This window comes from Microcaecilia unicolor, chromosome 3 (genome assembly GCF_901765095.1).
Source record: "Microcaecilia unicolor chromosome 3, aMicUni1.1, whole genome shotgun sequence".
Classification (NCBI taxonomy): Eukaryota; Metazoa; Chordata; class Amphibia; order Gymnophiona; family Siphonopidae; genus Microcaecilia; species Microcaecilia unicolor.
In genome coordinates, this window is record NC_044033.1 from 321,751,174 (window position 1) to 322,034,781 (window position 283,608).

Below are 283,608 nucleotides of genomic sequence, written 5' to 3' on the forward strand. Positions count from 1 at the left end.
TTCTGACAGGCTTCATAGAAAAATGTCTAAAAATTGGTTTTGAAAATACCAATTTGGACGTTTTTGTGAGAAAAATGTGCAAATGCAGATTTGTGCCACTTTTTGGATGTTTTTCTCTTTTGAAAATGAGCTCCTTGATCACACAGGCCCTACCCATTTTCAAAGAACATTTGAATGTGAAGAGGATTGAAGAAACTCAGTTTGAGGTGGATAAGCAAAGGGCAAGTTTTATGCTGATTGAGTTTTGCAATGGCATGCCAGTGTGAGTCTGTAATATTGCTTACGCTTACGCTTACGCTTACAGTGCTTCACAATGACCAGACACAATCTAGTCATTGGCTCAGATACCAAAGACAAAGGCAAGACCACTGTCCTGGCAATTCCTTATCAAAGTCTATGATAAGTTTTTGAGTAAAGTCAGTGACAGCAAAATCCAGGAAATTATTGACAGCGATGGGTCTTCATTAGAATTCAACACAAATTTATGGTCAAGGTTGTTCACATCCTATCTGCAAAATACAACAAAAACTTTCATTGGAAATACTTTGCAGTATCCTATGGTAAAAGGGTGATCGATGACATTGGAGGATGAGCTAAGTCTCTGGTACACCAAGCTGTAATGAGCAAAGCCAGTAGCAGAGTTATTGTACAGAATGCTGCTGATTTTGCCAACATTGCTGCTGAGAAGATACTGATGCTATAAAGTCCACTAACAATGCATGGGAAGAAATTCCTGCCATCCCAGGCAGTTCAGACTTCTTTAGCCAACCACGCTGTATGTCAGGCTTTCCAAAAGCAGGAACTAAGATCGTGAGCCCTTGGCCACTGCCGAGGAGCAGCAGTGGCAGGCAAAACCACCCCACACAGGAATAAGACAGAATAGACTTCACCTGCACCTGGCCACCCTTCCCCAGGAGTTGAGCCCCTGGGTGCAGGTGGCCAGCAGGACTTGCCGGACAGGGCCAGAACTGGACACCAGCAGGATACACACAGGGACTAGAACACACAGGGAGGCTAGGCAGAATACTACGCTAAGACTCTCAGACAGACAAGGGACAGACCTGAAAGCTGCAAGCAGCCAGTGAAACAGGGAACAAACACTGATAGACAAGAGACAGAACTGAAAGCTGTCAGGCAGCCACTGAACAAGAAACACAGACAACCTAGAACTAGACAAAGACATACAAACAAGAAACAAGGCTGGGAAACAAGCAACACAGTACAAGAAGCAACACAAAGACTAAACTAGAATCAGGCAAGAATACAGACTATAAACTGGACTAGGCAGAAGTGCAACAAGCACCAACAAACCAGGGCCTTAGGCAATGCAAGGGCAAAGCAGAGAGTTTCCAAATAGCTAATAAGCCCAGCAGCAGCTGAGATTCAGCTGCAGCAATCACAAGGCAACTACGGGTGCTATGCTGGCTCAAACAAGCCAAGCAAGTCTGGCAAGCCGGAAGATCCGGACTGAACTGGGCTGAAATCTGGAACGGGAAACAGCACATAGACAATCCAAGGCAGCCACCAGATCTGGCCACCAGATGGCAAGAGGAACACAAACCAAAACACAGGCAGCAGGCATTCTGAAGCACAGAGAGGCTTAACACACACAGGTATAGTGGAGTAATCAGAGCCATGCTGGAAGCAGCCAGCACACAGAGACAAAGACAGAACTAACTCAGGAAGAACAGACAGAAGCCAGCTCAGAAGCTGACCGCCGGAAATAAGGTGAGTCTGAGAGGGGTCACAACCACAGACGTGACACTGTGAAGTTGTGGCAATACATCTGCAGACTCCAGCTCTGTATCACCAGTCATTATTTCTTCTCCACAGGCTGAGTTGGTCGTGTTACATACTGAACTTGATATGTCAGTCGATGAAATAGCATCCGACTGAGTCGACGATGGTCATTCAGATGACGTGTCTTTGGAAACTGCTGCATAGTGTGGTATGATGGGTCATTGTATCATAGGCGGAGAGTTTGAAGTGTCTGTTATGATAAAATCCAGCAAATATTATTTGTTGGCCAGACAAACCAGTTCAGCTGTGCTGCAAGAAACAGAATGTGCTTCATGCCATGTTTCCACATGAATCAGTTGATAAGAAAACCAGAAGCCTTTACTACTTTAATGTCCAAAACTGTGACAGAAAACAGCCAGTTGTTACAGATTAAGTAAACTTTGCTTAACAGGTACATAACTCTAACAATTAGTCATTTAGAGATTTACTGATTTAAACAGTTGCACATGAAACCTATGAAGAGACATCAGATGACAAATCCTAAGCATAATGAAGTATATAGATAGTCAGTAAGTGTTTTGACCATATATTGTCAGACAGCACCTTCTACAGTGTGCCAAAAAATACTATGATTTTCTTAAGCTGGCTTGCAAAAGTCACACGTAACAAGAGAGTGCGCCAGACATATATAAGGCAATTGTATTAAAGTGGAAAGATTTAAAAAAGTGTTCACAGATGATGCCTACTCCTCCATAGAGGTCTGCAGCTAGTATGCTCTCTTACACATCCCACTTGCCCTCGGCCATCAGTGATAAGTCCCATCCATCTCTGATGCAACTTCCTGTTCTGCATGGGCGAGAGGCGTCAGTGGGAAGGCCGAGACCATGAGACAGCCTGCCTTAATCACTACAGTGTTGCGACTGGCAGCAATCAATGCAAATTAGCAGCACTGTCAGACCACAGATGCTGGCACCTGAAGCCGACCAGAGCCCAGGACAGTGCCTGGAAGTTGTGCGGTAGAGGAGGACACCAATCACTGCAATGAGAGCAGGTCAGGTCCATGAGATCAGCTTGCTGAGGTAGACTGGGTTCTATAGTGCACAAGAATAAGGGAAACTGCAACTGGTGGCATCAGTGGGATTTCTAGATGTGCCAATTTGGGTGGACACACTATTTCCTCTGCCCCCTCCCCATGACCCCAAAGTTAAATAAATACCTGAGCTGGCAAGCACAAACAGAAGGAAGAAACCGCCACGAATGGGATGCACTAGGTGAAAAGAACAGTAGAGGAAGGAAGGAAAACCTCTTACAACATAAGAGACCCGACAAAACTCGTGTTTCGACCCTACTGGCCTGCATCAGGGGTCTGCAAAATACAGAAAATGCATCCAAATAAAAAACTAAAACAAATAAAAAAATATATATACAATATAGAACATTTAAAACATATATAAAAATAAAATAATATGTTAAGAAAAGGGGGGAAGGCTCCTACCTAAAATTTAGTCATACCATACACGTTTCCAGAAAGATCATCAGAGAAAGCCTCCTATTGGCAATGCAAAACCAGGTATAAAAATATAAGATTTAGATTTTCAAAGACCTATTCTTTAAGAGACCTTTTTAAAAAACATAGACAGAAAAAGCATCTTGTTATAAATTGCTGTTATAGCCTTATAAAGAGATTATCAAATATGTGAACCACTCTAAAACAGCCTCATGAAAATTTCATAAGAGGTATAACTTCATCTTCTGAAAAAACCTTTTCTGTGGCTGACAAAAATGACGACATATTATTATAAATGTCTGTAATAGCTTCAAACGTCATTACTTGCCCATGTAAGTTGACCTATGTGGGCAAAACAAAAAGGGCAATAAAAACTAGAATAATTGAACACAGAAGTTGTAAAGGGAGAAGATACAGGGAGGAGCATAATCGAACGGGGCACCCAAGTTTTCATGAGGGCGTCCTCGCAGGACGGCCCCATAAAGTAGTGGGGCAACACGTATTATTGAAACAAGATGGGCGTCCTTCTTTCATTTCGATAGTACGGTCGGGGACGCCCAAATCATGAAATTTAGGTCAACCTTAGAGATGGTCGTCCTTAGGTTGTTTTTCAGATGGTCGTCCCTGGTTTTCGGCAATAATGGAAACCGAGGACACCCATCTCATTCGTAGTGCACTTGTCCCCCTGACATGCCAGGACACCAACTGGGCACCCTAGGGGGCACTGCAGTGGACTTCAGAAAAAGGTCCCAGGTGCATAGCTCCCTTACCTTGTGTGCTGAGCCCTCCAACCCCCCCCCCCCTCAAGCCCCACATTTGTACACCACTACCATAGCCCTTAGGGATAAAGGGGGGCACCTACATGTGGGTACAGTGGGTTTGTGGTGGGTTTTGGAGGGCTCACATTTACCACCACAAGTGTAACAGGTAGGAGGGGATGGGCCTGGGTCCGCCTGCCTGAAGTACACTGCACCCACTACAACTGCTCCAGGTATCTGCATACTGGTCAGTTCAGGCACCTTTTTGATGCTTGGTCATGAAAAAAAATGGACCAAGTAAAGTCGCCCCATGTTTTCTTCAGGGAAGCCCTTCTTTTTTCCATTATCGGCAGAGGACGCCCATCTCCTAAGCACACCCCAGTCCCGCCTTCGCTACACTGCTGACATGCCCCCGTGAATTTTGGTCGTCCCCGCGATGGAAAACAGTTGAGGGCGCCCAAAATCGGCTTTCGATTATACTGATTTGGGCGACCTTGTGAGAAAGACGCCCATCTCCCGATTTGTGTCGGAAGATGGGCGCCCTTCTCTTTTGAAAATTCACCTGAGGGTGTCACCTTTAGTGGCGCATTGATGACATAAAGTTCTTTGTAATAAAGAAAATACAACTAACATGGCTTGGTGGCAATATTGATATCAAACTCTTGTGTGAGGAGTAACCTTGATATATACCTTAAACACTCTTGTACCTAAAGGTCTGAATACTGAGAGAGATTTCACATCTGTCTTATAACTTTTTACGCATTGACCTCATTACTTACCAGCCTCTTTCTCTCTCTCTCTCTCTATATATATATATATATACACTAGCCGTTAAGCCCGTTAAAACGGGCGAGATTTGTAATTCTCACCTCCATGTCCAGCAAACCTCCTCTCTCCCCTGATCCATGTCCAGCAACCCTGCTCTCTCCTCTGCCCTCCCCCCATGTCCAGCAACCCTCCTCTTTCCCTTGCCCCCCCCATCCACCAACCCTGCTCTCTCCCATGCCCTCCCCCATGTCCAGCAACCCTCCTCTCTCCCCTGCCCTCCCCCCATATCCAGCAACCCTCCTCTTTCCCTTGACCTCCCCCCCCATCCACCAACCCTGCTCTCTCCCATGCCCTCCCCCATGTCCAGCAACCCTCCTCTCTTCCCTGGCCTCACCCCATCCACCGACCCTCCTCTCTCCCCTGCTCTCCCCCCCTATCCAGCAACCCTCCTCTTTCCCTTGGCCTCCCCCCCCCCACCCTGCTCTCTTCCCTGCCCTCCCCCCATGTCCAGCAACCCTCCTCTCTGCCCTGCTCTCTCCCCATGTCCAGCAACCCTGCTCTCTCACCCCTGCCCTCCCCCCATGTCCAGCTACCCTCCTCACCGCCGCTCCCTCCCCCCTCCGTGCCGGGCCCCCTGCACTGACATGAGAGTGCCTCTCACCTCCGTGTGAAAGCGCTGCAGGCAGCAGCAGATCGCTCTCGCTCTGCTGCTGCCTGCAGCGCTTCCACATGGAGGTGAGAGGCGTTGTCATGTCAGTGCAGGGGCCCAATACAGAGGGGAGCGGCGGCGACGACGTCGGGGGTTGGAGGTTGGTGCGCCGGCGATGTTCTTCCTTCGTCTCCAGGCTCCAGCGGCAACGGCAGCAGTGTCCGTTTCCCTCTCTGTTCCGCCCTCTGACATCATCACATCTTGACGCGAGGGCGGGACAGAGAGGGAAGTCTCTACTGCGTATTTGCAGGTGAGTCGGTCACTTACCATTTATATGTTTGATATATATATATATATATAAAGAGAGAGAGAGGAGCTGCTTTTCCCCTCAAGCTGCACGTGATGGGTTTTGAAACTGAACATGCATGACAATGTGAGAGAAAAAGCAGCCACAGGGGCAGGGCAGGCGATGTGACAGAGTGAAGACCAGCACTGGAGGAAGATTTCTTTTTGCTGGCAGGGCCTCAGGATCCCCAGCAGCAGTGATCCTGGGAGGGGGGGGGGGGGGGAGCGGCAGGGCCCGGCTGAGTCTCTCAGCGGCCCTGCTGTAGACCTCTCTTGCTCCCAACGCTGATTCAAATTTGCTGCCGAGAGTTTAAACAGTGCAGACCTGTCAAGTCTACTGCATTCAGCGGGAGACTCCCGCTTTGGTGGGTCATCTCCTGTTAAAGTGGGACAGTCTCCCACTGAGATGAGGAATCGCTGTTTTTTTTTCATCGCCATTGCTGGGTCTCCCAGTGCAGCAGCGGTGGCAAAATAACCACAACTTGAAAAAAGCAAGTGTAGAGCTGCAATAGTTTTCAGACATTGTGCTGTCAGTTCTGCCATCTTCTTCCCTTGAAACTCAAAGTTGACGTCAGCAGGGCCACAGGACCAGCAGAGCGACAGTGCATGCCTGAAGGCTGCTGTGGCCCCACGCTTTTTTTTCTTTTTGTCGCTGCTGCTGCTGCTGCAGAGGTTGCATGGAAACAAGAGGGAGACGGGATGAAATGAAAGTTAAAGCGAACAGGTTAGTTTTTTCTGTTTCCCCTTCAAAACAAAGCAAGCAAACCTATGAGCTGCTTTACCACGTTGTCATTCTTAATTGTTGGTAGCATTTTTTTAAATTTAATCTCACTTATATTTTCAAACATGCTGGCTTGTGCAGTATACAGATGTACATAAAGGAAGTATAACAAGGGAATAACTTTTCATAGGTAGATTACTAATTTGTTAGAAATTGTAATCAGTGTGTCATTTGGAGAGGCTGGTTATGGGGACACGGTAGGACAGTTATATTTGTGCAAAGATTTTATTTTTTCTCAAGATAAAGGGCCTCTAAAACAGACATCATGAGAATCAGGTGCTCAACATTCAGAGCGTCTATCTATTTATTTATTTATTTACTTATGTCTATCATTTATATCCCACATTAAACATGAATTGGGTTGAAACTTGGGAACATTTAAAATCTTTTTGTTTTCTTATGGAAAAGAAAAAAAGATGATGAGAGTGAGCGGAGCCAAGGTAGAATGGAAGGAGCTGGGGCGTGTACTAAAATCTCCCTCTCAAAATTCCAGACCCCTTGGCAGCTCTGGCTGTGACCTTGAAAGGCTTCTGTGGGTAAATCCGGACTATGGTAACCCTATGTATTTCAGATCTGGCAACACTGTTTCAACCCTCCTTACAGCCAGGAGTTAAACACAGATCCAGAAGTTGAGATCTTTTACCATCCAATCACTGCACTGCATTTGCTGTCTTAATGCAATTTCATGAAGCACTTTGCACAAAAATAAAATTCATTGAACTGCCCAAATAAACACTAACAAGATGTAAATGTAAAAGTACATAAAGTGAGGTTCAGAATTTTCAGAAAGATTCAGGTCTCAAGAACCTCAGGGACATAGATGCAACAGGATTAACTCATTTTCCTGGTCTGTTAGCTGTTTTCTACACAGATCCACCTTAAGTAGGTGGGAAATCCTAAAATGACCTCAGCAGAAGGGAGGAGCTCAGCGGAAGTGGGAGGGAGGCAGAGAGCTCATAAGGGAGGAGGGGATTTTCTTATTTAGTGTCTGCAGTGCAGAGCTGCAAAGAGGGAAAATACTTAGAACAAAAGCAGAAACTTTCTGTCTTTTGGGCCTGGAAATCCCTTCAAGACCCATCTCAGATGTGCAGAGGGAGAGAGGAGGGAATTTGTCTGAGACCTGGAGCCAGCTCAACTTCTTCCTGTTTTATTCATCTGTCCAGAAAAAGGGAAATCTCCATCTTGAATCCATCCCAGCAGCAAAATTCAGAGGGAAGACAACAGGGAAATGTCTGCCCTAGTTTCTGATCAGGTAAGAAATTATTCTCTCCCCTCTTTGTACACAGGGTTCCAGTAGTAAAAGGAAACATTTCTGTGCACAGCTTTTTCAGCTTTCTCTTCTCTTTCTTTATTTGTCTGTGTTGGAGTGAAGCAGTAGGTCTAGTTCCACTTAAGATCAAAGAGGTTTACAGTAAACTTAAAACACACAGAAAATTAGAAAATAAGTACATAAGTATTGCCATACTGGGAGGAGCAAAGGTCCATCAAACCCAGCATCCTGTTTCCAACAGTGGCCAATCCAGGTTACAACTGTCAAGATCCCAAAAAGTACAAAACATTTTATACTTCAACTCCAATATAAGATTTATTAAAAATTTATATTATACACTATGACTAACATAATCCTCCATTATATTGGGGATTACTGGACTGCAGTACAACTCTCTGCAGAGTTGGGGGGGGGGGGGGGGGGGGGCGGAAAAGGCCAAGTCTTCCATGGAGGGGGGGAGGGAAAGGCCAAGTCTTCCATTCAAGATATATAATTTTTTCAAACTATCTTCATTTTTCATTTTCATAATAAGAATTTAAAATAAATCTGTTTAAGCACTTAGCTTAAAGTAGCCAGTATAATTTACCCGGTCTTGGGAGCTCTGAGGGTTTGTCTGCTGCCGGTGGCGGGTCCGCTGCGGGAAAACTGCGGAGTTCTGTGCCGCTGCTGAGGTGAAGGGAGCCAGGTATGGCTGGTAGGAAGAGTCCCAGATTTGCTGGGGCCTGTGAATCGCTGGGCATGTGAGCACAACATTGGGGAAACGTCTGACATCATCAGTGACATCACCCAAGCATTTGCGGTAGAAAAAGATACTGATGGCTCCAAAGCCTCAGGATAGGAACCACTGTACCATCAATTTTATTCCATAATTTGAGTGAGGGGGGACTTGTGACCTGAGAATGGTCTAATTATGGAACTATTACTTTGGCTGAAATCGGGGTGTTTGAGCGATTGCGCATGCCCCCATATGGCGCAGTTTTAATTAAAGAAAGCCCAGTGGTTGCTGGGGAAAGGAGGGGGAAGCTTATGGGCTTTTTGGTAACAAGGGTGACCCTTAAATGGCACAAAAAATCGCCCAGGTGCAGTGAGGTCACCGGATACCTACACTGACACCTAGAATATAAAATAAATAAATAACTTTCAAAAGTGTACACAAGAGTTTTAATGGAAGTATTCAGGTTTGGGAAACTTGCACATGTCTGCCATGGGTTTATTTGTGCTCTGGCTTTATGCAAATTAGTTCTACGTTGTGTATTTGGGGGTCTAATTTAATGCAAATTTTTACATAATTCACGTTAGGGCACTGCTCTAATCAGGGGCGCAGCCAGACTTTGTGGTGGGAGGGGGCCAGAGCCCCAGGTGGGGGGCACATTTTGTTCTGCTGCCGCACTGCCCACCCATCCCCACCTTGCTGCCTGCCACTCCCCACCCACTGCTGCAGCAAATACCTTGGCTGACGGGGGTCCTCAACCCCCGCCAGCTAAAGTCCATCACTGGTCTCCAGTGCCATTGCATTGTCTACCCTTCTTACTGACAGAGATCATATAACAAAGTCTATTAAAAGACATGATAATGAAGCTGTGTCTGACGATGTCCTGTCTGCTGTTACAGGCATTGGTCACATTCAAGGATGTTTGTGCTTGTTTCTTGGAAGTGGAATGGGACATTCTGGGAGAATGGCAGAAAGAGCTTTACAAGAAGGTCATCAAGGAGATTCATGACATCCTCACATCAAAAGGTAAATATGCCTTAGCTATCATTATTTATTTATTAGGATTTATTTACCACCATTTTGAAGGAATTCACTCAAGGTGGTGTACAGTAAGAATAAATCAAACATGAGCAGTAGACAATTACAGCAGTAAAAATATTCAAATAACAATACAAAGTATGGCATGGAGGGGCATAATCGAACGCGAACGCCTATCTCCATGGGCGTCTATGTACAAAAACGGGTACATGAAGAGGCGGGACAGACCGTATTTTCGAAAAAATGGATGTTTTTCAGCTGGGCGTTTGATTTTTTTAGCGATAATGGAAACTAAAAACGCCCAGCTCAAAAACGCCTTAATCTGAGCCATTTGGTCGTGGGAGGGGCCACGGTTCGTAGTACACTCGCCCCCCTGACATGCCAGGACACCAACTGGACACCCTAGAGGTCAGTGTGGTGGACTTCAGACAACGCTCCCACATGCATAGCTCCCTTACCACGGGTGCTGAGCCCCTAACCCCCTCCCCCAAAACCCACTACCCACAAATGTGGGGCACCTACATATGGGTACAGTGGGTTTTGCAGACCTCCCATTTACCAGCACAAGTGTTACAGGTAGGGGGGGGGAGGGGCCTGGGTCCGCCTGGCTGAAGTGCACTGTGGTACCCACTAAAAGTGCTCCAGGGACCTGCATACACGCAGGCCTCTAGGACTTGTTGCTGCTATATAACATTGGTACACCAGTTGACACCTGAAGACTAATCTTTCCGAAAACGTCCTTTATTGGAATAAGCACGCTTACTCACAGTTGACTGCAGATCAGAGGTTGTGCCCCACTGGCAACGAGTCTCCCTGGTACTGAGATGAGCAGAAGGTCAGAGCTGGCAGAATGGTGTACAATGCCCTCTTTCAGCCACATTCAAGGTAAGAACTAAGTTCTGTAACGTGGCTAACACGTGAAAGGGATCTAAAACTGGCTTACAAAAATGGCCACTACCTCATGGACTACCGGAAAACAAAACAGGGCACACTCTGACCCAGTAAACGGGGAAAAGCACCATGGGAGTAGAGCCTACCAACTACCAATATCGTGAGCATTTAACACAAGCTAGTGGAATCACAGAGTCCAATACCCTACACCCACCACAATGCATTGCTGATGTGACCCAGCAGTGCCCTTAACAGAAAAGGTGTCACACTCACCCGAGAGCCACATCAGAACCAAGGAAAGGCTGTCACAGGATAGAACACATTCTGCTGTCATGGAGGTGGGTACGGTATTTGAGGCTAGCATAGAGGCTGGAAAAAAAGTTTTTAAAGTGGGTTTTTTTTGATGGGAGGGGGTTAGTGACCACTGGGGGAGTCCGGGGAGGTCATCCCCGATTCCCTCCAGTGGTCATCTGGTCAGTTGGGGCACTTTTTTGGGACCTGTTCGTGAAAAAAAAGGGTCCAAAAAAAGTGACCCAAAATCACGGTAAAAACGCCTTTTTCCTTGTCATCAAGCAGATGAAGCCATTACGTATGGGTTGTGTCCATCAACCAGCAGGGGGAGATAGAGAGCACTCAACTTTTCACAGTGCCTCATGGCCAGCCAGCTCCACTGCCTCTTCAGTATTCTCTATCTCCCCAAGAAGGGTGGCTACAGCTTCTTCGAGCTCCATCAAAAATCTGCCTGGGGGTGGCTCCTGGCTTGCCAGTTGTTAGCCGGGGTGTTAGAGGCTATAGCAGCTTCACTTTGAAGGCACATAGGTTAGCCCTTTCCCTGCCTTACCCATGCCCCCGTGGATGTGGACATATTAGCTTGCTTTTCCCTGTCCTTTCCCACTCAGTGGATGTAGGCACATTGGTTCGCCTTTCCCTGCCTTTCCCACTCATCTGAGCTTCCGGAATTCTTATTACCTCTGCTTTCCTCACAGCATTAAAAAAAAAAAGGTTTTCCTGTGATTCTTCTATGGGACCGGAGCTGTGATACTCGGTCCGGTGAGGTAAGAGTGTTTTCTAACTCCTCCGGGGTGGGCCCGCGATCGGGGTGTTGCTGGTGCGAAACCGCCATTTTGAATTTTCCCGCCATTTTCGGCGATGGCTGCAGAAAATGTAAAGCGCTGTTCCTGGTGTGGCAAGCGCAAATCAGCAGCGGGGCTCTGTAAATCGTGCTATACAGGTGTAAGAGCCGGCCCGAGCATGGCGAGCGATGATTCTTCCCGCTCAGAGCTGGCAGCGGACGCCATTTTGAATTCTCCGCATGACGCGGCCTCCGTAGAGGCGGAGAGCCCTGAGCCCGGGGGGGGGGGGGGGACACCTCGAATTGAGGCTATTCAGGGAGCGGCTAGCCCCGGACGGGATCTGGGTGCCCAGGGCGAGTTTTTCTCCCCTGATTTTGTGTTATTTTTGCATAAAGCATACATGCTGAAAAGAGCTCTCCCTGAAAGGTCGTCTGAGGCCCCTTCTATTGTCGTCCCCCCCCCCCCCCCCCCCCCCCCCCCGGTGGATTCTGGCCTGGGACTGCCCGCTGAGGCTATTTTCCCTGTTAATTGGCATAAAGAAAAGCGTAGAAGGGCTAATTCCCCTTCAGATTGTGGTGCACCTAATTTTTCCCCCCCGTGGTCGGGCTGTGAGGATTCGGAGAGTTCTGGCAGGCCTTCGTGGTCTGAGGAGCCAGAGTCAGGTGCAGAATTACCACAGGACATGGATGATCCCTCCGCGATGAGGATTTTCCACCGTGATGAGCTGCCAGCGCTTATTTCAGATGCCCTACAGGTCCTTTCTATTGAAGAGCCTGACAGTGGCATGGCCTCCTCTGTGAATCCTAGGATGGCTAGTACCAAAAAGCCTGCTCGAGCCTTTCCTTTGCATAACTCCATCCAAGAGCTTATTTCCGCTCAGTGGGCTGACCCCGAGGGACCTTTGAAAGTTTCCAGGGCTATGGGGCAATTATACCCTCTGCGTGAGGTGCATTTGGCTCGCTTTGCAATGCCTAAAGTAGATACCCTAGTCACTGCGGTGACCAAGAGAACTACCCTCCCTGTGGAAGGAGGAGTTGCCCTGAAGGATATACAAGACCATAGGCTGGAAGCAGCACTTAAACGGTCCTTTGAAATTGCAGGTCTTACTGTTCGGGCGTCTGCATGCAGTTGTTATGCTGCTAGAGCCTGCCTGGCATGGTTGCAACAGGCAGTGGAACAGCCCGGAGATGGAGCGGAGCCCTTCTCGGATGTGGCTCCGCGGCTGGAGTCGGCCTTGTCTTTTTTGGCTGATGCCCTTTATGATATTGTCAGAGCTTTGGCTAAACAAATGACAGTAGCAGTGGCGGCTCGCCATCTTATTTGGCTACGACATTGGGCAGTGGACATGGCCTCTAAGCAAAGGTTGGTGAAGTTGCCCTTTCAAGGCCTTCTCCTATTTGGTGAGGAGTTGGAAAAAAATTGTTAAAGGCCTGGGAGATCCTAAACCCCAGCACTTGCCCGAAGATAGGCCGAGGCCTTCCTCCAAGGGCCAGGCGGTCCACTCCTCTTATAGACCTCGCTTCCATGAAGCTAGAAGGTACCGCCCGGGGCGTACTGCTGGGTTCACTTCTCGTGCTCGTTTTTCAGCAGAGGAGCTCCTTTTGCTCGGACAAGTGTTCCGCAGCCAACCGGCTCTAGGCCTGGAGTTCAGGGGCGACCCTCTCAATGATGGTGCGCCGGCCCCCCTCCTCGCTTCCTGTCATCGGAGGATGTCTTTCCCTCTTTGCCGAGGAGTGGGCCAATATTTCCTCAGATCAGTGGGTTCTGGACCTGATCAGAGATGGCTACAGAATAGAATTCAACGCCCCAGTAAGAGACATGTTTGTGGAGTCCTGATGCGGTTCTGCCGCCAAACGGGCGGCGGTAGAGGAGACTTTGCAAGGTCTGATTCAGTTAGGGGCCGTGTCCCCGGTACCTCCCGCCGAACACGGCTACGGCCGATACTCCATCTACTTTGTGGTGCCGCGAAAAGGTGGGTCTTTTCGCCCTATTCTGGACTTAAAAGAATTAAACAAGTCCCTGAGAGTGCAGCATTTCCACATGGAAACCCTGCGCTCTTGTCATTGCTGTGGTACAGCCAGGAGAGTTTCTCACGTCTCTAGACCTGAAAGAAGCTTACTTGCACATACCAATTTGGCCCCCGCACCAGAAGTTTCTGAGGTTTGCGGTGTTGGGAAAACATTTCCAGTTCCGGGCCTTGCCTTTTGGCCTCGCCACAGCTCCCCGAACCTTTTCGAAGGTAATGGTGGTAGTAGCTGCTTTGCTCAGGCAAGAAGGTATCAGGGTTCACCCGTACCTAGACGACTGGCTCATCAGAGCAGACTCTGTAACAGAGAGCTATCAAGCTACAGCCAGAGTGGTCTCAGTACTTCAATCTCTAGGCTGGGTCGTCACTATGGCCAAAAGTCACCTGACCCCCTCGCAATATCTAGAATATTTGGGGGCCAGGTTCGACACAGACTCGGGCTATGTATACCTACCCAAACTAAGGCGGTGCAAGCTTTAGAATCAGGTCCGTCTGCTCCTGAGGATGCCCCGCCCGCGAGCTTGGGACATTGTCCAGCTGCTGGGATCGGTGACAGCCACATTGGAAGTGGTGCCCTGGGCGAGAGCGCACCTGAGACCTCTACAGTATTCCCTACTTCAAAGATGGTCTCCAGTTTCTCAGGACTATCAATGCAGACTTTCTTGGCTCCTGCGGACTCAGCATGGAGTGGTGGCTCTCAGACAGCATGCTGTGGCAAGTAATGCCGCTGGCGCTCCCCGATTGGTGTCTAGTAGTGACAGATGCCAGCCTGAAGGGCTGGGGCGCACATTGCAAGGGGAAGCATGCCCAGGGTCTATGGACACCCGAGGAGTCGGAGTGGTCCATCACCCGCCTGGAGTTGAAAGCAGTGTTTCAGGCACTTCTGGCCTTTCAAGTGACCCTGGAAGGATTGGCTGTCAGAGTGATGTCGGACAACACGACAGCAGTGGCCTACATAAATCGACAAGGCGGCACTCAGTGCAGAGCGCTGGCCGCGCAGGCCGAACAGATTTGCCACTGGGCCGAGCTGCATCTTTAGTTTCTGTCAGCAGCTCACATTGCAGGTCAGAGCAACATGCAAGCCGATTATCTAAGCAGGCATCAGATCGATCCAGAAGAATGGGAACTAGCAGACGAAGTATTCCTGCAGATATGTGCCAAATGGGGCAAGCCCGTGGTGGATCTTATGGCGACAAGTTCAAATGCCAAAGTCCCGTGCTTCTTCAGCAGAAGGAGAGATCCTCGCTCAGCAGGGTTGGATGCCTTGACTCAGCCCTGGCCTCCGGGCCTACTATATGTGTTCCCTCCGTGGCCCTTGATAGGGTGCGTGCTCCTGCGGATTCGGCTGCACCCAGGAGAAGTGGTCCTCATCGCCCCGGATTGGCCCAGGAGGCCTTGGTATGCAGACCTCCGACAGATGCTAGTGGAGGCTCCCCTTCCTTTACCTCTGGTACCGAACCTGTTGTCACAGGGCCCGGTAGCCATGGAGGATGCCTGCCGCTTTGGTCTTATGGTATGGCGATTGAGAGGGCGCAATTGAGGGACAAAGGCTATTCAAACTCAGTCATTTCCACTCTCCTGCAGGCCCGCAAGCGTTCCACTTCCGTGGCTTATGCCAGGATTTGGCGCCATTTTGAGTCTTGGTGTGCTTCAAAAGCGATCACACCCATGCGGGCTCCTGTCTCACCGATTCTGGACTTTTTGCAGGATGGTGTACAAATAGGCTTGGCCTATAATTCCCTGTTGGTGCAAGTGGCAGCGTTGGCCTCCCTTCGTGGTAAGGTTGAAGGCGTGTCTTTAGCTGCTCATCCAGATGTGGCACGGTTTCTTAGTGGGGTGCTTCGGCTCCGGCCTTCCGTGCGAGCACCCTGTCCAGCTTGGAACCTGGGGCTAGTTTTGAAGGCCCTACAGGCTTCTCCTTTTGAGCCGCTTCGGCGAGCATCGGAGAAAGATTTGACACTAAAGGCCATTTTTCTTTTGGCCATTACTTCAGCGAGACAGGTGTCAGAGCTCCAGGCGCTGTCCTGTAGAGACCCATTTCTGCAATTCTCAGAGTCCGGGGTCACGGTTCGGACCGTGCTTCCTTCATGCCTAAGGTGGTTTCAGCGTTTCACCTAAACCAGCCTATTTTCTTGCCCTCCTTTGATAAGGAGGAGTTTCCAGAATCTTTTGGGCAGTTGCACCTGTTGGATGTGCGCAGAACTCTGCTGCAGTATCTGCGAGTTACTATCTCTTTCAGGATCTATGATCATCTGTTTGTTTTGCTATCTGGTCCTCGCAGAGTGTCTCCAGCGTCTAAAGTCACTATTTCCCGCTGGCTCAAAGAAACTCTCTTTTCAGCTTATCTGCTTGCCGGCCGGTCTCCGCCTGTAGCCTTTAAGGCGCATTCTACCAGAGCGATTTCTTCCTCTTGGGCTGAAACTGGAGCACACTCTCGTCAAGAGATATGCAGTGCAGCAACATGGGCTTCTAAGCTCTCTTTTGCCTGACATTACAGGCTGGATGTGGCTGCTAGGAGGGATGCGCGTTTTGGAGCACAAGTGCTAGCGCGTGGTGTGACCTGTTCCCACCCTATATAGGGATTGCTTTGTTACATCCCATATGTAATGGCTTCATCTGCTTGATGACAAGGAAGGGAAAATTAGGTTCTTACCTTGGTAATTTTCTTTCCTTTAGTCATAGCAGATGAAGCCATGAGCCCTCCCTGTATGATTGTTTGTATGCTGTGAATCTGTTTCAGGTTCTGTTCTTGTTTCCTGAAGTTCCTTCCTTGGGAGAAAGTTGGAAAACAGTCTTCAGGATTCATGTTCACTTATAGGAGGATGAGTCCATTCCCTCCAGTTTATGTTTTGGAGGATGAGTTTATTCCCTTCAGGAGGTTGCGTGTATCCCCTCCAGTTATACAATAAGGAGGAAGAGTTTATTCCCTCTAGGAGGATGTGTTCATTCCCTCCTTTTGAGTTGCCCTTGTTAAGGGGCCATCGTTCGCTGTGAGGAAAGTTCATGTTATTCCCATTGCGGTTTGCCATACTGCTTTGGAAGATTCAAATACTGAAGAGGCAGTGGAGCTGGCTGGCCATGAGGCACTATGAAAAGTTGAGTGCTCTCTATCTCCCCCTGCTGGTTGATGGACACAACCCATACGTAATGGCCCATACGTAATGGCTTCATCTGCTATGACTAAAGGAAAGAAAATTACCAAGGTAAGAACCTAATTTTCCCTTTTTTTCGATTATCAGCTAAAGACACCCATCTCTCCTCGGCCGATAACCACACCCCAGTTCCGCCTTCACCACGCGTCCAACACGCCCCCATCAACTTTACCCGTTTCCACGACGGATTGTAGTTGGAAACGCCCAAAATCGGCTTTCGATTATACCGATTTGGGCGCCCACGGGAGAAAGACACCCATCTCCCGATTTGGGTCACAATATGTAATCCGTTGGGTTGGTCGTGAGCCCTTGGGCCCTGGCCGAGGCCAGCAATGCGCCGACCCAGGCCAAGGGGAGACCGACCCACCACCGCACACCCCAGCTACACAATACCCCCTAAGCTACCCCTCCCCCCAGTCCCTCAGGAAGAAGGGAAATAGGCATACAGGCGGGCCTCGCGGCCGAACCGGAACCCACACAGACAGAGCCACTCGTGCGAGCCTCACGGCTGAACTGGAACCCAATCACACACAGGGAGGGGTGAAAGAACCCAGAGGGCCCCAAGATGCCAGACACGCGCTGAACACCAGCAATAGAGCAGAGGGGGAAACAAAGGACCAGAGCGGGCCACGCCCACGCAGGGGACTAGCGCAGGACAGGGGAACTAACACAGCAACCCCCTCCCCACCAGGGTAGGAGCCCCAGGCAGAAGCCAGAGGAACCAAACACAAAGGAAGGCAGAAAGCCTTTGCCTCAAACCCACTGTAGACAGAGGCACACAGAACATAAAGGGTTAAGCTTGTAGAGCCAGCAGAGAGAGAGTGCCATAAATCAACAAACAATCAGAGAGAACGCTTCCCCTCCCGAGAGGGAGTGGGTGTTGGATTATTTGTAGTAAATAATTAGCAGATTTTAGTACACACAGCTTCAGCTTTAGAAATGTTAATTTCTTTCTTCATCTCTCTCTCATTCACCCCTGAATAATTCACTGCTGAGTCACTTTAAAGTTGAAGTAACAAAACATCTGTTTACTCACAGTTTGCAGTTAGATTATAATCAGACAGACTTATATATACATATTACTATACATTTGTATTATCAGCTCCTTCCATGTGCTTAGATGGTAATGGATGCTCACACCACCATAGATCCTCTCAGGTTAGGAGAGATCATGAGCTCCATGTGCTCCATGTGCTGCATGTGCTGCATCTAACCCCTACAGGAAGTTGCATAGCTGTGTGACCTCTCTAAGTAATTCACATCAGAGGTCACAGAGTAATCACAGAGAAATAATAGGTGACAGGCAATGCATGTAAAATACGATTACATTCCAACAAACCCCTTCTCATGCATAACTGTCATGCAATTATTTATTCATACAAAGTCCAAGCTTTATACGCAGATTCACAAAATGTTCTCTGGGTAACGGTTTGGTCATGATGTCAGCTGTCATCTCACTGGTGTGACAATAGTGTAGACTGATGACCCCTTCTTTCGCCAACTCTCGCACGTTGTGGTATTTCGTTGCGATGTGCTTGGTGCGTGACTGAACCTTGTCATTCTGTGACAGTCGGATGCAGCTCTGATTATCTTCCATTAACTGGATTGGTCTCTGTTCAGCTATTCCAAAATCCAGCAAAAGTTTTTTCAATCCACATCAGTTCTCTGCACGCTTCCGATACGGCCACGTATTCAGCTTCTGTAGAAGACAAACTCACAATACTTTGTTTATGACTGGCCCATGAAATTTGTACATTTCCATACATAAACACATATCCACTTGTGGATTTATAATCAGAATGATCCCCTGCCCAATCTGAATCACAGTAACATATTAGTTTTGGATTACTATTGGCTGAAATCTTTAATTTACAATCAATGGTACCCTTTAAATACCTTACCATCCTTTTAACTGCAGTCCAATCTGATTTGGTAGGTGAGCTGACCCTTCTGCTCAAAATTCCTACTGCATTTGCTATATCAGCCCTGTATGTGGTAGCTAGATATAAAAGCTTACCTATGGCTGATCTATATTGGATGTTATCTGGTAAAGGTTCTCTTACTGTTTCATCCTTCAGAAAATCAGTGATCATGGGAGTGCTTACAACTTGGGCATCTTGCATACCTAAACTTTCAATAAGCTCATTTATTTTCTGCTTCTGGCTTAGAAGATAAGAACCATCATTTTGTTTCTCAATTTCTATACCAAGATAGTATGACACATTACCAAGTTCTTTTATCTCAACATTGTGGTTTAAACATTTTACAATGTCCTTGTACTCTTGCTCACTTTTGCTTGCAATGAGCAGATCATCAACAAAAGCAAAAATGTATGCATATTGTCCATTTGTGCACCTAGTGTACAAGCATTTATCTGCTTCACCTTGCTTAAATCCTAAATTTGTCAATATTTCATGCAATTTTTCATTCCAACATTCTGCACTTTGCTTTAATCCACAAAGACCTTTGTTTAATTTACACACTAGCTGTCTTTGTTTTGTATTTATGAAACCTGTTGGTTGTTCCATGTACAAGTCTTCAGTTATTTCTCCATGAAGAAACGCTGTTTTCACATCAATGTGGTTGACTTGCATGCCTTTTGAGACTGCAATGCTCAGAAGTGTTCTGATTGTCGTGTGTTTCACTACAGGTGCAAACACTTCATCAAAATCTTCTCCATATTTTTGAAGATATCCCTTTGCCACTAATCTGGCTTTATACCTTTCCACTTTTCCTTGTGCATTCCTTTTTAACTTGAATACCCATTTGCATCCTATAGCTTTCTTGCCAGGAGGTAATTTTGTAAGAATCCAAGTATTATTTTTATCCAATGCATCAATTTCTTCTTGTGCAGCTTTACGCCATTCAGCAGCTTCTTCTGCTGGCATTTTCTCAATCTCATCCCATGTTAAGGGCTCTTGAGCTTCTGCTGACTTTGTTAGGTAAGACAGTCTTGGGGGTGGAACACCTTTGTTTTCCCTGGATGAGCGTCTGACAACAGGTTGGTCTGACCTTTCCGCATCCTCAAAATCTGAGAGTTCTTCTCCAATTGATTCCCCTTCTCCAACTGTACTGTCTTCTTCAATGATCCTTTCTGTGTCTGCTTCCTCTGCCTGTTCCTCGTTAGATACAGGTGAGTTGCTTTCAGACATCTGCCTTGGTATGGCATTTATATACACTGGCATGTCTATTATGGTTCTAGTTTCATATTCTGGATGATAAGGCTCATCTGGGATAATCCAGCCTTTATCAACCCTTTTGTTTTCATCAAAATATGTAACATGTCTTATGCCAACAATGCCAGTTTTCAGATTCAAAATTCTATATCCTTTGTGTCCTGGAGTATAGCCAACTAAAATGCCCCTTTCTGTTGTGGAATCCAGCTTATGCCTTCTTTGCTTTGGTACGTGAGCATATGCTGTACTTCCAAATGTTCTTATGTGTGACAGGTTTGGCTTCCTACCATGCCATGTCTCATGTGGTGTGCGCTCAGCGCCTTTAGTTGGCATTCTGTTTTGTAGGTACACTGCTGTGAGAATGGCTTCCCCCCATAGTCTTTTAGGGAGATTGCTATCTGACAGCATACATCTGGTCATTTCCACAAGTGACCTAAATTTTCTCTCTGCAACAGAATTTTGCTCTGGTGTATAAGCTACTGTTGTGATATGCTGAATGCCTTCTTGTTCTAGAAATGTGCACATGCTTTGTGAAGTGAACTCACCACCATTGTCGGTCTGAAGAACCTTTGGTTTTCTTTCAAATTTATTGCTCACCATGGCTACGTATTTCTTCAGCATGTCTGTGACTTGACTTTTCTCTTTCAGCAAATAGGCCACACAATATCTAGAGAAATCATCCAAGAATATTAGCACAAATCTGTTATTTCCCAATGATGGGATATTAAACGGTCCACATAAGTCACTGTGTATTAAGTCCAGTACTTTATTACTCCTATTTCCTGTGTATGCAGGAAATGAGGGTCTCACACCTTTTTGAGTAACACAGTCTATGCATTTCTCCATTTTACCAGCATCTGCACTTATCTGAATGCCGGTGGCCAGTTGCTTACTGTAAAGATCCTGGATCACCTTAGAATCACGATGTCCCAGGCGGCGATGCCAGATTTCCAGACTACATTTACCATCATTCTTCCTTACTTGCGCCATATGTGAGGCTTCACCTGAAATGTTCAGCTTATAAACATCATTATGCATAAAAGCTTCAGCATACACTTCATCATTTTTAGAGATTGTGCACTTACTATTTTCAAAATGAATCACAAATCCCTTCTTATCTAATGTAGATACACTAAGCATATTGCAAACTGCTTGGGGAATATACAAGACATCACTTACAGGAATTTCTTTAACTTCATTAGACACTTTGCATTTTAAGAATCCAATACCTTTTGCTTGGATCTTAGCAGTCCCTGCGTTTGCAGTTTTAAGAATACCTTCCTCTGGACACATTTCCTGAAAGAAATTCTTACAATTGGTTAAATGGCATGTGCTCCCTGAATCCAAAATCCAAGTACTTTCATTTGAATTATTATTTACCATAGTCAAAGATTTTTCTGCCATTAGAAAGCCCTTGTGTTTATCTTTGTCCTTCATACATTTCCTGGTTTGAAAATTCTTTAGTTCCATTGGCTTAGGTGAGCTAGAGGGAGTGTTTTGTGTTTCCTTACACCATTTAGATACATGTCCCTCCTTTCCACATGAGTAGCAAATCAGCTTGCCCTTGGGTGGAGTTTTCCCATAGCTCCGCCTTCCTCTGTTCTTTGCCAAGAAATTTGTTTCATTTCTCTCTGACTTGCTTTGAGAACACATCTCCTCAGAATCATTTATTATGCATTCCTGCCTTAGTTTTGATGTTGCCTGTTCAAAAGATTGCCCTTCAATGGCCTCATTTACAGACCTAAAAACATCAAACTTCTTTGATAGTGAGGTAAAAAGAAATGCTCTTTTCAATGCATCACACATGGGAATTCCAGAAAGTTCTAGCTTTTGAAATGAAGACATAAGATACATAATGTGATCATTACATTTACTTTTATCCCTTAATTTGGTTTCATTCAACTCTGCCAACCAAATTGGTTGCTGCTTTGCATATGTAGTTGCATACATAGTTCTCAGTTTATATAAAATGTCCTTTGGTGTATCTTTTCCCTCCACTAATATGGCTTGTTTCTCTGAGAGAGCTTCCAAAAGCATGCACTTCACATAATAGTTTGCATTGTCCCATTCAGCCATATTTTCAGCTGTTCTGTCTTGGTCTAAGCATATATCTAATCTTTTTGCTCGAAGGAAACATATGAATCTTAATTCCCACTGCTGATAATTAAACTCAGTTAATCTAGGCACCTTGAGAGAATAGAAAAATGGTGAATTTCCTCCCTCAGCCATTTTCTTAGCCTTCTGTCTGCTGTGTGGGGGGAGAGAGAGACAGACTGAATCTTTCCTTTAAAACTTAAGAGAAAAATGTGGCCTTTTTTTCTGCCTGGTAATATTTCTCTTCTTTTTCAATTCCTGGCCCTGGGCCCATAACCCTTTTGTTGGATTATTTGTAGTAAATAATTAGCAGATTTTAGTACACACAGCTTCAGCTTTAGAAATGTTAATTTCTTTCTTCATCTCTCTCTCATTCACCCCTGAATAATTCACTGCTGAGTCACTTTAAAGTTGAAGTAACAAAACATCTGTTTACTCACAGTTTGCAGTTAGATTATAATCAGACAGACTTATATATACATATTACTATACATTTGTATTATCAGCTCCTTCCATGTGCTTAGATGGTAATGGATGCTCACACCACCATAGATCCTCTCAGGTTAGGAGAGATCATGAGCTCCATGTGCTCCATGTGCTGCATGTGCTGCATCTAACCCCTACAGGAAGTTGCATAGCTGTGTGACCTCTCTAAGTAATTCACATCAGAGGTCACAGAGTAATCACAGAGAAATAATAGGTGACAGGCAATGCATGTAAAATACGATTACATTCCAACAGTGGGGCCCATCCAAACAAACACACTGGCAGAGGCAGGAATACAATACACACAGTACACAAAGGGTTAAACTCACTGAGCCAGCAGGCCAGGACACTGGGAAGAGAAATCCTTAAAACAAACAAACAAAGGAGAACGCTCTCACTCAGCCCAGAGCCCCGGAGGCTGAGCAATGCCCAGCCCCCACTAAACAAACGAGCAGCTGACCCTGATTACAGAGCTACGCACACACACACACACACACACACAGCAGCAGCTAACCCAGAGGGAAGGAAAAGAATACTCTAAATCAACACAGATCCCTGTCAGAACCTAGAGCACGTTCTGAGAGAAACCTATCAGGCTTTCCTGTTACCACCAGATAAGTAACGCAAAAGCAGAGAAACTCTTCAGCTGCAGGCTAAAGTACTATCCCCTGACGTCAGCACAACCCCTGGCAGCCAATCAGAAGAGACGTCCCCCCTCCCCCTCAGCCAAACCGGCAGAATCATAACACAATATAGGCGTTTTTCTCTTTCGATTATAAGCTGGATAGCCTACTACTTACAATGTCAACAAAATATGTAATAAAACATTTTAATTGACAGTGTAGGGCATAATAAAAGAGCATATAGACAGGTAAGAGAGTAACAGGAGTTAGAAAATATGGTGATTAATTTAAAGAAAGGTGCACATGAGTTTAGAGAGATGGTTAAATATTATCTCAGCTAAGGTAGGAGTGGATAAACATGTCCTGCTGCAGTGTATATGCAGCCCGTGTCACTCCTTGTGTGAGTGAGTGAGATTAACAAGTTAGTTACTTCTTCCATTAAAGGCCGGGTGGAAGAGCCAAGCTTTTCACCTGCTTCCTGAAGTAGAGCTAGTCTTGTGTTAAGCGGAGCCTTTCAGGCAGTGCATTCCAGAGTGTGGGGGCTACTCCGGAGAAGGCTCACTTGCGGGTATCACATCGTGCAATGTCTTTTGGAGAGGGTGTGGTTAGTGAAAGTCCTTGGTAGGACCTTAGTGTCCTTGGCGGTGTGTTGAGGATCATCCTATTCTTCAGGTACTCAGGGCTATTTTCTTTGAGGGCCTTGAAGATCAGACATAGAGTTTTAAATTTTGCCCTGTATTATACTGGTAGCCAATGAAGTTTTTGCAAAAATGGCAATTATGGAATGGGTGCTGTTATTTTATCAGAGCTGGAAAGGTCCCATGGGCACCTGAAATTGAGATCTGGCTTCTGACGCAAAAGATGCTGCTCTGCGCTGTGAGATAAATGTTTACCTTAAAGTAGAGGCTTCATACAAGACCAGCTGCAGTCTGTCTCCCTTTTCTGTACAACAACATTTTGACCGTTCTTGCTGTGAATTACAACTTACTACTACTTATCATTTCTATAGCGCTACTAGACGTATGCAGCGCTGTACACTTGAACAAGAAGAGACAGTCCCTGCTCGACAGAGCTTACAATCTAATTAAGATAGACAAACAGAACAAATAAGAGAAAAGGGAATATTAAGGTGAGGATGATAAAATAAGGGTACTGAATAAGTGAATAAGGGTTAGGAGTTAAAAGCAGCATCAAAAAGGTAGGCTTTTAGCTTAGATTTGAAGACGGCCAGAGATGGAGCTTGACATACCGGCTCAGGAAGTCTATTCCAGGCATATGGTGCAGCAAGATAAAAGGAACGGAGTCTGGAGTTAGCGGTGGAGGAGAAGGGTGCAGATAAGAGAGATTTACCCAGTGAACGGAGTTCCCGGGGAGGAGTGTAGGGAGAGATGAGAGTGGAGAGGTACTTCTGTATAAGGGGACTGACTGTCAGCTGCTCACTAGTCAGTTACCCCATAAAGTGTGTAACCCCTTCAGATGGTAACCAGATATCACAAAGAAGTTTGACACCTGCTGTGACTTCAGCTTAGAGGTTCACGAATAGAAATGAGGTACCAGATAACCTCCAACTTTTAATATAAATCAGGCAGCAAATTACAGCTCCCTCTTCTCTCCAAACCTTGTTAGGCTAATACAAACAGCCCAAGATTTAGTGTGTTGATTTAATTCTATATTTGATGCTCAAGATTGCATGCAATTTAATTGCATAATGAGCCAATTAGCACTGATACGTGGGTGCTAATTATGCTGATTGGCATTAAACTTACACATGGATCTAGAAAGGGGGTGCAGACACAGGAGGGGCATGGGTGGATCAGGGGCGTTCCTGGAATTTGCACATAGTGTTACAGAATAACAAAGATTCCTGAGAATTTAGACCAGGTTTCAGTAGGTGTAAATCCTCACACCTAAAATTGGGCGCACATCCTGGCGCAAAAGGAAGTTTTCCAGGGGCTCTAAATATAAATTTAAATGCCATTTTCCTACTTACTTACAGGTTATTCAATTGTTAATCGTGATGTTATTGTCAAGATAAAAAAGGAAGATGAGAAATATTTGACTCAACATTTTGAATGGGAGGGAAAAGAAAACCCGAATAAGAGTAAGTAGATGTTTTGGATTTGAAGGGCTTTGAATTTCCAGATTAAAGTCTCCAGACATTTGGAGACTTAAAATCCATTTCCTAATCCTTGTAATGTGTGTTCTCTTAACAGGCTTTCCGATTGTAACGTCTGTGTTCTCGTTGAGTGTTAAACAAGAGGAAGAGCTCCCCTTGATGGATCCTCCTAAATCAGAGGTGTCTGAACAGACTCACCCTCCTGTAACAAGTAAGAATATTACTCCTCCTGCACATCTTAATAAACTCCACCAGGATTATTTAGGAATTGAGAGCTGGTGAGATAAGAAACTGTTATCCTCTCTGTAAAACAGATACTGCCGGGGTGTGTGATTGAGCAGCAGCACTAATACTACTAGTATTACTACTTAACATTTCTACAGCACAACTAGACGTACATAGCACTATACACAGACATGTAAGAGACAGTCCTTATTAGGGAGTTAATGTTTATTGTGGGAAGGGGCTAATTGTAAAGCAGGAGGAGAATAGAAATTATATGATGCCTTCTGCAAGGCTCAGTCTTTTTTGTCAGTTCTCTACCATTTTGGGTAGGTGATGACGTAAAATGCAGACCAGTGCAGACTACCTCAATGTCCTTAATCTAACCCCTCAGCCTTCTTCTAAGTATTGAAATAGAGGCATAAGGTGATCTAGGGGGTTAACTGGCAATACCTGCCTCTTAGTATGTGGGGATGGGGGCATTTTATGCCATTGTTGCCGTTTCAATCACCCCCATTCTAGGAATTCTTTGTCACCAGTGCCCTCTAGTGGGGGCTGAAGACCTCTTTCACTTTGACTTATAAAATCTTAGGCCTGGTATTCAAAAGGGTTTAAATGAGCAGGAGAGACTCCTGACCAGTTAAACATCAATGAGCTGGTCATTCCCGTATACTCAGTGGCCCTTAACTGGATAGTGTCACTGAATATCCCTCTGACTGCCAGTGTATTAATTGGATAGTGTGAGGGTTGAGCTTAGACAGATCCAGCACTTCACTGGTTGCACTGATATTCAGTTCACTAACCAGTTACAAACATGGATAACTTTATCTACTTAGATTACCGGGTGCTGGTCTGAGTATTGGCCACTGCCCTATTAACTTCTGTGTGACCACTCTTACCTGTATATTTAATGCTGACCTGGTATTGACTCTCTGGGGTTAATTCAGCTTTTGGTTATAAGCAGCTAAAACCTGCTGACTGCATCAAGCTAAAAATCTACCCTATAATGATTTAACAGTTTTCCAGTTGTGGGTGTCCAGCAGAATCTGATTTCTGATCTACAGAAATTAGATGGAAAACAGTCTGTAAAAAAAACCCCAAAACAAAACCCCTCCTGATGACAGATATTTACCACAGAGCTGTTTGTAGCTGTTGAGAAAGGAGTTGCTCATCACATTATGAAATAGCTTGGTATTTCTAGAATAAGTTTCTGATGATGATGATCAGCTCAGCAGTACCCTTATTCTTTTGTTGTTGTTGTTGTGTACATAATTCTGGGCACTTAATGACTCTGTGGTAACTTAACAAAAAACAAACTTATAACTCTTTATTTTTCTTATAATAGGCTCCTACAGTGTCAAACCTGACATTTTAATCCGGTTTGAGCAAGATGGATTCAGGACTCAGGGATGTAAGGAAAGAGGAAATCTGACCACCACAGGCACATGTGAGGAACTGCCTGAAGCATGTGATGAAGCTTGGATTAAAGCTAGTAATGAGGTGATACAAACTTTTTCTACAGGGAAGATGCCTCCTCTGGACCAGGGATAGTGAGAATGAAGTGTTATAATCACAGCCTCTGACATCTAACCTTTGTTGTGTAGATAATGTGTTTGTTCTATTTTTTTATATATATAATTTTTTACCTTTCTCTTTTCATTGTCAGTTCATTTTCTTTTCTCCCCCACCATTATCCCATGTTGTTCTTTCTCTTCCCTTTATCTTGTTTAGTTGCTACTATCACTCATCCTTTATCAAGTTTTGTCATCTTCTCTGTATCTCTCACTATTTCTGACCTCTCTCTATCCACTTTGCAATCTGTTTCCTGCTGAATTTTTATTCTGTTCCACTCAATATCCTCTTTAACATATTGCGCTACCACCCTCCAGTTTAATCCACCCTATCATGGTGATATAATTTATACCTGATATCACAGTGTTCCATTTGGTTGTCTTCCTTCTACAGATTCCCCCCCCCCCCCCCCCCCAAAAAAAAAAATAAATAAAAAATAAATCTGTCCCTGAAATGGCACAGTGTGAGCTAGAAGTACTGCCGGATCGCTGTGTGCTGTTTCCCCCTTAGCCTACCGAGGCCTAGTAAAAGGGCCCCTAAGTGCAGTATACTCTCTCTCTCCCATCTTATTTTTCAAGCTTCTAGGATTTGTATTCAGACATTTCAAAGTGTGTTTTTTGTCTTATTTACAGCATGCTTACTAGTTGACAGGGATAGTTAGCAGTCTTTACTCTCCATCTGCTCTTAAAACGTCCGGCCTACTCCACCCTTTGTTGCAACTTCCCTGTTCTGAATCTTTTAAAGATACCTAACCCCAATTCATCTGCTCCTGAGCGACTGTCGACTTTCTCCCAAGTTGGTTTAAAAGTTGTTGTATTTCCTTTTAAACATTTGTGTCAGCAGCCTGATTCTGCCCTGGTTAAGGTTCAACACCTCTTTTTGAAACATACTTCCCCTTCCCCATAATGTTGTCCAGTTCCTAACAAATCTAAATCCTTTTTCCCTGTATCATTGTCTCACCCAAACATTGAAACTCTGGAGCTCTGTAAATCTCTTGGTTCCTGCATGTGAAACAGGGAGTATTTGTGAGACTGTTACTCTGGTTCTTTTAGTTTTCAGTTTTCTAAGAGCCTAAATTTGGCTTCCAGGACTTCCCTCCTACACTCTCCTATGTTTTTGGTATCCATTTTTTTTTATATATAAGTGAACTATTACATATGTTCATTGTAAACCATCTAGAAGTGTGTTGTTAAGTGAGTGTATATTTAATAAAATGAAATGAAAAAATAAACGTTTGATGTAAGGTGTTCTGTTTGCTGTTCTAGGCTTTGGTCATATTCAAGGATGTTGCTGCTTATTTCTTGGAAGTGGACTGGGACATTCTGGGAGAAAGGCAGAAGGAGTTGTACAAGAAGGTCATCAAGGAGATTCATGACATCCTCATGTCACGAGGTAAATATATTTCTCTGTCATCTACCACACAAGCATATTATGGAATCAGTGTGGTGCAAAAATCACAGGAACTAGATACCATGGGCACCTGAAATTTAGAACCTGGATTCTGATGCCATCCCATATTCAATAGGAGCCTGTGAAATATATTACTGCTTCAGGATCTGCAAAAGATGCTGCTCTCTGCTGTAAGATAAAATCATATCTTAAACTAGAGGCTTCACACAACACCAGCTGGAGTCTGTCTCCCATTCCTATACAAAACAGCTTGGTACAGAAGACCTCTCAGATTTCATCTGACACTTATGCATAAGGTCATGATGTATCAGCTGCACACTAGTCAATTATATTGTACAACATATAACCTCTCCAAATGATAACCAAAAGATTGGCACCTGCAATGTATCCACCTAGGAGGGCTATGAAGAGAATTTTCTGTGCCTTAAACCCTCTATGATATAATCTTAATCAAATGGCAGGCCACTGATGCTGCCTCTCTTCAAGCTTTTTCAGATAAATACACATACCCCAACATGTCTGTACATACACATATACACACACCTTCATGCTTTAAATATTAGGGGTTCTTAGGTCCCCTAAATTTGTGGGGAAGGCTGTTAATAACCCCATCTGACTCCAATCATTGAACCCACTAACTTCCAATCTAAACTGAATAACCATGGATCAACCATGGACCAGACAACTCTGTCAAGGGTTTGTCTAGGGATGTACATTTTCCCAATCAGACCCAAAAGGTTTGACATTTTATTCTGTTTGATCTCCTTACTGTCCATATCTGATTAACAAACTCCCCATAAGTAAGAAATAAGGAAGGTGAAAGACAGGTTCAAGGCTAAAGTTTATTACTCACCCAAGTCAGGTTACATAGACATAGAAGTGGAGCAAGGTATTCTTATGAGGAGGTCTTTGACAGAGATGACACAGGTCAGCCTCTGGTCTCTAAAGTCTTTTTACATACCAAATGTCAATCATATTTATACCCTTTCCTTCCATTAGGTTCTATTGGAGTTCTAAAAAACTATTCCTACTTAAGTAGCCCAGGTGGCTGTATGACACTTTTTTTTTCTCTTAACCACAGATTTTGATAAATTTATCCTTGGAACAAGTCCCCCACCTTTTTCCTGCAGATGGGCAGTCTTCTAACCACAATGTTCTTTCACTTCTGCTTTTCTCATGCACCTGGCACAAGGTCCCTCCCAGCTATCTCTGCGGTCAAAATCTATTTTCATCACTCCACACTATCAAACTAAAGTCAGCTTAGAAAATTTACTTTTAAAACCAATTCTTCCCTTGGCCTGTTTTACCCAGCAGCCCTTAGGCTGGCCAAAGCTCTTCCAGCAGGTCCCAGGCTGGGCAGTAGGCCTCAGGCTTGTACTATATTTATACAGCTCCCCTCTTGCTGTCCCCACAGCGGGGGCAGCATAAAGAAGAACGTCTAGATTACTACCGTCTATTCCAGAAGGTGTTAGTCTACAATGTGTGGGAGGGTACTGGCCTTTGAGAATTTCAGTGAACCTATACCGTGCAGAGTGCATGAAAAACCAGAAGTTATATGCATAGGTGCTGACATATGCATAATAGTGGGGAATATGATGTTCCCTTTACACAACCCAAACCGTGGCCTGTTTCTAAGATGTAACCCCGCTTGAAACTTTTGAAATCTGTAGTTAGTTACACAAATGTGTTCATCCATCTAAATTTATTACATTAAAGCTATTTCTACAAATCTACAAGCATGATTACATATGATAATGCATAAAAAAGATATATATGATTGCTATATTCTTAAAATTTCTCTCTACCATAAGCTGATTAAAATATATATATTTCTGCAAAGTATATATTGGTTACATATTGGTTAGCATTTCTTAACACTCAGCAATCCTATGTGTTCTACTGAGTAGCTACAGAACTTTCTATTGCATCTGTTGCATAGCAGTTTGACCTATGCATGGGGAGATAATCTGATGTATCTGTCCCAGCTGGTTTAAGCATGAGATTTTCATACAAGACATATTGTCCTGTAGGTTCTTTCTTGCTAATAGCAGTTTCAATTAAGTGTTCTATTAAATTCCTGACACACGGGATTATATGCCATCCTACAAACACAAAAATTGCTATCCACTATAATGGTAGTAGCTACTGAAATGATAAATGTCTTCCATTTACCAATCGCTTTATCCATCCAACCTGTCCAAGATGTATCAACCCCAGAGTTGGTGGCAAGTTGTTCAGAGAGTAAATTGAGGCCTTCCAATGCTCTAGTAATTGATCCATCTGGTGCAGTATTGTTAGGGATAAAGGTGCAACACCGGGTACCTATCTTCTTGCATACCCCTCTTGGAGCACCAATTGCATCAATGTACACATGATCGTCAAATGAAGGTGATGTGCTTTGCTTTTGTTTGTTTGCGTCATGGAGGGTGTAGGGAGGCAATAAGGGGAATTTTTGTGTATAGAACTGCCAATGGTGTAATTAAAAAAAATAGGCTGAAGAAACCATTAGGGTTTGCATCATACATATATCTATATAATTATGAGACTCCACAGAGAGAGATCCTAGGAAAATTATACTAAGAAAGGTGATTCTAAAGATAGATATACCTAGATAGGTTACACTACCACTAAATAATTGTATGGCTAAATGATACCCTTGTATAGGCAGTATCAGTTTGAATTTCATAAACTTTGCTAGAAATATTCAGAATCAATGCAAAAATGAAAGTACACTGAAAATTAAATCTAAAACCATAAGGATCCAGTTATGAACGTCCATTTATGATGGAAACCGTCATTAGCAGCATGATTTAGCTAAAAAGGGAATAATAAGAAAATGAAATAAAATTGAACCTTTCCAATATATAAACAGGATTATTGCTAAAATAAAATATGAGTCCATAATGTTCATAAATAGCAATTGTGAACTTGACTGTATTATACTGTTCTGGTTCTGAGATATCTACAGTGGGGGGGGCTCTTTGATGTTGGCAAGGGCGGAGAGGCCAGCAACAGAATATTAGCAGAAGGACGTAGAAATCTGGGGATTCAGGAGTAATCAATTATCCTATTCGAACCTGTATGTTCACAAGTTGGTCACATAGATCAGGCGATGGACCTTGCAAAGGCAGGGGTACCAAATTTTGAACTTCATTTACAGGCAATGGGATGAGTGGTGGCTGGGGAATCAGTGTAGGTGGAGATTCTGGATTTCCATGATGATCTGGGCAAGGAATCAGTAGAGGTGGCAGTTGTTGGTCTGGTGAGGGAAGTGGATGGTTCTGTGGTGGTTGAGCTGGAAACATCTGGTTCTGTGGTAGGGCAAACCCGCACATCTTTCAAGTGGACCCAAGACATGTGGTCCTGTAACTTGACAGTTGTAGCAGATAGTGCCTCAACCTGGAAGAGTCTAACGTAAATTGGGCCTGTAGAGGTCTTATAATACTTGCGGTGTACAAAATTGGGTCTTTCCATGTCTTTGTCCTATACACCCCTCTTATGGCTTGCGCAATCCGAATGAAGCAAGACATATATGTTATTTCAAAACAGAAAAGGGTCCTAGAATACTAGAGATGAGATAGCACAGGATACAAAATTAATGGGCACAAAAAAAATTAAAGGCTATGGTTATCATGTAGAGAGCCCATGTGCTATCTGTCCCCAAAAGTTAGCAGTGCTCTCTGGTATTCGGAAGGTGATGTGGGACATAGATACAATAGAGTCTACATTTTGTCACACTTGAAAAATGGCATGCAGATTTTGGAAAAGATTAATTTCTTATTGGAGTAGTTGAAATAGCCGGGTGTTCTCTTCTCAGAGGTCGAATGTAGACAAAAGAAATGCCAAATTGGAATCGAGGCTGTAGATTAGGTATTAGTAGTCTCCTGTGGGATTTTGCAAGTACAACTGAAATGTAATTTTCCTACTTCTTATTGACAGGTTATTCAATTGTTAATCCTGATGTTATATTCAAGATTAAAAAGGAAGATGAGAAATATTTCAGTCATCAATCTGAGTGGGAGGGAAAAGAAAATCTAAATGACTCTACCAACGGTAAGTAAATGTTTTGGATTTAATGGGTTTAGCATTTTTAGATCACAGGAGATAGGTCATTAACATCAAACATTTGGACACTTAAAATTGGTTTCCTAATTTAGTATTATCAGATACTTGGTGAATCCTTGTAAATGTGTTTTCTCTCACAGGCATTCCAGTTGTAACGTCTGTGTTCTCACTGAACATTAAACAAGAGGAAGATCTCCCCTTCATGGATCATCCTGAGCCAGAGATGTCTGAACAGACTCACCCTTCTGTAGCAAGTAAGTGAGGTGATTAAAATATGCAGATGAGAGGAAACTATTAAAAGTTGTCAAAACACTTGTGATTTGTGGAAAAATTGCAGGAAGACCTTAGGAAGCTAGAAGACTGGGCATCCAAATGACAGATGAAATTTATTGTAGACAAAAGCAAAGTGATGCATATTGGGAACAATCTGAATCATAGCTATCTGATGCTAGGATCCACTTTAGGAGTCAGCACTCAAGAATAAAACCTTGGTGTCATTCTAGACAATACACACTGAAATCTTCTGTTCAGTGTGCTTCGGCAGCCAAGAAGGCAAATAGGATGCTAGTAATTATTAGGAGAGGGATGCAAAATAAGACGAAAAGTATTATAATGCCTCTGTATTGCTCCATGGTGCGACCTCACCTTCCCTATCATCAAGCCGATCAATCCATAGACTGGTGGGTTGTGTCCATCTACCAGCAGGTGGAGATAGAGAGCAATCTTTTGCCTCCCTATATGTGGTCATGTGCTGCCGGAAACTCCTCAGTATGTTCTGTATCGCAGCAGCTCTGGCTAGGTCTCCAAGCCTAATTGTTTAGGTTTTGTTGAGTACCTGGGGTTGAGGGCTCTTCTTGAGCAAGTGAAACCTGGTGGTTCCAGGTCCCTCCTTTTCTCCCCCCTCCCGCTGGGTCCGTTTCAAAAAAAAAAAAAAACAGAAATAGACGTCTTTGAGAGAAAAAGGTCTTTTGTTTGCAGCTGCTCACTGGGACTCCAAATCGTTGCAGCTCGGACCAAGAAGCAGGTAATTTTACCTTTTACTAGCGGGCAGGGGGTTCCCCGAACGGTCTCCACGTGGCTATGGCGTCGGATGGCAAGGGCGCGAAAAGACACTCCCCGGACCGCGTGCACGCGTCTAGCGGGGAAGCAGGGGGTTAAAAGGCAGAGACACCTTTTTGGGATGCCTTTTCGGAGTCGGGAGAGTTCCCCGGGTTTTCCTCCGGTGCGGTGGTTTTTCCTGCCTTAGGCGCCCATCCCCCGCTGGCCGGCCTCCCAGTTGTGGCCGGCAACGCTGCTCAGTCGGCTTCTTCTTGGGCCGCCCTTGAGGTGGGAGACGTTAATAGTATGGTCGCCCTTGACTCGGGCGACGGTATAAAGTCGGCAAAATTAAAGCGCCATTCTTCCCGCGCGGCTCCTTCACGGAGTGTCGCGGCGGACGCCATTTTAGATGCGCAGCGCGCCTCTCCCCCGCTCTTGGGAGTGCAGGTTGAGAGTGCCTCTAGGGCCTTGGCCCAGGCTGCAGAAGTGCACAGACTGGGGGATTTCTCCCCTGAGTTTATTTTGCTGCTGCATCAGGCTTTCCTTATGCAAACGCTGCCCCTGCTCCCCTGTCTGATAAGGGTGATGAGGCTTCCATGATCAAACGCCCTCGGGTGGATCTCCAGGCCCTAGGGGACTCGGTCTCCTCTGATGTGGATGAGGGCAGCGTATCTGAGTTCTCCCAAACGTCCTTAGGGGATTCTTTGGAGGAGACTGATCCTCGCTCGGATGGAGCGGATGACCCCTCTGCAGCGTGGCTTTTTCGCTCAGAGGATTTGCCCAACCTGTTTGTGCAGGCCATGAGCATTTTGAAAATTTCATCTCTTGAGGAAGGCTCTCTCTCTCAGCCTCGGCGGGCTCGGCCATTATGATAGCACCTAAGCGCCCGCCTAGAACCTTCCACGTTCATGAAGCCATGCAGACTTTAATTTCGGCTCAATGGGATGCCCCTGAAGCGAGCCTTAAGGTAGCCAGAGCCATGTCCCATCTGTACCCTCTGCCTGAGGGTGAACGGGAGGCCTTTCTCTGGCCTACAGTAGACTCTTTAATCACTGCGGTGACTAAGAAGACGGCTCTGCCGGTGGAAGGTGGCACTGCCCTTAAGGACGCTCAGGACAGGAGATTGGAGGCGGCCTTAAAGTCGGCCTTTGAGGCGGCCGCCCTGAGTTTGCAAGCCTCAGTTTGCAGCTCCTATGTGGCCAGGGCATGCCTGATCGTTTTGCAGTGGGCTTCCCCCTCGGATTCTTCCTTGAGGGCGGACTGGCCGGCCCTGGAGTCGGGCTTGGCCTACTTGGCGGACTTGCTGAATGATGTCTTGAGAGCCTCGGCTAAAGGTATGGCTCAGACAGTCTCTGCCCGGCGGTGGCTATGGCTCAAGCACTGGTCGGCTGACCATGCCTCAAAATCTCGCCTAGCCAAGTTGCCTTTTAAAGGCAAGCTGCTCTTTGGGGACGAACTGGACAAGATCGTGACGGAGCTCGGCACATCTAAGGGCAAGAGGTTGCCGGAGGACAGGGCTTGGGCCGGCAGTGCTCGCCCTGGGCCCTCCAAGGGCCGATTTCAGGCAGCCCGTCAGTATTGCCCGGGCAAGTCGGCCTCCTCTTCCTCCTCTTCTTTCAAGCGGATCTTCTCCCCCAAGCAGCATTCCTTTCACAGGGACCGCCGTCCCAAAGGTTCGTTCTCCGGCCCTCGTCCAGGGTCTCGTACCCAATGAAGGGGCCCTGGTCCATGCCCCAGAGCAGATCGTAGGACGGCTATCCTCGTTTCTGGGCGAGTGGACCAGGGTAACTTCAGACGCTTGGGTTCTGGAAGTCATCAGAGACGGCTACAAGTTAGAGTTCTGCCGGTCCCTAAGAGACGGGTTTGTAAACTCTCCCTGCAAGTCTCCAGTCAAAGTGGCGGCAGTACAGCAGACTTTGGACAACCTGCTCCGCCTGGGCGCGGTGGCCCCAGTGCCAGTAGATCAACTTGGCAAGGGACGTTACTCCATTTACTGTGTGGTGCCAAAGAAGGGAGGTGCTGTGCGGCCTATCCTCGACCTCTAGGGAGTCAATCGGGCCTTAAAGATACGGCACTTCCGAATGGAGACTCTCTGCTCCGTAATAGCTGTGGTGAAAAAGGGAGAATTCCTGGCATCCCTGGACATAAAGGAAGCTTACCTACATATTCCCATCTGGCCGCCTCATCAGCGTTTTCTGCGCGTTGCAGTACTGGGACGACACTTCCAGTTCAGAGCCCTCCCGTTCGGGTTGGCTACTGCTCCGCGGACCTTCTCCAAAGTAATGGTGGTCATCGCGGCTTACCTCTGCAAGGAGGGAGTGCAAGTCCATCCCTATCTGGACGACTGGCTGATCTGAGCCCCTTCCTATGCAGAGTGCGGGAGAGCTACAGACAGGGTCATTGCTCTTCTGAGATCCCTGGGATGGATCATCAACTGGGAGAAAAGCCAGCTGCGCCCGACTCAGTCCCTGGAGTATCTGGGAGTTCAATTCGACACCCAAGTGGGCAGAGTGTTCCTGCCAGACAACCGGAGCGTCAAGCTTCGGGCCCAGGTGGACCAGTTCCTAGCCTCCTCTACTGTTCGGGCTTGGGACTATGTGCAGCTGTTGGGCTCCATGATGGCCACGATGGAGGTAGTGCCCTGGGCCAGGGCTCATATGAGACCACTACAGCACTCTCTTCTGCGGCAGTGGACTCCAGTTTCGGAGGATTACGCTGTACGCCTTCCCTTGGATCCAGCGGTGCAAAAGGCGCTGAGTTGGTGGCTGAGGCCAGGCAAGCTGTCCGCAGGAATGCGTCTTACGACCTCGGAGTGGGTTGTTGTCACGATGGACACCTGCTTGACGGGCTGGGGAGCCCACTGTCTGGGAAGGACAGCGCAGGGGCTCTGGTCTCCTGCAGAGATGAAGTGGTCCACCAACCTCCTGGAACTCCGAGTCATTCGGTTGGCGCTTCTGGAGTTTCTCCCGGTACTGGTGCTGAGGCCTGTACGGGTCCTGTCGGACAGTGCCACGGCTGTGGCCTATGTCAATCGCCAGGGAGGTACCAGGAGCGCCCCTCTAGCCAAGGAGGCCATGAAGCTATGCCTTTGGGCGGAGGCGAATCTGGAACAGCTGTCGGCGGCCCACATTGCGGGAGTCAGGAATGTCAAGGCGGACTTTCTCAGTCGCCATACCTTGGATCCCGGAGAGTGGCAACTGTCTGCTCGGGCGTTCTTGGACATCACGAAGCGCTGGGGCCAGCCGAGCCTGGATCTGATGGCGTCCTCGGCCAATTGCCAAGTGCCGCGCTTTTTCAGCAGAGGACGGGACCCTCTATCTCTGGGAGTCAATGCTCTTCTCCAGCAGTGGCCGACACAGGAGCTTCTCTACGTGTTCCCGCCCTGGCCCATGATGGGCAGAGTTCTAGGCCGGGTGGCAAAGCATCCGGGCCGGGTGATCCTGGTGGGTCCAGATTGGCCCAGACGTCCCTGGTATGTGGACTTAATCAGGCTCTCAGTGGACGGCCCTCTGCGGCTGCCAGCAGAGCGGGGCCTCTTGCATCAGGGTCCCGTGGTGATGGAGGATCCCTCCCCCTTTGGTCTTACGGCCTGGCTGTTGAGCGGAAGCGGCTGAGGAAGAAGGGCTTCTCAAACAAGGTTATCGCCACTATGCTGAGAGCGAGGAAGCGCTCTACTTCTACCACTTACGCCAGGGTTTGGCGTACCTTTGCATCATGGTGCGAGGCAGGCTCTTTATCGCCCTTCACTGTTCCAATATCTTCAGTGTTGGCGTTCCTGCAAGAGGGTCTGGAGAAAGGCCTGTCGCTCAGTTCGCTGAAAGTCCAGGTGGTGGCTCTAGCTTGCTTCAGGAGTCATCTGAAGGGGGCTTCTCTGGCTTCACAGCCAGATGTGGTGCGCTTTCTCAAAGGAGTTAATCACCTGCGCCCTCCTCTGCACTCAATAGTGCCTACGTGGAATCTCAATCTGGTGCTACAGACCTTGCAGAAGCCGCCCTTCGAGCCCTTGGCAAGGGCATCGCTGAAGGACCTGACGTTGAAAGCGGTCTTCCTGGTGGCTATCACCTCAGCCAGAAGAGTTTCCGAGCTCCAGGCGCTCTCGTGTAGAGAGCCGTTCCTGCAGTTCACTGAGGCAGGAGTGTCGATTCGGCCAGTGCCTTCCTTCCTGCCCAAGATTGTTTCTCGCTTCCATGTAAATCAGCAGTTTTGTCTACCCTCCTTTCGTAGGAAGGATTACCCAGAGGAGTACCCTGCTCTCAAATGTCTGGATGTTAGACGGGTCATCATCAGATACTTGGAAGTGACCAATGATTTCTGGAAGTCGGATCACCTGTTCGTGCTGTTTGCAGGCCCTCGTAAGGGTCTGCAGGCATCTAAGCCTACGGTGGTACGTTGGGTCAAGGAGACGATTGTGGCAGCTTATGTGGCGGCAGGGAAGATTCCGCCTATTCAGCTGAAGGCACACTCTACTAGAGCACAGGCGGCCTCGATGGCGGAGTCCAGATCTGTCTCCTTGGAAGAGATTTGCAGAGCGGCTACTTGGTCGTCGGCTCATACCTTCTCACGACATTACCGCTTGGATGTGGCTGCTCGGGTCGAGGCCCAGTTTGGAGCTTCAGTGTTGCATTCAGGGATTTCCATGTCCCGCCCTGGGTGAGTACTGCTCCGGTACATCCCACCAGTCTATGGATTGATCGGCTTGATGATAGGGAAGGTAAAATTATGTATCATACCTGATAATTTTCTTTCCCTTAATCATAGCTGATCAATCCATAGCCCCTCCAAGATATCTGTATTGTTTGTGTTCTGGTTATATTTCAGGTTCAAGTTCAGTCTTCAGTTCCTGTTCACGAGGACTTCGTGTTCAACTTCCTCCAATTGGACTTCCATCGAGTTGAGACGATTTTGTGTTACAGTGAGCTGCTGCTTCCTCTCCCCCCCCCCCCGTTTCGGGGGTGGCTGGATTGATAAATAAATTATGCCGGTGCCCCCTCCCACTTCGTGCGGCTGTAGGGCAGCTTTGTATCCCTCCCGCTTCGGCGGTGTTAGGGTAAGCCAGCTCCTCTCGCGGTTGCGGTAGCAGGATAAGCCAGTTCCCCCCGCATCGGCGGGTGTGGTTTCCTGCCCACCGCCCCAGCGGTGGTGCGCTGGAATATTTCCCCTCCCCCGCTTTGGCGGTGGTGAGCTGGGCAGAGTGTCCCTTTGTGGGTGTAATTCTCTAAGTGCTGAGTCCTGCGGATGGAGCTTTGATATCGACATACTGAGGAGTTTCTGGCAGCACATGACCACATATAGGGAGGCAAAAGATTGCTCTCTATCTCCACCTGCTGGTAGATGGACACGACCTACCAGTCTATGGATTGATCGGCTATGATTAAGGGAAAGAAAATGATCAGGTATGATGCATAATTTTACCTTGAGTACTATGTTCAATTCTAGTCTCCGTATCTGAAAAAAGATATAGCGGAGTTAGAAAAGGTTCAAAGAAGAGCAACCAAAATGGTAGAGGGGATGGAACTGCTAAAGAGGTTGGTTTAGGGGGAACGATAAGAAGCTCAGTCTTGGTCATGTTTAGTTTCAGATGGCGGTGCAATGTCAGAAAGGCAGGGTGTGATACTTTGGCCTGAAATTTCTGGTGTGGAAAGGTAGATCTGAGAGTCATCAGCATAAAGGTGATAACTGAAAACCATAGGATGAGATCAGAGTAACAAGGGAAGAAGTATAGATGGAGAAAGAAGAGGTTCCAGGACAGATCCCCCAACTGATAGTGGGATAGACATGGAGGAGGATCCACCAGCGTATACACTAAAAGTACAATGGGAGAGATAAGAAGAAAACCAGAAAAGAACAGAGCCCTGAAATCCAAGTGAGGACAGCGTATCAAGGAGTAGGCGGAGATCAACAGTGTCAAAGGCATCAGATAGATATAGGAGGATGATGATAGAATAGAGACCTTTGGATCTGGCCAGGAACAGGTCATTGGAGACTTTAGCAAGGGCTATTTCAGTTGAATGTAGAGGGCAAAAGCCAGATTGAAGTGGATCAAGAATAGCTTGAGATGAAAGAAAGACAACGGCAGTGAATATCATATTCCAGTATCTTGGATAGGAAAAGGAGGAGGGAGATAGGGTGATAGCTGGAAGGACAGGTTGAGTCCAGTGAACGTTTTTTGAGGAATGGTGTACCTGTGGCATGTTTGAAGAGCACATGAGAAAAGCAGGGAAGAAGGGGGGAAGATACGAACAGAAATTAGATTGAAGACGTCACGATTTGACCGGCACGAATAGGATGAGAGCTGATGTGGAGGACCAGGATTGGGATTGATATCCCCAGTGGACAGAAGGCGAGGGAGCAAGAGAGTACAGAGAACAGTAGGAGAGACGTGATGACAGCAACAAAGTCGAGCTGTGCTTATATAGAATAGAGATGGTTGAATGGAAGGAAGGAAATGTTGAAGGTTGAGAGCTGAGAGAAAGGGAGAAGACAGATGGTGAAAGCAAAAGGTGGGCAATGTGTTCCTGCTGTATACAGTGGTTTGAAATGGAGAAGGAGATTGGGAAGGGACAGTACCAAGAATAGAAAGTATACAGGATCCATAAGTAGTAACTGGGAGAAATACAAAGTGTATAGAGAAAATGATGATGCATGGCACCTGGAGCAAAGGTCCTGGGATGATCCTTGTGGACCTGGGAGTCACCCCGGAGAAGGCTGTGAGGATACGCAGATGGGCTGCAAGTCCTCCACAGCACATGGAAGGCAGCTGGTGGGAGCGCTGGACAGCTAGAGCGAAGGCCCTGGGAGGATTGGAGTGGACCTGGGAGTCACCTCGGAGAAAGCTGTGAGGATATGCAGATCGGCTACAAGTCCTCCACAGCATCTTTATTTGTCCTGATTAGATTGTAACCTTTTTTGAACAGGGACTGTCTCTTCATGTTCAAGTGTACAGCACTGCGTACATCTAGTAGCACTATAGAAATGATAAGTAATAGTAGTAGTGTTCTCAATTCATCCACTAACTGGTCTGTTGCTACATGTAGGTCAACACAAATTCTGTTCATGGCTGTCATAGTGACAAATTTCCTTTGTTCCATCATCCCCCTATTCACGGAGTTGAGGAGCTCACATAGATAACACATCGTCAGGAGTTATACCCCTTTCTAGCAGGGCTAAGGTGTCCTCGTATGCTTCACTACTACCAGTCACATAGGTAAGCAGTCTGTTCCTGGCCTGACCTTTTACCTCCGCAGGATCAGTAAGCATAGGGGCCTCTCCAGGCTTCTGAGAAGAGGTGAACATGGCTAGCAGGGCCTCTCCAGTATTCCGAAGAGAAGGGAGCATGGTTAATACCAGGAGTCACACTATCCTCTTGAACAGATGTACCACACCCTTCCTGGACTCAGTACACTCTGTCAACAAGGAAACATCATCTGTCTCTACCTTAACTATGTGACACTGACACTTTACTAATCACGGGACAACTTACAAATGGCCCTCTTACTGCTTTAACTTAGTATTCTTGATGCATACTAGTGCTAATTAATGTGACTGTAATCACTACAATTAATTACTTTTCTAGGGCACAGCTTTTAACATTGGCATGGTATGTCTTATAGTTCTTCTACATTGAATTAGACACTCGTGCTCATGAATGCAAAACAGGGCTGTCTTTAAATTTAAAAAGCATGGTTTTACTTAAAAACAGGCTGTCTCCTGACATAGAAAACAAAACTCTATATTCGAGGACCTCTAGTCTGGGAATTCTGACAAAGCAGAATTGTTGACAAAGCATGTACTCAGTGAAACATAAACAAAGACAACATAGCCCGAGAAGAGTTCCAAACTTCCAGTAGCTATACGAACACAGCCTGAACTATAAAAGTAAAGTTAACTGAAACCTCGAATCCTAAGAAATTAATACCGGGGTGCAGGTTAGTTATTATCCTATCTAGATATCAATCTAATCACATCTGGATCTTGGTGGAATGTACAGTTTGTAGGTGCGGCCTAGTGGTTAGGGTGGTGGACTTTGGTCCTGAGGAACTGAGTTCGATTCCCACTTCAGGCACAGGCAGCTCCTTGTGACTCTGGGCAAGTCAGTTAACCCTCCATTGCCCCATGTAAGCTGCATTGAGCCTGCCATGAGTGGGAAAGTGCGGGGTACAAATGTAACAAAAAAAAAACACATTTTGTGGTGTCATTGGGGTACCTGGCAGTATAAATTCTAAGAGAAATGGATCTATAACAAGCCCAACATTAGAGAGTTAAATGTCAGAATCAAATGTGATCCCCTTATCCTTAGATCCAATCTCCTACACCCAAGTAATAGAAAGTATTAACTCCACAACAAAGTATAATAAAAATAGTGCAAATATTTTATTTCATTGATTGATTGATTGGGATTTAATAATCACCTTTATGAAGAGATTCACCCAAGGTGATGTACAGCAGGTACAGTTTAACATAACACAATTTTGTTAACAGCAAGCAATAACCAAACATACTATCTTAGATTATAATAAGCTCCTTCAGTAGGGAAAAGTGTTACTATGACTAAGCTATGCATTTCAACCCTGTTCTGGCTTAGCGTGAATATTGTAAAAACAGAAATTGGGAAAATTCAACCAGAAACCAAGCACACTCCTTACATTCAGCTTTGGCAGGACAGTCAGTAGAAATTCAACAAAACCAAGGGCGGTCAACTGCACAGGAGTAATTTTTCAAAACCTAGACTACTCCAAGGTGCACCTACCAATACCAACTAACTACAGAAAGACAAGCCAGGAGACAGAATCACATCGGCCTCAATAACTCAAAAAGATACACAAAGCAGACCTCAGAAATAACACACAAACAGAGAATCTTCCCTTAAAGGCCAATTTCAAAGAGCTATTTCAACCCAAAAAGATACATAAAGCAGATCTCAGGAACAACACATAAAATAGTATTTGACAAAATACCTGATGAAAGACTCCAGAGGAAATTGGAGAGTCATGGGATAGGACAGTGGCTCCCAAACCAGGTCCTGGAGGCACCCCAGCAAGTCAGGTATACAGAATATCCACAATATTAAACCATCTCTGACCTCATGTGCAACTTTCTTTAAATCAGTCACCTTACTTTTTAACTGTTCTTACTGTCTTACCTATCGATATGTTCCATCTTTGCTTTACCCTTCACTATCAATTAAAATGTTCTTACATATTGTGTTGATAATGTAAGTAGTATACTATGCCATACTTTTTATTGTTATTTGAATATTTTTACTGCTGTAATTGCCTATTGCTCATGTTTTATCTATTCTTGCTGAATTCCTTCAAAGAGGGGGTAAATAAATCCTAATAAATAAATAAAAGTTTGCCTTTTTACGGATGACACAAAGATAGCCAATAGAGTGGATTATCCCGAGGGAGTAGAAGCTGTGAGATAAGATCTCCAAAAAGTAGAAGAATGGTCAAAAGGTCTGGCAGTTAAAATTTAATCAATCTAATACACACTGGGGTACCTATTAAAGTCCAGTTTCCAAAAATTACTAGGAAACCTAATTAAAAAAAAATCAACTTTATTTCTTCTCGTATTTTCATTATATCCCCCCAAAATACTACTATTAAGTTCTGAATGACAAATATTTCCCTAGTTGCTAATTGGCTTCAAAAATCACGTTACCTATTCCAACAGTTTTTAATCCTTTTAAAGCATTATTTGTACTGTCCGCTATTGTCTTACTGGTTGTTTTCCTCATGTGTATACAGATGTCCAATGTGGGTCACTCATCCAAAGATACTAAAAACATGAACTTATCTGCTTAGTCCAACTCGCAGTGACTCTGCTGTTATTCTTATGAATGACCTGCACTTTTAAATTCTCCTTCAGTAATCAAATGTCTTACTGTTGTTAGTTTCTGGGTATTCACTCAAAAACAGTCCAATTTGCAATCCAGTGTTAAATGCTTGACAACGTGAGAGCAAACCATTCTGAATTCCTATACTGTACCTTACATGGAACCATTTTGTGTATTCCAAAGTCAATCCGTAATTTGTGCTGTTTTTCCATCATTGCACATTTTCTTGTACATCAGTAATTTGCTTGTCATTAGTTTACTGTCTCGATGTCGCGGCTCTGATGTCACTCTGGTGTAGGTGAGCTCTCGAGTTTTCCCGAGCTCCACTAGGCCCAGGAAATAACCGAGCACCCCGAATCTTCACCCGCGGCGACCGCCGTTCACCGAGGGTTGAGCCCTCAGCTGCGGGCGGCCAGCAGGACTGCTGGAACCACGGGGTGACGGCTGGCCTGGCCGGATGTGAGTACAGAGTCCTTGGTACCGTGGCTTAGCCGGGCGGCTAGCTGACAACTGGGACGTACGCTGACTTGGCAATTACTAGCAGGACGGCTAGCTGGCATGAGGAACAAACACAGTCTTGGAAATAGCTAGCGGACCGGCTAGCTGGCATGAGGAACAAACACAGTCTTGGAAATAGCTAGCAGACGGCTAGCTGGCATGGGGAACAACCACAGTCTTGGAAATAGCTAGCAGGACGGCTAGCTGGCATGGGGAACAAACACAGTCTTGGAAATAGCTAGCAGGACGGCTAGCTGGCATGAGGAACAAACACAGTCTTGGAAATAGCTAGCAGGACGGCTAGCTGGCACGAGGAACAAACACAGTCTTGGAAATAGCTAGCAGGACGGCTAGCTGGCATGAGGAAAAAAAACACAGTCTTGGAAATAGCTAGCAGGACGGCTAGCTGGCAAGAGGAACAAACACAGTCTTGGAAATAGCTAGCAGGACGGCTAGCTGGCACGAGGAACAAACACAGTCTTGGAAATAGCTAGCAGGACGGCTAGCTGGCATGAGGAACAAACACAGTCTTGGAAATAGCTAGCAGGACGGCTAGCTGGCATAAGGAACAAACACAGTCTTGGAAATAGCTAGCAGACGGCTAGCAGTCACGAGGAACGAACACAGACTTGGAAATCGCTTAGCTGGATGGCTTCAAACAAGAAAACGGAAGCACTGGGTCCCCTCCGTGCTTCCGTTTAAATCCCCCGCTCGTCCTGGCTGGAGAACAGCTGGGACCAATCCTCTCCGTCCCGGCCGGTAGCGGGGCCCGGATTGGTCCCTCCGTCCGATGGGCGGAGTTCCTATGAGGATGCGCCAATCCGGCGCGCGTGGGCGGAGCCTCCTCGCTGTTCCTGCTGCAGCGAGGGGAACGCCGGCGCCGCCATCTTGGCCGGCGGATCTCCTTCTCCGAGGCCGGCGTTAGTTCTTCTGGATCGCCGGCCTCGGAGCCACTCGCAGTCGCGGCGATCCCCGTGGCAGCCCTCCCCCGTCGGCCCGCATTCCCCGGGCGCCCCAACCTCCCGCTCCGGCCCGCGGGGCGCCAGGTAAGGGCCCGGAACGGGACAGTATCCTCCCCGGAAGACCCCTTCCTCCGGGGCCCGGGTTTGGACGGATATTGGGCGTGGAAGGCTTTGACCAGTTCTGGAGCATGAACATTAGCCACGGGTTCCCAGGAATTATCTTCGGGGCCAAACGATTTCCAGGATAACAAATAATACAGTCTTCCCCGCCGCCACTTTGAGTCGAGAATCTCTCCTACCTCGTACTCCGGGTCCGGAGCCACCTGGAGATCCTTTTCCTGGGCTGGAGGCGGGTGCCACCTGGATTCCCGGAACCTCTTCAATAGCGAGATATGGAAGGCGTTATGTACTCGTAGGGTGGCGGGTAACCGCAATCGATATGTTACTGGCCCAATTCGTTCTTGGATTGCATATGGTCCCGCGTACCGCTGTCCCAGTCTTCGGGAAGATCCTCGGAGTCTCAGGTGTTTCGTGCTTAACCATACTTTCTGTCCTGGTTGGAGCACGGGGGCGGGCCGCCGATGGCGGTCAGCAAAGAGCTTGTCCTTGGTCGCGGTTTTCTGTAATTGTTCCCTAGCCATCCTCCAGACCTTTTGTAGGTCGGCTACAGCTTGGTCCCCAGCCGGGGTCATGGCGGTAGCCGGGAACGGCCCTGGAAGCCGCGGATGTCGTCCATATACCAGGAAGAACGGGGACTGTCCTGAGGATGAGTGAGCACTTTGGTTATAGGCGAACTCGGCCCATGAAAGTAGAGAAGCCCAGTTATCTTGTCGTTGGTTGACAAAGGCTCTTAAGAATCCTTTCAGGGTTTGGTTTATCCTCTCAACCATGCCATTGGTTTGAGGATGGTAAGCGGATGAAAAATGGTTCTCCACTCCCAAGGCCTTGCACAACGTTCTCCAGAAGCGGGAGGTAAATTGGGGCCCTCGGTCACTGATGATCCGAGTGGGCAGTCCATGTAGTCGAAAGATGTGGTGAATGAACGCTTGAGCTAGAGCGGCGGCCGTCGGAATGTTTGTGAAGGGAACAAAGTGAGCCATTTTAGAGAACCGATCTATCACCACCCAGATCACCGTCTGACCCTGGGAACGCGGTAAGTCCGTGATAAAGTCCATGGATATCTCCGACCAGGGGCCGGTCGGTATGGGCAAAGGTTGTAGGTCTCCCACGGGGGGTCCTCCTACTGGCTTGGTTCGGGCACATACCGGGCACGAGGTAACAAACTGGAGGATATCTCGTCTCATCTGTGGCCATCGATACTGTCTCGTGATGAATCGGAGTGTCTTGTGGTACCCAAAGTGCCCGGCCCATCTAGACGAGTGTCCCCATTGCAGAACCCTCTTCCGATCCGCGGCCGCCACGAATTTCTGGACTTGGGCAACCTCCCCTGTGGCCGCACTGAGACAAGCGGGGTCTAACATAGGGTGAGTCTCCTTAGTCTCTTCTGGTACCTCAAAGGCCCGGGAGAGCGCATCTGCCGGGGTATTCTGGGAGGCCGCCCGGAACACTAGTTGAAAATGAAACCTAGCAAAGAATAATGACCACCGGGCCTGTCGGGGATTCAGCCGCTGGGCCTCTTGGAGGTATAGGAGGTTCTTATGATCCGTGATGACCGTGAACCGGTGTTCCGCTCCTTCCAGTAAGTGTCTCCACTCTTGCAGTGCTAGTTTCAGGGCCAAGAGTTCTCTATCCCCAACCGTATAATTCCGCTCGGCTGGAGAGAATTTACGTGAAAAGAAGGAGCACGGTTGACGCCGGCCTTCGGGGTTGATTTGAGAAATGACCGCCCCGGCCCCTAGAGCGGATGCGTCCACCTCTACCGTGAAGGGCTTCTCAGGGTCAGGTGTCAGCAGAATAGACGCGGACTCAAAAGCCTCTTTGACTTGATGGAAAGCCGCTTGCGCCTCTGGCGGCCAATCCCTGACCCTAGCGTTCTTATGGGTGAGCGCCGTCAGCGGGGTTGTCAACCTGGAATACTGGGGAATAAATTGGCGATAATAATTGGCGAAGCCCAAGAATCGTTGTAAGGCCTTCAGGCCCTTCGGTTGGGGCCACTCTCGAATGGCTTGGAGCTTGTCTGGTTCCATCTGTAACCCCCCTGGAAGCAGGATGTGCCCCAAAAATGGTAGGGATCGCTGATGGAAGGCGCACTTACTCAGCTTAGCAAATAGATGGGCTTGACGTAGGCGGTACAGCACCGCGCGTACATGGCCCGGATGCTCCCTGGGGTCCTTAGAGTAAACTAGGATGTCGTCCAGATATACAATCACCGTGGAATTGAGGAATTCTTCTAGTACACAATTGATAAGACGTTGAAACACCGCAGGGGCATTACAGAGACCAAATGGCATTACCCGATATTCAAAATGTCCCTCATGGGTATTGAAGGCCGTTTTCCATTCATCCCCTGACCGGATTCGTACTAGATTGTAGGCTCCCCGCAGATCTAGCTTCGTGAAGATCTGAGCTCCTTGCAGTCTGTCCAAGAGCTCGGGAATGAGTGGCAGCGGGAACCGATCCTTCACGGTGATGGCATTTAATCCCCGATAGTCAATGCAAGGTCTCAGGGTTCCATCCTTCTTGGCAACAAAAAAAAAAACCCCGCCCCGGCTGGGGATGTAGACGGCTGAATGAACCCTTTCCGTAGATTCTCATGGATATACTCTCGCATAGCCTTGACTTCTCCTCGGGACAGTTTGTACAGTCGGCCCCGTGGGGGTACCGTATCTGTCTTCAGATTAATAGCACAGTCAAAGGACCTATGCGGCGGTAATACCTCCGCCTCCTTGGGACTAAACACATCAGCAAAGTCTCTATAATCCATAGGCAGGGAGCCCAGTTCACTTGGTCCTTCCCCGGGCAACGTATTTAAAGCCGGACAGCTGCCAGCCCGACCTTTACAACAGGTCTCTTGACAGGAATGGCCCCAAGCTTGAATCTTTCCCCCGGTCCAGTCGATAACCGGGTTATGGTATCGTAGCCATGGCAATCCCAGAACCACCGGGTGGATGGTCCGGGATAACACTAAGAATTCGGCTTCCTCCCGATGGTCCTCCCCCACTTGCAGTCCCAATATAGGAGTAATCTCAGTGACCGGCTGGGGAAGGGTAGTTCCCTGGATGGAGGTTATCCGCAGCATTGGTCTCCGGGGGAGCGTGGGCCAGCCCATTTGCTGCAGCAGTTTGAGCCCAATAAAATTACCCCCAGACCCCGAGTCCACCAGGGCTCGGGTCTGAACCGTGGCCTCCTGCCACCGCAAGGTCACTGGTAGGATGAGCAAGGTGTCCTGTAGGGGAGCGGAGTGCCCCAAGAACCCTCCCCTCAGGGTGCCTTGGGGAGCGCATTTCCCGGCCGGATGGAACAAGTCCGGAGGAAATGCCCAGCCTGCCCACGATAGAAGCACAGTCCATTAGACTGTCGTTGCTGTCTTTCGGCGGGAGTCAACCGTTGCCGGCCCATTACCATGGGCTCCTCCCCGGGCTCCGTAGTGTCCCGGCTCGCCTGGCGAGAAGACGGCCCTTTGCTCGTCTTGGAGGCCCCTCGTACCCACTTCTGCCGCTCCATCCGGGCTCTGGCTCGCTCCTGGAATCGGGTGTCCACCCGGATACAGAGTGAGATGAGGGCATCCAAAGGTCCGGGAATCTCCCGTCCCGCTAATTCATCCTTGATTCGTTCTTGTAATCCTTCCATAAAAATGGCCATCAAGGACTCCGGATTCCAACGCAGCTCTGCGGCTAAGGTACGAAACCGGATGGCATAGTCGGCCACTGTACCCTCTCCCTGATGAATCCGGAGCAGCTCCGATGCCACGGAGGAGGGTCTTCCCGGAATGTCAAACACCATCCGGAACCGGCGCTGAAATTCGCTATAATCCTCCAAAATGGGATCATGTTGTTCGTCCAGAGGGACCACCCAGTCCCGGGCCTTTCCTTCACAAAGGCCCATAATGTAGCCTACCTTACTTTGATCCGAAGCAAAGGCCTCCGGTTGCATCCGGAAGGCCAGATTACACTGGTGGAGAAACCCTCGACAACCTGCCGGGTTCCCATCGTATCGTGCCGGCTCAGGGAACCGAGGTCCCACGCGGAACCCTCCCATACGGGGAGCTGCTGCGGCCCCTTGGACCGCAGCGGCCTGGTTCTGTACCTGAAGCGTGGAAAGTTGAGAACATACATTCTGGAGAGCCCCAGACAGGGCATTAAGCTGTTCCTGTTGCTGCTGGAGAACCTTGGCCAGGTCCCGTAGATCAGGTTGCGTCGGCGAGCTCATGGCTTCCGTTTTCTGTCGCGGCTCTGATGTCACTCTGGTGTAGGTGAGCTCTCGAGTTTTCCCGAGCTCCACTAGGCCCAGGAAATAACCGAGCACCCCGAATCTTCACCCGCGGCGACCGCTGTTCACCGAGGGTTGAGCCCTCAGCTGCGGGCGGCCAGCAGGACTGCTGGAACCACGGGGTGACGGCTGGCCTGGCCGGATGTGGGTACAGAGTCCTTGGTACCGTGGCTTAGCCGGGCGGCTAGCTGACAACTGGGACGTACGCTGACTTGGCAATTACTAGCAGGACGGCTAGCTGGCATGAGGAACAAACACAGTCTTGGAAATAGCTAGCGGACCGGCTAGCTGGCATGAGGAACAAACACAGTCTTGGAAATAGCTAGCAGACGGCTAGCTGGCATGGGGAACAACCACAGTCTTGGAAATAGCTAGCAGGACGGCTAGCTGGCATGGGGAACAAACACAGTCTTGGAAATAGCTAGCAGGACGGCTAGCTGGCATGAGGAACAAACACAGTCTTGGAAATAGCTAGCAGGACGGCTAGCTGGCACGAGGAACAAACACAGTCTTGGAAATAGCTAGCAGGACGGCTAGCTGGCACGAGGAACAAACACAGTCTTGGAAATAGCTAGCAGGACGGCTAGCTGGCATGAGGAACAAACACAGTCTTGGAAATAGCTAGCAGGACGGCTAGCTGGCATAAGGAACAAACACAGTCTTGGAAATAGCTAGCAGACGGCTAGCAGTCACGAGGAACGAACACAGACTTGGAAATCGCTTAGCTGGATGGCTTCAAACAAGAAAACGGAAGCACTGGGTCCCCTCCGTGCTTCCGTTTAAATCCCCCGCTCGTCCTGGCTGGAGAACAGCTGGGACCAATCCTCTCCGTCCCGGCCGGTAGCGGGGCCCGGATTGGTCCCTCCGTCCGATGGGCGGAGTTCCTATGAGGATGCGCCAATCCGGCGCGCGTGGGCGGAGCCTCCTCGCTGTTCCTGCTGCAGCGAGGGGAACGCCGACGCCGCCGACGCCATCTTGGCCGACGGATCTCCTTCTCCGAGGCCGGCGTTAGTTCTTCTGGATCGCCGGCCTCGGAGCCACTCGCAGTCGCGGCGATCCCCGTGGCAGCCCTCCCCCGTCGGCCCGCATTCCCCGGGCGCCCCAACCTCCCGCTCCGGCCCGCGGGGTGCCAGGTAAGGGCCCGGAACGGGACACTCGAGTAACGTTCAGCACTTGCATTAAAACATTTTGTGCTGAAGCTCAGTGCAACCCTGTATTCCACAGATGATTACATCCATCACTTGACAGCACTTAACCAGTGAAGTGTTTGCCTGAATGTGCAATGAAACCTAAAAACACACAATCTGTGCAGTAAGATTTAGGAAAGTTATTTATGTAAACAGAAATCCAAAGAGAGGATTTACCTCAAAGATTTCTTCTGAGACTTCTGGATAAGGTTATGACATATCAGCTGTATACGAGTCAACTATAGTGTACAGCATATAACCTCTCCAAATGATAGCCAGAAGATTGGCACCTGCAATGCTTCCACCTAGGAGGACTATGAAGAGAAATCTCTGTACCAGGAAAACTCTATGATATAATCTAACCAAGTGTCAGGTCACTGCTGCCTCTTCTCTCCAAGCTTTGTCAGACAAATACACACACCCCAAGATATCTGTATATACACATATACGCACACATCACACACGGCTCCATCAGAGACGGAACCTCTCCAGTAATTTTCCTACTTTTTATTGGCAGGTTATTCAATTGTTAATCCTGATGTTGTATTCAAGATTAAAAATGAAGATGAGAAATATTTCACTCAACAATCTGAGTGGGAGGGAAAAGAAAATCCAAATGACTCCAACAGTAAGTAAATGTTTCGGATTTAATGGGTTTGCATTTTTAGATCACAGGAGATGGTGTAAAACATCAAACATTTGGACACTTAGGACCTGAATGGCTGCCTGAGTCTGTAGCTCCGACGCGTCCCTGCCTCTTTAAGCAATATCAGCAACCATCCACCCCTGATTTGAAAAATCTTTTAATCGGGGCAATGTTTTTGACTTGTGAGGGCTTTTCTGGTCGTATGGAAGCTATGTCAACAGCTCGGAAGGAGAGCGAGTGCCAACCAGTAAGGCAAGCGGGCAAGGCCCTGCGGTGCCACGTGTTGTCGTTGGCTCGCACCTCGCACTCTGACTCCGCTATGTCCCTTATTGAGGCAGGTAAAGCTTCTTCTAAATGGGGTCTTTCAAAAGACATAACCAAATGCTTAACATAGATTCGGGAGGCGATCAAATCCTCCAAAGAAGAAATTCTAGAGCGCATGGATGTCCTGAGCGTTGATCTGCGAGAGTTGGGCGGGTGCGTGGAGGACTTGGAGGCACGTGCGGAGGAGCATGATGAGCAGGTGAGCGGGGCTGAATTATGATTATTTAAGCTTTTTGAGTATTATGAAGATCTGCAATACAAAGTGGACGACTTAGAAAAACCGAGGCCGCAGGAATAACCTCCGTTTTCGTGGGGTTCCTACTACTACTACTACTATTTAGCATTTCTATAGCGCTACAAGGCATACGCAGCGCTGTACAAACATAGAAGAAAGACAGTCCCTGCTCAAAGAGCTTACAAGGTTCCTGAGGTGGGGGACAAAGAAGATGTCACGATTGTTAAGATGCTCTGTGGAAAGTTGCTCGGGACTGAGGACATAGCTATTGAAAGGGCGCACAGAGCCCTAGGAAAGAGAGTTGATAACCGACCTCGGGACGTTGTCTGTTCTACTGCCTTTTCCATTAAAGAACAAGTGCTGCAGCGGGCCCACAAGTTTCCACTCATTGACTATAATGAGGCTCAAATTAAGGTAATCCAAGATTTATCTCTGCTTACACTGTCCCAATGACGTCCGATGAAACCTACGCTGGACATTTTAATAAAACATAAGATCCCCTACTGCTGCTTTATAGTGGGGGGGAAATTGCACTAGATTTGATTCCTCTCTGAGGTTTGGAAGATTCTGTACGCCGAGGGATTGACGACTACTGAGACTCCGCCCATAGACCTAGCCACCACAACTCGGGCTAAACTCCAAAAATGGAAACGTGTTCCCAGCAAATCCAAGACTGCCCCGGCAGACACCTGAATGGATTGCTTGGTCTGTTTGCAGTCATATTCAAGATGCTCTGTGGGACTTGCTGTTATGGCTATAATTAAGGTTATATACGATGTGTTCATGATGTGTACATCAGTTGGCTTGTCATTGAGAAAGGGTTGTATGAGGGGGTTTGGTATGACTGGGGTCTTGGGGCTGAGTGGAGTTTTTTTTTTGTGTGTGTGTCAGAATTGGTTAGTATTTGGGTGGTTGGGGTACATAAGTAATGCCATACTGGGAAAAGACCAAGGGTCCATCGAGCCCAGCATCCTGTCCACGACAGCGGCCAATCCAGGCCAAGGGCACCTGGCAAGCTTCCCAAACGTACAAACATTCTATACATGTTATTCCTGGATTTGTGGATTTTTCCCAAGTCCATTTAGTAGAGGTTTATGGACTTGTCCTTTAGGAAACCGTCCAACCCCTTTTTAAACTCTGCTAAGCTAACCGCCTTCACCACTTTCTCCGGCAACGAATTCCAGAGTTTAATTACACGTTGGTGAAGAAAATGTTTCTCCGATTTGTTTTAAATTGACTACACTGTAGTTTCATCGCATGCCCCATAGTCCTAGTATTTTTGGAAAGCGTGAACAGACGCTTCACATCCACCTGTTCCACTCCACTCATTATTTTATATACCTCTATCATGCCTGTGTGTAGGTGGGATCCGTGGGTAGGGGCGGCTTGGGTGGTGTTTCGGGTGTGGTGGGGTTCTTTTTCCTAGTTAGGGGACTTTGTCTGTCCCTGTCTAGTGGTGGGTGATGTGTGTGGGGTTGCTCTGGAGGGTGGTGGGGGGTGGATTAGGCAATCTTCATCGGGGTCTAGTGCCTTATTGTTACCTTTGTTTCATGATGATATAGGTTGGTACTATCTCGCTTAGCTATTATTCCGTACTCTTGTTTGTGTGGTGTTTTGCAGAAACGGGGGGGGGGGGGGGCATGGGGGGGGTTGTCATTTTTTTTCTCTCTCCCTCTCCTTCCAACATTTTCGAGGTTTTCAAGTTGTATCACAGTTAATAAGCTTCAGTGAGGAACTCTAAATGAGTGTGGATCTAAAGTTTTTGACATATAATGTCAAGGGTCTGAACTCTCCACAAAAGCGTCAAAAGTTCTTTAAGGAATTGCTGTTCCATAAACCTCAAATTACATTTCTACAGGAGACTCATTTAAAGAGGGAACATGAAAAATATTTGTTTCATCATCATTACCCATATGTCTATTGCGCTTCTGCTGCTGACGCGTCGAGGAAGCGGGGCGTTGCAATCTTGCTTCCTTCTTATTTGCAGGTTCAGGTGCTGAAAACTAAGCGTGACCCTGCTGGTAGATTTTTGCTTCTGCATGTATTATTGAATAATTTAGCTTTTACCTTGGTCGCTGTTTATGCGTCCAACGATTCTCAGGGGGAATTTTTCTCAGGCTTGGCAGGGTGGTTTAATCTGATCCCTATGGTAAACTGGTGTTAGGAGGCGACTTTAATTCATCTTTTGACCTAGCGTTGGATAGGTCTGGTGCCATGTCGGGAATTGATGTTAAAAATTCTAAAGCGTTGGTTGGTCTGGCTCGATCTTTAGCCATTTGCGATGCGTGGCGTCTACATCATCCAGAGGACAGGGGTTATTCTTTCTATTCCCATGCTCATGACTCATACTTCCGTATTGACCATTTGTTATTTGAAGTCTCGTTGATTCAGGGGAGTTGTCTCTCAGGTATTGGTTCCATTACCATTTCGGACCATGCTCTGACCTGGGTTCAGCTTTCATCCTTTTGTGAGGAAGATAAGGGCAGTAGGTGGACTTTGAACACCTCTTTGCTGAAGGAGGATAAGATCTTAGCTAACTATAGAACACTCTTGAGGGAATATCTTGATACTAATTTGAATTTGGGTCCCTCTCTGGGGATTGTTTGGGATGCTTTAAAGGCTGTAACAAGGGGGTTCTTTTTAAAACAGGCTAGCACTCGGGCTCGGGCCAGGCGAAAGGAAGTTGCTGACTGCATCTCACAATTGTCCCACTTGGAGGATCTCCATAAGTCCTCTTATTCGATCTCTACTCTAAGGCCAGATCCAAGCTCTCCGGTTAAAATTAGACAATATTTACTCAGACCAATTGCAATTTATCCGGGCTCAACAAAAACAGTTTCAGTATTTTCATCATAATAAGCCGGGGCGTTTATTGGCCCTTAAGTTGAGGCAGCAAAGATTTGATCATACTATTCTTCGCATTGGAGATGGTAAGAATAAAGTGCTGACTAGGACTTCTTCAATTCGTCAGCATTTCCAATCTTTTTACCAGTCCTTATAGTCGGCTGACTCTACGATTCACCCAGTCGCTATTGAGGCTTTTTTATCATCCCCTTACTTCCTTCCTTGACAGATCAGCAGCGGTGCCTGTGGTTGTCAAAGTCATTAAGGACCTGCCCACTGGGAAGGCCCCAGGTCTGGGTGGCTTACCGAACGATTTTTATAGGACTGTTGGTAGAGATTCTTAGTGGGGTTTGGGATGGGGAGGTGTTGCCTCCCTCTATGATGGAAGCTTGGATAGCAGTGATTCCAAAGCCAGGCAAGGATAAGGTGGACTGTGCCTCCTATCACCCTATTTCCATTCTTAATTCTGATGTTAAAATTATAGCTAAGGTCCTAGCGAATCGACTAACGAAAGTCCTTCCTGATCTAATCCATCCTGATCAAGTAGGGTTCGTTCCTCAAAGACAAGCTAAAGATAACGTTAGCCGTATGGTTAACTTGCTGCATGTGGCTAATAAGTTAAAAACTCCCTTGTCTTTTAGGATTAGATGCTGAAAAGGCATTTGACCGGGTTCATTGGCCTTTTATGATTAATGTTATGGAGCGATTGGGATTTGGGTCGGGCTTTAGGGGTTGGACCCAAGCTCTTTATTACTCTCCTAGCGCGTGTATGTGAATTAAAGGTGGTAATTCTGCTACTTTTCCTTTGTCTAGAGGAACCCGTCAAGGATGCCCTCTCTCACCAATGCTATTTGCCTTGGTTATGGAACCCCTGGCTATTGCAATTCGTTCTAAGCCTAATGTCTCGGGCATTAAGGTAGGTGGTCAGGAATATAAGTTGGCACTGTTTGCTGATGATATCTTGCTTACCTTAACCAAACCGTTACTCTCTTTGCCTAATTTAATCAAGCTTTAGCTGATTATTCTGCTGTTTCAGGGTTCAAGCTCAACATGACTAAATCGGAAGCTATGGCTGTTGGTATTTCTGGTCCGATTTTACAATCTATACAACAAGCCTTTTCTTTTCGTTGGGTGACCTGAAGTATCAAGTACTTGGGAATTTATCTTACCAAGAATTTTTTTTGATCTATTTTCAGCTAATTATCCTCCCCTCTTGCAGGAGCTATACAAAGATCTGGAGGGTTGGGGTTCCATTGAGCTCTCTTGGTTTGGACAGATTGCTACTCAGAAAATGAATGTGTTGCCGCATTTGATGTATCTCTTCCAGATTCTCTCTCTCGGTTTGTCTTGTTCCTTTCTCCCAGGTCTCCAAGACCGCCTTCTTCGCTTTATTTGGTCCAATAAACGTCCACATCTCTCTAGAATGTTGCTTTATCGGGATCAGAAAAAAGGTGGTCTGAGGGTTCCGAAAGTGTATTGGTATTATAAAGCTGCTCAGGCCCAGGCAGCGATTGAATGATTTCATGTTAGACCCCAGAAGCAGTGGATAGGGTTGGAGCAGGACTCTGCAAGATCTTGTCCTTTGTGTTCTTTAATGTGGCTTCCCCGGAAATATCGTGTATTGGGTAAGATGTTTGTTAAAAAACATAAACCTAAGGAGTATAAGGCAAGCGGTTACCTTAGCCTTGAGAGATTATTACACTATTAGTCTCTAGTGAACTTTGGACTTTGTATTGTTTTACATCTGCCTTTGTTATATCTCTCAAATTTTAATAAAGACTTCTACAAATTAAAAAAAATAAAACATTTGGACACTTAAATCAATTTCCTGTTTTAGTATTATCAGATACTTGGTGAATCCTTGTAAATGTGTTTTCTCATTGCAGGTCTTCCAGTTATAATGACTGTGTTCTCAACAAGTGTTAAACAAGAGGAAGATCTCCCCTTCATGGATCTTCCTGAATCAGAGATGTCTGAACAGAGTCATCCTTCTGTAACAAGTAAGTATAAAAATCCTCCTGCACATCTTTACTGAAGTCAGCTGGGACCATTCAGGAATTCAGTGCTGGTGGGATAAAAGGCTGTCACATCTCCTCTTCTCCTCCCACTGTCGATTTCCCAACTTAGGCAGATTAAACTATCTGTAAAGATGGAGGGGGCACGGATAGAGGTAGGTATCTCAGGGGTGGGATCAGATCTGCAAAACCCTTCAACCTAGAGTGTCTTGGGGTTGAGAAATCTGTACTGTTGAAAGGGCTGCTGGAGGTGGAGGGCTGTACTGTTGTGGAGGAACATGATTGACTGACATGGTGCAGTTTGACTTAGTCATGGACATTTTGTATTGCTGATAGATTAATGCACATCACAGTACATAATGCAGTTTATCGTAATGATGCCATTCCCAGTTCCAAAATGGCGGTCACAGCTTCCTCGGGCAGCCTCCTGCTCATGGCATTCCCAATTCCAAAATTGAGGCCGCAGCCTCACATCAGTCTCGACTGCCATTTTGTTGTGGTTATTTTGTAACTTTAAATTTATGAATTTTCAAGCAAAATAACTGACAGCATCTATTAACAGGAAAAAATTAAGAATAAGTATGCATTTTGTTACATAATGAACTGCCACTCCAGTAATTAAAAACTAAAAATAGACACTTTCCATCCCTTATCTCCCCCCTCCCCACTTCCACTCCTTTCCCCAAAACTCACAGAATGTTCTTCCAACTGGGGAAGTCTTCCCTACATTTCTTGATAAGATTTCGATTTATTATGTTTTAAGGCAGTCAGTCTATATCATTTGCATATAATACATAGTGTCTTTTTAACCATCTCTGTAGTTTGCATGTCCCGTGTGTGCCAACTTTAATCAATCAGCAGTTAGGCTGCTGTAAAAGGCAACAGCATTAATGTATCCATAGCTCCCGTTATCCCTTCCAGTCTCCCACTTAGTAAGGCATTTTCCATAGTACACAGTATGAGTCTCAAGTAACTGTTGTTCATATGCAAATACCTCCTTCCATAATTTCTGGACCTTAAGACAGTTGTTCCCAAACCTGGTCCTGTAGGCATCCCAGCCAGTCAGGTTTTCAGGATACCCAGTGCTTTTTTTGTGCCGGTACGCAACGGTACGGCGTACCGGCACCTTTTTCTCCTCCTCCCCTCCCCTCCCATTATTTCCAGCGATTCTCCGCCTCTTTCCTGCCCTCCCATCGACGTGCAGCGATTTTTCCGTCCCTCCCCTGCCCTCACCGCTCCCATTTCCAGCGATTCTTCGTCCCCCAGCCGTCCTCCTTCATTGCCTGCCAGCCAGCGTCGGAGTCAGAAGCGAACGGTGCAGGCAGCGATTGGCTGGCAGCGTCGTAGCTTCCCTCTGCAAGTCCCGCCTATGCGTAAACAGGAAGTTGTAGGCGGGACATGCAGAGGGAAGCTACGACGCTGCCAGCCAATCGCTGCCTGCACCGTTCGCTTCTGAGTCCGACGCTGGCTGGCAAGCAGTGAAGGAGGACGCTGAGGGAAGAAGAATCGCTGGATATGGGAGAGGTGAGGGCAGGGGAGGGACGGAAAAATCGCTGCACGTCGATGGGAGGGCAGGAAAGAGGCGGAGAATCGCTGGAAATAATGGGAGGGAAGGGCAGGGGAGAGAGAATTGCTGGACATGGGAAGGGAGGGAAGGGCAAGAGAGAGAGAATTGCTGGACATGGGATGGGCAGGGGAGAGAGAATTGCAGGGCATGGGATGGGGGGACGGTGTAAAAGCCAGATCTGTATCCGGTTTTTACACCGTCCCTGGGATGGGAGAGAAGGGCAGGGGAGAGAGAATTGCTGGACATGGGAAGGGAGGGAAGGGCAAGAGAGAGAGAATTGCTGGACATGGGATGGGAGGGAAGGGCAAGGGAGAGAGAATTGCTGGACATGGGAAGGGCAGGGGAGAGAGAATTGCTGGACATGGGAAGGGCAGGGGAGAGAGAATTGCAGGGCATGGGATGGGAGAGAAGGGCAGGGGAGAGAGAATTGCTGGACATGGGATGGGATGGGAGGGAAGGGCAAGGGATAGAGAATTGCTGGACATGGGAAGGGCAGGGGAGAGAGAATTGCTGGACATGATATGGGAGGGAAGGGCAGGGGAGAGAGAATTGCTGGACATGGGATGGGAGGGAAGGGCAAGAGAGAGAGAATTGCTGGACATGGGATGGGAGGGGAGAGAGAATTGCAGGACATGGGATGGGAGAGAAGGGCAGGGGAGAGAGAATTGCTGGACATGGGATGGGAGGGAAGGGCAAGGGATAGAGAATTGCTGGACATGGGAAGGGCAGGGGAGAGAGAATTGCTGGACATAATATGGGAGGGAAGGGCAGGGGAGAGAGAATTGCTGGACATGGGATGGGAGGGAAGGGCAAGAGAGAGAGAATTGCTGGACATGGGATGGGAGGGAAGGGCAGGGGAGAGAGAATTGCTGGACATGGGATGGGATGGGAGGGAAGGGAAGGGCAAGGGAGAGAGAATTGCTGGACATGGGAAGGGCAGGGGAGAGAGAATTGCTGGACATGGGATGGGAGGGAAGGGCAAGAGAGAGAATTGCTGGACATGGGATGGGAGGGAAGGGCAAGAGAGAGAGAATTGCTGGGCATGGGATGGGAGGGAAGGGCAAGGGAGAGAGAATTGCTGGACATGGGAAGGGCAGGGGAGAGAGAATTGCTGGACATGGGAAGGGCAGGGGAGAGAGAATTGCAGGGCATGGGATGGGAGAGAAGGGCAGGGGAGAGAGAATTGCTGGACATGGGATGGGATGGGAGGGAAGGGCAAGGGATAGAGAATTGCTGGACATGGGAAGGGCAGGGGAGAGAGAATTGCTGGACATGATATGGTCGGGAAGGGCAGGGGAGAGAGAATTGCTGGACATGGGATGGGAGGGAAGGGCAAGAGAGAGAATTGCTGGACATGGGAGGGAAGGGCAAGAGAGAGAGAATTGCTGGACATGGGATGGGAGGGGAGAGAGAATTGCTGGACATGGGATGGGAGGGAAGGGCAAGGGATAGAGAATTGCTGGACATGGGAAGGGCAGGGGAGAGAGAATTGCTGGACATGATATGGGAGGGAAGGGCAGGGGAGAGAGAATTGCTGGACATGGGATGGGAGGGAAGGGCAAGAGAGAGAGAATTGCTGGACATGGGATGGGAGGGAAGGGCAGGGGAGAGAGAATTGCTGGACATGGGATGGGAGGGAAGGGCAAGAGAGAGAGAATTGCTAGACATGGGATGGGAGGGAAGGGCAGGGGAGAGAGAATTGCTGGACATGGGATGGGAGGGAAGGGCAAGGGAGAGAGAATTGCTGGACATGGGAGGGAAGGGCAGGGGAGAGAGAATTGCTGGACATGGGAAGGGCAGGGGAGAGAGAATTGCTGGACATGGGATGGGAGGGAAGGGCAAGGGAGAGAGGATTGCTGGACATGGGAAGGGCAGGGGAGAGACAATTGCTGGACATGGGATGGGAGGGAAGGGCAAGAGAGAGAATTGCTAGACATGGGATGGGAGGGAAGGGCAGGGGAGAGAGAATTGCTGGACATGGGAAGGGCAGGGGAGAGAGAATTGCTGGATATGGGATGGGAGGGAAGGGCAAGGGAGAGAGAATTGCTGGACATGGGATGGGAGGGAAGGGCAGGGGAGAGAGAATTGCTGGACATGGGATGGGAGGGAAGGGCAAGAGAGAGAGAATTGCTAGACATGGGATGGGAGGGAAGGGCAGGGGAGAGAGAATTGCTGGACATGGGAAGGGCAGGGGAGAGAGAATTGCTGGATATGGGATGGGAGGGAAGGGCAAGGGAGAGAGAATTGCTGGACATGGGATGGGAGGGAAGGGCAGGGGAGAGAGAATTGCTGGACATGGGAAGGGCAGGGGAGAGAGAATTGCTGGACATGGGATGGGAGGGAAGGGCAAGGGAGAGAGGATTGCTGGACATGGGAAGGGCAGGGGAGAGACAATTGCTGGACATGGGATGGGAGGGAAGGGCAAGGGAGAGAGGATTGCTGGACATGGGAAGGGCAGGGGAGAGAGAATTGCTGGACATGGGATGGGAGGGAAGGGCAGGGGAGAGAGAATTGCTGGACATGGGATGGGAGGGAAGGGCAAGGGAGAGAGGATTGCTGGACATGGGAAGGGCAGGGGAGAGACAATTGCTGGACATGGGATGGGAGGGAAGGGCAAGGGAGAGAGGATTGCTGGACATGGGAAGGGCAGGGGAGAGAGAATTGCTGGACATGGGATGGGAGGGATGGGCAGGGGAGAGAGAATTGCTGGACATGGGATGGGAGGGAAGGGCAGGGGAGAGAGAATTGCTGGACATGGGAAGGGCAGGGAAGAGAGAATTGCTGGACATGGAGGGGAGAGAGGTGAATCGCTGGATGGGGAGGGGAGGACAGGGAAGAGAGAATTGCTGGACATGGAGGGGAGAGAGGAGAATCGCTGGACAGGGAGGGGAGGACAGGGAAGTGAGAATTGCTGGACATGGATGAGAGGGGAGAGAGGAGAAATGCTAGAAATGGATGGAGAGGAGAGCAGGAGATAGAGGAGAATTGCTGGACATGGATGGATGGAGGAGTTGGCTAGGAGAGAGGAGAAATGCTGACTTGGATGGAGGGGAGGAGAGAGGAGAAGTGCTGGACATGAATGGAGGGGAGGAAAGAAAAAAGAAGATGCACATGGATGGAGATGAGGGAAAGGGAAGAGGAGAAAAACTGCACATGGATGGAGAAAATAGGCAAAAGCTGGATCCATGTTATACCTCCTCCAGTCAATTCCATGGAGGAGGACCCAGCTTTTACTTATGGATGCAGGGCAACAAAAGAAGAAGAAAGGAAGAAAGTAAAGAAATAAATGGAAAGGAAGCCCTGGAAATGGAGTTAAGAGAACAGATAGCAGCAGAATCAGAGCCTGGGACCAATATGGATAGAAAAACAAAGTCACCAGACAACAAAGGTAGAAAAAATCATTTTATTTTCATTTTAGTGTTTGGAATTTGTGTTATTTTGCACTGGGTATACTGGAGCTGTAACAGCTTACAGAAATTATTTATAATGAAAAAAAAATCAAATTATTTTTTCTCCTATACTAGTATAATATTTTCAATGATGTCTGTTTATATGCACCATGGCTGGTACAAGGGGTGTGACTATTGTGGGTGTGGCTATAATAGGGGCGGTGCCATGTGTGATGACCCCGCCCACAATGAGTACCGGCACCTTTTTTTCTACAAAAAAAGCACTGAGGATACCCATAATGAATATTCATGAGAGAGATTTGCATGTACTGCCTCCACTGCATGCAAATCTATCTCATGAATATTCATTGTGGATATACTGAAAACCTGACTGGCTGGGATGCTTCCCGGACCAGGTTTGGGAATCACTGCCTTAGGACATTCCCACCCGATGGAGAGGGTGTGGCTGGAGGGGAACTATACTCAACATAAACCATTCCCTTTCCTCATAATGACCTGTAATGTCATCTCACCAGTACCTTAAGACCGTTCTGAATAATCTGAGGTGCATATGACAGTTTATGAGATTGCAATGAGATATTTTTCCATTCTCAGAAAACTCTCTATTTAAATTCCTCTCTCATACCCCCCTGTAAGTAGCCTTCCATTTATGTAAGGTGTTGGGGAGCCTTTAAACATAAGATATATAACCCCTACCAACTTGTTGACCCACTAAAGTTTCAGAAGTCAGCTTAAGTTTTTCACCCCCTGCTGTTAGTTGTTCTACCTGAATTACATAGTAACATAGTAGATGACGGCAGAAAAAGACCTGCACGGTTCATCCAGTCTGCCCAACAAGGTAAACTCACATGTGCCATTTTTTGTGTATACCTTACCTTGATTTGTACCTGTCTTTTTTAGGGCACAGACCATATAAGTCTGCCCAGCACTATCCCCGCCCCCCAACCCCCTGCCCCGCCTCCCACCACCGGCTCTGGCACAGACCGTATAAGTCTGCCCAGCACTATCCCCGCTTCCTAACCACCAGCCCCGCCTCCCACCTCCGGCTCTGGCACAGACCGTATAATGTTTATCTTGAAGGTAAGGGAATACATCTCTAGCTGCCAGTTGGTAGCAATCTTGTAACGTTCCAAAATGTAGAATTTGGACATCTTCTATAAATTGTCAAAATACAGAAGACCATGTCTTTTCCTTCTTTGAAACAAGCTATTGCCACGCCCAGGTACAAAGTTATCTGTACATCCCAGAGGTTGAAAATAAGCGAGTGGAGGAGTGGCCTAGTGGTTAGGGTGGTGGACTTTGGTCCTGAGGAACTGAGTTCGATTCCCGGCACAGGCAGCTCCTTGTGACTCTGGGCAAGTCACTTAACCCTCCGTTGCCCGCTGCTTTGAGCCTGCCATGAGTGGGAAAGCGCGGGGTACAAATGTAACAAAAAATAAAAATAAGCCCATATCTTATCCTCCAGTAAATGGGGACGTGTCTTGATCCTTAGGCCCGTAGTGATCCTCATAAATGGGTTTTGGACCTCTTAATGTCTTTGAGCATGCTAGGTGCCCAGGAGAGAAATTCCAACTTAAAAGTACTAGCCCCTTGTTTTGCTAGGACCCATTGTTTGCATGGGGGTACCTGCCACTCTTGGTAATATTTGTCCAGATTGGGTATTCCTATCCCCCCATTCCCCTGAGATTGGAACATAGCCTCCCCATGCCACTCTGGATCTCTTCCTTCCCCCATATAAAACAAAATATCTTTTTGTGCCAACGTTGAACTATTATAGGAGGTAGTTCAACAGGGAGAACTTGGAATAAATATAAACATTTAGGGAGAACCATCATACTTGCTGTCTCCATCCTTCCTATCCAGGGCAATATTAATTTTTCCCACCTGTCTAAATCTTGGTTCCAACTGAAGAGTGTCTCCCGGTCTGCCCCTAGTTTGATAGCCAAATATTTAATAGAGCCAGAAACCCATTGAAAGGGAAAACATTTCCTAAGATTCGCCCCCTGTCCTTTGGAAAGGGATATGTTCAAAATCTCTGTCTTTGTGAGTTTAACTCTGAATCCCAATAAGCTTCCCTATTCTGCCATTAGCTCCTGTAAAGCAATTTGGGCCTTTTCTTTACCTTGAATCAGTATCAAACAGGGGTGGACTGACCATTCGGGAAGTGCCCAAGGACCCAGAGGCTCCAGGGGGCCCAGAGGCGCTGCCTGGTTGCCCTTGCTCACTACTGCCGCCACCGCACACTACGCCTGGTGGTCTAGTGGCCGCCGCTGCGAACGCTGCAGATCCGGTACAGAGCCCCGTGCTTACAACACTGACTGCGAGGCTTGCTGGAATCCCGCCCTTGCGACACACTTTCTGCTTCAGTGGGGGGAGATCCAGCAGAGCCTCACTGTCAGTATTGCAGCACGCGGCTCTGTACCAACAGGCAGGTAGCTTTTTGTTTTGTTTTGTTTTTTTAGAGCTCAGAAGCACTGCAATATGGAGCCAGTTTGAAATGGGGTGGTGGGGGTCGGGAAGACGGACTGCAGCAGCCAGATCCCCGTGGGACCGACTAAGAAGATTAGATTGAGAACAGGCCAGGGGACAGCATGTTTTGTGGAATGCAGTGGTATATTGTAAGGCTTCCCAGTGCAGATTTCCTGATGAAGAACCCATCAGGAAACAGGATATCCTCACTGAAATTTGGCCATCTGTATTGTATTGAAGTTAGAACAGAGTAGAAAAATGAGCACACAAATATAGAGTTTATAATTGCTTTTTCTACCAGCTACAATAATTTTTGAAGCTGTTTTAGTGATATTTAATTTTTATTTCATAATAAATGGTGAAAGGATAGGTAACTTTCTAGAAGCCAACAGGTTACAGGACCTGAGGCAACATGGCTTTACTAAAGGAAAATCCTGCCAAACAAATTTTATTGACTTCTTTGACTGGGTGACCTAAGAACTGGATGAAGGACGTGCGGTAGATGTAATCTACTTGGACGTCAGCAAAGCCTTTGATACAGTCCCCCACAGAAGACTCATGAATAAGCTGAAAGGGTTGAACTTAGGACTGAAATTGGTGAACTGGATAAGAAACTGGTTGATCAACAGGTGGCAGAGGGTGGTGGTAAATGGAATCCGCTCGGAGGAAAGGAAGGTGAGCAGTGGAGTTCCTCAGGGGTCGGTGCTGGGGCCTATTCTGTTTAATATATTTGTGGAAGATATTGTTGAAGGGTTGGAAGGAAAGGTGTTCCTTTTTGCGGATGACACGAAAATAGCCAATAGAGTGGATACCCTGGAGGGAGTAGAAATGGTGAGAAGGGATCTCCGAACCTTAGAAGAATGGTCGAGGGTCTGGCAGTTAAATTTAATATGAAATCTTTAGAAACTGCTGTTTTAGTTTCTATATTCTTTTTTTCTGCTTTTTTATTATGCTGTGACTTGTGTGTACATAAAGGTGATAGAATTCAACTTATGATGTGGGTGCTCAGTAAAACGCATGCTGCTAAGGCTGGACTACTAGGACGCAACATGAGAAACCCAACATTGCACCTCAGCCCTCCCTACCTCCTAATTCAGAGCTTACTATCTGGTGTTGCTAAACAGCATGATTAAACAATCGGTAGGCATATAAATGATCGTAAAACTAGTACTTAGCTTGGGGCTGGATATTTTTGACAGGAAACCATTGGGTGCTCCTCAGTAGAGCCTCAGCTTTGTCAATGAAAATCCGTGCTCGTGTCAAAGGTGAAAGTGGATGAAACTTCAACTCTATTCTTAATCAACAGTTCGTTTTGTGTGTCTTCATTCTATCATCTCTTATGTTCTCAACACAACTTGTGTTTCATTCTTATCGCATCGTTAGGAGAACTTAATCTTATAGAACTGGAGCCATGCTCTCATTTGTTGTGACCACTAATAGGTGTTCCGCCTAACTCTCCCACGGTGATGTTTTTCAATGGTTCGCCGTGGGAGAGTTAGGGTGCCCGGTTGGTGTCCTGGGATGTGAGGGGGACCAGTGCACTACAAATGCTGGCTCCTCCCACGACCAAATGCCTTGGATTTGGCCAGGTTTGAGATTGCCGGCATTAGTTTCCATTATCTGTGAAAACCGATGCCGGCCATCTCAAACCCGGCCAGCTTTGACATTTGGCCGGGGCCAACCGTATTAGCGAAGAAAAAGATGGCAGGCCATCTTTTTCAAAAATATGGTTTGTCCACCCACTTACGGAGCCGACCCTGGAGATGGCCGGCCATAGAGATGGCCGGTGCCATTCGATTATGCCCCTCCACGTTGCATATGGGAAGCTTTCAAGTAAATTAAAAAGTTTTCAAATAAGTTTAAGGAAATCTTTTGTCCTCCACCTTTTAAGGCACTGTCTATCCAACTGGAACAGCTTTAGACTTTTTACAGATGGACCACGCTTTGGCAGCCCATTATTTCTAATAATCTTTTGCTGGATATGGTGGAACAGGAGTTTGGAGTGCTGGGCACAGAGGAATGGGGGCGGAGAGACTGGGGAACATTCTGGCCTGGGTATGGAGGGGTGGTAAGGGAGATCAGGGGGACATGGTGAAATTGGAGATCGTGGGATGTGCTGGGCATGGAGGAATGTGGGAAGGGAAATGGGGGGGGGGGTCATGCTGGGCATGGAGAAGGGTGGAAAGGGAGATTAGGGTGACATGCAGAGAATGAAAAAAAATCAGTGGAAGAAATTAAGAAGATAGGAGGAGGTAAAAACATGGCAAATGGACAAGAGACCCTGGACAGCGATTTAAGAGATAAGAAGGAGCAGAGACTGGGACCATAAAGGTAGAAAAATAATTTTATTTTCCATTTATTGACTACAATGTGTCAGTTTTGGGAACGGACATCTGCTATCTTTATATTTTGCACTGTACATGAGGAAATGCAACATTTTCTATTTCTCTGGTGTTGTGCTGCATGTAGAGTCTGGCGTCTTGAGCTTTCAAGCTAATTGCTGGTAACATATTTCTACTCTTAGGGGTCCTTTTAGTAAAACTTAGTATGCGTTAATGGGAATTAGTGTGCATTAAGTGCCTTGTGGCCCATAGGTATAAAATAGGACATGCAGCATTTAGCGCTGCGAATTCCATTAGCACTCGCTAAGCTTTAGTGAAATGCCCCTTAGTTTGTGGTCACTTATCCTGTGTTTGTGTCTGTAGGTGTGACCGTGTTGATTGAGGGGACCTGTAGTAGTAGTAATCCTGCTTGTTCAGTTTTCCCGATAAGTGTATTGATGCTCTGGCCTCACTGCGATATTTCCAATGCTGCCTTTTCCTAGGAAGGTCCTCTTTGGTGCTTTTATGGAATGGTAGATTTGGTCATTCAGGTCCCAAGTGACTTTTGTAGGGTTTTGTATAAATTCATAATATGCCTGCTGCTGGAGAGAGGTTATGTTGTGTTTCTTAGATTAATGTTTGGTTTACTCTTCTCCGCATTGATGTAGATTTTGTGATGTTTGCCAATCTCTTTAAGTACTGTATAATACATTTTTGAATAAAAAAAAACAATTATTTACTATTTATTAATTAGAATATGTCAGTTTTAAGAATATATATATATGCTTGAGCTGGTTTAAGACCTGGCAGGGAGTGAAGGAGTGGGGGCCCAGAGCACTCTCAGTCCGCCCCTGGTATTAAAAGGTCACCTGCAAACCCAGTCTGCCTGCCCATCCATGCCATCTGCTCTCCCTTTCCATCCCTTACAGATCCTATGTACTTGTCCCAAGCTTTCTGGAATTCAGATACAGTGTTCATCTCCACCAGGAGGCCGTTCCACGAATTTACTACCCTTTTGTGAAGAAGTGTTTAAAGAATGTCCATATCATTTGAATTAATATGTTTGAATTATGTATCCTTTCCTCATTCTGAGTGGAAAATTCAGATCATCGCATATATGTGCCCACTTATACGAAGGCGAGCTAACGACTGCCGGTGTGGTAATTCCGACACGGCCCTGCTATCACATTTTTGTAAAAAGGGTGGGGGGGGGGGGGGGGAGATGATTTCTTACTCAGTTTTGGAAATAACTAGTTGAAGTTTCAAGTGTGGTTATACTGATAAAACCTGTGTACACGTGGGTGTTGTCTACAGACCTCCGACACAATTGGATGATCTAGATAAAGATCTGGTCACAGATATCCATAAGTAGGGAAAGAAGAGAGAGGTGCTGTTGCTGGGAGATTTCAATCTGCCGGATGTAGATGGAAAGTTCTGTCTGCGGAATCGGAAAGAAGTAGAGAGATCGTGGATGCTTTTCAAAGTGCTCTGCTCACACAAATGGTGACAGAACCCACGAGGGAGGGAGCGACGCTGGATCTGGTGCTCACAAATGGGGATAGTGTGTTAAATGTCCGAGTGGGTGCCCACCTGGGCAGCAGTGACCATTAAACGGTTTGGTTTGATATGACGGCTGAAGTGGAGGGCGGCCACTCAAAAATCAAAGTCCTGGATTTCAAGCATGCTGACTTTAGTAAAATGGGGGAATACCTGAGGAAGGAGCTGATGGGATGGGAGGATGAATGAGAAGTGGAAGGACAGTGGTCCAAGCTGAAAAAAGCTATAAATAGGGCCACAAACCTTTATGTAAGGAGAGTAAATAAAAGCAAGAGAAAAAGGAAACCGATATGGTTCTCCAAACAAGTGGCTGAGAAAATAAAGGCTAAAGAGTTGGCATTCCTGAAATACAGAAAAACTGAAGAAGAAAAACACGGGGAGGAATACCGGATGAAACTGAAAGAAGCCAAGAGAGAGATATGTCTGACGAAAGTGCAAGCGGAAGAACAAATGGCTAGAAATGTAAGGAGGGGTGACAAAAATTTCTTCAGGTATATTAGTGAAAGGAGGAAGAATAAAAAGGGAATTGTGAGACTGAAAGATGCTGCGAACCGCTATGTAGATAATGATGAAGAAAAAACAAATTTGCTAAATAGATACTTTTGTTCTTTTTTCACAGAAGAAAATCCTGGAGCAGGACCGCGATTGACTGGCAAAAGTACATGTGAGAATGGAGTGGATATAGCACCGTTCACGGAAGAGTGTGTGTATGAACAACTTAAAAATCTAAAGGTGGACAAAGCAGTGAGACCAGACAGGATCCACCCCAGAAAAAGAAAACTGTTTGATTTCATTGTCTTCCAGAATTTGGAAAAATCCTGAACTTAGTTTATATTTCCTCACCTATCCTTCGAGGGTAGGTGACGAGGTTAGTTTTTGTGGTCCTCTCCCCATTCCTGGGTGCTGGGTTCCGGAAAAGCTGCCACGACTACTGACATCAGGCTAACCGGAATTCTGTTTCTTCCTTACATCACACCCAGGCGTGAGAGGCGGAGCTACAGTATGAGGAGAGACTAGTTGACCTGAACATGTATACTCTGGAGCAGGGGCGTATCTGGACTCCGGCGGTAGGGGGGGCCAGAGCCAGAGGGAGGGGGCACATTTTAGCCCCCCCCCCCCCCCCCCCCGCCGCCGAGCCCCCACCGCCACCAATGACTCTCTCCACCCCCCTCCCGCCGCCAACCCTCCCCCGCTGCCGTTGCTTACTTTTGCTGGCGGGGGACCCCAACCCCCGCCAGCCGAGGTCTGCTTCCACCTGCCGCTGCCGTAAAAACTTCTTCTTCAGCCGGCGGGGGACCCCAAACCCCCGCCAGCCGCCCCGCGGTGTTTAAAATTCATCTTCGGCCTCCGTGGCCGTGCTGCTCTGATAGGCGCTGTTGAAATCCACTTCGGAGTCTGACGTCGTTGTACGTTGTACGTGCTGCGACGTCAGACTCCGAAGTGGATTTCAACAGCGCCTATCAGAGCAGCACGGCCACGGAGGCCGAAGATGAATTTTAAACACCGCGGGGCGGCTGGCGGGGGTTTGGGGTCCCCCGCCGGCTGAAGAAGAAGTTTTTACGGCAGCGGCAGGTGGAAGCAGACCTCGGCTGGCGGGGGTTGGGGTCCCCCGCCAGCAAAAGTAAGCAACGGCAGCGGGGGAGGGTTGATGGCGGTAGGGGGGTCCAGGGCAAAATCTGCGGGGGCCCAGGCCCCTGAGGCCCCACGCAGATACGCCCCTGCTCTGGAGGAAAGGAGAAACAGGGGTGATATGATACAGACGTTCAAATATTTGAAAGGTATTAATCCGCAAACGAACCTTTTCCGGAGATGGGAAGGCGGTAGAACTAGAGGACATGAAATGAGATTGAAGGGGGGGCAGACTCAAGAAAAATGTCAGGAAGTATTTTTTCACGGAGAGAGTGGTGGATGCTTGGAATGCCCTCCCACTGGAGGTGGTGGAGAGGAAAACGGTAACGGAATTCAAACATGCGTGGGATAAACATAAAGGAATCCTGCTCAGAAGGAAGGGATCCCCAAAAGCTTAGCCGAGATTGGGAGGCAGAGCCGGTGGTGGGAGGTGGGGCTAGTGGTTGGGAGGCGGGGCTAGTATTGGGCAGACTTATACAGTCTGTGCCCTGACAATGGCAGGTACAAATCAAGGTAAGGTATACACAAAAAGTTGCACACGTGAAATTATCTTGTTGGGCAGACTGGATGGACCATGCAGGTCTTTTCCTGCCGTCATCTACTATGTTACTATCCAGCTTATAATCGAAAGTGATCACCGGCCATCTTCCGACACAAATCGGGAGATGACCGGCGATCTCGCAACGGTGGCCAAATCGGTATAATCGAAAGCCGCTATTTTGACACCATTGCCGCTTTCCCGTCGCAGAGCCGGTGAAAGTTCAAGGGGACGTGTTGGCAGCGACGCGAAGGCGGGGCATGGGCGGGGTTACGAAATGGCCGGGTTTAGCCCATAATGGAAAAAAAAGGCGGCGATGAAGAGCATTTGTACGCTTTTACTTGGTCCCTTTTTTTTCAGGTCCAAGCTTCAAAAAGGTGCCCGAACTGACCACATGACCACCGGAAGGAAGCAGAGATGACCTCCCCGTACTCCCTCAGTGGTCACTAACCCCCTCCCACCAAAAAAACCCCACTTTAAACACTTTTTTTTTTCCAGCTTGTATGCCAGCCTCAAATGCCAAACCCACCTCCATGACAGCAGAATGTGTTCTGTCCTCTGACAGCCTTTTCCTGCTTGTGATGTGGCTCTGGGGTGAGTGTGACACCTTTTCTGTTTATTTGCACTGCAGAGTCACATCAGCAATGCATTGTGGTGGGTGTAGGTATTGGTAGTTGGTAGGCTCTACTCCCCTGGTGCTTTCCCCCTGCTTACTGGGTCAGAGTGTGCCCTGTTTTGTTTCCTGTTGTAGTCCATGCGGTAGTGGCCATTTTTGTAAGCCAGTTTTAGATCCCTTTCCTGTGTTACTCACGTTAGAGAACGTAGTTCTTACCTTGAATGGTGCTGAAAGAGGGCATTGTACACCATTGTGCCAGCTCTGACCTACTGCTCATCTTAGTACCAGGGGACTCTTTGCCAGTGGGGCACAACCTCTGATCCGCAGTTAACTGTGAGTAAACGTGGTTATTTCAAGAAAGGACTTTTTTAGAGAGATTAGTCTTCAGGTGTGAACTGGGGTGCCAAAGTTATACAGCAGCAATAAGTCCAAGAGGCTGTATGCAGGTCCCTGGAGCAGTTTTAGTGGGTGCAGTACATTTGTGGGTAGTGGGTTTGGGGGGGGGGGGGTTGGGAGGCTCAGCTCCCAAAGTAAGGGAGCTATGCACATGGGAGCTTTTCTGAAGTCCACCGCAGTGACCCCTAGGGAGCCCGGTTGGTGTCCTGGCATGTCAGGGGGCCCAGTGCACTAAAAATGCTGGCTCCTCCCACAGCCAAATGCCTTGAATTTGGCTGGGGTTTGAGATGGCCGACATAACTTCCCATTATCGCTAAAAAATGAAGCCGGCCATCTCAAACCCCAGCCAAAGCCAATGCATTTGGCTGGCCGGAACCGTATTATCGAAACAAAAGATGGCCGGCCATCTTTTTCGAAAATACGGGTCTGACCAGCTGTTTGTGGTGCCGCCAAAATACATCGCCGGCTATGTATTTTGCCGGCGCCGTTCGATTATTCCCCTCTGTTATTTATATTTAGGTAATGACTAAATATAGTAAGTTTCTCTCTTTAAACACTCTTTTAACTCTCTCTTTAAACATACACTCAAATCCATCTCATCAATAGTTTGTGTTATATCTTAATATTAATCTTTATTGGTTATATTATTGCTTCAGGAGAAGCTGGAACTTTAGTTACAAAAACATCTGCAAGGTTCAGATGCGCATTGCCCCAGGTATGAATAAGTACCTGTATATACTATGTAAACCTCTTTGAATGTAGTTACAAAAACACAGAAAGGCAGTCTATCAAGCCCCATTCTCTTTCCCCTTTCCCTTCTAAAGAAAATCTATACAAACTGATATTATGATATGGAAAAAAAAATCCAATTTGAAGGACGTTCTGAAGTGATTTCAGTTGTGTTTTCAGACATGAACTGGTTCCTGAACAAGGAGGAATTCCAGAGTTTAATTACACTTTGAGTGAAGAAATATTTTCTCTGATTTGTTTAAATTTTCTACTTTGTAGCTTCATTGCATGCCCCTAGTCCTAGTATTTTTGGAAAGAGTAAACAAAGAATTCACGTTTACCCGTTCCATTCCACTCATTATTTTATAGATCTCTTATCATATCTACTCTCAGCCATCTTTTCTCCAACCTGAAGAGCCCATGTCACCTTAGCCTTTTCTTCATAGGGAAGTCTACCCGTTCCATTCCACTCATTATTTATAGACCTGTATCACCTTAGCCTTTCTTCATAGGGAAGTCGTCCCATACCCTTTGTCATTTTCGTCGCCTTTCTCTGTACCTTTTCTAATTCCACTATATCTTTTTTGAGATGTGGTGACCAAAATTGAACACAATATTCGAAGTGCGGTAGCACTATGGAGCGATACAAAAGCATTATAACATGGTCATTTTTGTTTTCCATTCCTTTCCTAATAATGCTTAACATTCTTTCTTAGCTGCCGCCGCAGCCGCCGCCGCACACTGAACAAAAGGTTTCATCGTATCAACAATGACACCTAGATCCCTTTCTTGGTCGGTGACTCCCTAATATGGAACCTTGATTTACGAAACTATAGTTCGGGTTCCTCTTGCCCACATGCATCACTTTGCACTTGATCGTATTAAATGTCATCTGCCATTTGGACGCCCAGTCTCCCAATCTCGTAAGATCCTCTTGTAATTTTTCACAATCCTTCCGCGATTTAACGACTTTGAATAACTTTCAGGCTTATTTTCAAAAGAGAAGGACGCCCATCTTCGACACAAATCGCAAGCTGGGTGTCCTTCTCCCAGGGTTGCCCAAATCGGTATAATTGAAAGCCGATTTTGGGCGTCCCCAACTTCTTTCCGTCACGGGGATGACCAAAGTTCCCTGGAGGGCGTGTCGGAGGCATAGTGAAGGCGGGACTTGGGCGTCCTCGACCCATAATCGAAAAAAGAAGGGCGTCCCTGACGAGCACTTGGACTACTTTACTTGGTCCTTTTTTTGTTAAGACCAAGCCACGAAAAGTGCCCGAACTGACTAGATGACTACCGGAGGGAATCGGGGATGACCTTCCTTTACTCCCCCAGTGATCACTAACCCCCTCCCACCCTCAAAAAAAATCTTTAAAAATATTTTTTGCCAGCCTCAAATGTCATACTTCGGTCCATCGCAGCAGTATGCAGGTACTTGGAGCAGTTTTAGTGGGTTCAGTGCACTTCTGACAGGCGGACCAGGCCCATCCCCCGCCCCTACATGTTACACTTGTGGTGGTAAATGTGAGCCCTCCAAAACCCACCAGAAACCCACTGTACCCACATCTAGGTGCCCCCCTTCACCCATAAGGGCTATGGTAGTGGTGTACAGTTGTGGGTAGTGGGTTTTGGTGGGGTTTTGGCGGGCTCAGCACACAAGGTAAGGGAGCTATGCACCTAGGGAGCAATTTCTGAAGTCCACTGCAGTGCCCCTTAGGGTGCCCGGTTGGTGTCCTGGCATGTGAGGGGGACCAGTGCACTACGAATGCTGGCTTCTCCCATGACCAAATGACATGGATTTGGTCATTTCTGAGATGGACGTCCTCAGTTTTCATTATCACTGAAAATTATAAACAACCAAGTCTAAGGACAACCATCTCTAAGGACGACCTAAATTTTAAGAAATGAGCATCCCTGACCATATTATCGAAGCGAAAGATGGACGTCCATCTTGTTTCGATAATACGGGTTTCCCCGCCCCTTCACGGGGACGTCCTGCGAGGACGTCCTCAGAAAAACTTGGGCGTCCCTTTCGATTATACCCCTCTTTGTGTCATCAGCAAATGTAATTACCTCACTAGTTACTCCCATCTCTAGATAATTTATAAATATGTTAAAAAGCAGCGGTCCCAGCACAGACCCCTTGGTAACCCCACTCTCTTCCCTTCTCCTCTGAGAATACTGACCATTTAATCCTACTCTCTGTTTTCTATATTTTAACCAGTTTTTTTTATCCAAAATAGAACACTACCTCCTATCCCATGACTTTCCAATTTCCTCTGGAGTCTTTCATGAGGTACTTTGTCAAATACCTTTTGAAAATCCAGATACACAATATCGACCGGCTCACCTTTATCCACATGTTTGCTCACCCCTTCAAAGAAATGTAATAGATTGGTGAGGCAAGATTTCCCTTCACTAAATCCATTTTGGCTTTGTTTCATTAATCCATGCTTTTGATTATGCTCTGTAATTATGTTCTTTATAATAATCTCTATCATTTTGTCCTTCACTGATGTCAGGCTCACTGGTGTATAATTTTCCGGATCTCCTCTGAAACAATTTTTTTAAATTTCATTACATTGGCCACCTTCCAATCTTCCGGTACTATGCTTGAGTTTAAAGATAAATTATATATTACTAACAGTAGTTCTGCAAGTTCATTTTTCAATTCTATCAGTACTCTAATATAAACTCTTAGTGCAACATACTTAGATTCTGGGGAACTGGGTTTGATTCCCATTGCAGCTCCTTGTGACTCTGGGCAAGACACTTAACCCTCCATTGCCCCAGGTACAAATAAGTACCTGTATATACTATGTACACCACTTTGAATGTAGTTGCGAAAACCACAGAAAGGCGGTATGTCAAGTCTTATTCCCTCCCCTCCTCTTGTCCTAATTAGAATAATTGACTATAAATCAGTGGCGTACCAAGGGGGGGGCGGTGGGGCGGTCCGCCCCGGGTGCCAGTGGGTGGGGGGTGCTCAGCTCCCGCCGCCTCCCGTGGCCGTTCCCGCGGTGCCGCACATTAAAAAAAAACGGCGAAGCAGCGTCGCAGGCAGCGCCCCTCGTGCCCTGCTTGTAAAAAAAAAAAAAAAAATTAAATCTCCTTCCTTCTCCTTCTCGTCTTGACGTCGACTCGGGCCTTCCAATCAATTTGATTGGAAGGCCTGAGTCGACGTCAAGACGAGGAGAAGGAAGGAGATTTGATTTTTTTTACAAGCAGGGCACGAAGCGCTGCCTGCGACGCTGCTTCGCCGGTTTTAACGGGACTGAGTTGGGGAAGGAGAGGGGCGAAAGGGACTCGGGTGGGGGTGTTCAGAGGGGAGAAGGGGACTGGGGTGGGGGTCTCAGACAGGGGAGGGGAGAAGGGGACTGGGGTGGGGATCTCAGAGGGGAGAAGGGGACTGGGGTGGTGGTGTTCAGAGGGGAGAAGGGGACTGGGGTGGTGGTGTTCAGAGGGGAAAAGGGGAGGGGAGAAGGGGACGGGTGGGGGTCTCAGAGGGGGGAAGGGGAGGGGAGAAGGGGACTGGGGTGGGGGTCTCAGAGGGGGGAAGGGGAGGGGAGAAGGGGACTGGGGTGGGCGTGTTCAGAGGGGAGAAGGGGACTGGGGTGGGGGTCTCAGAGGGGAGAAGGGGAGGGGAGAAGGGGACTGGGGTGGGGGTGTTCAGAGGAGAGAAGGGGACTGGGGAGGGGGTCTCAGACAGGGGAGGGGAGAAGGGGACTGTGGTGGGGGTCTCAGACAGGAGAAGGGGAGGGGAGAAGGGGACTGGGTGGGGGTGTTCAGAGGGGAGAAGGGGGCTGGAACTGGGGGCTGAAAAAAGGGGCAGAGAGAGAGAGGGGACAGATCCTAGATGGAAGGGGGAGCGAGAGGGAGGGCAGACCCTGGATGGATGGGAGAGGGAGGGCAAATGGTGGATTGAAGGGGCAGAGAGAAAGGACAGACAGTGGAGTGGATGGAAGGGAAAGGGCAGACAGTGAATGGAAGGGGCAGAGATAGAGGGCAGATGTGGCTGGAAGGAGCAGGGAGAGAGGGCAGACATTGGATGGAAGGGACGGCAGAGAGGGCAGACACTGGATGGCAGAGAGAGAGAGTGAAGACAGATGCTGGATGGAAGGAAGACGGTGAAAAGAAGATGAGGAAAGCAGAAACCAGAGACAACACACTGTAAATAAAATACATTTTTTTATTTTTTTTGCTTTAGGATAAAGTATTTTCTCCGAGGACAAGCAGGCTGCTTGTTCTCACGACTGGGTGACGTCCGCGGCAGCCCCCACCAACCGGAAAGAAGCTTCGCGGGACGGTCGGCACGCAGGGCACGCCCACCGCGCATGCGCGGCCGTCTTCCCGCCCGTGCGCGACCGCTCCCGCCAGTTCCTTTTTTTCCGCGCCTGGAGAGAGTCGTGCCTTGCCGCTCTCTCTACTTCAGCCGCCGGATTCTTGCGATCGCGTATACGCGGATCGCGCTTCGTTAATTTAATTTAATTCCTTTTATTATATTTTCTTTTACAAAAAAAAAAAAAAAAAAAGACCGCGTGTGGAGCACGCGCTCCCCTTTTCCCTCGCTTCTAGCGGGGACGTCACGTTGCGGCCTAGTGGTCGCTCGGTCGTTTATTTTTTCGTGGTGTGATTTTAGCCACCATTGACGACTTTGACTTCGCCGACGCGATTTTTCCGTCGATGTCCTCGAAGGTCCCGAGTGGATTTAAAAAGTGTGGTCGCTGCGGCCGGCCGATCTCGCAGACCGACACCCACGCTTGGTGCCTCCAGTGCCTCGGGCCGGAGCACAATCTCAAGTCGTGTGCTTTGTGTCTCGGTCTCCGGAAACGGACTCAGGTTGCGAGGCAAGTTCTGCGGGACCGTCTTTTTGGAACTTGCGCCGGCCCCTCGACGTCGACCTCGACGGCATCGGTATCGAAGGCCGGTTCTTCGGTACCGGTATCGATGCCCGAGACATCGGCACCGATGGCAGCGACCCCAAGAGAACAGGTCCCGTCGGCCCGCCGGTCCGCCGGTGAGAGTGGGGTTGAGAGGCCGCGTGGGCAGTCGGCCCCGGTCACTCCCTCAGCTCGTGAGCCACGGGACCGAACCCTGTCTGACCCGGTGCCTCGAGACCGAGGGGGATCGACCTCCTCCTCCTCCATGCCCTCCGGCGCCGGTGACGTGCATCGAAAAAAGGACAAGAAGCGTCGTCACCGGGCGCCCTCGGTGCATCCCGAAGAGGAGTCGACGCCGAAGCGTCATCGTCGAGAGGAGAGGTCCCCGTCGGTTGTGGAGGTACCGACGCGTCGGGGTTCCGGCACCTCGGTGCCGTCTCCTGGCTCCCAGCAGCTTCCGGCACCAACACCCTTACCGGCCCCACCGCCTTTCCCGGCAGCGGGCCTGGACGAGTGCCTCAGAGCCATCCTTCCGGGGATCCTGGAAGGGCTGATGCGCCAGGCTGTGCCAGCAGGCGCCGGGGCCGTCGACACCGCCGCCGCTTGCGGTGCCGGTCTCGACCGCCACGCAGGTGGAGTCCCCGTCGACGTCGATGGAGGGAGCTCCGTCCCCGCCGGCGCGGGAGTCCACCACTCGACGACACCGAGACCTTGGTGCCTCGACGTCGAGCCGGGCCCGGTACCGGACTCAGCTACATGAGCTAATGTCCGATACCGAGGATGAGGACTCGTGGGGGGAAGAGGAGGACCCGAGATATTTCTCCTCAGAGGAGTCTACGGGCCTTCCCTCGGACCCCACGCCTTCACCGGAGAGGAAGCTCTCACCTCCTGAGAGTCTCTCCTTTGCCTCCTTTGTGCGGGATATGTCTATCAGCATTCCCTTCCCCGTGGTCTCTGTGGAAGAGCCGAGGGCCGAGATGCTCGAGGTCCTCGACTATCCATCACCACCTAGAGAGTCCTCCACGGTGCCGCTGCACAATGTCCTGAAGGAGACGCTGCTTCGGAACTGGGTGCGACCATTAACTAACCCCACCATTCCCAAGAAAGCAGAGTCCCAGTACAGGATCCACTCTGACCCGGAGCTCATGCGGCCCCAATTGCCCCATGACTCGGCGGTCGTGGATTCCGCTCTCAAGAGGGCACGGAGTTCGAGGGATACCGCCTCGGCGCCCCCGGGGCGGGAGTCTCGCACTCTGGACTCGTTTGGGAGGAAGGCCTACCAATCCTCCATGCTCGTGACCCGCATCCAGTCATACCTGCTCTATATGAGCATCCACATGCGGACCAATGTGCAACAGCTGGCGGACCTGGTCGATAAGCTCCCGCCGGAGCAGTCCAGGCCTTATCAGGAGGTGGTCAGGCAGCTGAAGGCTTGCAGAAAGTTCCTGTCCAGGGGTATTTTTGACACCTGTGACGTGGCGTCTCGTGCTGCGGCCCAAGGTATAGTGATGCGCAGGCTCTCATGGCTGCGTGCCTCTGACCTGGACAACCGCACCCAGCAGAGACTGGCTGACGTCCCTTGCCGGGGGGATAACATTTTTGGTGAGAAGGTCGAGCAGATGGTGGACCAACTGCACCAGCGGGAAACCGCTCTCGACAAGCTCTCCCACCGGGCGCCTTCAGCATCCGCCCCCACAGGTGGGCGTTTTTCCCGGGCCCGGCAGGCTGCACCCTATTCTTTTGCGAAGCGTAGGTACAACCAGCCGGCCCGAAGGCCTCGTCAGGCACAGGGACAGCCCCAGCGCGCTCGTTCTCGTCAACAGCGTGCGCCTAAGCAGCCCCCTGCGCCTCCACAGCAAAAGCCGGGGACGGGCTTTTGACTGGATCCACGGGAACATAGCCGCCCTACAAGTGTCCGTACCGGACGATCTACCGGTCGGAGGGAGGTTAAAATTTTTTCACCAAAGGTGGCCTCTCATAACCTCCGACCAGTGGGTTCTCCAAATAGTGCGGTGCGGATACGCCCTGAATTTGGCCTCCCTGCCTCCAAATTGTCCTCCGGGAGCTCAGTCTTTCAGCTCCCATCACAAGCAGGTACTTGCAGAGGAACTCTCCGCCCTTCTCAGCGCCAATGCGGTCGAGCCCGTACCACCCGGGCAGGAAGGGCAGGGATTCTATTCCAGGTACTTCCTTGTGGAAAAGAAAACAGGGGGGATGCGTCCCATCCTAGACCTGAGAGGCCTGAACAAATTCCTGGTCAAAGAAAAGTTCAGGATGCTTTCCTTGGGCACCCTTCTGCCAATGATTCAGAAAAACGATTGGCTATGTTCCGTGGATTTAAAGGACGCATATACTCACATACCGATACTGCCAGCTCACAGACAGTATCTCAGATTCCGCCTGGGCGCACGCCACTTTCAGTATTGTGTGCTGCCATTTGGGCTCGCCTCTGCCCCACGAGTGTTTACCAAGTGCCTCGTGGTGGTAGCGGCCTACCTACGCAAGCTGGGAGTGCACGTGTTCCCATATCTCGACGATTGGCTGGTCAAGAACACCTCGGAGGCAGGAGCCCTCCGGTCCATGCAGTGCACTATTCAACTTCTGGAGCTGCTAGGGTTTGTGATAAATTACCCAAAGTCCCATCTCCAGCCATCCCAGTCTCTGGAATTCATAGGAGCGCTGCTGAATACCCAGACGGCTCAGGCCTACCTTCCCGAAGCGAGGGCCACCAATCTTCTGGCCCTGGCTTCGCAGACCAGGGCGTCCCAGCAGATCACAGCTCGGCAGACGTTGAGACTCCTGGGTCATATGGCCTCCACAGTTCATGTGACTCCCATGGCTCGTCTTCACATGAGATCTGCTCAATGGACCCTAGCTTCCCAGTGGTTCCAAGCCACCGGGAATCTAGAAGATGTCATACGCCTCTCCACCAGCTGCCGCACTTCACTGCTCTGGTGGACCATCCGGACCAATTTGACACTGGGACGTCCATTTCAAATTCCACAGCCCACGAAAGTGCTGACGACGGATGCCTCTCGCCTGGGGTGGGGAGCTCATGTCGATGGGCTGCACACCCAGGGTCTGTGGTCCCTCCAGGAAAAGGATCTGCAGATCAACCTCCTGGAGCTCCGAGCGATCTGGAACGCACTGAAGGCTTTCAGAGATCGGCTGTCCTACCAAATTATCCAAATTCGGACAGACAATCAGGTTGCAATGTATTACGTCAACAAGCAGGGGGGCACCGGATCTCGCCCCCTGTGTCAGGAAGCCGTCGGGATGTGGCGCTGGGCATGCCAGCACAGCATGCTTCTCCAGGCCACATACCTGGCAGGCGTAAACAACAGTCTGGCCGACAGACTGAGCAGAGTCATGCAACCGCACGAGTGGTCGCTCCATGCCAGAGTGGTACGCAAGATCTTCCGAGAGTGGGGCACCCCCTCGGTGGATCTTTTCGCCTCCCAGACCAACCACAAGCTGCCTCTGTTCTGTTCCAGACTTCAGACACACGGCAGGCTAGCGTCAGATGCCTTTCTCCTTCATTGGGGGACCGGCCTCCTGTATGCTTATCCTCCCATACCTTTGGTGGGGAAGACCTTACTGAAGCTCAAGCAAGACCGCGGCACCATGATTCTGATAGCGCCCTTTTGGCCCCGTCAGATCTGGTTCCCTCTTCTTCTGGAGTTGTCCTCCGAAGAACCGTGGAGATTGGAGTGTTTTCCGACTCTCATTTCGCAGAACGACGGAGCGTTGCTGCACCCCAACCTTCAATCCCTGGCTCTCACGGCCTGGATGTTGAGGGCGTAGACTTCGCTGCGTTGGGTCTGTCTGAGGGTGTCTCCCGGGTCTTGCTTGCCTCTAGGAAGGATTCCACTAAAAAGAGTTACTTTTTCAAGTGGAGGAGGTTTGTCGTTTGGTGTGAGAGCAAGGCCCTAGAACCTCGTTCTTGTCCTGCACAAAACCTGCTTGAATACCTTCTGCACTTATCGGAGTCTGGCCTCAAGACCAACTCAGTAAGGAATCACCTTAGTGCGATTAGTGCTTTCCATTATCGTGTGGAGGGTAAAGCCATCTCTGGAGAGCCTTTAGTCGTTCGATTCATGAGAGGTTTGCTTTTGTCAAAGCCCCCTATCAAGCCTCCTACTGTGTCATGGGATCTCAACGTCGTCCTCACCCAGCTGATGAAACCTCCTTTTGAGCCACTGAATACCTGCCATCTGAAGTACTTGACCTGGAAGGTCATTTTCTTGGTGGCAGTTACTTCAGCTCGTAGGGTCAGTGAGCTTCAAGCCCTAGTAGCTCATGCTCCATATACTAAATTTCATCACAACAGAGTAGTGCTCCGCACTCACCCAAAGTTCCTGCCGAAGGTGGTGTCGGAGTTCCATCTTAACCAGTCAATTGTCTTGCCAACATTCTTCCCCAGGCCGCATACCCGCCCTGCTGAACGTCAGTTGCACACATTGGACTGCAAGAGAGCATTGGCCTTCTACTTGGAGCGGACACAGCCCAACAGACAGTCCGCCCAATTGTTTATTTCTTTCGACCCTAACAGGCTAGGGGTCGCTGTCGGGAAACGCACCATCTCCAATTGGCTAGCAGATTGCATTTCCTTCACTTACGCCCAGGCTGGACTGACTCTTGAGGGTCATGTCACGGCTCATAGTGTCAGAGCCATGGCAGCGTCGGTGGCCCACTTGAAGTCAGCCACTATTGAAGAGATCTGCAAGGCTGCGACGTGGTCATCTGTCCACACATTCACATCTCATTACTGCCTCCAGCAGGATACCCGACGCGACAGTCGGTTCGGGCAGTCGGTGCTGCAGAATCTGTTTGGGGTGTAAATCCAACTCCACCCTCCAGGACCCGAATTTATTCTGGTCAGGCTGCACTCTCAGTTAGTTGTTCTTCGTAGGTCAATTTCTGTTATACCCTCGCCGTTGCGAGGTTCCATTGACCTGGGTTCTTGTTTTGAGTGAGCCTGAGAGCTAGGGATACCCCAGTCGTGAGAACAAGCAGCCTGCTTGTCCTCGGAGAAAGGGTATGATACATACCTGTAGCAGTTGTTCTCCGAGGACAGCAGGCTGATTGTTCTCACCTACCCTCCCTCCTCCCCTTTGGAGTTGTGTGTTTCATATTTTTGCTAGTCATTCAACTGGCGGGAGCGGTCGCGCACGGGCGGGAAGACGGCCGCGCATGCGCGGTGGGCGTGCCCTGCGTGCCGACCGTCCCGCGAAGCTTCTTTCCGGTTGGTGGGGGCTGCCGCGGACGTCACCCAGTCGTGAGAACAATCAGCCTGCTGTCCTCGGAGAACAACTGCTACAGGTATGTATCATACCCTGTAGATGTGTTAAATGTTTATAATAGAACATGTAAATAAGGTAATCTTTTTATTGGACTAATTTTAATACATTTTGACTAACTTTCGGAGAACAAAACCCCCTTCCTCAGGTCAGGATAGGATACTGTAACAGCACTATACTGTACTGACCCGAGGACGGAGGTTTTGGCCTCTGAAAGCTAAATGTATTAGTCCAATAAAATGGTATTATTTTACTTTCTATATTTGTTTTATTTCTGTTTGTTAATTTGTAAAGTAGTGATTGGTACTTGTTAGTTTTTTTTCAAATTTACATCTGCTGTCTTTATATTTTGCACAGTACTAGGGGACAGTTTCTGTTTCTGTGGTGTTGCATTGTATGCAGAGTCTGGCATTGGGGGGTTCAGTTTAATTTTTGTCTAAATAGAAAGTTTATGATTACTTATTCTATAGTGGATTAGGGTGTATCTGTGTTTGTGAAAAAGACATGGCTTTCAGTTGGCATTGACTGTGCAGGATCTACGATCTGTACTATTCTGTCTGGTTTCGTTTTACAATAGGTGAATTGATGTTCTAGTGCTCACTGTAGTGTTTAAGATGCTTTCCTTTTCCTTGTGTGACTCGTAGAAATGACTGCTTATGGTATGGTAGAATTGCTCTATAGGTCCTGAGTGTTTTGTATTCTCGGCATGCCTAGTACTGGATTTGGGGGGGGGGGGGCGTTAAAAAATGACCGGCCCCGGGTGTCAACTACCCTAGGTACGCCACTGCTATAAATGTTGAGCTAGGGGTGGGTGGTAGCTGGGTAGGGGTTGGGAGTAAAGACTGAACTAGGCCCTGCTGTGCCTTCTAGCGTCTGTCTGTTAATGCTGTGGCAGAAAATTCAAGTTTTAAAACTATGGGTTAAAGGGTATGGAGACTAGTTAATAAAGTTTGTTTCTTTTTTTTTTCCTTTTTAGTTCTGTGTTTATCAATAATATACAATTCCTCTTATAAACCCAATCTTTGTTACCAAGCACAGAGCAAAATCACGTCACTTACCCAGTGAAATGTCCTCTTCTCTCAGAACGTCTCAAAAAGAAAGTTAATTGGTACCTTTCCTCTCTATATAGCTTGAATTCTAAGGAAACTGCTTCAAGCAAACCCTTTGAGGCTAACTCAGTAATCAGATTGCCTTTAGTAACCTTTGCAAATATTCTATTTAATTCATCTGAAAAGTAGAAATGATTCCCTGGTCCAGCGGTTGTATTTTGGAGGTGGTGGTTCTTGGGAAGACAGCTTACCTTGATTTTTCCATTTTTGCTGATTAGTGTTTCCACTGGAGAACGTGCAGGACAGTTGTCGAGAAGGAGGACTGTCTTTGGCTCAAGTTTAAGCTGCCTCGTATGAGCCCAAACAGATGGCACAAAATGCTTATGATACCATTCTTGAAATATGTCCGATGTCATCCAAGCGTTTTTGCTGCTGTTGTTTTTGAATGTTTGTGTGTTTATATTTTTATGGTGAAAGCAGTGCAGGGATTTTGACTTCCCAATGCAGAGTAGTTTCAGTTTGTGTGAATCCATTTTGTTCATACAAAAAAGCAGTGTTACATGATCCTTAATCTCCTTGAAACCCTCTGCCTTTTGTTCATCAGTTTTGCAGGCAAGTGTTTTGTCTGAGAGCTTTTGGTAACAGAACCCCGTTTCATCTGCATTATAGATTAGCTCTGGCGAATATCCATTTTCATTTATTAAGGTGCGTAGTTTAACTGCACAGTCATTAGCAGGAGCTGTCTCAGCTGGATGAATTTCACCTGATATGGCAACTTGCCAAATTCCGTGACGACGTTTAAAACACCATAACCATCTATATTGCGTGCTTTGAATTGCCTTGAAATTCCTTGCTCACTGTCAAGGTTTTGTTTCAGAGACGTATGACGTATAATGGCCTTAGAAATTGGCATTCCTTCTGCCCTTTCCTGTGTGAATCATGTGAACACAGCCTTATCCAAATTATTGTCTGTGCTGAGTTTTAATCTCTCTTCCTTTGCAAACCCTCACTCTCGTCGAAATCCAAGATGGATTCCCTTAACTTGGATTCTTTCTTGATCCAGCCATGAAGAGTTGCTTCTCTAACACCAAGCTTACAAGACACATTTGCCTGAGTAGGGCCCGTCTTTAGCATATCCAGTGCATTTAGTTTTTCTTTGATTGTCCTTTTTTTTTGTTGTTGTTTACTTTTAGAAGACATTTCTTAGTGCTGTGCTTTAGTATATTCTGCACATGAACGGAAAGAGCTGACGGTTTATTGTTTGTTAATTGCCAATTTAACTCAATAAGACCTGAAGAGGCTGAACGATAAGTTGAGGTCCACAAGCTGCTTGCATTGTAAATGGGTCCGCATTCAATCGAAGCATGTTGAGTCTTATAAAAAGGTTGACGTCGTAATTGAGTTGGTGACAAGTTCAGTCTAACTGGACCCTGTCCTTGAATCGTTTTCTTTCTTGTATCATGTGAACACATGTCATTTCATGGTGGAAGTTGAAATTGAAAGTCATCCAAAGAATGCAAATCTCTTCAAGGAGTATATAAAGTCATAGCATTACTGGGGCCATCCCTTTTAGTATTTTAAAAACCAGCAACATTAATTTATGTTTAAATCTGTTTATTGGAATTTTTCAAAATATTTAACAATGAACATCTCTGGGACCATTTAATGCAGTAATAACCAGACAAATCTTCCAAGTATGCTGCTGGGAGCTTTGTTTCTTATAGCTCCCTGCAAATATTCAGATCATCTGCTATGGACAAGTGCAATGTAGGTTACCTAGCGCTCTTACAGCATTCTCAATTGTAACATAAAAGTTATACAATACAATACAATAATTGACACCTGGGCCAGGCAATTGACGAAAACTCTGCCTGTCTAGCAGGCCAAGTATGGCCAATTATACAAAGGGTTGTAGGATAACTTATACAAGCTCTATATTGATACAATCCCCAATCCATACAGCGGCCCTGTTGATCAAATAACATAAATAAATAAATAAATCTGATAGTGTAAGGTGTACAAAAATGGGGTGACTCAGTTTTTTTGAACCCCCTAGAAATATTTTGTGCAACACTGAACTGGAGGGAAAAGAAAACATGAAGGACCCCAGAACAAGTAAGTGAATGTTTTGGAGTTAAAGGGCTTTGCATTTTCAGATCACAGGAGATGAATCATGAACATCAAAGATGTGGAAACTTAATCTTATATTAGAAAACAGATTTTATCAGGGCTCGCTGAATACCCTTATTTTCTCATCACAGGCTTCCCAATTGTAACATCTGTGCTCTCACTGAACATTAAACAGGAGGAAGATCTCCCCTTCATGGATCATCCTGAATCAGAGATATCTGAACAAGTTCACTCTCCTATAACAGGCAAGTTTTTTTTATTTTGTTTGTTATTCATCTTTATAAAACTGCCTTATGGAGTCCAGATAAACACTCTGTGCCAGTGTTCCCAAGCCTGGTCCTGGAGGTTCCTCAGCCATTCAGGTTTTCAGGATATGCACAATGAATATGCATGAGAGAGATTTGCATGCAGTGGAGGCAGTGCATGTAAATCTCTCTCATGAATATTTATTGTGGATTTCCTGAAAATCTGACTGACTAGGGGACAAATCACGTTTTGCCAGACCCCAGGAGAGGAATGCATAGGCGCCCCATATAAGAGGCTTAAGGAGGCTAAGCCTTCCCAGCCAAGCTGTGGCCTTTCCTGCCTGCTTCCTCCTCATGTAGCCCCAATACGCCAAAACAAAATTGTATTTTCCGCTGCCGCCCATCCCCCGCTGAGCCCGTCCTCAGCTACCCAACAGCCCTCCGTCCTTTCCGTTCCTGCCGTGGGCGCCCAGCGTTTAAACTTTTTTATTTTAAGTTGCAGTGACGGCTCACCTCCAGCCTTTCACTTCCCACTCAATGTCCTGCCTTCCTCTGATGAGGTATTTCCTGTTTCCATGAGGGCAGGACACTGCGCGAGAAGGGAAAAGCTGGAGGTGAGCCGTCGCTGCAACTTAAAATAAAAAGGTTTAAACGCTGGGTGGCCACAGCAGGAATGGAGAGGAGGGTTGTTGGGGAGCTGAGGGTGGGCAGGTGGGGCTGGGTAGCACCTCAAACTCAGGGGCTGGGGCAAGTCGACATGGATGGCAGGGGAGGACAATAGGAGGCAAAGGAGAATCAGACATGGAGGGGAGGGCAGGGAAGAGAGGAGAAATTGCTGGACACAGAGGGGAGGACAGGGGCAGAGGAGAAATCACTGGACATGGAGGGCAGGGGAGAGAAGAGAAATCGCTGGACATAGAGGGGAGGGCAGGGGAGAGGAGAATTGCTGGATTAGGATGGCTGGAGGGGGCAGGGGAGAGCGGAGAGTTGCTAGATATGGATGGAGGAGAGGGCAGGGGAGAGCGGAGAGTTGCTAGATATGGATGGAGGAGAGGGCAGGGGAGAGAGGAGAGTTGCTGGACATGGATGGATGGAGGAGAGGGCAGGGGAGAGAGGAGAGTTGCTGGACATGGATGGATGGATGGAGAGGACGGAAGACTGGAAGGAGATGTGCATGGATGGAGGGGAGGGAAGAGAGGAGAAATCTGGACATAGATGGAGTGGAAGGCAGGGAAGAGAGGAGAAATGTTGGGCAGGAATGGAGGGAAGGAAAGACAAAGGAAGGAGATGCACATGGATGGGAGGGGAAGGGAGAGAGGAGAAATTCTGGACATGGATGGATGGAGGGGAGGAAAGTAGATGCACATGGATGGAGGGGAATGAGGAGAAATGCTGGATATGGATGGAGGGCAAATTGCTGAATTTAAGGGCTGGATCGGAACACTTTGAGGGCAGATGCTGAAACTGGAGAAAGGATAGGGACTGGGCTACAGATGGTAGACAGGACACATAAGGACACAGGAGGATGGTGGACATGGTGAGAGAAAAAATATCAAATGGAAAGAAGACACTGCATAAAACACACTGGGACCAAAGCGAATAGAAAAACTAAATGATCAGACAACAAAGGTAGAAAAAGTATTTTATTCAGAATTTATTAATTGGAATATGTCAGCTTTTGGAAATGTGCATCTGTGATATTTTGCATGTAAGTTTCAATTTTTCTAGTATTGCTGCATGTTGTCTGACTTTTTGAGGTAACTTTCCAGTTCAGTATTTTGCCTTCATATCTGTTGTGTCGTGTGTTTTTCATGTGTGATCAAGGTGCAGTATTCTGCTAGCGTGTAGTATTTGCAGCCCTTTTTGTTTTCTTTTTTTTTTTCTCACTAGGTTGTGTACTGGTGTTTTAGAGCCCGGTGTAATTACAGTGCTGCCTTTCTACGCATAAGGTTGTAGCTCGTCCTGTCCTTGGAATTAGTGCTGTTATGGTTTGGTAAGGTTATGAGTTTGTTTTTGCACAAGTTTGTGTATAGTGTTTTGCAGTGGAGAGATTGTGTGTTGGCCTTACTAAGGTGGCTCTTTTCTATCTGAGGTTACCTCTTTATTACCAGAGTACTCGCTCCAGATACGTTTTCATAAAGTACTCCTTACACTTTAAATATTTTAAACTTATTACTTTATTGTATTACACATGCCTGTTTATACCTCTAACCTCGAAACTCACATTCTCACCCTGCATTCACACAGCAGCACAATATTCTTTATCATGTACTCATTTGATCCACCATTTAGCTTTTACATACATGTTCAAACGAAGAACAACAAGTCATCAGTTGTTTCATTTCTATGTCAAACCGTTTCAAATCCGTGCCTCTAAATATATATCGGGCATCCTTATTAAACACAACTTGAATTACTTGCTAATACACGGTAATCTATCAGTTAATTTCATTGGGCTCAAAGTTCAAAAACATCCTTATAAGCCATAGTAGCTGTGTTGAAAAGCAGTTAGAGTCTGTGTGCTCTGCAGAACCCCGCAGCACGAGAAAGGCTAACGAGGGGCACAAGCCACAAACATTCACTCATTGAAGAACCTTTTGAAGTCTTTTAAGTTCTTTTAAAGCCAGCTGATAATCATCTTCGTTTGAACATGTATGTAAAAGCTAAATGGTGGATCAAATGAGTACGTGATAGAGTATTGTGCTGCTGTGTGTGAATGCAGGGTGAGAATGTGAGTTTTGAGGTTAGAGGTATAAACAGGCATGTGTAATACAATAAAGTAATAAGTTTAAAATATTTAAAGTGTAAGGAGTACTTTATGGAAACCTTACTAAGGTGGCACCAAAACATCAGAAAGGGTGTAGAGCCTAAATCATGACATACTACCTCTTGAAGGATCTACATATGGTCGTTAATAAAAGGAACTCATTGTGAACACTATCCACCCTAAAAGGGTGTTTTGTGGCTCTGCATGAGAATTGTGATATTATGATCCCTTGCTTCATATTGTTGATGGTCTGCATTTTCCATATGGGTGGTATATTGGTGTATTAGGCTGTGCCCAGTGTAATATTTATGGTACAGTAAGGTTCTGAGTGTGTTTTTGCACAAATTTGTGCATAGTGTTTTGCAGTTGAGCGATTGTGGTTAGTATATGCTTTGAGCAACCACTTTATTCTTTTTCATATGATACATATCTAATATCTAAATTTAATTAAAAGGTATTAATTGTGACTATTTTAATTTTACTTATTTTTTTTCTGTGTGTTGTCAGACAGTTATGGATGTAAGCTCCACCCCTAACCCCACCCCCTTAGCGTCCCCAAACAGTCGGGCCACCGACCACCTATGGAGGAACGGCAACAAGTGAGAAGCAAAAATCAAGAAATAATGGTAAATTAGTACTGTGGGAATTAAATCAAGACTGCCCACTCGCAGTCCTAAAACATAAACACTAAGAGGATTGGACACAAGGCTCAGATGTTAATTAAAATAGAAAAGCTGTTTATTAGACAATATTGGCAGTAGAGAATGACACAGGGACCCGCAGTAACCGTGGGGATGGGGACGGGGACAAAGCCCACGGGGCGGGGATGGGGAGAGAGCCCGTGAGGACGGAGACAAACTTTGTCCCCGTGTCGCTTTCTGCTTTGAAGCCTTGTAATGAACTGGACTGTTATTTATGTTTGCAGACGACAATATTTTTATTTTCTGGAAAAACAAACAAATGTGCTGGCCACAGCTAGCAAAATTTGCATGCGGGATCCTGTACATCCTGCTACCAGCACATCTTCTAAGAAGACATCTTCTATTGCAGGAAGGACTGTGGAAGACAGGAGAACTTGAAATTGTTGATGACTTCTTAACCATCCACAGATTAAAAAATCATAACAGTACTTCATAGGGCATATTTCTCCCCTCTAGGCAGTGGTGTGCTGGACCTGGCTTGCACCGGCTCTGCAGAGCCGGTTGTTAATTTTTGAAGAATTTTGCGAGCCGGTTGTTCAGCTGCAGCAGGGACATTTTTTTTCACCCTACAAATTGCAGCGGAAGGCTGGAGGAATGCATCACGCATGTCCAAACACACCAGTTGTCACCTGATATTGATGCATGTGTGGTGTGTGTGGGAGCCCCTGCCTCCTCATGCTGCACTGGTAAGGCAAGAGGTGCTCGTGTGGGCTGCCTGGTTCACCTCACTAGCGCTCCTGCAGCTCTGCTGGTCATGTAGCTTCCTGTCTGGTAAGAAATTTAAACACACTTGTTGCTGGGCCCATTTGTTGGGGGAGAGAGGGAGGAGGAGTCGTTGTCAAGTGGTTGGGGGAGCATTGTCCCCCCGCCCCCCCCCCCCCCCAAAAAAAAAAAACACTTGCACCTTCGTATTCTGATTCTCTCTCTCCCCTGCCCTTCCCGCGGCACTGCCATGCGTTGAAACTTTTTTCCCCTTCGCGTTTCTCTCTTCCCTCTTGCATCTGCTCCCTTCCTCCCTCTTTCCTGCACCACGCCTGTTGTCGTCGTCGTCCTACCGCGGTGGTTAGAACAGGATGCCAGCATCGGGGTCCTTCTGCTGCCACATCCCGCCTACGGCCTACTCTGATTCAACTTCCTTGCTGTTTCCGTGTAGGCAGGACGCAGCAGTCAAAGAGGACACTGTCGGAAGTCAAAGCGGACACTGTCGGGAGTCGGGACCAAGGAGGTGAAATTGGGCCTGCTGCGCTGCCTATCTACTCCACGGTAAGGAAGCCAATTTGGTAAATGAATCTGTTTTCACTGCCCCACACAGCTGCCATCCCCTCTAGACAGTCGTGCTGCTGCACCAAAGGAAGCAAACCTATGAGCTGTCGTTCTTTATTGCCCATCTTCTGTAACAACTCTAAAGCTGTTTCAATTGGATAGGTAGTGCCTTAAAAAGTAGAGGTCAAAAGTTTTTTTGTTTTTTTTTTACTTATTGAACAGCTTTTTAAAATATATTTAGAGGAGTGTGGTAGCCGTGTTAGTCCACTCTTAAGGTTATCAATAGAAATCAAACAAAATAAAACATGGAAAAGAAAATAAGATGATACCTTTTTTATTGGACATAACTTAATACATTTCTTGATTAGCTTTCGAAGGTTGCCCTTCTTCCTCAGATTTGCTTATTTCCGATCTGAGGAAGAAGGGCAACCTTCGAAAGCTAATCAAGAAATGTATTACGTTATGTCCAATAAAAAAGGTATCATCTTTTATTTTAATTTATTTGAAAGCTTCCCATATATAAATTTCATGAAATAACAATCGAATATCAGTAACACATCTTAAAACATTATTATAGCTGGTAGAAACAGCAATAAAAATAAATAAACACTATAAAACACTATAAAAAATAAATAAATAAATAAATACACTGTATACAATACATATGGCCAAATTTCATTGGGGATAATATCCTGTTTCCTGATGGGTTCATCATCTGCTGTTATGATATATACCCAACTGAGCATTTAAATGTTTGTCCTTTAATGATACCATATGTTCAGAAATCTATAGCCATTTAATATAGATAGTTATACAAAGATTATCACATTCATACACCAGAACAGGCATCCATCCATCGCATCACATCACATTGCAAAAGAAAACAACTTCCACAGAGTACATCCAAAATTTAATTTTTATTTCCTTATTTCTTTCTTCCAAAATTCCAGACAGCACATGTACAGATCAGTAGGAGGACCCAAAGCACTCCAAAACAAGTAAAGTCAGAAACAACACAGTTTATTGTTCAACCACCCTTAGGATTTACCTTGGGTTTAAAAAGCAAAACCATGTGCATATCCTTTGTACCAATAATGTATAATAAAGTTACATTATCAGCCCCAGACTCAGTCAAACTCAAATCTAGAAGGAAGTTTTTTTGAAAAGTAGTTTGATGTGTGTTAAGTAAAATCCAATTACACTTTTGCTACAATTAAATATTTCTTTAGCAAAGATATATTAGCAACCATTTAAATTTTGTATCCCCTATTTTGGCTGCACAAAAATGGTAACCCTACGTAGGTTGTTTTACCATATTTATTCTACTATTTATAAATTTAAATGTAACATTATTTTCAGACTGTGATGATCCCTAAAATGCGAAAACGACAGAGTGATCTATTAAGTTTTTTAAAAGTGAAGAACATGAGGACAGATAATGAAAATGATGGGAACGAAAATCATTGTAGAGAGAAGCCAGCAGAAACAAATGTTAAGTCTGTTGAACAACCAGTTATTGAAGAAAACCCATCATGTTCATCAAAAGAAAAAACAGATAATCTTGCATTTCCAGATTGTTGGACTGTGAAACAATTATCTATGTTTACAAAACAGTACGAATGGCTTGACATAAAAGAAAGTAAATTTGGATGTAAGGATTGTTCGAAAGTTCAGCATTTAGGGGTGTCAGCAGGAAAGCATGTCCATGTGTCCAAGGAATGGAGTGCATATTTAGTAGCCCCAAATGGCAGTAATAAAACCACTAGGCAAGCTTCTATACGGAAAAAAATTAGGGAACATGACGTTTCTAAATCTCATGCTAAAATTCAAGATTTATTAAAAGAATCAGCTAATGACTCAATTTTCAGTTTAGTGCATAAACTAAATAATAAAAATATTGAGGCTACTGTAAAAGTTTTTAATACTATTTACAGTTTAGTAAAATGTAATAGGCCTCTGTCTGATATAGAAGGGGCAATTGAATTACAAGAGAAAAATGGAGTTGATGTAGGCAATTGTTTGCATACACGTTACAGTGCAACAAGAATAGCAGAACACATTGCAAATGAAATTAAGATGAAAATATTTAAGAATATTATAGAAGAGAATGCCAAAATTTGTATCATAATTGATGAGGCATCTACAGTTTCAAAGAAAAGCACCCTAGTGATTTATCTGCAATGTGCAATTCAATCTGCCCCTGCACCTGTAATGGTATTTGTTGATTTAAAAGAATTGGTATCAACCAAAGCAGAGAACATTTTCAACACATTATTGTCTACACTAAATGACTATGGCTTTGATATTGAATATTTGAAAGCAAACTTGATTTCGTTTTGTTCTGATGGTGCTAATACAATGCTGGGAAGAAAGTCTGGAGTAGCTGCAAAGTTGTTAGCAAAATTTCCTAAACTCATCATTTGGCACTGTTTAAATCATCGATTGCAACTATCACTTGACGATTCAATATCTGAAATAAAGCAAGTAAATCATTTAAAAATATTTTTAGATAAAATATATTCAATTTATCACCAATCTAATAAAAATCAAACTGAGCTACAAGCTATACCTAAAGAACTTGAACTTGAAATTATTAAAATTGGTCGAGTACTAGGGCCAAGATGGGCAGCATGTAGTTTACGAGCTGCTACTGCTGTGTGGCATGCATATCCTGCATTATATGTGCATTTTTCCCATTCTTCTGCTTATTCTGGTTTGGCAAAGAGATTGGCTAACATAAATTTCTTGCAAGACCTTGCTTTAATGATTGATATTCTTGAGGAATTTTCATTACTTTCAACTGCATTGCAGTCAAGATCAACTAACATCCAAAAAGCACACAAATTGATCAAACGTACCATAAGAGCTTTAGAAAATTTAAGGATTGGTACTGGAAAGCATGAATCTCAAATTGAGGATTTGATTAAGTCAGATAAGTTTAAAGATATTCCATTTACTAAAAGTAGTAAATTCATTGCTCTTCCAAGGAATGTGTTATTAGAAAATGTAATTCAACACATGAACTTGCGTCTTTTACCAGACAGAAACAATGATGAAAGCATTGTTAATATTGACTGTTTTGATGTGCTAGAACCATCTACTTGGCCTTATGAAGAATTAACTTCACCATGGATAGCTGGTGAAGAGAAATTGTGTCATTTAAATGAAATTTTAAAGTATGACATTGACTTGAATGATTTTCGAGATTTTGTAGACAGTTATCTAGAATCAGAAGATGTTCCAGTTCCTCCAAGTATCCAGAAAGCTAGAAAAATAGCTAGCACTATTGCAGTCAGTAGTGCTGAAGCTGAAAGAGGTTTCAGTTTAATGAATGTAATTTGTACGAGGGTGAGAAATAGTCTGACCGTAAATCATATATCACATTTAATGTCAATAAATTTATTGGGAAAAGAGTTAGCAGATTGGGATGCAACTCCATTTGTTAAATCTTGGATGAATAGCAAACATAGGTTGGCTACAGATACAAGAGTGAGGCAAAAATCAACCAAAGCATTGTGTGAAAATCAATTGGCCATTTGGAATTTACAGTAAAGAATATTGTATTTTTTTGATATTGTTTGTAAATTGGTTGCTACAGAGGTCCTTTGTACCAATAATGTATAATAAAATTACATGTTGTTAATACTTTACCAGCTAACTCTCTCCCTGGGAATAGCCAGCTCTGTAATTTGTGTGTGGGGGGGGGGGGGGGGCGCAGAGGTGGATGAGGGAGAGAGCCTGTTGTTAAAAATTTACCAGCACACCACTGCCTCTAGGGCACACAGAATGGGTTGTATTTTGTACCCCTGAACATTTTAACAGGGTGAATTAGGATTTCTTGGGGTAGCAGAAGTCAGCTATTGTTGGGGTTGGAAGAGTAGAAGGTGGTGTTGGTGTGGTTATTATAGTTGCTCGTTGTTGTTATTGTTTTCTATTTGTGATTTATAAACCACAGTTGCACAGGATACTGCAGCCCCGCATTACCTCTCCTGTCTCATCTCTCCCCGTGAACGCCGCTCAGTGGACAAATCTCTCTTGCTGTCCCCCTTCCAGACTTCGTTCCTTTTTTTCTCGCAGCACCTTATGCCTGGAATAGACTTCCTGGACCTATACATCTAGCTTCATCTGTACCTGTTTTCAAATGTATGGTGAAAACCCAACTTTTCACTATTGCTTTTAGCTCCTAGCCACTACTCAATTGCCCTCCCCCTTGTCCCTTCCTTCCTTCTCACCTTTACTTCCCCCCCCCCCCCCCCCCAAGTGTTTCGTCTGTCTGTATTATTTAGATTGTAAGCTCTTTTGAGCAGGGACTGTCTCTCTTTATGTCAGGTGTTCAGCGCTGCGTGCGTCTGGTAGCGCTATACAAATGCTAATAATAATACTTTAATGAAAACATTTAAATATAAAATCATAAGTGTTTGAGGCTTCTGCAGATGAGAACAGAGCCCACAGGACGGGGACAAGGCCTGCAGGGACGGGAATGGAGATGGGGCCTATGGTGACGGAGACAGAACCCATGGGGATGAGGACAAATTTTTCTCTGTGTCATTCTTGATCCTCAGGAGTTTAGCTGAGATTGGATAACAGCCGCGGAGCTGGTGGTTGGGAGGCGGGGATAGTGCCGGGCAGACTTATACGGTCTGTGCCAGAGCCAATGGTGGGAGGTGGGGATAGTGGTGGGCAGACTTGTATGGTCTGTGCCCTGAAAAAGACAAGTACAAATCAAGGTAAGGTATACACAAAAAAGTGGCACATTTCTTGGGCAGACTGGATGGACCGTGCAGGTCTTTTTCTGCCGTCATCTACTATTCTCTAATTGGCAGCAGTGAAAAATGAATTCAGAGACTATGTATTATGCAAAACACCCGTAATGATTGTAAAATATCTTAAGTACCTGTCAAGGGAGTGAGTTAAAGATAACACACACTATTAACTAATCCTGAAGTTATTATGATACCTAACCCCAGGCAAAGGAAGAGCAATTGAATCTAACAAGATAATAACACTCAGAAAGTTTGGATCCGCAGTAGTCAGGAAATATTAATAAATTTTGTTCATTTGATATTTTGTCTGGTTCTAGTCTTTGGAGAAGCCTGGTCTATATTCCCACTCCTTTTGATCTATCGTTTTCCATAGCTGTAAAATTAAGGATCATACTCTTATTTTTTTTATTCAATTATTCAGCAGATGATGGATTTAGTAATAAGAGTGAAAGACTGAGAAAGTGCAATAAACAGCAGAAAAAGGAATGGAAACAGCGAGAGCCCTCCGGAGACGGCATCGATCCTTCAGCTGACTGTCAGGGAGGTAGCAGTAGCATAGTAACGAGCAGTGTGAAAGCAGAAGGCCAGACAGGAGAAAAATTAGAGAAAAGAAAAGCCACATAGGCAGGCGCTTAGGACTGAAATTAATGACTGTGAAGGTACTAACAAAACTAAGGTATCCGGATACTGTGAAAAACCATTTATAAGTTCTGAATGTGAAAATTCTGTCGGTGAGAAAAGGAACCTACAGGTTCGTGTGGAACATAAACTATTTAAATGTTTTCATTGTGATAAATGTTTCAAAAGTATGTCTGAGCTGAAAGGGCATGAAAGGATTCATACAGGCGAGAAACTATTTAAATGTTCAGAATGTGATGATAAATGTTTCACAAGGAAAGCACTCATAAAAGTTCGCAAGTTGATCCATACAGGAGAGAAACCATTTAAGTGTTTAGAATGTGATAAATGTTTCAGAAGCATGTGTGCGCTCAAACTGCATGAAAGGATTCATACAGGAGAGAAGCCATTTAAATGTTCAGAATGTGATAAATGTTTCACAAGGAAATCACTCTTAAAAGTTCACCCATACAGGAGAGAAACACTTTAAATGTTTAGAATGTGATAAATGTTTCAAAAGCATGTCTGAGCTCAAACTGCATGAAAGGATGCATACAGGCGAGAAACCATTTAAGTGTTCAGAGTGTGATAAATGTTTCAGAAGCAAGGCCTATGTCCACAAAAGAATTCATACAGAAGAGAAACCATTTAAATGTTCAAAATGTGATAAATGTTTCAAAAGCTTGTCTGAGCATAAACTTATATTGATATAAATAAATTTGCTGGTCTTCGGGAGAGAAAAAGGTTACCCCTAGTTGAATCTAAAACCAAGACTAAATAAGATGAATAAGGCCATAATTTGTATAAGGATCCAGCCATTGGATATTACTGAAATTAACCAAATACACTTGTGCAGGCAAAATTATTACAGTGACGGTTTTACCATTGAAACTCCTGGTCTAAAAGAGAAAGAGAATTTCTTGGGACAACTCGCATTGAGGGAGATATAACATCTTTGCAAACAGAGGTGCCCTGGATAAAAGGATACCTAACAGTATCACAATTACCAAAGATACTGAGGAAGATCCAAAATATCAAATTGAAATATGCTGCATTCATGGAGCAAGATCTTACATTCATATGCTCCAATAATAAATTGAAAATAAAAGCTGAAGCACAAAAATTGAGGAATTATGATGAAAACAGAAATGAGAAATATCAAAATAAGATATATTTTTTTAAACACTAACAATTCTACAGAGAACTAGGGAGCAGTGATTATAAGAATAGTCATACTGGGTCCATCTAGCCCAGTATCCTGCTTCCAGCAGTGGCCAATCCAGGTCACAAGTACCTGGCAGAAACCCAATTAGTAGCACCATTCCATGCTACCAATCTCAGGGCAAGCAGTGGCTTCCCCCGTGTCCATCTTAATAGACTATGGGCTTTTCCTCCAGGAACTTGTCCAAACCTTTTAAACCCAGATACGCTAACCGCTGTTATCACATCCTGAACACCATACTTAAATTAATCCCTTGTTCGCTGGAATACACAATATGATAGTGAATGATTAGCAAAGGGTAAAATACTGGGAAACAAAATGCACTCTTGAAATGTGTGTGAAGAAAAAAATAGTAAAATACACAAACCCACTTCAATAAAGTATAAGGAGAGTGAAACACAAAAAGATTGAAAACAGATAGTGATCAAGAAGAGGCCATTGTAGGGTGCTCGGACAAAAAAAAGGAAAGGTATGTCAAAGGAATAGATTACCAGTGCTACGTTGAAGGCGAAGAAACGGGTTAATAGGATATAGAATGCATTCAGGGATAACAACCGTGTGGCTAGGGAGTACATAAAAGAATGGATGCATAAGCGACCTTTGATCCATGGTAAATGTGTAGATAATTATCCTGTATTATATAAGAAAGCGGGTAATAGTCAGGTGTAAGGTAGAGTACAGAGCCCAGGGATGTAGCACAGTGAACTATCAGCAAACACGAGTAAATCATCTACGTTGTGTACCAGAATGGAGGGACCGGGTCCTTATAAATCCCTCAAAGCCTGGGAAAAGCGTTCAGGACCCTTGGTTTTTGTACACCATCCTACTGCATAATGCAGAACCAGATAAGTAGTCAGTTATTTTTGGTCTGGTCAATTAATTTGTCCCTTATTGCAACTTTCCATCTATTAGGACACTATTCAACATTTCCAATTATTTACAATGTCAGAGCACAAAGCAGAATAAAAATCACAATATAACGTAAAATTTAACTTTTATGCTTTCCTCATTACATCTTGGAGTGTTTTAAATCTTTTTCCAATCACTAAGGAAACAGGATGTGAACACTAAACCACACAGAAACAAGCAGACTTAATTTCCCTCAAAACTTTACATTTACATAAGTACATGACTTTTTACTATGTAAGCCACATTGAGCCTGCTATGTGTGGGAAAGCGGGGGGTACAAATGTAATAAATAAATAAATACATGCATACATAAGTATTGCCATACTGGGAAAGACCAAAGGTCCATCAAGCCCAGCATCCTGTTTCCAACAGTGGCCAATCCAGGTCACAAATACCTGGCAAGATCTCAAAAAAGTACAAAACATTTTATACTGCATATCCCAGAAATAGTGGATTTTCCCTAGTCCATTTAATAATGGTCTATGGACTTTTCCTTTAGGAAGCTGTCCAAACCTTTTTGAAGTCGCTAAGCTAACCGCCTTTACCACATTCTCTGGCAGAACAATACTAGACAATATAGCGCCACTTCAAACCAGAACCTCACAAAGAAAAAACTCAACACCATGGTTTAACGAAGAACTGAAGGAACTAAAAACACAGGTCAGAAGATTAGAAAGAGCATGGAGCAAGTAAAAAAAGACGAAAATACACTTAAAGACTGGAAACAACTACAAAGAAAATACAAATACACTATCAGACAAACTAAAAGGACGTATTACAAAACCAAAATAGGACCAAACTACAAGGATACACACAAACTCTTCTCACTCATAAACAATCTCCTAAATACTAATACGGTTACCTCCAACAACACATACCCCATCAGCAACCAATCTTGCAAATTACTTCAAGGAGAAAATCATAAAGCTCCGACTCATGATACCTACCAACATAACGGATTACACAAATATTCTTGAATGTCTAGACCCAAAACCTGGGGAATACCCAGCAGATCGATCATGGACCAACTATGACATGCTTTCATCAAATGAAATCTCACATTGGCTCGGAAAATACACCAAATCGCAATGCAAACTAGACATCTGCCCTAATAGTCTAATAGGATCCACACCCAAACAATTCAAAACAGACCTCACGAACCACGTAAATTACAGATTCCAAAATGGACTCTTTCCCACGGATAAAGGAAACATCCTACTTACTCCGCTACCGAAAGATGCTAAGAAAAGCACAATGGACCTAACCAACTATCGCCCAGTAGCATCTATTCCACTCATAACCAAACTCATGGAAGGCATAGCGACGAAACAACTTACTGAATACCTAAATAAACAATCCTGCACGAGTCTCAATCAGGATTTCAGTCAAATCACAGCACCGAAACAGTTCTAGTGTCTGCAATGAACTCATTTAAACAAGCAATTGCAACTGGTAACAACATACTCCTCCTACAATTCAACATGTCCAGCGCTTTTGACATGGTTAATCATGAAATACTTTTACATATACTAAAATACTTCGGAGTAGGAGGCACAGTTCTCAAATGGTTCAAAGGATTCCTGACCACAAGATCATACCAAGAAACAACGAACGCAGACAGATCACTCCTATGGACACCTGAATGTGGAGTACCCCAAGGATCCCCCCTCTCACCAACTTTATTCAACCTAATGATGATACCTTTAGCCAAACGTTTAGCCAATCAAAACCTCAACCTCAACCCCTACATAAATGCAGATGACGTCACAATTTACATCCCGTTCAAACATGACCTAAATGAAATCACTAATGAGATCAACCAAAGCCTCCAAATAATGCACACCTGGGCAGATGCATTACAACTAAAATTTAATGCAGAGAAAACACTGTCTGTCCACAAATCAAGGTGAGCTATAGCAAATTCTGGTAATTTGGTGCTAGCCATCTGAACAAGAGATGGTGGCCAGTGGCCTAACTTAGATGTGATTAGAATTTCCTTTAAGATAGTAATAAGCTCGATCTGTATTTGATCACAGGCCATAGCCCATGAAATATTCTTTCCTAACCTGTATTCTTCATGTGCTAAAGTCACAATTTTCTGTTATATAATGGGTGATATAAGAGCAAAGGTATCTACAATTACATTAGATAGTCTAGCTGAAGCCTCATTAATAATATGTTGTGATGTAAACCCTTCAGAAGCATGTTGGGCTGTGGATCCCATCTTATTCCGGAGCACTTCCATATCAATTGTATTAAGGGCTCCCAGTACAGTTCCTGTGCCTCCTAAAATGGTGTCTAATAATTCTCGCTTGTATCTAGAGGGCTTGGCTGGGGGTGTGGCTGACTGCATATCCAACCATGTGTTAAGCATATGTATGTGGTTGGCAACAAATTGAGAGTGGTTTGGATATTTGGTAGTGACTAGAAATACTTTAGGATACAGATGCCAAGTAAGAATGTGGTATTCTACATCATATAACATATCATGGGGTGCATCATATTTAATCTGAAATGGTTTCCCCTCCTGGAACAAATTAATATCTGAGAGGTACAGAATAGGAGGAACTGGAGTGGTAGGGGAGGTGGGGGGAGGGGTAGTAGGTAAACAAAGTACATCAAAAAAGAAAGAAGTCTCAGTAATGTGCTGTTGATTACTTTGAATCCACATATAAGTGATCTGCCAAGTCCCTTTATCCTGACAGGAAATATTGTATAGAATCAAGGCAGGAGGGCCTAGAAAGTATTTCTCTGGGGGTGCAATCAATTCTTGTGTTCTTTCTAGGGAAGTGGAAATTGGTGGAGTCCACTTCACGTGCGTGATGTTCAGGGAATAGTAGACTGGTCTGTCTTGCACTGAGCAGAAACTCAGGATAACCAGGTCTTTTCCTTCAGGGAATGGTGGGGGTATTTCTTGATAGCGATATACCCCATCTGTGGAATTGGTTCAACCAATTGTGCATATTCGGATGATAGTTCCTGTAATGAGACTTGGGTAAAGGAGAACACATACCACACTAAACAGAAAACGTGCCATACTAGAAGCACACTGATTATTAAAGTATACTAACTAACTTACTTACTTATAAATGTACTTATATAACACCTCAACAGAAATAATGTTTACTAAGTATTATTATCACTATTGAATGCTTGTATCAACTATACAGATACTATACATTATGAGTGGCTATTATAGTTACCACTCTTCAAACATCTTTTTGTTCGGAGGACAGCGTCTGTGCTGTTTTCAGGAATCAGTCGTCTGTGCTGTATTCAGGTGGAATCTGAGAACAAAAACTGGTAACCACTAATTATCCATAAGGTTTCAACTGAGTGATGTGTTTCCAACATCGTTGGTTGTCCGGCCTTAGGATCTGATATAGGCTTGGGCCTAGTGCATCTGTAACCAAGTATGGTCCATCCCACTTTGCTGTGCCAAAGGGGAGGTGTGGTCTAGGGTTTAGGAGCATGACCTTACTCCCCACTTTGAGTGGTCGTAAATCAGAATCTTTGGCCTGTGCCTCCTGCAGATAGTCCCTAGACTTCTCTGTGTTTGCCAACACAGTGGCCTGGATTTCTTTTAGGTGTTCTTGCAGGGATTTCATCCATTCATTTGCAAGAACTACAGTCTGGTCCTCCGGGTGTAACAGGTTTTCCCATCGAGGCATTGGCCTTCCCATTAAGGCTTCATATGGGGCAAAACCTGTGTACTTACAGACATTGGCTCTGATACGCATAAGGACCAAAGGGAAGACCTGATCCCAATTTTTCCCTGTCAGATTCAGCATAGGGCTGAGATGTGCTTTGATTGTTTGGTTCATACGTTCTACCTGCCCCGCTGCTTGGGGATGGTACGAAATGTGCAATTTCTGCTCTATGCCTAAAAAATCAAACAATTCCTTGACTAGCTGAGAAACAAAAGCAGGACCATTATCAGATTCAATAGTCTTAGGAATTCCCCAACGTGTAAAAAATTGCATAGTTAGGACCTCAGCTGTGGTTCTAGCAGTTTGATCTGATACAGGAAAAGCTTCTACCCAGTGGGAAAAAGAGTCCACTACTGTGAGTAAAAATCTGTTTTTCCTAGCTGTTAAAGGGAGCAGGCCCACATGATCTATCTGTAGTCTCTCAAATGGGCCACGTGGTGGCGCTCTCATCAGCTGTCCCCTTTTTCTTTTTAGGTTGTCTCCCAAATGATGCGCAAATCACACAGGAGGCCACATGATCCTGTATGTCATGTTTCATTTCTGGCCACCAGACCAACATATTTAGAGTTGCCAACATCTCTTCAGTTTTAGGGTGCCCCATGGGACCTGCTCCATGAACCCAATGCATCCAATCTTTCCCTTTCGCTCTGGGGATAGCTATAACCAATCCTTCCTCCTTCTTCACACGCAGCATGTCTTTCTGTATAGTGAGTGTGAGAAAGGGTGTATGCTGGTAAGTGTTATCTGGGGTTTGTTGCACTAGCTGCTTCAGATTGGAAAGCTCTGCGTCATTCTCCTGCAGTGTACTGAAATAATCTGGTGGTACCACCTGATCGTAATCAGTGGACCGTGTGGCCGTGGCTACCATCCGGGTCTGCTCATACCAGGGCCATATAGGGCCTACATGACATGCTTCCTTCGCTACTGAATCCGCTAAAGTGTTTCCTTTCACTAAAGGGCCTTTCTTTCTGTGTGCTTTCACTTTCACTAAATGAACTTTCTGAAATTTTTCACTGAGTTCTTGTGCCATAGCCCATAGTGCTGAATGTTTTACCATTGACCCATCTGTGGATTTAAAGTTGTGGCTTAACCACCATGGCAGCAATGCAATGGCACTTCTGAATACATAATCTGAATCTAAGATTATCTGTATTTCAGGGTGAGAGTCTTGATAATGCTGCAAACAGGCCACAAAGGCAGCCAGTTCATAGTATTGTGCTGAGGCTGACCCACAGGAGTACTGCCTTTGCAGAATTACTTTGTTATCTGGGCCCAGTTATGCAATTGCAAAACCTGCTAATCTCCTTCCTCCCTCACATTGGCTACTGCCATCAATATATACTGTAGGAAGAAAAGGGGATATTCTATCCAGTACCAGTTCTTTAAATATCAAATGATTGGGGGTACTGGGTGAAGACTGACAGTCATGAGGTTGTCCCTCCAGTAAGATCCCTGCAACCTGCACCTTAGGCTCTTTCAGTAATTCAAATTTCACATTCTGTGCCTGCAACATCAGAGTCCAATGGACTATTCTCTCTGTCCTAATTTTACTACAAGCCAACTTGCCCTCCACAATGAATTTAAGGGGGGTGTGGTGGCTACATATGTAAGTGGTTTGAGCGCCAATAATGTATGTAAACTTTTGCATAGCAGCATATGCAGCCAGAACATGTTTTTCACAGGTTCCCATTTTAAGTTCTGGAGCAGTGAGAACTCTGGAAAAGAAAGCAATTGGCCGGTCTGTCCCTCCTAAGCGCTGTGTTAGGGCAGCTCCTATACTGTTCTCACCAACCACTGGGTATAGGAAAAAATTCTGCTTGTGATCTGGGGGAGCAAGGACAGGAGCAGAAGTCAAAGTCTGCTTGAGTTTAGTCACTGCCTCTGTGTGTTCTGCCTCCCACACATATTCTTTACGTTTAAGCAGGGAGTATAGTGGAGCAGCCACTTCAGCATAGTTGTGCATAAAATCACGGCAGAACCCTGTAAGCCCTAGAAATGATTAGAGGGATTTCTGGTCTGTAGGAAGAGGTAATTTCCGTATGAGATCTATTCTCTGAGAATCTATGGATTTCCCTTCCTGGCCAATAGTGACTCCTAGAAAGGAAACCTGTGGTTTACACAGCTGAGCCTTGGCCAGATTTACTTTAAGTCCAGCTTTCAAAAGAGCTTTTAAAATCTCTCTTACATGGGCCTAGTGGTCAGATTCAGTTTCAGATTGAATTAGAATGTCATCAACATATTGGATTATATTGTCTTTACAAGACACCTGAGCTAGGGCTTCCTGCATGTATTTGTGGAAAATGGATGGAGAATCCTTATAACCCTGGGGTAACACAGTCCAAGCATACTGTTTATTTAACCACTGAAATGCTGTTTTGTACTGGTATTCAGGGGCCAGAGGCAGGCTCCAAAACCCATTTGAAATGTCTAGGACAGAAAAAAATTTACAGTTGGGGTTTAATTTAGAGATCATTTCCAGATATGAGGCTACCACCGGTACCACAGATTTGGATACTTGATTTAGGGCGCGGAAGTCTATGGTCAGTCTAAAGGAGTCTCCTGGTTTAACTATTGGCCATGCTGGAGAGTTGCATGTAGAAGAGATTGGTCTAATTATGCCCTCTCTTCCAGTACCTGTATAATCTTAGCTATGGGTTCTATTGCCTGATGAGGTACTGGATATTGCTTTTGTGGTGGAGGATCCTCACCTTCTAACAGGATTTCTGTGGACATTCTGCCACATTCTAGTTTGTCGTGACCTCTGAGGAAATTACACTCGGATCATACTGTTGGTCTACTTTTGTGCATTGTGTGGCCAAATGCATAGGAATTGCTTCATGCACCAAAACCGTAGACATTTTTGGAGATCCAATACATTGCCACAAGGTAAGATTAGCCATATCCACTACCAAATTTAACTGGTTGAGGACATCAATTCCAATTAGTTCCTTTTCTGTGCTTACTATAGTGGCAGCATTGGTTTCCAAAATTTCATTATCATGTTCCCTCTGCATCTGCACCGGGACACCCCATTTAACTTGGATAGCCTCACTGACCCCTTGGATTTTTTATGTTTGCACATTTTCCTGGTCTGAAGTGGGAGAAACCCTGCTTATAAAACTGATTCCAGCCCCTGTGTCAATCAACGCTAATTTATCCTGACCCCCTATCCTGCTGTTCACATTGGGGCGTCCACACGTGTCCAAAATCAACAGTGCCACAAACTTTAATTTATATTCTGAATCTTTCTCCTTTCCCCTCTCCTGGAAGTGCATGCTCAGGTAAGTGAAAGGAGTCAGGCTGGGCACAAAATACTTCGGATTGTTTGATATTTGGACACTGGAGATCAGGACATCCCTATTCCTTTTTTTCTTGCTTATCCTGGGCAGCTATCAATTCACTTTTTATTCTGTCTAATTCTAGCTGCATGGTATATTTATCTTGTTCCCATTTAATTTGTTGCTGTTTCAACTGGTCTGTCTGTGCTTTGAGTTCATGAAACGGGATGTAGCCTGAGGAATTTCTAAAATTACCTCTGCTCTGCCCTCTCCATGGGGCCTGTCCTGAGTTTCCTGACCTATTGCTGTGGGAGGGCCCTTCTGCTTGCCATTTCTTTGCTTCTGACACAGTAATTACCTGGGATGGCTGAGTTTTCCACACAGATGCAATCCTAAGCATTAGTGTGTCAAAAGGAGTTTCTTTGGGGTCCTCAGCAAACAATCTGAGATGTTTAGTAATCTCGGGGGATAGGATTTCCAATAAAAATTCTTTATGATGTGTCTGACCATAATCTTCTGTTTTGGGCCAACCCTCCTGGTCTCAAAAGGCTGCTTCCAGCACCCACAATCTGTGCGCAAATTCTTCTAGTGTGTCATTTGGCAGGGGTGCAAGTGTTCTAAATGGTTGCATTTGAGTACAGCGAAATAATTGCTCAAGACCCTTTTTCACTAACTGGTATGGGTGGGTGAGAGATCCTACTTTAAAATAGTGGGGTCCTAAAGCCACATGCATAAGTCTGTCAAAGTCAGACGTTTTCCTCTTATACTTTCCTAGGCCCCAGTGAATCAGAATATCCGTGGCCCATTTGCACCATTCATTCATATTAAAAGGCATAGGGCCGACCTTCTGTGTTATCCTTTCAATGTCACTATCCTTTAATGAGTCATACAATACCAGGTTTACTGGTGTTCTGGGGTCTGTACTGGACTCAGTTTCTGTGTCTGCAGAATCCTCCCTGTCCCTCAGGTGAGTGCTTGCGCCTGGGGCTTCCTCATCTAAGCATGTTTGAGTGCTTAAGTCAGTGTTTTCAGTCTTAGATTTGCCCCCACTTCTCAAATCCACTACACACACTTATGTGTGCTTTTGTGGTTCTATGAATTGAAAACTTGGCTTGTAGGGTGTTTCATAGGCTGGCGGTGCTAAGGGAGAAATACTTGGGGCCTGCCAGTGCACAAGAGTTAATCTGGTCCTTTGAGGCACATTTACTTTTTATGTCAGCAATCATTGTCTAGGGTTGGTCCCGAGTCCAGCTCACAGAGGCAGTGGGTTCCCAAAGAATCCACACGAGTTTGGATATATAAAGTATATTATATTTGCAGATATGTATAGGCTTACAGCACTTAGAACAGGTAACTGGTACAGGGCTGTATCTGTGTTTGTTTAGGGAGAGAAAGAAAGGATAGGGTGTTTGTTCAGAGGAAGGGAGAAACCTTGGGGTTATGCTGCAAGAGGTATATATGTGTGCAGAGGGAAAGGAAGAGAGAGAAGCTGCCAGCCACCAGAGCTCTGTGTTCTGGTGGCTAAAGATGGAGGTGTGCAGAGAAAGAAGAAGAAGAAACAAAGGCAGCCCAGCAGAGTCCCGTGCCCTGCGGGCTCAGAGACCAAGAGAAAAGTGTCCCCCTGTGCTCTGCTTTATCTACTAAGAATAGAGCTCGGGAACAGGAGCAGAGAGAGATCAAAAACTTCTCTCCTTCCCAGTTATTTCCTTTACAGAACTCCAGATACTTTCTGAAGTCAGGAAAGGTAACAACTTTCACAGATTGTCCTGTTTGAAGTTACAAGCTATGGGAGCCTCTATGTCTGGCCTCCTTTGTTCTCAAAGAGAGCTCTGCTGATCAAGAGCAATTAAACCCAGAGCTATTTAGGCCATTTGGTCCATGTCATCCTCAGTGGTTCCTGAGGGAGGGGGGAGAGTTCTCAGAGGTCAGCAGTGGAGGAGTGCAGGGGCGTAGCTACGGGTGGGCCTGGGTGGGCCCAGGCCCACCCAATTTTAGTCCAGGCCCGCCCAGCGCCAGCGCCAGCTCCCATTGCCGGCCACTGCTGCTTTTCCTGATGAGCAGCAGTGGCCGGCGCTACAAAAAGAAGAAGCGCTCAGCTGACTGAGCTGAGCGCCAACGCATCGCTAAGGAAGAGAAAAAATATTTTTAAAAAAATGCGGCACCGCAGGCAGCCTCGAACCATTGGCTGCTGGCTCTGTGCAGGCTCCTCCCGTCTCTTACATCACTGCCCCTGTAGCGAAGCAGGGGCAGTGACGTAAGAGACGGAAGGAGCCTGCAGAGCCAGCAGCCAATGCTTCGAGGCTGCGTGCAGTGCCGCGTTTTTTTTTAAACATTTTTTTTTCTCTTCCTTAGCGACCCGTTGGCGCTCAGCTCAGTCAGCTGAGCGCTTCTTCTTTTTGTAGCGCCGGCCACTGCTGCTCATCAGGAAAAGCAGCAGTGGCCGGCAATGGGAGCTGGGGCTGGTGGGCCTGAATGGGAGAGGGAAAATGGATGGCAGGATGGGGGGAGAAAGAGGGTAAATGGAAGGATGGGGAGAGAAAGAGGGAAAACAGATGGGAGGATGGCAGAGAAAGAGGGAAAACGGAGGATGGGGAGAGAAAGAGGGAAAACAGATGGGAGGATGGCAGAGAGAGGGGAAACGGAAGGATGGGGCGAGAAAGAGGGAAAACAGATGGGAGGATGGCAGAGAAAGAGGGGAAACGGAAGGATGGGGAGAGAAAGAGGGAAAACAGATGGGAGGATGGCAGAGAGAGGGGAAACGGATGGATGGGGAGAGAAAGAGGGAAAACAGATGGCAGGATGGGGAGAAAGAGGGAAAATGGAAGGATAGCGAGAGAAAGAGGGAAAACAGATGGGAGGATGGCAGAGAAAGAGGGAAAACGGAAGGATGGGGAGAGAGAGAGGGAAAACAGATGGGAGGATGGCAGAGAAAGAGGGAAAACGGAAGGATGTGGAGAGAAAGAGGGAAGACGCTGGATGGAAGGGTAGGGAGAAAGAGGTGACACTGGATGGAAGGATGCAGAAAGAAAGAGGGGAGACTATTGGAAGGATGGGGAGAGAGAGGGCAGACACTGGAAGGATGGGGAGAGAAAGAGGAGAGGCTGCATGGAAAGGGGGAGTAGTGAAAGATTGGAGAATAAGAGGAAGGAGCATGGGGAGAACAAGGGTGAGAAAAAGATGAAAAGCCATAAGTAGATGAAGGAAATTAAAGAATGGATAGTAAGAATGAATTAAATCTGGACACAGAGAGAGGGAGAAAAATATTGAAGAAAGCAAAGAAAAAGGAGAGAAAAATGACAAATGGCCAGGAAACCCTGGCAGAAGAGTTAAGCGAAAACGAAGGAAAGCAGAATCTAGAGACTGGGAGCAACACAATGAGAAAAAGTAAATGGCCATACAACAAAGGTAAAGAAAATAATTTTATTTTTAATTTAGGATAAAGTAATATGGTGTTAATAAAGTTTCAGAGACCAATACTTCCTTCCTTAGGTCAGGCGAGGATACCGTAACAGCATTATACTGACCTGAGGCAGGAGGTTTTGGCCTCTGAAAGCTCACTGAAAAGGATTAGGCTATTAAATAAATTGTCTGAAATCGGATGCACTGAAAAGCAGCACTTTACCCTGTGTGACAAATGCATCTGAGTGTGACTACATTTTGCTGGGGGGGGGGGGGGGGTAGAGAGAAAATTTTGTGCCCACCCACTTTGGGTTCAGGCCCACCCAAAATTGGCAGTCTGGCTACGCCACTGGAGGAGTGGCCTAGTGGTTAGGGTGGTGGACTTTGGTCCTGGGGGACTGAGGAACTGAGTTTGATTCCTACTTCAGGCACAGGCAGCTCCTTGTGACTCTGGGCAAGTCACTTAACCCTCCATTGCCCCATGTAAGCCACATTGAGCCTGCCATGAGTGGGAAAGCTTGGGGTACAAATGTAACAAAATATATATATATATATATATATATATATATATATATATATATATATATATATATATATATATAAGTATGTCCAGCAATAATTTTGACTTCCAGGAATCCTGACAGGGTAATCAGGAGGGGAAGGATCAGAGGGAATCTCAAAGGACTCATCAGAAGAAAAGTACCTGGGATCTTCCTCTGACTCCCACGAACTCTCCTGCTCAGTGTCGGATAAAGTCTGTGTCAAGGTACTTTGACACTGAACCTGCCTCGACGCCGAGGAACGATGTCCTTTATGGCGATGTCGAGAGGCTGACACCCGGTCTGACTGTGGCGAGGCTCCCTCCACCGACGTCCAAGGGGAGTCGATCTGGGTGGCAGCCAACGCCACAGTCGGAGACCTCACTGCAGGAGAAGGGATGGTACAGAAGGCGCAACCACCTATGACACCGAAGATGCTTTACCACATTGTCATTCTTAATTGTTGGTAGCATTTTAAAAATTTAATCTCACTTATATTTTCAAACATGCTGGCTTGTGCAGTATACAGATGTACAAAAAGGAAGTATAACAAGGGAATAACTTTTCATAGGTAGAGTAGTAATGTGTTATAAATCGTAATCAGTGTGTCATTTGGAGAGGCTGGTTATGGGGATATCGTAGGACAGTTATATTTGTGCAAAGATTTTATTTTTTTCTCAAGATAAAGGGCCTCTAAAACAGACATCATGAGAATCAGGTGCTCAACATTCAGAGTTTCTATCTATCTATTTATTTATTTACTTATGTATATCATTTATATCCCACATTAAACATGAATTGGGTTGAAACCTGGGAACATTTAAAATCTTTTTGTTTTGTTATGGAAAAAAAAGATGACATGAGATAGAGTGAGTGGAGCCAAGGTAGAGTGGAAGGAGCTGGGGTGTGTACTAAAATCTCCCTCTCAAAAATCCAGACCCCTTGGCAGCTCTGGCTGTGACCTTGCAAGGCTTCTGTGGGTAAATCCGGACTATGGTAACCCTATGTATTTCAGATCCAGGAGTTAAACACAGATCCAGAAGCTGAGATATTTTACCATCCAATCACTGCACTGCATTTGCTCTCTTTAATGCAATTTCATGAAGCACTTTGCACAAAAATAAAATTCATTGAAGTGCCCAAATAAACACTAACAAGATATAAATGTAATACTACATAGAGAGAGGTCCCGAATTTTCAGAAAGATTCAGGTCTCAACAGTGCAATTTTTCTAGCAAAAAAGGTGCCGGTACTCAAATGCCAGGCCACCCTTCAGGGGTCTGGTGATCACTGAGGGACTCACCCCACAATAGCCAGGCCCCCTGCAACCAGTCACAGAATCTATGACAAGGCAGAATTGGTGTGTTGAGCTTGAGCTCTTTCATTAAAACTTGTGGTCCATGGGTCAAATTTAGCAGACACTGGAAAAGGTGCCGGTACTCAGTACCCCCGAGCACCCCCTCAAAAAAAGCCCTGGGTCTCAAGAACCTCAAGGCCATAGATGCAACAGGATTAACTCATTTTCCTGACCTGTTATCTGTTTTCTACACAGATCCACCTTAAGTAGGTGGGAATGGAAATCCTAAAATGACCTCAGAGGAAGGCGGAGGGAGCTCAAGAGGGAAGAGGGGAGGAGCTGGGGCACTTAGGTGCTCTGCATTTTCTTTGTTTAGTGTCTGCAGAGCTGCAAAGAGGGAAAATAGAACAAAAGCAGAAACTTTCTGTCTTTTGGGTCTGGAAATCCCTTCAAGATCCATCTCAGATCTGCAGAGGGAGAGAGGAGGGAATTTATCTGAGACCTGGAACCAGCTCAACTTCTTCCTGTTTTATTCATCTGTTCAGAAAAAGGGAAATCTCCAGCTTGATTCCATCCCAGCAGCAAAATTCAGAGGGAAAACAGCAGGGAAATGTGTGCCCTAGTTTCTGATCAGGTAAGAAATTATTCTCTCCCCTCTTGTACACAGGGTTCCAGCACTAAAAGGAAAACATTTCTGTGCACAGCTTTTCCAGCTTTCTCTTCTCTTTCTTTCTTTCTTTATTTGTCTGTGTTGGAGTGAAGCAGTAGGTCTAGTTCCACTTAAGATCAAAGAGGTTTACAGTAAACTTAAAACACACAGAAAATTAGAAAATAAGTACATAAGTATTGCCATACTGGGAGGAGCAAAGGTCCATCAAACCCAGCATCCTGTTTCCAACAGTGGCCAATCCAGGTTACAACTGGCAAGATCCCAAAAAGTACAAAACATTTTATACTCCAACTCCAATATAAGATTTTATTTTATTAAAAATTTATATTATAAACTACCACTAATGTAATCCTCCATTATATTGGGGATTACTGGACTGCAGTACAACTCTCTGCAGAGTTGTGGGGGGCGGAAAAGGCCTAATCTTCGGTGGAGAGGGGGAGGGAAAGGCCAGGTCCTCCAAGATATATAATATTTTCAAACTATCTTCATTTTTCATTTTCATAATAAAAAGAATTTAAAATAAATCTGTATAAGCACTTAGCTTAAAGTAGCCAGTATCTATATAAATAAAATCCCCCTCAGACATTCTGAATCCCCCTCAGACGTTCTGAAGCTCACCTCTCTCCAACTGTGGCTCCTGACCTAGGCTATTCGGACTCCCGCACTCAGCCACGCCCATCTGCGCCCTAGGCCACGCCCCATCTGGAAATAAAAAGCACTCTCAACGTTCCATTGACCACTGACGTCAATGAAGCCAGTTCGTTTGTTCGAAGCTCTGTAGCAGCAGATGTGGGCCCCGCCCTCGCATCAAACGTAATGACGTTGAGGGCGGAGCACATTCAAGGAGCCAATCAGTAGCCGAAAGCAGGAGAGAGGCCAGGTTCACACTCTCACACAGGACGAAGAGGGAGGGCGGCAACACGGCGAGCAAATGGCTGCGGCGAGTGTCCAATGTGCAGGAGGCGGGTGAGGGCTCGGGGTCGAGGACCGCTGGCGACTCGGAAGCGGGGGGAGGGGGGGAGGAAACAGCACTGGCTACGACTCCAGCGCAGCCGTCATCCCATTCACTGAAAACAAAAGAAGCAACCCTATGACATGCTTCAGGACGTTTAATACACAGGAGTGGAAGTGACCCAAGCAAGTGTACGGCAAGGAAGGAAGCCCATTGGTTAATTTCTGTTTCAACTCCCCCACGCAGCCGTCATTGCTATACACTCACAAACAAGCAAACCTAGGAGCTGCTGCTTCACATTGTCGTTTTTAAATTGAGGACAAAAGGAGAGGGGACACAGACAGACCCTGCAACTGGGAGGGGGGACCCTGCAACTGGGAAAAAGGGACGGGGGGAACCCCCCTGGAACTGGGAGGGAGGGGGAATCCCCCTTGCAACTGCAACTGGGAGACAGACCGGGGGGGGGGGGGGGGGGGGAACCTGGCACATACTCTCATTCTCTCACACACACTCGCACCCAGTCTCACTCTCCCTCTGTCACACACACACACACGCGCGCACATTCACTCTCTGTCACACACTCACTCTCTCAAACATACACACTCCGAGGAAAACTTTGCTAGCGCCCGTTTCATTTCTGTACGAAACGGGCCTTTTTTACTAGTAATATATATATTTAGCCGGCCTTGGGAGCTCTGGGAAAAGGCTCTGAGGGTTTGTCTGCTGGGGGGGGGGGGGGGGGGGGGTTCTGCGCCGCTGAGGTGAAGGGAGCCAAGCATGGCTTGCAGGAAGAGTCCCATATTTGTTGAGGCCTGCTGGGGCCTGGGAATCGCTGGGCATGTGAGCACAACATTGGGGAAACGCGCTGACATCATCAGTGACATCACCCAAGCATTTGCAGTAGAAAAAGATGCCGATGGCTCCGGAGCCTCAGGAACCACTGTACCATCAATTTTATTCAATAATTTGAGTGAGGGGGGACTTGTGACCTGAGAAGGTCTAATTATGGAACTATTACTTTGGTAAAATCGGGGTGTTTGAGCGATTGTTCATGCCCCTATATGGTTAGAAAGCCCAGTGGTTGCTGGGAAAAGGAGGGGGACGCTTATGGGCTTTTTGGTAACCAGGTTGACCCTTAAATGGCGTGAGAAATCGCCCAGGTGCAGTGAGGTCACCGGATACCTGCACTGACACCTAGAATATAAAATAAATAAATATTAACGTTCAAAAGTGTGTGCAAGAGTTTTAATGGAAGTATTCAGGTGTGGGAAGCTTGCATATGTCTGCCATGGGTTTATTTGTGCTCTAGCTATATGCAAATTATTTATGTGTATTTGGGGGTCTAATTTAATGCAAATTTTTACATAATTCACGTTAGGGCACTGCTCTAATCAGGGACGCAGCCAGACTTCGTGGTGGGAGGGGGCCAGAGCCCAAGGTGGGGGGCACATTTTGTTCGGCCGCCGCTGCCGCACCACTCCCCGCGCCCTGACGCTCCCCACCCACTGCTGCAGCAAATACCTTGGCTAATGGGGGTCCTCAACCCCCGCCAGCTAAAGTCCAGCACTGGTCTCCGGTGCCATTGCATTGTCTACCCTTCTTTCTGACAAAGATCATATAACAAAGTCTGTTAAAAGACATGATAATGAAGCTGTGTCTGACGATGTCCTGTCTGCTGTTCCAGGCATTGGTCACATTCAAGGATGTTTCTGCTTATTTCTTGGAAGCAGAGTGGGACATTCTGGGAGGATGGGAGAGAGAGCTTTACAGGAAGGTTGTCAGGGATATTCATGACATCCTTACATCAAAAGGTAAATATGCCTTCTCTATCATTATTTATTTATCTATTTATTAGGATTTATTTACCCCTATTTTGAAGGAGTTCACTCAAGGCGGTGTACAGTAAGAATAAATCAAACATGAGCAGTAGATACAGCAGTAAAAATATTCAAATAACAGTACAAAGTATGGCATAGTCTACTACTTACAATGTCAACACAATATGTAATAAAACATTTTAATTGACAGTGTAGGGCATAATAAAAGAGCATATAGACAGGTAAGAGAGTAACAGGAGTTAGAAAATAAGGTGACTAATTTAAAGAAAGGTGCATATGAGGTTAGAGAGATGATTAAATATTATCTCAGCCAGGGCCGTGCCTAGGGTCTCTGGCGCCCCCCTGCAGACTATCAGTTGGCGCCCCTACCCCCCGTGAAAATGATCACGCCCCCCCCCCCCCCCCCCCCGGTGAAAATGATCGCTCACCACTTGCCACACTGACAGGAATTGTCAGCAATATTCTTAGAAACAAATTGCTATACATTGCAAAATAAGATAGCAGATGTAAATTCTCAAAGTGGACATATTCCAGACGCTATTTAGACAAAAATTAAACTGAACCCCCAAGATGCCAGACTCTGCATACAATGCAACACCACAGAAACAGAAAATGTCCCCTAGTACTGTGCAAAATATAAAGACTGCAGATGTAAATTTGAAAAAAAACTAACAAGAACCAATCACCACTTTACAAATTAACAAATAGAAATAAAACAAATATAGAAAATAAAATAATACCATTTTATTGGACTAATACATTTAGCTTTCAGAGGCCAAAACATCCTTCCTCAGGTCAATACAGTATAGTGCTGTTACAGTATCCTATCCTGACTGAGGAAGGGGGTTTTGTTCTCCGAAAGTTAGTCAAAATGTATTAAAATTAGTCCAATAAAAAGATTACCTATTATAAACATTTATTAACACAGCTACAATACTACTGTATCCTAAAGCAAAAAAATAAAAGTAAATATTTTATTTACAGTTTGTTGTCTCTGGTTTCTGCTTTCCTCATCTTCTTTTCACTGTCTTCCTTCCTTCCATCCAGCATCTGTCTTTGTTCTCTCTCTGCCATCTAGTGTCTGCCCTCTCTGCTGTCCCCTTCATCCAATGTCTGCCCTCTCTCCCTGCTCCTTCCATCTACATCTGCCCTCTATCTCTGCCCCCTTCCATCCACCATCTGCCCCTGTCTGCCCTCTCTCTCTCCCCCTTCCATTCACTGTCTGCCCTTTCTATCGCTTCCATCCACTGTCTGCCCTTTCTCTCTGTCCGCTCAATCCACCATTTGCCCTCCCTCTCCCATCCATCAAGGTCCCTCTCACTCCCCCTTCCATCTAGGATCTGTCCCCTGTCTCTGCCCCTTTTTTTCAGCCCCCAGTTCCAGCCCCACTATCCCACCAGTCCCCAGTTTCAGCCCTAGCCCTTTTCTCCCACCAGTCTTGAGCTTCGGCCCCCAGCCACTTCTCCCTGTCCCCTTTTCAGCCCCCAGTTTCAAACGCAGCCCTTTTCTCTCACTAGTCCCGAGCTTCAGCCCCAGCCACTTCTCCCTGTCTTCTTTTCAGCCCCCAGTCCCCACAGTTTCAGCTCTTGTCCCTTTTCAGCCCCCAGTCCCAGTACTAGCCCCCTTATCCCACCTACCCTCCTTTTCAGCCCCCAGTTCCAGCTCCCTTCATCCACATGCCTTGCATTAGGGCCTCCCCTTTCAGCCCCAGACCCCATCTGGGCTCCCCTCCCCATCCCCTTCTGCCATCTGGGCTCCCCACCCCATCCCCTTCTGCCATCTGGGCACCCCACCCCATCCCCTTCTGCCATCTGGGCTCCCCTCCCCATCCCCTTCTGTCATCTGGGCACCCCACCCCATCCCCTTCTGTCATCTGGGCACCCCTCCCCATCCCCTTCTGTCATCTGGGCTCCCCTCCTGTCATCTGGGCTCCCCTCCCCATCCTCTTCTGTCATCTGGGCTCCCCTCCCCATCCCCTTCTGTCATCTGGGCTCCCCTCCCCATCCCCTTCTGTCATCTGGGCTTCTGTCATCTGGGCTCCCCTCCCCATCCCCATCCCCTTCTGCCATCTGGGCACCCCTGATCCGACCCCACTACCAGCTCTGTCGAGATGACAGCGGGTGGGGGGGGGGGGTGCTCCGCTCCCGCTGCTCCCACCCTACCTTCTTAAAAAAAAAAAAAAAAAAATCAGTAAAGCGGCGTGGCAGGCAGCGCAGCTTCGCGTCTGCCCTGCTTGTAAAACAAGTAGATCTCCTCGTCGGGGCTTCGCTCACTGGGTCCCGCCCTCCTCTGATGTAACTTCCTATTTCCTCGAGGGCGGGACCCAGTGAGCGAAGGCCCGACGAGATCCACTTGTTTTACAAGCAGGGCAGACGCGAAGCTGCGCTGCCTGCCACGCCGCTTTACTGATTTTTTTTTTTTTTTTTTAAGAAGGTAGGGTGGGAGCAGCGGGAGCGGAGCACCTCCCACCCGCTGACACCCGGGGCGGACCGCCCCCACCGCGCTCTTGGTTCCCTCAGTGTCCGCCTTCTGACGTCAGAAGAAGGCGGGACACTGAGGGAACCAATGAGTGCAAGGGAAGGGAGACGTCGGCAGGGCTTTCACCGACGCTGCTGCAGCCTGCAACCAAGGTAATTTAAAGTCCTCGGCGGCGCGGGGCGAGGGTAAGCACCGCGGCGGCGCCCTCCAGAGGTGGGCGCCCCCCTGCGGCGCTTACCTCGCTTACCGCATCGGCATGGCCCTGATCTCAGCTAGGGTAGGAGTGGATAAACATGTCCTGCTGCAGTATGTGCAGCCCGTGTCACTCCTTGTGTGAGTGAGTGACATTAACAAGTTAGTTACTTCTTCCATTAAAGGCCGGGTGGAAGAGCCAAGCTGTCACCTGCTTCCTAAAGTAGAGATAGTCTTGTGTTAAGCGGAGCCTTTCAGGCAAATCATTCCAGAGTGTGGGGGCTACTCCGGAGGAGAAGGCTCGCTTGCAGGTATCACATCGTGTAATGTCTTTTGGAGAGGGTGTGGTTAGTGAAAGACCTTGGTAGGACCTTAGTGTCCTTGGCGGTGTGTTGAGGGCCATTTTCTTTGAGAGCCTTGAAAATCAGACATAGAGTTTTAAATTTAGCCCTCTATTATACTGGTAGCCAATGAAGTTTTTGCAAAAATGGCACATTATGGAATGGGTGCTGTTATTTTATCAGAGCTGGAAAGATCCCAGGTCCCATGGGCACCTGAAATTGAGATCTGGCTTCTGACGCAAAAGATGCTGCTCTGCGCTGTGAGATAAATGATTACCTTAAAGTAGAGGCTTCATACAAGACCAGCTGCATTCTGTCTCCCTTTTCTGTAGAACAACATTTTGACCGTTCTTGCTGAGAACTACAACTTCTGTATAAGGGGCCTGACTGTCAGCTGCTCACTAGTCAGTTACCCCATAAAGTGTATAACCCCCTTCAGATGGTAACCAGATATCACCTGCCGTGACTTCAGCTTAGAGGTTCACGAATAGAAATGAGGCACCAGATAACCTCCAACTTTTAAATCAGGCAGCAAATTACAGCTCCCTCTTCTCGACAAACCTTGTCAGGCCAATACAAACAGCCCAAGATTTAGTGTGTTGATTTAATTCTATATTTGGTGCTCAAAATTGCGTGCAATTTAATTGCATAATGAGCCAATTAGCACTGATACGTGGGTGCTAATGATCAATTATCAGTGCTGGTTGGCATTAAACTTACACGTGGATCTAGAAAGGGGGTGCAGACACAGGAGGAGCATGGGTGGATCAGGTGCGTTCCTGGAATTTGCACATAGTGTTACAGAATAACAAAGATTCCTGAGAATTTAGACCAGGTTTCAGTAGGTGTAAATCCTCACACCTAAAATTGGGCGCACATCCTGGCGCAAAAGGAAGTTTTCCAGGGGCTCTAAATATAAATTTAAATGCCATTTTCCTACTTACTTACAGGTTATTCAATTGTTAATCCTGATGTTATAGTCAAGATAAAAAAGGAAGATGAGACATATTTGACTCAACATTTTGAATGGGAGGGAAAAGAAAACCCGAATAAGAGTAAGTAGATGTTTTGGATTTGAAGGGCTTTGAATTTCCAGATTAAAGTCTCCAGACATTTGGAGACTTAAAAATCCATTTCCTAATCCTTATAATGTGTTTTCTCTTAACAGGCTTTCCGATTGTAATGTCTGTGTTCTCGTTGAGTATTAAACAAGAGGAAGAGCTCCCCTTGATGGATCCTCCTAAATCAGAGGTGTCTGAACAGACTCACCCTCCTGTAACAAGTAAGAATATTACTCCTCCTGCACATCTTAATAAACTCCACCAGGATTATTTAGGAATTGAGAGCTGGTGAGATAAGAAACTGTTATCTTCTCTGTAAAACAGATACTGCCGGGGTGTGTGATTGAGCAGCAGCACTAATTGTAACGCAGGGTTTGGGAAAAGAAGGAAAAAAAGTTTTTTTACCTGGGGAAGGTCTGGTGGTGTGGATCTGGGGTTTTCCTGATGTTTCAGGGTGTCCGGGGAGCTGCAGAGACATTTCGGGCCAGGGTTAGGCCCAAGAGGAGAAAGGCACTGCAGGAAGCAGTGCCGCGATTTTAGAGAGGCAGCAACGAGCTTTTCTGACATCCGGGAACGATTGGGCACGTTTCCGGAAGCGAAGAGGTGAATCGGGGCCGATTTCGTGGGCTGCCGAGTTCGGGGTGCTTATGGACCTGATTGAGTTCTGGAGCGCTGGAGGAAATGCGCTGCGGGTGTCAGTGCTGCAATTTTTGAGGCGGCTAATGCAAGTCCGGGACGCCATGGCGTTCCCGGTGAAGAGAAGCCGATTTGCAGCCGGCCCGCTGAAAAGGAAGAGGCGGGAGAGAGGATGCGACGTGTGAATTGGGGGCACACATTGTTCCGGTTAGGCCGAAGCCGGGGCCCAAATTTTGGGCAGAGCTTCAGAAGTTTTTTATTTTTGGTTTTGTTTTTGGCTACGGTCGTCTGGGATCGGATCTGTCGGTAGTCTTCGAGTGAGGAGAAAATCAGTGATCAGGTAAGGGGTCTTTTGACCCGGAATTTTAATTGGTTTAATTTTAAATTGTATAAATCGGGTTTTTTATTTTGTAAAATTCAGGGATTTAAGTTTTTCAAATTATATTTGCATATTCGGGTTCGGGGAATTTTAATTGATTTTTCTGGTAGGTTAGTTTTTGAATTTTAATATTTTTAGTGGGAGATTTTGGAAGGGTGCTGTTTAAAGGGGTCGTGAAGGGGTTAAATTTTTGAATTCGACGGGGTAGGTTTATAAGGGGTTAATTTAATTTTTGAGATGTGTTTAATTAATTTTTGGAATTTTTGGGGGAGTTTTAAGTGAGTATTTGTTGGGGCAGATAATAAATTTAGGTAGTTTTCAAATTTAAAACCATAGCTTAATAGAGGATGGGGATTTTAATTAGCAAGGGAAATTTGGGGTAATTTAATTAAAGTTTGAAGGTGATTTTAGCTATTTGTAGAATTTCCCATTAATTCCTATGGGAATTTTCCAATCAAAATGGAGATTAAGTAGTGCTGGCCAGAATTCCGCTGGTCAGCAGAAAAAGGTTGGAATGCTGAAAGGAACATTTAATTAGTTTGGAGGGTTTGGAACCCCAAGCTAAAGTCAGGTTTCCTAGGTGACGGGGCTTGCAGGCAGTTGGCAGAGAGAGAGAGGGACAGCAGGAGCAGAGAGGGTGTGTGATGCTGAGTGGGAGTGAGTAAGAGGAGATTTTGAGGGAAAAGGGTAACAGGGAAGGATTGGAGTGATAGAGTGATTAGTGTGGTGATGAATGAGATGTAAGAGATAGATTTATTTAAAGTTTTACTGTGTTTGGGCTTTTGGTATAGGTTAAGTGGGGTTTAAGGGGAACAGGTTGAAAGAGTCTAATGTATGCCTGTTTGGAAACTTTGTAAGGGCAAGGGAAGGGGTTTTCAGTGAATAAAAATCACAGTTAAGGGAAAAACCTTGCTGACCTGAGTATATGTAGGGTATGCAAGGGAACGGAATGTTTGGTGAAAAGGCTGTAATTGGAATGCTGAGAGTAGTGCTGTGAGACAAAGGTTGACAGTCTCTCTTTTTAGTGCAGGGACACATAAAAACACAGTTTATGCCCAGAAGGATAGGAAATTTTATTTAATTTGTTTTTTGAAGTAGTTATTTGGCCAAAGTAACCCATTCCATTAGTGAGAATTCTCAAGAACAATTAGGGAGTGAGGGTTTTGCCTACAATTCTTTTGTTTAAGTGTTAGGTTTAGGAGGAAGCTGGACAAAGAACCGAGAACGCATTCCGGAGGACATAGATGGCCCCAACGCAAGAAAGATTCTGCACGACAGAGACTTCTGCAGCTAAGTGACTGTGTTGATTTGGAGGGATTTGGGAAAGAAAGAGGAAATCATACCAGAACTGGTTAGGGGGAAAAAAAAGTACTTACCTGATACCGGAGTCATTGAAGATACACTGTGAGGGTATCTGGAAAAGATAAAAAGATTACACAAAGTATCAAATTCTTAATTTGAGTAAAAGGAAAAAAAAATGTAATATATGGTTATGGAATTTGTGAAATAAGGGAAAATACTTATCTGATATTCCTTTATTTCTGGGGAGCCAGGGATCCTAAGAAAAGAAGGATAAATAAGGATTACTTCAAACAAACCTTACCTGAAATGATACATAGTAGAGTTTTGTTAGCTGGAAAGGAAAATGTTTTTGTTATATGGTTTGACAAAAGAAAAACTGTTGAGTTTCATTGTTTCCTGCAGCATTTGGGAAGGAATTCTAAATCTAGCTTATTTTTCCTCCCTCGCCCTTAGAAGACGAGGGACGAGGTTAGTGATCCCTGCATCACCTTCGGTGTTCTGCAGTATATTCCCAGCACTTGGCATGGCTACTATCATCTGGTGCTGGGAAGTATAAGAATTACATCCAGAACGCCGGGGGTGCATGACATAATACTACTAGTATTTCTACTTAACATTTCTACAGCACAACTAGACGTACATAGCGCTATACACAGACATGTAAGAGACAGTCCGTATTAGGGAGTTAACATTTATTGTGGGAAGGGGCTAATTGTAGAGCAGGAGGAGAATAGAAAGTATTTGATGCCTTCTGCAAGGCTCAGTTGTCTTTTTTGTCAGTTCTCTACCATTTTGGGTAGGTGATGACGTAAAATGCAGACCAGTGCAGACTACCTCAGTGTCCTTAATCTAACCCCTCAGCCTTCTTCTAAGTGTTGAAATAGAGGCATAAGGTGATCTAGGGGGTTAACTGGCAATACCTGCCTCTTAGTATGTGGGGATGGGGGCATTTTATGCCATTGTTGCCGTTTCAATCACCCCCATTCTAGGAATTCTTTGTCACCAGTGCCCTCTAGTGGGGCCTGAAGACCTCTTTCACTCTGACTTATAAAATCTTAGTTTCCAACAATTCCATCAGACTAAAAAATATATAACCCAGCTAAAGAACTTTTTTTGTTATTTTTAAATTGCAGTGCTCAGTGGTGCTATAGTGTCCTTTAAACCAAATATCTCTGGATTGGAACTGCAGCCGTCTCACATCATAGCACACGCCCTTCCCTGCCTTCCGATTCTCACAGCATTAAATATTCCCTGCCCAGAAAACAAAGATGTAATACTGATGACACTTATCTTAGCTGTTTGTCGGCGGCGAGTGCTTGGTCTGCAGTGCCTCCAGAGCTCCTGTGATTAGTGCATAGTGATTAAAACAACTGCTCTGTCTTTATCCCCAGAGAGCCGGTTGTTTTAATCACTATGCACTAATCACGGGAGCTCTGAAGGCACTGCAGACAGAGCACTCGCCGACAAACAGCTAAGGTAAGTGTCATCAGTATTACATCTTTGTTTTCCTGGCAGGGAATGTTTAATGCTGTGAGAATCGGAAGGCAGGGAGGGCATGTGCTATGATGTGAGACGGCTGCAGTTCCAATCCAGAGATATTTGGTTTAAAAGACACTACAGCACTACTGAGCACTGCAATTTAAAAATAACAAAAAAAGTTCTTTAGCTGGGTTATATATTTTTTAGTCTGGTGGAATTGTTGGAAGCTGTTGATTTACCCACACCAGGTTGATTTCATTGAAAACCCTTACATTTCTACTGGTTATAAAATCTTAGGCCTGATATTCAAAAGGGTTTAAATGAGCAGGAGAGACTCCTGACCAGTTAAACCCTAATGAGCTGGTCATTCCCATATATTCAGTGGCCCTTAACTGGATATTGTCACTGAATATCCCTCTGACTGCCAGTGTATTAATTGGATAGTATGAGGGTTGAGCTTAGACAGATCCAGCACTTCACTGGTTGCACTGATATTCAGTTCACTAACCAGTTACAAAGATGGATAACTTTATCTACTTAGATTACCGGGTGCTGGTCTGAGTATTGGCCACTGCCCTATTAACTTCTGTGTGACCACTCTTACCTGTATATTGAATTGTGACCTGGTATTGACTCTCTGGGGTTAATTCAGCTTGTGGTTATATGCAGCTAAAACCCGCTGAGTGCCTCAAGCTAAAACTCTACCCTATAATGATGTAACAGTTTTCCAGTTGTGGGTGTCCAGCAGAATCTGATTTCTGATCTACAGAAATTAGGTGGAAAACAGTCTGTCAAAAAACCCCAAAACAAAACCCCTCCTGATGACAGATATTTAACACAGAACTGTTTGTAGCTGTTGGGAAAGGAGTTGCTCATCACATTATGAAATAGCTGGGTATTTCTTGAATAAGTTTCTGATGAGGATCAGTACAGCAGTACCCTTATTCTTTTTTTTTTGGTTCTGTACATAATTCTGGGCACTTAATGACTCTGTGGTAACTTAAAAAAAAACAAAAAACAAACTTATAATGCTTTCTTTTTCTTATAATAGGCTCCTACAGTGTCAAACCTGACATTTTAATCCGGTTTGAGCAAGATGGATTCAGGACTCAGGGATGTAAGGAAAGAGGAAATCTGACCACCACAGGCACATGTGAGGAACTGCCTGAAGCATGTGATGAAGCTTGGATTAAAGCTAGTAATGAGGTGATTCAAACTTTTTCTACAGGGAATATGCCTCCTCTGAACCAGGGATAGTGAGAATGAAGTGTTATAATCACAGCCTCTGACATCTAACCTTTGTTGTGTAGATAATGTGTTTGTTCTATTTTTTTATATATATAATTTTTTACCTTTCTCTTTTCATTGTCAGTTCATTTTCTTTTCTCCCCCACCATTATCCCATGTCGTTCTTTCTCTTCCCTTTCTCTTCTTTAGTTGCTACTATCACTCATCCTTTATCAAGTTTTGTCATTTTCTCTGTGTCTCTCACTATTTCTGACCTCTCTCTATCCACTTTGCAATCTGTTTCCTGCTGAATATTTATTCTTTTCCACTCAATATCCTCTTTAACATATTGCGCTACCACCCCCCCCCCCCCCCCATTTTAATCCACCCTATCATGGTGATGTAATTTATACCTGATATCACAGTGTTCCATTTGGTTGTCTTCCTTCCACAGATTCCACCCCCCCCCCCCCCCCCCCCAAAAAAAAAAAGAAAAACTCTGTCCCTGAAATGGCGCAGTGTGAGTCAGAACTACTGCCGGATCGCCATGTGCCGTTTCCCCCGTAGCCTACCGAGGCCTAGTAAAAAGGCCCCTAAGTGCAGTATACTCTCTCTCTCCCATCTTATTTTTCAAGCTTCTAGGATTTGAATACAGACATTTCAAAGTGTGTTTTTTGTCTTATTTACAGCATGCTTACTAGTTGACAGGGATAGTTAGCAGTCTTTACTCTCCATCTGCTCTTAAAACGTCCGACCTACTCCTCCCTTTGTTGCAACTTCCCGATCAGGATGCCCTTACTTCCCTGTTCTGACAGTATCTTTTAAAGATACCTAACCCCAATTCATCTGCTCCTGAGTGACTGTCGACTTTCTCCCAAGTTGTAGTTTAAAAGTTGTATCTCCTTTTAAACATTTCTGCCAGCAGCCTGATTCTGCCCTAGTTAAGGTTCAACACATCTTTTTGAAACATGCTTCCCCTTCCCCAGAATGTTGTCCAGTTCCTAACAAATCTAAATCCTTTTTCCCTGTATCATTGTCTCACCCAAACATTGAAATTCTGGAGCTCTGGAAATCTCTTGGCTCCTGCATGTGAAACAGGGAGTATTTCTGAGACTGTTACTATGGTTCTTTTAGTTTTCAGTTGTCTAAGAACCTAAATTTGGCTTCCAGGATTTCCCTCCTACACTCTCCTATGTTTTTGGTATCCATTTTTTTTTATAAGTGAACTATTACATATGTTCATTGTAAACCATCTAGAAGTATGTTGTTAAGTGAGTGTATATTTAATAAAATGAAATGAAAAAATAAACGTTTGATGTAAGGTGTTCTGTTTGCTGTTCTAGGCTTTGGTCATATTCAAGGATGTTGCTGCTTATTTCTTGGAAGTGGACTGGGACATTCTGGGAGAAAGGCAGAAGGAGTTGTACAAGAAGGTCATCAAGGAGATTCATGACATCCTCATGTCACGAGGTAAATATGTTTCTCTATCATCTACCACAGAAGCACATTATGGAATCAATGGTGTAAAAATCACAGGAACTAGATACCATGGGCACCTGAAATTTAGAACCTGGCTTCTTATGCCATCCCATATTCAATAGGAGCCTGTGAAATATATTACTGATTCAGGATCTGCAAAAGACGCTGCTCTCTGTTGTAAGATAAAATCATCCCTTAAACTAGAGGCTTCACACAACACCAGCTGGAGTCTCTCTCCCATTCCTATACAAAATAGCTTGGTACAGAAGACCTCTCAGATTTCATCTGACACTTATGCATAAGGTCATGACGTATCAGCTGCACACTAGTCAATTATATTGTACAACATATAACCTCTCGAAATGATAACCAGGGGACTGGCACCTGCAATGTCTCTGCCTAGGAGGGCTATGAAGAGAATTTTCTGTGCCATAAACCCTCTATGATTTAATCTTAATCAAATGGCAGGCCACTGGTGCTACCTCTCTTCAAGCTTTTTCAGATAAATACACATACCCCAAGATATCTGTACATACACATATACACACACCTTCATGCACATATCATATACATGAAGCAGATGGAACCTCCTGTGGGATTTTGCAAGTACAACTGAAATGTAATTTTCCTACTTCTTATTGACAGGTTATTCAATTGTTAATCCTGATGTTATATTCAAGATTAAAAAGGAAGATGAGAAATATTTCAGTCATCAATCTGAGTGGGAGGGAAAAGAAAATCTAAATGACTCTACCAACGGTAAGTAAATGTTTTGGATTTAATGGGCTTAGCATTTTTAGATCACAGGAGATAGGTCATTAACATCAAACATTTGGACACTTAAAATTGGTTTCCTAATTTAGTATTATCAGATACTTGGTGAATCCTTGTAAATGTGTTTTCTCTCACAGGCATTCCAGTTGTAACGTCTGTGTTCTCACTGAACATTAAACAAGAGGAAGATCTCCCCTTCATGGATCATCCTGAGCCAGAGATGTCTGAACAGACTCACCCTTCTGTAGCAAGTAAGTGAGGTGATTAAAATATGCAGATGAGAGGAAACTATTAAAAGTTGTCAAAACACTTGTGGTTTGTGAAAAAATTGCAGGAAGACCTTAGGAAACTAGAAGACTAGGCATCCAAATTACAGATGAAATTTATTATAGACAAATGCAAAGTGATGCATATTGGGAAGAATCTGAATCATACTTATCTGATGCTAGGATCCACTTTAGGAGTCAGCACTCAAGAATAAAACCTTGGTGTCATTCTAGACAATACACACTGAAATCTTCTGTTCAGTGTGCTTGGGCAGCCAAAAAAGCAAATAGGATGCTAGTAATTATTAGGAGAGGGATGCAAAATAAGACCAAAAGTATTATAATGTCTCTGTATTGCTCCATGGTGCGACCTCACCTTGAGTATTATGTTCAATTCTAGTCTCCGTATCTCAAAAAAGATATAGCGGAGTTAGAAAAGGTTCAAAGAAGAGCAACCAAATTGGTAGAGGGGATGGAACTGCTAAAGAGGTTGGTTTAGGGGGAAAGATAAGAAGCTCAGTCTTGGTGATGTTTAGTTTCAGATGGCGGTGAGACATCCAGGCAGCAATGTCAGAAAGGCGGGCTGATACTTTGGCCTGAAATTTCTGGTGTGGAAAGGCAGATCTGGGAGTCATCAGCATAAAGGTGATAACTGAAAACCATAGGATGAGATCAGAGTAACAAGGGAAGAAGTATAGATGGAGAAAGAAGAGGTTCCAGGACAGATCCCTCAGGTACACCAACTGATAGTGGGATAGATGTGGAGGAGGATCCATCAGAGTATACACTAAAAGTATGATGGGAGAGAAGAAGAAAACCAGGAAAGAACAGAGCCCTGAAATCCAAGTGAGGACAGCGTATCAAGGAGTAGGCGGTGATCAACAGTGTCAAAGGCATCAGATAATTCTAGGAGGATGATTATAGAATAGAGACCTTTGGATCTGGCCAGGAACAGGTCATTGGAGACTTTAGCAAGGTCTATTTCAGTTGAATGTAGAGGGCAAAAGCCAGATTGAAGTGGATCAAGAATAGCTTGAGATGAAAGAAAGATAACGGCGGTGAACATCATGTTTCAGTATCTTGAATAGGAAAGGGAGGAGGGAGATAGGATGATAGCTGGAAGGACAGGTTGAGTCCAATGAAGGTTTTTTGAGGAATGGTGTGCCTGTGGCATGTTTTGAAGGCATCAGGAACAGTTGCAGTGGAAATTGAAAGATTTAGGATATGACAGATAAAAGGGATGACAGTAGGAGAGAAGAGTGCTAAGTAGATGGGTGGGAATAGGATCAGAGGAACGGATAGTTAGTTTCTAGGAGGAAAGAAAATGTGCAGTTTCCTCCTCACTGATGTCAGAAAAGGAGGCAGAGGTTGAAGGGGGATTGAGAATGGACTAAAGGAAGAAGAGTTGGAGGTGACTTGGTTGACAATTCAATGTTAATCTTGTGAACCTTATCATGAAAATATTCAGCCAGAGTCTGGGGAGAAAGTGAAGGCACTTTGAGGAGAGAGTTCAGTGTGGCAAAGAGACGTTGAGGATTTGAGCCAAGAGAATTTGTCAAGTGGATGTAATAGTCCTGTTTGGCAAGTGAAAGAGAAGACTGGAAGGAGGTTAGCAAGAATCTGAAATGTATGAATTCAGTATGTGCACGGGATTTCAACCAAAGGCATTCGGCAGAGCAGGCACAGGAACGTAGGCAGCGGATTCTAGAGATCAGCCACGGCTGGGGTTTGGTACGCCTTTCAGAGTGCGGAAAGGAAGGAGTGAAAGTATCCAGAGCAGAGGAGAGAATAGTATTATAGGAAGAGACAGCCTCATTGACAGACTTGGATAACATAGTGTTTGAGAAGAGATTTGAAACACTGGAGGACAGAGTAGAAGAGTCAATAGCCTGAAGATTATAAATGTATTGGTTGAGATTGGACAGGACTTGGGGGGGGGGGGGGAGTTTAAGTGTGAAAGTTATCAGATGATGGTCAGAGAGGGGAAGAGCTGAGATGCAGAAACTGGAGTCTGAGCAGTTGGTGAAGAAGATAAGATCAAGACAGTGGCCATTCTGATGAGTGGGGGTAGTGGAGCACAGTTGAAGATTGAAATAGGATGTTACAGCGAGAAACTGAGAAGCATAAGAGTCAGGGGGATCATTAGCAGGAATTTTAAAATCCCCAAGAATGAAGGAAGGAGATGAAGGTTCAAAAAAGAAGGAAAGCCAGGCATCAAAGTCAGTGAGAAACGAAGAAAGGGACTTATTAGGGGGTCGATAAATGACTGCTACTTGGAGAGGCAGAGAAGTGAATAGACGGAGTGGACTTCGAAGGAAGAAAAGCAGTGAGACTGAAGTGGAGGATGAGGTTGAAATCTACAGGAGGGTGAAAGAAGTAGCCCAACACCACCTCTGTGGCCAACCGGGCGAGGAGTATGGGAGAAAAAGTAACCTCCATGACACCGGGCCACGGCTAAAGCATAGTCTTCGGGGCAAATCCAAGTCTCAGGGCAAGCAGATGGAGAGTACGAGAGATAAAGAGGTCGTGGATGTGGGAAAGTTTGTTGCAGACAGAGCAGGCATTCCACAGAGCACATGAGAAAAGCAGGGAAGAAGGGGGGAAGAGACGAACAGAAATTAGATTGGAGACATCACAATTTGACCTGCACGAATAGCATGAGGACCAGGATTGGGATTGATATCCCCAGTGGACAGAAGGAGAAGGAGCAAGAGAGTACAGAGAACAGTAGGAGAGACATGATGACAGCGACAAAGTCGAGATGTGCTCATATAGAATAGAGATGGTTGGATGGAAGGAATGAAATGTTGAAGGTCGAGAGCTGAGAGAAAGGGAGACGGCAGATGGTGAGATGATGAAAGCAGAAGGTGGGCAATGTGTTCCTGCTGTATACAGTGGTTTGAAATGGAGAAGGAGATTGGGAAGGGACAGTACCAAGAAGAGAAAGTGTACAGGATCCATAAGTAGTAACTGGGAGAAAATACAAAGTGTATAGAGAAAATGATGATGCATGGCACCTGGAGCAAAGGTCCTGGGAGGATCCTTGTGGACCTGGGAGTCACCCCGGAAAAGGCTGTGAGGATATACAGATGGGCTGCAAGTCCTCCACAGCACCTGGAAGGCAGCTGGTGGGAGCGCTGGGCACCTAGAGCGAAGGCCCTGGGAGGATTGGGATGGACCTGGGAGTCACCTCGGAGAAGGCTGTGAGGATATGCAGATGGGCTGAAAGTCCTCCACAGCATCTTTATTTGTCCTGATTAGATTGTAAGCTTTTTCGAACAGGGACTGTCTCTTCATGTTCAAGTGTACAGCACTGCGTACATCTAGTAGCAGTATAGAAATGATAAGTAATAGTAGTAGTGTTCTCAATTAGTAGTAGTTCATCTACTAACTGGTCTGTTGCTACATGTAGGCCAACACAAATTCTGTTCATGGCTCTCATAGTGACAAACTTCCTTTGTTCCATCATCCCCCTATTCACGGAGTTGAGGAGCTCACATAGATACACATCGTCAGGAGTTATACTCCTTTCTAGCAGGGCTAAGGTGTCCTTGTATGCTTCACTACTACCAGTCGCATAGGTAAGAAGTCTGTTCCCGGCCTGGCCTTTTACCTCCGCAGGATCAGTAAGCATAGGGGCCTCTCCAGGCTTCTGAGTAGAGGTGAACATGGCTAGCAGGGCCTCTCCAGTATTCCGAGGAGAAGGGAGCATGGTTAATACCAGGAGCCACACTATCCTCTTGAACAGATGTACCACACCCTTCCTGGACTCAGCACACTGTCAGCAAGGAAACATCTGTCTCTACCTTAACTATGTGAAACTGACACTTTACTAATCATGGGACAACTTACAAATGAGCCCCCTTACTGCTATAACTTAGTATTCTTGATGCATACTAGTGCCAATTAATGTGACAGTAATCACTACAATTAATTACTCTTCTAGGGCACAGCTTTTAACATTGGCATGGTATGTCTTATAGTTCTACATTGAATTAGACACTCGTGCTCATGAATGCAAAACAGGGCTGTCTTTAAATTTAAAAAGCATGGTTTTACTTAAAAACAGGCTGCCTCCTGACATAGAAAACAAAACTCTATATTCGAGGACCTCTAGTCTGGGAATTCTGACAAAGCAGAATTGTTGACAAAGCATGTATTCAGTGAAACATAAACAAAGACAACATAGCCCAAGAAGAGTTCCAAACTTCCAGTAGCTGTGCGAACACAGCCTGAACTATAAAAGTAAAGTTAACTGAAACCTCGAATCCTAAGAAATTAATACCAGGGTGCAGGTTAGTTATTATCCTATCTAGATATCAATCTAATCACATCTAGATCTTGGTGGAACATACAGTTTGTAGGTGCACTACAGATAACACATTTTGGGGTGTCATTGGGGTACCTGACAGTATAAATTCTAAGAGAAATGGATCTATAACAAGCCCAACATTAGTGAGTTAAATGTCAGAATCAAATGTGATCCCCTTATCCTTAGATCCAATCTTCTACACCCAAGTAATAGAAAGTATTAACTCCACAACAAAGTATTATAAAAATAGTGCAAATATTTTATTTCATTGATTGATTGGGATTTAATAATCACCTTTATGAAGATTTTCACCCAAGGTGATGTACAGCTGGTACAGTTTAACATAACACAATTTTGTTAACAGCAAGCAATAGTAAAATGACCAAACATACTATCTTAGATTATAATAAGCTCCTTCAGTAGGGAAAAGTGTTACTATGACTAAGCTATGCATTTCAACCCTGTTCTGGCTTAGCGTGAATATTGTAAAAACAGAAATTGGGAAAATTCAACCAGAAACCAAGCACACTCCTTACATTCAGCTTTGGCAGGGCAGTAGACATTCAACAAAACCAAGGGCGGTCAACTGCACAGGAGTAATTTTTCAAAACCTAAATAGACTACTCCAAGGTGCACCTACCAATACTAACTAATTGCAGAAAGACAAGCCAGGAGACAGAATCACTTCAGCCTCAATAACTCAAAAAGATACACAAAGCAGACCTCAGAAATAACACAAAAACAGAGAATCTTCCCTTAAAGGCCAATTTCAAAGAGCTATGCAAGATCAGTAGTTAATAAAACTGAAACTATCACAGATTGGATTAAGTCAGACAATCTGGACCTCCTATTCATCACAGAAACCTGGATCCGAGACCCAAAAGACCCCATCATACTCGAACTATGCCCCCCCTGGCTATAAAATCTTACTCTGGACCAGGAAGGAGAGAAGAGGCAGAGGAATAGCGCATATATACAAATCAAACTTTTCTGCAGAACCCTTATCTGAAACCATTGTACCCCAGCTTGAAATTGCATCAATCAAACTTTCCAGCTCCTTGTTATATGACCACCTAATCGTCATCCTATTCTACAGACCTCCCTCTAACTGGAACGACAACCAATCCACCCTCATGGATTTCAAATCAAACACTTGCATCAATAACTGTAATGTACTACTGATTGGGGACCTAAACCTACACCTAGAGGACCCTAACAATACCCACACTCAAGAATTCAAAGAACTCCTTCATCTCTGCGATCTTGACCTCCCTCCCATACAACCTACCCACAACAAAGGTCACTCACTAGACATCATCTCTTACAAATTCTCCACAAACCAGAACATCCACATTTCTGATATTAACTGGTCTGCCACCCCCTGGTCAGACCATTACAAAGCAACACTATCCCTATTATGGCAGAAAAAAGGTCAGCCTATTAAACAAGACCCAATAACAATAACCACTAGAGGACGGATCGACAAGGAAAGGTTTTGGCAACAAATATATAACAACAATTGGTCTACACAACCTAACTCAAATCACTTCCTCACTGAATGGGACAACAGATGGAAAACTATACTAGATGAAATAGCCCCATTACGTACAAAAACCTTACACAGACACAACCTCACACCATGGTTCAATGACATACTAAAAACCCTAAAATCACAAACCAGGAAACTAGAAAAGGCATGGAACAAATCTAGAGATACACGCACCTACAATGCATGGAAACAGTCACACAAGAAATACAAAAATGCCATCAAACAAGCAAAAAGATCCTACTACACACAAACAATTCTAACCAGCGGTACAGACATAAAAAAACAATACCAACTCATAAAGAATCTTATTAATACCAACCCAGTCACATCATCCTCCACAAACTGCCCATCGGCTAACCAGCTGGCAAATTATTTCAATAACAAAATCACCAATCTTTGCAGCACAATTCCACAAGACTGTACTAACATTGATTCCTTTCTCGATGAATTGGACCCCTATGGAGATGAAATTCCTGCCGACGGTTCATGGACAAACTTCACCCTCCTTACCACGAAAGAAGTCTCTGTGGCACTCACCAAACTTTCCAAATCTCACTGCCATCTTGACCCATGCCCCAACTACTTAATGAAAAATGCCCCAGAACGCTTTATCATAGATCTTACTTCCCACCTAAACCTTCTACTACAGCAAGGTTCATTCCCCACTGAACATGGAAAGATACTGCTTACACCAATAGCAAAAAATCCTAAGAAACCAGCGAGCAATGTCACCAACTACCGCCCCATCGCCTCCATTCCTGTACTAATTAAATTGATGGAAAACAAGGTGACTTCTCAAATCAACGACTACATACAAAAATTCTCCATTCTACATGAGTCACAATCGGGCTTCCGTCCAGCCCACAGCACAGAAACTGTCCTACTCACCCTAATATCCAAATTCAGACAAGAAATTGCATTTGGAAACAGCATCCTCCTTCTACAATTCGACTTGTCCAGTGCATTTGACATGGTAGATCACAACATACTAACCAAACTATTGGCCAAACTTGGAATTGGCGGTAACATTATTAACTGGATAAAAGGATTCATCACCTCAAGATCTATCAAATTAAATCACCCACTGATAACTCATCCCCCTGGTCACCTATCTGCGGAGTACCTCAAGGATCTCCTCTATCACCGATACTCTTCAATCTGATGATGATCCCACTAGCCAAAGCCCTATTCAGACATGGTCTAAACCCTTTCATTTATGCTGATGACATTACTATATTCCAGTGGCATACCAAGGGGGGGGGGGCGGTGGGGGCGGTCCACCCCGGGTGCACGCCGCTGGGGGGTGCTGCGGCGTGCGCCTGCTCCTCCGAGTTCGCTAAACTTCGTTTGTTCGCTGCAGCTCCCTCTGCCCCGGAACAGGTTACTTCCGGGTGCCATCCAGGCCAGGAACGCCACTGCTATATTCATTCCCTTTAAATCAATCCTAACAGAAATCTCTGATAGATTATCCATGGGCATGAACATCTTAACCTCCTGAGCCAACGCCTTTAGGATGAAATTAAACAAAGAAAAAACACAGTGCCTAATCCTTTCATCTCAGCACTCTGCAATCCCCCCATCTAATCTCACCATCTCCGGCACTACAATCCCCATTTCTGAAAATCCTTGGAGTGACACTAGACAGCCACCTCTCCCTTGACAATCACGCCACATCCACCACAAAGAAAATGTTCACAATGATGTGGATATTGAAACACGTAAAACCATATCTACCCCAGAAAACATTCCAGAATTTAGTGCAATCCACGGTACTTACCCATGCTGATTACTGCAACAGTATTTTCCTAGGCTGCAAAGCATATATCCTAAAAAAACTTCAGACCACCCAAAATACAGCAGCAAGACTCATCTTTAGCAGATCACGTTTTAAGAGTGCAACTTTTCTCCGTGCAAGACTGCACTGGCTCCCAATCAAAGAACGTATCAATTTCAAAGCCCAGACTTTAATCCACAAGATAATACATGGAGAATCTCCGAACTATATGATAAATTTGGTCGACCTTCCAGCAAGAAACATGTCTGTATCCTCATGAAAGTACCTCAACCTGCACTACCCCAGCTGTAAAAGTCTCAAATACAAAACTTATTATGGATCCAATTTCTCCTTCCTGGGCAGCCGTCTATGAAACGCTCTCCCTAGACCTATCCGAGCAATCCATGACCACCTACCATTCAGAAAAGCACTAAAAACCCATCTATTCAAACAAGCCTACCCAAAAGACCCAGATTAATCTCATGAACCCATCTACCTTACATAAACTGAAGAGAAAACGACATTGACCCAGACTCTATCTCCCACCTTACCCTCCCCTCTCTATCACCTGTCTCTACCTACCTATCCATCCTATTACTACCCATCCATCCTTTTATTATGTTTATACTTAATTTCCTACTTTACATAACAAAATTCTGTGTTACCTATTACTATGTAAGCCGCATTGAGCCTGCTTTTAGTGGGAAACTGCGGGATACAAATATAATAAATAAATAAATAAATTTCAACCCAAAAAGATACATAAAGCAGATCTCAGGAACAACACATAAAACAGCATTTGACAAAATACCTCATGAAAGACTCCAGAGGAAATTGGAGAGTCATGGGTTAGCACAGTGGTTCCCAAACCTGGTCCTGGAGGCACCCCAGTGAGTCAGGTTTTCAGGATATCCACAATATTAAACCATCTCTGACCTCATGTGCAACTTTCTTTAAATCAGTCACCTTACTTTTTAACTGTTCTTACTCTCTTACCTATCGATATGTTCCATCTTTGCTTTACCCTTCACTATCAATTAAAATGTTCTATTACATATTATGTTGATAATGTAAGTAGTATACTATGCCATACTTTTTATTGTTATTTGAATATTTTTACTGCTGTAATTGCCTATTGCTTATGTTTTATCTATTCTTCCTGAATTCCTTCAAACAGGCGGTAAATAAATCCTAATAAATAAATAAAAGTTTGCCTTTTTGCAGATGACACAAAGATAGCCAGTAGAGTGGATAACCCAGAAGAAGTAGAAACTATGAGACAAGATCTCCAAAAATTAGAAGAATGGTCAAAAGGTGTGGCAGTTAAAATTTAATCAATCTAATACAAACTGGGGTACCTATTAAAGTCCAGTTTCCCAAAAAAAAAAAAAAACCAACAAATTTTTCAAAATTACTAGGAAACCTAATTAAAAAAAAAAAAAATCAACTTTATTTCTTCTCGTATTTTCATTAAATATACCCCCCCTAAAAAAAAATACTACTGTTAAGTTCCAAATGACAAATATTTCCCTGCTAGTTCACTGGTTGCTCAGTGGATTAAAAATATCACATAACCTATTCCAACCGTTTTTTAATAGTTCTTAATCCTTTTTAAAGCATTATTTCTACTGTCTGCTGTTGTCTTATTGGTTGTTTTTCTCATGTGTAGACAAATGTCCAATGTGGGTCACTCATCCAAAGATACTAAAAACATGAACTTTTCTGCTTAAGTCCAACTCGCAGTGACTCTGCTGTTATTCTTATAAATGACCTGAACTTTTAAATTCTCCTCCAGTAATCAAATGTCTTATTGCTGTTAGGTTCTGGGTATTCACTCAAAAACAATCCAATTTGCAATCCAGTGTTAAATGCTTGGCAATGTGAGAGCAAACAATCCTGAATTCCTATACCGTTCCCGACATGGAACCATTTTTTGTATTCCAAAGTCAATCCGTAATTTGTGCTGTTTTTCTATCATTGCACATTTTCTAGTACATCAGTAGTTTGCTTGTCATTAGTTAGAAATCAAGAGTGAGGATTTACCTCAAAGATTTCTTCTGAGACTTCTGCATAAGGTCATGACATATCAGCTGCACACGAGTCAACTATAGTGTACAACATATAACCTCTCCAAATGATAGCCAGAAGATTGGCACCTGCAATGCTTCCACCTAGGAGGACTATGAAGAGAAATCTCTGTACCAGGAAAACTCTATGATATAATCTAACCAAGTGTCAGGCCACTGCTGCCTCTTCTCTCCAAGCTTTGTCAGACAAATACACACACCCCAAGATATCTGTATATACACATATACACACACCTCCATGCACACATCACACACGGCTCCATCAGAGTTGGAACCTCTCCAGTAATTTTCCTACATTTTATTGGCAGGTTATTTAATTGTTAATCCAGATGTTGTATTCAAGATTAAAAATGAAGATGAGAAATTGTTTACTCAACAATCTGATTGGGAGGGAAAAGAAAATCCAAATGACTCCAACAGTAAATAAATGTTTTGGATTTAATGGTCTTTGCATTTTTAGATCACAGGAGATGGTGTAAAACATCAAACATTTGGACACTTAGGACCTGAATGGCTGCCTGAGTCTGTAGCTTCGACGCGCCCCTGCCTTCTTTAAGCAATATCAGCAACCATCCACCCCTGATTTGAAAAACTTTTAATTGGGGCGATGTTTTTGACTTGAGTGAGGGCTTTTCTGGTCGTATGGAAGCTATGTCAACAGCTCGGAAGGAGAGCGAGCGCCAACTGGTAAGGCAAGCAGACAAGGCCCCATGGCGCCACATGTTGTCGTTGGCTCGCACCTCACACTCGGACTCCGCTATGTCCCTTATCGAGGCAGGTAAAGCTTCTTCTAAACGGGGCCTTTCAAAAGACATAATTAAATGCTTAACAGAGATTCGGGAGGAGATCAAATCCTCCAAAGAGGAAATTCTAGAGTGCATGATGTCCTGAGTGTTGATCTGCGAGAGTTGGGCGGGCAAGTGGAGGACTTGGAGGCATGTGCAGAGGAGCATGATGAGCAGGTGAGTGGGGCTGAATCATGATTATTTAAGCTTTTTGAGTATTATGAAGATCTGCAATACAGAGTGGACGACTTAGAAAAACGAGGCCGCAGGAATAACCTCCATTTTCGTTGGGTTCCTGAAGATGTTACGATTGTTAAGATGCTCTGTGGAAAGTTGCTCGGGATGAAGGACATAGCTATTGAAAGGGTGCACACAGCCCTAGGAAAGAGAGTTGATAACCGACCTCGGGACATTGTTGTCTGTTTTACTGCCTTTTCCACTAAACAAGTGCTGCAGCGGGCCCGCCAGGTTCCACACATTGACTATAATGAGGCTCAAATTAAGGTATACCAAGATTTATCTCAGCTTACGCTGTCCCAACGACGTGCGATGAAACCTGCACTGGACATGTTAATAAAACATAAGATCCCTTACCGCTGAGCTTTTCCTTTTGCCCTCTGCTTTACAGTGGGGGGGGAGGGGGGGGGGAAATTGCACCAGATTCGATTCCTCTCTGAGGTTTGGAAGATTCTGTATGCCGAGGACTTGACGACTACTGAGACTCCACCCATAGACCTAGCCACCACAACTCGGGCTAAACTCCAAAAATGGAAACGTGTTCCCAGCAAATCCAAGACTGCCCCGGCAGACTCCTGAATGGATTGCTCAGTCTGTTTGCAGTCATATTCAAGATGCTCTGTGGGACTTGGTGTTATGGTTTTAATTAAGGTTATATATGATGTGTTCATGATGTGTACATCAGTTGGCTTGTTGTTGAGATAGGGTTGTATGAGGGGGTTTGGTATGATTGGGGGTCTTGGGGCTGAGTGGTTTTTGTGTGTGTGTGTGTGTGTGTGTTAGAATTGGTTAGTATTCGGGTGGTTGGGGTGTTTGTGTGGAGGTGGGACGCGTAGGGAGGGGCGGCTTGGGTGGTGTTTTGGGTGTGGTGGGGTTCTTTCTCCTGTTTTCCTAGTTAGGGGACTTTGTCTGTCCCTGTCTAGTGGTGGGTGATGTGTGTGGGGTTGCTCTGGAGGGTGGTGGGAGGTGGGTTAGGCAATCTTCATCGGGGTCTAGTGCCTTATTGTTACCTTTGTTTCATGTTGATATAGGTTGGTACTATCTCACTTAGCTATTATTCCGTACTCTTGTTTGTGTGGTGTTGTGTGGAAACAGGGGGGGGCGTGGGGGGTTGTCGTTTTTTTTTTCTCTCTCCCTCTCCTTCCAACTTTTTCGAGGCTACTTTGTTTTCAAGTTGTATCACAGTTAATAAGCTTCAGTGTTGAACTCTAAATGAGTGTGGATCTAAAGTTTTTGACATATAATGTCAAGGGTCTGAACTCTCCTCAAAAGCTTCAAAAGTTCTTTAAGGAATTGCTGTTCCATAAACCTCAAATTGCATTTCTACAGGAGACTCATTTAAAGAGGGAACATGAAAAATATTTGTTTCATCTTCATTACTCATATGTCAATTGCGCTTCTGCTGCTGACGCATCGAGGAAGTGGGGTGTTGCAATCTTGCTTCATTCTTTTTTGCAGGTTCAGGTGTTGAAAACTAAGCATGACCCTGCTGGTAGATTTTTGCTTCTACATGTATTATTGAATAATTTAGCTTCTACCTTGGTCGCTGTTTATGCGTCCAACGATTCTCAGGGGGAACTTTTTGTCAGGCTTGGCAGGGTGGTTCATTCTGATCCCTATGGTAAACTGGTGTTAGGAGGCGACTTTAATACATCTTTTGACCCAGCGTTGGATAGTTCTGGTGCAGTGTCGGGAATTGATGTTAAAAATTCTAAAGCGTTGGTTGGTCTGGCTTGGATTATTCTTTCTATTTCCATGCTCATGACTCATACTCCTGTATTGACCATTTGTTATTTGAAATCTCATTGATTCGGGGGAGTTGTCTCTCAGGTATTGGCTCCATTACCATTTCAGACCATGCTCCGACCTGGGTTCAGCTTTCATCCTTTTGTGAAGAAGATAAGGACAGTAGGTGGACTTTGAACACCTCTTTGCTGAAGGAGGATAAGATTTTAGCTAACTATAGAATACTCTTGAGGGAATATCTTGATACTAATTTGAATTCGGGTCCCTCTGTGGGGATTGTTTGGGATGCTTTAAAGGCTGTAACAAGGGGGTTCTTTTTAAAATAGGCTAGCACTCGGGCTCGGGCCAGGCGAAAGGAAGTTGCTGACTGCATCTCACAATTGACCCACTTGGAGGATCTCCATAAGTCCTCTCATTCGATCTCTACTCTAAGGCAGATCCAAGCTCTCCGGTTAAAATTAGACAATATTTACTCAGACCAATTGCAATTTATCCGGGGTCAACAACAACAGTTTCAGTATTTTCATCATAATAAGCCGGAGCATTTATTGGCCCTTAAGTTGAGGCAGCAAAGATTTGATCGTACTATTCTTTGCATTGGAGATGGTAAGAATAAAGTGCTGACTAGGTCTTCTTCGATTCGTCAGCGTTTCCAATTTTTTTACCAGTCCTTATACTCGGCTGACTCTATGATTCACCTGGACGCTATTGAAGCTTTTTTTTTTTTTTTTTTAATTTATAGAAGTCTTTATTGAACATTGGTAATCAAACACAACCAAAGACCATCATTGCATAATACAAATAGGTTATACAATCTCACCACCTGACCAGGTCATTTTAGTCAATGTAACAGACAAACCAGCAAACAAAGTAACAATGTCATATTAGAAGCTCTGTATACTTCAAACTTTTATTAACATTTTCTTTTCAGTACTAAAATCCGTAAACCCCCACCCCCTTCCTTCCAGATACCCACCCCCCCCCCCATAACCATACTATTTATTCTTTCAGTGCCTAGTCCTGACACTAGATACAAACTCTTTAGAAAAGTTGTCCCAAATGGATTGCCATCTATTCATCTGTGTTTCCGTTCAGCCAGCAACCTCTCCATCTCACAGATATATCTCAGCTTAGCAATCCACTTAGTTAGTGAAGGAACCCCTGCCTGCTTCCAGTGGGCTGCTATAACCACCCTCGCAGCCCCCACTGCCTGCTGTACCATTATTTGTTGAGGCGGTTTTAATCCTGGCGGCTTAGCAGTGAACAAAAATAACCCAAAAGACCAAGGGATCTCACAACCCACCCACTTCTGCAGCCTTCCATGAACTGATTTCCAAAATGCACGAATTTTTACACAGCTCCACCACACGTGTCCCATGGTTCCCCTCTGACCGCATCCTCTCCAACACAACCCCGAGGTGCTAGGGAATATTCGTTGGATACGGTCCGGTGTGAGGTACCACCTAAACAGTACCTTCACTGCGTTTTCTTTGAGTGGCACGTGCGTAGACACTCCTGCCGCCGCTCGCTCTATTCTCTCCCACTCGGTCCCCCCCAGGGTCACTCCCAGCTCCTTTTCCCATTTCATCCTATGCAGGGTATAACCAGGAGCCTGTGCTATAATATTTCGATACAGGTATCCAATCAGGCCCCGTGAAACTACACCTTTACTACATATCTCCTCCAAATTCAACCGCTCTCTCTGTAGTACTTGCCTAACAGCCTTTGTGTTGAGGAAATGGTGGACCTGACGATATGCAAAACTATCCCCCTCCACAACAGAGTATCTCTGCTGCAAGGTCGTGAACGGTAGCATGGAATCATTTTCAATTAATTGACCCCAAGTTCTCAATCCCTCACTGTACCACCTAGTAAAAGGCCCCATGATACTCCCAGGCAGAAACAGAGGGTTAAATGCTATGGGTGCCATCTGGGTCAATACACAATGTCCCCCAGGAAATAGACTGTCCCAATAATGGAAAGTGACACATATGGACGGACACACTTCCTGTCCCAGAGCCCGAAAGGCCCCAGGCAACCACATGAGCGCCCCCAGCGGCCTGGACCCCAATGAGTGCTGCTCCAAAGATATCCATTGTCTGTCAGGGTATTCATGAAACCATTCGATAGCGGCCTTCCCCTGAGCAGCCCTGTAGTACCAATTGAGATTTGGAACCCCCAGCCCTCCCTTTTTCCTACTTTGGTAAAGAAGCTGACGCGCCAAGCGTGGTCGCTTGCCTGCCCAGACGAATCGCACTATAGAGTCTTGTAAAGAGGCAAGAAATCGTCTGGGCATTAGCACAGGCAGCGCTTGAAATAAATATAACAGCCTGGGCAGCACATTCATTTTAACTACGGCTATCCTACCAAACCAGGAAAACTCTTGTGCCCCCCATCTTTCCAGGTCTGCCTTTATGGTATTACCCAACCCCTTGTAGTTAGCCACAAATAACTCAGAGAGGTCCGAGGTTATATTTACCCCTAAATATTTAATCTTCTTAGTAGCCCATCTAAAGGAAAACGTTGCTTTCAGGGAATCCACTTCCTCCGCCAAGAGTGTAACATTAAGGGCCTCGGACTTTGTCATGTTGACTTTAAACCCCGACACAGCAGCATATTCTTCTATAAGACGCATAAGAATAGGGAAAGTAGTCAACGGACGAGAAACGTAAAGCAGGATGTCATCTGCAAAAAGGGCCAACTTGTGCAAGGTATCAGCTATTCGAACCCCTGAGATGCCCGGTTCCAGCCTCATCTTTGAAGCAAATGGCTCCATGACTAGGGCAAACAAGAGCGGTGACAAGGGGCATCCCTGCCTAGTCCCCCTATGTAACATAAACAACTCTGAGTTACTCCCATTGACTCGTATACATGCCTTAGGAGCATCGTAAAATGCCTGGATCCACCTCCTAAACTGATGTCCAAACCCCATTACCTCCAACACTTTATACATGAATGGCCAGTGGACTCTGTCAAAAGCCTTCTCAGCGTCCAAGCTAAGAAGGCACAAAGGCTTCCGACTTCTTTTTGCCAAAAACATAAGGTCTAATGTATGCCGAATATTATCCATAGCTTTACGATGAGCCACGAATCCCACCTGGTCTGGGTGAATGAGCGTCGGCAGCACGGGCGCAAGTCTATTCGCCAGCACCTTTGCCAGTATTTTGACATCTGCATTCAACACCGAGATGGGCCTATAAGAGCCACACTCGGCTAGGTCTTTCTCTGGTTTAGGCAGCACCGCGATCCAGGCCTCCATCATAGATGGGGGTAAATTCTCCCCACCTCCCACTTGGTTGAAGAGGTCAGCAAGTAATGGCGCCAAATCAGGGGCAAACTTTTTATAAAATTCGTTAGGGAGTCCATCCAACCCTGGAGATTTGCCAGATGGCAAACCTTTAATAGCCTCTTGCACCTCAATTGGAGTGACTGGCTCATCTAACAGTTCCCGATGCCCTTGAGCGAGGGAGGAAAGCTCACCATCTGCCAAATATGAGTCAATAGATTCCAAAGAGGGGGCAATCTCCTGAGCATATAATTCTTTATAATATTCCATAAAGCGTTTACGGATCTGCACTGATGTTGATAACATTGTGCCTCTATCATCACGCACTTGCTTTATCGTACGATCCACCTTTTGTCTACGTAGCTTTATAGCAAGAAGACGGCCTGCCTTATTAGAGAATTCATAGGCTCCCACCCTGCGCCTATCCTGCACCCAGCCAAGTTGTTCCGAATATATAGAGTCCAGCATCGTCCGCTCTTCTCGCAGCTGTTGTAAAACCTGAGGGGACCTCTGCGCCTTATGCTGCCCCTCCAGCTGTTGTATACGCTCCAGACAGCGTGCTATTTGTAACCTACGCACTTTAGAACGCTTACTGGCGATTTTTAAAAAATAACCCCTTGATACCGCCTTCATGGCGTCCCATACTACGGCTTGCGAGGGCACAGAGTCTATATTAAGCTCCAAGTACTCCTTCAACATTTCTCGATAGCCTACCCCCACCTTTGGCTCCTGCAATAGGCTAGTGTTCAAGGCCCATCTCCTATCTTTGCTTTCGGCCCGTATACTTGGCAAGGATACCCACACTGGAGCGTGATCGGAAATAGTTGCACTACCCAACCCCGCGGTCGGCCCCCTTTCTACCAACGCAACATCCACAAATATATAGTCTATACGCGAATATGAATCATGAACACCCGAATGAAATGTATAGTCCCTCTCCTCCCTATGTGTCAGTCTCCATATGTCCAAGGTTCCCAAGGAATGTACCAAAGATTCAAGAGCTAATGTCTCTTTTTTCCCCCCTTCAGATTTGGCATTTCCAGAACGATCCAAGATGGGATTCATAATTGCATTAAAGTCACCCCCAAGTATTAGAGAACCCTTTACAAACCCTGCCAATGAGTTCTTTACCTTAGCAAAAAACTCTACCTGCCCACTGTTGGGAGCATACACAGAAGCTATCGTCAAGTCCACCTGCTGAATTTGAACATGCATAAAGATAAAACGCCCTCCCGGGTCTTTCTTAACTTGCAATACCTGCGCCCCCACTGATGAGTGTATCATGATCGCCACTCCACATGTTTTTGAAGCTGCCATGGAAGCACAATAGACCCCAGGGTAACCCGAGCAGGACAGAAGCCTTTCATACTTGCGGTTGAGGTGTGTCTCTTGCAAGAGAACCACGTGCGGCTGGAGCTGCTGCAACTCTTTATATAGCTTTTGCCGCTTTTGAGGCATATTTAGGCCCTTCACATTATATGATAATACTTTTAAATCCATACTCATCATCTATTGTGGCTAGTACTTGTATCCTGAGTATGTTGCATTAATTCACCAGTCCCGGCAACTATGTTTCCCGTAACCAGCATCGGACCTACCCCTTGCACCCTATATCTTCTGTCCCGCTCCCACCTCTGATCTCTCTTCCTTATCCCCTCCCTCCGCCCCCCCTCTAATAGAGAACCCCTTGAAACCCTCCCCCCTCCCTGCCCTCCACCCTCCACTTCCTCCCCCCCTGTCATCAGCCCACCAGTCAGTGTCAGCTGTCACTGAATGGGATTACAGAGAAAGCAAGCTACAGACCCGAAAAGCCACCCTTCACCCCTCCCCCGCAACATTCCCACACCCCAACTTTAATATACATTTAGCAAATTCTATCAATTCACCCACCATCCATCCATCATATCAAATTATGTTACCATCTGAGCATAAACCAGCGTCCAAACTGAAGAGCATGTCCCAAAGCATTCGAACTGAGTTTTACAGCAGAATCGTGCTAAACACCTCAGTCACGTTACTTAGGAGCCTTCTGCCCAACTCTCTTCCATTTCTGTAGTTTTGCTTTCGTGGACGATGCCATCTCCGTTGGTGGGGTCGCCACGCTAGTCAGACCCGCTTCATGAAGGCTCTTCCATGCTTCCGCTACCCGGCGAAACCGGAGCTGTTTACCTTTTAGTTCAAAGCATACCGCAAAAGGGAAACTCCAGCGGTATGCAACCTTCTCCTTCTGCAGAATCTCCAGGACTGGCTTCATTGCCCTTCTCTGGGCCAAAGTATATAACGATAAGTCCTGGAAGACAGTTACTCGCGAATCTTTGTATTCCAATGTGTTGTTTTGGCGAGCCCGTTGCCAGATTCGGTCCTTGAAGGTGTATGACGCGAAGCGCACCACTATATCTCGCGGCCGATTTCCCACTGCTTTACCCAGAGAGCGGTGCGCTCGCTCGATCATCATTTCGGCAGAAGCACAGGTCTCACCCAGAATTTGTTCGCACAAGGTGCGTATGACAACCGGGACGTCCTCTCCGCCGCTGCTCTCCGGTACCCCACGAAATCTCAGGTTTTGTCGACGACCCCGATTTTCGAGGTCGTCCATTTTATATTGTAAATCCTCGGCTTGCTCCGTTAACTGAGAAATGCGCGTTTCCATCGCCGCACTTGTTTCAGCCTGCTCCTCCGTTCGTTCCTCCAGGGCCTCCACGCGGCCACCCAGCTCCCGTAAGTCAATGCTGATGGCGTCCACATGTTCCAAGATCTCCTGACGGGAAGCCTTAATTTCTTCCCGTATCGCTTCTAGGCATCTCGTTAAATCTTTAGAGTTAGATTTCTTTTTTTGTGTTAAGCTTCGTTGATCCACTTGAGAGGACGCTGTATCTGAATCGGACGATCCTCGTGGCTCCGGGGACGCATGGCGGGACAGGCCCTTCGCCAACTGCCGAGTGGAATGCCTCTCCCCCTCTCGGTGTTGCTGCCCCGATAATTTACTCATCGTGGTCAGCAAAGCTCACTCTCTTCTCTCAATCGAGGAAACGGCAGTATTAGAGTGGATGGGCACGGATGGTGGCTCAATGGTGCGGGAAAGTGCAGGAGCTAGATGTTCAGGCAGCCATCTAGCCTCGTGACGTCACTTCCCGCTATTGAAGCTTTTTTATCATCCCAAGACCGACCTTCCTTGACAGATGAGCAGCGATACTTGTTGGATGGTCTCGTCCAAGTGGATGAGGTTGTCAAAGTCATTAAGGACCTGCTCACCGGGAAGGCCCCGGGTCTGGATGGCTTACTGAATGATTTTTATAGGACTTGTAGGGGGGAGCTTGCCCCTCTGTTGGTAGAGATTCTTAATGGGGTTCGGGATGGGGAGGCGTTGCCTCCCTCTATGACGGAAGCTTGGATAACAGTGATTCCAAAGCCAGGCAAGGATAAGGGGAAGATGGCGCAAAGTTGGCAAAGTGGGAAAAGGTTCTCTGAGGATGAAAGATCTGCTATTTTACAGGCTCCTACTCTTTCCCAACTGGGGTCTATTTTCAGCTAATTATCCTCCCCTCTTGCGGGAGCTATACAAAGATTTGGAGGGTTGGGGTTCCATTGAGCTGCCTTGGTCTGGACGGATTGCTGTTCTGAAAATGAATGTGTTGCCGCGTTTGATGTATCTCTTTCAGGTTCTCCCTCTCCGTTTGTCTCGTTCCTTTCTCTCAGGTCTCCAAGACCGCCTTGTTCGCTTTATTTGGTCCAATAAACGTCCACGTCTCTCTAGAATGTTGCTTTATCGGGATCAGAAAAAAGGTGGTCTGGCGGTTCTGAATGTATATTGGTATTATAAAGCTGCTCAGGCCCGGGCTGGGATTGAATGATTTCATGCTATTCCCCAGAAGCGGTGGATAGGGTTGGAGTAGGACTCTGCAGGATCTTGTCCTTTGCGTTCTTTAATGTGGCTTCCTCGGAAATATCGTGTATTGGGTAAGGATGTTTGTTAAAAAACATAAACCTAAGGAGTATAAGGCAAACAGTTACCTTAGCCTTGAGAGATTATTACACTGTTTATTAGGCTCTAGTGTACTTTGAACTTTGTATTGTTTTACATTTGCGTTGTATTTGCTGATATTGGTTGTTGTAACTTATCTGCCTTTGTTATATCTCTCAAATTTGAATAAAGACTTCTACAAATTTAAAAAACAAAACATTTGGACACTTAAATCAATTTCCTGTTTTAGTATTATCAGATACTTGGTGAATCCTTGTAAATGTGTTCTCTCATCGCAGGTCTTCCAGTTATAATGACTGTGTTTTCGACAAGTGTTAAACAAGAGGAAGATCTCCCCTTCAGGGATCTTCCTGAATCAGAGATGTCTGAGAAGAGTTATCCTTCTGTAAGAAGTAAGTATAAAAATCCTCCTGCACATCTTTACTGAAGTCAGCTGGGACCATTCAGGAATTCAGCGCTAGTGGGATAAAAGGCTGTCATCTCCTCTTCTCCTCCCACTGTCGATTTCCCTACATTAGACAAATAATTTAATCTGTAAAGATGGAGGAGGCACGGATAGAGGTGAGTATCCCAGGGGTGAGACCAGGTCTGCAAAACCCTTCAACCTAGAGTGTCTTGGGGTTAAGAAATCTGTACTGTTGAAAGGGCTGCTGGAGGTGGAGGGCTGTACTGTTGTGGAGGAACATGATTGACTGGCATGGTGCAGTTTGACTTAGTCATGGACATTTTGTATTGCTGATAGATTAATGCAAATCACAGTACATAATGCAGTTTATCGTAATGATAGAAAAACTCTAACCACTATAGGAGAATACAAACTCTATGGAAAATATACCAACCTAACAAGAGGAGTTTTAAATGAAGATAGTTTGGAGGTGTCCCTTTAAATCGGTGGAAAAAAATTCTTTCACCCCATATATAATATATATCTAACAAACGGAACCTCAAACCTCCTAACAAGGACCAATACCAAAGTATTACCAATCCCTTGTGTAAACAGGAGTAGGTTAATATCATAGGTTCCTATTTAAGGAAGAAAAAGAGAAAAAAACCCCAACGCAAAAACTCATGCTACATGAGAAAACCGTATGGGATAAAAAACTCTCTTTCCCTCTTAAAAATATATATAAATTATAAATTAAACGGACACCAAAAAACCAAACTACCCAAAACTGACCCCAGCCAGAAAAAAGACTATCTAAAGAAGCCCCCCTGGGAGGAAAAAGACCCTTTCCATCCCTTATCTCCCCCCCCTCCCCACTCCTTTCCCCCAAACTCACAGAATGTCCTTCCAACTGGAGAAGGCTTCCCTACATTTCTTGATAAGATTTCCATTTATTATGTTTTAAGGCAGTCAGTCTATATCATTTGCATATAATACACAGTGTCTTTTTAACCATCTCTGTAGTTTGCATGTCCTGTGTATGCCAACGTTAAGCAATCAGCAGTTAGGCTGCTGTAAAAGGCAACAGCATTAATGTATCCATAGCTCCCGTTATCCCTTCCAGTCTCCCACTTAGTAGGGCATTTTCCATAGTACACAGTATGAGTCTCGAGTAACTGTTGTTCATATGCAAATACCTCCTGGACCTTAAGACAGTTGTTCCCAAACCTGGTCCTGTAGGCACCCCAGCCAGTCAAGTTTTCAGGATACCCATAATGAATATTCATGAGAGAGATTTGCATGTACTGCCTCCACAGCATGCAAATCTATCTCATGAATATTCATTGTGGATATACTGAAAACCTGACTGGTTGGTGTGCCTCCAGCAGAGCCTCGCTGTCAGTATTGCAGCACGCGACTCTGTACCTGCAGGCAGATAGCTTTATTTTGTTTTCTTTTTAGAGCTCAGAAGCACTGCAATATGGAGTCAGTTTGAACCGGGGTGGTGGGGGTTGGGAATACGGACTGCAGCAGCCAGAACCCCGTGGGACCGACTAAGAAGGTTAGATTGAGAACAGGCCAGGGGACAGCATGTTTTGTGGAAAGCAGTGGTATATTGTAAGGCTTCCCAGTGCAGATTTAACAGTTAAGATGAAAAACCCATCAGGAAACAGGATATCCTTACTGAAATTTGGCCATCTGTATTGTATTGAAGTTAGAACAGAGTAGAAAAATGAGCACACAAAATACAGAGTTTATAATTGCTGTTTCTACAAGCTACAATAATTTTTGAAGCTGTTTTAGTGATATTCAATTTTTATTTCATGATAAATGGTGAAAGAAAGGATAGTTAACTTTCTAGAAGCCAACGGGTTACAGGACCCAAGGCAACATGGCTTTACCAAAGGAAAATCCTGCCAAACAAATCTTACTGACTTCTTTGACTGGGTGACCTAAGAACTGGATGAAGGACATGCGGTCGATGTAATCTACTTGGACTTCAGCAAAACCTTTGATACGGTCCCCCACAGAAGACTCATGAATAAGCTGAAAGGGTTGAACTTAGGACCAAAAGTGGTGAACTGGATAAGAAACTGGTTGATCGACAGGTGGCAGAGGGTGGTGGTAAATGGAATCCGCTTGGAGGAAAGGAAGGTGAGCAGTGGAGTTCCTCAGGGGTCTATTCTGTTTAATATATTTGTGGGAGATATTGCTGAAGGGTTGGAAGGAAAGGTGTGCCTTTTTGCGGATGACACAAAAATAGCCAATAGAGTGGATACCCTGGAGGGAGTAGAAATGATGAGAAGGGATCTCCAAACCTTAGAAGAATGGTCGAGGGTCTGGCAGCTAAAATTTAATATGAAATCTTTAGAAACCACTGTTTTAGTTTCTATATTCTTTTTTTTCTGCTTTTTTGTTATGCTGTGACTGGTCTATATATATAATTCTCACCACCAACGTTCTATGAACCTGCCTGCCTGTGTCCATAACTTTCTTTGCTGGGCTCCGAAGCCCCAGCTGACGTCACTGGACCCATTATGCTGTAATTCACGGCGTGGACGAATGACGTGATCAAGTTGGAATCTGTTTGTGTGCGTGCATCTGACGTTGGACGTACGAACACAAACTGATTCAAACTTGATCACGTCATTCGTCCAAGCTGCGCAACCGAGAAGAGGACTTCAGCTTGCGGGGGTTGGGGTCCCCCGCCAGCACAGGTACACAACGACGACGGCGGGGGAGGATTGGCGGTGTGAAGAGGGGCTCGAGAGGGTCACGGCACGGGGGTCCAGGGGTCAGGAACTCCTGAGGGGGGTCTGGAAATCAGAGGGAAGGGGGTTCTGGAAATCGGAGGGAGGAAGGCAGGGAGGTGGGTCTGCAAATCGGAGGGAGGGAGGTGGGGTCTGGAACTCGGAGAGCGGGAGGGAGGGCTCTGGAACTTGGATGGAGGGAGGGTGGTCTGGAACTGGGGGGGACGGGGTCTGGAACTCGGAGGGGGGGGTCTGGAACTGGGGGGGGGGGGGGCGATGTTTTTCGATGGTTCGCCGTGAGAGAGATAGGCAGTACACCTATTAGTGGTCACATCAAATGAGAGCATGGCTCCAGTTCTATAAGATTAAGTTCTCCTGATGATGCAATAAGAGCGAAACACAAGTTGTGTTGAGAACATAAGAGATGATAGAATGAAGACACTCAAAATGAACTGTTGATTAAGAGTAGAGTTAAAGTTCCATCCACTTACACCTTTGACACGAGCACGGATTTTCATTGACAAAGCTGAGGCTCTACTGAGGAGCACCCAACGGTTTCCTGTCAAAAATATCCAGCCCCAAGCTAAGTACTACTTTTGCGATCATTTATATGCTTACTGATTGTATAATCATGCTGTTTAGCAACACCAGATAGTAAGCTCTGAATTAGGAGGTAGGGAGGGCTGAGGTGCAATGATGTTGGGTTTCTCATGTTGCGTCCCAGTAGTCCAGCCTTAGCATGTGTTTTACTGAGCACCCACATATCATAAGTTGAATGCTATCACCTTTATGTACACACAAGTCACAGCATAATAAAAAAACAGAAAAAAAGAATATACAGTGGTGGAAATAAGTATTTGATCCCTTGCTGATTTTGTAAGTTTGCCCACTGACAAAGACATGAGCAGCCCATAATTGAAGGGTAGGTTATTGGTAACAGTGAGAGATAGCACATCACAAATTAAATCCGGAAAATCACATTGTGGAAAGTATATGAATTTATTTGCATTCTGCAGAGGGAAATAAGTATTTAATCCCTCTGGCAAACAAGACCTAATACTTGGTGGCAAAACCCTTGTTGGCAAGCACAGCGGTCAGACGTCTTCTGTAGTTGATGATGAGGTTTGCACACATGTCAGGAGGAATTTTGGTCCACTCCTCTTTGCAGATCATCTCTAAATCATTAAGAGTTCTGGGCTGTCGCTTGGCAACTCGCAGCTTCAGCTCCCTCCATAAGTTTTCAATGGGATTAAGGTCTGGTGACTGGCTAGGCCACTCCATGACCCTAATGTGCTTCTTCCTGAGCCACTCCTTTGTTGCCTTGGCTGTATGTTTTGGGTCATTGTCGTGCTGGAAGACCCAGCCACGACCCATTTTTAAGGCCCTGGCGGAGGGAAGGAGGTTGTCACTCAGAATTGTACGGTACATGGCCCCATCCATTCTCCCATTGATGCGGTGAAGTAGTCCTGTGCCCTTAGCAGAGAAACACCCCCAAAACATAACATTTCCACCTCCATACTTGACAGTGGGGACGGTGTTCTTTGGGTCATAGGCAGCATTTCTCTTCCTCCAAACACGGCGAGTTGAGTTCATGCCAAAGAGCTCAATTTTTGTCTCATCTGACCACAGCACCTTCTCCCAATCACTCTCGGCATCATCCAGGTGTTCACTGGCAAACTTCAGACGGGCCGTCACATGTGCCTTCCGGAGCAGGGGGACCTTGCGGGCACTGCAGGATTGCAATCCGTTATGTCGTAATGTGTTACCAATGGTTTTCGTGGTGACAGTGGTCCCAGCTGCCTTGAGATCATTGACAAGTTCCCCCCTTGTAGTTGTAGGCTGATTTCTAACCTTCCTCATGATCAAGGATACCCCACGAGGTGAGATTTTGCGTGGAGCCCCAGATCTTTGTCGATTGACAGTCATTTTGTACTTCTTCCATTTTCTTACTATGGCACCAACAGTTGTCTCCTTCTCGCCCAGCGTCTTATTGATGGTTTTGTAGCCCATTCCAGCCTTGTGCAGGTGTATGATCTTGTCCCTGACATCCTTAGACAGCTCCTTGCTCTTGGCCATTTTGTAGAGGTTAGAGTCTGACTGATTCACTGAGTCTGTGGACAGGTGTCTTTCATACAGGTGACCATTGCCGACAGCTGTCTGTCATGCAGGTAACGAGTTGATTTGGAGCATCTACCTGGTCTGTAGGGGCCAGATCTCTTACTGGTTGGTGGGGGATCAAATACTTATTTCCCTCTGCAGAATGCAAATAAATTCATATACTTTCCACAATGTGATTTTCCGGATTTAATTTGTGATGTGCTATCTCTCACTGTTACCAATAACCTACCCTTCAATTATGGGCTGCTCATGTCTTTGTCAGTGGGCAAACTTACAAAATCAGCAAGGGATCAAATACTTATTTCCACCACTGTAGAAACTAAAACAGTGGTTTCCAAAGATTTCATATGAGAGCATAACGCTGAAACCAGGAAATTTTGTTACCCCAGCCGTATATTAGTTAAAATTTAATGCCAAGAATTGTAGAGTGATGCACTTAGGGTGCAGAAACCCAAAAGAGAGATACTGAATAGAAGGGGAGAGATTAATAAGCTCGACTCAGGAGAGAGACCTGGGGGTGCTGGTGTCTGAGGATCTAAAGGTGAAGAAACAATGCCACAAGGCGACGGCCATGGCCAGAAGGATACTAGGCTGCATAGAGAGGGGCATAACCAGCAGAAGAAAGGAGGTGTTGATGCCCCTCTACAAGTCATTGGTGAGGCCCACTTGGAGTATTGTGTTCAGTTTTGGAGGCCATATCTTGCTAAAGATGTAAAAAGACTGGAAGCAGTGCAAAGAAAAGCTACAACAATGGTATGGGATTTGCGTTGCAGACCATAGGAGGACAGACTTGCTGACCTTAACATGTATACCTTGGAGGAAAGGAGAAACAGGGGTGACATGATACAGACGTTGAAATATTTGAAATGTATTAATCTGCAAATGAACCTTTTTCGGAGACGGGAAGGCGGTAGAACTTGAGGACATGAATTGAGGTTGAAGGGGGGGCAGACTCAGGACTAATGTCAGGAAGTATTTTTTCACGGAGAGGGTGGTAGATATGTGGAATGTCCTCCCGTGGGAGGTGGTGGAGATGAAAACGGTAATGGAATTCAAACATGCGTGGGATAAACACAAAGGAATCCTGTTTAGAAGAAATGGTTCCGTGGAATCTCAGCGGAGATTGGGTGGCGATGCCGGTAATTGGGAAACAAAACGGAAGCTGGCCAGACTTCTACGGTCTATGCCCTGATCGTGACTAAATAAGGATGGGCTGGAGTATAAATTTTAAGGGGCTTCAACTTTAGCTTCTGAACTTAGTACAAGAACAGTGCTGGGCAGACTTCTACGGTTTGTGCCCTAAGAAAGGAAAGGACAAATCAAACTCTGGTATACATATAAAGTATCTTGTTGGGCAGACTGGATGGACCGTACAGGTCTTTATCTGCCATCATTTACTATGTTACTATCCAGCTCATTTTCGAAAGTGATCGCCGGCCATCTTCCGATACAAATCGGGAGATGGCCGGCGATCTCCTGAAACCGGCCAAATCGGTATAATCAAAAGCCGATTTTCTGACACCCTTGCCGGTTTCCCGTCATGGAGCCGGCGAAACTTCAAGGGGGCAGGACATGGGCGTGTTTAAGAGATGGCCAGCTTCGCCTGATAATGGAAAAAAGAAGGCCGGCCCTGATGAGCATTTGGCCGGTTTCACTTGGTCCCTTTTTTTTCACGACCAAGCTTCTAAAGGGTGCCTGAACTGACTAGATGACCACCGGAAGGAATCAGGGATGACCTCTCCGTACTCCCCCAGTGGTCACCAACCCCCTCCCACTTAAAAAAAAAACAATTAGAAACATATTTTGCCAGCCTCTATACCAGCCTCAAATGCCGTACCCACCTCCATGACAGCAGAATGTGTTCTGTCCTCCGACAGCCTTTCCCTGCTTGTGATGTGGCTCTCGGGTGAGTGGGACACCTTTTCTATTATTTGCACTGCAGAGTCACATCAGCAATGCATTGTGGTGGGTGTAGGTATTGGTAGTTGGTAGGCTGTACTCCCATGGTGCTTTTCCCCCTGCTTACTGGGTCAGAGTGTGCCCTGTTTTGTTTCCTGTAGTCCATGCGGTAGTGGCCATTTTTGTAAGACAGTTTTAGATCCCTTTCCTGTGTTACCCACATTAGAGAACTTAGTTCTTACCTTGAATGGTGCTGAAAGAGGGTATTGTACACCATTCTGCCAGCTCTGACCTACTGCTAATCTCAGTACTAAGGAGACTCTGCCAGTGGGCACAACCTCTGATCTGCAGTTAACTGTGAGAAAACTTGGTTATTGCAATAAAGGACTTTTTCAGAGAGATTAGTCTTCAGGTGTGAATTGGTGTGCCAAAGTTATACAGCAGCAACAAGTCCTAGAGGCCTGCGTGTATGCAGGTCCCTGGAGCAGTTTTAGTGGGTACTGCAGTGCACTTCAGGCAGGCGGACCCGGGCCCATCCCCCCCTACCTGTAACACTTGTGGTGGTAAATGTGAGCCCTTCAAAACTCACTGTACCCACATGTAGTTGGCCCCTTCACCCCTAAGAGCTATGGTAGTGTTGTACATTTGTGGGTAGTGGGTTTTGGTGGGGGATTGGGGGGCTCAGCACCCAAAGTAAGGGAGCTATGCACGTGGGAGCTTTTTCTGAAGTCCACCACAGTGACCCCTAGAGTGCCCGGTTGGTGTCCTGGCATGTCAGGGGGGCCAGTGCACTACGAATGCTGGTCCCTCCCAAAACCAAAGGGCTTGCATTTCGCCGGGTTTGAGACGGCCGGGCCCGGTTTCCATTATGGCTGGAAAACGAAGCCAGCCATCTCATGTAAACCTGGCAATCCTGCTCTAAACCCGGCGAGCGATTTGGCTGGCGCTAAGCGTATTTCGAAAATACGCTTGACTACGCCCCCCTCACGGAGCTTGCCCCAAAGATGGCCGGCCATCGATTTCGCCGGCGCCGTTCGATTATGCCCCTCTATGTTACATATGGGAAGCTTTCAAGTGAATTAAAAAGCTTTCAAATAAGTTTAAGGAAATCTTTTGTCCTCCACCTTTTAAGGCACTGCCTATCCAACTGGAACAGCTTTAGACTTTTTACAGATGGACCACGCATAGGCAGTCCATTATTTCTAGTAATCTTTTGCTAGATATGGTGGAAGGGGAGTGCTGGGCATAGAGGAACGAGGGAGGAGAGACTGGGGAACATTCTGGCCTGGGTATGGAGGGGGGTGGTAAGGGAGATCAGAGGGACATGGTGGAATTGGAGATCGTGGGATGTGCTGGGCATGGAGGAATGTGGGAGGGGAAATGGGGATGGTCATGCTGGGCATGGAGAACGGTGGAAAGGAAGATTAGGGTGACATGGAGAGAATGAAAAAAACTCAATGAGTGGAAGAAATTAAGAAGATAGGAGGAGAGAAAAACATGGCAAATGGACAAGAGGCCCTGGACAGCGACTTAAGAGATAAGAAGGAGCAGAGACTGGGACCATAAAGGTAGAAAAATAATTTTATTTTCCATTTATTGACTGCAATCTGTCAGTTTTGGGAACTGACATCTGCTATCTTTATATTTTGCACTGTGCATGAGGAAATGCAACATTTTCTACTTCTCTGGTGTTGTGCTGCATGTAGAGTCTGGCGTCTTGAGCTTTCAAGCTAATTGTTGGTTACATATTTCTACTCTTAGGGGTCCTTTTACTAAAACTTAGTATGCGTTAATGGGAATTAGTGTGTATTAAGTGCCCTGTGGCCCATAGGTATAAAATAGGATATGCAGCATTTAGCGCTGCGAATTCCATTAGCACTCGGTAAGCTTTAGTGAAATGCCCCTTAGTTTGTGGTCACTTATCTTGTATTTGTGTCTGTAGGTGTGACCATGTTGATTTTGGGGACCTATAGTAGTAGTAATCCTGCTTGTTCAATTTTCCCAATAAGTGTATTGATGCCCTGGCCTCACTGCGATATTTCCAATGCTGCTTTTTCCTAGGAAGGTCCTCTTTGGTGCTTTTATGGAATAGTAGATTTGGTCATTCAGGTCCCAAGTGACTTTTGTAGAGTTTTGTATAAATTCATAATATGCCTGCTGCTGGAGAGAGGTTATGTTGTTGTGTTCCTTAGATTAATGTTTGGTTTACTCTTCTCCGCATTGATGTAGATTTTGTGATGTTTGTCAATCTCTTTATGTATTGTATAATAAAGTTTTGAATAAAAAAACATTTACTATTTATTAATTAGAATATGTCAGTTTTAAGAATGTACATATGCTAGAGCTGGTTTAAGACTTGGCAGGGACCCGTGAGAAAAATCTCACTCATTTAGCCTTCAGTCTCCAGCATTGGGATGGGCCACCCTTGGTGTCTCTGCCCCGAACAAGCTTCTAGACCACCCCTTCAAGGTAAGGGCTGTGGGGGTGGCGGTATCATGTGTTTGGGGGGTACAGTAGTAGCATCTGTGGGTGGGGGGGGGGGGGCGGCAGCAGTGTGTGGGCATGAGTGGGGAGGGGGCCCAGAGCACTCTCTGTCCGCCCCTGGTATCAAAAGATCACCTGCAAACCCAGTCTGCCTGCCCATCCATGCCATCTGCTCTCCCTTTCCATCCCTTACAGATCCTATGTACTTGTCCCAAGCTTTCTGGAATTCAGATAGAGTGTTCATTTCCACCAGGAGGCCATTCCACGAATTTACTACCCTTTTGTGAAGAAGTGTTTAAGGAATGGCCATATCATTTGAGTTAATATGTTTGAATTATGTATCATTTCCTCATTCTGAGTGGAAAATTCAGATCATTGCATATATGGGCCCACTTATACGAAGCTGAGCTAGCAACTGCCGGTGTGGTAATTCCGACACAGCCCTGCTATCACGTTTTTGTAAAAGGGGGTGGGGAGATGATTTCTTACTCAGTTTTGAAAATAACTAGTTGAAGTTTCAAGTGTGATTATACCTTAAGAAAATGCCTTGGTATATTTAGTCATTACCTAAATATAAATAAGTTTCTCTCTTTACACATACACTCAAATCCATCTCATCAATAGTTTGGGATATATCTTAATATTAATCTTTATTGGTTATACTATTGCTTCAGGAGAAGCTGGAACTTTAGTTACAAAAACATCTGCAAGGTTCAGATGCATTGCCCCAGGTATGCATAAGTACCTGTATATACTATGTAAACCTCTTTGAAAGTAGTTACAAAAACACAGAAAGGCAGTATATCAAGCGCCATTCCCTTTCCCCTTTCCCTTCTAAAGAAAATCTACAAAAACTGACATGATATGGAAAAAAATCCAATTTGAAGGACGTTCTGAAGTGATTTCAGTTGTGTTTTCAGACCTGAACTGGTTCCTGAACAAGGAGGAATTCCAGAGTTTAATTATGCTTTGAGTGAAGAAATATTTTCTCCGATTTATTTAAATTTACTACTTTGTAGCTTCATTGCATGCCCCTAGTCCTAGTATTTTTGGAAAGAGTAAACAAACGATTCACGTCTACCCGTTCCATTCCACTCATTTTTTTAACGACCTCTATCATATCTACCCTCAGCCACCTTTTCTCCAACCTGAAGACCTAAGTCACCTTACCCTTTCTTCATAGGGAAGTCGTCCCATCCCCTTCGTCATTTTCGTCGCCTTTCTCTGTACCTTTTCTAATTCCACTATATCTTTTTTGAGATGTGGTGACCAGAATTGAACACAATATTTGAGGTGTGGTCGCACTATGGAGCGATACAAAAGCATTATAACATGGTCATTTTTGTTTTCCATTCCTTTCCTAATAATGCTTAACATTCTTTCTTAGCTGCCGCCGCTGCACACTGAACAAGAGGTTTCAATGTATCAGCAATGACACCTAGATCCATTTCTTGGTCGGTGACTCCCTAATATGGAACCTTGATTTACGAAACTATAGTTCGGGTTCCTCTTTCCCACATGCATCACTTTGCACTTGCTCACATTAAATGTCATCTGCCATTTGGACGCCCAATCTCGTAAGATCCTCTTCTAATTTTTCACAATCCTCCCATGATTTAATGACTTTGAATAACTTTCAGGCTTATTTTCAAAAGAGAACGACACCCATCTTTCGACACAAATGGCAAGATGGGCGTCCTCCCAGGGTTGCCCAAATCGGCATAATTGAAAGCCAAATTTGGGCGTCCCCAACTGTTTTCCGTCACAGGGACAACCAAAGTTCCTGGGGGCGTGTCAGAGGCGTAGCGAAGGCGGGACCGAGCACTTGGACGACTTTACTTGGTCCTTTTTTTGTTACGACCAAGCCACAAAAAGTGCCCGAACTGACCAGATGACCACCGGAGGGAATTGGGGATGACCTTCGTTTACTCCCCCAGTGATCACGAACCCCCTCCCACCCTCAAAAAAAATCTTTAAAAATATTTTTTGCCAGCCTCAAATGTCATACTCGGGTCCATTGCAGCAGTATGCAGGTACCTGCAGCAGTTTTACTGGGTTCAGTGCACTTCAGATAGGCGGAGCCAGGCCCATCCCCCCCCTATATGTTACACTTGTGGTGGTAAATGTGAGCCCTCCAAAACCCACCAGAAACCCACTGTACCCACATCTGAGTGCCCCCCTTCACCCATAAGGGCTGTGGTAGTGGTGTACATTTGTGGGTAGTGGGTTTTGGGGGGGGGGGGGGGGTTGGCGGGCTCAGCACACAAGGTAAGGGAGCTATGCACCTGGGAGCAATTTCTGAAGTCCACTGCAGTGCCCCGTAGTGTACCCGGTTGGTGTCCTGGCATGTGAGGAGGACCAGTGCACTACGAATGCTGGCTTCTCCCATGACCAAATGGCTTGGATTTGGTCATTTCTGAGATGGGCGTCCACGGTTTCCATTATCACCGAAAATCAGAAACGACCATCTCTAAGGATGACCTAAATTTTAAGATATGGGCGTCCCCGACCATATTATCGAAACGAAAGATGGACGTCCATCTTGTTTCGATAATACGGGTTTCCCCGCCCCTTCATGGGGTCTTCCTGCGAGGACGTCCTCAGAAAAACTTGGGTGTCCCTTTCGATTATGCACCTCTTTGTGTCATCAGCAAATGTAATTACCTCACTAGTTACTCCCATCTCTAGATAATTTATAAATATGTTAAAAAGCAGCGGTCCCAGCATAGACCCCTTGGTAACCCTACTCTCTTCCCATCTCCACTGAGAATACTGACCATTTAATCCTACTCTCTGTTTTCTATATTTTAACCAGTTTTTAATCCAAAATTGAACACTACCTCCTATCCCATGACTTTCCAATTTCCTCTGGAGTCTTTCACGAGGTACTTTGTCAAATACCTTTTGAAAATCCAGATACACAATATCGACCAGCTCACCTTTATCCACATGTTTGCTCACCCCTTCAAAGAAATGTAATAGATTGGTGAGGCAAGATTTCCCTTCACTAAATCCATGTTGGCTTTGTTTCATTAATCCATGCTTTTGAATATGCTCTGTAATTATGTTCTTTATAATAGTCTCTATCATTTTGGCCTTCACTGACGTCAGGCTCACTGGTCTATAATTTTCTGGATCTCCTCTGACAATCTTTTTTTAAAATGTCATTACATTGGCCACCTTCCAATCTTCCGGTACTATGCTTGAGTTGACTATGAATGTTGAGCTAGGGGTGGGTGGGAGCTGGGTAGGGGTTGGGAATAAGGACTGAACTAGGCCCTGTTGTGCCTTCTAGAGTCTGTCTGTTAATGCTGTGGCAGAAAATTCAAGTTTTAAAACTATGGGTTAAAGGGTATGGAGACTAGTTAATAAAGTTTGCTTCTTTTTTTTCCTTTTTAGTTCTGTGTTTATCAGTAGCATACAATTCCTCTTATAAACCCAATCTTTTAAGTTACCAAGCACAGAGCAAAATCACGTCACTTACCCAGTGAAATGTCCTCTTCTCTCAGAACGTCTCAGAAAGAAAGTTAATTGGGACCTTTCCTCTCTATATAGTTTGGATTCTAAGGAAACTGCTTCAAGCAAACCCTTTGAAGCTAACCCAGTAATCAGATTGCCTTTAGTAACCTTTGCAAATATTCTACTTAATTCATTTGAAAAGTAGAAATGATTCCCTGGTCCAGTGGTTGTATTTTGGAGGTGATGTTCTTGGGAAGACAGCTTACCTTGATTTTCCATCTTTGCTGGTTAGTGTTTCCACCGGAGAACGCGCAGGAGAGTTGTTGAGAAGGAGGACTGCCTTTGGCTCAAGTTTAAGCTGCCATTCTTGAAATATGTCCGATGTCATCCAAGCATTTTTGCTGTTGTTGTTTTTGAATACTTGCGTGTTTATATTTTTATGGTGAAAGCAGTGCAGGGATTTTGACTTCCCAATGCAGAGTAGTTTCAGTTTGCGTTAACCCATTTTGTTCATACAAAAAAGCAGTGTTACATGATCCTTAATCTCCTTGAAGCCCTCTGCCTTTTGTTCATCAGTTTTGCAGGCAAGTGTTTTGTCTGAGAGCTTTCGGTAACAGAACCCCGTTTCTTCTGCATTATAGATTAGCTCTGGAGAATATCCATTTTCATTTATTAAGGTGCGTAGTTTATCTGCACAGTCATTAGCAGGAGCTGTGTCAACTGTATGAATTTCACCTGATATGGCAACTTGCCAAATCCGTGACAAAGTTTAAAACACCATAACCATCTATATTGCATGCTTTGAAATACCTTGAAATTCCTTGCTCATTGTCAAGGTTTTGTTTCAGAGACTCTGCCTTATGACGTATAATGGCCTTAGAAATTGGCGTTCCTTTTGCCCTTTCCTGTGTGAATCATTTGAACACAGCCTTATCCAAATCATTGTCTGTGCTGAGTTTTAATCTCATTTCCTTTGTAAACCCTCACTCTCGTCGAAATCCAAGATGGATTCCCTTAACTTGGACTCTTTCTTGATCCAGCCATGAAAAGTTGCTTCTCTAACACCAAGCTTACAAGACACATTTGCCTGAGTAGGGCCCATCTTTAGCATATCCAGTGCATTTAGTTTTTCTTTGATTGTTTTTTTTTTTGTTTACTTTTAGAAGACATTTCTTAGTGCTGTGCTTTAGTATATTCTGCACATGAACGGGAAGAGCTGACAGTTTATTGTTTGTTAATTGCCAATTTAACTCAATAAGACCTGAAGAGGCTGAACAATAAGTTGAGGTCTACAAGCTAAGCTGTTCGTTGTAAATGGGTCCGTGTTCAATCGAAGCATGTTGAGTCACCAGTGCATTTCCAAAGATCTTATAAAAAGGTTGACGTCGTAATTGAGTTGGTGACAAGTTCAGTCTAACTGGACCCTGTCTTTGAATCGTTTTCTTTCTTGTATCACGTGAACACATGTCATTTCATGGTGGAAGTTGAAATTGAACGTCATCCAAAGAATGCAAATCTCTTCAAGGAGTATATAAAGTCATAACATTGCTGGGGCCATCCCATTTAGTATTTTAAAAACCAGCAACATTAATTAAAATAAAGCAGATAGTGTAAGGAATACAAAAATGGGGTGACTCAGTTTTTTTGAACTGCCTAGAAATATTTTGTGCAACATTGAACTGGAGGGAAAAGAAACATGAAGGACCCCAGAACAAGTAAGTGAATGTTTTGGAGTTAAAGGGCTTTGCATTTTCAGATCACAGGAGATGGATCAACAACATCAAAAATGTGGAAACCTAATCTTATATTAGAAAACAGATTTTATCAGGGCTTGCTGAATACCCCTTAATTTTCTCATTACAGGCTTCCCAATTGTAACATCTGTGTTCTCACTGAACATTAAACAAGAGGAAGATCTCCCCTTCATGGATCATCCTGAATCAGAGACATCTGAACAGGTTCACTCTCCTGTAACAGGCAAGTTTTTTTTTATTTGTTTGTTATTCATCTTTATAAAACTGCCTTATGGAGTCCAGATAAACACTCTGTGCCAGTGTTCCCAAGCCTGGTCCTGGAGGTTCCTCAGCCAGTCAGGTTTTCAGGATATGCACAATGAATATTCATGAGAGAGATTTGCATGCAGTGGAGGCAGTGCGTGCAAATCTCTCTCATTAATATTAATTGTGGATTTCCTGAAAATCTGACTGACTAGGGGACAAATCACATTTTGCCAAACCCCAGGAGAGAAACGGCAACAAGTGAAAAGAAAAAATAAAGAAATAATGGTAAATTAGTACTCTGGTAATTAAATCAAGACTTCCCACTCGCAGTCCTAAAACATAAACACTAAGAGGATCGGACACAAGGCTCAGATGTTAATACAAATTGACAATATTGACAGTAGAGAATGACACAGGGACAGGGACCCGCAGTAACCGCGGGGATAGGGACAGCGGGGATGGGGAGAGAGCCCGTGAGGACGGAGACAAACTGTCTCTGTGTCACTTTCTGCTTTGAAGCCTTGTAAAGAACTGGACTGTTATTTATGTTTGATGCAGACGACAATATTTTTATTTTCTGGAAAAACAAGCAAACATGCTGGCCACAGCTAGCAAACTTTGCATGCGGGATCCTGTACATCCTGCTACCAGCACATCTTCTAAGAAGATATCTTCTATTGCAGGAAGGACTGTGGAAGACAGGAGAACTTGAAATTGTTGATGACTTCTTAATCATCCACAGATTAAAAAATCATAACAGTGCTTCATAGGGCATATTTCTCCCCTCTAGGGCAGACAGAATGGGTTGTATTTTGTACCCCTGAACATTTTAACAGGGTGAATTAGGATTCCTTGGGGTAGCAGAAGTCAGCTATTGTTGGGGTTGGAAGGGTAGAAGGTGGTGGTGGTGGGGTTATTATAGTTGCTCGTTGTTGTTATTATTGTTTTCTATTTGTGATTTTTAAACCACAGTTGCACAGGATATTGTTCCTTTTTATACTTTAATGAAAACATTTAAATATAAAATCATAAGTGTTCGAGGCTTCTGCAGATGAGAACAGAGCCCACGGGATGGGGACAGGGCCTGCAGGGACATGAATGGAGCTGGGGCCTGTGGTGACGGAGACAGAACCCAAGGGGACGGGGATAAATTTTTCCCTGTGTCATTCTCTAATTGGCAGCAATGAAAAATGAATTCAGAGACGATGTATTATGCAAAACACCTGGAATGATGATAAAGTATGTTAAGTACCTGTCAAGGGAGTGAGTTAAAGATAACACACACTACTAACTAATCCTGAAGTTATTAGGATACCTAACCCCAGGCAAAGGAAGAGCAATTGAATCTGGCAAGATAATAACACTCAGAAATTTTGTATCCGCAGTAGTCAGGCCTCTAAACCTACAGTCTCCCACCCTTCAATTATTTGCTCTCCTGGGTATTCCACCAGGGCTGGATTAATACTATATCGGGCCCTAGGCAAATGTAGATTTGTGGACTGCCCTACCGGGATTTCACCTTCCTCCTCCCCCACTGCCATGGATCCTCTTCACTCTCTCTCTCTCTCTCTCTCTCTCTCTCTCTTTCTTTATATACGCTGCAGTAAAAGCTCTTCACCCTCTCTCTCTCTCTCTCTCTCTCTCCTTTGCCGTCCAGCCTCTTCTTACTCTCTTTCTCTGCCCCCTGTTCTGCAGCCCTTCCTCTTTGTTTCTGCTTCTCACTAATGCCTTTTTCTCTTAATCCCCCTCAACCTGTTTTCCTCTGTAGTCGGCAGGAGCAGCGTAACATATTACCAGGCTATGTGGGTCTCTCATATTACATGTGAAGCTGATAGTTCTACTGGTCCTTCCCACAGCTATCAGCCTTGAGTGCAGGGAGAGGGACCTCTGTGGGTTGCTGCTACTTTCACCACTGCTGCCGCCAACCCTGAGAGGCAGCTGCCTGGCAGCAGAGGTAGCAGGAAAGAGGAGAATGCCAATGCTGTGCTAACTGCTTCTTAACCCAAATGAGGATTTTGCAAATGACCCCCAGTTTGGGAACAGCTGCCTTAGAGGTTGCCTGGTGTCAGAAGTGCTAAACGTGCATGATACGAGGGGACAAGCTCCTTCTGGTGGCACATCTAGAAACTTGTAAGGCGTCCTGGGCATTCTTTTGTTTTTTTTTAAGGCATTATAGTTTGGATTTGCAGGCAAGACAGGATGCAGTCTTTGGACAGAGAGTGTAGTCCATGGATTTCACTGTCCCACCCTTGTAAAGGTCACTGTTATGGTATTTATTTGCCACTCATCTGAACTGCTCTGGAGGAACGCTAAGGAGGGAGACATGTGATCTTAGGTTTCTTTTCTTTTCTTTAGTTCCTTCAGAGCAGTTCAGAACTAACCCAGTGTTTTGATTACAGAAAATGCTTTTCAGCTGCTGGTAGGAGTGCAAACCCCCCTCATCTGAACTGTTCTGGAGGAACTAATGGAAGAAAAATGATCAGGGAAGACCAGATGTCTCCCTATGAAAGTTAAGAGGATATTTTCAGAATATTGCACAGTTAGAATATTGGCATTTACACACATATGACCTCCCAAATTAATTGGCACTAAAGCAGGCAGTACCACTGAATATTGCCTCTGACTGCTCACAAAAAAAAGTGGGCTGGTCAGGGGCAGTACAGGGGGTGGAATTTCGGAGGAGCCCAGGGTTTTGCATTTACCAGCTGGCTCTCACAGGACATGAGCTACTGAGTATTGGGCTGGCACCCACATTGCTTTAAAAAGAATTATTTTTTGAACCCCCTGAGCCCCCTCCCACCCTCCTGACAAAGCGCCCTCCTTTCCTTCCCTTTCCCCGGGTCTACATCTATCCCAGAGTAGGAATGCAGCCTCCTCACTCCTGCCCCTCGCAGCCGCCTTTGCTTAAGTATGTTGTTTTCCATAGCTGTAAAATTACTCCTACTACTGTTAAGGATCATACTCTTATTTGTTTTATTCAACAGATGATGGATTTAGGAATAAGAGTGAAAGAGTGAGAAAGTGCAATAAACAGCAGAAAGAGGAATGGAAACATCGAGACCCTTCCAGAGAGGGCATCGATCCTTCAGCTGACTGTCAGGGAGGTAGCAGTAGCATAATACCGAGCAGTGTGAAAGCAGAAGCCCAGACAGGAGAAAAATTAGACAGAGAAAAAAGAAGCCACATAAGTAGGCTTAGGACTGAAATTAATGACTGTGAAGGTACTAACAAAAGTAACCTATCTGGATACTGTGAAAAACCATTTAACTGTTCTGAATGTGATAAATGTTTTAGATGGAAATCTGAGCTCACAGTTCATGAAAGGTCTCATACAGGAGAGAAACCATTTAAATGTACAGAATGTGATAAACGTTTCAAGACCATGTCTGCGCTGAAACAGCATGAAAGGATTCATACAGGAGAGAAACCATTTAAATGTTCAGAATGTGATAAATGTTTCACAAGAAAATCACTCTTAAAAGTTCACAAGTTGACCCATACAGGAGAGAAGCCATTTAAATGTTTAGAATGTGATAAATATTTCAGAAGCAAGTCCCACCTGAAAGTCCATGAAAGGATTCATACAGGAGATAAACTATTTAAATGTTCAGAATGTGATAAATGTTTCACAAGGAAATCACGCGTAAAAGTTCACAAGTTGACCCATACAGGAGAGAAACGATTAAAGTGTTCAGAATGTGATAAATGTTTCAGGAGCATGTTTGTGCTAAAACAGCATGAAAGGATTCATACAGGAGAGAAACCATTTAAATGTTTACAATGTGATAAATATTTCAGAAGCAAGGCCCACCTGAAAGTCCATGAAAGGATTCATACAGGAGAGACACCATTTGAATGTTCAGAATGTGATAAATGCTTCACAAGGAAATCGCGTGTAAAAGTTCACAAGTTGACCCATACAGGAGAAAAACCATTTAAGTGTTCAGAATGTGATAAATGTTTGAGAAGCATGTCTGAGCTCAAACAGCATGAAATAATTCATACAGGAGAGAAACCATTTAAATGTTTAGAATGTGATAAATGTTTCACAAGGAAATCATGCATAAAACGTCACAAGTTAACCCATACAGGAGAGAAACCATTTAAGTGTTCAGAGTGTGATAAATGTTTCAGAAGCAAGGCCTACCTGAACGTCCACAATAGAATTCATACAGAAGAGAAACCATTTAAATGTTCAACATGTGATAAATGTTTCAGAAGCATGTCTGACCTGAAACTTCATGAAAGGATTCATACAGGAGAGAAACAATTTAAATGTTCAGAATGTGATAAATGTTTCAGAAGCATGTTTGCGTTCAAACAGCATGAAATGATTCATACAGGAGAGAAACCATTTAAGTGTTCAGAATGTAATAAATGTTTCAGAAGCATGTTTGTGCTAAAACAGCATGAAAGGATTCATACAGGAGAGAAACCATTTAAATGTTTAGAATGTGATAAATATTTCAGAAGCAAGGCCCACCTGAAAGTCCATGAAAGGATTCATACAGGAGAGACACCATTTGAATGTTCAGAATGTGATAAATGTTTCACAAGGAAATCGCGCGTAAAAGTTCACAAGTTGACCCATACAGGAGAGAAACCATTTAAGTGTTCAGAATGTGATAAATGTTTGAGAAGCATGTCTGAGCTCAAACAGCATGAAATGATTCATACAGGAGAGAAACCATTTAAATGTTCAGAATGTGATAAATGTTTCACAAGGAAATCATGCATAAAACGTCACAAGTTAACCCATACAGGAGAGAAACCATTTAAGTGTTCAGAGTGTGATAAATGTTTCAGAAGCATGTTTGCGCTCAAACAGCATGAAAGGATTCATACAGGAGAGAAACCATTTAAATGTTTAGAATGTGATAAATATTTCAGAAGCAAGGCCCACCTGAAAGTCCATGAAAGGATTCATACCGTGGTTGGGAGTCGAGGTGCAGGAAAGATCCTAAGGAGAAGGAGACAACAGACAAACTAAGTTTTCACACTTAGAGAATCCATATAAATGTGATAGAGCAATTTAGCAACTGAGTAAAGTAGAATATAACGAGGTTTTTGGCCAGTGATGAAGCAGTCCAGCCCCCGAAGCTAAAATAAAAAGCTGGAGGCTTCTTGAGACCTTTTCGTCTAACAATGAGAGAGTGGTTTAACTATTATTGTTAAAGTCTGACACACCTATTGTCTTTAAACAGAATCTCTTGTCATTTCTAGATATTTTCTTTATAATAGTGTCTACCATTTTGCCCGGCACTGACGTCAGGCTCACCGGTCTATAATTTCCCAGATCACTTCTGGAATCTTTTTTTAAAACTTGGCGTTACATTGGCCACCCTTCAATCTTCCTGTAGCATGCTTGATTTTAAAGATAAATTACATATTACTAACAATAGTTCTGCAAGTTCATTTTTCAATTCTATCAGTACTCGGGGATGAACACCATCCAGTCCAGGAGATTTGCTACTCTTTAATTTGTCAAATTGTGCCATTACATCCTACAGGTTTATAGAGATTTCATTCAGTTTCTCTGACTCGTCAGCTTTGAATACCATTTCTGTCACCAGTATCTCTCCCAAATCTTTCTTGGTGAAGACCAAAGCATTGAATTTTACTACATTATGTTTTATGTGTATGTATTCCTATTCCCCACTTAGGGTCCCTTTTACTAAATGGAGGTAAGCCCAACCTCACTATCCAGAAACCCTATCTTCCCTGTTTGTGAGGTATCTTTGCAAGATACCTTATCCCGAACCATGCGCTTGGTGTCCTCGCATTTCAGGGGGGTGAGTGTACTACGAATCCTGGCCCCTCCCACGATCAAATGGCTTGGATTAGGACGTTTCTGAGCTGGGCGTTTTTAGTTTCCATTATCGCTAAAAAAAACAAATGCCCAGCTCAGAAACTACTAAATCCATGGCATTTTGGTCCGTACAAACCGTATTTTCAAAACAAAAGATGGGCGCCCATTTTTTTCGAGAATACGGTCTGTCCCACTCCTTCACGTACCCATTCTTGGACATAGACGCCCATGGAGATGGGCGTTCGCGTTCGATTATGCCCCTCATTGTCTCATAATATCATCGCAGTATAATAAATACAATCCCACCACTTTAAATACTCCCAACCTCTCCCTACCCATTATGGATAGCTTAAAACTTCTAGGAGTCACAATCGATCAACACTTAACCCTGGAATCTCAAATAAATTGCATCACATAGAAAATGTTCTACTCAATGTGGAGACTCAAACGAATAAAACCTTTCTTCCCACGAGTTGTTTTCCGTAACCTGATTCAATCGATGGTGCTGAGCCAATTGGACTATTATAATGGAATCTATATCGGATGCAAGGAACAATTACTTAAGAAACTTCAGACTGCCCAGAACACGGCAGCAAGACTGATTTTCGGAAAATCTAAATTTGAATCCGCCAAGCCCCTTCGGGAAAAATTGCACTGGCTTCCAATCAAAGAACGAGTTGCCTTCAAGGTCTGCACCTTGACTCACAAGATCATCTATGGCATAGTTCCAGAATACATGCTAGATTTAGTTGACTTACCACCCAGAAACAGATCTAATTCCTCCCGATCTTATTTAAATCTACACTATCCGGATTGTTTTGGCCTCAAATACAAATCTACATATGCCTCCAACTTTCCTTTTTTGGTTACTCAACTGTGGAATGCCTTACCCAAATTAGTTAAATCAACCCAGAACTATCTAAAGTTTAGAAAATTATTAAAGTCCATCCTATTCAAAAAGGTTTACTCTCCAGATGCAACTTAATCTGATCAATTTCTTTGGTTTCAAATAATCCAGAGACATTTAAACCTATTTTCTTTACTATTCTGTTGTTTAATATAACGCCAATCTTTAATTTACTGTTTGTACTGTTTAAATATACTATTAGTACTGTAGTCCTGATATGCTTTTGTAATCCACATTGAGCCTACAACCAGTGGGAAAATGTGGGATATAAATGCTTTAAATAAAATAATTAAATAAGAGAGGTGTAATCCTATCATATTTTGAAGCCCTAGAAATAATATGGGCCGCTGTATTTTGTATCATTTGTAACCGTTTTATATTGATCTTAGTAAGGCCTGCATAGAATGTATCCTTAGGAGCTTAGCCGAGTTTAGGTGGCAGAGCCGGTGGTGGGAGGCGGGGCTAGTAGTTGGGAGGCGGGGATAGTGCTGGGCAGACTTATACGGTCTGTGCCAGAGCCATGGTGGGAGGCGGGGCTGGTGGTTGGGAGGCGGAGATAGTGCTGGGCAGACTTATATGGTCTGCGCCAGAGCTGGTGGTGGGAGGCAGGACTGGTAGTTGGGAAGCGGGGATAGTGCTGGGCAGACTTATACGGTCTGTGCCAAAGCTGGTAGTGGGAGGCAGGGCTGGTGGTTGGGAGGAGGGGATAGTGCTGGCCAGACTTATACAGTCTGTGCCCTGAAGAGGACAGGTACAAATAAAAAGTAGCACATATAAATTTATCTTGGTGGGCAGACTGGATGGACCGTGCAGGTCTTTTTCTGCCGTCATCTACTATGTTACTATATAGATGATGTTGCAATAATCCAGACGTGTCATAATATATGCATATGTTAGGGTACATAGCAAATCTTTGTCAATTGAATTTCTAATTGGACGCAATTTTCGTAGATGATAAAAAGATTTCTTTACTATCTCAGATATTTGCTCATTAAATGATAGTGCTGAGTCAATAATGACTCCTAAATATCTAAAAGATTTTACCGTTGGTATCTGTTTATTAAAGTGTGGTATTACAGAAGGAACTACTTCATGACCTGTTATCCAGGATGTAACAGTCTTATCTGGATTTAAGACTAAATTATTATTATTATTATTAGCATTTGTATAGTGCTACCAGATGCATGTAGCACTAAACACCTGACATAAAAAGACAGTCCCTGCTCAAAAGAGCTTACAATCTAAATAATACAGACAGACAAGACAGTTACAGGTGAGGGAAGTAATGGGTGAGAAGGAAGGAAGGGGCAAGAGGAGGGCAATTGAGTATTGGCTAGGAGCTAAAAGCAGTAGTGAAAAGGTGAGTTTTCAGCATAGATTTGAAAACAGGTAGAGATGGAGCTGGACGTATAGGTTCAGGAAGTTTATTCCAGGCATAAGGTGCCAGGAGAGAAGGAGCAAAGCCTGGAGTTAGCAGTAGAGGAGAAGGGGGATGACAAGAGAGATTTGTTCATGGAGAGGAATGTAGGGAGAGATGAGAGTGGAGAGGTAATGGGGGGCTGCAGAGTGGATGCATATAAAGGTCAGTACAAGAAGTTTAAACTGTATGCGGAATCGGACAGGGAGCCAGTGAAGTGACCTGAGGAGTGGGTTAGTGTGGGTAAAACGATTCTGGCAGAAAATAAGTCGTGCCACTGAATTTTGGACAGATTGGAGAGGAGAGAGATGGCTGAGTGGAAGACCAGTGAGAAGTAAATGATGTCTTTTAAGCCAACTAGCCACCTCATCAAGACAATTTTGAATTTGTGTTAACTCAATGTCCAGTGGTTTCACATAATGGATCAAGAGAAAGTCATCCGTGTACGAACATGAACTAACATGAACTCTGTACCTTGGTCCATAAAATCATCCATGGCGACGCCCCAGCCTACATGTCGGACCTAATAGAACTACCACCCAGAAATGCAAAAAAATCCTCCCGCACATTCCTCAATCTCCATCCTCCCAAATGTAAAGGCTTGAAATACAAATCAGTGCATTCATCAACCTTTTCCTATACAAGCACACAGCTCTGGAATTCACTGCCACGTAACCTGAAATCAATCTACGAAATGACCAATTTCCGCAAACTCCTGAAAACTTATCTGTTCGACAAAATATATCATAAAGAACAACACGCGTAACTCTACCTTCTTTAAGTTACCCAGGAATGTTCTTTAATGTCTTCTGCTTTCACACTATCATTCATGCACCTAATTGTCTATGGCTTTAACACTATCATGTATTTTACCATCATGTAACCAATACTTCTGCTAAAACAAATGTATACTCTTTTTCTATTTCTAATATTATGTATTTCACCATCATGTACCCAAAACTCGCTGTTAAACCAAATGTACATTCTTTCCTATTTCCAGTATCCACAATGAATTGTAAGCCACATTGAGCCTGCAAAAAGGTGGGATAATGTGGGATACAAATGTAATAATAATAATAATACCCAAAGACTGGATAAGTAATGAAAGAGGACTAATGTATAGATTAAACAAAATTGGTGAAAAAACCGATCCTTTTGGTACCCCACAGGAAACAGAGTGAACTTTCGAAATGGAACGATTTTGTACAACTTTAAATGACCGATTCATAAGAAAAGCAATGAACCAATCAAAGATCGTACCTGAGATGCCAACTTCCTTCAAACGATTAAGTAATATATCATGATCTATTAGGTCAAATGCTGCTGACAGATCGAGCGAAATAATCAATGCAATATAACCCTGCTCCAATCTAGTATGTATTTCACTTAAAAGATAAGTCATAACTGTCTCTGTACTGTGCCCTTTCCTAAAGCCCAATTGTCTCGGGTATAGTATATTTTTTGTTTCTATATAGGATTGTAACTGAGCAAACACAACTGTTTCTAATATTTTAGATAAAAAAGAGATTAGACACCGGACGGTAATTACCTGGGGAGTATGGATCTAAAGAGGATTTTTTAAAACTAGGTTTTACCAAGGCCTCTTTAAGAGCTTTTGGAACTATCCTCTCTATAAGACTTCTTTTTAAGTGAGTTTGTAGTTCTAACGATGAACTTTTTAGCTAATTTGATGGTATCGGATCTAACGAACTGTAAGTAGGTGAGATATGTGACATTAATTTTTGAAAAGATATTATAATTTTTGAAAAGATATTAATGATGGAATCTCGAATTGGTGCCATGCTCCTGATAAAGATGAAGTGGGCATCTCCTCTGCATTTATATCCTTAGCAAACTGAGATCTTAACTTATCAATTTTGGAAATGAAAAATTTCGCTAATGCTTCCGATTCTATATATAATTTCTCTGTACTTGTACCTGGCTTTGTTGTTAGATGTTTCATAATGAGGAATAACTGTTTAGATGAATTTGAAGCCTCCTGTATTTGCTTAGAAAAATAAGTAGTTTTTGCTATCTTTATCTGCATTATATAGTAATGTTGACATTGCTTACATTTATTGTTTATTTCTATTGTTTTTCCCTTGCGCCATAGTCGTTCAGCTCTACGCATTTGCTGTTTACATAATTTTAAACCGGGATGATACCACAGTTGAGATTGTTTCGTCCTTTGTTTCAATATTTTCACAGGAGCAATGTTGTCAAATGCTGCCGAAAGAACCTCTGAATAAGAAAGGCCATGCTCAGAAATCTCCTTAACTTTAAGGTTTGAAGCATAAAAGTAAGCTAATCCACCTCCACGCTTACCCACCCGAGATATATAGCTCACTGAATAACCTATTGGTAAACATTGAAATAAATAGGACTCTTCTCCAGAGAGAATCCAGGTCTCTGTTATCGCAAAGAGATCAAGCTGATAAGATTGTATAAGATCCATGATATAATTGTACTTACGTTTCAAGGACCGACAGTTTACCAGTGCTAATGACAGGGAAGAGGGAGAAGGGTTATCATCAAGAACTAACCTTGTGGAAATTGGAGGAAATGTTAAAAAGCGTGGCCTATCCATAGTGATATTTTTCCGACTTGGCCGCCAGCCCCATTGTACTGGGATATGGGAAGTTTCCAAAGGCAGAGGTAAAGAAACGTGAGGCGGCATGAGAAATTCACTAGATAAGACCAAAAAGTGGAAAAACAATAGCAGCTAGCCCGCTTATAGATACTATCCAAATTAATCTTCTCACCGGTCATCTTTTGTTTCGCTTCATAAATTGAAACTTGCGTGTGCTTAATTGCAAGATCATAAAAAATCTCAACAAAGTGCCATAAAGATATGACACCCTTCGTTGCATGCCCCAAGGAGCAAACCTAAGAAGCAGCACCTGCTCCTCAGGCGCGCACTTGCTTTGGTGTCGCAGGACGCTGGTGCGCGGGTCACGTGACCCTCGCCCGAAAGCGGAACTTAGTATATGCAAAAGAACTTCCAAATAATTTTGGTGTCGAAGGACGCTGGTGCGCGGGCCACGTGACCCCGCCCGAAATTTCAGTAAAATGACTGATGAGAACCAAGACTTAGAAAAAGATACAATCGCTAATATAGCATCAGCACAAAAAATGACAAACAATACTCTGTCACAAGAGATCACATAAAAGGGACCTATAGATGTCAAATAATATAGCAGAAAACAGAATCCTGAGGGACCTCCCCCCCCCCCCCCCTCCAGCATACTAAACCACGGCGACTCTCCCTGGAAAAAAACCCCAAAAACTCATATTTGATGGAGAAAACCTTTTAAAAAAGAGGAAAACCACTGCAAATCTGTCCCCATCTATACTTATATCTTGTAAGCATTTTAAGAGGACCTGAGCTAATATTTATTTATTCATTCAGGGGACCTTTTACAAAGCAGCGGTAAACCTATTATGGGCTTACCACTTGCTAAAAAGGAAGTACCGCTGGGCTACTGTAGAATCCCGGCGATAGTTCCCATCCCCAGCCGGTGTGTACCTGGCGGTAATCAGGCAGTGTCATGCACTGCCCGGTTACCACAGAAGCCCTTACTGCTACCTCAATGGGTGGTGGTAAGGGCCCCCCCCCCCTTGAAATGACGGTGCGGCAAGTGCTTCACGGCTATTTCCTCAAGAAAAGAAAGACCTACCTTTTATCTGCTGCGGTAAAAAGGGGACCTCGGCACAAGTCAAAAACACATGCTGACACCAGTGCAGGCCCCCTTTTGCCGCAGCTTGGTAAAAGGGGCCCTTGGTCTCATATCCCACACGGTTTCGATTCAACGTGGCTTACTCAGTCAAAAGCAGCTGAGGATGTGTCTCCAGGAAGTTCTGCTAGGGAGAGAAGGGTAAGGTTAGGGTGAAGGAGACAGATCTCACACATCACCTAGATAAGATTTTAAACAATGATGAGGAGGAGCCAGCTGTCTTGGTACATGTGGGTACCAAAAACATAGGAAAGTGTGGGAGGGAAGTCATGGAAGCCAAACTTAGGCTCTTGGATAGAAAGATGAAATCCAGAAGCTCCAGAGTAACATTCTCAGAAATATTCCCTGTTCCACATTCAGGACCCAGAGCTCCAGTTTCAATATGTGGGTGAGAGAATGGTACAGGGAACAAGGATTTAGATTTGTTAGGAACTGGACAACATTGTGGGGAAGTTGACAGTTGCTCAGGAGCACACGGGTTAGGATTAGGTACCTTTAAAAGAATACTATCAAAACAGAGAAGTAAGGGCATCCCGAAAGGGAAGTTGCAACAAAGGCAGGAGTAGGCCAGATGCCACTGAGGGAAGAGAAGATGGAGAGTAAAGACTGTTAACTATCCTTGTCAACTAGTAAGCAAGCAAGCTGTAAATACAGACAAAAAACACACTTTGCAATGTCTGTATACAAATCCTAGAAGCTTGAAAAATAAGATGGGAGTTAGAGTATATTGCACTAATTGAAAGATAGCTATAAAAGGCAACACAGAGATCTGTGAAAGGAAGATAACCAATGGAAGACTCAGATATCAGGGTACAAATTATATCACCATGCTAGAGTGGACTAAACTGGAGGGTGGTGGTTCAATATGTTAACGAGGATATTGAGTGGAACAATAAAAATTCAGCAGGAAACAGATTGCAAAGTGGATAGAGAGAGGTCAGAAACAGTGAGAGATACAGGGAAGATTATAAAACTTGGTAAAGGATGAGAGACAATAGATATTAAAGAAGGTGAAGGAAAGAGAGAGTGACATGGGATGGGGTGGGGGAGAATAACAGAAAGAGAAGAAATGAAAAAAATAAAGAGAACACACACAAAAAAGGAGAAAAGTAAAAATAAGAAAAATAGAACAAACACATTATCTACACAACAAGATTTAGAAGTCAGAGGCTGTGATTATAACTGCTCATTCTCACTGTCCCTGGTCCAGAGGAGGCATCTTTCTTACAGGATAAGTTTGTATCACCTCATTACTAGCTTTAATCGTAGCTTCATCAGATGCTTCAGGCAGTTCCTCAGATGTGCCTGTGGTGGTCAGATTTCCTCTTTCCTCAGTTCCTGGAGGCTCAGTCCTGAAATCCCTCTTGCTCAAATCGGATTAAAATGTCAGGCTTGACATTGTGGGAGCCTATTACAGAAAAAAAAAACAGCACAGTGGGTCAGATTCTATATATGGCGCTTAAAAAATCCATGCAGAACTCATTTCCGCCTATGCATATGCTATAAGGTTTAGGCACAGTACATAGAATATGCTCGGTTCATATCCCAGCGCCTAAAACTACCCGTGCGTAGAGTTAAGCGGACTGGGCCATATTTGATAAGAACGTGCGTAAATTTGGGAATGCCCATTTCCCCCACCCATGGTCACATCCCTTTGAACTGAACAGTTTAAAATTTAGGCGCAGTACATTACAGCATACGCTTAGCAAGTTATGCAAATAAATTCTAATTATTGCTCATTATTGCTTGTTAAATGCTGTTGGAAACTCTGATTGGCTTATTAAGCCAATTAAGTTACGCATGTTGATATGAAATAAGCTTAGATTTTGGCGCCAAATGTGAGGCGTGAGATATAGAATCTGGCCCAATATGTTTAGAAAAAAAGTTACCACAAGGCCTGTAAGTGCCCATAATAATAATGTTTTCATAGGCAGCTCCACTGGTACAAAACCGAAAAAGAGGGGTACTTGACAGCATCCCACCAGTTCTGAATTCCTAAATAATCCCGGCTGACTTTATTAAGATGTGCAAGAGGAATTTTATACTAACTTGTTACAGGAGGCTGAGTCTGTTTAGACGTCTCTGATTTAGGAGGATCAATCAGCGAGATCACAGACGTTACAATCGGAAGGCCTGTTAAGAAAATAATAATACTAAATTAGGAAATGGAGACTTTGATCTGAAAATTCAGAGATCTGCAAATCCAAAACATCTACTTACTCTTCATGGAATCATCTGTGTTTTCTTTTCCCTCCCACTCAAAATGTTGAGTGAAATATTTCTTGTCTTCCTTTTGTATCTTGAACATAACATCAGGATTAACAATTGAATAACCTGTAAATAAGTAGGAAAATGGCATTTAAAATTTATATGAAGAAGGTCCACCCCGATTTTCCCAGGGCCCTTGCTCCAAGTGCCAAGAGTTTCCAGGTACTTTTTGGCTAGGATCAGGCGACCCTCAGGGGGAGGAATGCTGGCTTCGGCCTAACCCCTGGTAAGCGTTTCCTCAGCTGAGAGGTGCCCAGCTCTACCACCGGCTGCCTTTCAGGTGCTGTGGAGGACTTGCAGCTCATCTGCATATCCTTTACAGCCTTCTCTGGGGTGACTCCCAGGTCCACTCCGCTCCACTCAGGGCCTCCGCTCTAGGGCATTTTTCTCAGCTCTCAACCTTCAGCATTTCCTTCCTTCCATTCATCCATCTCCTTTCTATCTGAGTACATCTCGCCTTCGTCGCTGTCATCGTACCTACTCTTTTTCATACTCTCTTGCTCCGTCTCCTGCTCTCCGCTGGGGACATTAATCCCAATCCTGGTTCTCCACATCAGCTCTCATCCTATTTGTGCAGGTCACACCATGATATCTCCAGTTTAATTTCTGTTCCTCTCCTCCTCCCCTGCCTTTCTCTTGCGCTCTGTGGAATGCCCGCTCTGTCTGTAACAAACTTTCCTATAGCCATGACCTCTTATCTCTCGTACTCTCCATCTGCTTGCCCTAACTGAAACTTGGCTTTACTCTGAAGACTCTGCTTCAGTTGCGGCCCTATGCCATGGAGGTTATCTTTTCTCCCATACTCCTCGCCCGGTTGGCCGCGGAGGTGGTGTCGGGCTACTACTCTCACCCTCTTGTAGATTTCAACCTCTTCTTCTACCTCAGTCTCACTGTTTTTCTTCCTTCAAAGTCCACTCCATCCATCTATTTGCTCCTCTGCCTCTCCAAGTAGCAGTCATTTATCGACCCCCTGATAAGCCCCTTTCTTCCTTTCCACTGACTTTGATGCTTGGCTTTCCTTCTTTCTTGAACCTTCATCTCCTTCCCTCATTCTTGGAGATTTTAACATTCATGCTAATGATCCCTCTGACTCTTATGCTTCGCAGTTCCTTGCTTTAACATCCTCTTTCAATCTTCAACTGTGCTCCACTGCCCCCACTCACCAGAATGGCCACTGTCTTCTTATCTTCTTCTCAAACTGCTCACTCTCCAGTTTCTGTGCCTCAACTCTTCCCCTCTCTGACCATCATTTGATAACTTTCACACTTAAACACACTCCTCCCCAGTCCCGTCCAATCTTAACCAATACATTTAGGAATCTTCAGGCTATTGACCCTTCTACTCTGTCCTCCAATGTTTCAAATCTCCTCTCTACCACTATGTTATCCAAGTCTGTCAATGAGGCTGTCTCTTTCTATAATACTATTTTGTCTTCTGCTCTGGATACTCTCACTCCTCCCATTCCCCGTTCTATAAAACGTACCAAACCCCAGCCTTGGCTGACCTCTAGAATCCGCTACCTACGTTCCTGTGCCCACTCTGCAGAACGCCTTTGGCTGAAATCCCGTGCCCATGCTGACTTCATGTATTTCAAATTCTTGCTGACCTCCTTCCAGTCTGCTCTTTTACTTGCCAAACAGGACTATTACATCCAGTTGATAAATTCTCTTGGCTCAAACCCTCGACGTCTCTTTGCCACACTGAACTCTCTCCTCAAAGTGCCTTCACCTCCATCCCCCCCTTCACTTTCCCCCCAGACTCTGGCTGAGTTCTTTCATGATAAGGTTCACAAGATTAAACTTGAATTCTCATCCAGGTCACCTCCAACTCTCCTTCCCTTAGTCCATTCTCTCAACCAGTAGTGTGCTGGTAAATGTTTAACAACAGGCTCTCTCCCTGGTCCCCCTTTGCGCCCCCCCATCCCCCTCTGCGCCCCCCCCCCCCCCCCCCCAAATTGCAGAGCTGGCTATGGCCAGGGAGAGAGCCTGGGGGGTGTGTGGCAATGCATTCCTCCAGGAAAAAAATTAAATGATCCCAGGTTCCAATCTAATTCATGTTTAATGTGCAATAAAATGCCGTAAATAAATATAAACTTTTAATGTTGAGCACCTGATTCTCAAAGTAAACATATTCCAAACACTATAATGAAAATAAAATGATTTTTTTTCTACCTTTGTTGTCTGGTGACTGTTTTTCTGATCATGCTGTCCCAGTATCCGATTCTGCTGCTATCTGTCCTCTTAACTCCGTTTCCAGGGCTTCCTTTCCATTTATTTCTTTCCTTTCCTCCTTTCTTCTTCATTTCTGGTCCTCAGCTTCTGCCTATTTTCTTCATCCATGTGCAGTTTTTCTCCTCTCTTCCCTTTCCCTCATCTCTCCTCCTTCCTCACTGTTCTCTCCCCTCCATCCATGTCCAGCATTTCTTCTCTCTCCCCTCCTCTGCCCTGCCCTGCATGCACCCATGTCCAACAATGACCCTCCTCTCCCCTGCCCTGCATGCACCCATGTCCAGCAGTGACCCCCTCTCCCCTGCCCTGCATGCATCCTTGTCCAGCAGTGACCCTCCTTTCCCCTGTCCTCCATCCACCCATGTCCAGCAGTGACCCTCCTTTCCCCTGTCCTCCGGGCTCCATTCACCCATGTCCAGCAGTGACCCTCCTCTCCCCTGCCCTGCATGCACCCATACCCAGCGACCCTCCTCTGCCCTGCCCTGCATACACCCAGATGTCCAGCAGTAATCCTCCTCTCACCTGCCCTGCATGCACCCATGTCCAGCAGTGACCCTCCTCTCCCCTGCCCTGCATGTACCCATACCCAGCGACCCCCTCCATCCACCCATGCCCAGCAGCGACTCCCTTTTCCCCCTGCCACCCCCTCCCGAATTGTTTGGCGAATTCTCCTCCCTCCCGATCCGGTCCCTCACTGACCGCTTGTTCTTTGAATTCTTCGGGGCAGGCAGTCTTGCCTGCCCGCTTCCAGCGCTGACTCCCCCGCTGCTGATTCGCGCTTCAAAATGGCCGCCGAGACTTCAGCAGAAGTCTCGCGAGGCCGCCTCTGGAAGTCTCGGCGGCCATTTTTAAAGCGCAAACCGGCAGCGGGGGACAGTCAGCGCTGGAAGCGGGCAGGCAAGACTGCCTGCCCCGAAGAATTCAAAGAACAAGCGGTCGGTGAGGCGGATCCGGAGGGAGGGAGGGAGGAGAGCCAGAGCCGGCTCGCTATTTTCAACAACCGGCTCACAAGCTGGAAGAAAATTTAACAACCGGATCTTGTGAGCCGGTGCGAGCCGGCTCCAGCACACCACTGCTCTCAACCCTCCAACCCCTGCATCCTTTTCTTCCTTTTCTGAAATCACTGAAGAGGAAACTATACATCTTCTTTCCTCCTCAAAACTAACTACCTATTCCTCTGATCCTATTCCCACCCATCTACTTAACACTATCTCTCCTACTGTCATCCCTTTTATCTGTCATATCCTCAATCTTTCACTGTCCACTTCGACTATTCCTGATGCCTTCAAACATGCCGTAGTCACACCACTCCTTAAAAAACCTTCATTGGACTCAACTTGTCCTTCCAACTATCGCCCCATCTCCCTTTCCTATCCAAGATACTTGAACGTACTTGTTCACCGCCGTTGCCTTGACTTTCTTTCATCTCAAGCTATTCTTGATCCACTTCAATCTGGCTTTTGCCCCCTTCATTCAACTGAAACAGTGCTTGCTAAAGTCTCCAATGATCTGTTCCTGGCCAGATCCAAAGGTCTCTATTCTATTCTCATCCTTCTCGATCTATCTGCTGCTTTTGACACTGTTGATCACAGCCTACTCCTTGATACGCTGGCCTCACTTGGATTTCAGGGATCTGTTCTTTCCTGGTTTTCTTCTTATCTCTCCCAGCGTACCTTTAGTGTATACTCTAGTGGATCCTCCTCTACTTCTATCCCACTGTCAGTTGGTGTACCTCAGGGATCCGTCCTCGGACCTCTTCTTTTCTCCATCTATACTTCTTCCCTTGGTACTCCGATCTCATTCCATGGTTTTCAGTATCATCTTTACGCTGATGACTCCCAGATCTGCCTCTCCACACCAGAAATCTCAGCCGAAATCCAGGCCAAAGTATCAGCCTGCCTGTCTGACATTGCTGCCTGGATGTCTCAGCGCCATCTGAAACTAAACATGACCAAGACTAAGCTTCTCATCTTTCCCCCTAAACCAACCTCTCCTCCACCCCCCCCCCCCCCCTCATTCTCTATTTCTGTGGATAACACTCTCATCCTTCCTGTCTCATAGACTCGTAACCTTGGGGTCATCTTCGACTCCTCCCTCTCTTTCTCTGCACATATTCAACAGACTGCTAAAACCTGTCGTTTCTTTCTCTATAATATCAGCAAAATTCGCCCTTTCCTTTCTGAGCACACTACCAGAACCCTCATCCACACTCTTATCACCTCTCCCTTAGACTATTGCAACTTGCTTCTCACAGGTCTCCCACTTAGCCATCTCTCTCCTCTTCAATCTGTTCAAAATTCTGCTGCACGACTAATATTCCGCCAGTGTCGTTATGCTCATATTAGCCCTCTCCTCAAGTCACTTCGCTGGCTTCCTATCCATTTCCACATACAGTTCAAACTCCTCTTATTGACCTATAAGTGCATTCACTCTGCAGCTCCTCAGTATCTCTCCACTCTGATCTCTCCCTACATTCCTCCCAGGGAACTCCGTTCACTGGGTAAATCTATCTTATCTACACCCTTCTCCTCCACTGCTAACTCCAGACTCCATTCCTTTTATCTTGCTGCACCATACGCCTGGAATAGACTTCCTGAGCCAGTATGTCAAGCTCCATCTCTGGCAGTCTTCAAATCTAAGCTAAAACCCCACCTTTTTGATGCAGCTTTTAACTCCTAACCCTTATTCACTTGTTCAGAACCCTTATTTTATCATCCTCACTTTAATATTCCCTTATCTCTTGTTTGTCCTGTTTGTCTGTCTTAATTAGATTATAAGCTCTGTCGAGCAGGGACTGTCTCTTCATGTTCAAGTGTACAGCACTGCGTACATCTAGTAGCACTTTAGAAATGATAAGTAGTAGTAGTAGTTTGTCTGTTTCCTGTTCTGAACAAGCAGTGCATGTGTGTGTCTGTGTTTCTGTGTGTCTATGGAACTTTGTGCTTTGAAAATGAGCCCCATAGTTATCTTGTGATGTGAGGATGTCATGAATCTCCTCGACAACCTTCTTGTATAGCTCCTTCTGCCATTCTCCCAGACTATACCATTCCATTTCCGAGAAATAAGCAGCAACATCCTTGAATGTGACCAATGCCTGGAACAGAAGGCAGGACACTGTCAGTCACAGTTTCGTTATCATGGTTGTGTAACAGACTGTTACATTTATTTATTCATTGGGATTTATTAACCACCTTTATGAAGAGATTCACCCAAGGCGTTGTAGAGCAGGTACAGTTTAACATAAAACTTACAATTTTGTTAACAGCATAACAATAATAAAATAACCAAGAATAAACATAAATACAATAAATGAGGTAAACTTGAAAACAGTAAATTGAAACCTAATAACAGAACTACCATGAAACAGTATAAAAAATATCCACATTTAACAGAACTGAAATTCAAATACCACAGACATAATACATTAGCATAATAATAATACACCTAATAAGCATTCGAACATTCAACTAACACAGATATGATGCTAATGATTTTCTATAAGATACTTGTATTAGCCATTAGGGCTTTTTTATTTTTTTGAATTGCTACCTCCTTGCTTATCTTCTTTGGCAGTTCCATATGTGCCAAATAGATCACTTAGATCAAAGAATGATAATAGGATGTTTATAACTCATTCATCGCAACATCTCAAGCACATTTAGCAACAACTAAGAATAGTGCATTTTTTTGGCTGGCTCCAGTTCTTTGGAATAGACTACCGATAGCTCTACGGAAAGAGGAATCTTCGAAGAATTTTGAGAGTCAAATTAAAATGTACTTTTTTAATTTAGCATTTCATCTAATAGATTAACGAGAGCTGATCTTTGTAGGATATGTCTGGCTACAGGCATGATTTTTAAATCTTTTTCATTTCACGGCACACTGGAATCGAACCCGTACCTACCCATCCCTGTTAAAGATCCATTCCATCCCCACAGGTAATCTGCTCCATCCCCACCCACACCTGTAACCTTCAGTTATTTCATTTAATTATGCTACTGAAACACATTAGAGTACGAATATACCTGCTACTGAGAAACTGGAAAAAGATAGACTTGTGTAGGAATCTGTAACGTGGAGGGGCATATTCGAACGGGGCCACCTATCTATAAGGGCGGCCACCTCTAAGGGCGGCGCCGTAAACAGGCATCCCCGACCGTATTATCAAAACAAGATGGGCGGCCATCTTTTGTTTCGATAATACAGTCTGAGCCGGCCAAATCTTACATTTGGGTCTGCCCCAGAGATAGCTGCCCTTAGAGATGGCCGACATCGGTTTTCGCCGATAATGGAAACCGGAGCCGGCCATCTCAGACCCGGCCAAATCCCGGCCTTCTTTTTTCCATTATCGGGCGAAGCCGGCCATCACTTAACCACGCCCCGCCTTTGGTACACTGCCGACACGCCCCCTTAAACTTTCGCCGGCCCTGCGACGGAAAGCAGTTGAGGGCGGCCAAAATTGGCTTTCCATTATGACGATTTGGCCGCACCTAGAAGGGCAGCCATCTCCCGATTTGTGTCGGAAGATGGCCGCCCTTCTCTTTAGAAAATAAGCAGGATAGTAACCTAGTAGATGACGGCAGAAAAAGACCTTCACGGTCCATCCAGTCTGCCCAACAAGATAAACTCATATGTGCTACTTTTTGTGTATACCTTACCTTGATTTGTATCTGCCATTTTCAGGGCACAGACCATAGAAGTCTGCCCAGCACTTGCCCCACCTCCCAACCACCAGCCCCGCCTCCCACCACTGGCTCTGCCACCCAATCTCGGTTAAGCTTCTGAGGATCCATTCCTTCTGAACAGGATTCCTTTATGTTTATCCCACGCATGTTTGAATTCCGTTACCGTTTTCATCTCCACCACCTCCCGCGGGAGGGCATTCCAAGTATCCACCAATCTCTCCGTGAAAAAATACTTCCTGACATTTTTCTTGAGTCTGCCTCCCTTCAATCTCATTTCATGTCCTCTAGTTCTACCACCTTCCTATCTCCGGAAAAGGTTCGTTTGCGGATTAATACCTTTCAAATATTTGAACATCTGTAACATATCACCCGTTTCTCCTTTCCTCCAGGGTATACATGTTCAGATCCGCAAGTCTCAACTCATACATCTTGTAATGCAAATCCCATACCATTCTCGTAACTTTTCTTTGCACCGCTTCAATTCTTTTTACATCCTTAGCAAGATACGGCCTCCAAAACTGAACACAATACTCCAGGTGGGGCTTCACCAACGACTTATACATGGGCATTAAAACCTCTTTTCTTCTGCTGGTCACACCTCTCTCTATACAGCCTAGCAACCTTCTAGCTACAGCCACCGCCTTGTCACACTGTTTTGTCGCCTTCAGATCCTCAGATACTATCACCCCAAGATCCCTCTCCCCGTCTGTACCAGTGGCGTAGCTACGTGGGGCCTGAGGGGGCCGGGGCCCCCGCAGATTCACCCCAGGACCCCCCTCCCGGCGAACCCGCCCCCGCCGCCGCCTACCTTTACTTTTGCTGGCGGGGGATCCCATTCCCCGCCAGCCGACGTCTTCTCAGTCCTTCCTGCATTTCAATTTGTTTGCTGACGTCCTGCACGTAATTATACGTGCAGGACGTCAGACTCAGAGAACAGTTCTGTTCTCTGAGTCTGACGTCCTGCACGTACAACGTGCAGGACGTCAGCAAACAAATTGAAGAGCGGGAAGCGACTAAGAAGAAGACGTCGGCTGGCGGGGAGTGGGATCCCCCGCCAGTAAAGGTAGGCTGCAGCGGCGGCGGGTTCGCGGCGGGAGGGGGGGCGGCAATGTCGGCGGTGGGGGGGGCGGCGCCGGGGGGAGGGCTAAAATGTGCCCCCTCCCCCCGGGCTCGGACCCCTCTCCCACGGAAGGCTGGCTACGCCCCTGGTCTGTACATATCAGACTCTCACCGCCTAACACATACGTCTCCCGTGGATTTCTACTCCCTAAGTGCATCACTTTGCATTTCTTCGCATTGAATTTTAATTGCCAAACCTTAGACCAGATCCTTTTTCATGTTTTCCATTCCCTCCCGGGTGTCCACTCTGTTAACAAATCTTAGTATCATCCGCAAAAAGGCAAACTTTACCTTCTAACCCTTCGGCAATGTCACTCACAAACATATTGAACAGAATCGGCCCCAGCGCCAATCCCTGAGGCACTCCACTACTCACCTTTCCCTCATCCGAGCAAATTCCATTAACCACCACCCTCTGGCGTCTGTCCGTCAACCAGTTCCTAATCCAGTTCACCACGTCGGGTCCTATCTTCAGCCTGTCCAGTTTATTCAAGAGCCTCCTGTGGGGAACCGTGTCAAAAGCTTTGCTGAAATCTAAGTAGATTACATCTATAGCATGTCCCTGACTCAATTCTCCGGTCATCCAGTCAAAGAATTCAATTAGATTCGTTTGGCACGATTTACCTTTGGTAAAACCATGTTGTCTCGGATCTTGCAACTTATTGGCTTTCAGGAAATTCACCATCCTTTCCTTCAGCATCGCTTTCATTACTTTTCCAATAACCAAGGTGAGGCTTACCAGCCTGTAGTTTCCAGCTTCTTCCCTATCACCACTTTTGTGAAGAAGGACTACGTCCGCCGTTCTCCAATCCCACAGAGAAACCACATGCCAACAGAATTGTTCACCTTAGTTACAGATGCAGAATATGACTCTCATCTCATAGAAAATATGGAACCACAAAAAAACACACAGACAAAACTTGAAAGCAGAGATACCGGATGCTGCACGTCAGGCAACACCAGAGAAATAGAAAGAAATGTATGGCCTTCTGTACAGTGCAAAATAAAGCTGACAGATATAAATTCTCAACACATATAATTCAATCACCAAGGGGCTCATTTTCAAAGCACTTAGACTTACATAGGTTACTACGTAACTTTGTAAGCCTATGTTCTTTGAAAATACGCCTGCACACTGAAAATAAAATCATTTTTCATAACTTTGTTGTCTGGAGATTATACTTTTCTAATCATCTTCTTCCCAGTCTCTGGTTCTGCTTCCCTTTGTCTGCGAGCTTAGCTCTGTTTTCAGGACCTCCTGCCCATCTGCTATTTATTCTCTTCTCCTTATTTCCTGTCCCATGGAAGCCCAGGGCAGTAGAGGGAGGTAGGAAAACTATGCTGGACCAGTAGGAGGGAACAGGGGAATGGGAAATAACTAGGAAGTGATGCTGGACTGCCAGGGGGATTTTGGGGTGGTACTGGCAAAGACTGGCAAGGCATTTTCTTAGGGTGGTACTTGCCATCCCGTAGTGATCTATCCCCGAGGGCTCCCCACGGAAAAACGCTGGCTTAGCGTGATATGTTGTGATGTCTTGTTCTTAATTCAGTCTTCAGACTGATTGCATTTGTAGCCCACATTTATTCCAGGTCTCAGATAAATTCCCTCCTTCCCCCCTCTGCAGACCTGGGATTGAGTCTTCCAGGGATTTCCAGACCCCAAAGAGAGAAAGTTTCTGCTTTTCTTCAGAGTCTTTTCTTTGCAGAAGTGCAGAAACCACACAAAGAAAGAAGCAACAACAGAGAGTACACTTGCTCAGAGAACTGCAGCTCCCCCCCCCCCCCCTCTTTTGAGGCCATTCTGGGATTTCCCACCTACTTAAGGTGGATCTGTGTAGAAAGCAGATAACAGATCAGGGAAATTAGTCCTCTAGCATCTACCTCCTTCCGTTCTGAGACTGAATGTATCTGAAAACACTGGATCTCTCACTACGTATCTTGTTAGTGTTTATTTAGGCATTTCAATTTATTTGATTGCAAACTGCTTCTTGAAATTGCATAACGTCAGCAAATGCAGTGCAGTAATTGAATGGTAAATTGTCTCTCCTCCAGCGTTTAACAACACAGATCCACCTTAAGTAGGTAGGAAATCCCAGAATGACCTCAGGGGAGGGGGAGGAGCTGGCGCTCAGTCTGACGCTATTTCCTTCCTTTGTGTAGCTTAAGCTTCTGCATTTCTGTAAAGAAAAGATTGAAAACAAAAGCGGAAACTTTCTTTCTTTGTGGTCTGAAATCCTTGCAAGACTCAGTCCGGGGTCTGCAGAGGGGGAGAGGAGGGAATTACCTGAGACCTGGACTAACACACACCTCTACCTGAGACCTGGAATAAGTTCAACCTTCTGTGTTATCTTTCCTGGAAGAGGGAAATCTCCAGCCTGAATCCACCCCAGCAGCAACAGAATTCAGAGGGAAAACAGCAGGGAAATGTCTGCCCTGGTTTCTGATCAGGTAAGCAATGATTCTGTCTCCTCTTGCACACAGGGTGTTAGCATAGGAGCCAGCTTTTCAAAATTATAACCCTGATGTAAATTTCCTCTCCCTGAACACAGTCTCGGAATTGGTTCAATAGTGGGGGTGCTCAAGCACTCACTTTACCCACCAAGTTGTCTCCTATGGGTTCCAGCACTATAAGGAAAACACTTCTGTGCACAGCTTTTCCAGCTTTCTCTTCTCTCTCCCTGTTCGGCTGTGTTGGAGTGAAGCAGTTGTCTAGATTATGTTTATTAAAACATTTAATATACTGCTTAGCTAAATAAAAGATCAAAGCGGTTTACAATAAATTTAAAACACAGAAAATTTGAAAAGAACTCCAAGGAGGTTTAATAAACAGGAGTGGAAGTGAGCCTATCTAGTCCACAGTAAACAAGGAAGCTAATTAGGATAGTCTAAGTTTCCCCTTCCCAGCGCAGCCGTCATCCCCATACATAAAGTAAGCAAACCTTTGAGCTGCTTCATCCACATTGTCGGTTTTTTATTGTTGGTCCATCTGTAACAAGTCTAAAGCTGTTTCAGTTGGATAGGCAGTGCCTTAAAAGGTGGAGGACAAAAGATTGTACAGCTTTTTAATTTATTTGAAAGCTTCCCATATGTAGATATAAATATCATGAAATAACAATTGAATACATTCAGTTAAAAAGTATATTATAGCTGAAACAGCAATTTTCAACTCTGTATTTTGTGCTCATTCTTCTACACTAAAAACTAAATCAATACACTATACAATAAAGATGGCCAAATTATAGTGAGAATATCCAGTTTCCTAATGGGTTCATCTTAAATGTTGTTGTAATCTGGCTTGGGAAGCCTGGTGTTATAAAGATGATGGAATATACTAAAGTTAAATGGAAGTAGAATTAAATTCTCCTTTCATTGGGGTACATGGAATCGCATCTTCATCTGTTTTGTAGAACTTTACCTTTTAGATACACAAATGGATTATTCAGTTGTTTGAGCATGTTTCAGGGACAAGTGGTTTATAAGTCAAAATAATAAAAATATTTTCTGTCAAACGGATCTCTCGTTTGTGGAAACATAACTAAATTGGCTATAAATCCCTAATGTAGTCCATTGTTTTTCTTATATTTTGTTCCTGTGATGGCTCATACTGTGCCAAAACTGGAAATACAGTGAGACAGAATAATAGAATTCAGTAACATCCAAAACATTCTTTATGTTTTAATCATCTTTATTAAGAGCAAAATATGTTGGTTGATAAACTTCATACAGAACAAGAAAAAACAGTAAACCATCCAACATGGCACAATAAAAACTTTTACAGAAAACATACCCCAAGAACTCTTCCCTTCTCGTACTCCCTTCCCTCCCTATAAGCCCACCTGTTTCCACCCACCAAAATAACACAATAGGTGTACAGATCACTAGGACTCAAAGCATTTAATAACAAGCACTGCCTCCGCTGTATGCAAATCTCTCTCATGAATATTCATTGTAGGTATTCTGACAAACCTGACTGCCTTAGGGAACTCCAGGACCAGGTTTGGGAACCACTGGGTTATCCTAACTACCGTAAGAGGCAGACACGATTGTATAATTAACATTATAATTTTATTTGTATTTGGGTACTAACTGAGAAAATGCTATTAAAAATTATATTACAAAGAATGAAGTTGACTTGGTTAACTTCTGTTGTATATCAACCAGTAGTAAATAATAGTAATAGTAATAATATTAAGTGTGTTTTTATAATATACCACTGCAGTCTTCAAAACAGAAGGAGCAAGTTCCCACAAACCATCTTTCTCTTTTGATCTAGGCACAGGGAAAAAAAAGGCGTTCAAATGCTCCCAAGTTTCAACCTAATCCATGTTAAATGTGGGATATGACTGTCATATAAACACATAAATAGATACAAACTCTGAATGTTGTGTACCTAATTCTCATAACATGATGTCTGTTTTAGTGGCCCATTACCAAGGGAAAATAAATCTCTGCATGAATATAACACATGCTAGGGTATCCCTATAACAAGCCCCTCCAACTGACCACTGATTAAGATTTATAACAAATTACTACTCTACCTATGAAAAGTTATTCTGTTATTGTACTTCCTCTGTGTACATCCATATGCTTCACAAGTTGGCATGTTTGAAAATATAAGTAAGATTAAATAAAAGTGCTACAAACAATAAAGAACGACAGCATGAATGCAGCAGCTCATAAGTTTGCTTGCTTTGTTTTGAGTTAATGGGGATGACGGCTGTGCTGGGAAGGGGAAATAGACTCTCCTAATTGGTTTCAGTGTTCTGACATCACTTCATCTCCTGTCTATTAAACCTCCTTGAGGATCTCTCTTCGGCCAGCTCTGGGGACCTTCCCTCTGACATAACTTCCTGTGGCCGAATTGGAAGGACGCAGCAGTGGGAAAGCTTCAGGCCAGTTGGAGGGAGCAAGATGTAATTGTTCTAGGCATTGCTGGCTAATGTTGCAAATCTGTAGGCCCATGGGGAGGGCTGGGCAGTGGGAGGTAGGAAAACATGCCAGATCCTTAGGGGGGGGAAGGGGGCAAGAAGTGTTTATAATGGGTCCTGCCAGCGCAGCTTGGGCAGCCGAAGCCACGGGCTTTCTACTATCCTGAAAAGAATTGCATATCCCCTCTAACTACTTAATTACTCTTACCTTGCATCTGTTACACAGTCTGGGCAGTAGCAAACTACATAATTGGAAAGAAACCCAATAGTCAATAGCAGAATAGTTTATTAGCATCAGAATCTTACCCAAAGGCAGTACAGGGCAAATCAGGCAGCTCTGATATTCACATAGTGGAGCAGCACTTCAGGACTTAAGCACTTCATGTGCCTTCAAAGGTTACTGGCTTCCCTCTAAAAAAAACACTGCTTAGGTAGCAGACCTTTATACTTTTTTTTATCCCATAGATCCCTATGAGCCACCTGCAATTTCATCATAATTGGCACATACATCCAATTATGCCCAAGTTCCAACTTTATCTCTCATCCAATTATGACCAGATCTCAACTTTAGCAGGTTTTCTTATCTCCAAGCTTCGCTCATCCTTAAATTTAACTTTTCTGCACCTGGCCCAATTATTTTTTTATAGTTTCTCAGCATACCTATGTCCAGTTGTACACAACCCCTGCCAACTTTGTAACTCTGCCAAGCTTAATCAGGCTGTCACATTTCTTAGTGAAGTATCAGGACTGAGAGATGCTATGATTTTACAGGCCTAGTTTGCTTTAGGAAGCCTGAACCTGTTTTTCACTGCATTCAATTTGTGACAATTATTTACAGAAGCAGCACACAGATGGAAAGGAGAGGAGGAAATGCACATGGAAGGGAAGGGGATTGGGGGAGCCACATTGATGGAAGGGGAGAGGGGAAAATGCACCTGGCTGAGATGGAAGGGAAGGGGTGAGGGGGAAATGCATATGGCTGAGATGGAAGGGAAGGGGAGAGGAGAAAATGCACCTGGCTGAGATGGAAGGGAAGGGGTGAGTGGGAAATGCATATGGCTGGGATGGAAGGGAAAGGGGTGAGAGAGAAATGCACATGGATGGAAATGAAGGGGAGAGGAGAAAATACTGCAAGTGGATAGAAGGAAAGTATGTGTGTGTGTGTGTGAGTGAGAAATGCCCATGTGTAGAAGGGAAGGAAGTGGGAGAAATGCACATGCTTGGAAGAGAAGAGATGAAAAACTAGATTTGTGAAGGAGGTAGATAATGGAAGAAAGCTGAATGTGAAAGATCAGTGCTAAAGATGGATGTAGGACATGAAATGAAGAAGAAAGGAGAAGAGAAAAAATAGTGAATGGGCAGGAGGTCCTGAAAACAGAGACAAGCTCGCAGACAAAGGGAAGCAGAACCAAAGACTAGGAACAAGATGATTAGAAAAGTATAATCGCCAGACAACAAAGTTATGAAAAATGATTTTCTCAGAGGACAAGCAGGCTGAATCCTTCTCAGAAGTGGGTTGACGATCCGCGTCAGCCTGGGAACCGGCATTATTCATACCAAATAGTTTGCTTGAGCTGTCTGGTGCACATTGTGTGCCTGTCTGCTGCACGACCATGTTCCTCAGTGGGGATTCAACGTCGCCCTCGTCGGCACTGAGGAGTCTTGGTGAGGTGCATCGAGCAAAGGCTAAGAAGCACCGACACCTTTCTTCTTTGATGCATGGTGCTAGAAGCTCCGGGGCGCCAATAGATTTGGCACCCGAGAAGCGTCGAAGCCGGGAGGACCGCTCTCCCTCCATTCAAGAGGTGCCAGCGTGTCTGTCTCCCAGCAGTCAAGTTCCTGCTTCCGAACCCCAGGCGATTCTGCAGCCTGGTGTTCCACTGGCCCTGCAGGCTTTACTGATGGCTAACGTGGAACCTTGCATGACGTAGATATAATTCAGATTCCTCTTTCTCAAATGCATCACTTTGCACTTGCTCACATTAAACATCATCTGCCATTTAGACACCCAGTCTCCCAGTCTCGTAAGGTCCTCTTGTAATTTTTCACAATCTTCCCTCAATTTAACAACTTTGAATAACTTTGTGTCATCAGCAAATTTAATTACCTCACTAGTTACTCCCATCTCTAGGTCATTTATAAATATGTTAAAAAGCAGCGGTCCCAGCACAGACCCCTGAGGAACCCCACTATCTAATACAAAAACAAACGGCCTCTAGTGAGTGTCGTTCAAAACAGCTGATGTAAAATCTGGTTTGAAAAATTGGAGAAAAGCCGTCTTTGGTTTTAAACACTGTTGTATTCAATTTATGTATATGTATCCAGCGTTTGATTTCGATCATTGGGCATAAAAACTCCAGTAACTCTTAAGAATACAAAAAAGTATTACCATATATTATTTTTTTAGTTTTTCTTTTAGTGAAGCTGTGGACATAAAGTGCCTCTACACCTATGTGATTCTTTCCCATATATCAACTCTAAACACATCAATTTCCACTCAAAATAACGTTAGAGAAAGCACTTAGCTTTTCTTCAAATCCAGCACAGACTCAAATTAGCTCGACGGGGCCACCGTTTCACCCATCACAGGCTTCATCAGGAACTGGTGCTGAATGACAATGCTCATTATCTGGGAAACAAATATATGAACTTATATAAATAAAGAAACATACAAAGTATATAAAATACCAGCTAAACCACAAACACCCTTGTTCACTTGCTTTCAGTCATGGAAATGCTGTCTCAAAATGGCGGTTGCAACGTCACACGCCATTGTTCATGGAATATATAGGTTCCTCCTTTGAAATTCTTAAAGAGGTAGTATCATATTAAATTGGGGAAATTAAATCAATAGAAAATATACCAGTCTATTGAACTATTAAGACCCCATGGTTCAATAGATTTAAGATTAAAACTCCATCGGGCTTCTTTTCTTTGTAGTATGAGTTTGCGGTTCCCTCCTCTTCTCAAGATACACTTTGTCAATAGCACAACACTTAAGCTCCTCAAAGGAGTGTTTCATCTTTAAGCAGTGTTCCACAAGTGGTTCCTTAATAGCCATCCTTCTGATGTTAGATTTGTGTTCGAGGATTCCGCGTAGTCATCCCAATGTGTACTTTCTGGCATGGACAAGTGATGGCATAAACAACATGGTCTAAAAGACAATTAGTAAAGTGCTGTCACTTGATTATAAAAGCTCTTTGTCTGTGTAGTGTTATGACAAATTTGACAGGTGCCACACTTATAATGCCCAGATATTTGTCTACCTTTCTTCTTGCTGTCTTTTCTGATCTCTGCAGAACTCAACAAGTCTTTCAAATTATTTCCCCTTGAAAAAGCAATACGTAAAAATTTGTTTTGAAAGACAGGGTTGGATTGTAGGATGTCCCAACGATTCTTGATAATACGTGTTAGCTGAAAGCTTGCTTCATTATATTGCATAACCATCGTGAGGGTGTTTTCATCTGTTTCCTTAACAACCGGATTATTCAAAAGAAGGTCCCTGTTGTTAAATTTAGCTCTCTTGTAGGCCCTCTTCAAGACTTTCTTGGGATATCCTCTTTCTGTCAGATCCAACATCAGGTCTCTAGCCTATGTTTTAAAGGTGGATAAATCTGTACAGATTCTCCTCAATCTGAGCATCTGAGAAAAAGGTAGACTGTTCTTAAGCTGGATCGGATGGCAACTCGTATTATGTAAAAAAGTGTTTCTGTCAGTTTCCTTTTTATAAACTTTGGTCACAAATTTATTATTATCCAAAATAATCTCAACATCAAGATAATGAATAACTGTAGACAAATGGTGTTCAGTGAACTGGATATTTAAATTACAACTGTTGATCCAGTGCATGAATGTAGATAATTCGTGTATAGTGCCTTTCCAAAGCATGAAAATATCTTCTATGTATCTCCACCAACACGCTATAAGTTCACTAAATGGAGACTTATTTACCCATTCTGCCTCGAATTGTGTCATGAAGAGATTAGCAATTGAAGGAGCAAAGGTTGCTCCCATTGCGACTCCACTCACTTGAAGAAAGAAACTACCATTAAATATAAAATAGTTTTCTTTTAATGCGATTCTTGCCAAAGTCAACAGAAAGTCCGTCGGTATGAGGTGTGGTCTCTCCCTGATCTCCAGTGTAGATTTGATAGTTGACATTGCTTCATCCTGTGGGATGGATGTGTATAAAGAGCACATCAAGAGTCACCATAAGCATCTGACCATCCAGGTTGACATCTTGCAGTTTTTGAAGAAAATGTGTGCTGTCGCTTATGTATGATGGACCTTTAGATACTTCAGGCTTAAGAAAGGCATCTACAAAAGTTGACAATGGTTCAAGCACAGACTCTCGACCAGATAGAATCGGTCTCCCTGGGGGTTTATCCAATGTTTTGTGTATTTTTGGCAAAAAGTACATAACTGGTACTTTAGGATTGAAACGATTTGAGAAATCTTTTGTCTCTCATCGTAATAATGCCATCATTTATAGCTTTGTTTGTGATTCTGGTTATTACTGACTACGCGACCTTTAAAAGTCAGAATCCTCGAACACAGATCTAACTTCAGAAGAATGGCTATTAAGGAACCACTTGTGGAACACTGCTTGAAGATGAAGCAAACTCATACTACAAAGAAAAGAAGCCCGATGGATCTTTATTCTTAAATCTATTGAACCTTGGGGTCTTAATAGTTCAATAGTCTGGTATATTTTCTATTGATTTAATTTCCCCCATTTAATATGATACTACCTCTTTAAGAATTTCAAAGGAGGAGCCTATATATTCCATGAACAATGACGTGTGACGTTACAACCGCCATTTTGAGACAGCATTTCCATGACTGAAAGCAAGTGAACAAGGGTGTTTGTGGTTTAGCTGGTATTTTATATACTTTGTATGTTTCTTTATTTATATAAGTTCATATATTTGTTTTCCAGATAATGAGCATTGTCATTCAGCACCAGTTCCTGATGAAGCTTGTGATGGGTGAAACGGTGGCCTGTGAGTCTGTGCTGGATTTGAAGAAAAGCTAAGTGCTTTCTCTAACGTTATTTTGAGTGGAAATTGATGTGTTTAGAGTTGATATGTGGGAAAGAATGACATAGGTGTAGAGGCACTTTATTTCCACAGCTTCACTAAAAGAAAAACTAAAAAAAGAATATATGGTAATACTTTTTTGTATTCTTAAGAGTTATTGAAATGTTTATGCCCAATGATCGAAATCAAACGCTGGATACATACAGTGGGGGAAATAAGTATTTGATCCCTTGCTGATTTTGTAAGTTTGCCCACTGACAAAGACATGAGCAGCCCATAATTGAAGGGTAGGTTATTGGTAACAGTGAGAGATAGCACATCACAAATTAAATCCGGAAAATCACATTGTGGAAAGTATATGAATTTATTTGCATTCTGCAGAGGGAAATAAGTATTTGATCCCCCACCAACCAGTAAGAGATCTGGCCCCTACAGACCAGGTAGATGCTCCAAATCAACTCGTTACCTGCATGACAGACAGCTGTCGGCAATGGTCACCTGTATGAAAGACACCTGTCCACAGACTCAGTGAATCAGTCAGACTCTAACCTCTACAAAATGGCCAAGAGCAAGGAGCTGTCTAAGGATGTCAGGGACAAGATCATACACCTGCACAAGGCTGGAATGGGCTACAAAACCATCAGTAAGACGCTGGGCGAGAAGGAGACAACTGTTGGTGCCATAGTAAGAAAATGGAAGAAGTACAAAATGACTGTCAATCGACAAAGATCTGGGGCTCCACGCAAAATCTCACCTCGTGGGGTATCCTTGATCATGAGGAAGGTTAGAAATCAGCCTACAACTACAAGGGGGGAACTTGTCAATGATCTCAAGGCAGCTGGGACCACTGTCACCACGAAAACCATTGGTAACACATTACGACATAACGGATTGCAATCCTGCAGTGCCCGCAAGGTCCCCCTGCTCCGGAAGGCACATGTGACGGCCCGTCTGAAGTTTGCCAGTGAACACCTGGATGATGCCGAGAGTGATTGGGAGAAGGTGCTGTGGTCAGATGAGACAAAAATTGAGCTCTTTGGCATGAACTCAACTCGCCGTGTTTGGAGGAAGAGAAATGCTGCCTATGACCCAAAGAACACCATCCCCACTGTCAAGCATGGAGGTGGAAATGTTATGTTTTGGGGGTGTTTCTCTGCTAAGGGCACAGGACTACTTCACCGCATCAATGGGAGAATGGATGGGGCCATGTACCGTACAATTCTGAGTGACAACCTCCTTCCCTCCGCCAGGGCCTTAAAAATGGGTCGTGGCTGGGTCTTCCAGCACGACAATGACCCAAAACATACAGCCAAGGCAACAAAGGAGTGGCTCAGGAAGAAGCACATTAGGGTCATGGAGTGGCCTAGCCAGTCACCAGACCTTAATCCCATTGAAAACTTATGGAGGGAGCTGAAGCTGCGAGTTGCCAAGCGACAGCCCAGAACTCTTAATGATTTAGAGATGATCTGCAAAGAGGAGTGGACCAAAATTCCTCCTGACATGTGTGCAAACCTCATCATCAACTACAGAAGACGTCTGACCGCTGTGCTTGCCAACAAGGGTTTTGCCACCAAGTATTAGGTCTTGTTTGCCAGAGGGATTAAATACTTATTTCCCTCTGCAGAATGCAAATAAATTCATATACTTTCCACAATGTGATTTTCCGGATTTAATTTGTGATGTGCTATCTCTCACTGTTACCAATAACCTACCCTTCAATTATGGGCTGCTCATGTCTTTGTCAGTGGGCAAACTTACAAAATCAGCAAGGGATCAAATACTTATTTCCCCCACTGTATACATAAATTGAATGTAACAGTGTTTAAAACCAAAGATGCCTTGCCTTTGGTTTCTGAAGGCTTTTCTCCAATTTTTCAAACCAGATTTTACATCAGCTGTTTTGAACGGCACTCACTAGAGTCCGTTTGTTTTTGTATTAGGTTACTTTTTCTACTCTAGCAGCTACTGCACTCATTTCAAGTGTAAGGAACCCCACTATCTACCCTTCTCCATTGAGAATACTGACCATTTAACCCTACTCTCTGTTTTCTATCTTTTAACCAGTTTTTAATCCACAATAGAACACTACCTCCTATCCCATGACTCTCCAATTTCCTGTGGAGTCTTTCATGAGATACGCTTATACTCATCTCCCAATACTTCCAGCTCACAGGAAGTATCTTCGATTTCGGCTGGGAATGCAGCACTTTCAGTACTGCATACTGCCCTTTGTCCTAGTGTCAGCTCCCAGAGTATTTACAAAGTGTCTAGCAATAGTTGCAGCATTGCTACGCAGACTGCATGTGCTCCCTTATCTCAATGATTGGCTGGTGAAGAGCACCTCGTAGGATGGTGCTCGGGAGTCGATGCGGAGGACTATTCAGGTGCTTGAACTACTAGGGTTTGTAGTAAATTACCCCAAGTCCCATCTCACTCCTGTTCAGCAATTGGAGTTCATTGGAGCCTTGCTCGACACGAGAATAGTTTGAGCCTGTCTTCCCGAGATACGGGCGGACAACCTGCTGTCCCTGGTGTCCACGGTTCGAGCGTCTCAGCAGGTCACAGCTCGGCAGATGTTGAGACTCTTGGGAGAAATGGCCTCCACAGTTCATGTTACACCCATGGCACATCTTCATATGAAATCTGCTCAATGGACCCTGGCTTCTGGGAATCTAGAGGATTACATTCATGTGTCTACAGAGTTTTTACGCTCTTTCCAGTGGTGGACAGTTCGATCCAATCTGACCTGGGATGTCCATTCCAAATTCCTCACACTCAAAAAGTGCTGACAACGGGTGCATCACTCCTGAGGTGGGGAGCTCATGTAGGTGGTTTCACACCCGAGGAGCTTGGTCTCTCCAGGAAAAGACTCTTCAGATCAATCTCCTGGAGCTCCAAGCGATATGGAACGCTCTAAAGGCTTTCAGAGATCGGCTGTCCAACCAATTTATTCTAATTCAAATGGACAATCAGGTTGCAATGTATTACAAGAACAAGCAGAGGGGCACCGGATCTCGCCCTGTGTGTCAGGAAGCCACCCAGATGTGGCTTTGGGAAAACCATCACGGCATGTTTCTCTAACCCACTTATCTGGCACGAGTAAACAACAGTCTGGCCGACAGACTGAGCAGGGTAATGCAACCTCACGAGTGGTCTGTGAACATGGGCATCACCCGCAAGATATTCCGTGTGTGAGGCACCCCTTCGGTGGATCATTTTGCCACTCAGCTCAACCACAAGGTCCCTCAGTTCTGTTCCAGACTTCAGGCCCACGACAGACTAGCATCAAATGCCTTCCTTCTTTATTGGGGGACAGGCGTCCTGTATGCGTATCCTCCAATGCCTCTAGTAGGAAAGACTTTGTTGAAACTCAAGCAAGACAGCGGAACCATGATCCTGATCGCACCCTTCTGGCCATTTCAGATTTGGTTCCCTTTTTTTCTGGAGTTATCCTCCAAAGAACCATGGAGATTGGAGTGTTTCCCGACCCTCTTCATGCAGAACGAGGGGTTGCTTCTTCATCCCAACCTCCAGTCTCTGGCTCTCACTGCCTGGATGTTGAGAGCCTAGAATTTGCTTCCTTAGGTCTTTCAGAGGGTGTCTCCCAAGTCTTGCTGGCTTCCAGGAAAGGTTCCACTAAGAGATCTTATTCTTTCAAATGGAGAAGGTTTGCCATCTGGTGTGACAGCAAGACCATAGATCCCCTTTCTTGTCCTACACAGACTCTGTTTGAATATCTTGTACACATCAAAGTCTGGTCTTAAGACCAACTCCATAAGGCTTCACCTAATTGCGATTAGTGCTTAACATCGGCGTGTAGAAGGTAAGCCTATCTCTGGACAGCCTTTAGTTGTTCACTTTATGAGAGGTTTGCTTTTGTCAAAGCCCACTGTAAGACCTCCACTGGTGTCATGGGATCTCAACGTCATTCTCTCCCAGCTGATGAGAGCTCCTCTTGAGCCACTGAATTCCTGCCATCTGAAGTATTTAACCTGGAAGGTTGTTTTCTTGGGGGTTGTTACTTCAGCTCGTAGGGTCAGTGAGCTTCAGGCCTTAGTAGTGGATGCACCTTTACACTAAGTTTCATCACAATAGAGTAGTCCTTCACATGCACCCTAAGTTCCTGCCGAAGATGGTGTCGGAATTCCATCTGAACCAGTCAATAGTCTTGCCAACATAAGATATAAGCATCGCCATGCCGGGACAGACCAAGGGTCCATCGAACCCAGCATCCTGTCCCCGACAGCGGCCGAAAGAACAAACAATTTGTCCTGCCCATCCCAGAAATGGTAAATTGTTCCCATGTCCATTCAATAACATTCTATTGCCTTTTCCTCTAGGAAGCCGTCCAATCCCTTTTTAAACTCCGCTAAGTTAACTGCCTTAACAACTTTTTCCGGCAACGAATTCCAGAGTCTAACTACGCGCTAAGTGAAGAAAATTTCCTCCGATTCGTCTTAAATTTACTACACTGCAGCTTCATCACATGCCCCCTTATCCTAGTATTTTTGGAAAGCGTAAACAGACGCTCCACATCGACCCGTTCCATTCCACTCATTATATTATAGACCTCAATCATATCTCCCCTCAGCCGCCTTTTCTCCAAGCTGAAGAGCCCCAGCCTCCTCAGCCTTTCCTTATAGGGAAGTCATCCCATCCCCTGTATCACCTTTGTGGCCCTTCTCTGCACCTTTTCCGATTTCACTATATCTTTTTTGAGGTGCAGCGACCAGAATTGAACACACTACTTGATGTGCAGTCGTACCAAGGACCTAAGCTCTGACACAGGCATGAGCATCAGATGTCACCTGACCTACTGGCTCATGCATGTGGCAACCTCTCAGCACACCATGCCAGTGAATCGGAGACAAATCTTACATGTGCACACCAGAGTGTTCCAAGTTCCAACTTCTGTTCCTTCCTTGTCTGCAGTGCTGCGGCTCAAGTCCAGAGAGAGACTGAGAGAGCTGACTGGAATTTTCTTTTATATACCATTAAATTCTTGCGGGGATGGGTGGGACGGGTTAAGTTTTTAAAGGGACGGGTGGGGATGGGTAAGATTCCAGCAGGGACGGCGGGGATGGGTAAGATTTCTGTCCTTGTGCAACTCTCTAGTACCAGTATTAAAAAAAAAAAAAAGCCTTAATGGGTAACACAACTATCTCATAGAAAATCATTAGCATCATACCTATGTTAGTTGAATGTTCTAATGCTTATTAGGTGTATCGTTAGTATTATGCTAACATTGTATTATATCTCTGGTATTTGAATTTCAGTTCTGTTTAAATGTGTATATTTTTAATACTGTTTCACGGTAGTTCTATTATTAGGATTCAATTTATTGTTTTCAAGTTTACCTCATTTGTTGTATTTATGTTTATTCTTGGTTATTTTACTATTGTTATGCTGTTAACAAAATTGTAAGTCTTATATTCAACTGTACCTGCTGTACACCACCTTGGGTGAATCTCTTCATAACGGTGGTTAATAAATCCCAATAAATAAATAAATATAACAGTCTGTTACACAACCATGATAATGAAACTGAGACTGACGGTGTCCTGTCTTCTGTTCCAGGTATTGGTCGCATTCAAGGATGTCGCTGCTTATTTCTTGGAAGTGGACTGGGACATTCTGGGAGAATGGCAGAAGGAGCTGTATAAGAAGGTCGTCAAGGAGATTCATGACATCCTCATCTCACAAGGTAAATATGCCTTCTTTATCATTTACCACATAAGTACATTATGGAATGGGTGCTGCTTTTTTGTCAGAGCTGGAAAAATCTCAGGTACCAGGTGCCATGGGCACCTGAAATTGAGACCTGGCTTCTGATTCAAAAGATGTGTACCTTGAAGTAGAGGCTTCATCCAAGACCAGCTGCAGTTTGTCTCCCTTTTCTGTACAACAGCATTTTGACCCTTTTTGCTGAGAACTGCAGCTTCTGGGGCCTGACTTCCAGCTGCTCACTGGTCAATTACCCTGTACAGTGTGTCCAGTTGGTAACCAGATATCACAGAGAAGTTTGACACCTGCAGTGACTTCAGCTTAGAGGTTCATGAAGAGAAATGAGGCACCAGAAAACCTCCAACATTTAGTATAACTCAGACAGCAAACTGCAGCTCCCTCTTTGCAAACCTTCTCAGGACAATACAAATAGCCCAAGATAAACAGTGTTGCCTTAAGTCTATATATGGCTCTCAAAATTGCATGCGTGCAATTTAATTGTTCAATGAGCCAATTAGCACCAATAGGTCGGCGCTAAATGATCAATTTTTAGTGCTAATTGGCATTAATTTAAACTTATGCGGACATGGGCGTTCCTGAAATTTGCATACAGTATTACAGAACAACAGAGAACCACGCCTAATTTAGGTGTGATAATCTAGACCAGGTTTCAGATGCTGTAAATCCTCCCACTCAAAATTGGGTGCAGATCCTGGCGCAAACGGTATTCTATAAATTGCGCCCAACTCTGAGCAGCATTTATAGAATAGCGTTTAGCGCCAATTTTTATCAGCGCTGGTTTTTTGCTGCCATATAAAGAACTTAGTCCTGTTCGTACACACAGAAACACAGACACACACATGCACTGCTTGTTCAGAACAGGAAACAGATGGAACCTCCCCAGGACTTCTACATATATATTTAAATGCTATTTTCCTGCTTACTTACAGGTTATTCAATTGTTAATCCTGATGTTATATTCAAGATTAAAAACGAAGACGAGAAATATTTCACTCCACATTTTGAGTGGGAGGAAAAAGGAAACCCAGATCTTATGAAGAGTAAGTAAGATGTTTTGGATTTGAAGGGCTATGAATTTTCAGATCAAAGTCTCCAGTCATTTAGACTGGACTTAAAGTCCATTTCCTAATTTAGTATTATTGTATCTTTGATGACTCCTTCTAGTGTATTTTCTCTTAACAGACATTCCAGTTGTAACGTCTGTGATCTCACTTGGTGTTAAACAAGAGGACGATCTCCCCTTGATGGATCTTCCTAAATCAGAGGCGTCTGAACAGGCTCAGTCTCCCGTAACAAGTAAGAATAAAATTCCTCCTGCATATTTTACTAAGCTCAGCCGGGATTATTTAGGAATTCAGAGCTGGTGGAATAAAAAATCCATTACCCTCTCTATAAAGCAGATGCTGTCAAAGTACCTCTCTTTTTTGGTTCTGTACCAGTGGAGGTGTCTATGAAAACAGCATAATTCTGGGCACTTTGAGGCCTTGTGGTAACTTTTTCTCTAAACATATTGGACCAGATTCTATATATCGCGCCTTGAGTTCTCTGCCGAAATCTAAGCGTATTTCATAACAACATATGTAACTTAATTGGATTAATAAGCCAATCAGTGTTTCTAACAGTATTTAACAAGCAATAATGAACACTAATTGGCAATAAGAATTTACGCGCATAACTCACTGAACGTTTGCTGTAATGAACTGCGCCTAAATTCTAAACTGTTCAGTTCAAAGGGACGTGGCCATGGGCGTGGGAAATGGACGTTTCAAAATTTACGGACATTCATAGGCGGTCGGTGGCCCAACTGTTTGGGGAGGCTAAAGGGGGCGGGGTTAGGGGACAGGGGTGGAGTTTAAATCCATAATTGTCTTATAACACACAGAAAAAAAAAATAAATAAAAGTCACAATACCTTTTATTAAATTTAGATATTAGCTATGTATCATATGTCAAAGAATAAAGTGGTTGCTCAAAGCATATACTAACCACAATCGCTCAACTGCAAAACACTATGCACAACTTTGTGCAAAAAAACACTCAGAACCTTACTGTACCATAAATATTACACTGGGCAGAACCTAATACACCAATATACCACCCATACAGAAAATGCAGACCGTCAACAATATGAAACAAGGGATCATAATATCATGATATGTGTAGAGCCACAGAACACCCTAATTCATGTTTAATGTGGGATAAAATGCCATAAATAAGTAAATAAATATAAACTTTTAATGTTGAGCACCTAATTCTCAAAGTGGACATATTGCAAACACTATAATGAAAATAAAATGATCTTTTCTACCTTTGTTGTCTGGTGACTTTGTTTTTCTGATCATGCTGGCCCAGTATCTGATTCTGCTGCTATCTGTCCTCTTAACTCCGTTTCCAGGGCTTCCTTTCCATTTATTTCTTTACTTTCTGCCTTTCTTCTTCAGTTCTTGCCCTACATCCGTAAGTAAAAGCTGGGTCCTCCACAGACTTGACTGTCCAGTGGATCCAGCTTCTGCCTATTTTCTCCATCCATGTGCAGTTTTTCTCCTCTCCTCCTTTTCCCTCATCTCATCTCCTTCCTCACTCTTCCCTCCCCTCCATCCATGTCCAGCAACCCTCCTCTCCCCTCCATCCACCCAGATTTATAGAATCTGACCTATTGTGCTGTTTTTTTTCATATAATAGGCTCCCATAATGTCAAGCCTGACATTTTAATCCAATTTGAGCAAGAAGGATTCAGGACTGAGCCTCCAGGAATTGAGGAAAGAGGAAATCTGACCACCACAGGCACATGTGAGGAATTGCCCGAAGCATGTGATGAAGCTACGAATAAAACTAGTAATGAGGTGATACAAACTTATCCTCTGGACCAGGGATAGTGAGAATGAGCAGTTATAATCACAGCCTCTGACTTCTAACTCTTGTTGTGTGGATAATGTGTGTGTTCTATTTTTCTTATTTTTACTTTTCTCCTTTCTTTTGTGTTCTCTTTATTTTTTTCATTTCTTCTCTTTCTGTTATTCACCCCTATCCCATGTCGCTCTCTTTTTCCTTCATCTTCTTTAATATCTATTGTCTCTCATCCTTTACCAAGTTTTATAATCTTCCCTGTATCTCACACTGTTTCTGACCTCTCTCTATCCATTTTGCAATCTGTTTCCTTCTGAATTTTTATTCTGTTCCACTCAATATCCTCGTAAACATGTTGAACCACCACCCTCCAGTTTAGTCCACTCTAGAATGGTGATATAATTTGTACCCTGATATCAGAGTCTTCCATTGGTTATCTTCCTTTCACAGATCTCTGAGTTGCCTTTTATATCTACCTTTCATTTAGTGCAATATACTCTAACTCCCATCTTATTTTTCAAGCTTCTAGGATTTGTATACAGACATTGCAAAATGTGTTTTTTTGTCTGTATTTACAGCTTGCTTACTAGTTGACAGGGATAGTTAAGTCTTTACTCTCCATCTTCTCTTCCCTCAATGGCGTCTGGCCTACTCCGGCCTTTGTTGCAACTTCCCTTTCAGGATGCCCTTACTTCCCTGTTTTGATAGCATTCTTTTAAAGGTAACTAATCTTAATCTGTGTGCTCCTGAGCAACTGTCAATTTCCCCACAATGTTGTCCAGTTCCTAACAAATCTAAATCCTTGTTCCCTGTACCATGGTCTCACCTACATATTGAAACTGGAGCTCTGGGTCCTGAATGTGGAACAGGGAATATTTCTGAGAATGTTACTCTGGAGCTTCTGGATTTCATCTTTCTATTCAAGAGCCTAAGTTTGGCTTCCATGATTTCCCTCCCACACTTTCCTATGTTTTTGTTACCCACATGTACCAAAACAGCTGGCTCCACCTTAGCATTGTTTAAAATCTTATCTAGGTGATGTGTGAGATCTGTCTCCTTCACCCTAACCTTACCCTTCCCTCTAGCAGAACTTCCTGGAGACACATCCTCAGCTGCTTTTCACTCAGTAAGCTACGTTGAACCGAAACCGTGTGGGATATAAGAACGAGGGCCCCTTTTATCAAGTTGCGGCAAAAGGGGGCCTGCGCTGGCATCAGCATGTGTTTTTGACTCGTGCCAAGGTCCCCTTTTTACCGCAGCGGTGTTTATAGTGGAGTCTTAGGGAAGGCCATAATATGGTCCTCCCCTGATAACTACCCGGTCCCACTGCAGCACATCTGGTTTCTGGATGTGGACAATTTGGTGGCAATTCGACAACTGGAAGCCTCCATTTAGGTGCCCCAAGGATGTGCAGTAGGACCCTACTCCATCATGGAATCTAAGCGACTTAGGGTCCTGTTTACTAAGCCACGCTAGAGGCGTGCTAGCGTTTTTAGCGTGCGCTAACTGTGTAGATGCTCAGAATATTCCTATGGTTATCTACATGGTTAGCGCGCACTGAAAACGCTAGTGATCCTTTGTAAAGAGGGGCCTAAGTTCTCTTATAGAATAGTAGGTTAACCTGTCGACTTGCCTAAGATTTAGATCCTCAGTGTTACTAACCGTAGAGCTGGCGTAAATGTCTTGCTTATGCTCTATCACTGCTTCAGCCCCCTTGTAAGTGGGTATTTGCAAAATAGCTCTTAGGCTTCCTGCTAGCAGTAATACAGGTACCAGCACACATACACGCCGAAATGCTAGTATTCTAGACATTCACGTATGCGGCATCTAGATTATAGCATTTCCCATTTAATACCTAGTTCTTCCATTCTGAGGGAGTTGCATTGGATACCTGTAAAATATTGAACACTACTTAAATGTCTTCCTTCTGGAAACCTTTGTTCTTCTAAGCAGTGCTGTGGTTTATAAAACTTCCGTGACACAGTGTGTGTTTTCACTATGACGTACTCAGCTGGAACAATTTACCTTTGAAGTTGTGGTGTCTGTAGCATTATTTGATATTTGATTTTTTTTTTTAAGATAAAGGCTTGACTGTTTTCTTTTACTTACCCATTTCATTTTGAATGATTTTCTATTTCTCTTATTGTTTCTTTTTATGTGAACTATTACATATGTTTGTTTTAAACCATGTAGAAGTATGTTGATAGGTGTGAAAGAATGACACTTTGATGGCGGGTGTCCTGTTTACTGTTCTAGGCTTTGGTCACATTCAAGGATGTTGCTGCTTATTTCTTGGAAGTGGAGTGGAACATTCTGGAAGAATGGCAGAAGGAGCTTTACAAGAAGGTCATCAAGGAGATTCATGACATCCTCATCTCACGAAGTAAATGTGCTTATGTGGTAGATGATAGAGGAACATATTATGGAATCAGTGGTGTAAAATTCACAGGAACTAGATACCATGGGCACCTGAAATTTAGATCATGGCTTCTGATGCCATCCCATATTCAATAGGAGTCTGTGAAAGACTCCACTGCTACAGGATCTGCAAAAGATGCTGCTCTCTGTTGTAAGATAAAATGTAGACCTTAAACTAGAGGCTTCACACAACACCAGCAGGAGTCTCTCTCCCATTCCTATTCAAAATATTTTGGAACAGAAATCCAGAGAGAGGATTTACCTTCAAGATTTCTTCTGAGACCTCTGCATAAGGTCATTTCATATCAGCTGTACACGAGTCAACTATAGTGTACAACATATAACCTTTCCAAATGATAACCAGAAGATTGTCACCTGCAATGCTTCCACCTAGGAGGACTATAAAGAGAAATCTCTGTACCAGGAAAACTCTATGATATAATCTAACCAAGTGTCGGGCCACTGCTGCCTCTTCTCTCCAAGCTTTGTCAGTCAAATACACCCCAAGATATCTGTATATACATATCTCCATGCACACATCACACACGGCTCCATCAGAGACGGAACCTCTCCAGTAATTTTCCTACTTTTTATTGGCAGGTTATTCAATTGTTAATCCTGATGTTGTATTCAAGATTAAAAATGAAGATGAGAAATATTTCACTCAACAATCTGAGTGGGAGGGAAAAGAAAACCCAAATGACTCCAACAGTAAGTAAATGTTTTGGATTTAATGGGCTTTGCATTTTTAGATCACAGGAGATGGTGTAAAACATCAAACATTTGGACACTTAGGACCTGAATGGCTGCCTGAGTCTGTAGCTGCGACGCGTCCCTGCCTTCTTTAAGCAATATCAGCAACTTTCCACCCCTGATTTGAAAATGTTTTCATCGGGACAACGTTTTTGACTTGCGTGAGGGCTTTTCTGGTTGTATGGAAGCTATGTCAACAGCTTGGAAGGAGAGAGAGCACCAAGCGGTAAGGCAAGCGGGCGCAAGGCCCCGCGGTGCCACATGTTGTCGTCGGCTTGCGCCTCACACTCAGACTCTAACTCCGCTATATCCCTTATTGAGGCAGGTAAAGCTTCTAAACGGGGCCTTTCAAAAGACTATAACCAAATGCTTAACAGAGATTTGAGAGGAGATCAAATCCTTCAAAGAGTAAATTCTAGAGCTCATGGATGTCCTGAGTGTTGATCTGTGAGAGTTGGGCGGGCGCGTGGAGGACTTGGAGGCGCGGGTGGAGGAGCTTGATGATCAGCTCAGCGGGGCTGAATTATGATTATTTAAGCTTTTTGAGTATTATGAAGTTCTGCAATACAAAGTAGACAACTTAGAAAACCGAGGCCGCAGGAATAACCTCCATTTTCGTGGGGTTCCTGAGGTGGGGGACAAAGAAGATGTTACGATTGTTAAGATACTCTGTGGAAAATTGCTTGGGATAGAGGACATAGCTATTGAAAGGGCGCACAGAGCCCTAGGAAAGAGAGTTGATAACCGACCTCGGGACATTGTTGTCTGTTTTACTGCCTTTTCCACTAAAGAACAAGTGCTGCAGTGGGCCCGCCAGGTTCCACACATTGACTATAATGAGGCTCAAATTAAGGTTTACCAAGATTTATCTCAGCTTACACTGTCCCAACGACGTGCGAAAAAACCTGCGCTGGACATTTTAATAAAACATAAGATCCCCTACCGCTGAGCTTTTCCTTTTGCCCTCTGCTTTATGGTGGAAAAGTAGGAAAATTACTGGAGTAGGTTCCATCTCTGATGGAGCCGTGTGGGAAGTGTGTGTATATGCTTTACGGTGGGGAGGAAATTGCACCAGATTCGATTCCTCTCTGAGGTTTGGAAGATTCTGTACACCGAGGGCTTGACGACTACTGAGACTCCGCCCGTAGACCTAGCCACCACAACTCGGGCTAAACTCCAAAAATGGAAACGTGTTCCCAACAAATCCAAGACTACCCCGGCAGACACCTGAATGGATTGCTTGGTCTGTTTGCAGTCATATTCAAGATGCTATGTGGGACTTGCTGTTATGGTTATCCTATATAATATTTCTCACCTCCAACATTCTGAGGCTGCCTGGAACCGTGGATCCCTCAGAGGTGGTCTGCTTCATGGAGTAGATCAACCTGACGTCACCAGCCCGACGCACAGCAACAATCCGCGACCCAGAAAACAGCGACCCCGCGTGTTTCCCTACTCCTTCCCCTGCCTACGTCACCAGCCCGATGCCCAGCAATAAACAGCGGCCCAGCCAGCAGCAAACAGCGACCCAGGCAGGGGGAGGAGTAGGGAAACACGCGGAATGTGTTTTCCTACTCCTCCCCCTGCCTAGGAATCGCTCGACACTGGCTGCAAACCTCCCGAACCACCCACTAACACTAACCGCCCACTAAAAACCGCCGCCGCCCTCCCTCTCCTATCCAAGTCCGGATTAGGACTGTCGGAGAGGACAAAGAGGAGGACGGCGAGTGTCCAATGTCAGGGCGGAGGTCAGGGTCCTCATCCCCGTTAAATAAAAACAAAGCAAGGACACCTATGAGATGCTGCAGAATGTTTCATACACAGGAGTGGAAGTGAGCAAAGCAACTCAACAGTAAGCAAGGAAGCCCATTGGTTAACCTCTGTTTCCACTCCCCTACGCAGCCGTCATTGGTATACACTCAAAAAACAAGCACACCTAGGAACTGTTGCTTCACATTGTTGTTTTAAAATTGTTGTTCCATCTGAAACAAGTCTAAAGCTGTTTCAACTGGATAGCAACTGGGAGGGAGGGAGGGGGGGAACCCTGCAACTGGGAAAAAGGGAGGGAGGGGGGACCCTGCAACTGGGAGACACACCCGGGGGAAGGGGCGACGACCTGGAACTGGGAGGGAGGGGGGACCCTGGCACATACTCTCATTCTCGCACATTCACTCTCTCTCACACAGACACTCTCACACACACTCTCTCAAACATACACATTTTGAGGAAAACCTTGCTAGCCACCCGTTTCCATTAAAACAGAAACGGGCCTTTCTTACTAATAATTAAGTGATATACGATGTGTTCATGATGTGTATATCAGTTGGCTTGTCATTGAGATAGGGTTGTATGAGGGGGTTTGGTATGATTGGGGGTCTTGGGGCTGAGTGGGGTTTTTGTGTGTGTTAGAATTGGTTAGTATTCGGGTGGTTGGGGTGTTTGTGTGGAGGTGGGGATGCGTGGGGAGGGACGGCTTGGGTGCTGTTTTGGGTGTGGTGGGGTTCTTTCTCCTGTTTTTCCTAGTTAGGGGACTTTATCTGTCCTTGTCTAATGGTGGGTGATGTGTGTGGGGTTGCTCTGGAGGGTGGTGAGGGGGTGGGTTAAGCAGTCTTCATCGGGGTCTAGTGCCTTATTGTTACCTTTGTTTCATGATGATATGGGTTGATACTATCTCGCTTAGCTATTATTCCGTACTCTTGTTTGTGTGGTGTTGTGCGGAAATGGGGGGGAGGGGGGTTTCTCTCTCCCTCTCCTTCCAACTTTTTCGAGGCTACTTGGTTTTCAAGTTGTATCACGGTTATTAAGCTTCAGTGTTGAACTCTAAATGAGTGTGGATCTAAAGTTGTTGACATATAATATCAAGGGTCTGAACTCTCCTCAAAAGTGTCAAAAGTTCTTTAAGGAAATGCTGTTCCATAAACCTCAAGTTGCATTTCTACAGGAGACTCATTTAAAGAGGAAACATGAAAAATGTTTGTTTCATCATCATTACCCATATGTCTATTGCGCTTCTGCTGCTGACGCGTCGAGGAAGCGGGGGGTTGCAATCTTGCTTCATTCTTTGCAGGTTCAGGTGTTGAAAACTAAGAGTGACCCTGCATGTATTATTGAATAATTTAGCTTTTACCTTGGTCACTGTTTATGCGCCCAACGATTCTCAGGGGAAAGTTTTTGTCAGGCTTGGCAGGGTGGTTCAATCTGATCCCTATGGTAAACTGGTGTTAGGAGGCGACTTTAATGCATCTTTTGATCCAGCATTGGATAGGTCTGGTGCAGTGTTGGGAATTGATGTTAAAAATTCTAAAGCGTTGTTTGGTCTGGCTCAATCTTTAGCCATATGCGATGCGTGGCGTCTACATCATCCAAAGGACAGGGATTATTCTTTCTATTCCCATGCTCATGACTCATACTCCCATACTGACCATTTGTTATTTGAAATCTTGTTGATTCAGGGGGGGTTGTCTCTTAGGTATTGGTTCCATTACCATTTCGGACCACGCTCCGACCTGGGTTCAGCTTTCATCCTTTTGTGAGGAAGATAAGGACAGTAGGTGGACTTTGAACACCTCTTTGCTGAAGGAGGATAAGATCTTAGCTAACTATAGAACATTCTTGAGGGAATATCTTGACACTAATTTGAATTCGGGTCCCTCTCTGGAGATTGTTTGGGATGCTTTAAAGGCTGTAACAAGGGGGTTCTTTTTAAAACAGGTTAGTGCTCGGGTCAGGCGAAAGGAAGTTGCTGACTGCATCTCACAATTGTCCCACTTGGAGGATCTCTATAAGTCCTCTCATTCGATCTCTACTCTAAGGCAGATCCAAGCTCTTCTGTTAAAATTAGACAATATTTACTCAGACCAATTGCAATTTATCCAGGGTCAACAACAACAATTTCAGTATTTTCATCATAATAAGCTGGGGCATTTATTGGCCCTTAAGTTGAGGCAGCAAAGATTTGATAGTACTATTCTTCGCATTGGAGATGGTAAGAATAAAGTGCTGACTAGGTCTTCTTCGATTGGTCAGCGTTTCCAATCTTTTTACCAGTCCTTATACTCGGCTGATTCTATGATTCACCAAGTTGCTATTGAGGCTTTATCATCCCAAGACCTTCCTTCCTTGACAGATGAGCAGCGGTGCTTGTTGGATAGTCTCGTCCAAGTAGATGAGGTTGTCAAAGTCATTAAGGACCTGCCCATCAGGAAGGCCCCGGGTCTGGATGGCTTATCGAATTATTTTTGTAGAACTTTTAGGGGGGAGCTTGCCCCTCTGTTGGTAGTGATTCTTAATGGGGCTCGGGATGGGGAGGAGTTGCCTCCCTCTATGACGGAAGCTTGGATAGCAGTGATTCCGAAGCCAGGCAAGGATAAGGTGGACTGTGCCTCCTATCGCCTTATTTCCATTCTTAATTCTGATGTTAAAATTATAGCTAAGGTCCTAGCAACTCGACTAGGGAAAGTCCTTCCTGATCAAGTAGGGTTCGTTCCCAAAAGACAAGCTAAAGATAACTTTCGCCGTATGGTTAACTTGCTGCATGTGCCTAACAAGTTAAAACCCCCCTTGTGTCTTTTAGGATTAGATGCCGAAAAGGCATGTGACTGGGTTCATTGGCCTTTCATGATTAATGTTATGGAGCGATTGGGATTTGGGTTGGGCTTTAAGGGTTGGAACCAAGCTCTTTATAACTCTCCTAGCGCATGTGTGCGAATTAATGGTGGTAGTTTTGCTACTTTTCCTTTGTCTAGGGGGACCCGTCAAGGATGCCCTCTCTTGCCAATGCTATTTTCCTTGGTTATGGAAACCCTGGCTATTGCAATTTGTTCTAATCTTAATGTCTCGGGCATTAAGGTAGGTGGTCAGGAATATAAGTTGGCAATGTTTGCTGATGATATCTTAACCAAACCATTACTCTCCTTACCTAACTTAATAAAACTTTTAGCTGATTATTCTGTTGTTTCGGGGTTCAAGCTCAACATGACTAAATCGGAAGCTATTGCTATTGGTATTTCTGGTCCGATTTTACAATCTATACAACAAGCCTTTTCTTTTCGTTGGGTGACTACACCCAAGTGAAATATTTTCTTGCTGCTGTTGAAATAAAGGCTAAGATTATGCGAGAGAATTCCTTTTTGGAAGATTTGTGTGAGGACTCTAAAGGGATGAGGGGTCTTATCACTTCTTTGTATACTTACCAGTGTAGGCAGGTGCAGCCTCCCGTTGAGCATTGATTGCGTTGGCATCGGGAATTGGGCTTGATATTGGGTGATGATGATTGGAATTTTACGGCGTATGCTTTGTCGAGGATCTCTATTTCTGTTCCTTTTAATGAAAATGCTGTAAAGGTTTTATATAGGTGGTATCTGACTCCAGCGCGCCTTCATCACATGTTTCCAAAGGTATCCCCTTTGTGCTGGAGGGAATGTGGGCAGAAAGGTACCATGGGTCATCTCTGGTGGTCATGTGTTAAGGTTCGGGCTTTCTGGAAAGCTGTTCAACATAGACTCCAGAGCTGGCTCTCTAAGCCTATAAAGTGGTCACCTGAATTTTTCCTAAAAAACTTCCTGGCCTTACTATATCCCAGTCCTTATTGGTTCGCCATGCTATGTCGGCAGCCAGGGTTACTCTGGCCGCTCACTGGAAGTCTCCTCATGTTCCCTCTTTGGTAAAATGGTTAAACAAGTTGTGGTATATTTGTGAAATGGAGAGGCTCTGGGCCATTCGTCGCAAAACACTGTCTAAGTGGGAAGCTATTTGGGAACCCTTCGTGTCACACTGTTCGTGTTGAGAGTCTGTGGTTGAAAGGTGGGGGGGAGAGGGGGTGGGATACAGGGGAACAATTTTTTTCTCTTCTTTCTTTGGGGGGGGGGGAGGTACTTTGTAAACTCTTGTTAAAAAAACATAAACCTAAGGAATATAAGGCAAGCGGTTACCTTAACCTTGAGAGATTATTACACTGTTTATTAGTCTCTAGTGTACTTTGGACTTTGTATTGTTTTACATCTGCGTTGTATTTGCTGATGTTGGTTATTGTGACTTATCTGCCTTTGTTATAGCTCTCAAATTTTAATAAAGACTTCTACAAATTAAAAAAACAAAACATTTGGACATTTAAATCAATTTCCTTTTTTAGTATGATCAGATATTTGGTGAATCCTTGTAAATGTATTTTCTCATCGCAGGTCTTCCAGTTATAATGACTGTGTTCTCGACGAGTGCTAAACAAGAGGAAGATCTCTCCTTCATGGATCTTCCTGAATCAGAGATGTCTGAACAGAGTCATCCTTCTGGAACAAGTAAGTATAAAAATCCTCCTGCACCTCTTTACTGAAGTCAGCTGGGACCATTCAGGAATTCAGTGCTGGTGGGATAAAAGGCTGTCATCTCCTCTTCTCCTCCCACTGTCTATTTCTCTACTTTAGACAGTTTAATCTGTAAAGATGGAGGAGTTTAATCTGTAAAGATGGAGGAGGCACGGATAGAAGTGGGTATCCCAGGGGTGGGATCAGGTCTACAAAACCCTTCAACCTAGAGTGTCTTGGGATTGAGAAATCTATACTGTTGAAAGGGCTGCTGGAGGTGGAGGGCTGTACTGTTGTGGAGGAACATGATTGACTGACATGGTGCAGTTTGACTTAGTCATGGACATTTTGTATTGCTGATTAATGCAAATCACAGTACATAATGCAGTTTACCGTAATGATGTCATTCCCAGTTCCAAAATGGCGGTCACAACTTCCTGGGGCAGCCTCCTCATGGCATTCCCAATTCCAAAATTGAGGCCGCAGCCTCACATCAGTCTCGACTGCCATTTTGTTGTGTTTTTTTTGTAACTTTAAATTTATGAATTTTCAAGCAAAATAACTGACAGCATCTATTAACAGAAAATATGCATTTTGTTACATAATGAACTGCCACTCCAGTAATTAAAAACTAAAAATAGACCCTTTCCATCCCTTATCTCCCCCCTTCCCCCTTCCACTCCTTTCCCCAAAACTCACAGAATGTCCTTCCAACTGGAGAAGTCTTCCCTACATTTCTTGATAAGATTTCGATTTATTATGTTTTAAGGCAGTCAGTCTATATCATTTGCATATAATACACAGTGTCTTTTTAACCATCTGTGTAGTTTGCATGTCCCGTGTATGCCAACGTGAAGCATTCAGCAGTTATGCTGCTGTAAAAGCCAACAGCATTAATTTATTCATAGCTCCCGTTATCCCTTCCAGTCTCCCACTTAGTAGGGCATTTTCCATAGTACACAGTATGAATCTCGAGTAACTGTTGCTCATATGCAAATACCTCCTTCCGTAATTTCTGGACCTTACGACAGTTGTTCCCAAACCTGGTCCTGTAGGCACCCCAGCCCGTCAGGTTTTCAGAATACCCATAATGAATATTCATGAGAGAGATTTGCATGTACTGCCTCCACTGCATGCAAATGTATCTCATGAATATTCATTGTGGATATACTGAAAACGTGACTGGCTGGTGTGCCTCCCAGACCAGGTTTAGGAATCAGTGCCTTAGGACATTCCCACCCGATGGACAGGGTGTGGCCGGAGGGGAACTATACTCAACATAAACCATTCTCTTTCCTCATAATGACCTGTAATGTCATCTCACCAGTACCTTAAGACCGTTCTCAATAATATGAGGTGCCTATGACAATTTATGAGATTGCAATGAGATATTTAAATCCCTCTCTCATACCCCCATGTAGGTAGCCGTCCATTTATGTAAGGTGTTGGGGAGCCCATAAACATAAGATATATATATATATATATATAACCCCTACCAACTTGTCCTCCCACTAAAGTTTCAAAAGCCAACTTAAAACCGCCACCCCCTGGTACTAGTTGTTCTACCTGAATGAAATGTTTATCTTGAAGGTAAGTGAATACATCTCTAGCTTCCAGTTGGTAGCAATCTTGTAACATTCCAAAATGTAGAATTTGGGCATCTTCTATAAATTGACCAAAAAGAGAAGACCATGTCTTTCCCGTCTTTGAAACAAGCTACTGCCATGCCCAGGTACAAAGTTATCTGTACGTCCCAGAGGTTGAAAATAAGCCCATGTCATATCCTCCAATAAATGGGGACGTGTCTTGATCCTTAGGCCCATAGTGATCCTCATAAATGGGTTTTGGACCTCTTGAATGTCTTTGAGCATGCTAGCTGCCCAGGAGAGAAATTCCAACTGAAAAGTACTATACCCTTGTTTTGCTAGGACCCATTGTTTGGATGGGGTACCTGCCACTCTTGGTAATATTTTTCTAGCTTGGGTATTCCCATTTCTCCGAGGACAAGCAGGCTGCTTGTTCTCACGACTGGGTGACGTCCGCGGCAGCCCCCACCAACCGGAAAGAAGCTTCGCGGGACGGTCGGCACGCAGGGCACGCCCACCGCGCATGCGCGGCCGTCTTCCCGCCCGTGCGCGACCGCTCCCGCCAGTTCCTTTTTTTCCGCGCCTGGAGAGAGTCGTGCCTTGCCGCTCTCTCTGTTCAGCCGCCGGATTGTTCGATCGCGTGTACGCTGATCGTGCTTTTTTCTACTTTTTACTAACGGTTTTCGTTACCGCCCGGTTTCTTTTTACTAAAAAAAAAAAAAAAAAAAAAAAAAAAAAAGAAACCCTGCGCGTGTGGGGCACGCGCTCCCTTTTTTCCCTCGCTTCCAGCGGGGCCGCCGCATTGCGGCCTAGTGGCCGCACGGTCGTTTTGCTTTTTCGTGGTGTGATTTCAGCCACCATTGACGACTTTGACTTCGCCGACGCGATTTTTCCGTCGATGTCCTCGAAGGTCCCGAGTGGATTTAAAAAGTGTGGTCGCTGCGGCCGGCCGATCTCGCAGACCGACACCCACGCTTGGTGCCTCCAGTGCCTCGGGCCGGAGCACAATCTCAAGTCGTGTGCTTTGTGTCTCGGTCTCCGGAAACGGACTCAGGTTGCGAGGCAAGTTCTACGGGACCGTCTTTTTGGAACTTGCGCCGGCCCCTCGACGTCGACCTCGAAGGCATCGGTATCGACGCCCGGTCCTTCGGTACCGGTATCGATGCCCGTGACATCGGCACCGATGGCAGCGACCCCAGGAGAACAGGTCCCGTCGGCCCGCCGGTCCTCCGGTGAGAGTGGGGGTGAGAGGCCGCGTGGGCAGTCGGCCCCGGTCACTCCCTCAGCTCGTGGGCCACGGGACCGAACCCTGTCTGACCCGGTACCTCGAGACCGAGGGGGATCGACCTCCTCCTCCTCCATGCCCTCCGGCGCCGGTGACGGGCATCGGAAAAAAGACAAGAAGCGTCGTCACCGGTCGCCCTCGGTGCAGCCCGATGTCGGAGAGGAGGCGACGCCGAAGCGTCACCGTCGAGAGGAGCGGTCTCCGTCGGTTGTGGAGGTACCGACGCGTCGGGGTTCCGGCACCTCGGTGCCGTCTCCTGGCTCCCAGCAGCTTCTGGCACCGACACCCCTACCGGCCCCACCGCCTTTCCCGGCAGCGGGCCTGGACGAGTGCCTCAGAGCCATCCTTCCGGGGATCCTGGAAGGGCTGATGCGCCAGGCTGTGCCGGCGCCGGGGGTGCTTGCGCCCTCGGCGCCGATGACTGTGGCGCCGGCGAGCTCTAGCCCGGCGCCGGGGCCGTCGACACCGCCGCCGCTTGCGGTGCCGGTCTCGACCGCCACGCAGGTGGAGTCCCCGTCGACGTCGATGGAGGGAGCTCCGTCCCCGCCGGCGCGGGAGTCCACCGCTCGACGACACCGAGACCCTGGTGCCTCGACGTCGAGCCGGGGCCCGGTTCAGGACTCAGCTACATGAGCTTATGTCCGACACCGAGGATGAGGACTCGTGGGGGGAAGAGGAGGACCCTAGATATTTCTCCTCAGAGGAGTCTACGGGCCTTCCCTCGGACCCCACGCCTTCACCGGAGAGGAAACTCTCACCTCCCGAGAGTCTCTCTTTTGCCTCCTTTGTGCGGGATATGTCTATCAGCATTCCCTTCCCCGTGGTCTCTGTGGAAGAGCCGAGGGCCGAGATGCTCGAGGTCCTCGACTATCCATCACCACCTAGAGAGTCCTCCACGGTGCCGCTGCACAATGTCCTAAAGGAGACGCTGCTTCAGAACTGGGTGCGACCATTAACTAACCCCACCATTCCCAAGAAAGCAGAGTCCCAGTACAGGATCCACTCTGACCCAGAGCTAATGCGGCCACAATTGCCCCATGACTCGGCGGTCGTGGATTCTGCTCTCAAGAGGGCACGGAGTTCGAGGGATACCGCCTCGGCGCCCCCGGGGCGGGAGTCTCGCACTCTGGACTCGTTTGGGAGGAAGGCCTACCAATCCTCCATGCTCGTGACCCGCATCCAATCATACCTGCTCTATATGAGCATTCACATGCGGACCTATGTGCAACAACTGGCGGACCTGGTCGAGAAGCTCCCGCCGGAGCAGTCCAGGCCTTATCAGGAGGTGGTCAGGCAGCTGAAGGCGTGCAGAAAGTTCCTGTCCAGGGGTATTTATGACACCTGTGACGTGGCATCTCGTGCTGCGGCCCAAGGTATAGTGATGCGCAGGCTGTCATGGCTGCGCACCTCTGACCTGGACAACCGCACCCAGCAGAGACTGGCCGACGTCCCTTGCCGGGGGGATAACATTTTTGGTGAGAAGGTCGAGCAGATGGTGGACCAACTGCATCAGCGGGAAACCGCTCTCGACAAGCTCTCCCACCGGGCGCCTTCAGCATCCACCTCCACAGGTGGACGTTTTTCCCGGGCCCGGCAGGCTGCACCCTATTCTTTTGCGAAGCGTAGGTACAACCAGCCGGCCCGAAGGCCTCGTCAGGCACAGGGACAGCCCCAGCGCGCTCGTTCTCGTCAACAGCGTGCGCCTAAGCAGCCCCCTGCGCCTCCACAGCAAAAGCCGGGGACGGGCTTTTGACTGGATCCATGGGAACATAGCCGCCCTACAAGTGTCCGTACCGGACGATCTGCCGGTCGGAGGGAGGTTAACATTTTTTCACCAAAGGTGGCCTCTCATAACCTCCGACCAGTGGGTTCTCCAAATAGTGCGGTGCGGATACGCCCTGAATTTGGCCTCCCTGCCTCCAAATTGCCCTCCGGGAGCTCAGTCTTTCAGCTCCCGCCACAAGCAGGTACTTGCAGAGGAACTCTCCGCCCTTCTCAGCGCCAATGCGGTCGAGCCCGTACCACCCGGGCAGGAAGGGCGGGGATTCTATTCCAGGTACTTCCTTGTGGAAAAGAAAACAGGGGGGATGCGTCCCATCCTAGACCTGAGAGGCCTGAACAAATTCCTGGTCAAAGAAAAGTTCAGGATGCTTTCCTTGGGCACCCTTCTGCCAATGATTCAGGAAAACGATTGGCTATGTTCCCTGGATTTAAAGGACGCCTATACTCACATACCGATACTGCCAGCTCACAGACAGTATCTCAGATTCCGCCTGGGCGCACGGCACTTTCAGTATTGTGTGCTGCCCTTTGGGCTCGCCTCTGCCCCACGAGTGTTTACCAAGTGCCTCGTGGTGGTAGCGGCCTACCTACGCAAGCTGGGAGTGCACGTGTTCCCATATCTCGACGATTGGCTGGTCAAGAACACCTCGGAGGCAGGAGCCCTCCGGTCCATGCAGTGCACTATTCAACTTCTGGAGCTGCTGGGGTTTGTGATAAATTACCCAAAGTCCCATCTCCAGCCAACCCAGTCTCTGGAATTCATAGGAGCTCTGCTGAATACCCAGACGGCTCAGGCCTACCTTCCCGAAGCGAGGGCCACCAATCTCCTGGCCCTGGCTTCGCAGACCAGAGCGTCTCAGCGGATCACAGCTCGGCAGATGTTGAGACTTCTGGGTCATATGGCCTCCACAGTTCATGTGACTCCCATGGCTCGTCTTCACATGAGATCTGCTCAATGGACCCTAGCTTCCCAGTGGTTCCAAGCCACCGGGAATCTAGAAGATGTCATCCGCCTCTCCACCAGTTGCCGCACTTCACTGCTCTGGTGGACCATCCGGACCAATTTGACCCTGGGACGTCCATTCCAAATTCCACAGCCCACGAAAGTGCTGACGACGGATGCATCTCGCCTGGGGTGGGGAGCTCATGTCGATGGGCTTCACACCCAGGGTCTGTGGTCCCTCCAGGAAAAGGATCTGCAGATCAACCTCCTGGAGCTCCGAGCGATCTGGAACGCACTGAAGGCTTTCAGAGATCGGCTGTCCTGCCAAATTATCCAAATTCGGACAGACAATCAGGTTGCAATGTATTACGTCAACAAGCAGGGGGGCACCGGATCTCGCCCCCTGTGTCAGGAAGCCGTCGGGCTGTGGCGTTGGGCGTGCCGGTTTGGCATGCTCCTCCAAGCCACGTACCTGGCAGGCGTAAACAACAGTCTGGCCGACAGACTGAGCAGAGTCATGCAACCGCACGAGTGGTCGCTCCATGCCAGAGTGGTACGCAAGATCTTCCGAGAGTGGGGCACTCCCTCGGTGGACCTTTTCGCCTCTCAGACCAATCACAAGCTGCCTCTGTTCTGTTCCAGACTTCAGGCACATGGCAGACTAGCGTCGGATGCCTTTCTCCTCCATTGGGGGACCGGCCTCCTGTATGCTTATCCTCCCATACCTTTGGTGGGGAAGACCTTACTAAAGCTCAAGCAAGACCGCGGCACCATGATTCTGATAGCGCCCTTTTGGCCCCGTCAGATCTGGTTCCCTCTTCTTCTGGAGTTGTCCTCCGAAGAACCGTGGAGATTGGAGTGTTTTCCGACTCTCATCTCGCAGAACGACGGAGCGTTGCTGCACCCCAACCTTCCATCCCTGGCTCTCACGGCCTGGATGTTGAGGGCGTAGACTTCGCTGCGTTGGGCCTGCCTGAGGGTGTCTCCCGGGTCTTGCTTGCCTCTAGGAAGGATTCCACTAAAAAGAGTTACTTTTTCAAGTGGAGGAGGTTTGTCGTGTGGTGTGAGAGCAAGGCCCTAGAACCTCGTTCTTGCCCTGCACAGAACCTGCTTGAATACCTTCTGCACTTATCAGAGTCTGGCCTCAAGACCAACTCAGTAAGGAATCACCTTAGTGCGATTAGTGCTTACCATTATCGTGTGGAAGGTAAAGCCATCTCTGGACAGCCTTTAGTCGTTCGATTCATGAGAGGCTTGCTTTTGTCAAAGCCCCCTATCAAGCCTCCTACTGTGTCATGGGATCTCAACGTCGTCCTCACCCAGCTGATGAAACCTCCTTTTGAGCCACTGAATACCTGCCATCTGAAGTACTTGACCTGGAAGATCATTTTCTTGGTGGCAGTTACTTCCGCTCGTAGGGTCAGTGAGCTTCAAGCCCTAGTAGCTCATGCTCCATATACCAAATTTCATCACAACAGAGTAGTGCTCCGCACCCACCCAAAGTTCCTGCCGAAGGTGGTGTCGGAGTTCCATCTTAACCAGTCAATTGTCTTGCCAACATTCTTCCCCAGGCCGCATACCCGCCCTGCTGAACGTCAGTTGCACACATTGGACTGCAAGAGAGCATTGGCCTTCTACTTGGAGCGGACACAGCCCAACAGACAGTCCGCCCAATTGTTTATTTCTTTCGACCCTAACAGGCTAGGGGTCGCTGTCGGGAAACGCACCATCTCCAATTGGCTAGCAGATTGCATTTCCTTCACTTACGCCCAGGCTGGGCTGGCTCTTGAGGGTCATGTCACGGCTCATAGTGTCAGAGCCATGGCAGCGTCAGTGGCCCACTTGAAGTCAGCCACTATTGAAGAGATTTGCAAGGCTGCGACGTGGTCATCTGTCCACACATTCACATCACATTACTGCCTCCAGCAGGATACCCGACGCGACAGTCGGTTCGGGCAGTCGGTGCTGCAGAATCTGTTTGGGGTGTAAATCCAACTCCACCCTCCAGGACCCGAATTTATTCTGGTCAGGCTGCACTCTCAGTTAGTTGTTCTTCGTAGGTCAATTTCTGTTGTACCCTCGCCGTTGCGAGGTTCAATTGACCTGGGTTATTGTTTTGAGTGAGCCTGAGAGCTAGGGATACCCCAGTCGTGAGAACAAGCAGCCTGCTTGTCCTCGGAGAAAGTGAATGATACATACCTGTAGCAGGTGTTCTCCGAGGACAGCAGGCTGATTGTTCTCACCTACCCTCCCTCCTCCCCTTTGGAGTTGTGTGTTTCATCTTTTGCTAGTCATTCAACTGGCGGGAGCGGTCGCGCACGGGCGGGAAGACGGCCGCGCATGCGCGGTGGGCGTGCCCTGCGTGCCGACCGTCCCGCGAAGCTTCTTTCCGGTTGGTGGGGGCTGCCGCGGACGTCACCCAGTCGTGAGAACAATCAGCCTGCTGTCCTCGGAGAACACCTGCTACAGGTATGTATCATTCACTTCCCCTGAGATTGGAACATAGCCTCCCATGCCACTCTGGATCTCTTCCTTCCCCTCATAAAAGGAGTGGAGGAGTGGCCTAGTGGTTAGGGTGGTGGACTTTGGTCCTGGGGAACTGAGTTTGATTCCCACTTCAGGCACAGGCAGCTCCTTGTGACTCTGGGCAAGTCACTTAACCCTCCATTGCCCCAGGTACAAATAAGTACCTGTACAGTGGGGGAAATAAGTATTTGATCCCTTGCTGATTTTGTAAGTTTGCCCACTGACAAAGACATGAGCAGCCCATAATTGAAGGGTAGGTTATTGGTAACAGTGAGAGATAGCACATCACAAATTAAATCCGGAAAATCACATTGTGGAAAGTATATGAATTTATTTGCATTCTGCAGAGGGAAATAAGTATTTGATCCCCCACCAACCAGTAAGAGATCTGGCCCCTACAGACCAGGTAGATGCTCCAAATCAACTCGTTACCTGCATGACAGACAGCTGTCGGCAATGGTCACCTGTATGAAAGACACCTGTCCACAGACTCAGTGAATCAGTCAGACTCTAACCTCTACAAAATGGCCAAGAGCAAGGAGCTGTCTAAGGATGTCAGGGACAAGATCATACACCTGCACAAGGCTGGAATGGGCTACAAAACCATCAGTAAGACGCTGGGCGAGAAGGAGACAACTGTTGGTGCCATAGTAAGAAAATGGAAGAAGTACAAAATGACTGTCAATCGACAAAGATCTGGGGCTCCACGCAAAATCTCACCTCGTGGGGTATCCTTGATCATGAGGAAGGTTAGAAATCAGCCTACAACTACAAGGGGGGAACTTGTCAATGATCTCAAGGCAGCTGGGACCACTGTCACCACGAAAACCATTGGTAACACATTACGACATAACGGATTGCAATCCTGCAGTGCCCGCAAGGTCCCCCTGCTCCGGAAGGCACATGTGACGGCCCGTCTGAAGTTTGCCAGTGAACACCTGGATGATGCCGAGAGTGATTGGGAGAAGGTGCTATGGTCAGATGAGACAAAAATTGAGCTCTTTGGCATGAACTCAACTCGCCGTGTTTGGAGGAAGAGAAATGCTGCCTATGACCCAAAGAACACCGTCCCCACTGTCAAGCATGGAGATGGAAATGTTATGTTTAGGGGGTGTTTCTCTGCTAAGGGCACAGGACTACTTCACCGCATCAATGGGAGAATGGATGGGGCCATGTACCGTACAATTCTGAGTGATAACCTCCTTCCCTCCGCCAGGGCCTTAAAAATGGGTCGTGGCTGGGTCTTCCAGCACGACAATGACCCAAAACATACAGCCAAGGCAACAAAGGAGTGGCTCAGGAAGAAGCACATTAGGGTCATGGAGTGGCCTAGCCAGTCACCAGACCTTAATCCCATTGAAAACTTATGGAGGGAGCTGAAGCTGCGAGTTGCCAAGCGACAGCCCAGAACTCTTAATGATTTAGAGATGATCTGCAAAGAGGAGTGGACCAAAATTCCTCCTGACATGTGTGCAAACCTCATCATCAACTACAGAAGACGTCTGACCGCTGTGCTTGCCAACAAGGGTTTTGCCACCAAGTATTAGGTCTTGTTTGCCAGAGGGATTAAATACTTATTTCCCTCTGCAGAATGCAAATAAATTCATATACTTTCCACAATGTGATTTTCCGGATTTAATTTGTGATGTGCTATCTCTCACTGTTACCAATAACCTACCCTTCAATTATGGGCTGCTCATGTCTTTGTCAGTGGGCAAACTTACAAAATCAGCAAGGGATCAAATACTTATTTCCCCCACTGTATACAATATGTAAGCTGCATTGAGCCTGCCAGAGTGGGAAAGCGTGGGGTACAAATGTAACAACAAAAAAAATAAAATCTTTTTGTGCCAATGTTGAAATATTATAGGAGGTAGTTCAACAGGGAGAACTTGAAATAAATATAAAAATTTAGGGAGAACCATCATTCTTGCTGTCTCCATCCTTCCTATCCAGGGCAGTATTAATTTTTCCCACCTCTCTAAATCTTGGTTCCAACTGAAGAGTGTCTCCCAGTCTGCCCCTAGTTTGATAGCCAAATGTTTAATAGAGCCAGAAACCCATCGAAAGGGAAAACATTTCCTAAGATTCGTCCCCTGCCCTTTGGAAAGGGATATGTTCAAAATCTCTGTCTTAGTGAGGTTAACTCTGAATCCCAATAAGCTTCCCTATTCTGCTGTTAGCTCCTGTAAAGCCATTTGGGCCTTTTCTTTACCTTGAATCAGTATCAAACAGGGGTGGACTGACCATTTGGGCAGTGCACGAGGGCCCAGAGGCTCCAGGGGGCCAAGAGGCTCTGCCTGGTTGCCCTTGCTCGCCACTGCCGCCACCACACACTACAGCCGTCAGCCGCCCTTGTGGTCTAGTGGCCGCTGCTGTGAACGCTGCAGTGCCGGTAGAGAGCCCCGTGCTTACAACACTGACAGTGAGGCTTGCTGGACACACTGGGGGGGAGGATCCAGCAGAGCCTCGCTGTCAGTATTGCAGCACGCGGCTCTGTACCAGCAAGCAGGTAGCTTTATTTTTTTCTCTTTAGAGCTCAGAAGCGCTGCAATATGGAGCCAGTTTGAAACAGGGTGGTGGGGGTCGGGAAGACGGACCGCAGCAGCCAGAACCCCATGGGACCGACTAAGAAGTTTAGATTGCTTCTCACAGGTCTCCCACTTAGCCATCTCTCTCCTCTTCAATCTGTTCAAAATTCTGCTGCACGACTAATATTCCACCAGGGTCGTTATGCTCATATTAGCCCTCTCCTCAAGTCACTTCACTGGCTTCCTATCCGTTTCCGCATACAGTTCAAACTCCTCTTATTGACCTATAAGTACCAGACTCCGTTCCTTTTATCTTGCTGCACCATATGCCTGGAATAGACTTCCTGAGCCGGTACGTCAAGCTCCATCTCTGACCGTCTTCAAATCTAAGCTAAAAGCCCACCATTTTGATGCTGCTTTTAACTCATAACCCTTGTTCACTTGTTCAGAACCCTTATTTTATCATCCTCACTTTAATATTACCTTATCTCTTGTTTGTCTGTCTTAATTAGATTGTAAGCTCTGTTGAGCAGGGACTGTCTCTTCATGTTCAAGTGTACAGCGCTGCGTACGTCTAGTAGCGCTATAGAAATTATAAGTAGTAGTAGTAATTGAGAACAGGCCAGGGGACAGCATGTTTGGTGGAATGCAGTGGTATATTGTAAGGCTTCCCAGTGCAGATTTAACAGTTAAGAACCCGTCGGGAAACAGGATATCGTCACTGAAATTTGGCAATCTGTATTGTATTGAAGTTAGAACAGAGTAGAAAAATGAGCACACAAAATACAGAGTTTAGAATTCCTGTTTCTACCAACTACAATAATTTTTGAAGCTGTTTTAGTGATATTCAATTTTTATTTCATGATATTTGAATCATGAAAAATAATGGAGTCACTGGTGAAAGAAAGGATTAACTTTCTAGAAGCCAACGGGTTACAGGACCCGAGGCAACATGCCTTTACTAAAGGAAAATCCTGCCAAACAAATCTTATTGACTTCTTTGACTGGGTGACCTAAGAACTGGATGAAGGACGTGTGGTAGATGTAATCTACTTGGACGTCAGCAAAGCCTTTGATACGGTCCCCCACAGAAGACTCGTGAATAAGCTGAAAGGGTTGAACTTAGGACCAAAAGTGGTGAACTGGATAAGAAACTGGTTGATCGACAGGTGGCAGAGGGTGGTGGTAAATGGAATCCGCTTGGAGGAAAGGAAGGTGAGCAGTGGAGTTCCTCAGGAGTCGGTGCTGGGGCCTATTTTGTTTAATATATTTGTGGGAAATATTGCTGAAGGGTTGGAAGGAAAGGTGTTCCTTTTTGCGGATGACACGAAAATAGCCAATAGAGTGGATACCCTGGAGGGAGTAGAAATGATGAGAAGGGATCTCCAAACCTTAGAAGAATGGTCGAGGGTCTGGCAATTAAAAATCTCGGGGGTATACACTCACGGCCAATTTTGCTTGTATTTGTCAATTATTCCTCATAAAAACCACAAACTATTATTAGTCAACCTACAAACTTTAAGTGATGTGATAATAATATGTGATGTTTTTTTCTTTTTTAATACTGTGAATTAGTCCTGCAGGACATGCCCTAGTGCTCTAGGGCATGTCCTGCAGGACTAATTCACAGTATAAACTGTTATAGATTGCCCAGTGTAACATCATGGCACTCCAGCCTCCCTCTCTGTGTGCTGTTGTTTGAAATCAATAATTCTTGTGTCTCAGCTACCATTCCGTCCTGGGAATTAAAATGTGCCTTTGACTGCTGACACTGAACTTTCTAACAAGAACGGGTCTGCATTTTGCAGCCATTTTAAAAGCTAATACATATTGAAATTCGGACCCCTGCAGGATGAACTTGCTCCCATGACCGCGATCACCCTGTCATAAGTACATAAGCACTGCCACGCTGGGAAAAGACCAAAGGTCCATCAAGCCCAGCACTCTGTCTCCGACAGCGGACAATCCAGGCCCAAGAACCTGGCAAAAACCCAAAATTTAATAACGATCAATGGACTTTTCCTTCAGGAATCTGTCCAGACCCCCTTTAAACTCAGCAAGGCCAGCTGCCGTCACTACCTTCTCCGGCAATTAGTTCCAGAGTCTAACCACGCGCTGAGTAAAGAAAAACTTTCTCCGATTTGTTTTAAACCTACCACATTCTAATTTCATCTTGTGTCCCCTGGTTCTATTATTGTTAGAAAGCGTAAACAAACGCTTCACATCTGTCCGCTCCACCCCACTCATTATTTTGTAGACCTCTATCATATCACCTCTCAGCCGCCTTTTCTCCAAGCTAAAGAGTCCTAGCCTTCTTAACCTCTCCTCATAAGGTAGTCGTCCCACCCTTTTATCAATTTCGTCGCCCTTCTCTGCACCTTATATCTTTTTTGAGATGAGGCGACCAGAACTGAACACAATACTCCAGGTGCGGTCGCACCATGGAGCGATATAACGGCATTATAACATCCTCATGCTTGTTTTCCATCCCTTTTCTAACAATACTCAACATTCTGTTCACCTTCTTAGCCGCCGCAGCACATTGAGCTGAAGATTTCAACATCCTATCCACGATGACTCCCAGATCCCTTTCTTGGTCCATAACTGCTAAAGCGGAACCTTGCATGACATAGCCGTAATTCGGGTTCCTCCTTCCCACATAGTAACATAGTAGATGACGGCAGAAAAAGACCTGCACGGTCCATCCAGTCTGCCCAACAAGACAACATATGTGTAAACCTTACCTTGATTTGTACCTGCCTTATTCAGGGCACAGACCATACAAGTCTGCGCAGCAGTATTTCCCGCCTCCCAACCACCAGTCCCACCTCCCATCACCGGCTTTGGCACAGACCGTATAAGTCTGCTCTCCACTATCCTCGCCTCCCAACCACCAACCCCTCTTCCCCCCACCTGCTCCACCACCCAATTTCGGCTAAGCTTCTGAGGATCCATTCCTTCTGCACAGGATTCCTTTATGCATATCCCACGCATGTTTGAATTCCGTTACCGTTTTCATCTCCACCACCTCCCACATGCATCACTTTGCACTTGTCAACGTTGAACTTCATCTGCCATTTGGACGCCCAATCCCCCAGTCTCACGGGGTCCTCTTGTAATCTTTCACACTCTTCCCGCGACAAGACGACCCTGGATAACTTTGTGTCATCTGCAAATTTAATTACCTCACTAGTTACTCCCATCTCAAGGTCATTTATAAATATGTTAAAAAGCAGCGGTCCCAGCACAGAACCCTGAGGGACCCCACTAACTACCCTTTTCCATCGAGAATAATGACCATTCAACCCTACTGTCTGCTTCCTATCTTTTAACTAGCTCTGCCTCCGATCCCATGACTCTCCAGTTTCCTTTGGAGTTTTTCATGAGGCACTTTGTCAAACGCCTTCTGAAAATCTAGATATACAATGTCCACCAGCTCCCCTTTGTCCACATGTTTGTTCACCCCCTCGAAAAAATGCAGTAGATTTGTGAGGCAAGACTTCCCTTCACTAAATCCGTGCTGACTTTGTCTCAGTAGCCCATGCTTTTGTATGTGCTCTATAATTATATTCTTAATAATAGCCTCCACCATTTTTCCCAGCACCAACGTCAGACTCACCAATCTTTAATTTCCCGGATCTCCTCTGGAACCCTTTTTAAAAATTGGCATTACATTGGCCACCCTCCAATCTTCCGGTACCACACCTGATTTTAGGGATAAATTGCATATTACTACCAGTAGCTCCGCAAGTTCATTTTTCAGCTCTATTAATACTCTGGGATGAATACCATCCGGTCCCGGTGATTTACTACTTTTCAGTTTGCAGAACTGCCCCATTACATCCTCCAGGTTTACAGAGAAATCATTTAGTCTTTCTGAATCGTCCGCTTCAAATACCTTTTCCAGCACCGGTATCCCTTCCAAATCCTCCTCGGTGAAGACCAAAGCAAAGAATTCATTTAATTTCTCCGCTACAGCTTTGTCTTCCCTGATCGCCCCTTTAACACCACAGTCATCCAGCGGCCCTACCGATTCTTTAGCTGGCTTTCTGCTTTTAATGTACCTAAAAAACATTTTGCTATGTGTTTTTGCTTCTAACGCAAACTTTTTTTCAAAGTCCTTCTTAGCCCTCCTTATCTCCTTTTTGCATTTGGCTTGACATTCCTTATGCTTTATCTTATTGTCTTCAGTCTGTTCCCTTCTCCATTTTCTGAAGAATTGTTTTTTGGCTCTAATAGCTTCCTTTACCTTCTTTGTTTGTCTCTGCCCCAAACAAGCTACTAGACCACCCCTTCAATGTAAGGGGTGCGGGGGTGGCAGTATCATGTGTGTGTGTGGGGGGGTGCAGTGGTAGCATCTGTTGGGGGGCGGCAGCAGTGTGTGTGCATGAGTGGGGGGGGGGGGGGGCAGAACACTCTCAGTCCGCCCCTGGTATCAAAAGATCACCTGCAAACCCAGTCTGCCTGCCCATCCATGCCATCTGCTCTCCCTTTCCATCCCTTACAGATCCTATGTACTTGTCCCAAGCTTTCTGGAATTCAGATACAGTGTTCATCTCCACCAGGAGGCCATTCCATGAATTTACTACCCTTTTGTGAAGAAGTGTTTAAGGAATGGCCATATCATTTGAGTTAATATGTTTGAATTATATATCATTTCCTCATTCTGAGTGGAAAATTCAGATCATCGCATATATGGGCCCACTTATACGAAGCTGAGCTAGCAACTGCCGGTGTGGTAATTCCGACACAGCCCTGCTATCACGTTTTTGTAAAAGGGGGTGGGGAGATGATTTCTTACTCAGTTTTGAAAATAACTAGTTGAGTTTCAAGTGTGATTATACCTTAAGAAAATGCCTTGGTATATTTAGTCATTACCTAAATATAAATAAGTTTCTCTCTTTACACATACACTCAAATCCATCTCATCAATAGTTTGGGATATATCTTAATATTAATCTTTATTGGTTATACTATTGCTTCAGGAGAAGCTAGAACTTTAGTTACAAAAACACCTGCAAGGTTCAGATGCATTGCCCCAGGTATAAATAAGTACCTGCATATACTATGTAAACCTCTTTGAATGTAGTTACAAAAACCACAGGAAGGCAGTATATCAAGCCCCATTCCCTTTCCCCTTTAAAGAAAATCTATACAAACTGACCTTATGGGAAAAAAAATCTAATTTGAAGGACGTTCTGAAGTGATTTCAGCTGTGTTTTCAGACCTGAACTGGTTCCTGAACAAGGAGGAATTCCAGAGTTTAATTACATTTTGAGTGAAGAAATATTTTCTCCGATTTGTTTAAATTTACTACTTTGTAGCTTCATTGCATGCCCATAGTCCTAGTATTTGTGGAAAGCGTAAACAAACGATTCATGTCTACCTGTTCCATTCCACTCATTATTTTATAGACCTCTATCATATCTACCCTTAGCCATCTTTTCTCCAACCTGAAGAGCCCAAGTCACCTTAGCCTTTCTTCATAGGGAAGTCATCCCATCCCCTTTGTCATTTTCGTAGCCTTTATCTGTACCTTTTCTAATTCCACTATATCTTTTTTGAGATGTGGTGACCAGAATTGTATCGCACTATGGAGCGATACAAAAGCATTATAACATGGTCATTTTTGTTTTCCATTCCTTTTTCCTAATAATGCTTAATATTCTTTCTTAGCTGCCATCGCTGCACACTGAACAAAAGGTTTCAACATATCAACAATGACACCTAGATCCCTTTCTTGGTCACTGACTCCCTAATGTGGAACCTTGCATTACGAAACTATAATGCGGGGTCCTCTTTCCCACATACATCACTTTGCACTTGCTCACATTAAATGTCATATGCCATTTGGACGCCCAGTCTCCCAATCTCGTAAGGTCCTCTTGTAATTTTCCACAATCCTCCTGCGATTTAACGACTTTGAATAACTTTCAGGCTTATTTTCAAAAGAGAAGGATGCCCATCTTTCGACACAAATCGCAAGATGGGCATCCTCCCAGGGTTGCCCAAATCGGCATAATTGAAAGCCGATTTTGGGCGTCCCCAACTGCTTTCCGTCACGGGGATGACCAAAGTTCCCGAGGGCATGTCGGAGGCGTAGCAAAGGTGGGACTTGGGCGTGCCTAACACATGGGCGTCCTCGACCAATAATCGAAAAAAGAAGGGCGTCCCTGACGACTTTACTTGGTTCTTTTTTTTGTTATGACCAAGACACGAAAAGGTGCCCGAACTGACCAGATGACCACCGGAGGGAATCAGAGATGACCTTCCTTTACTCCCCCAGTGGACACTAATCCCCTCTCACCCTCAAAAAAATCTTTAAAAATATTTTTTGCCAGCCTCAAATGTCATACTCTGGTCCATCGCAGCAGTATGCAGGACCCTGGAGCAGTTTTAGTGGGTTCAGTGCACTTCAGACAGGCGGACCCAGGCCCATCCCCCCCCCCACCTGTTACACTTGTGGTGGTAAATGTGAGCCCTCCAAAACCCACCAGAAACCCACTGTACCCACATCTAGGTGCCCCCTTCACCCATAAGGGCTATGGTAGTGGTGTACAGCTGTGGGTAGTGGGTTTTGTGGGGGGGGGGGGCTTGGCGGGCTCAGCACACAAGGTAAGGGGGCTATGCACCTGGGAGCAATTTCTGAAGTTCACTGCAGTGCCCCCTAGGGTGCCCGGTTGGTGACCTGGCATGTGAGGGGGACCAGTGCACTACGAATGCTGGCTTCTCCCATGACCAAATGGCATGGATTTGGTCATTTCTGAGATGGACGTCCTCGATTTTCATTATCACTGAAAATTAGAAACAACCAAGTCTAAGGACAACCATCTCTAAGCACGACCTAAATTTTAAGAAATGAGCATCCCCGACCATATTATCGAAGCGAAAGATGGACGTCCATCTTGTTTCGATAATACAGGTTTCCCCGCCCCTTCACGGGGACGTCCTGCGAGGACGTCCTCAGAAAAACTTGGGCGTCCCTTTCGATTATGCCCCTCTTTGTGTCATCAGCAAATCTAATTACCTCACTAGTTACTCCCATCTCTAGATAATTTATAAATATGTTAAAAAGCAGCGGTCCCAGCACAGACCCCTTGGTAACCCCACTCTCTTCCCTTCTCCTCTGAGAATACTGACCATTTAATCCTACTCTCTGTTTTCTATATTTTAACCAGTCTTTTTATCCAAAATAGAACACTACCTCCTATCCCATGACTTTCCAATTTCCTCTGGAGTCTTTCATGAGGTACTTTGTCAAATACCTTTTGAAAATCCAGATACACAATATCGACCGGCTCAACTTTATCCACATGTTTGCTCACCCCTTCAAAGAAATGTAATAGATTGGTGAGGCAAGATTTCCCTTCACTAAATCCATGTTGGCTTTGTTTCATTAATCCATGCTTTTGAATATGCTCTGTAATTATGTTCTTTATAATAATCTCTATCATTTTGTCCTTCACTGATGTCAGGCTCACTGGTGTATAATTTTCCGGATCTCCTCTGAAACAATTTTTTTAAATTTCATTACATTGGCCACCTTCCAATCTTCCGGTACTATGCTTGAGTTTAAAGATAAATTATATATTACTAACAGTAGTTCTGCAAGTTCATTTTTCAATTCTATCAGTACTCTAATATAATCTCTTAGTGCAACATACTTAGATCCTGGGGAACTGGGTTTGATTCCCATTGCAGCTCCTTGTGACTCTGGGCAAGACACTTAACCCTCCATTGCCCCAGGTACAAATAAGTACCTGTATATACTATGTACACCACTTTGAATGTAGTTGCGAAAACCACAGAAAGGCGGTATGTCAAGTCTTATTCCCTCCCCTCCTCTTGTCCTAATTAGAATAATTGACTATAAATGTTGAGCTAGGGGTGGGTGGTAGCTGGGTAGGGGTTGGGAATAAAGACTGAACTAGGCCCTGCTGTGCCTTCTAGAGTCTGTCTGTTAATGCTGTGGCAGAAAATTCAAGTTTTAAAACTATGGGTTAAAGGGTGGAGACTAGTTAATAAAGTTTGCTTCTTTTTTTTTTTTTTTTTGCTTTTTAATTCTGTGTTTATCAATAACATACAATTCCTCTTATAAACCCAATCTTTGTTACTAAGCACAGAGCAAAATCACGTCACTTACCCAGTGAAATGTCCTCTTCTCTCAGAACGTCTCAAAAAGAAAGTTAATTGGTACCTTTCCTCTCTATATAGCTTGGATTCTAAGGAAACTGCTTCAAGCAAACCCTTTGAAGCTAACTCAGTAATCAGATTGCCTTTAGTAACCTTTGCAAATATTCTATTTAATTCATCTGAAAAGTAGAAATGATTCCCTGGTCCAGCGGTTGTATTTTGGAGGTGGTGGTTCTTGGGAAGACAGCTTACCTTGATTTTTTCCATTTTTGCTGGTTAGTGTTTCCACTGGAGAACACGCAGGACAGTTGTCGAGAAGGAGGACTGTCTTTGGCTCAAGTTTAAGCTGCCTCGTATGAGCCCAAACAGATGGCACAAAATGCTTATGATACCATTCTTGAAATATGTCCGATGTCATCCAAGCGTTTTTGCTGTTGTTTTTGAATGTTTGTGTGTTTATATTTTTATGGTGAAAGCAGTGCAGGGATTTTGACTTCCCAATGCAGAGTAGTTTCAGTTTGTGTGAATCCATTTTGTTCATACAAAAAAGCAGTGTTACATGATCCTTAATCTCCTTGAAACCATCAGTTTTGCAGGCAAGTGTTTTGTCTGAGAGCTTTTGGTAACAGAACCCCGTTTCATCTGCATTATAGATTAGCTCTGGAGAATATCCATTTTCATTTATTAAGGTGCGTAGTTTATCTGCACAGTCATTAGCAGGAGCTGTGTAAGCTAGATGAATTTCACCTGATATGGCAACTTAAAAACACCATAACCATCTATATTGCTTACTTTCAAATACCTTGAAATTCCTTGCTCACTGTCAAGGTTTTGTTTCAGAGACTCTGCCTTATGACGTGTGGAGGGGCATAATCGAACGTAAACGCCTATCTCCATGGGCGTTTATCTCCGAGAACAGGTCCGTGAAGGGTCGGGCCGAACCGTATTTTCGAAAAAATGGACGTTTTTGAGCTGGGCGTTTGTTTTTCTTTTAGCGATAATGGAAACTAAAAACGCCCAGCTCAAAAACGTCCTAATCCGAGCCATTTGGTCATGGGAGGGGCCAGGATTCGTAGTACACTGGCCCCCCTGATATGCCAGGACACCAACTGGGCACCCTAGGTCAGTGCGGTGGACTTCAGAAAAAGCTCCCACATGCATAGCTCCCTTACCACGGGTGCTGAGCACCCAAACCCCCTCCCCCAAAACCCACTACCCACAAATGTACAACACTACCATAGCTCTTAGGGGTGAAGGGGGCACCTAAATGTGGGTACAGTGGGTTTTGGAGGCCTCCCATTTACCAGCACAAGTGTTACAAGTAGGGGGAGGGATGGGCCTGGGTCCACCTGGCTGAAGTGCACTGCGGTACCCACTAAAAGTGCTCCAGGGACCTGCATACATGCAGGCCTCTAGGACTTGTTGCTGCTGTATAACATTGGCACACCAGTTTACACCTGAAGACTAATCTCTCCAAAAATGTCCTTTATTGGAATAAGCACGTTTACTCACAGTTAATTGCAGATCAGAGGTTGTGCCTCACTGGCAACGAGTCTCCCTGGTACTGAGATTAGCAGTAGGCCAGAGCTGGCAGAATGCTGTACAATGCCCTCTTTCAGCCACATTCAAGGTAAGAACTAAGTTCTCTAACGTGGGTAACACATGAAAGGGATCTAAAACTGGCTTACAAAAATGGCCACTACCTCATGGACTACTGGAAACAAAACTGGACACACTCTGACCCAGTTAGCAGGGGGAAAAGCACCATGGGAGTACAGCCTACCAACTACCAACATCGTGAGCATTTGCCACAAGCTAGTGGAATTACGGAGCCCAATACCCTACACCAACCACAATGCATTGCTGATGTGATTCTGCAGTGCGCATAACAGAAAAGGTGTCAAACTCACCCGAGAGCCACATCAGAACCAGGGAAAGGCTGTCACAGGATAGAACACACTCTGCTGTCATGGAGGTGGGTACGGCCTTTGAGGCTGGCATACAGGCTGGGAAAAAAGTGTTTAAAGTGGGGGGGGGTTTGGTGGGAGGGGGTTAGTGACCACTGGGGGAGTCCGGGGAGGTCATCCCCGATTCCCTCCAGTGGTCATCTCCGATTCCCTCCAGTGGTCATCTGGGTAGTTGGGGCACTTTTTTGGGACTTTGTGAAAAAAAAGGGTCCAAAAAAAGTGACCCAAAATTGCGGTAAAAACGCCTTTTTTTTTTTTTTTTTTCGATCATCAGCTAAAGACACCCATCTCTCCTCAGCTGATAACCACTCCCCAGTCCCGCCTCCGACACGCCCCCGTAAATTTTATTGGTTCCCGCGACGGATTGCAGTTGGAAATGCCCAAAATCGGCTTTCGATTATACCGATTTGGGCACCCACGGGAGAAAGACGCCCATCTCCCGATTTGGGTCGCAATATAGGCGTTTTTCTATTTCGATTATAAGCAGGATAATGGCCTTAGAAATTGGCATTCCTTCTGCCCTTTCCTGTGTGAACACAGCCTTATCCAAATCATTGTGCTGAGTTTTAATCTCTCTTCCTTTGCAAACCCTCACTCTTGTCGAAATCCAAGATGGATTCCATTAGCTTGGACTCTTTCTTGATCCAGCCATGAAGAGTTGCTTCTCTAACACCAAGCTTACAAGACACATTTGCCTGAGTAAGGCCCGTCCTTAGCATATCCAGTGCATTTAGTTTTTCTTTGATTGTCCATTTTTTTGTTTACTTTTAGAAGACATTTCTTTGTGCAGTGATTTAGTATATTCTGCACATGAACGGGAAGAGCTGACGGTTTATTGTTTGTTAATTGCCAATTTAACTCAATAAGACCTGAAGAGGCTGAACAATAAGTTGAGGTCTACAAGCTAAGCTGTTCGTTGTAAATGGGTCCGTGTTCAATCGAAGCATGTTGAGTCACCAGTGCATTTCCAAAGATCTTATAAAAAGGTTGACGTCGTAATTGGGTTGGTGACAAGTTCAGTCTAACTGGACCCTGTCCTGGAATCGTTCTCTTTCTTGTATCACGTGAACACATGTCATTTCATGGTGGAAGTTGAAATTGAACGTCATCCAAAGAATGCAAATCTCTTCAAGGAGTATATAAAGTCATAACATTGCTGGGGCCATCCCATTTAGTATTTTAAAAACCAGCAACATTAATTAAAATAAAGCAGATAGTGTAAGGAATACAAAAATGTTGTGACTCAGTTTTTTTGAACCGCCTAGAAATATTTTGTGCAACACTGAACTGGAGGGAAACGAAAACATGAAGGACCCCAGAACAAGTAAGTGAATGTTTTGGAGTTAAAGGGCTTTGCATTTTCAGATCACAGGAGATGGATCATCAACATCAAAGATGTGGAAACTTAATCTTATATTAGAAAACAGATTTTATCAGGGCTCGCTGAATACCCCTTAATTTTCTCATCACAGGCTTCCCAATTGTAACATCTGTGTTCTCACTGAACATTAAACAAGAGGAAGATCTCCCCTTCATGGTTCATCCTGAGACATCTGAACTGGTTCACTCTCCTGTAACAGGCAAGTTTTTTATTTTGTTTGTTATTCATCTTTATAAAACTGCCTTATGGAGTCCAGATAAACACTCTGTGCCAGTGTTCCCAAGCCTGGTCCTGGAGGTTCCCCAGCCAGTCAGGTTTTCAGGATATGCACAATGAATATTCATTGGAGAGATTTGCATGCAGTGGAGGCAGTGCATGCAAATCTCTCTCATGAATATTCATTGTGGATTTCCTGAAAATCTGACCAGGGGAAAAATCACGTTTTGCCAAACCCCAGGAGAGGAATGGCAACAAGTGAGAAGCAAAAATAAAGAAATAATGGTAAATTAGTACTCTGGGAATTAGATCAAGACTTCCCATCGCAGTCCTAAAACATAAACACTAAGAGGATCGGACACAAGGCTCAGATGTTAATAAAAATAGAAAAGCTGTTTGTTAGACAATATTGGCAGTAGAGAATGAATGACACAGGGACAGGGACCCGCAGTAACTGTGGGGATGGGGACGGGGCGGGGATGGGGAGGGGGAGAGAGCCCGTGAGGACAGAGACAAAGTTTGTCCCCGTGTCACTTTCTGCTTTGAAGCCTTCTAATGAACTGGACTGTTATTTATGTTTGATGCAGACAACAATATTTTTATTTTTTGGAAAAACAAGCAAACATGCGGCCACAGCTAGCAAAATTTGCATGCGGGATCCTGTGTATCCTGCTACCAGCACATCTTCTAAGAAGACATCTTCTATTGCAGGAAGGACTGTGGGAGACAGGAGAACTTGAAATTGTTGATGACTTCTTAATCATCCACAGATTAAAAAATCATAACAGTGCTTCATAGGGCATATTTCTCCCCTCTAGGCAGACAGAATGGGTTGTATTTTGTACTCCTGAACATTTTAACAGGGTGAATTAGGATTCCTTGGGGTAGCAGACGTCAGCTATTGTTGGGGTTGGAAGGGTAGAAGGTGGTGGTGGTGGGGTTATTATAGTTGCTCGTTGTTATTATTGTTTTCTATTTGTGATTTATAAACCACAGTTGCACAGGATATTGTTCCTTTATATACTTTAATGAAAACATTTAAATATAAAATCATAAGTGTTCGAGGCTTCTGCAGATGAGAACAGAGCCCACAGGACGGGGCCAGGGCCTGCAGAGACGGGAACAGGGCCCTAGGCAAATGTAGATTTGTGGACTGCCCTACTGGGATTTCCTCTTCCTCCTCCCCCACTGCCATGGATCCTCTTCACTCTCTCTCTCTCTGGCCCAGATGATCAAAAGCCCTGCGCTGTTCCAAACAGCGCCCTAAAAGCGCCGGGACAGCGCAGGACTTTTCTGCATCGATGATCAAAGATAATGCATGCAAATCTAAGCAGTGCTATTATCTTTGATTATCATGTTGAAGTGCGGGAGAATTGCGCCTGAGCATGCGCTCAGTACAATCCTCCCGCACTTGTTTGACAGATCTGGGCTGTCAAAAGTTCAAACAACCTGCCGAGGCCTGAATAACAAGGGCTGGAGGCCCGAATAACGGGCTGGAGGTCCGGTGGGTCTCCAGCCCCCCCCCCCCCAAACCCGCAGAAAATGTCGTGGCCGTCGCCGGCCAAACGCTCTCCCACCCAGCGATTGGGGGGGGGGGAGGTCTGGTGGACCTCCAGTCCCCCTGACAATTCCACCCCTTCCATGTTCAAGGAGGGCTGGAGATCCGGAGGGTCTCCAGCCCCCCCCCCCAAACCGTCGTGGCCGGCCAAACCAAACCCTCTCCCACCCTGCCACCCTTCAACGGGGGGGATGGGTGCTGGAGGTCCGGTGGACCTCCAGCCCGCCCCAATTCCTTCCCCCCCCCCCCCAGCATTCTCCTTTGAATCCCTGGTGGTCCGTGGTGACAACCCCCTACGTTTCGTTGGAGGAGGGTCGCAGCATGCCTGCCTCCCTCCTCTTCCAGTCGACGCCGCTTCAAAATGGCGGCGCCCAGCCCCGCCCATTGCATCCTGGGATGCGCTAGGCGGGGCTACAGACCATGTAAGGGAGCCCTCCCTGAACATGACCCAATCTTTGGCGCGCTGGACGCTGATCATTGGGGATGAATGCGTTAAGCGCTGATTAGCATGCATTTGCAAGCTGATTGCACTAAGAGCCCTGTTTAGCATGCATGTGCAAGCTACTTGCGCTAAGAGCCCTCGATAAGAGCCCTCAAGTGCGTTGTTTCAGGCGCTCGAGGGCTCTGATCATGGGTCGGCTGCAAACTCCGACGCTAGTATGGCGTTAACAGCCTCTAGCGCCGGAGATTGCTTTTGATCATGAGGGCCTCTGTGTCTCTCTTACTTTCTGTGTCTCCTTTGCCATCCACCCTCTTCTTACTCTCGATATCTGTCCCCCTGTTCTGCAGCCCTTCCTCTTTGTTTCTGCTTCTCACTAATGCCTTTTTCTCTCAATCCCCCTCAACACTCATCCTGTTTGCCTCTGGGTCTCTCATCTTACATGTGAAGCTGATAGTTGTGGGAAGGACCAGCAGAACTATCAGCCTTGAGTGCAGGGAGAGGGACCCCTGTGGGTTGCTGCTACTTTCACCACTGCTGCCGCCAACCCTGAGAGGCAGCTGCCTGGCAGCGGGAAAGAGGAGAATGCCAATACTGTGCTAACTGCTTCTTAACCCAAATGAGGATTTTGCAAATGGCCCACAGTTTGGGAACAACTGCCCTAGAGGTTGCCCGGTGTCAGAAGTGCTAAACATGCATCATACGAGGGGAAAAGCTCCTTGCTGAGCAGGGAGTGGTCTGGTGGCACCTCTAGAAATTTGTAAGGTGTCCTGGGCATTCTTTTGTTTTTTTAAGGCATTATAGTTTGGATTTGCAGGCAAGACAGGATGCAGTCTTTGGATAGAGAGTGTAGTCCATGGATTTTACTGTCCCACCCTTGTGAAGGTCACTGTTATGGTATTTACCACTCATCTGAACAGCTCTGGAGGAACACCAAGGAAGGAGACATGTGATCTTAGGTTTCGTTTCTTTTCTTTTTGTTAGTTCCTTCAGAGCAGTTCAGAACTATCCCAGTGTTTTGATGACAGAAAATGCTCTTCAGCCCCCTCATCTGAACTGTTCTGGAGGAACTAATGGAAGAAAAATGATCAGGGAAGACCAAATGTCTCCTTATGCAAGTTATGAGGATATTTGCAGAATATTGCATAGTCAGAATATTGGCATTTACAAACATATTGGGGGATATGTCATTCAAGACATTTATGTTTGCAGTGAGTTTGTATTTGTGAACATCCAAAGCCCAATCTTGAAAGCAATTGAAATGGGCAGCAGAGGCTTCTGTCCATTTAAATCCCCTGGGATTGCCTGAACCCCCAAATTAATTGGCAGTAAAGCAGGCAGTACCGCTGAATATTGCCTCTGACTGCTCACAAAAAAAGTGGGCAGGTTAGGGGAAGTACAGGGGGTGGCATTTCGGAAGAGGCCAGGGTTTTGCATTTACCAGCTGGCTCTCACAGGACATGAGCTACCGAGTATTGGGCTGGCACCCACATTGCTTTAAAAAGAATTATTTTTTTGAACCACCCTCCTGACAAAGCTCCCTCCTTTCCTTCCCTGGGTCTACATCTATCCCAGAGTAGGAACGCAGCCTCCTCTGTTAAGTATGTTGTTTTCCATAGCTGTAAAATTAAGGATCATACTCTTATTTTTTTTATTCAACAGATGATGGATTTAGGAATAATAGTGAAAGAGTGAGAAAGTGCAATAAACAGCAGAAAGAGGAATGGAAACAGCGAGACCCCTCCAGAGACTGCATCGATCCTTCGGCTGACTGTCAGGGAGGTATCAGTAGCATATTACCCAGCAGTGTGAAAGCAGAAGCCCACACAGGAGAAAAATTAGACAGAGAAAAGAGAAGCCACATAAGCAGGCTTATTAATGACTGTGAAGGTACTAACAAAACTAACCTAGCTGGATACTGTGAAAAACCATTTAAAAGTTCTGAATGTGAAAATTCTGTCGGTGAGAAAAGGAATGTACAATTGCTTAAAATGGTTCGTGTGGGACATAAACTATTTAAATGTTTTCATTGTGATAAATGTTTCAAAAGCAAACGCTATGTGCAATTGCATGAAATAACGCACACAGGAATCAAGCTATTTAAATATTGTAAATGTGATAGTCTCAGTCACACAGGAAAGAAACTATTTAACAGTTCTGAATGTGATAAATGTTTTAGATGGAAATCTCAGCTGACAGGTCATGAAAGCTCTCATACAGGATTGAAACCATTTAAATGTTCAGAATGTGATAAAATTTTCAAAGGAATGTCTAAGCTAAAAGAGCACGAAAGGATTCATACAGGAGAGAAGCCATTTAAATGTACAGAATGTGATAAATATTTCAGAAGCAAAGACCTCCTGAAAGACCATGAAAGGATTCATACAGGAGAGAAACCATTTAAATGTTCAGAATGTGACAAAAAGTTCATAAGAATGTATACACTGAAAGAGCATGAGAGGATTCATACAGGAGAGAAACCATTTAAATGTACAGAATGTGATAAATGTTTCAAAAGTAGGCCAGAGCTGAAAAGGCATTTAAGGATTCATACAGGAGAGAAATCATTTAAGTGTACAGAATGTGATAAATGTTTTAGAAGCAAGGACTATCTGAAAATCCATGTAAGAATTCATACAGAAGAGAAACCATTTAAATGTGGTAAATGTGATAAATGTTTCAAAAGCATGTTTGAGCTCAAATCGCATGAAAGGATTTATACAAGAGATAAACCATTTAAATGTACAGAATGTGATAAATGTTTCAAAAGCAGGCCTGAGCTGAAATGCCATGAAAGGATTCATACAGGAGAGAAACCATTTAAATGTTCAGAATGTGATAAATGTTTCAAAAGCACGTCTGACCTCAAATCACATAAAAGGAGTCATACAGGAGAGAAACCATTTAAATGTTCAGAATGTGATAAAAGTTTCAAAAGCAGGTCTGACCTCAAACCACATGAAAGGAGTCATACAGGACAGAAACCATTTAAATGTTCAGAATGTGATAAATGTTTCACAAGGAAACCACTCGTAAAACTTCACAAGTTGACCCATACAGGAGAGAAACCATTTAAATGTTCAGAATGTGATAAATGTTTCAAATGCAGGTATCACCTGAAACAGCATGAAATGATTCATACAGGAGAGAAACCATTTAAATGTACAGAATGTGATAAATATTTCAGAAGGAAGGCCCACCTGAAAGTCCATGAAAGAATTCATACAGAAGAGAAACCATCTAAATATTTCAAAAGCATGTTTGAGCTCAAATAGAATGAAAGGTTTCATACAAGAGATAAACCATTTAAATGTTCAGAATGTGATGTTTCAAGAGCATGTCCTAGATGAAAAGGCACAAAATGACTCATAAAGGAGAGAAGCTATTTAAATGTTCAGAATGTGATAATTTCCAAACATTGTCTAAACTGAAAGATCATGAAAAGATTCATACAGGAGAGAAACCATTTAAATGTTCATACTGTGATAAATGTTTTTGATACAAATCTGAACTGAAAGTTCAAAAAAGGACTCCTAAATGAGAGAAACCATTTCAGTATTAAGAATGTGATAAATCTATCATAAGGAAGGCTGCACAGACAGTTCATGAAAGGACTCATGCAGTACAGAAACCATTTCACAGTTCAGAATGTGGTAAATGTTTCAGAAGCATGTCCTCATTAATTTGTCAAATTGTGCCATTATATCCTACAGGTTTATAGAGATTTCATTCAGTTTCTCTGACTCGTCAGCTTTGAATACCATTTCTGTCACCAGTATCTCTCCCAAATCTTCCTTGGTGATGACAGAAGCATTGAATTTTACTACATTATGTTTTATGTGTATGTATTCCTATTCCCCACTTAAGGTCCCTTTTACTAAATGGTGGTAAGCCCAACGCGGGCTTATTGCTCACTAAACAGGAAGTACCACCATTAGGTGGTGGTAAGGGCTCCCCCCTGAAATGGCCACGCGGCAGGAAAGTGCTTTACTTGCCGCACAGCCATTTCCTGCAGGAAAGAGAGACTTCCCTTTTACTTGCTGTAGTAAAAAGGTCCTCGGTGCTGACGCCAGCCCCCTTTTGCTGCAGCTTGGTAAAAGCAGCCCTTAGAATCTTATGATAATTATTAGTACTTTGCTCACACCTTTTCAGGTACTTCTTTGTCCTTGGAGGGCTCACAATCTAAGTTGGTACCTGAGGCAATGGAGAGTTAAGTGACTTGCCCAGGATCACAAGGAGCAGCAGTGGGATTTGACCTGGCTACTTCTGGATGTCAGGCCCAGTGCTATAACCACTCCTATCAACACTTTTACCATACCCCAAGTAGGTCCAATTTCCAACATTAGGAAGTAACCCCCTCTAATTCTTGTGTCTCATATATTCTTGTCCCTTCTGTTATTATTTGGGTGCTCATTGTTATAGAAAAGCGCCTAGCAAGATGTGCATGCAAATTAGAATTGGCGCCAGTGCCAAATAGTACCCAATTATTGGCACTAATCGGCTCATTTAGTTGGACGCATGTTTATCGGTGCCGAAATATCAGCTCATTTTGGGAGCCACATATAGAATATAGGGGATAATGCAAGTGTTTTGTTCCTTTATGCAGGCTTAATATTCAGGATCAACATGTTTATGCTAACATTATGTCTTAATTGTTGTGTTTAATTTTCTAACACACGTGATTCTGTTATCTGATATTGTGGCAAGTTTTATTCTCCAGGTCAATTGGTATATTTAGCTGCTTTTATTGATGTGAACTGATTCAAACCATTGCACTGACATCTAGTGGTAACAACTACAAATTGATTTTTTCAGTCCTATTTTTATATCAGTTTATGCACATGCCGCTTGATATTCAAAAGTATTTAAACCGTCCAGGAATGACACCTTGCTGGTTAAATACACCCAGCCGACTATCCACCAATATTAAGTGGGAAATAACCGCTATCTCTCACTGAGGCATTCCGGTCAATGGCTATGTTGCGTGACAATAGCCAGTTACAGTTAATTTCCGCTAAATTAAGTTTAGTGGCCAGATAGAGCTGCTATTTATGTGGGTCTATCTTTAGCTGCTAGAACTTAGTCGGTCAGCCAATGAATATCGGTTTAATTGACTATGTTTGCAGTGCCAACCCCCCCCCCCCCCCCCCCCCCCCCCCCCTGAAATTCAATGCTGGTGGCCATGGACATTTTCCAGCCAAATATGCAGTAGGTTTTATTTGCATTTTCATTTTAAATATCAAATTTCATTTTCTTTTCAATATTTTACTGTATATGTCAATTGATTTAATTTAAATTTTTAACATTTGTAACTTTTATATATAACCATTTTTGATGTTTACTGATCTTTGAATAATGTGTATTTTATTGTGTGGTTTATATTGACCTTTATGCTCTTATGTTACTAGTATGGCTTTATGAGTTTCTTTGGTTACCATTGTTACAGTGGTGGAAATAAGTATTTGATCCCTTGCTGATTTTGTAAGTTTGCCCACTGACAAAGACATGAGCAGCCCATAATTGAAGGGTAGGTTATTGGTAACAGTGAGAGATAGCACATCACAAATTAAATCCGGAAAATCACATTGTGGAAAGTATATGAATTTATTTGCATTCTGCAGAGGGAAATAAGTATTTGATCCCCCACCAACCAATAAGAGATCTGGCCCCTACAGACCAGGTAGATGCTCCAAATCAACTCGTTACCTGCATGACAGACAGCTGTCGGCAATGGTCACCTGTATGAAAGACACCTGTCCACAGACTCAGTGAATCAGTCAGACTCTAACCTCTACAAAATGGCCAAGAGCAAGGAGCTGTCTAAGGATGTCAGGGACAAGATCATACACCTGCACAAGGCTGGAATGGGCTACAAACCATCAGTAAGACGCTGGGCGAGAAGGAGACAACTGTTGGTGCCATAGTAAGAAAATGGAAGAAGTACAAAATGACTGTCAATCGACAAAGATCTGGGGCTCCACGCAAAATCTCACCTCGTGGGGTATCCTTGATCATGAGGAAGGTTAGAAATCAGCCTACAACTACAAGGGGGGAACTTGTCAATGATCTCAAGGCAGCTGGGACCACTGTCACCACGAAAACCATTGGTAACACATTACGACATAACGGATTGCAATCCTGCAGTGCCCGCAAGGTCCCCCTGCTCCGGAAGGCACATGTGACGGCCCGTCTGAAGTTTGCCAGTGAACACCTGGATGATGCCGAGAGTGATTGGGAGAAGGTGCTGTGGTCAGATGAGACAAAAATTGAGCTCTTTGGCATGAACTCAACTCGCCGTGTTTGGAGGAAGAGAAATGCTGCCTATGACCCAAAGAACACCGTCCCCACTGTCAAGCATGGAGGTGGAAATGTTATGTTTTGGGGGTGTTTCTCTGCTAAGGGCACAGGACTACTTCACCGCATCAATGGGAGAATGGATGGGGCCATGTACCGTACAATTCTGAGTGACAACCTCCTTCCCTCCGCCAGGGCCTTAAAAATGGGTCGTGGCTGGGTCTTCCAGCACGACAATGACCCAAAACATACAGCCAAGGCAACAAAGGAGTGGCTCAGGAAGAAGCACATTAGGGTCATGGAGTGGCCTAGCCAGTCACCAGACCTTAATCCCATTGAAAACTTATGGAGGGAGCTGAAGCTGCGAGTTGCCAAGCGACAGCCCAGAACTCTTAATGATTTAGAGATGATCTGCAAAGAGGAGTGGACCAAAATTCCTCCTGACATGTGTGCAAACCTCATCATCAACTACAGAAGACGTCTGACCCCTGTGCTTGCCAACAAGGGTTTTGCCACCAAGTATTAGGTCTTGTTTGCCAGAGGGATTAAATACTTATTTCCCTCTGCAGAATGCAAATAAATTCATATACTTTCCACAATGTGATTTTCCGGATTTAATTTGTGATGTGCTATCTCTCACTGTTACCAATAACCTACCCTTCAATTATGGGCTGCTCATGTCTTTGTCAGTGGGCAAACTTACAAAATCAGCAAGGGATCAAATACTTATTTCCACCACTGTATATGATCTATGTTTTAATTCATTTTTAGAAACAATACCTCTGATGCAGGCAACTTCCAAAAGTGGTCATGACACATTTGTGTTGAGCAAATAAACTTCTATCTGCCATATTGTTGGGTTATTGCCATCATTTGATCCAAGAAATGTGTTAACTGTTCTGCCACTATACTTTCTGCTACCTTAGACACAAAAGGTAGGTTGGCAGTTGGTTGATAATTCAAGACCCCTGCAAGGTTCTTATTTCCATCTTTAATTCTAGGGCAAATATAGACCATCTTCCAGTTATATTATGTACAGTTCCTAGTTCCAGTGATGTTACAAACTGTGAAGATAAGGAAGGAAGAGATTCAAATTTCTTAATAAGAAAGAGGGAACAGGAGGATCATGTGGTACAGTACTTATATACTGGTCAATACTGTTGCCGTTTCTGTATCAGTTATTGTAGAGGACATGGGCTTAGCTTGCCCTTACCTGGGCCTTTACCACTCGCTAAGCCCATTTCTAGTGCCACCTTCAAAAAAGATATTTTTGTATTTGTTTTATATCTGGCCATGCACAATTGTTAGCATTAGCATGCAGCCATTTTAAAATTTACTGTGGGAGCACTTACTAGCTCCTGTTTAGGAAGCACTAAGGGTTCCTGTGTTATGGATGCACTAATCAGTTAGCATGGCAAGCTGATTAGCATATACACACCTATTCTCTGCCTCTGACCTGCTCCCTCCCATAAAATACAAAAAAAAAAAAAAGAAATACTGTATATTTATCACACACAGATGGCAAAATTAATGCAGAACACTTTGTGCATTGGTTCCCAAACCTGGTCCTGGAAGCACCCCAGCCAGTCAGGTTTTCAATATATCTTCAATGAATATTCATGATATAGATTTGCATACAGTGGAGGCAATGCATGCAAATCTCTCTCATGAATATTCATTGTGCGTATCCTGAAAAACTGACTGGCTGGGATGCTTCCAGAACCAGGTTTGGGAACCACTGTTTTAGTGTGTCCTGCGTTAGGCACATGTTATTGCCTAACATAGCTTGGTAAAAGGGTCCTAAATGAGGTGAGTGCACACTGAGCAGACCAAAGGACATTGGGACCAGTTGGACATAGAGATGTATCAGGGATACTACAGAAAGAGTCCAAGTTCCTCAAGTGAAGGAAAAGATCAAGGTGGTGGTCAGGGGCATAGCTACCATTGGACGAGCCCAACAAAATGGTCAGGGCCGCCCAATGGTAGAGGCTGCCTGTGGTGGTGAACCCCTCTACACATTAGCTGGCTCCACAAAACCATATATAATGCTGAAGCCTAGACACAGCCAGCATTGAATATCTGGGAATAACGCTGGCGGTAGTCAGCAAAACGCTGAGAGCTGTTGACTGAATATCGACTCCTATGTCTTTAGTGATTGCGATGCCATTCGTTCCATCGTTTCTTTCCAGGCCCTTGAACTTAATGGCCACTTTTTCTTTTCCTTCAGTCTTCGGTTCTCAGGCACAGATTGGGCTTAATCAAAAACTTCCATTACCTTCAGAGCACTCTCTAATGTCAGTTTGGGATATTGGCATACCTACTGACTTATGGGCAGATTCAGTTCATCTGGGAATTTTCCAGGAGAATAAGCTTGGCTAGTTCCATTCCTGTCTTCCTTCCAGTTTCATTTCCATGTAGCATCCTTGATTCTGTAGAAGAAGCTTTAGACACTTCCTTTAGAACAGAGGGCCCCTTTCCTAAACTGCTGCCAGTACACTTCTGGGGTTCACATCTACCCGTTCCAAGATGACTTCCTTGATGTCTGAATATGTGGCTCTGCTATGTAAGGGGCCTTTTACTAAGCTGTGTAGGCACCTACGCACACCCAAAGCACGCCCAATGTGCGCCAAATTAGAGTTACCGCCCGGTTACTGCGTGGCCCTTGTGGTAATTTCAGTGTGCATCCGCTACGTGCGTCCGAAAAATATTTTTTTCTTTTCTGACGTGCAGCAGCTATGCACGTCAAGTGGCATTTGACACGCGTAGACCATTACCACCCAGTTACTGCGTGAGACCTTACCACTAGGTCAATGGCTTGCGGTAAGGTCACAGACCCAAAATGGACGTGTGGCAATTTTCATTTTGCTACACGTCCATTTTCGGCAAAAATACAAAAAAGGCATTTTTTGTAGGTGCGCTGAAAAGTAATTTTACACATGCCCAAAACACGTGTCTACACTACCACAGGCCATTTTTCAGTGCACCTTAGTAAAAGGACCCCTAAGCGTCCTGGAAAGCAGCTTGGTTGCTTCCAGTTAAGAGGTAAGTGGTTCATGTTGTCTTCAAACACTCATGCCAATCTTTCAAAATTCACCCCAAAAATCATCTGGATCATCCATCTTAGGTAACACAGGGAACAGCAGGTTCACCTGGGACACCTGAGCCAGAGAGCTTTGTTATATTTCTAGAGATTTGTGAAATGCTTGCTGTTGCTTATAGTGAGCTTACACAAACTGATGCAACAAAATGTCATTGGTTATTACTGCTGTGCTATTTCACGCATTCCTTATGGCGCCTGTTATATATTAATTAGATGTTCATATTTTAATTGTACGCCGCCTTGCTACTTTTGACTGAAAGGCAGTTTAACAAACGATACTGAAGAAATAATAAATAAGCATGCTGTTGCTGCTGTTGGCTCCCCACTAGGGTCTGGAGTTAAATTCTCCATTTTTGGCCTACAACACCTTCCCCACTGATGCACACTAGAAACAAACAAACAAAAATCCTACCTGTCTAGCTTTGGATCCTCTTTATGGCAGATTAATCATTTTAGCCCAACTGCCTGGTTCTGTGCTATAGTAAGTCCCAGAGCCATGGAGGTTAATGCATTTGCCTTCTTTTAAACTGCCAAAATATGTGATAGCATGAGCAACCCTGGGCAGAGGAGCCTTCACAAACACTGCCTATCACTAGTAAAACTGATTGCCTGGGACCCCGTCCAGAACAAGATCATACCTGGTCCTTTATTTTCAACTGTAGGAAACCAAGGGAAAGAAATCCACATACACAACACCAATTAAAAAATATATATATATACAGTGGGGGAAATAAGTATTTGATCCCTTGCTGATTTTGTAAGTTTGCCCACTGACAAAGACATGAGCAGCCCATAATTGAAGGGTAGGTTATTGGTAACAGTGAGAGATAGCACATCACAAATTAAATCCGGAAAATCACATTGTGGAAAGTATATGAATTTATTTGCATTCTGCAGAGGGAAATAAGTATTTAATCCCTCTGGCAAACAAGACCTAATACTTGGTGGCAAAACCCTTGTTGGCAAGCACAGCGGTCAGACGTCTTCTGTAGTTGATGATGAGGTTTGCACACATGTCAGGAGGAATTTTGGTCCACTCCTCTTTGCAGATCATCTCTAAATCATTAAGAGTTCTGGGCTGTCGCTTGGCAACTCGCAGCTTCAGCTCCCTCCATAAGTTTTCAATGGGATTAAGGTCTGGTGACTGGCTAGGCCACTCCATGACCCTAATGTGCTTCTTCCTGAGCCACTCCTTTGTTGCCTTGGCTGTATGTTTTGGGTCATTGTCGTGCTGGAAGACCCAGCCACGACCCATTTTTAAGGCCCTGGCGGAGGGAAGGAGGTTGTCACTCAGAATTGTACGGTACATGGCCCCATCCATTCTCCCATTGATGCGGTGAAGTAGTCCTGTGCCCTTAGCAGAGAAACACCCCCAAAACATAACATTTCCACCTCCATGCTTGACAGTGGGGACGGTGTTCTTTGGGTCATAGGCAGCATTTCTCTTCCTCCAAACACGGCGAGTTGAGTTCATGCCAAAGAGCTCAATTTTTGTCTCATCTGACCACAGCACCTTCTCCCAATCACTCTCGGCATCATCCAGGTGTTCACTGGCAAACTTCAGACGGGCCGTCACATGTGCCTTCCGGAGCAGGGGGACCTTGCGGGCACTGCAGGATTGCAATCCGTTATGTCGTAATGTGTTACCAATGGTTTTCGTGGTGACAGTGGTCCCAGCTGCCTTGAGATCATTGACAAGTTCCCCCCTTGTAGTTGTAGGCTGATTTCTAACCTTCCTCATGATCAAGGATACCCCACGAGGTGAGATTTTGCGTGGAGCCCCAGATCTTTGTCGATTGACAGTCATTTTGTACTTCTTCCATTTTCTTACTATGGCACCAACAGTTGTCTCCTTCTCGCCCAGCGTCTTACTGATGGTTTTGTAGCCCATTCCAGCCTTGTGCAGGTGTATGATCTTGTCCCTGACATCCTTAGACAGCTCCTTGCTCTTGGCCATTTTGTAGAGGTTAGAGTCTGACTGATTCACTGAGTCTGTGGACAGGTGTCTTTCATACAGGTGACCATTGCCGACAGCTGTCTGTCATGCAGGTAACGAGTTGATTTGGAGCATCTACCTGGTCTGTAGGGGCCAGATCTCTTACTGGTTGGTGGGGGATCAAATACTTATTTCCCTCTGCAGAATGCAAATAAATTCATATACTTTCCACAATGTGATTTTCCGGATTTAATTTGTGATGTGCTATCTCTCACTGTTACCAATAACCTACCCTTCAATTATGGGCTGCTCATGTCTTTGTCAGTGGGCAAACTTACAAAATCAGCAAGGGATCAAATACTTATTTCCCCCACTGTATATACATATACATATACATATACATATACACAAAGGCCTTCAGGAGAGAGTGAATGGCAGTGAGTTTATCCAGAACTGTCTCAAAATCCCTCAGGTTCTCTGCTCTTTTATTAAGAATGCATTAAGTCATTAAATGGTTACATCACAAATCATGGGACACAAACTTTGAAAAATCATTGGCTAGATTATATTCAACTTCTATCAGCATTCTAAAGAGCAAAGGTCAGACAGCTGCTAGCTATTTTGATAAAGATCATTATCATTCCGGTAAAGATCATTAATATTTATAGGAATACAGAACTAACATACATTATTCCATATTACATCTGCTTGCTCATACATCTGCATATTTCACTTTCCTATTCCCTTCTAAATATGCATGTTCTTAGTGACACTTCCCAGCATCTGTACAAAACATTCATTACTTAAGTTTGCTGAAACTGTTAATTCAGCAAGTATCAGCAATCTGTAACTAGGTTAATTGAATCTGTCCTGCTCTGTCTTAAAATTATCTCAGTTTCACATTTTTAATGCTTAACGCTTGATATTCCCTTCTGAACTGGGGGTGCTATCATTTTCATAATACATCCTTAATATCATCAGAACCATTCTGTCTCGAGTCCTGTAATCCACTGGATTCCAGAAACTTCCCTATTCTCTGTTTTACAAGTGTTTCAATTAATATACTTACCACAGAAGTCAGACTAACTGGCCTGTAGTTCCCATCCTCCTCCTTACTTCCACTTTTGTGGAGGGCCCACATCTGCATTTCCTGACTCCTGACTCTAGAGGAGCATTAAAAAGGTCAGACAATGGAGTCACCAGAACTCCCCTAATTTCCTTCAGTACCCTTGAATGTATACCATCCGGCCCTGTTGCTTTGTTCACCTTTTAGTTTAGCTATCTCCTCACAAACAAAGGGGGCCTTTTACTAAGATGCGTCTCAGCATTTAGCACCAGCTGATTTTTAGCGTGAGCTAGAAACGCTAGCACATCTTAGTTAAAGACCTTCAAAGTCCCTTAAAAAATGTTCATTGTCTAGTGCACTTCTATTCCTATATGTGTTTGTTTTCTGAGCTCCTACTTCTGGTACTTCATTTGCAAAAACAGAATAAAAATATTTGTTAATCAATTCCATCTTATCGTTACCAGCTTCTACATATTCTGCCCCTTCACTCTTGAGTCTCATAATGCCATTTTTGCATTTCCTTCTATCATTGATGTATATAAAAAAAAGTCTTATTCCTCAATTTTATGGTATTGGCTATTTTTTTTTCTTCCATTTGCATCTTTGCTTTCCTGACTTTTCCAGCTTCTCTTAGCTTTTCCATGTATTGCCATATATCTTCCTCTTTCTATGATCTCTTGTAGTTTATGATTGTTAACCTATTTTTACTTACTTTTTCAGCACCAAAGCAGCCTTCTTTTTCTCTTAATTTACTTACTTTCCTCACAAAAAGGTTTGTTGCCCTTAACTGGAAGAAAGTTTAGCAAACAGCAGTCTAAGGAACAGAATGTTAATTTGATGACAAAACTGCTAAAATTTGATGACAAAACTGATATCAGATTAGTAACATGAAATAGTACTGAACCTTGCAATGTTTTAAATATTACTACTACTACTACTTATCATTTCTAAAGCGCTACTAGACGTACGCAGCGCTGTACACTTGAACATGAAGAGACAGTCCCTGCTCGGCAGAGCTTACAATCTAATTAGGACAGATAGAACAAACAAGAGATAAGGGAATATTAAAGTGAGGATGATAAAATAAGGGTTCTGAACAAAGTGAATAAGGGTTAGGAGTTAAAAGCAGCATCAAAAAGGTGGGCTCTTAGCTTAGAGTTGAAGACGGACAGAGATGGAGCTAGAAGGGGACAGAACACAGTTGGAAAAGACTTACAGCTCTGGAGAAGCTCAGGAAATATTTTTCCAGTAGCAAGTCATTCTAAAGGACACTTCACCAGGAGCCAGTGAAGCAGTATCAATAAATGAGTAGCCCTGTTGTACCTTCTTAGTTTGAAATCATCCTTGCTGCTATATTTTGGAGTAATTGAAGCTTATTCAGTAGTTCAATAGATATTCCAGAATAAATTCTGTAATATTAGTCTCTGTACCAGCAAAGTAAAAATGCATAGATCTAAATTGTTTAAGCTTGAGAAATGTTTTACCTGAGGTTCCATGGACAATGAGGAATCAAACAATACTAACAAAACTTTGGAAACTTTCTCTACCTACCCTAATGAAATGGTGGCTGGACAGGTTTCCTGACAGCCACTAAACCTAAGAACTAAGGCAAATATATAGATGACAGAAGATTTAAATCAAGGAAATTAACACATGTAAATGTAACTAGCAAATGCTGAGACCATAACACCTTTGTATTCCATATGATTCTGTCCTATATATCAGACCCTGAGTCCAGGATTTCAGAACAATTCTTTAGTTCTCTATGTGCACGTCTTCCATGTAATAAATGATGTTATCTTTCGGCATGAGTTGTGATTTAATTGATTAAACTAATTAATTATCCATTTGCTTCCATAGTTTATTTGAATTTAGCTCGTGTCTTTCCAGTAGTAGTAGAAGGTGGATTACATTCAAGAAATGTTAGGGATTTCTTTCCTCCCAATTTGTACCTGGAAATGAAGGTCAAAGTCCTAAGGGCCATGAAGCAATTTTCCCCTCTGCTGGAAGAATCCACTGAGTCATAACCTAACATCTCCCAGCTGTGTCCTTTGGTCCCAGTGTGATGTTAAAAGGAGTTTACACATGGTATGTGACTCACGCCTTCTAACAGCTCTCTTTCTCTCTCAGGGGAGGATCAGGGAGGCAAGTTACTCTTTACTGTGTCACTGAGACCCCTCTTTATATTCACAGGCTCCAATCCCATCACTGTCACTGTATGCCACTGAAATCCTGCTCACATTCACAGGCTCTAATCCCATTCTATCACTCTCACTGTGTCACTGAGACCCCTCTTCATATTCAGAGGCTCTAATCTCATCTCTGTCACTCTCACTGTATCACTGAGACCCCTCTTCATATTCACAGGCTCTAATCCCACCTCCATCGCATTCACTGCGTCACTGAGACCCATCCTCATATTCACAGCCTTTAATCCCATGTCTGTCACTCATATTATGTCACTGTAACCCCTCCTCACATTCATAGGCTGTAATCCCATTTATTTTCTTCTCCAAAATTATTTTAAAATAACTGCTAATGTTTTTTTTTTACTTTCATTCAACAGTACCTTTTCTTTACAAGATTAGTCCAAGCTGAAAAATCAGATCACAGATTGTATATAATGAACCTGAACAACACAGCTCACAGGTAGCTTCTCATCCTGATTATATATCACCCCCCAGAGCCTGACTCTCATTCCCAGTCTAGCACATATCGGATTCTCAGAGCTCCAGCATTTCTACCCCCTTCATTGAGACGAGGAGAAAAATACGGCTTTAGTTTTTCAGTGAAAGTTTCAGTGAAGGTGAAGAGATGAGATTTATTGTCTGCATTGTAAAATGAGACCTTTCCTGCCTCATAGTCCAGGAAAATCCCTACTGCATGGGGTTTCATGCACTGGTGGAGCAGGGTCAAAGGGGTGGTCCAGGCCCAGTATTTATCTTCATCTCTCAGATTCATTGTCCAGTATCCATCCTCAGTTGATAGTCTGATCTGCCCCTTCTGTCTGACAGAGTCTTTACAAACCCCCAATGTCCATTCAGTCTTGTCTCCCACCTCTACCTCCCAGTAATGCCTCCCCCAGGTGAAGCTCTCACCAGTAGCATTCCTAGGTGGGCTGACACCCAGGGCGGATCGCCGATGCACCCCCCCCCCCGGCGAAATGTCAGAGCCAACAGGCGCGCGCTGCAGCACCCCCCCCCCCCAGCAGCGTGTACCCGGGGTGGACCGCACCTACCGCCTCCCCCTTGGTACGCCAGTGGCTCTCACACCCCAGGACACAGACACATATCTCAAATCTCTGGGGAATGGCTGGCATGTTCTGTCTTGTGTCTGTGTGTCTGACGCTTTTCCTATCCGCAGACAAGATGAGCTGAGGATGAGAAGTTTCAGGATTCAGAGTAACGTTCACTACAAGGAAGAAATATATAAAATTATTTATTTATTTATTTATTACAAAACTTAAATTCCATTTAATCCATAGTTCTTAGCAGATTTATTTATTTATTTGTAGCATTTGTATCCCACATTTTCCCACCAATTTGCAGGCTCAATGTGGCTTACATTTGCCGTAATGGCGGTTGCCATTTCCGGATAACAGAATTACAAGTGGTAATGCATTAAGTTGCATACATACATGGTAACATACATGTAGCATAACATAAGTGGAACAGATCATGATATGGATATATATTGTGTGCATATACATGGTAAGGGAGAATAAATTATGGTAATACATGAAAGTTCCTGAGTAAGAAATTGGGTTGTGTCATACTTTAGGTCATCGGCTATGGAGAGACCATATTCGACATAAAGTTTGAAGTGGTAATGCTTATTTATTAATGGCAAAGAGGTTATTCAGTCAAGTGATAAGATTCCAGTTATGTCTATGTCGTGTAAAGTGTCAATATTTAGTGTTTAAGATGTATGTTTATGGTATGCCTTCTTGAACAGATCTGTTTTCAATAGTCTTCGGAAGATGGTTAGGTCTTACGTTATCTTTATGGTCTTTGGTAGTGCGTTCCACAGCTGCATGCAGATGTATGAGAAACTGGTTGCGTATGTGGATTTATATTTTAGCCCTTTACAGTTAGGGTAATGGAGATTGAGGAATGTGCGTGCTGGTAGGCAGGTCTATAAGGTCTGACATATAGTTCGGGGCTTCCACCACCGCCAACTCCAGGCTCCGCCCTTTCTGCCTCGCCTCACCCTATGCGTGGAATAAACTCCCTGAGCACATACGCCAAGCCCCCTCCCTCCCCATCTTCAAATCCTTACTCAAAGCCCACCTCTTCAATGTCGCCTTCGGCACATAACCACTCTACCTCTACTCAGGGAATCTAGTCTGCCCCAACTTGACATTTCGTCCTTTAGATTGTAAGCTCCTTTGAGCAGGGAATATCCTTCTTTGTTAAATTGTACAGCGCTGCATAACCCTAGTAGCGCTTTAGAAATGTTAAGCAGTAGTAGTGAACGATTTTGTGGACCAGGGTGCAGACTTTGAACGCAATTCATTCTTTTAGTGGAAGCCAGTGTAGTTTCTCTCTTAGGGGTTTGGCGCTTTCATATTTCGCTTTCCCAAATATGAGTCTGGCTGCTGTATTTTGAGCGGTTTGAAGCTTCTTAATGATTTGTTCTTTACATCCAGCATAAATGGCATTGCAGTAGTCTAGGTGGCTTAACACCATTGATTGTACTAGGCTGCGGAATACTTGGGAAGAAAGGTTTGATTCTTTTAAGTTTCCACATTGAGTAGAACATTTTTGTTGTTGTATTTTTCGCATGATCTTCAAGTGTGAGATTTCAGTCAATTGTGACTCCCAAAATTTTTAAGCTGGCTGAGACCGGGAGGGTGTAATCCAGGGTGTTTATGGTATTGGGTTTGTTTGTATTATATTGTGAGGACAGGATGAGACATTGTGTTTTTTCTGCATTCACAAAATTATGTTCATAATATAAAAAACAAAACAAACATACAACATAGCATAACACAATTACAAATAAAATCAATTGAATAAACATGAGCAGACACTTCTCACTGGCTTTTCACATTCCCACTTCTAATCTTCATTGGCAGTATTCAATATACTAGCAATCATTCATTCACAAGCTTATTGCTTAATAGATCTTTAATTTATCCTATGGGTCTCCTCCACTGAGCCAGTTAAAGAAATAAAAATACTAATTAGCTCACTCACTCACAAGCTACATAAGATGTAAGGTGTCAGAAACAGCTGATCATACCAGGAACTTCGCTGAACGAAGGCGCTACTCCGGCGCTGAAGAACACTCTCTTCGGCTGGCGGGGTTCGGGGACCCCCGCCAGCAAAAAGGTATCTGATGCGGCAGCGGGGCGGGCGGCGACGGCGGGGGAGGGTTGGTGGCGGGAGGGGGGTTCAAGGGGATCGTCGGCAGGGGGGCCAGGGCCAAATCTATGGGGCCCAGGCTCCCTCAGGCCCCACGTAGCTACGCCACTGCTGATGGCACCTCTGAATCAGACTGTGCATCCGTGCACCCTTGTTACATTTATTTTTCAAGCTTATGAACAGTATCTCTTAATTCTTTTATATTGTTCCACTCCATTTTGTTCCACCAAAGCTAAGTGAATGGGTTTTGTTGGCATTGCCAGGCGAGAATCGCTAGTGAGGTTTGGTAAAAGAGGCAGTTGGTGAACAATATGCTTTTCTCTTTTTCACATATTGCTTGCAACATTTACAGCCCACTTTATCTTCTTTGGCTAGACTACATACTCATTTCCTCCCTTATGCCTTGTTTCTCAAGGTCCTGTACGGTGCATTCTGGTTCAGCAATTACAGATAACAGATAATATTCACAGCGTGTTCCCTCCAAGGTTGCAGCTCTCATCAAGAGAAGAATGTAATAATTCTTCTTTTTATGACCGATACAAACACTCCATTTTTCCATGGTTTCCTACTATACCCCACTGACACAAATTTTCCACTTTTCTTTGGTCCCCTACTGGACCTTTTCCACAGTAGCAATGTTCCCTAACAAACACATTTTGGAAGCAATATTAAGAATAATTCTGAAAATCACAAAAATGCTGTTAACATTTATTTTTGACTGGCTAATGAGGGAGGATATAATCTGAAGCATGAATGATTCTCACAGCTCGAGCAACCCATGAAAGGAGGCTTGAAAAAAAAAAAAGTCTCATCTCCAAAAATAGATAAATGTTTTAAAAGGCTAAGGTGTGTGTGCATGATGGATTAAAATTATAGCAATTAGAAAGGAAAAATTAATGGGATTACTGTGAACATGGTATGTGCACATAAATTACAAGTACATCAACTTAGAGGGTGGAAAAAATGTTCTGAGTAATAAACATCAAATTGAGGTGACACAAATATCAAAAAACCCTGTTTACTAAAAATTAACATGCGCTAACTGTGTAGATACCCATAGGAATACTATGGGCACCTACATGATTAGCACGCACTATTGTTTAGCATGTGCTAAAAATGCGAGTGTGCCTCTAACGTGGCTTAGTAAACAGGGCCCAAAATGTTTACTGGAATGGGGGTGGGGGACCTTTTTTTTGTTTTGAGATGTGACTTACAATATGTTTTTAACTGTATTTACTTGTGTTTTTTTTTTTTTACTTTATTACCTATGAGTTAATTTATTTTTAGGATAGCATTTAAAAGTTTCTTTCATAGATTAACATTTTGCATTTAATTTATATATTCATTCCTGAATTTTATGTATTACACTAAATATATTTATTTGTGATTATTTTTTAGATTATATTTAAACGATTTTAACAGTTGTTAAGGAAAATATACATTTCAGCACTAAATGGGCCTTTTACAAAGGTGCACTAACATTTTTAGCACATACTAAAAATAAGCATGAGGTAAACGCTAGAGATGCCCATATATTCCTATGCTCTTAAATGAAATATCACCCAAACAGCACACTGTGGGGACTAGTAATCAAAGCAAATAGTTAATGTCCCAAACATTTGTATCAAAAGCAGGATTTAGCAACATACCATCTGGTGCATGGGGAAAATCAGATTAGCTGCTTCTCACAACCATATGAACAATATTGTTCTCTCGCACAGGCGAAATGGTGTGGAGCAAATCCTCATATAATCCCCTTACTTCTTTATCAATGTTCTTACATCTTTTGTATATCAAAGGGCATTTACTCTCTGACCTTAGATGGAGGATAATCGATCACATTAGTATGGGATGGGAGGGTGGTAATACTGCTCAACTTTTAAACTTTAGGGAGCAGAAATGGATATTCAAGTTACAAACTTTAGTTCCTGACGGGCTTAATTCGGAAATTGATTGGTGGTCGATGATGTAATTGTATGGGCTGCTGTCTCATTGGTTGTTTGGTTGGGACTGATGATCCAATCGCATAGCTCTTTTTCTGATCAGCTGTAGCTCATTTATAAGCAAGGTTCGCGTAGAAACGCCGCGGCCATTTTCTGTTAGACAGGGTTATATGCAGGATGAAACGGTAATGATGTTATTTTAATGTGAGAAAGCGGATGGCTGTTTTTGTTAAGTGCAAATAGTAATGTTTATATGGTTTATGTTGCAGAGAGCCTCTTCCTTGATAAAGCACTATGCGAAACTTGGCCATGTCGGCGGGGGTTCCCTGTTACTGTTAAATTGCTGCCTTTTACAGATAAGTGAATGTTTGGAAATAATGCATATAATTATTCATATGAATTTGCACAGTTTTTGATATACAAAAGATGTAAGAACATTGATAAAGAAGTAAGGGGATTATATGAGGATTTGCTCCACACCATTTCGCCTGTGCGAGAGAACAATATTGTTCATATGGTTGTGAGAAGCAGCTAATCTGATTTTCCCCATGCACCAGATGGTATGTTGCTAAATCCTGCTTTTGATACAAATGTTTGGGACATATATTCCTATGGCCATCTCTAATGTTTAGCACACACTAATCATTAGCATGCACTAAAAATGCTAGTGTGTCTTTGTAAAAGAACCCCTGTTTACCAAGGTGCGTTAAGTGTTTTTAGTGCACCTACACTTACCATGTAGGCGCCTATAGGGATATGTAGGCACATACATAGTTAACACACGTTAAAAATGTTAACGCGCCTATAACGCTGCTTAGTAAACAGGGTCCTTAGATTCTTAGCTACCCTTTGACCTATGATGTTTTTTGCATTCCCTGGCATGCATAAAATGGCTGCTGCAATGAATTGATTTTTAACGCTTTTTTAAAGCATTTATTCAGTGTGATTTCATACCCCTCTGTTTACTAAACCGCACTAGTGGCTGCTGTGCACTGCCGACAAAGCCCATTCACTTTCAATGGGCTGTGTCGGCATTGCTGGGCAGCAGGCCACTAGTGCGGCTTAGTAAACAGGGAGGTTAGTGTTTTGTATAATTACATTTTTGAGACGGTCATGTGCCCCTGCCCTGTACATTGCTATATATAGTGAAAACAATTAGACCTTTGAACAAACAGATTATTGAGCACCATAGTGCCATTAAAAGAAAGGTTTTAGAAAAACCATTAGTGGAGCACATGTGTGAAAGAGAGCATAAGTGTGATGAACTTAAATTCACTGTTACACATGGAGGGGCATAATCAAAAGGGACGTCCAAGTTTTATTGAGGACGTCCTCGCAAAACATCCAGAAGGAGGGGGACATTTTGCAGTATGCAGACTGGATGGACCGTACAGGTCTTTATCTGCTGTCATTTACTATGTCATTATCAGGCTTATTTTCGAAAGAGAAGGGCGCCCATCTTTCGACACAAATCGGGAGATGGGCGTCCTTCTCTCAGGGTCGCCCAAATCAGCATAATCAAAAGCCGATTTTCGGCGCCCTCAACTGCTTTCCATCGCAGGGATGACCAAAGTTCCTTTGGGCATGTTGGAGGTGTTGCAAAGGTGGGACTGGGGTGTGCTTAACAGATGGGCGTCCTCGACCGATAATGGAAAAAAGAAGGGCGTCCCTGATGAGCACTTGGCCGACTTTACTTGGTCCATTTTGTTTCACGACCGAGCCTCAAAAAGATGCCCAAACTGACCAGATGACCACCGGAGGGAATCGGGGATGACCTCCCCTTACTCCCCCAGTGGTCACCAACCCTCTCCCACCCTAAAAAAAACTTTAAAAAATGTTTTTGTCAGCGTCAAATGTCATACCCAGCTCCATGACAGCAGTATGCAGGTCCGTGGAGCAGTTTTAGTGGGTGCAGTACACTTCAGCCAGGTGGACCCAGGCCCATCCCCCCCTCCCCCCCCCCCCGCTACCTTTTACAATTGTGGTGGTAAATGGGAGCCCTTCAAAACCCACCTGAAACCCATTGTACCCATATGTAGGTGCCCCCCTTCACCCCTTAGGGCTATGGTAGTGTACAGTTGCAGGAGTGGTTTTGGGGGCGGGGGTTGGGGGGCTCAGCACCCAAGGTAAGGGAGCTATGCACCTGGGAGCAATTTGTGAAGTCCAGTGCAGTGCCCCCTAGGGTGCCCGGTTGGTGTCCTGGCATGTGAGTTGACTACGAATGCTGGCTCCTCCCATGACCAAATGGCTTGGATTTGGTCATTTCTGAGATGGGCGTCCTTGGTTTCCATTATTGCCGAAAACCGGGGACGGCCATCTCTAAGGTTGACCTAAATGTTGGGATTTGGGCGTCCCGAAAGTATTTTCGAAACGAAAGATGGACGCCCATCTTGTTTCGATAATACGGGTTTCCCCGCATCTTCGCCGGGACGTACTTAGAGATGGGCACCCTTAGAGATGGTCGTCCCCGTTCGATTATGCCCCTCTATATATATCCACCCTCAGATTTGCACGTTTTATTTTTTTGAAAGATAATTTTTTTCCATTTTCCCACATTTTTTTAACATTCATAATGTATTTTTCAGTGCATTTTACACATTTACAAACATTTTTCAGGTGATTGTTCCTGTTTTTATAATATTCTGCTCAATATTTTTATATATTTTTTAATATGTTTTGAAGGCTTTTTTAGGTAAAGGTATTAGTTTGACCTTTGCCCTGTATAAGAGGTATGACAGTGCAGGCAGTAGATTCAATGCTGTTGAACATCCAAAATCCAAGGAATAACATGTATAGAATGTTTGTACGTTTGGGAAGCTTGCCAGGTGCCCTTGGCCTGGATTGGCCGCTGTCATGGACAAGATGCTGGGCTCGATGGACCCTTGGTCTTTTCCCAGTATGGCATTACTTATGTACTTACTTATGTAACATGTGGTGATTCTGCTCCCTCTGTGAGAAAGAAGTGCTGTTCTGTAAGTACCCTGGATCATTGATGACATTCAAGAGAGTGTGTGTCTAAAAGTACTGTTTCAGTGTTGATCTTTTCAATTTTGATGACATAAGATATATGTTTACTTCAGGTTTTGGACAAGTTATAGCTATTAGGAGAATGTTAGTGCTGTATCCCCTCTAGGTATGTGGTCCCTTTTGGCGCATATTGACACTACCTTGTAAATGGTTTTAGCATTAATATATGCACTGTAAGATTGGCACACACTATCCCCCCTGTTTACTACTACTACTACTACTACTTGACATTTCTATAGCGCTACTAGGTTTACGCAGCGCTGTACAGTTTAACAAAAAGGACAGTCCCTGCTCAAATGAGCTTACAATCTAAAGGACGAAATGACAAGTTGGGGCAGTCTAGATTTCTTGAATAGTGGTTAGGTGCCAAAGGCGACATTGAAGAGATGGGCTTTGAGCAAGGATTTGAAGATGGGCAGAGAGGGGGCCTGGCGTATGGGCTCAGGGAGTTTATTCCAGGCATGGGGTGAGGCGAGGCAGAAAGGGCGGAGCCTGGAGTTGGCGGTGGTGGAGAAGGGTACTGAAAGGAGGGATTTGTCTTGAGAGCGGAGGTTACAGGTAGGAACGTAAGGGGAGATGAGGGTAGAGAGGTAAGGAGGGGCAGCAGATCGAGTGCATTTGTAGGTTAGAAGGAGAAGCTTGAACTGTATGCGGTACCTGATCGGAAGCCAGTGAAGTGATTTGAGGAGAGGGGTGATGTGAGTATAATGGTCCAGGCGGAAGATAAGACGTGCAGCAGAGTTCTGAACGGACTGAAGGGGGGATAGGTGGCAAAGTGGGAGGCCAGTGAGGAGTAGGTTGCAGTAGTCAAGGCGAGAGGTAATGAGAGAGTGGATGAGAGTTTGGGTGGTGTGCTCAGAGAGGAAAGGGCGAATTTTGCTAATGTTGTAGAGGAAGAAGCGACAGGTCTTGGCTATCTGCTGGATATGCGCAGAGAAGGAGAGGGAGGAGTCAAAGATGACTCCAAGGTTGCGGGCAGATGAGACAGGAATGATGAGGGTGTTGTCAACTGAGATAGAGAGTGGAGGGAGAGGAGAAGTGGGTTTGGGTGGGAAGACAATAAGCTCGGTCTTGGCCATGTTCAGCTTCAGGTGGCGGTTGGACATCCAGGCAGCAATGTCGGACAAGCAGGCCGATACTTTGGCCTGGGTTTCCGCAGTGATATCTGGTGTGGAGAGGTAAAGCTGGGTGTCATCAGCATAAAGATGATACTGGAAACCATGAGATGAGATCAGCGAGCCCAGGGAAGAGGTATAGATTGAAAAAAGAAGGGGTCCAAGGACAGATCCTTGAGGAACTCCAACAGAGAGTGGGATGGGAGTGTAGGAAGAGCCATGAGAGTGTACTCTGAAGGTATGGTGGGAGAGATAAGAGGAAAACCAAGAGAGGACAGAGCCCTGGAACCCAAATGAGGACAGTGTGTCAAGAAGTAAATTGTGATTGACAGTGTCAAAAGCGGCAGATAGGTCAAGGAGGATAAGGATGGAGTAGTGACCTTTGGATTTGGCAAGGAACACATCATTGCAGACATTAGATAGTGCCGTTTCAGTCGAGTGTAGGGGGCGAAAGCCGGATTGAAGCGGATCGAGGATGGCATGAGAGGAGAGAAAATCAAGGCAACGGCTGTGAACGGCGCGTTCAAGTATCTTGGAGAGAAAGGGTAGGAGGGAAATGGGGCGGTAGTTGGAGGGACAGGTAGGGTCAAGTGATGGTTTTTTGAGCAGAGGTGTGACTACAGCATGCTTGAAGTTGTCAGGGACAGTTGCAGTGGAGAGAGAGAGGTTGAGGATATGACAGATGGAGGGAGTGACAGTAGGAGAGATGATGTTAAGTAAGTTGGTGGGGGTGGGGTCTGAGGAACAGGTGGTGCATTTCGAGGAGGAAAGAAGATGGGCGGTTTCCTCTTCGGTGATATCAGGAAAAGAGGAGAAGGAGGCATGGGTTGGTTGGTTGAGGGAGTGGGCTATAGGGTGAAGAGGAGGAGATGGTTTGGTGGTGAATTCGAGGTTGATCTTCTGCACCTTGTCGCGGAAGTAGTCAGCCAGTGATTGAGGAGTGAGGGGGGGTGGGAGCGGAGGGGACTTTGAGGAGGGAGTTAAGGGTGGCAAAGAGACGACGAGGGTTAGAGCTGAGGGTTACTAAGCCATGCTAGCCGCTGTCGGTGTGTTAATGCTAACACAGCCCATTCACTTTCAATAAGCTGTGGCAGCCGCTAGTATGGCTTAGTAAATGGGGGTGTAGCATGATATGAGTGTAATTGTCAGAGTTATTGATTTTGCTGGATCAGATACAAATGTATATATAAAATATATACAGATGCAAAGACTTTACATTCATCTTCCCCCTTCCTCCTGGAAACTACTGATAACAAAAACTAGCTGGGTGGATACCTAAGCCCATCAACACATCTCCAAAGAACAAAACTCTAAAGATGGACAGCAACAGGGGCATAGCTATATGGGGCCATGGGGCATGGGCCCCCATAGATTTGGCCCTGGCACCCCCCTCCCGCCGCCAACCCTTCCCCGCCGTGCAGGACATCAGACTCACAGAAACAGAAGCCTGCCCTTGCAGATCAGCAATGCGGCTGCGCTGGAGAAGAGGACTTCTGCTGGCGGGGGTTGGGGACCCTTGCCAGCAAAGGTACCCGATGATGATGGCGGGGGAGGGTTGGCGGCGATGGGAAGAGGGGGACGAAAGGGTTGGCGCTGGGGGGGGTCATAGGTGGTGATGGCGGCGGGAAGGTTAAAAAATGGCAGGCGGGGGGGTTAAAAATGGCGAGGGGGTCGGAGGCGCCGGGGGACTAAAATGTGCCCCCTCACCTTGGGCTCTCCCGCCGAAGTCTGGCTATGCCCCTGGATAACAATCACAGAGACTAGAAATAACAAAAGACAGCAAAACTCAACCTAAAAAGCCTACCTATTCTCAGACAATCCCTCAGACTGAAAAGCCCATCTACCTATCTAATCTGACAAAAGAAGCCCACTTACTCTCAGACAAAGACTCTTTTAATCCTGTCAGATGCCTTCTGGATGTGTATCTACCAGCAGATGTCCAGACAGAAAGTCTTATGATGTCATTAAACATGTGACCAGTTACCATGCTCCATCTCAAAACTAGATGAAACCAGTTTTCAACTATCCCTGAGTGTTCATTGGATCGAGTACACCCCACCTGTTTTCAGCCTATGGCCTAACAAGATATTATAAAAAGCCTGGAACATGTTCAGTTCTCTCTTCTCTCTTGCGCTCTGGTCCTGCTCTCTTTGTCTGCTTCCTGATCTGGATCTTCACTGAGCCTGCCCTTGCTAGACTACACACACATCCCTGACAAGACTTTCTCCAGGCTCCAGCAACAACTCTGCAACAAAAAGACTTCTTTTCTAGCAAGGATCTCCTTCATCACTCCAACCAGCAGCCTCCATCAAAGTGAGTTACCATTATCCAGCCTAATTTATAATTCAGACTTTTTAATCTTGAAAAGCACATTTCCCTTGTGAAAGATTCCTAAAAACTGCCTCTCTCTCGTAACATTATTACATTACCTGTATTGTAAATAAATATTTAAAAGTTAAATATATGGTCTTTATGTTCTGAGCACATGTCCTTAAACCTTACAAGTGCAGGTTAATGTAATTCAACAAATATAGTATTTAATTCCCCCTTTTCTTACATATTCTTATCATATTACCTTATATTTAATTGGTGGAGAAATAGAATAGAATATAGAATATTATATATACTAGTAAAGGCCCGTTCCTGACACAAATGAAACGGCGCTAGCAAGTTTTTCCTCGGAGTGTGTATGTTTGAGAGAGTGTATGTGAGAGTGACTGTGTGTGAGAGAGAGAGAGAGAGAGTGAATGTGCGAGTGTGTGTTTGTGAGAGAGAGAGAGAGTGAGTGGGTGCGAGTGTGTCTGTGAGAGAGTGTGTGTGTGAGAATGAGAGTGTGTGCAAGTGCGTATGTGAGACACAGTGTGAGAGAGAGAGAGTGTGTTTCACACAGATACAGTGTGTGCGAGAGAGAGTGTGTGTGTGAGACACAGACTCTGTGAGACTGAGTGTATGAGACCAAGAGAGTGTGTGAGTGACTGTGTGACACATAAGAGCGAATGTGATACAGTGTGAAACATAGAGTGTGTGAGTGTGAGAGAAAGACATTGACTGTGAGAGAGAGAGTGTGTGAGTGTGTGTGTGTGTGACAGAGATACCTCCCCCCCCCCTGGTGTCTGCCCCCCCCCCCCCCTCTCTCTGGTGTCTGAGTGTTACTGTGCAGGACACTGAGCTCTGGCTGTGCTTCACGGAACTGACCAATCCTATTTAATAGAATGCACCTCCAACATTCTGAAGCCGAGAAACCTCGTGTGGTTGGTCACTTCTGCTTGTGACGAACCCGGAAGTACGTGATGTCAATTCAGGAGATGGATACAGAGAGCAGGAATGCCTCAGCCATGCAGTCAGCTTCAGAATGTTGGAGGTGTGTTTTATTATATAGGATATTTATATATTATTATTATATTATTATTTTTACAGGGGGGGGGTGTATTTCATTATATGAGGTTTGTCACTTTTGCTTTTAATTTTTGTTTTAGTTTTGTTGTGTATTTTTACTTTGGTACTTCTTATTTCTTATATGATTTACAAGCATGGTGTAAAAATTTGTGTATTGTATTTTAATGATATGCTTTATACATAAGTGTTTATTAATGATTTTGATGTTTTTAATAGTGCTATTTGTTTGCTTGTTAGTTTCTGCCCCTGATGCAGCCTGAGGGTGAAACGTGGCCATGTCGGGTGTCTTGAATTCATAAACCTGCACAGCATTTCATTGATCTTGGTCTGCATGCAAATCTCTCTCATGAATATTTATTGTGGATATCCTAAAAACCTGACTGTTTGGGGTCCAGGAACAGGTTTGGGAACCATTGCCCTAGGTTGTAACTATTATTTCTATATCTCTACTAGATGTACACATACACATAGATTGTCCAAAGTGATGCATGTGGGAAAGAGGAACCAAATTAACGGCCATGCACTAATGTTGTCATTAGTGCACAGCCATTACCAAAAATTAGCATGTGAGCACTTGCCACCACCTATTAGGTAGGCAGTAAAGGCTCACGTGCTAATCCCACACTAATCAGTTAGCATGCAGTAATGTGGCTGTGCTGATTCATGCTGTCATGCCTGCTCTCCTCCCAGAAACACTCCCTCAAGGAAAAATGAAGAAAAAAAATTTTAGCACATGGTTTGAGTGGACACATTGGGCTTTTACTGAAGGACGTCTCAGCGCGTCCCACAGTAAGACCTTTTAAGCAACAGTTAGTATACACTAGTGCTTACTGCAGCTTAGTAAAGTGAGCCTATAGTGAATAAATATGACAAAGTGTACAGAGGAGCAGAACATGCTTAGGAGTGGGACATAGGTGGGGCCTACCACCTCAGAATCCTCTCAGACCAGGCCCAACCCACACCCTTACTGTGCAACCAACACTTCTTTCTTTGGTGCCTTACACACACCAGAGCTGCCAAGGGGGCCAACCTTTCAAGCGGAAGACTTAGGGCCCACCCAGAGCTCTGGCCCACTTAGCTCTGCCCCAGCACATGCTGATTTGCAGCCAGGGGCACCAGAAGTAGCCTCCCCTTCAGCAGCAGCAGGAGATGACATCATATGAAGGCATTTCCTGCTGTCACTGGAAAGGGAGGCTGTTCATTGGGCGGTCCTGGTTCTCCGGCGGGAGATAACCCACAAAAGTGAAAGGCTTGGCAAGTCTGCACACACACACACACACACACACACACACACACACACACATATGCACACTCTCTGTCTCTGCATCATATATCACCACTGTTCTAGCCATCCCCAACACCGACAAGCCTCACCCCACACAATCCCACATATTGCACCACCCCTGTGCCCCTGATATACACAAACCCGTAGCTCACACCTCAGATATCTCACCCACAGCAGACACATGATCTGGAAATCGAAACGATGAGTGAGGTGATTAAATTTGTAGATGACACAAAACTATTCAAAGTTCTCAAAACACGTGTGGATTGTGAAAAATTGCAGGAAGACCTTAGGAAACTGGCAGAGTGGGCATCGAAATGACAGATGAGATTTAAAGTGGATAAATACAAAGTGATGCACATCTTGGCAGATAGGACAGTCTAATAAGTCCTAATAAACTATTGGGAAGAATAATCCAAATCATAGTTACCTAATGCTGGGGTCCACCTTAGAAGTCAGCACTCAAAAAAAAAAAGATCTAGGTGTCAATGTAGACAATATGCTGAAATCTTCTACTCAGATCTCCAGCGATAAACCCAACAGGGCAGAACCCATACCACCAGAACAGTTAAAAAAAATGGCTCGCCAATGCTCAAAGGAAATGGTATTTAAATTATATGCACACTGTAAAAGCAAAAGGGGGGACAATGTGCTTGGCACATGCACAGAAGTGTTTCATGGTAAGCTCAGCTCTTGTGCCAGGCAAACCAAAATCTGAAGCACACATTAGCGTCCGTTTTTTTGTTTTGTTTTGGGTTTTTTTTTTTTTTACTTGGGAGGCTTATGTTTAAGTGTAGGAAACAGGCACCAATGTGTTTTCACTTCCGGGTTTGCTCTGACTCGCAGTCAGGGGCGTAGCCAGACTTCGGCGGGAGGGGGGTCCAGAGCCCAATGTGAGGAGGCACATTTTAGCCCCCCCCCCCCGGTGACGCCGACCCCCCGCCATTGCCGACAACCCGCCGCCATTGCCGACCCACCAACAACAACAACTTTGACTCCCCCCTCCCGCCGCTGCCTACTTTTTCTGGTGGGGGACCCCAACCCCCGCCAGCCGAGGTCCTCTTCTTCCCACGCAAGGCTTCGTTCTGACTGTTTGTGACATCCTGCTAGACTCGCAGAAACAGAACGAAGGCTTCATTCTGTTTTCTGTGAGTCTGACGTCCTGCACGTACAACGTGCAGGACGTCACAGTCAGTCAGAACGAAGCCTTTGCGGGAAGAAGAGGACCTCGGCTGGCGGGGGTTGGGGTCCCCTGCCAGCACAGGTAGGCGACAGCGGGTTGATGGTGGGGGGGGGGGGTCGAGAGGGTCGTCGGCAGGGGGGTCTAGGGTCAAATCTACGGGGGCCCAGGCCCCCGTGGCCACGCCACTGACTCGCACACATTTGTCTTTCACTACCAGCACTTAGGGGGGCTTGCACAGGCAGATTTTAAAGAGAATCATGAGAAATCCTCTCTTCAAACACCCTAATGCCTGCTCTGAGCTGGCATTAGTTTTCAGGGGTAAGGGTGGCTTTGTTTTGTGCGCTGTTGTCTGAGCATTGGGAGGGAATAGGAAATGACCTCATTAACATCCGTTTGACTACATTTGCACGCTGTTAGCGCTAATCTTTGGCACATACATTGTCTCCTGTGCTAGAGCCCTCTGAGCATTTTGCACTAATGCCAACGGATCTAGAGCCGGCACTATATTTTAAGCATCGGCCCATGAAACTATATGGTTTTAAGACCAATTTTAACCTTTTCAGAAGGATTCTCTTCTAAGGCTGGGGGTACTGAATTCCAATGTTGTGGGCTCCGGCAGCCTTGCTGAACCCATTTCCCCCTCTTCAACCCTCAGCTTAAAGCTAGCTCTCACCCCAGGGATACCTTGATATCATTGGTGGTCCTGAGGCGAGGGCTATCTTTAAGGTAGGGGTTGGGGGGGGGGGTAGGTTCAGTGAACCTGGGAGGGACCTTAAGCTAGGAGTGAAGGATCCTGCTGTGCGAGCTCTGGAGTATCAGACCGCTGCATTGCAACCCAATGCTCCTGGGAGTTAAAATAACTCCATCTTTTATTTTACTGTGCTATCTGGGCCATAACGTGACTTGTTGTGTATCACCGCAAGTCGCACTATGGCATTTAAATAGCAATGAACCCCCCAGTCACACTATAGTATTTACATAGTAATGACCCCCCCTCTGAAGAGTACACAAGCTCTATTTTACCCTGTAGTCGTGACCAATTAACTCAGGCTTGTTCCTGTTCAGTGAGGAGGTTCAGAGTCAGTAGCCACGTACACCTGGTCTGAATCAAGTGCAGGAAATATAAACTAAATTTATAGGATTAACCAGAACGAGTCAGACACCAATTTTGTTTCAAAACGTGTGCTGTATTAGTCAAAAGTTTGAATTGTACACATAACACACTGTTTTATCAGTTTTCAAATTTGTTTTACAGGTAATTTTCAGTGAAACATCTCAATTAAAGAAAGGGGTACCCCCAGCTTTTATCCAGGACCTATCAAGTAAGTACAAATAACAATTTCTTTATTTTTTTAGTTAATTAATTCTTTGATTTTATTTTCCTCTAGCAAGAAAATGCTATGTTTTATAGGCTCTCCAGACCCAGACTTCACTTCTTCAGGTAGGTATGACTTTAATTAATAAATCACTCTATTCTCTGCCTACCCCTAATAGTCCCACTGTGGGCACATGCAGACATTTCACTTAGCTGTGATCTGTTGACTTAGACTTCGGTCTTTCTTGATCATTGGGCCCTTTCGACATCCAGTACTGTTTACGCCACCGCAGGAGTTACCAGCTTACACTTTAAGAACTCAAATGAGAAAAATCCTACCTCCTTATCCTTATTAGAAGACAATCCCTAGCACTGGGTCATATTACATTTATATTTGGGCACTATAATTAAATGAAATACATAAACAATTCCCTATCTTCCAGGCCTTATGCTGAAGAAGGAACTATGCATTCACTCACACAAGCATTCACACTCAGGGCCAGATGCACTAAACTAAACGAGCCAATTGCGAGCGAGTACTAAATCCTGACATGCAATAAAGGCTTCTCCGAGGCATTTTCCGATCACAGTAGCAGCTAACGAAAAAGGCATGCAAATGAGCAAATTAGTCAACCCGATGCGATGCACTACACTTTCAGACCCCCATTTACCTTGGAAACCCTAACGCGAGTCTGCACCTCTCGTTAGGGGAAAAGAAAAAAAATCGGGAAAAATAAGTGTATGTCACATGGCAAAAGCAGGAAGCTAAACAGGTGCAACCTGGTCAGGAACTGGATGGGTCAAAGTAGGGGACCAAAATCAGTGATGTAACCTTTTGCTGTATTGTCCATGTGAAAGTGATTGGAGGGCATGAAATTATCTCAACAGCCCAATGGAGAGAAAGACCCCAACCCAATTGGATAATATATAATATATGAATGGGGTCAGTCACTTTCTCTCTCTCCCCCCTCTCTGGAGGCAAATGCCTGGTGGAGGTATCTATATTAGATAAATGGCAAGTTATGCCCTCCCTATGTGGGGCCACCCATGTGGTGAAGGTGTATGTCACATGGCAAAAGCAGGAAGCTAAGCAGGTACAACCCTGATCAGGAACTGGATGGGTCAAAGTAGGGGACCAAAATCAGTGATGTAACCTTTTGCTGTATTGTCCATGTGAAAGTGATTAGAGGGCATGAAATTATCTCAACAGCCCAATAGAGAGAAAGACCCCAACCCAATTGGATAATATATGAATGGGGTCAGTCTCTTTCTCTCTCTCCCACCTTTCTGGAGGCAAATGCCTGGTGGAGGTGTGTATCTCAGATTAGATAAATGGCAAGTTATGCCCACCCTATGTGGGGCCACCCACGTGGTGAAGGTGTATGTCACATGACAAAAGCAGGAAGCTAAGCAGGTGCAACCCTGGTCAGGAACTGGATGGGTCAAAGTAGGGGACCAAAATCAGTGGTGTAACCTTTTGCTGTATTGTCCATCTGAAAGTGATTAGAGGGCATGAAATTATCTCAACAGCCCAATAGAGACAAAGACCCCAACCCAATTGGATAATATATAATATATGAATGGGTCAGTCACTTTCTCTCTCTCCCCCCTCTCTGGAGGCAAATGCCTGGTGGAGGTATCTATATTAGATAAATGGCAAGTTATGCCCTCCCTACATGGGGCCACCCACATGGTGAAGGTGCATGTCACATGGCAAAAGCAGGAACCTAAGCAGGTACAACCCTGGTCAGGAACTGGATGGGTCAAAGTAGGGGACCAAAATCAGTGATGTAACCTTTTGCTGTATTGTCCATGTGAAAGTGATTAGAGGGCATGAAATTATCTCAACAGCCCAATAGAGAGAAAGACCCCAACCCAATTGGATAATATATGAATGGGGTCAGTCTCTTTCTCTCTCTCCCACCTTTCTGGAGGCAAATGCCTGGTGGAGGTGTGTATCTCAGATTAGATAAATGGCAAGTTATGCCCACCCTATGTGAGGCCACCCACATGGTGAAGGTGTATGTCACATGGCAAAAGCAGGAAGCTAAGCAGGTGCAACCCTGGTCAGGTAACTGGATGTGTCAAAGTAAGGGACCAAAATCAGTGATGTAACCTTTTGCTGTATTGTCCATGTGAAAGTGATTAGAGGGCATGAAATTATCTCAACAGCCCAATAGAGAAAAAGACCCCAACCCAATTGGATAATATATAATATATAATATATGAATGGGGTCAGTCACTTTCTCTCTCTCCCCCCTCTCTGGAGGCAAATGCCTGGTGGAGGTATCTATCTCATATTAGATAAATGGCAAGTTATGCCCTCACTATGTGGAGCCACCCACATGGTGAAGGTGTATGTCACATGGCAAAAGCAGAAAGCTAAGCAGGTGCAACCCTGGTCAGGAACTGGATGGGTCAAAGTAGGGGACCAAAATCAGTGATATAACCTTTTGCTGTATTGTCCATGTGAAAGTGATTGGAGGGCATGAAACTATCTCAACAGCCCAATAGAGAGAAAGACCTCAACCCAATTGGATAATATATAATATATGAATGGGGTCAGTCACTTTCTCTCTCTCTCCCCCCTCTCTGGAGGCAAATGCCTGGTGGAGGTATCTATCTCATATTAGATAAATGGCAAGTTATGCCCTCACTATGTGGGGCCACCCATGTGGTGAAGGTGTATGTCACATGGCAAAAGCAGAAAGCTAAGCAGGTGCAACCCTGGTCAGGAACTGGATGGGTCAAAGTAGGGGACCAAAATCAGTGATGTAACCTTTTGCTGTATTGTCCATGTGAAAGTGATTAGAGGGCATGAAATTATCTCAACAGCCCAATAGAGAGAAAGACCCCAACCCAATTGGATAATATATGAATGGGGTCAGTCTCTTTCTCTCTCTCCCACCTTTCTGGAGGCAAATGCCTGGTGGAGGTGTGTATCCCAGATTAGATAAATGGCAAGTTATGCCCAACCTATGTGGGGCCACCCACATGGTGAAGGTGTATGTCACATGGCAAAAGCAGGAAGCTAAGCAGGTGCAACCCTGGTCAGGTAACTGGATGTGTCAAAGTAAGGGACCAAAATCAATGATGTAACCTTTTGCTGTATTGTCCATGTGAAAGTGATTAGAGGGCATGAAATTATCTCAACAGCCCAATAGAGAAAAAGACCCCAACCCAATTGGATAATATATAATATATGAATGGGGTCAGTCACTTTCTCTCTCTCCCCCCTCTCTGGAGGCAAATGCCTGGTGGAGGTATCTATCTCATATTAGATAAATGGCAAGTTATGCCCTCACTATGTGGGACCACCCACATGGTGAAGGTGTATGTCACATGGCAAAAGCAGAAAGCTAAGCAGGTGCAACCCTGGTCAGGAACTGGATGGGTCAAAGTAGGGGACCAAAATCAGTGGTGTAACCTTTTGCTGTATTGTCCATCTGAAAGTGATTGGAGGGCATGAAACTATCTCAACAGCCCAATAGAGACAAAGACCCCAACCCAATTGGATAATATCTAATATATGAATGGGTCAGTCACTTTCTCTCTCTCCCACCTTTCTGGAGGCAAATGCCTGGTGGAGGTGTGTATCCCAGATTAGATAAATGGCAAGTTATGCCCACCCTATGTGGGGCCACCCACATGGTGAAGGTGCATGTCACATGGCAAAAGCAGGAAGCTAAGCAGGTGCAACCCTGGTCAGGTAACTGGATGTGTCAAAGTAAGGGACCAAAATCAGTGATGTAACCTTTTGCTGTATTGTCCATGTGAAAGTGATTAGAGGGCATGAAATTATCTCAACAGCCCAATAGAGAAAAAGACCCCAACCCAATTGGATAATATATAATATATAATATATGAATGGGGTCAGTCTCTTTCTCTCTCTCCCACCTTTCTGGAGGCAAATGCCTGGTGGAGGTGTGTATCCCAGATTAGATAAATGGCAAGTTATGCCCACCCTATGTGGGGCCACCCACATGGTGAAGGTGCATGTCACATGGCAAAAGCAGGAAGCTAAGCAGGTGCAACCCTGGTCAGGTAACTGGATGTGTCAAAGTAAGGGACCAAAATCAGTGATGTAACCTTTTGCTGTATTGTCCATGTGAAAGTGATTAGAGGGCATGAAATTATCTCAACAGCCCAATAGAGAAAAAGACCCCAACCCAATTGGATAATATATGAATGGGTCAGTCACTTTCTCTCTCTCCCCCCTCTCTGGAGGCAAATGCCTGGTGGAGGTGTGTATCCCAGATTAGATAAATGGCAAGTTATGCCCACCCTATGTGGGGCCACCCACATGGTGAAGGTGTATGTCACATGGCAAAAGCAGGAAGCTAAGCAGGTGCAACCCTGGTCAGGTAACTGGATGGTCAAAGTAAGGGACCAAAATCAGTGATGTAACCTTTTGCTGTATTGTCCATGTGAAAGTGATTAGAGGGCATGAAATTATCTCTACAGCCCAATAGAGAGAAAGACCCCAACCCAATTGGATAATATATGAATGGGGTCAGTCACTTTCTCTCTCTCCCCCCTTCTGGAGGCAAATGCCTGGTGGAGGTATCTATCTCATATTAGATAAATGGCAAGTTATGCCCTCACTATGTGGGGCCACCCACATGGTGAAGGTGTATGTCACATGGCAAAAGCAGAAAGCTAAGCAGGTGCAACCCTGGTCAGGTAACTGGATGTGTCAAAGTAAGGGACCAAAATCAGTGATGTAACCTTTTGCTGTATTGTCCATGTGAAAGTGATTAGAGGGCATGAAATTATCTCAACAGCCCAATAGAGAGAAAGACCCCAACCCAATTGGATAATATATAATATATGAATGGGGTCAGTCACTTTCTCTCTCTCCCCCCTCTCTGGAGGCAAATGCCTGGTGGAGGTATCTATATTAGATAAATGGCAAGTTATGCCCTCCCTATGTGGGGCCACCCACATGGTGAAGGTGTATGTCACATGGCAAAAGCAGGAAGCTAAGCAGGTGCAACCCTGGTCAGGTAACTGGATGTGTCAAAGTAAGGGACCAAAATCAGTGATGTAACCTTTTGCTGTATTGTCCATGTGAAAGTGATTAGAGGGCATGAAATTATCTCAACAGCCCAATAGAGAAAAAGACCCCAACCCAATTGGATAATATATGAATGGGGTCAGTCTCTTTCTCTCTCTCCCACCTTTCTGGAGGCAAATGCCTGGTGGAGGTGTGTATCCCAGATTAGATAAATGGCAAGTTATGCCCACCCTATGTGGGGCCACCCACGTGGTGAAGGTGTATGTCACATGGCAAAAGCAGGAAGCTAAGCAGGTGCAACCCTGGTCAGGTAACTGGATGTGTCAAAGTAAGGGACCAAAATCAGTGGTGTAACCTTTTGCTGTATTGTCCATGTGAAAGTGATTGGAGGGCATGAAATTATCTCAACAGCCCAATAGAGAGAAAGACCCCAACCCAATTGGATAATATATGAATGGGGTCAGTCACTTTCTCTCTCTCCCCCCTCTCTGGAGGCAAATGCCTGGTGGAGGTATCTATCTCATATTAGATAAATGGCAAGTTATGCCCTCCCATGTGGGGCCACCCACATGGTGAAGGTGCATGTCACATGGCAAAAGCAGGAAGCTAAGCAGGTACAACCCTGGTCAGGAACTGGATGGGTCAAAGTAGGGGACCAAAATCAGTGATGTAACCTTTTGCTGTATTGTCCATGTGAAAGTGATTGGAGGGCATGAAATTATCTCAACAGCCCAATAGAGAGAAAGACCTCAACCCAATTGGATAATATATAATATATGAATGGGGTCAGTCACTTTCTCTCTCTCCCCCCTCTCTGGAGGCAAATGCCTGGTGGAGGTATCTATCTCATATTAGATAAATGGCAAGTTATGCCCTCCCTATGTGGGGCCACCCACATGGTGAAGGTGCATGTCACATGGCAAAAGCAGGAAGCTAAGCAGGTACAACCCTGGTCAGGAACTGGATGGGTCAAAGTAGGGGACCAAAATCAGTGTTGTAACCTTTTGCTGTATTGTCCATCTGAAAGTGATTGGAGGGCATGAAACTATCTCAACAGCCCAATAGAGAGAAAGACCTCAACCCAATTGGATAATATATAATATATGAATGGGGTCAGTCTCTTTCTCTCTCTCCCACCTTTCTGGAGGCAAATGCCTGGTGGAGGTGTGTATCCCAGATTAGATAAATGGCAAGTTATGCCCTCCCTATGTGGGGCCACCCACGTGGTGAAGGTGTATGTCACATGGCAAAAGCAGGAAGCTAAACAGGTGCAACCTGGTCAGGAACTGGATGGGTCAAAGTAGGGGACAAAAATCAGTGATGTAACCTTTTGCTGTATTGTCCATGTGAAAGTGATTGGAGGGCATGAAACTATCTCAACAGCCCAATAGAGAGAAAGACCCCAACCCAATTGGATAATATATGAATGAGTCAGTCACTTTCTCTCTCTCCCCCCTCTCTGGAGGCAAATGCCTGGTGGAGGTATCTATATTAGATAAATGGCAAGTTATGCCCTCCCTATGTGGGACCACCCACATGGTGAAGGTGTATGTCACATGGCAAAAGCAGGAAGCTAAGCAGGTGCAACCCTGGTCAGGAACTGGATGGGTCAAAGTAGGGGACCAAAAGCAGTGATATAACCTTTTGCTGTATTGTCCATGTGAACAGGGCCAGTCTTAGGCTAAGGCAACCAAGGGGACCGCATAGGGCCCCTCACCCAAGGGGGCCCCGCTTGGCACACCCAAGGGGGCCCCGTGCAGCGCGCCTCAACTCTGCCTCACTCGTGCCTCTGCTCCGACCTCCGCCGCTGCTCGCCTTTGTCGCCTGAGATGATCCCCATTCCCGCAGCTCAGCGGCTCTGCTCCTGCCACCACCGGCACAGCACCCACTCCCGGCTTGGGCCTGCTGAGCCTGCCGTCAGCTCCCGAGTCCCCGGACCCCGGCGACTAACTGAGCGATGCCAACGAGCCAGCCCAGGCAGTGACGGCCCCGCCCCCGACGGTGATGACAGACAGTTGCAGCGCAACGGTTCACCTCCAGGCTCCAGCTTCCCACTCAATGTCCCGCCTTCTGATGTATTTCCTGTTTCCGGACGCGAGGGCGGGAGTCGCTGAGCGGGAAAAGCTGGAGCCTGGTCGGAGGTGGTGAGGATGCGAGGTGAGCCATCGTTGCTGACGCCAACAGTTGTGCACTTATGCCAAATCGAAATCGGATTCCATGCAGGCAGATCAGGAGAAGTGTCTCTCTCATCTAACGACGCTTGTGGACAGTGCAAGGGTTGGAAATGTCTGCCTCCCTGAGAGGAATTTGGCCCAACAACATTAGTTGCTGGAGAAGCTCAGCAAGTAAGATCTTCTGGCTTGGAAGAGGCTGTTTCTAACATATCTGGGTTATTTTCACATAGATCTGCAGATATTTCTCCTGATAAAAATTTGGATGGCAATAGCAGATTTAGCTAAAACACTGCTTCCAGTAATTAATGATATGACACCTCGAATTAATCATTTGGAAGCTAGACTGCAATCACAGGAAGAAAAGATTACTAAGCTAAAATCTGAGCATGGAAATCATGAAGTAGCAAAATCTGATATAAAGTAGGCATAATCAGTTGAAACTATTTAGTAACTGATGTGGCTAGTTGCTTCTCTGGTTTGATGGGTTACAGAGTAATAGGAGAATTTGAAAGTACTGGATCTTTTCTTAATATTTTTCCTTTATTCTCCTTTGTTATGAGAATTGGAACTACTAATTGTAGTGGACTTGAACTGAATAATTTCTGGGGAGGGGAAGTTTCATGATAGCATTGTACTTATTATTTAAATCAGTTTTGTTTGTACAAGTTTAGCTTCATTTGTCTTTATTTGAAATTTCATAAATAAAAAAAAGTTCTAAAAATGGAATAATCTTATCAATGGGGTGGAGCTAGGGTGGGGGCGGAGCTAGGTGGGGCGGGGCTAGAGTGGGGCCCCACCAAATTGGTCTGCATAGGGCCCCGCACTTGCTAAGACCGGCCCTGAACTCGACGATCTCGAGAATCGGGGTCGTCGGAATAATTTGCGCTTTCGCGGGGTGCCGGAGAGTGGAGGAGGAGAAGATGTGCCTACTATAATTCGTGCACTCTGTGAACGGATCCTGGGAGAAGCACTTACCCCGGGTGAATTGCTGATTGAGCGAGCGCATCGGTCGTTGGGAAAACCTATGGGAAACCGACCACGAGACATAGTAGTGCGCTTTGCGTTGCACCCTTTTAAAGAGCGCATCTGGCAACATTCCCGTAAATTGACCACGTTGGAATATAATGAAGCTCGGGTTTCAGTCTATCAGGACCTTTCGACTTACACCCTGGCACAGAGACGGGCCATGAAACCTGTCCTGGAAATTTTGCAAAAGGAGAGAATCGCCTACCGCTGGAGTTTTCCTTTTGCGGTGTGCTTCGCGTTGAGAGGCAAGCAACTTCGGTTCCGCCGAGTGGTGGAAGCCTGGCACAACCTTCATGAAGCAGGCCTAACTGCAACGGAGACTCCTCCGATGGGGCTGACTCCAGCTACGCAAGCGAAACTTCAGAAGTGGAAGCGAGTAGGGCAGAAGTCATCAAAGCATGGGACCTGAACTGGTTTGCTTATAGTTGAACTTGCATAAATGTGCAGTGTTATTGTTTTTGGGTTAAGTCTGCTATACCATAAGATGGACATTGCTCCAGCTGTAATTCCTATTGAGGTGGCGGAGGGGTATTGGGTATATTGGTAATATGTGATATAGAATAAAAGGAGTTGAAGGTGTATGAGTGGGGTGGGGGAGGGGAGGTCGGGTGGTTTGTTGGGTTGGTGGCTCACTTTATCCTTCGTATCCCATTCAGTGCTAGATGGCATTGTCTGGTGGTTGGAAGGAGGGGGGAGGGGGTGGAATAGACAAGGGCAATGGGACAGGGACTGCAGAGGTAGGACATGGGGAGTAGCATTGACCCTAACCTTCCGAGGTGCCATCAACTGTCTCACAGTTTGTTTGGTTTTTTTTTTGTGTTCACTGTTTTGCACATGTGCTTACTACGCGCTAAATGTTGAGTATGGACTTGAAAGTATTATCATATAATGTCAAAGGCCTTAATATGCCCCAAAAAAGGCAAAAGATATACAAAGAGATACAGCATTATAGCCCACAAGTGGTACTTCTACAAGAGACACACCTTCGTCGTAGGCATGTTAAGCTTCTCTCCTGCCCGGGTTACCCAGAGGTATATTGTGCTTCAGCAGAGGCCTCTAAAACCTGTGGTGTGGCTATTTTGATTCATTCTTCGGTGGGGGCGCAGTTAATGGACATTAAGAGGGATCCGGGTGGACGTTTTATCTTTATGCATGTTCAAATTCAACAGGTGGATTTAACCATAGCATCTGTCTATGCTCCCAATACTGGGCAGGTGGAATTTTTTACTAAGGTGAAGAACTCTTTGGCAGGGTTTGTAAAGGGCTCCCTAATTCTGGGGGGGGGGGGGGGGGGGGGGGACTTCAATGCAGTGATGAATCCTGTCCAGGACCGTTCTGGAAATCCTAAAACTGAAGGGGGAAAGAGGGAGGCGTCTGCTTTAGAATCTTTGGTACATTCCCTGGGAACTTTAGATTTGTGGCGGCTGACACATGTGGCGGACAAAGATTACACATTCCACTCACGGGTTCACGACTCATATTCACGAATAGATTACATATTTGTGGATGTTGCCTTGGTGGAGAGGGGACCGGCGGCGGGATTGGGCAGTGCGACAATATCGGACCATGCTCCGGTGTGGGTTACACTGCCCAACCTGCGGGCTGAACCCAAAGAAAGGAGATGGACTTTAAACACTAGTTTGCTTCTTGACCCAGAGGTGGAGGGGGGTTATCGCATTATGTTGCAGGAGTACCTGGAGCTGAATAGACAATCAGGACCACCCCTGTCCATTGTCTGGGATGCTATGAAAGCGGTTTCGCGGGGTTACTTCCTGCAGGTAGCCAGTAAGCGTGCTAGGGTACGTAGGAGTCAAATAGCCAGTTGTCTGGAGCGGATACGCCAATTGGAGAGCCAACATAAAGTAGACCGATCTCCCCATACCCTTCAACAACTGAGTGGGGAACGGATGAAGTTAGATTCTATTTACTCAGAGCAGCTAAGTTGGACACGGGCCAGGCATAGAGTGGGAACGTATGAGTTCTCTAATAAGGCGGGTCGGCTCCTTGCTACTAAGCTACGTAGGCAGAAGGTAGACCGCATGGTGAAGCAGGTGAGAGATGAGAGTGGCGAAGTGCTGTTTACCTCTGAGCAGATTCGTAACCGTTTTGTGGAATTTTATACCACATTATACGATCAGGAGATTCACCCCTCTATGGAATCTATCGAGGACTATTTGGCGTACTGCCCACTTGCACCTCTGGCGGGTCGGCATAGGGACCAGCTTGAGGAACCGGTTACCCCGCTTGAGGTGCAGGAGGCTATTAGAGGTTTGCCCTCCAGCAAGTCCCCTGGGCTGGATGGATTGCCCAATGAATTCTATAAAAAGTTTGCCCCTGACTTGGCGCCGTTGCTTGCTGATCTTTTTAACCAGGTGGGAGGGGAGGGTGCTCTGCCTTCCTCTATGATGGAGGCATGGATCGCGGTATTGCCCAAACCAGATAAAGATCTAGCGGAATGCGGCTTATACCGACCCATTTCGGTTTTGAACGCAGACGTAAAAATACTGGCTAAGGTATTAGCTAATAGACTTGGACCTCTCATGCCGACTCTTATTCACCCTGATCAAGTGGGCTTTGTGGCCCATCGTAAGGCCATAGATAATATTCGGCGTACATTGGACCTTATGTTCTTTGCAAAAAGAAGTCAGAAACCATTGTGCCTTCTTGGCTTAGATGCTGAGAAGGCCTTTGATAGAGTCCACTGGCCTTTTATGTATAAGGTCCTAGAGGTTATGGGCTTTGGTGCACACTTTCGAAGTTGGATTCGGGCATTTTATGCGGAACCTAAGGCTTGTGTCAGGGTGAATGGAAGTAATTCCGCTCTGTTTGCATTGCATAGGGGGACAAGACAGGGCTGCCCGCTTTCACCGCTATTGTTCACCATGGTTATGGAGCCCTTCGCTGCCCGGGTGCGGTCTGATGTGGGCATTTCAGGAGCCCGAGTGGCAGAGACTACGCATAAGATGGCCCTTTTTGCAGATGATATCCTGTTGTATATTACTCGCCCAGTGACTATGGTCCCTACCTTGTTGAATCATATAGAGGAGTATTCTGCAGTGTCGGGATTTAAAGTTAATATGAGCAAGTCAGAAGCTTTGAATGTGACACTATCGGCAGAAGTAGTTTCTTCCATGAAAGCGTCGGCGCCTTTTCGGTGGGCAACCAAGAGCATTAAATATTTAGGGGTAAATATAACAACAGATTTGTCAGAGTTATTTGTAGCTAATTATAAAGGGCTGGCTAGCAGGATAAGGGGAGATTTGGAAAAATGGGGGGATCAGGAATTTTCCTGGTTCGGGCAGATAGCCATCGTCAAGATGAACGTGTTGCCGCGGCTGCTTTATTTATTTCAGGCCCTGCCTGTGATGATGCCCAGGCGATTCCTTGCTTCCTTACAGGACTCAGTAATGCGCTTCGTCTGGGCAGGCAAGCGTCCGAGACTAGCTCGTCAGCTGCTTTATCAAGACAAGAAAAGGGGGGGATGGGGGTCCCTAACCTTAATTGGTACTATAGGGCTAGTCAGGGAAGAGCCGCCATTGAATGGTACCAAGAATACCCTGATAGACAATGGGTGTACCTGGAGCAACACTCTTTGGGGTCCACGCCGTTGGGGGCCCTCATGTGGCTGCCTAGGCAGTTTCGGCAGCTGGGTGAGGAGGTGTGTCCGTCCATATGTGTCACATTCCACTATTGGGATAGTCTATTTCCCCAGGGTCATTGTGTGCTAACCCAGATGTCACCCATAGCCTTTAACCCGTTGTTTAAGCCAGGGACAGTAGCTGGACCTTTCAGGAGGTGGTATAGGGAGGGATTGAGGACTTGGGGACAATTGTTAGAGAACAGTTCGCTGATGTCTTTTGCCACACTGCAATCTACATATTCAGTTAGAGAGGGGGATGCATATGCCTATCAGCAACTTACCCACTTCCTTAAAACGAAGGCGGTGGGTCAGGTAATACAGAGGCAAAGACTGGAAGTGGAGGAGATTTGTTTTAAATTTGTTTCATCAAGAGGCTTGATAGGACGCTTATACAAAAGTGTCAATGCACAGGTTTCCAGCTACACCCAGCATAGGTCCAGTTGGGAGCGGGAACTAGGAGTGTCTCTGGGTGGACCCGAGTGGGAAAGAATAGAAAGAGCAGCGAGTGGTGTGTCTGTTCATGTCCCCCTTAAAGAGAATGCGTTGAAGGTTCTGTTTCGGTGGTACCTTACGCCAGATCGTCTCCAGCGCATCTTTCCGACCACACTGGGCCTGTGCTGGAGAGGGTGTGGCCATAAGGGGACTATGGGGCATGTGTGGTGGGGATGTGTGAAGATTCGGGCGTTTTGGAAATCAGTACACCACCGGCTACAGAGTTGGGTGGGGTGTGTGGTTCCGTGGACCCCCAAGTTTTTCTTGTTCTCTGCAGACATGCATGGCTTAAAACCACATCATCAAGCTCTGTTGCGGCAGGCGGTGGGGGCTGCTAGAGTAGTAATCGCAGCACATTGGAAGCAGAAGGGGGTTCCTCCCATTAAGAAGTGGGAAAACAAGTTGACATACATATGTGAAATGGAGTGGCTGATGGCCGAAAGGAAACATCAGCTGCACAGATGGCAGTCTATATGGGAGTACTTTTTGAGAAAGTAAGCTTTACAGGTCAAACGAAAGATGAACTGTTACATTCGGACTATAGGGTCAAAGAGCAGGGGTATGGGAAGGTCAGGGAGGGTGGGATGTCGGGGGGTTGGGGGGCTAGGGATTCCAACTGTTCAGTTCCAGTTAATCAATACATGTAATATAAAAAAATTAACATAAATAAATAAAAATTCAGAAGTTACCTATGGGAAAGTTACAATGTAAATGTAGCGTGCTGGGTAGGTGTTTATTCTTTTTCTACTATCCACAGCAGAAGCGCATTGTACCCAACCAATATGAAGCTGTATTGTATTGATATTTGGTTTAAGAAAGACTTCTTGTAAACAAAAAAAAAAAAGGTAGGCTCAGGGAGGGCACCCTGAGGCTCGTGGGGTGGGGGGCAGTAAGATGAGCCAGCCAGCCCAGAAACCCGGACAAACAGGCAGGCTTAACAAAACCGCACGGACACCCAACAGTCATCTGGAAAGGAGGACATGTCTGGGGAAACCCGAAAGTATGGCAATCCTACTTTTTCCAATCACAAGAGTGTATTCAAATTAGCATCTAGCTCTAAACAGATACTGGCAATAGGGCTCTCTCACATCCCTTTAAAAACCTTCTAAAACAGCAAGGCTGGCTCTTATCTGGACACCACCCAGCATTCAAGAACTTTCCAGTATCATCTTCCACCCCAGCTATTATATTAATCCACAAAAAGGAAAAAAAAAAGTACCAAAAAACCCCACTTGGTTTCAGTTCATTTTGTTAGCAGCCTGTCTCCTCAGGTCAAATTATGCCTGCCTGCCTTGCCTACTGTCCACTCTTCAAATAATATACTCAAATTAAACAAGACTCTGGTTGGTACCTCTGTTTAAAGTTCTATCTATCCAAAGCTGTCACCAAAGTCATGCTTCATTTCTCTTTTTCCTTCCTGGATATTTATGGCAGGGTTTTTTTTTTTCTGTCAGGACATCTCAGTTCATCAGTTCACAGCTCCTGGGTTGGGGCTCTTCCTTTCAAACCCCACCCTTTCACTCATCTCACAGGAGTTTATGCCTTTACTTTATTTCTTATTAGTCGCTGATATTCTCATATAGAATTCAATGCGATTTACATCAAGAAATTACCATTTCTCCTCCCACTACTCTGGGATTAGACAGTTTATAGTTGATTTTAATATACTGCTTTTCATAATTAACAGCAAGACAGCTTACAATAAAAAACTAATTTAAAAGTAGAAAAGGACCTACAAAATTAAGGGGCCCTTTTACTAACAGGTTGCCGCGTGGCAACCCGGAACTACAGCTTGCCCAGTGTGGGTGCCAGCAGTAGTTCCATCCCCAGTGCGTACCATTTCCAGGTGGCAGTAAGTGCTCCCCCCGAAATGGCCGCATGGCAAGCAGTAATGTAGCTACAGGGGGGCTTAGGGGCCACAGCCCCTGCATTCTTGAATCAGGCCCCCCCCCCAGCAAAGGTGGCCAGCCAGGTGCCTGCATGTCCATGCACTGCACCCCTGCCCCGACTGTCCACGGATGCTCCCGATGCAAGCATCCCCCCTTCTCTCTCCCTGCGGTCCTTTCACTTCGCCTCCGCAGCGGAACCACAGTGATTGAAGCACCGCAGCAATTAAAGTAGGACTGCCTCAGAGCCTCGGCCATCCTTGGAGCATACCCCGCCCTCCTCTGTAACTTCATTTCCAGCTTCCGCCTGGCTTCAGAGAAGAGTAGGGCAGGGTACATTCCAGGGAAGGCCGAGGCTCCAAGGCAGTCCTACTTCAATTGCTGCGGTGCCGCTATGGAGGCAAGGTAGAAAAACTGCTTGGAGAGAGAGGGAAGGGTGCTGGATCCAATAAAGAAATGTTACTCTGCTGGGTTGGGTTGGGCTGGGGAGGTGGGAGGGAGAGAAGGTGGTGTAGATCATTGAGAACAGGAAACTGTATGAGCCTACCTAGCCCATTATTTGGGCTGAAGCCACCCAAAACAATAGCAAAAGATTATTACAAATAAGGGACAGCCTATGTGTGGTCCATCTATAAAAAGTCAAAAGCTGTTCCAGTTGGATAGGCAGTGCCTTAAAGGGTAGAGGACAAAAGATTTTTTTAAACTTATTTGACAGCTTTTTATTTTTTTGAAAGCTTCACATATATAGAATATCAACAGCTTAAAATTATTATGGCTGGTGGAAACAGCAATTATAAACTCTGTATTTTGTGCTCATTTTTCTACACTTCTTTATACAATACAGATGGCTAAATTTCAGTGAGGATAGCCTGTTTCCTGATGGGTTCATCTTAACTGTTGTTGTAATTTGCCTTGGGAAGCCTGGTGTTATAAAGATGGAATATACTGAAATTAAATGGAAGTAAAATTAAACTCTCCTTTCATTGGGACAGGTGGAATCACATTCATTTAATCTGTTTTGTAGAAATTTACATTTTAAATACACAAATGGATTATTCAGTTCTGAGCATATTTCAAGGATAAGCGGTTTTATAAGTCAAAATAAAAATAAATATTTTGTTTCATGCACATCTCTCATTTGTTTAAACATAACCAAATGGGCTATCAGCCCTTAATGCAGTCCATTGGTTTTCTTATATTTTGTTCTTGTGCTGACGTGCTGTGCCAAAACTAAAGACTCTTATCTCTTCTAAATGGTCGATAATAAAACACTATCCACCCTAAAAGGTTTTTTTGTGGCTGTACATGAGGAATTGTGATATTAATATATGCTTATGTTCCTAGACATGTATCCAAAGGTTATATAATCCTTTCAAGAAAGCCAGTTAATCGTTTAACTTATTAGTGTACATAACCATTCTATGGTCACATTTTAAATATGGTAATACTAGAGCCCAGCTAAGAAACAGGTTATTTTGAGTTAGTCTTCACTGGACCACACTTGCTTTCCTTGTGACATCACCATTCAGTTGGATAGGCAGTACCTTAAAAGATGGAGGATAAAGGATTTAAAAAAATATATTTACATCCCACATTATCCCATGCAAACTTGGGTTCAATGTGGCTTACATTTGAAAATACAGTGAGCCATAATTCAGTAAAATCATGTGAGCAAGTAGATGGATATGTCTGAAACATGTTTGAGATTAGCACATATATTCAACTGGGCATTTAAAATTATGTCCTTTAATGATGCTGCATGTTCAGAAATCATAGCCATATGTATAGACAGTTATTCAAACGTTATCACATACACACACCAGGACAGTCATCCATACACATGTTGCAAAAGTAAACAACTTCTACAGAGTACATTCAAAACTTAATTTTTATTTTCTCATTTCCATCTTCCAAAATTCTAGACAGCAGATGTACAGATCAGTAGGACCCAAAGCAATCCAAAACAAGTAAAGTCATAGTAACATAGTAGATGACAGCAGAAAAAGACCTGCACGGTCCATCTAGTCTGCCCAAGAAATGTGCCACTTTTTGTGTATACCTTACCTTGATTTGTACTTGTCTTTTTCAGGGCACAGACCGTACAAGTCTGCCCAGCAATATCCCCGCCTCCCACCATTGGCTCTGGCACAGACCGTATAAGTCTGCCCGGCACTATCCCCGCCTCCCACTACCGGCTCTGTTATCCAATCTCGGCTAAGCTCCTGAGGATCAATGTCTTCTGAACAGGATTCCTTTATGTTTATCCCATGCATGTTTGAATTCTGTTACCGTTTTCATCTCCACCACCTCCCGCGGGAGGGCATTCCAAGCATCCACCACTCTCTCCGTGAAAAAATACTTCCTGACATTTTTCTTGAGTCTGCCACCCTTCAATCTCATTTCATGTCCTCTCGTTCTACCGCCTTCGTATCTCCGGAAAAGGTTCGTTTGCTGATTAATACCTTTCAAATATTTGAACGTCTGTATCATATCACCCCTGTTTCTCCTTTCCTCCAGGGTATACATGTTCAGGTCAGCAAGTCTCTCCTCATACGTCTTGTAACGCAAATCCCATACCATTCTTGTAGCTTTTCTTTGCACCACTTCAATTCTTTTTACATCCTTAACAAGATACGGCCTCCAAAACTGAACACAATACTCCAGGTGGGGCCTCACCAACGACTTATACAGGGGCATCAACACCCCCTTTCTTCTGCTGGTCACACCTCTCTCTATACAGCCTAACAACCTTCTAGCTACGGCCACCGCCTTGTCACACTGTTTCGTTGCCTTCAAATCCTCAGAAAAACACAGTTGATATCTAACTGTTCAGCCATCATTACGATTTGACTTTTGGTTTAAAAAGCAATGTAAGATCTGGATAAACGAATTAAAACAATCAAAAGTTTAAAGCAAATGCCCATAATATATAATACTTGGCAGAAATAATGAAACAGTGATGGAATATTCACATAGCAAGTAGCCTGAGCCAACAGATTTATTTTCCACTGAACATAATTAACTTTATATGAACTTGACAGCTAATAGTGTGATGAACTAACTGGGCAATGTTGGCACATTTAGACTGCATCTGGGCAGCACTTCTGCATGTAGGAAGCCCTTCCCTCATTATTTAATACCTCTCTGTGTAGTAGTAGTAATAAAAAAAAAAGTGCATTTACATAATATACCACTGAATTCCACAAAATAAAAGGAGCAAGCTCCCATTACCATCTTTCTCTTTGGATATACACGCAGAAAAAATAATATGCCAAATGCTCCCAGCTTTCAACCTAATTAATGTTTTTAAAATAAATTGTACCTATAAGTAGTAAATCTGATTATTGAGCACCTGATTCTAATAACATAATGTCTGTTTTGGTGGCTCTTTACTAGATGAAAACATCTCTGCATGAATACAGGGAGTCCCTATAACCAGCCCCTCCAAATATCACAATGATCATGATTTAGAACTAATTACTACTATTCAGATCCGAGGGTGTGGCTGACTGCTTAAAAGCCTGATTCTTTATTGAAGCCTGATTTAAGGTGATAGATAAAATCTGGATACAGATCCAGTCTATTTCCCTATATGCATGCTTTATTGGTATTAGTGCTAAAGGGTGTGGAGTAATGTTGATCGGCTCTGTTGTGTTCCCCCACCCTTCCCCTGATTTACTTGCACTGAGATTGAGGGACCCGGTTGGGCAAGAGGTGCTTTATTTTTGTAACAGGTGTAAATGTTCGGAATATTAACGTGTAGATGATGAGTATGTGTCCACTTACACACGTATATGCCAGTATGTTGTCTAATTGCTATTCGGTAAATACCCACCTAATTAACATGGCGTGTCTTTGCAGAATATATTTAAACACTGTGGCTGAAGACACTAGTCCCACAAAGTTTTAACATTTCATGGGTATCCAGATAATTTATTTGTGGGTTTTATTTTGGGGTAGAAAGTATGCTTGCAGTTTGCCTCCTACGGTAGAGAATGAATTTTTATTTCTCCTGTGTTGTACTCCTTATAGAGAATACTCACACCTATATGCCTAGTGTCCCCCCAATGTTAACTCTGGGCCCCCCCAAAAGAAATGTCATCTGGCTACACCCCTGGTGGCAAGTGCG

The 283,608-nt window shown here is 45.0% G+C and overlaps 4 protein-coding genes across 6 annotated transcripts; 3 read left to right on the plus strand and 1 right to left on the minus strand.

The window, feature by feature from the left end:
• Positions 1-7,548: 7,548 nt before the first annotated feature.
• LOC115466832 (gastrula zinc finger protein XlCGF26.1-like) lies at positions 7,549-237,938 on the plus strand. Of its 2 annotated transcripts, XM_030198380.1 has the most exons (10): positions 7,549-7,800; positions 9,430-9,556; positions 25,086-25,190; positions 25,303-25,416; positions 26,773-26,927; positions 197,388-197,514; positions 198,485-198,595; positions 198,738-198,851; positions 200,237-200,397; positions 209,752-209,854. In XM_030198380.1, the coding sequence occupies exons 1-10, from the start codon at positions 7,777-7,779 to the stop codon at positions 209,764-209,766; spliced, it is 1,053 nt and encodes a 350-aa protein (XP_030054240.1). In that variant the 5' UTR covers positions 7,549-7,776; the 3' UTR covers positions 209,767-209,854. The 2 variants fall into 2 exon arrangements, with proteins under 2 accessions (XP_030054240.1, XP_030054239.1); XM_030198379.1 differs by lacking the exons at positions 7,549-7,800; positions 9,430-9,556; positions 25,086-25,190; ... (3 more) ...; positions 198,485-198,595; positions 198,738-198,851 and adding exons at positions 232,097-232,204; positions 235,881-237,938 and having other exon boundaries at positions 200,329-200,397; positions 209,752-209,865.
• On the plus strand, positions 50,979-93,563 carry LOC115466831 (E3 SUMO-protein ligase KIAA1586-like). Of its 2 annotated transcripts, XM_030198377.1 has the most exons (5): positions 50,979-51,011; positions 56,319-56,432; positions 85,167-85,280; positions 89,902-90,011; positions 91,371-93,563. In XM_030198377.1, the coding sequence occupies exons 2-5, from the start codon at positions 56,333-56,335 to the stop codon at positions 93,561-93,563; spliced, it is 2,517 nt and encodes an 838-aa protein (XP_030054237.1). In that variant the 5' UTR covers positions 50,979-51,011; positions 56,319-56,332. The 2 variants fall into 2 exon arrangements, with proteins under 2 accessions (XP_030054237.1, XP_030054238.1); XM_030198378.1 differs by lacking the exons at positions 50,979-51,011; positions 56,319-56,432 and adding an exon at positions 84,968-85,020.
• LOC115466830 (zinc finger protein 665-like) lies at positions 110,132-164,618 on the plus strand. Its single transcript, XM_030198376.1, is given in 12 exon segments — positions 110,132-110,380; positions 113,056-113,182; positions 117,171-117,275; positions 117,389-117,502; positions 122,129-122,283; positions 123,648-123,774; positions 124,429-124,542; positions 124,695-124,808; positions 134,854-134,964; positions 159,540-159,653; positions 162,661-164,510; positions 164,513-164,618. Coding segments are annotated over 12 exon segments (2,982 nt in total). The 5' UTR covers positions 110,132-110,356; the 3' UTR covers positions 164,540-164,618.
• An 11,370-nt stretch (positions 237,939-249,308) lies between the features above and the next one.
• LOC115464692 (E3 ubiquitin-protein ligase TRIM39-like) lies at positions 249,309-273,441 on the minus strand. Its single transcript, XM_030195050.1, has 4 exons — positions 273,411-273,441; positions 249,885-250,025; positions 249,796-249,800; positions 249,309-249,707 (listed from the first exon to the last, which is right to left on the minus strand). Exons 1-4 carry the CDS (start codon positions 273,439-273,441, stop codon positions 249,309-249,311), a joined length of 576 nt encoding a protein of 191 aa, XP_030050910.1.
• Between the last annotated feature and the right edge of the window lie 10,167 nt (positions 273,442-283,608).

Excerpts from the sequence above, each read along its gene's own strand:
- LOC115466831 (XM_030198377.1), top strand. The coding sequence starts at position 56,333 with ATGACTGTGTTCTCAACAAGTGTTAAACAAGAGGAAGATCTCCCCTTC. Across the intron at positions 85,281-89,901 it reads AGTTCACTCTCCTATAACAG|GCAGGACGCAGCAGTCAAAG; the intron begins GCAAGTTTTTTT and ends GTTTCCGTGTAG. Across the intron at positions 90,012-91,370 it reads CGCTGCCTATCTACTCCACG|ACTGTGATGATCCCTAAAAT; the intron begins GTAAGGAAGCCA and ends CATTATTTTCAG.
- LOC115466832 (XM_030198379.1), top strand. The coding sequence starts at position 209,766 with ATGACTGTGTTCTCGACGAGTGCTAAACAAGAGGAAGATCTCTCCTTC. Across the intron at positions 209,866-232,096 it reads GAGTCATCCTTCTGGAACAA|GCTTCCCAATTGTAACATCT; the intron begins GTAAGTATAAAA and ends TTCTCATCACAG. Across the intron at positions 232,205-235,880 it reads GGTTCACTCTCCTGTAACAG|ATGATGGATTTAGGAATAAT; the intron begins GCAAGTTTTTTA and ends TTTATTCAACAG.
- LOC115464692 (XM_030195050.1), bottom strand. The coding sequence starts at position 273,441 with ATGCGCTCGCTCAATCAGCAATTCACCCGGG. Across the intron at positions 250,026-273,410 it reads CAATCAGCAATTCACCCGGG|TGAACGTTACTCTGAATCCT; the intron begins GTAAGTGCTTCT and ends TCTTCCTTGTAG.